Source organism: Semicossyphus pulcher, unplaced genomic scaffold (assembly GCF_022749685.1).
Source record: "Semicossyphus pulcher isolate SPU_LCO1_2020_fin unplaced genomic scaffold, fSemPul1.0.p SCAF_18, whole genome shotgun sequence".
Classification (NCBI taxonomy): Eukaryota; Metazoa; Chordata; class Actinopteri; order Labriformes; family Labridae; genus Semicossyphus; species Semicossyphus pulcher.
In genome coordinates, this window is record NW_027211691.1 from 17,591,796 (window position 1) to 17,824,886 (window position 233,091).

At 41.9% G+C, this 233,091-nt stretch overlaps 5 protein-coding genes across 5 annotated transcripts; 1 reads left to right on the plus strand and 4 right to left on the minus strand.

Moving 5' to 3' along the window:
• Window positions 1-15,505: 15,505 nt before the first annotated feature.
• Window positions 15,506-153,194, minus strand: ptprn2 (protein tyrosine phosphatase receptor type N2). The gene is made up of 22 exons (XM_069667372.1): window positions 152,886-153,194; window positions 135,883-135,933; window positions 126,984-127,097; window positions 119,028-119,272; window positions 115,738-116,191; window positions 115,362-115,655; window positions 115,137-115,177; window positions 114,177-114,598; window positions 109,462-109,548; window positions 102,702-102,781; window positions 67,124-67,188; window positions 45,195-45,410; window positions 42,846-43,049; window positions 37,067-37,214; window positions 35,221-35,294; window positions 30,978-31,055; window positions 27,678-27,797; window positions 25,238-25,404; window positions 22,920-22,973; window positions 21,925-21,989; window positions 19,578-19,651; window positions 15,506-17,702 (listed from the first exon to the last, which is right to left on the minus strand). Exons 1-22 carry the CDS (start codon window positions 152,968-152,970, stop codon window positions 17,631-17,633), a joined length of 3,210 nt encoding a protein of 1,069 aa, XP_069523473.1. The 5' UTR covers window positions 152,971-153,194; the 3' UTR covers window positions 15,506-17,630.
• Window positions 153,195-154,694: 1,500 nt separating this feature from the next.
• On the minus strand, window positions 154,695-166,356 carry ncapg2 (non-SMC condensin II complex, subunit G2). Its single transcript, XM_069667537.1, has 27 exons — window positions 166,296-166,356; window positions 165,953-166,069; window positions 164,945-165,124; window positions 164,720-164,834; window positions 164,455-164,612; window positions 164,230-164,364; window positions 164,029-164,123; window positions 163,792-163,948; window positions 163,622-163,714; window positions 163,414-163,539; window positions 163,161-163,340; window positions 162,821-162,973; window positions 161,215-161,437; window positions 161,023-161,120; window positions 160,737-160,907; window positions 160,582-160,652; window positions 160,337-160,490; window positions 160,050-160,223; window positions 159,828-159,944; window positions 158,355-158,504; window positions 156,265-156,364; window positions 155,980-156,182; window positions 155,748-155,882; window positions 155,533-155,636; window positions 155,340-155,440; window positions 155,137-155,236; window positions 154,695-155,023 (listed from the first exon to the last, which is right to left on the minus strand). The coding sequence occupies exons 2-27, from the start codon at window positions 166,028-166,030 to the stop codon at window positions 154,972-154,974; spliced, it is 3,423 nt and encodes a 1,140-aa protein (XP_069523638.1). The 5' UTR covers window positions 166,031-166,069; window positions 166,296-166,356; the 3' UTR covers window positions 154,695-154,971.
• An 814-nt stretch (window positions 166,357-167,170) lies between these two features.
• On the minus strand, window positions 167,171-209,742 carry esyt2b (extended synaptotagmin-like protein 2b). The gene is made up of 22 exons (XM_069667177.1): window positions 209,125-209,742; window positions 203,053-203,094; window positions 202,454-202,588; window positions 202,072-202,148; window positions 200,439-200,511; window positions 195,915-196,004; window positions 192,579-192,634; window positions 184,860-184,980; window positions 182,762-182,938; window positions 182,584-182,666; window positions 182,133-182,181; window positions 180,338-180,427; window positions 180,123-180,218; window positions 174,439-174,513; window positions 172,240-172,326; window positions 171,984-172,133; window positions 170,061-170,413; window positions 169,716-169,814; window positions 168,649-168,780; window positions 168,452-168,557; window positions 168,291-168,340; window positions 167,171-168,201 (listed from the first exon to the last, which is right to left on the minus strand). The coding sequence occupies exons 1-22, from the start codon at window positions 209,524-209,526 to the stop codon at window positions 168,129-168,131; spliced, it is 2,616 nt and encodes an 871-aa protein (XP_069523278.1). The 5' UTR covers window positions 209,527-209,742; the 3' UTR covers window positions 167,171-168,128.
• A 603-nt stretch (window positions 209,743-210,345) lies between these two features.
• On the plus strand, window positions 210,346-220,186 carry dync2i1 (dynein 2 intermediate chain 1). Its single transcript, XM_069667906.1, has 23 exons — window positions 210,346-210,448; window positions 210,676-210,729; window positions 210,824-211,508; window positions 211,592-211,659; window positions 211,743-211,964; window positions 212,065-212,130; window positions 212,414-212,464; window positions 212,708-212,936; window positions 213,073-213,175; window positions 213,263-213,392; window positions 213,484-213,595; window positions 213,672-213,766; window positions 213,854-213,983; window positions 214,072-214,244; window positions 214,497-214,659; window positions 215,827-215,940; window positions 216,040-216,101; window positions 217,534-217,585; window positions 217,691-217,751; window positions 218,054-218,153; window positions 218,328-218,459; window positions 219,365-219,588; window positions 219,672-220,186. The coding sequence occupies exons 1-23, from the start codon at window positions 210,434-210,436 to the stop codon at window positions 219,841-219,843; spliced, it is 3,213 nt and encodes a 1,070-aa protein (XP_069524007.1). The 5' UTR covers window positions 210,346-210,433; the 3' UTR covers window positions 219,844-220,186.
• Window positions 220,187-228,675: 8,489 nt separating this feature from the next.
• Window positions 228,676-231,826, minus strand: LOC138596011 (leucine-rich repeat-containing protein 14). The gene is made up of 3 exons (XM_069667569.1): window positions 231,549-231,826; window positions 230,613-231,461; window positions 228,676-230,448 (listed from the first exon to the last, which is right to left on the minus strand). Exons 1-3 carry the CDS (start codon window positions 231,824-231,826, stop codon window positions 229,881-229,883), a joined length of 1,695 nt encoding a protein of 564 aa, XP_069523670.1. The 3' UTR covers window positions 228,676-229,880.
• Window positions 231,827-233,091: the final 1,265 nt, after the last annotated feature.

The window sequence follows — 233,091 nt, forward strand, 5'->3', positions numbered from 1 at the left end:
AACGTTAGCTGTTGTTAGCTAATATCAAATATGTTGTATTAGCTTGAAATATTGTCTTTTCAGTTGCTGATCAATGTAAAAGTCTCTTAGTTTCCCCATGTTTATGCAATATACAAACCTGAAATAATGCAGTACAACATTATCACAGCAATTGAGCTTCTCACCCTAACCGTGACTTTAAAGTAAAATGGCTGCCATGTGAACATTGTGTATGATTTAACTTAAATCAACACAAAACCAAACATGTCCTGTGTTTTTTCCACCAGTGGCACTGAATTGGTTTGGTGTACGAATCGCTTAAAAATCTGCTGTAAATCAAAGAAGCTTTGTGAGAGAATTTATGACTCATCCACGTGTCAGAGAGCTTTTGCTGAGTTTAAGGACTTAAGAAATACAGTGAATTTGACAAAAAAGCTCGGGTCAAAGACTTTAGAATTTTTAAAACTATTTCCCAGCATAATTTGGTTTCCTAACAGCGTTGAAAAGAGGAAGAAATGGGACACACAAAGTGAAACAAAAAGCCACCTGGCTTTGTTTGGAAATAGCTGTCAGACAGAGATTTAGGTGGAGTTAAATCAGAGTGAGATTTTTCCAAGGGTGCACTCAGCAGATTAGGAGAGAGGAAACTTCCAACTTTAATAATGGCTTTTCAATGAAACTGTTTCTGTAAAAGTCAAACTGTGAAACATAATTTAACACAAATCTGTTGACATATGGGTAGTTTTTTCTCTCACTTTGGATTACATTTTGGCAAGTAGCTTGTTCTTGTCTCTTGTCCAAATAAAACATAATAATCTTCAAATTCTTCTGTGATTGATTTTTCAGGCTTTGTTTGTATATTTGCTTGTGCTGCTTATCATTGCATTAGAGGTATTAATGCTGCTTTGTCTTGGGAATGGAAAATGGATTTATGCTAGTCTGAATAAAAGCCTCGAGTTTTGTGTTTGTGTACAAGTTGGATCCTGAGAACAATAAGTACAGATCCGATGTGGTAAAGGATGTTTTATTGCTGCAGTACAACAAATGGCAGCATGTAGGAACTCTGACTCTGTGACAGTACAGTTAGTCAAGTCCTTGTCTGACTCAGGTGGCTGTTTTCCGACAGGGCTACAAATCAGTCTGGACAGTCTGAGTGTCACTTAATCCCAGGATAGAGAGGCTCAGCGTGAGCACGATGTACTGTATGTACTGAAGGTGGGTCAAATCTTAGAGGACAAGTGCTGGAAAAAGAAGAAAACTCTCAGAGAGCAGGATTCAGAGTTACACTATCTGGGTTTAACAAGTCTACAACCATGCTAGTGGCTCTATGAGGCAATGTTAACATGCTCAGTGATGGAAAGTAACATTTAGTACTAAGTACTTTTCCCAAAATGGCAGATAAAACATGAAAAAATGCCCTTTAGGGTAACTATACACTGGAGAAAACATGATTCAGAGCATTCTACGGTAGCCCTGAGGGGCACGTGAGAAAAAATAAAATGGTGATACATTTTCTAAGTCTGATCGAAAGTGTCTCCTTGCTGTGTTAATGATTTTTTTCCATGCATAATATTTTTGCAACTACATTTAGTGGATCATACTTTAACTGAAGCAGTTTTTGAATGACTTCTACTTGGGATTTTTGTTGTTTTATTTCAGCACATTTACTTAAAGAATCTATTTTTCATTGCAATGTTTATTGTGTGTAATGTTTAGCTATCTTAGCCTGTTAGCATGCTAACATTTGCTAATTAGCCTCAAACACGAAATACAGCTGGGGTGGGAATTTAATCAGATTTACCAAAGGTTCACCTCATGGTGGTGCAAGAAGAATAGTCAGGGGATACATCCACAGGGGAACAAGAATATTGGTTAAAAAAATGTCAAGGAAATTAATTCAGTAATTGCAAAGATATTTCACACTGAATCTAAAAAGTCGACCTCCTGGTGACCATAAAGGAATCATTACGCGTTCTGAGAAGTCATTAGAGTTTTGTCTTCTGGGGACCATGAATGGTCATACACATTTTTGTAGCAGTCCATCTGATAGATGTCAGACTATTTCAAGAAATAAGTGTAATCAAAAATATTAACTTAATGGTGTAGCTGGATGAAATGTCAGGGGATCACTGCAGTTATTGAGATGCATCCTCTGGGGACCACGAATGTGTGTGAAGAAATGGCAATAACTCAAATAGTTTGATCATTAAATGAAATGATCACTTTAATACTTTGTCTCCTGTTTTCTTATTTTCTGAGTCTCTTCCCCAGCTTTCCTTGGCTGTATCTACCTTTCTGTGTCTCCAGGGGCTCCATGATAGCATCTGTTTGGTGATGACATTGTTCGGCCTTCTCCTTGTATGTGAGCCCCAAGCCATTTCTACCTCCTCTTCTTCTTTAACTTCGCATTTATCAGTTCGTGTTTGATGGATTTTCACAAACGTTTCACTCAAGGCCATCACAAGCGGAGAAGTGCAGCAGCTTAAAATGAAATCTTACATCCAAAGGTATTAAAAAAATCATTCAACAAGGGAATACAGTCAAAATCTTACCTCAAATGCAGCTCAAGTTGCTTTTACTTTCACTGCCAGCAAGGAGAAGAATTTTTTCCGAGGTTGTTTTGGAAAGAAATGATCTGGGATGTGTTTCATAGAAGATAATCTACAAGTCAAACAACAGTCTGCTGATTGAGCCTTGCCCTCCCCCAAAAAACTGTAGTTTCAAACTGTGCGACATAAATATAGAGCAATAATCTACAGGCTATTTTAATGCCAAAACGGGACTCTCCTGCTGAGTGCAATCAGCACACACTTGTAAGAAAACATACACGCAGTGAGATGACGAAATGAGGGGAAAACAATGTGTAAATCAGTTTTAGATGCAGCGAGTTCATGTAGAAGCTCTTGTTCGAGTAAATGAGCAGTAATGACAAACTTTTTAAGGATGTTTTTTTTTTGGCTGTACTGTAGCTCACATATTAATGGGAATATTATCAACCTTCTAAGAGACACAATAAAAGCTTTTATCTTGAAGTTTTACCTCCAAAAACTGCTCAGTGTCTTGCTCAAGGAGACTTTGGTGGTGGATTTTATAGTCAAAGATTGTTTACCTGAAAAAAATTGTTTATCTGAAAATTTTTTTACCCAGACAATGCTAGCTAAAGCTTCATCACAGACATGCACCGTCATGATCGTGCAGCCACCACCCTCACAACAATCAACGTCAACATAGGCTGAGCTCAACTACCTCACCGGTAGCGAGCAGGATTGCAAACTCGACATGGCATACACAGATGGTAGGCTGTAATTTGTGTGTTTCAAATGAAAATAACAGACTTCCAGAATTCCAGTAGGACTTATATTACGGATTTTTACGATACATGTCCTTGCTAGTCAAACACGTGGAACCATCGTTAACATCGTGTCACAGTTTGGTTACGCTTAGACACAAAAACTAGTGGTCTAAACTTTGGTTTAGAAAAAGGTAAAATGCTGGTTGTTCCGATATGATAACAGTATCTAAAAATGCCTCCGCTACACCTCAAATGCTAAAACGAGCATCTGTGAGTATGCTAGTCTAAGCACCAATCTGATATCATACTTTATTAGCCTCCCTAAAAAAATCTGCTTGTTATAACTCCAAAAACACAGCCACAGCAAGTTGCGCTGTCCTGCCACCTTGAATTTGTTATTCATTTATTTGTTTTATGTGGAAAAAAGAACTGACTTCTACACCTGACGTTAGCAAACAACAACAGTGCAGTGCTAGCATAGAGTGTTCGGTTAGCTAGCAAAATGTCAGTGATTTGGCCAAATTTTACATAATTCCACCAGTAAAACTACAATGTGTTGAATTTGCAAGGCTTTAGCTTTTAGCATAAGCTCATAGCATCACTTCCAAAGTACCGGGAGAAAACTTTTGTAACCAAGCAACAGTAAGCGTCAGTGAAACTGAAGTTGTGGGCACTGCCAGCGTGAAAAACGCAGTTAGTGGACACAGACCCTTACCGATAAATAAAAAAGGTCTAAGTGTACATAGTTATAGTTTAGTAGCATTCTTAAAGTCCAAAGTAACATGTAAAACAGTAAACTGTATGGCAATCATGTATAGCTTTCTTCATTTTTGGGTTGTGCAGGGAGTTTGGATCCCGCCTTTGTACACTGCACAGCAGAAAGAGCAAGATAACTCAAAAATGGAGATAGAGGCATCAGTGTGATGTATCATCACTTTGAACATTATCAGACCATTTGGACCAGCACTGAGCAGATCCCTTTGAAGTGAAGATCAGGCCTATCTGACATCAGATGACGGTCACAGGGCTCTTTGAATAATGATGCATGATGAGAAAGAAGCAGGTGAACAAACATCCCACACTTTGGATCATTTACATGTGAGAGGAGTTCGTGCTGTAAATCAACACTATCATCATCATGTGGTATTTGCGCTGCGGAGGAGACATTTACAAGAAGTACACAAAGATTTTGTCTCATTTTTGTACTTTAAATGTGAAGAATACCATTCATGTGGGCTAAGTGCTGTTTAAAAGCTGCAGCAGAAGACATATATGAATGCATAGAAAGTGAAATAAACAGAAATCAAAATGAACTTTTCCCTATTGTGCCAATCTCACATTGACCTCTCTACCACACAGAAGAGAAGTTTATAAAACACCATTAGGCCATTATTAAAGCCACTGCAAACCCTAATCCACAACAGCCTTCCAATAGTGGTGTTTAGACACATAATAATTAGCATCTAAAACGTATTAAAATAAGTTTTAATCCGTAGCCGAAATATTGTCATTTAAGTTTCTGTAAACTTTTCTGATATTGCGTGTTGCGCATCGTCCACGAATTATGATTGACAAAAGTTGTAGTTGAGTGACAGCTGTGGTTTTCTATCTTTAGGCTGCCGGTGTTAATGTAAGCTATTGATGACAGTATTCTTGGCTGCAGGTGTTGAGAGTTGGTGGATGGAGATTAGTTCTGAAATAATGATACGGCGCAAGCTAACGCCACAGAGCTAACGCCACAGAGCTAGCATTTAGCATTGCGTTTCCAGCTTTGAGAACAAAAAGGGGCATCTTAGCTAACTTTTAGTGTATGCTAACTATTTAACACAGATGTAAAAGGATAGCAAAACATTTTGGAACACACCATTCAGTGTCTAATTAAAATACATAATTTTTGAATGTAGGGCTTTTCCTTCATGCATGATTTTCTGTTGCACCTGTTGCAAAGAGGGAGAGGAGAGATGTCAATCAACATGAGGGAGATGTCAATCAAAATGTGGTCGGCCACGCCCACAGACTCTTTGTGTTATTTAAGTGTTTCTTAGTCTTTCTGTTTTAAGAGAACTTTTACAATAAAATTTAAATTTAACAAAAACAAAAAAAGAAACAAAATAAAGTTAAATATATAAATAAAATAAATAAAGTTGTTTTTCAAAAAGCATTTATTTAAGCTCAGATTTTTGTAGTTGCATGTTGACTATAACATTAAAACCAATTTTTACTATTTCAATCCACATTTCCAGATGCTTTAAATCCATAACTAGATACACATAAGATATAAATAAATATGAGATTTTCACACAGACACACACAGCAGAGTTCAGAGCCCCAAACACACTCCAGTCTGGCCGACAGCACGAGGAAACGCATCATCACGCTTTCCCACATGTCTCCCCTCTCTCCATTGGCTAGTTTTTGATCAAAGTTTGTGATTGGCTGCGGCGGCGGCAGAGAGTTGTTGCTGTTGCTAGGATCCTGTTGCTAGGACGGTTGCCATCTCGGAGGCTCAGCAGGAAACATGTAATGAATCATGGATGGTTGATTTTTCTCTAAGCACCCTAATCTGTGATGCAGATGAGCCCGAAGCTCACCTCCCCCCGTCTCCACCCTCCTCCTCCTCCTCCTGAAGGCGACCCCCCTACCCCGCCTCTCTGGATGGGTTCATTAGACAAAAAAATCAAGTTTGGATTTGGAGGGCTGTCATTTGAAATAGTCCTGAGGTTAGTATAGAGGGGGTAGTGGAATACTGATATCAATTCTCATGCAAAAGCAGAGAGGTCAAAGGTCGTTATCAGTTATTTGTTGAAGGAGAGCCAGAGGGAGGCCTGGCGACGACCCCTCCTGACCCCTGAGATTACTCTAAACGCTGTGACTCGTGAAGTTTGGACGGCCTCACACACACCTCCTACTGCAGCTGATAATCACGAAACAACACACAGAACGACACTTTCAAGAAGAACTTCATCATTTTAATTGTTGGCAGAGAAGAAGAAAAATGAAGCTGTCTGTGCACGTCCACATGAGACTGTGGTTTCATCGCTTCCACTTGTTCCTTGATAGTAGGAACACTGTAGTTTACTAGCTTTGTACTTTTTTATTACCATAGATAGACAGACAGACAGACAGACAGATAGATAGATAGATAGATAGATAGATAGACAGTTAGATAGATACTGCACATAGACAGACAGACAGAAATAAAAACAGACAGTTAGATAGACAGACAGACAGATATATAGACAGACAGACAGAAATAAAGACAGACAGACAGACAGTTAGATAGACAGACAGACAGAAATAAAGACAGACAGACAGAACAATATATAGACAGACAGACAGACAGACAGACAGTTAGATACACAGACAGACAGACAGACAGACAGATATATAGACAGACAGAAATAAAGACGGATAGACAGACACGTAAATACACGTCAAATACATTTTTCTCAAACATGGTTTCTGTCATTATAGTTAGTTCTTATCATGCTGATTTATGTCAGTTTAATTTAATTGTTTAATAGTTATTTGATGCTGTGAAAAGGATGATTGACAGCTCTGTTGACAAATCCTGCTCCTACAGCCGATCGATCTGTTCCGGATTAGCAGAACAGAGGAGGCACTGCGAGAGGAGACGTAACTAAAACAATCACTACAGTCATTGAAGTTTACATATCTGTGAATGTCTGCTTCAGACCAACACAAGAAGCTGTTAAACACACCGGCGAGCGAGATCCTCGTGGTTTTTCGGTAAGTTAAGTGTGCGTTTTGGTGGCTACGGCGGCGCTACCCGCCGATCTCTACTGTGCAGACTCTGCCTCCATATGAAGTCACAATGGAAAGATGGCAGCGCCTATCACGGGGGCTATTTTGGCATCACTTTATATATATAGTCATTGATAAAGACAGACAGACAGACAGACAGATAGATATATAAACAGACAGACAGGTTATTTAGGGTTCTTGTTCATTGTTTTGCACCAGCACACTGAGATGATTTCCATGTGTGTATAAACCTACTCGTCAGTTGTTCTGATTGTGATCCTGATCTTCTCATGCTCACCACAGCGTTTAACTGCAGGACACAGCTGTTATTATTCCACATTCTACAGTATGTTTTGCTTTTGAAAGTCGTGAGAAGGCCTCATTAGGATTCACAAAAAGGTCATCCATCGTGGTGCAAATGTGCCGCCGTGACTTAACAATCGCTATGGGCATTTTTAATATCATGCTATTATACTGTGCGCGGGGTACACAGGGCCTGTGTTTAGTGGAGAGCGCGGGGAGGGCATTTCAACCCCCGATTGAACCACAGCGTGCATGACTTATTTATTCCTGTCCTGTAAAAAGACTGCAGCTGTTTCATATAAAGTGGCAAACAGTTAAACTATTGGTACGAAACACTCCTCGTATAGACGCTGAGCATTATCCACAGAGGGTAAGACGGTGTAAAAAGTGGTAATTACTGACAACAGATGACACACAATATGGGCCTGCTGCTTTAATGGTACACAGCAGAAACAGTGAAATGAGCAGCGACAGTGACTCTGCTGTATGTAAACATCTTGTGTTGTTCACCACTGTGGATTTCTTTCCACTGGAGCAATATTTTCTTTATGTAATTATATGTTTTATTGCAGGCTTGGCTACTGAATCCTGCTGCGCTGCTACTAAACTTCAGTCCTCTGAGTGCTCTTTTTCCCTTATTGCTTCACATTTGTGTCTATTTGTCTGCAGCATTGAGGCTTTTTTTCCACACCTTTTGACAGACACCCTTAATCTCAACAGGCGTCTTAGACAAACAATGACCTAAACTACAAAAACAATATCACACTTCTTTATATTTTCCATCCGTGACCCTTTAATTAACCCCTTCCCTTCATGCAAAAGTGCATCTCCTGACAGTGTTGCACTCCCGGGTAGAACCCTTTGCCCTCATCTTTCCTCCAGGCACGCCGCTAAACGTATCCTTTAGAATCTACTTGTATACGTGATGCTAATACCTTCTGACACATTTGTTCACCGTCTCTTTATCGTTAATAATTATGCAAAGGAGGTGCGTTCTTAGCCGAGCAAAAGAAAGCAATCTTAGTATGCAAATGGTTAAGGTCCCTGCGGAGTGTGGCGATTAGATGCGTGTTGATAAACTCACTTATGATGAGTGACAGTGAGCAGGATTGAAGTCGCGCTGGTCAGCAGCGACGCAGACACTGATGAAAACACCGCCGCCAAATGCCAGGGTATCCCCAGATGCATGATGGGACAGGGATGAAACGGTGTAAAATGTCATTGTGGCTGCTGAGCGCCCATTAATAACCAGAGAGGAGGAGGCAATGGAGGAGGGGTAATGAGAGGAGTTTTGCTTCCTGATTGAAGGATTTGCTTTTTCTGCTCAGCCAGATGTTGGCCCTCACTGCGACTTTTCACCTTCATCCTAAAAACATCCTAAAATTGTGTCACCTGTCACGTCTAGTCAAAAATATTTTGATCGTTAAGTTGTGCACCTGTGCCGTGTGGGAACTTTGGTCACTCTTAATATTAGTGAAGTATTTTTAAACTTCTAGCTTGTTTCAAAATAGTGATTAAGTAGAATTTAAGAAAGTCTAAGCTTATAGAAACTTCACTAATTTGTAAGTTAAGCTAAGTTGTTGCTTCAAACATCGTTATGCTGTTCAATCATAAAGCAATCATCTAGATGAACAGGGAGTCCTATAGCATCACACAGAGCAGTATAACTTCAAAAACTGCCTTCTTATAACGTGTTCTCGAACTAGTTCTTACATAGAGATTAAGTGTAACTAAATATTCAAGTTACTGCCTGGTGTAACTGCAGGCCTACTCTTAGCTAACCAAACTAGCTGAAATGACAGAGCCAACGTTAGCTTGCTAATATACCATTTAGAGGTGATATGGATTACTGAACTGACACTTGTTAAAAAATACTGTTAAAATGATGTAAACTGGGACAACTTTAAATCACATTTACCCAAAACGTTGGTTAGCTTGTGTAAGCTTACCTTAGCTAAAGACATTTAGCTAACGTAACGTACGTTTAGACATTAGCTAATGTTGTTAGCTAACAACATTTAGCTAATGTAATGTAACAAAACTAAATTTTTAGGAGGTCAAATTACTGTATGTATTAAAAATAACAGAAAAACTGAAAAAAAGAATTGCTGTATTCATAGTAAAAAACATAAGATAACACTTTATTGATTCCCAGAGGGGAAATTCGGGAGTATTATCTTATGTTCTACGAATACAGCAATTCAACGTAACATAACAAAATTAAATTTTTAGGAGGTCAAATTACTGTATGTATTAAACATAATTCAAAAACTACTAAATGTGGCTTTAATTGCTGTTTTCACAAACAAAAAAACATGAGAAACTGAGTATTAGCAGTAACAAGGAGTTTAGCATGTGAGGGATTTAGCAAACGTAAGCTTACGCAAGCTAACCAGTGTTTCAGGTAATTTAGTCTAAAGCATAATGGTAGCTTATGTGTTGTTTGAAAATGTGATCTAAAATTGTCCCAGTTTACATTACTTTAACAATATTTTCAACCAGTGTCAGTTCAGTAATCCATATCACCTCTAAATGGATACAAGCAAGCTAATGTTGGTTCTGTCATTTTAGCTAGCTCGGTTAGCTAAAAGTAGGCCTGCTTAACAGTTACACCAGGCAGTAACTTGAATATTGAATTAATATTTAGTTACAACTCATCTCTATTCAAGAACTAGTTGTTAGAGCATTTTTTGCTTAGTAAACACGTTATTGCTAGTAGTCTGAATGTGACAAACAGTAGGTGCAACCAGCCCTAGAGAATAAACGATCATACTTCAGAATCAGACCACAAATACATCGATTTATTCTTAAGATTGGTGGAGTTTTGTGTTAATCTTTTCTGGTCCTTTATAAATAGGAAAGCTTAAACATTGTTTGTCGCTTTTGCATGTATTTAACAGAAAGCTACAAACTGCTTTGTTACGTTACGATGTTGTAAAATCACGTCAATTTTTTATCTTTGCTAGATCATAGTTTTTATTATAAGTTGGTGGGAGTTTCAAACAACCAACAATTGCATAAGCCGAGTATGCGTAACTATTCAAGCAAGATCAATTTTCTCAGGATCAGCGTTTTGACGAACAGAGACAGAAGGAGAGGAGAGACACTAGCCCGGAGTGCCAAGTTTAAAAGCTTGTTTGTTTCGTAAGAAGATCAAAGGTATCAAGGCCTTGGACAGACATGAGAGGCACAGCCGCTACAATCTGCTCTCCATTCACTCCCAACAACATCAGCACAGAAAAACAAGGCTTTTCTCTTTGGGAAATCCTGGAAAGCATCCCAGACAGTTTTCCAACAAGCAAACACTATGAGATCCCCCAGCCCTCTCTGCGGGGAAATGACATGTTTGACAGCATGTTGTGTGTTATCCTTCAAAAGTTTAATCTTCCACAGGTGTTTTTTTTCTTTGACCGCTAAAAACAAATCTCTGACTTGGCACCATAAGCTGAAAGGTATTGAAAAGTTAAGTAGCTGCATTTTTAATGTACTCAGCAATTATTTTTAAGCAACCAAGTATATCTGATTAAAGCTACAGTCAAGAGTCCCCATAACTCAGCGGGACTTGGTTTATTTAGCTAAATCTATTAGCCTATACTGCTGACTCATCACAATATGTTATGGGATATTGCACCCATGAGGACATATACTAAAAACAGTATTTTACTGAAAGACAACTGAAGTATATCTAATGTAGTGCTTACCAACCTCTTTTCTGCCACAGCCCAATGAGATTGGCTCAGTTCAGGGGCTGCGTCTTTTGTAAGACGTATTTCAAAGCAGATGCTGCCTACAAATGCGTCCTCCATTTCCCGGGCTACAAAGGATCCATCGGGTGCATCCTTCACGGCCCAACGTATCTCGAGATTCATTGCGCGCCAGTTCAAACTAGAACAAGTCTTAAACAGCCGAGGAATAAACTTTGGTTTCACTCAATCGAATAGTTAGCAATACCAAAGGTTTGTTGGCTAATTAGCCAGCTAGCTACTTGTTGCTAGACGTCAGTTGGTGACGCAAATGTAAGGGTGGGAACAGCTGGTGACACAAACAAGATATCTTCTGTAGACCAGACAGTCTCATTTCGAGTCGGCCTTAGCGGTGTTCACAGGCTAACAATGACGCAGGCTATGTAGGATGCAGCCCCTGAATGGAGACACAGCTTACTCCTTTCTTGTACGAAGGGTTCAAGGGATTGTTAACAGAGACTGTAGTGGATATGCAATGGATGTAAATGGATGTACTTTGAATTTTTTTTTTTTTATATATATATATTTAAGGCCATGTTTGTTGTCACCCTACGCTCAATTGAGGGGTATTGGGTGGCTTTTCTGTTCACTTTTCATTCAATCTCACTTGCAACACTTTCTGTTACCCTTGTCAAAGTCAAAATAGACAAACTATTTAGAAACTATTTAACTAGCTAAAAAAAAGTGAATTTTTTAAAGTGCTTAACTAGTTTTTGGCTGATTGGAGCTCACAGAAAACGGGTTTAACTGAAACATCCTATTTTATCTTTGTAAAGCAAACTAGATAGCAAATGGTTAGCTTACAAATCTTGCAGATATACAGCAACAGCATTAGCTTGTATTGGGAATTGTACTGGTTTCCAAATTCTGTAGCAAATGTAAGTCAAACACGGCTCTTATTTTAGCTCTAGTTTTGGTCTCCACCACCTCTCTAGCTGCTAAATGCTCCACCTTGCTAACCAGCTTTTCCCCAGCTTTGTCTCTGTCAGGCGTTTGGTGCTAGGCAAGTTGTATACAGTTGTATTTTTTAAAGCTTTCTGTAACTGAAAACAGCTGTCTGGATATATAAAGACCGGTGCTGGGAGCAGTGAGAGTTAAACGGCACAGTTGCGGGTCGTGAAAAAGTAAAGCAACAACTGAAAAACGCTGCAGTCCGGTTATAATTCTCTGTAAGTTCATCACTAGGACTGACTTTATCATATCATCAATATCAAGCTATAAGGCCTGCTGGTTTTTCCTCTTCCACCTGTTCCACACACTTTGTTGCCAAGTCGCCAAAAAGATCATTTGTATTCTAAAAGTCACTGAGCCGATATTGTTCCACATACCAACCTATAACCGCAGCCCTGGTGTACAGATGCCCTTGGTGGAGGAATCACTGCTCCACTGGAAGCAGAGCGATCCACAGAGGAGCCACTGGCCAGTCTTGGGATGTGTTTCCTTTATAAGAAAGCATGAATTTACAAGTGTGTCAGAAGGAGCGCAAGCCAGCAGTGATTACAATAAAGCACAGAGAGATCATCAAAGAGTGGGCAGGAGCTGTAAGACTCACTGAGGTTCGTGGCTGAAAGGGCCCACTCGACGTTCTTGGCGGCGCGGAGGCCCCTCAGAGGAGCCTGCGCTGTGTGTTTTAATCTGCTTGTTTCAGGAATGAATGATTCATCGGCTTTGAGATGGCTTCACTTCAAAAACTCTCTGTTAGAAGACGTGTTTTTCTCATTTCATGCATGTGACTTTTCACTTTTGTGTCGGCGCTGATTTTCCAGTTTCTTTATTTGGCAGTTGAAATTTAGTTTCTACAAAAGCGGGCAGGGTTGTGAGTATTTTCTGTTGGCATCAGGATCACACAGACTTTTACCTACTTTACAGTCATTTATATCTGTGTGATTTGCCAGCCAGGATATGCTGATTTAGACGGAATCTCACTCTGAAGATTTATCCGAGCTTAAGCAGTAATTTAGAAATCCCTAAATTAAAAATCACTTTGAGTTAAACCAGGCATCCAAAGAGTCAATACACACTATCTAATTTTGTGACTTTTTCAGCGCGCATTAATCCTCCCAAATGGGAGCTGACAGGATATCACATGGTATTGTAGCACAGCAGATACCTCAGGAAGCAATTACCATGAATACATTTTCTAATAAACTTGTACCCATCAGATGATAAGCAATTAAACATGCGTAATTATGGTTTCCATACAGTCATTTCTAAGCTGATTAGGTTTGTGTGCTTTACAACCTGAATGGGAGAATATTAATAGGGCTTTGGTTTGGTGCTGCTGGTTAGCGGTGGCAGCTCATCACTGAATCATATGCAAATGAGGCCTCAGGAAGTGCATGAAGCCTCATTCCCGGCTATTAGACGTGTCAGGGGAGGGAGGGACGTGTCAACGGGCAGCACACACACATGAATGTGTGTTCATATGACGCACACACACATTATTGGAAGGTAGGAAATTATGTTTTCATGTGTTTGCAGCCTGGAAGCAGAATCCTGATTGTATTCTGTGTTAGATTCATCCGATTGGACAGCTCAGTCTGAATATTGTGAGTTTTACTGCTGATCAATAATATCTACGCATAAGCGGACACCAATGTAGATATCCTTCAATCCATCCATCCATTATCTTCTGCTTATCTGGGGCCGGGTTGTGGTGGCAGCCTACTCAGTCAGGTGATATTTAGTAGCATAAATTGGGAATGATTTATGCTTAATTAATGGTTAATCAAACATTAATGCATACTTTAAGATTAGTTATAAACCATTAATTAACAAAATATTCAGTTATATCGTCTTTGGTATCACACTTGTAGATTTTTGTATAATTAATATATTAATTAATATAACGTACTAACTTTTACTATTGTGGACTTTGGAGTCTTATTATAAACTTAGACTCTTTACACATGTTTCTTAGTGCATGTTTGTAATAGTTTCAAGAGGATAAACATGTGCAAGAGGTATTTTTAACTGACTATTATGTAAGCACTGATTCTCCTTTATAGAAGGGTGACACTCAGAGAGGTAACATACCGACTCCCGAGCTTTCACTTTGTGTTACGATGCGTTACCAAAGACTGTTGTGTTACTGTCTATTCGGAAAACTCAAAGACACGAGCACTCAAAATGTAGAAAACATGTTACACAAGATGTATTTCATATTTCCTCAGAGGCCTAAACTTATGTCATGTGATAATAAAGTAAACCATCTCCATGACATGTAACCAGGACGCCCAAGAAAGCAGCTAGTAATACTGACCAGATTATCCAAGTGAACTGTTACTATGCTACTATTTCATTTAGCAGACGCTTTTGTCCAAAGCGACGTGCATCTAATCTACAGTTAAATTTAATTGATTTGACAAGTAAGCAACTCCATCCACTGAGGAACCTCATGAAAGCTCCCTGGACATTTTCTTGAGAATTCCTCACCACTAATGTAGCATTAATGATCAATACACAGCGTTAACATTCCCAAACACAGTATGTGTCTACCCTCGTTATTACACTGAAAGAAGTGGGGAAATGTGCTCCTGCTAATCATTGCATAACATATTTGTAATAAATCAAAATGCACACATATGACCACATGTACACCAGAGCTTTATTTATTGATTGTTTATCTGGTATTTCATGTCACATTTGCTGGTTCCAGCTTCTTAAATGTGAGGACTTGCTGCTTTTTGGAAATTGTGATGAGCAATGTTCACATTTCATTGACTAAAGAATAAATTGTTTAAACAGAAAGATTGTTAGTTGATGCCCTATGGCACGTGTAATATTTGGGTTAGCGCTTAGTCACCTTACAGGTAGAAGGTTCCTGGTTCGAATCCTGGTTATGACATACGGGGCCTTTCTGTGTGTTCGCTCTGGGTACGAAGACATGCTCGTTAGGTTCATTGGTGACTCTAAATTGCCCGTAGTTGTGAATGTGAAAGGTCTATCAGGCCTGTGATTGATTGGCGATCAGTCCAGGGTGTAACCCCGCCTCTCGCCCGATGACAGCTGGGATAGGCTCCTCCAACCCTTAAGGATAAGCGGTGTAGATAATGGATGAATGCTAACATATTTGTGTTTAAAGATAAAAAAGAAGTTAAAGTTTCACTCTTCAGTAAATGTTGCTCAAAGTGGACTTTTAGACCCGCTGAGCCTCCTCCTCTCTGTAATATTGCTGCTGGACCTCAGCGGCTGAAATACATGACTGACTTCATTTCAAATCCGACCACTTTCTCCACTGACAGAAACCGGTGAACCAAACACTTCATCTGAACGAACCTGCGAGTCTCTCTCTCACACACAGAAACCCTCAGGGAGCTCGGTGCCTCTCTTCTCTGTGACTTCACCGAGGCTGCACCGCTCAATCAAACACCTCTCCGCTACATGTTAGCGTGTCAGAAAGGACATGAAGACGACACAGCGGTATAATCTCTTCTGATTTATTATCAACCTGGATGTTACTGTCACACAAAATATATAGTTCTCATTGAGGCTCTCAGTATACATTTCATATATCACTATATAGGGATTCATAAAGTCATTCATTGTCTCCACATAGAGGGAATCATCTGTCATGTTGCACAAAATATCACAATGTAACAGTGATGGATGACAACAAATGTAATCCCAATATAATCTGCTTAAATATCTCGATATAGGAACTATTTCAGTCGTTATATTTCTATTACATTTAATATTAACAGATGATGTCATGGTGTAAAACGTGTCAGTGAGAGTAAAAATAAAAACACCTGAAATGTTGCATGAATCATGACAAGTGAGGTTTTTTTTTTTCGGTTTTTTTTTAGGATTCAGAATTTCCGAAGGAGTGAGACATCCGGACCCCAAAATACAACAACACACACACTTCAACATGTGATGCTGAGGATATATATAGTGTTTGATTCAGATCACAGAGGGGGAGGAACATGTGAGGGGTTTATTTCCAAGAACGCTGTGCTGTATGTGTCCATACGTCGATTCATTCAGAGGATGTAATCTGTACAGTATTAGGATCTTTACAGGTCAGTGTTTTTAAAGTACTATAGATGAGGCTGTGACAGGAAGTCAATTTAATACACAAAAATGCCTCCTGCTCTCTTGTTCCAGCTTCTCCAATATGACTAATGCTGCTTTTCTTTGTCATAAATGCCATAAAATTGAATATATATTAAGATTTTAAGAGTATAAATTTGATAAATAAGCACACTGAAGACATTAATTTGACCTCTGAGAGATATTTTTTCACTAAGACAAATTAAAAGAATAACCCGGTAACGCTTTATATTAAGGTCCTTTTAATAAGCATTAGTTCAAAGATAATAAGACCCTTATAAGTGTTTATAAGATGCTTTTTAACATTAAAGTGGCAGTAAGCAACATGAACTATCCGATGTAAAAAACATTCTGCTCTGCTACACCAAACATGCACGCGCACGAGGCTGTTTATTCCAAAAAATACACGTTATTGCTGCAAAATGTTCAAGTTATCATTATAGTTATGATTCTTGGTGTGGACCACCTTTTTACCTCTAGGTGTTACCGTGAGAGCTACCGTTACCTGTCAAGAAGGAACAGGGCCATCTCAGCACGGCTCTTCAGCCCCTCACTGATCTCTCTTTTTATCTCGGGCTCTCTTTGTAGCTTTTTTTCTCCTCCATCGTCTTCACTCTTTTTGCTTCTTCAGCGGTATATGTCGGCGAAGGAGATAAAGGAAGTTTACCGGGAAGCTGCCATAGCTTCTGACTGACACAACCTCTGCGTGCGCTGCTGACACAAGTCAAGTAGAAGCTGGGTGACGCTAGTTTGTACAGAGTCGCTGCGATTGACCGGTGAGGTGGAAAGCTAACTGTGATTGGTTGTTTGATTCAGACCGGACGAATGTTTTATTATCGCTCGTAAGATGTTTATACATTAAAGTGCTTCTAACGATACATAACATATATCTAATGTTAATAAGCATCTTATAAGGACTTATAAGCTCTTTATTACCTATTAACTAACACTTATTACAAGGACCTTAATATAAAGCGTTACAATAATCCTCATATGTATCATTCATTCAAAAATCCTAACTTGTAGCTCTACTACAGTTTGTGTCAAATTTGCCTTGAAGTCATTTTCTAAGCGCCTGTATTTTTTCCTCTAACTGATTTTGGAACAAAAAGTCTTCACTTGACATCACGTAAACAGCTCGTCTGTGGCACTAGAACGGTATGTTCAGGAACAACATTACAGTTATAGAAGATCCGGCTCCATATTGACAAAAAGTCCCGCAGCGGGAGAGCTGATCCCAGATCAGCGGTCGCACTCTGAGGAAGCGTTTTGCGAATATGGATCCAGGTGAGATATCTGGCACGACATTCATAAGTATAGAGTATATATAGAGGTGAAGAGGAGGCAGAGACAGAGGAGAGAAACAGAGCGAGGAGGAGAGGAGGGCAGAGAGGGAGAGGGAGAGGGAGATGTCGGTCTTGAGTGGGCAGAGGAAACCGGTGCTCAGCGAGCCAGGAGAAGGTGTGGAAGGGGGTGGGTGGGTTGTATGTCTTTCACTGGGGGAGCGCTTTCAGGATGGCGTTCACCTCCTCTGCCACGGCTGTCAGCGCAAACTCAAACTGCTCCTGAAGGAGAAAGATGGAGGGAGGGAGAGAGAAGGGAGAGGAGAGGGAGTGTTTCAGTGTGTGTTCAGGTGTCAGGAATGTCATTACAGAGTGATTGGCAGCTGCTACTCCTACTCCCCCTCTTCTTCCTCCCCTGACCCTACCCACGATGCATTTGGCCACAGACTGCAGGTGAAGGTGAACCGCTCCCTGAGCTTTCAACTCAGGAGTGCACCCGCCATCGATCCAGCCAGGTGTGTCTTAAAATAAAGCTTTTGAGTCACTCACTTCTGTGTGTTTTTCCGCTCGTGTGTGTGTGTGTGTGTGTTTTTGTGAATCCGACTCGCGGTTTTCCCCGAGGAGCACAAAAGGGGGCTGATTGATGTTTGCCCCGTGGACCTGGTGTTTTTATATTCCTCTGCTCTCCCCAGGCTGCAGGCCACGGGGTCCTCTCTCAGAGAGAAGGTACGTAGGAGTCTTCAGATGTGTCAACACACAGCCTGCCGTAGTCTGGCCCGAGGATAGGCTCGATCGATACGGAGGAGTCGCTTTGCAGTGGAGATTACCAGGAGTGATTAGGTTCTCTATTTTTACGTCCTCTGATGTTGTGAGGGGGCAGAAAATATACAAGAACATCCACTTATATCAAAGTTAGATGTGCCTGAATCTAATCCCATGTCGGGTTTAAAGTCTGTGTTAAAAAAAGACTAGTTTGTGCTGTTCACGTTTCCACCACTAGGGGGAGATCAATCTCTGCTGCACACATCAGACACCGGTGTTAAAGAGAGGAAGAAAAGCGGTCACACATGCTGTAATTACTGCACGTTTATGTTGTCAAAAGGAGGAAAAGACTTCAATGCTCCTTTTTTTTAAGGGCTCCATCCAAAAATTAAAATAAAGATAATTGCTTGTCCAATCCGTGAAACCTTCCTCTAAATGTCATCCCTCATTACATGTGTAGAGGCAGCACGAAGCCAGAAAGTGGAATCAACATTATTGCAGCGTAATTTCACTTAGACTTGTCAGAAGAGAAGAAGAGAGGCGGCGTTAATGAAGCATCGAGGAGCAGTGGAGTCTGTTAGCATGTAGCCTCCGTAAATATGATCACCCAGTTCTGCAGGAGGTTTGCTTTTATTATCATCAGTGTTATTCCTTTAAATTACAAGAGAAAAACACAATATAATATTTGCATTCACACCCTAAACTGTTTCCTAAATGTAACGAGGTCCACTGTGATGTAAACTGTAGAGACTACAGAGTCAGAGCAGCTGCACAGATGAGATAGGAGTAATGAAATCTGCAGTCCTGTGCAGGTTAAATTAATGAACAGGAAATAAAAGTTAACAACAAAGTCAAACATATTGAAAAAAACCAGCCTTTTATAGCTTCTTAAATGTTAGAATCTGCAGCTTTATAGTGATAAATGGTGTTAAAGACTTGTTATTTAGCATTTGTCACTATTTCTATCACATTTTAAAGATTAATTAATCATGAAAAACCCCTATGTGCACATCTACGTCACTGTCACTTTAATTGAGTTAGAGATTAGCATCATGTAACATTAAAAAGAAAGTGCATTTAGCACTCCAGGATTAATAAAAGATGTTTTTAAAGTGATATAAATGTAAATAAAATCTTAAACTGCTGCAGTTTCACCAAGAAAATACTCCTGGTCAGCCTCCTTCTGTGCCTTGTGATAAATGTGGAACTGCGAGTTATTATCCTCCACAATGTTTGTCTAATCCAGACGCAGTTATCAATTACCACATCATTCCCCCTGATCCTGTGCACATGAAGTAGACAATCGTCTGTTTGAATGACTGCAACCCCTCCTCCCCTCTCCTCCTCCCTCCCCCCCCCCCCCCCACCTCTCCAACTCAAAGCCGGGGACCTTACCTTTGTCTGGACCATGCCAGCTCTCTGGTCTCTCAAGTGCTCCAGGGTAGCGGCAATATCAATCTCTTTAGCACCTGCAACAGACCGAAAATTGGACTGAGTTCAAAGCAGCGGAGTAATCCAGCTCACATCTGTCAATCTCTCTTTATGCTGCGCTCCCTTTGGAACAGCGCTGCGATTGAAAATTATTACATTCATCCCTCGAAAGACTTGGACCAGAGCCACGAGCTGTTTCTCGATAAAATATGCAGGAGGATGTTTTTTGGGGGTCTGGGAAATGTGCTATAAGCGTTCAAAAAACACAGATTCTCAGTCAGAATCTTGTTCAGAAATTGGTTGAAATTATGTCCGACTGTAAAGTCTTTGAAGCAACAATATCATCCAGTGCGTGTGAGGATAAACAAACTCTTATTAAAAGCCTGTGCAGCAGCCGCACTGATGATTAACCGACGCAACAGTTGCTCGCCTTCATCAGCGATCAGCTGCTGTTGAGTTAAATCTTGTTTGGCTGCGAAAAATGTGTGATGTTAATCCTGAAATCTTATTCTTCTTTCACATTTATGGTTTTCAAGCGAGTACGCCGAAGCTCATTTTGGAGAAAAAGGCAGAAGAAAGCCGCAGAGAGCCCCTGAACTCTCAAGATGTTTTTGAAAGTGAAGCAAAAGAGATAGAGCAAAAAGTGTGTGGACGAGGGAGAGAGAGGGAGGAAGAGGGATTTAATGCAGCTGGACTTAGCACTCAAAGTGCTCCAGTGCTCCGACAAGACTTTCATGTCTCAGAAGGGCTGGATTCCAAAGTAAAGCTGAAGAGAGGCTCTTTGGAGGGTGAGATTACGTTCATTTTATACATTCGATTCTGCAGCAGGAAACAAAAGGTTAAAAAGAGAGCGGGTGGCACCTTTCATCACCGCCGACAGCGGCGCCGTCAGCATGGGTCAGCCTTATTACTGTTTTACAGAAAGCAAACTGAAGGTCTGCAATGAGAGGCGGAGAGTCTTCCTAACCTGCTCTGATGGGGCTGGGAGCGCAGGAGGAGGGCATGCAGGGAGTCGGGGCGGAAAGGGCAGGGGTCAAAGGGCAGAGGGCAGAGGGCAGGCTAAGTTATGGAGGCTTTAAGTCGACGTAAGGAAGGCTTTAGAAGACGATAACAATAGAGATCAACATCTGAATGTGTTTGTATGCAAAACAGGGACACTTGTATGCTGCTTATTTTGTAATGCAGTTTGACCGATATACTGGTTGGCCGATATTGGGCCGATATTGGCCTGTTACAGATATCTCAGTATCGGCTGGTATGTTTTTCTGATTAGGGCTTATAAGTAAACATTATTTCATATTCTTTAATGAAGGTATTTGATGAAGAATCAGATTTGTTCACAATATTGGTCACTATATCGGTCACGATATTGGTAGCTATATCGGTAATCTGTTAATTTTTTCCCCTCTAAAATCAGTATCGGTTTTGATACTCCCACATCAGTCGGGCTCTAGTTTATTTATCCAAACTGAGCTTACTCTCTCTTAAATACAACATCTAGATTCAGCTAAAAACAAGAGTTTTCCTTGCAGCAGTAGTTTAAAACTCAGAGACAAATCTACCTTCAAACTCTTCCTGTTTCACATGTTATGATACACCCACTCAAAGATCTTTTCTTCGACTTCTGGATAATAATGTCCTCCAGCAGACATCAATAATGGCGCCAACTTACTGTTATTCATTGCTATTTCTTTGTCAACATTCAGAGACTGTAGTTTTTTTTCAAACTAGCAACAAATGACAAATACAAACTACAGAAAATAAAAGCGGCTGAATGTCTGGATTTTCAACATTCTGCAGATATCAGTTTAGTTTATATTTGTGAAAAACACGACGAATAGGAGACTTTAAAAGGATAAAGTATGGTGCAAAATATATGGATTATTAAGAATAATAAAATAATAATATGATATAAAAAATAATTTAATATTAAATATTGATTCAAACCGTTGGAGGAACATTTATAAATTCTGATTTTCCCTTTAAACATTTCATTTCCATGCATGTGCTATCTAAATTCACGTTGGAGGTGTGATGCAGGTCAGCATGGTGTGACGGCCGCCTGAATAGAAAACTAATAATGTGCAGAAACGTTTCTTTTCCATTTCTCTCGTCTCTTTGTTCCCCTCTCTCCACTCCTCCAGCTCCCCTCCACGTCCGCCTCTGTCTCTGTCGCTGCCTCTCCAGGCCTCAGAAAGTCACCCTCTAATGCGTCCCCAAGACCCTCTGTGGAAAACTAGAGGCTTTGGAGTTGCCAGGGTAACTCTTGAACGCGCACAGAAAGAGTGAAAGGGAAACCATTGATCGTTACCTTTAGCCATCCTATTGAGGACCATGTCAATCAGAATGTAAGTCCCGCTCCTGCCGGCTCCGTCGCTGCAGAGAGTCAGAGAGAGAGAGAGAGAGATGGAGATCATTAAGGTGGCAGAGTGAGGCTTTAATCTCAGAGTGTTTTTCTTATAAGGAGACAAATTGCTCATTTACATTTGCATCAGCTGAGGAGAATTTCTAAATACAAATGAGTTCATGCATACAGATACACACGGCTCCTTCTTTAAAGCTAAAATAGCAGATACAATCGTTAAAAGCAAAAACCCATAATAATCCTTCATATTCTTATAAAAACACCTGAACAGATCTGAATATTTCATGTTCCAATAAATGTTAAACCTTTGCACACGAGTACATGTGTGGTCTTGAGACTATTGGGGGAGAGGGGAAGGGTTTCTGAGGCGCACTAGGGACAAAGGCTTTTAAATGAATGCACCTCAGGAGCAGAGGAGAGGTTGAGAGGCCAGGGGCGGTTCGAGAACAGCTTTTGGAGAGCCTTGCTTTTCCATTACTCCAGAGATAGTCTTATGAAAAGCCTCCCTTTGTGCCCGCCGGCCATTCAGCGGCTCTGCATGTTAATTGCAAACAAGGCGTGCACATCTCTCTAATAAAGGCAAGGCCAATAAAACAGGAGAGCGGCCTGAGCACCGGCGCTTCATTAATCCACTGCTAGGCACTCGGTCGGTGCAGCTCCCCTCAGAGGGAGCGCGGGCTGCTTTGCCCCCACGCATGACTTAACAGGATGTGACTATTAAAAAGTGGTCAGACAGATACCTGGTGTTTCACACAAACCAATCAAGGCCAGTTAACTAACTCGACCAAATGGGAAATGGAAGTGTCTCTGTGCCACATTATTTCCATAAAGGCACAAGGAGTGGAGTAAACATCAGACAGACTAAATGGACAATAAACGGCCTCTCCCCTTCAAAATAAAAGCTCCGACAAACAATCCCACATTCAAATAGTCATACTTGCCTGCAGTGGACAATTATCGGGCATGATCGACCCCGGTAGCACTTGTTAACCTTTCTGAAATTAAAAAAAGAGAGAAAATTGGATGTTATTGCGGGCTTGGCGGCGAGTTGTCTTAAAAGCAAAGGCTGCTACGTCACAGCCTGGAAACAAAGCAAGATTATTTCTGCTGAATGATAACACAGATAATTAAACAAAATGTGACTCATGAGGGACTGAAATTAACGACAGCGATAATCAAAAGACCAAACAGCATCCAGAGAGATGCTCCCTCCTGTCAGTCAATCACTTTAATTTGAAAGGGTGGGTAAGGCGGGGGAGGGGGGGGGAGAAATCTGTGTCGCACCACCTAAATAAATTGAGCATCATTTCAAACGGCGTCACTGTGACATGTGGGCTGATGGATGTGGCGGTGTGATGTTGTGATTGCCGACCGCCGACGCATTAACCCCAGCCAATTATGAATGTTACACACCACAGGCGCGGTGAAGGCCAACAAGCCTTTTCACACCCCGCTGTTGCCATGGAAACTGACTACACCGAGAGCTTCCAGGACTCTCCATTTCCCCCCCGATTTTCACCTTTCAACGGCAAAATGAAAACTAAATGTCTGAGTGTTTCATCATGTCTGGAGTTCCTCGCAGCTTTCGAGTGATTTTTCTACCATGTTTTAAATCAGTAACACTTCCATCTTGTTCTTATTATTAAAACCTGTCATCAAACAACAAATAAAATACTGTGTTATTCACTCTAACATGCACCTACTACTACTACTGTAGTACTTCTACCACTCTACCGTGCTTTAGCTTATAAATACATTATATGTTGACTAGCTTACTAAAACATAATCTATTTATCAAACATATTTATACATATTATATACATATTTTACATTAAATAATGCTGCTTTCTGTCCGTGTACAACTTCTGATCACTAAGAGCTTCTTCTATGCATGTATTTGTGGAGTTCCTTATGTATTTGCACCTTAAGAACAGCGACTGCGACCTGCTTTAGCATGTGTACTTGTACTTCAAAGCACAGGTGCGCTCTATTTGATGTCTGTATGAGCTTTGGGATTTCTTTCTGCTATGATGTGGGGACTGAGAGCTTGGCTATATCACTGAAATGCATGCATCTAACACAGCTTAATATAAATATGAGATAAAACCACCTCTTATTTTGAAGGAGGCGTGTTTCATCGTGTATCATATGTCCTTTTGTTGCTTTTAAACCAAATTAAATGCCCTTAGAAGTATGACAATAATCAGCGTATGTCCTCAGTTAAAGCATACAGAGATGGTCAGAGTTCCCATGCAGGCCAGAGGGAGGAGCAGTGAGGAGGAGGAGAGGGGAGGCAGAGAGTCAGGAGTGAGAGAGAGACAGTTTGTGCACAGGCCTGGCTGAGGAGACACAGTTTCCAATGATCACTTTTGTGACTATGCAACTGGGCTCATATTACTAGCTGCAACATCACAAAAATGACACTGGCAACCGCAAAAATACCGAGTTGGCCGAAACCGTGAAAACCGTGACATCGAGTGGATGTGAGACCTCCTGAATCACATGATCAGAGAGCTTTAGATCCCCAATAACAGGACGTACATCAAGGCAATCTAGACGTCTGAACAGCAAAGGAAAAGGAACACAGCTCAAACCTGCACACCAATGTCAAAATAAATCTGACTACAAGCTACACCCAGTTTAATTTGAGAAAGAAATGCAGCAAAGGGGTGACAAGATAACGCTGCACATCCTCCTTTTTCCTCTCATCTGCATTACAAACCAAAGGGACAGACTTCCAACCACAAATCAGATGCATCTATTCTCATTTGGAGGGCTTTTCCGATCCCTCCTGGGTTCTCCCAGAGGAGCTTTTGCCGCTCTTCTGCCAGAACGCATTATATGGAGAACAGAGTGAGGTTATTCAGTCACTCGCTCCCCGCCTCTCCCATGTTTTAAGTGAGACAGCTCTCATTTAATTGGGTGTTTGAATTAGGTGGGGCTTTTTTTATCTTTTCTTTTTCTTCCCAAGCCAAGCCAGGCAGTGTGGGGCTGTTAATTTGCTGCATCACATGTGCTGGAGGGAGGTGAGGGAAATAGGCCCAGGATGAAAGGGGATAGTAGAGAAACACAGTCCTTATTAGAACAACCGTTCTCCAGGACACCAGAAGGCAGAAGGGGCAAAAGGGAGACGGACCAGAGAGTACAGAGTATAAAGGAAGGCGATTAAGAACAAGCTCAGGATAAAGGCCAGTTGTAAAGGTGGAAATCAATCTGAAATCTGCGAAGGCCCAGCCAGAAGGATCTGCTCTCTCTCTACCTGCGGAAGTCTAACAGGGTCCTGGCTGAGGTGGGGATCCCGCGGTCCATCCACGATAGGAAGTGGAACTGCGTAACAGTGCGTGTCTCGTTGGTCATCAGGTTCTTCAGGTAGAAGCTGCGCACCAGGAAGTCCTCACACCAGATGTGCTCTGACACCAAGTTGACCTAAGTATAGAAAAAGGATGATGTTTAGTTAATCTGTTTTACGAAGGAAAACCAACAACAAAAACCTGGAGGGATAAACTTGATGTAGCTTTAGCATCCTCACTGGACAAAAAGGCTTGTTCACCAAACTTAGTGAACAAAATACACATTTTCTGCCTTAATCCTTACCATGCAAATACGTCTGGTTTCCCTTCATAAGCATTTCTTTAGGTTTCATGGACTCTTTGAAAGTCTTTTTTGTTCAGAAAGGAACAGCGAGGAGGAGGATCTACATTTTCTCTTACAGAATTCCTCTTTTTATATTCAATGACTAAAGTTGTCATTGAAATGGTTGTCATTGAAACAATCCAATTGTTACACAACAGACTGTAATCACAGATATGAACTCATATTTTTAGGGTTTGCATGTTTTACAACTTCATGAGGTGAGATGGGATGTGATTTAGTTAAACAACTTGAGAATTAAAAACTGAATATCATCATCTTTCGTCATTGTGGGAATAATAGATTGCATTGAAAACAACATATTTGTTAACCTATTAGCTACTGTAAGACAACAGCTAGCCTACTGTTAGCATTCTACCTATTCGTAGCAAATGTTAGCTAGGAATAATGTCATGTAATCCTGTCAAAGAGGAATGTTGGTTAGGAATTGGTTGAATGCTATTGACAACAGATTTCCATTAGCACCTGTGCCTAGCTAACTTTACCGATAGCCAAGAATTAGTATCATGTAATACTATGAAAGAGTATTGTTTGCAAAGATTTGGTTGAATGCTACTAGTTGAAAATGGCTGCCTACATTTAGCATTCCACCTATTCATAGCTAACGTAACAGTTAGCTAGGAATTTGAGTCATATAATACGGTCAAGGAGGAATGTAAGTTAGGAATAGCCTGACTGCTACTAACAACAACTAGCTTTCTGTTACCATTATACCTGTTCCGAGATAACTTTACAGTTAGCTAAGAATTTACATAATGTAACAATATGAGAGAGTAATGTTAGCAAATAATTAAAATGCTACTATTTGACAACAGCTGCCTACATTTAGCATTCAAACTGTCAAAGTGTTAGTTAGGAATTGGTTGAATGCTATGACAAGAGCTAGCTTTCCAAGATTTCTACCTGTTCCTGGCTAACCTTACTGTTAGCCAAGAATTAGTAAGACTATCAAAGTGTTAGCAAGGAATTGGTTGAATGCTACTATTTTACAACAGCTGCCTACTGTTAGCATTCAACCTATTCATGTGTCATGTAATACTGTCAAAGAGGAATGCTAGTTAGGAATAGGCTAAGTGCTGCTGACAGCTAGCATTCCGTTAGCATTATACCTGTTCCGAGATAACTTTACTGTTAGCTAAGAATTTATGTTGTGTATGTCGGTTAACATTCAAGCTGTTCACAGCAAATGTTTTAGTTAGCTAGGATATTGTGTCATGACTGTCAAAGACGAATGAATGTTAGTTTGTGAATTGGTTATTTGCTACTGACATAAGTTTGCATTCTGTTAGCATTCTATCTGTTTCTAGCCAACTTTACCGCTAGCCAAGAATTTGTACCATGTAATACTATCAATGAGTAATGGTTTCTAGAATTTGCCATGGTAATGTTAGCTGTTGGTCTACATTAGCTAATGGGGTTATGAAATATGTTGTTTTAGCTTGAAAAATGGCTTTATGTCTGTCTCCATTTTTACTTTCCATTGTCTTTTTAGTTGTTTATCAGTTGGGAAAGGGTAAAATGATAAAGATTTGTCACATTTGCAACATTTACAGGATTTGTAACTTAAAACACAGCAGAATAGCATTCAAACAGCATCTTAACTTCCCACCCTGAGCATGGCATCAGAGAACAATGTGTGAGTGTGAATTTGGGGAATATTTAATTCTGAGACGAGCCGCACAAACAGTTTTGAGACAGTATAAAACAAATCTTTCAGTGAATTAATTTGGCTTTTGGAGTCCGAAGTAAGTAAGTGTCCTTGTTGCTCAACAGCTTTCAAAGGGACTATTTTATTTGGTAGAAAGTGGTTTAAATGAAATCTGCCCACGGTAAAGTCTCTAAATTACAGACTTTTTTCCTGAAAGGACAAGATGCTGTTGTTGTCATTTTGCAGCGCTGTGAGCACAACAGATAAAATTCATTCTACCTTTATTGTATTGGGGAAGAGACAGAAATCTCATAACCAAAAGCACATAAAACCAAAACTATCTGTACGGCTTGACAGGACTAAAAGGAGACGATATGTTTTTCATCTCTCACTGACGTACCTCGTAGATGTGGTAGACATCAGAGCCCTCATCAGGCCAGTAGTGATGACACTGCTTCACCCCATTTTCAGACAGCGGGGTCAACATGACGATGACGACACAGCCGCTCTCCCACACCATCTACACACAAGACGAAAAAAAAGTCAGACATCCCTCGAACCCATCAGCCCCGTGTGACATCACAATGGCACTAATATGTAGCTGAACTGTGCCACTAGGAGCAGCATATTGCACATTAGCATGACATGGCAGCCCTGTGTTAGACTGAAATTGATTTCTTAATCCTGGTCCAGGAAGTATGAATAAATGTCACCTCTCCGCGTGCGACAAATGATAAATGTTGGCTCGAGCAGCAGGAGGGCGCGTCACGTGTCGCCCACCTCTCTGTCGTCTGAGCGAGATCACAACATCTACTGCTCCATTTCATCTTATCACAATCTAATGTGTCCTTGGGAAAAAATACAGGCCCACGGCAGCCATTAGGAAAATGAGGAGGAAACGCGGCTTTTATGATTGCTATAAAAACACAATGGCCTTGACTATACACTAATCACAAGCTTCTGTGATCCGGCCCAGTGGACACATTACACGCCAACTGCGCCAAATGTGCCAAAATGTGATGAGATTAGGCAAGGTGATAATAAGGGGGAATATAAACCATTTAGTCTTGTGAGGTTCGGCAAATATTTGCAGGTGGTGAGAACAAATGTGCTCCCCATTTTCAGCTTGTAAAAACCCGACATCGGTGTGTTTATTAATGTGATAATGGCTTCAAAAACATTCACCTCTTATAAGTCGTTTATATCAAAGACAATGGGATACAAAGGAGCCTGAAAATGACATAAGATGCTGATTGGCTTCTTGTTTTTTTTTGCATTGCATTTGGATGAGGACAGCAAGGCCCAGCAGAGCTAAGGTAATAGCTGGGGATGGAAGCGGATGGAGGAGCGCAGGATGAAGGGATGGAGGAATAAGGAGTGGAGGATTAGAGCAGAGCCGCCTTTCAGAGCGCAGCCTGGGGGCTGGTGTGGATTAGATAGGACGGAGCAGAAAGATTTGCCTCCTGCACGGTCCATTTGCATGAGAGTGCCAGTGTTTCCCCTGTTTGTTTACTTTTAATGGGAGGAAAGAGTGTTTCTCTTTTTTCCCCCTCCTGCCCCAATCCAAGGTTAACCATGTTGAATAATGAATGGCTACTTCTTATTCCCAGACACACAACCGATGTTCATTGTGTCAGTCAATCTGGGTCTAATTTTCCATTATTTTCTGTTCAATTGGAAAAGATTTAGAGTTAATGGCTAAATAGCACATTTTATTAGATAATGGATGTTTATTTATGCACCTGGCACGGAAAAAGTTGGCAGACTAACAAGCAAATTGACTCAGAGATAATTATCAACTGTTTCATTTGAGGGACTTTCAAATTCACAAATTCAATACAGGAAAAATCACTCCTTTCATTCCTGTTTGAGCCAGTGTAGCCAATTACGCCGCACTTTTAACATAATAGCAACAGAATTTGTCTTTTCTTTTTAATGAATTTGAACACCACGACCAGACAGAGCTGGTTTCCTGGTTTAACAACTAAAACTGAAGTTCTTTTGGTCTGCAGAACCAGTCCAAATTTAGTGTAGCCCCCCTTCCCCTGGTAAAAACGTCTGTACCACAAAGTCAGCACTATGATAATGATTCAAAATGAGTCTCCGTTCAGTACAAGAAGCAGAGTGCAGAGTGCAGGCCAGCTGGTCTGCCACGATTTATGCTTCACACTTACACATCCTGGTCACGGCGAGTAGACTCACTTCACCATATGGAGGTGATGGGCCCACTAATTACTACAGTGCTGTCCTATTAACACATAAGAACGCCATTTGGCAAGCATGCATCATTTAAGGCATACCTCCACGCAAGACGACATGTTTTACAACAGCCTATATGCGCTGATTAATGGCAGGTTCGTGTGACATTTATGGACGGGGGGAATGAATGCAAATAGCACGATGAGCAGAGCAAATATGAGCAAACATCAGCATTATTACGGGTAATATTAGACTTCCTGGGGGTGTGCATAACTCGAGTGCGAGATACAAGGACAAGCTGCAGTTTTGTAGTACATATTCAGCTAGTGACACTGTTTTATTGATGAGTGGGAACAGTGGAGGCACCATTACTTCCAGCCTCTGTTTGTGCCTCTTATATAATATTATATAACCATTACATTTCAGTTACAGAGCGAAGCATAAAAGTTCCCTAAAATGAAAAAATCATACTTTGTCTTACCTCTACTTTGGGAATTACCTTGCCCTAAGCTTTGGAACTATAGCTCCCATAATGCTTTGGGGATACAAACAGGAAGTAGGACGTAATGGTGCCATTTATAAGTGCTTTGGGCTACAACTTGAGCCCTGTTTTTTAGCCTCTGTCTGTGTTCAATATAGTTAATTAGCACTATAAAAACTATGCCGAATTAGCTATTACTAATTCCTTTTTGCGATGTACCCATTGATGTGCCAAACCCGACAACTATTACTGGATTACTTTGATGTTGAAGAAATCTTTAAAAAATTGATGATTTTTTCCATGAAGTTCTGGAGCTATAAAGCGTTTTACTTTCCTCCATTTTCAAACGGATGTATGTAGATTTATTTTGGATTAACTTCAGAGATTATGAAGTGCTCTGAAAGTGTGAGTCAAACTGAATCTAAAAATATGTGCATCATATATTTGTGTCCATATTTTACTGAGTTATGACTCAGAGAAGAAGGGGTGCCATTATCTACATATATAGCAGCAAATGGGTTTTAAGGGTTAATATTTTGCGCATGTTTTCCAAAAAGGAACAAGAATATTCATTGTGTTGATAATCTGGATTATAAAATGCAGTCACAACTTGAGTTGTTTTTCATGCACCAGAAGGACTATTTTTTCATCTAGATGATGAGAAGAGTCTTTGACGATTCTGGAAATACTCCGCACAGCGCTGAGTGTTCTTAAAGGGCCTTCAGCGTTTGTGAAGATAGATATTTTCAGGACAATCGAATGCTTAGCTCGAGGATGAATGGTAATGGTAGTAAATGAGATGCTCAAACTGAGGTTAATTAATTGATCTCACTGTAGGAATTTCCACTGTTGCTAAAAGCACAATAGTGGTTTAGAAGCAAGGACCAAGAAGAAGACATCAGAGTAAAACAGGAAGTGGTAAATCAGATGAAACTACAGGGTCAGACGGAGTGCAGCCCGTCTTTGGAGGAAAGTAACGCTGAGAAATGGAAGACCGGAGTGAATTGAGATGAGTTTTACCTGCCAGAAGTCCGCCACGGTGGAGGGAAGTGGGCCCTGCGAGGAGATGTAAGTCGGGTTGCGGGGGTCATGGTCCATCTGGGAGAGAGGGAGCAGAGTGTGACACAGTGTTTGGGCGGGAGACAGGCGGATGAAAACATACAGTCTGAGTAAAAGACTTCCATCAAAGCCTCCAACTGGATGCAGGAAGGAGAGCAGAAAGCATTTGCTTCTGCTGTCTGCTTTTATCCATTGATTCAGGCTCTTTAAACTCGCCACTCTTAGTACTTTCATCGCTTTCCCTTCTGTGCTCAAGATCTGACTGTTTTCAGTGGGTTTTGTGTGACTAAATTGGAGTGGAGGTTAAAATCAGTCTCTTTAAAGAGGGGGTATTATGCTGCTTCACATTTTAAGACATGTATATAATGTTACAATGTTGGATGTCCAGACTAAACGTGGGTGAAGTTTCACATCTGTAGGTAAAAGTATGTGGGAGTAATCCCCAGGTTTCTCAGCGTCAGAGAGCTGGCCAATCAGAAGAAAGCTGGCTTGTAGGGGCAGGGTTTCTTAAAGGGACAGAGCTGACTGAGACTCGTTTCAGGCAGAGGCTGTATTAGAGTTTTGTTAACTGTAAATTATGCTAAGCTACTCCACAGGTATCACAGAGTGAAATATGAAGCTTGAAATTAGCATAATACCCCCCCTTTAAAGAACATGTTTGCATAACATACGAATTTATCGTAGTATTCAGAATAAACCAGGGTTCATTGTTATTCTGTCAATAGTTTCCCATTCATTTCCTCATCATTAAGGAAGGTTTTCTTTACTTTTGACGTGCCTCTGTGTGAACGATGATATCCTGTTGGGACTTTAAAGCCTGCAGGCGGCTGATGTGAAGGAGGGGGTTGAACGCTGAGGTGGGGCATAATGACACAGGGGGGGCTTGATTTGAGGGATGTGATTGAGGCTTGATTGAGTAGGTGTCGGCTGTGTCGCCCATCCACCCCCACAAAAAAAATCAATGATCACGTTTACTGAATGTAATTTTTATGCACGCCCTCGAGTGTGAGATGCATCAACAGAAAGGTGTTGACACATTTTACAGGGAAAGAAATGAGAGGGTTCATATCAGTGCATTTTTTATGTTTGTGTGGCGCCACAATGATGGATCACTCGCTTAAACAGGGCCCTATTTTTCTGTTTGCTGATTTTCAACCTCAGTCCTATCATGCTATTTTGGGAGCTAATGCCATAATGGAAGAATAAAAATACAATTTCACTCTGTGCATTTGAAGGACGCTATCTGCTTCTCCAATGGGCGCTGGAAAACCTCTGCCAGACTACGTAAAATGCTTTGTCTGGGGGAGGCCAGAGAGCTCGCTAAACTACACTTCCTTAATCTAGGACGCCCGCCTCTGATGTCATGTCTCATTCAAAATCGTCAGGTTTGAAATGTAGACTGCAGACCTGACGATTTTTAGACGATCCACTGGTATATTATCATCGTAATTTCGGATTCATTGCCTGCAGCGACGGTAGTATTTCACTCCAGCGTCTTGAGGGGCGCAATGCACGCTGGGTGTTGTAGGAATGTAGAATGAGAGACACCACAAGCTGTTTCTACAACTTTCTCCACAGCTATGGCGCCAATTTCAAATATTATTGCTTCTATCGATTAAAGAGAACACCAGCTTTGACGGAGGTTATTTTTTTCAGTACATCTCTTTAATGCAACAGAGAATCACTTAGTGAGGGAAACATCTCTGTGTATAACATCGTGAAACCCTGTGACAGTAAGCTACAGGGTCGTACTTAACGGCCTTTTCGTTCATTATGAGCTTAAACCAAAGGACACCAAACATGAGCTCAGATGTTAAACATCTACTTTTCTTCGTGTGTTTTCTCTTTGACCACTTCGTCAAGCTTCTAGACCTTAATTACAGAGCATGTCTTCATGGCTTTCATATTACCATAATGCTTTTCTCTCCTCACGTTTAAGAAGCTCGACAACAGGATTAATTCTTTAATGCTCTGGCCGATTAACTTGTACTTAAGTCCAAAATCAATTTCTGTCTTTAGTTATCTCTTTGTCATTTAGTTTCTTTTTATGTCGGATTAAAAAGACAAAATTATTTCTCTTTTAAGTCCAAACTGTGATCTAATTAAAAAGTCAGCCTCGTTTTAAGGGGACAAATCATCCTTAGTGCTGTAAAATGATTTTATTTTGAAGGTTTTTTTGCTTAGTTAAGCACTAAAACACCTAATGATGCAGATTCCCCACAGGTTAGGAGTTGCTTATATTCATGATGTTATAATTTATGGCGAGATAATCTGAAAAAAGGGCTGTCTATGAGATGTCATTGTGGGTATTGTAGTTGAAACTAAATGATCATTAAGGGGCAGAAGTGAAGCACGAGTGACTGAAAATGTGCTTTAAATACACCTACACAAGCGCCGCCTGAAATAGGAAAACATTTTCCGCCTTTTTATTGAAGAAATGTTCCAAAAGGACACATAAACGTTGTTCATTACCAACTGTTGTACTTCAATTAGGTATAACCGTGTTGTTCCATTTCCCCTTCATCCTTCCTGGTTGAAATTCCTCTCGCGGGTTTGTAAAAAAAGAGAAAGAAAAAAAAAAACCCATCTCCCCCACAGAAATGAAAGGGTGGTGCCGAACGCTGGTGCTGCCACTCCGTTTAGCCAATCTCAAGGACACAGACATGCCGAAGCTGTGCGTCGACATCCCCGCATGAATACTAAAGCGCAGACATGAAAGAGTTGTCCTGCGTTTCAGCTGTCCTCCCCTCGCCATTGTGGGGAGAAGATAGAGTACAACAAAACGGCAAGAAAGTGCTCTTTGGTTTGAAGTAAAATAGCTCGTTCTGAAATAGCTCGCGCGAATATCTGTTCCTGGAGAAGCGTCTCTACTTTTACATCTCGCTGTAGCGCCTTGATGCTGTGTTTATGTAAGATAGAGAGCTGGGAAGCTAAACGCCCAGCTTGAGTTTATCTCAGATAGTTTCAAAATAAAAGCACAGGAGGAGGACAGGTGCGAAAATGGGGAAAGCCACACAGCGTTTCACTTTGTAAAAAAGGCCAGAAAAGACAAAGGCGCCCGGCTTTGACCACACTTTTCGAAACCATTCCTCATGCTAACGATGTTGCACCTCTGGGAGCGCGTGCATTATTTGTGGTCAAGCATTACCCATTATCCCAGCCTCTCCCTGCGTGTGTGTGTGTCACCCTCTTCTTCGCAGGGAGCTGCTTCCCTTTGCCTCCATGACCCCGCATTCCCAGAAAGGAGCGACAGATTATTTACTCATAGGCCGCTGCCCCTGAAGCTAATGAGGAGGAAGAAGCCGCATTGACAGACATAATTATCACAGTTTTGCTGGGCTCAGCCAGGGGTCCCTTTTGTGGTGTAATTACTGTCCTTTCATCCACACACCACTGCATCCGCCATTACTTCACCCATCTCCAGCATCCGTTTGTGTTCCTAGATGCTGTGTTTTTTTTGCACCAAAACTTTGCTTTATGCGCCCTTTCTAACGCACCAATCTGTTTTTCTTCTGACTTCTTCCCCAGACTGATTATGTTTATTATAATATTATTCTGAAAGACGGCAAATGTGGCGCTACAGCACTGTTTAAATACGCTAAAAACCTCTATGAATATGCCATTAGAGAAAATGGAGGAATAAATAGAGCATCTAGAAGTCTCCATTGTTTGTTTCTGAAGAGTAATAGGCTTTTAGTGCAGCTGCGTGCCCCCCCTCATCTATCTCCTCAGAATTTTTGGCACTGTATTTGAAATGCATAGTTTCCTGTTCCCTTTGATGGAATCCCTTTTCAGCCGCCTCAGGGGAAATCATGACTGGCAATGTTTTGGGGAAAAACACTAAAAAAAACCCTCAGCCCTCTCCAACACTGAGGCCTTTCTGGATTTGTGATGGGGATACATTTGTTTAATCAAAAATAATTCTTTTTTAGTGCGGATGAAAAAAGGGCTGTCTCCAGGGTGCGGCCATTTTGAAAAGCAGTGAAAGCAGCGATGTGATTTAGCGAGACACACCGAGTCCACTGAAGCTCCCAGCATGGAGTGCAAAAGAACATCAATGCCGCTGGATCAATGACAAGTCCTTTGAAACTTCTTTTATCTCAAAGTAAAATCAGAGCCCAACAGGTGCTCGTGGTACAGAAAGGCTTCAGAGACGACAGATATGAACCACATCGTAGAGCCATAATGAATAAACAATACTCACGATTGGACTTGCATTGATGTAATCTGAGTTGCAGTGGTTATTCTCTGCTTTCAAGGTGATCCTGGAGTGATCGTCTGTAATGGAGATGCATAATTCATCACATACTTTTCCCAACATTATTCCTCCCAACACAATAACAACAGAGTTTTGAGCAGCAGCAGAGGAATATAAGACAGAAAAGGGTGTCTGAGCTGCAATTTCACTACACTTTCATCATACTTACTCACTATTCTGAAGGCCTGAATGGCTCCACCCTCAATGAGGAAGTGAAATAATAATAAAATATTTGATCTAAAGGAGTCTAAGAAGTCCTTTCCTTCCTGAAACAAGTGAAACTGTTGCAAGATTCATATAATCTGGTTCCACTGAACACCGAGTTTAAGCCCTTGAAAAGTTGGCCTTAAATCGTTTGCTTTTATTCATTTTTAAACAAGCGGACATTAAAGTTTTAAAAGACACTTTTAGGGATCATTTAAGATGATAAATACAAGTTTCCAGTCAAAAATCCTTCTTCAACGCGGCTCTCAAGCTGTGGTTTCATCATCAAAGTTCATCAGATTGTGATTCAAATGTTGCGAAATCCTGATTGGCTCATGGAACTACGTGACATCACTGTGTCTGAGTAAGCCCCGCCTACTTTAACTTGAGAAGAGCAGTTTATAACGTTGACAGAACATTGTATGTCCTTTAAATAAGAGGCTGATTGGGGAAAATATAATTAAGTTGCTTCTAAGAGTGATAACTTAACCAGCAGAGACATGACTAAATGACAGTTTGCTAAGCTCCGCCCCCACCCAAATTTCTGTTGCTATGGCTGTCAAGCTTTCCCTTCTTATAAGACACACAGCAAACGATGTAAATGGGCCACATTTACCAACACAAATGAGCAGTTATTAATGAAACCACTGCTTTTACATTACATACAGAAGTAAACCGTCCATTTCTAGACTATAATGGATTTTGTTGCTTGAAAAGACAACTTTCATTAGCTTGTTTTAACGGCTGTAGCTAGCTAATGTAAGCTAAAGCTAACGCTAATATTCCGTAAATGCTTGACAACACAGTCATCAGCTGACTTTTACATTTTTCTATCTCATTCATTCTTTTAAAAATCTGTAAAGGGGTCCTAAATATAAGCTTGATGGACACATGCTAAAATACTAAAGCTAAAGCTACATGAGTCGGCAAAATATCTTCATTGTTATTTGTGCATTTCAGGGTAGATCAAGGTAGCCCAGTTATTATAGTAAAGTAAAGTAAGTTACATGTAATTAAAGCGTTCTAACCAAACCTCTGGTTTAAATACTGGCTGGGTAGAAATGTAACTTTTCTAACAGGATGTAAGTGTAAGCCTCATTAAAACAGGAGAACGGTTGTTTGGGTGGTTTTGTTAAAATATAATCTTAACCAAACCAAAGAAAGGTCACAACAGAGGCGCTGTTGTTTACTCTGACGTAGCTTCTTGGCTCGAACACATTGGATGTTAGAAGCTGAACCAGGTATTTTTCTAACATAACTTGTAACCCAGTATGATTATTTTAGTTAGCATATAGCATGCCCTTTGTCTTTGGTGAATTGTATCTCCGAGAAGTCACAAAGAAAGTTGATTTGCAGTGGAAAGAAAACTTTCCCAGCAAAATTAGTTCAGGAAAATTGACACATTAATACGACTTGTTTGTTTTTACAGTGTAGCTTGGCCTTGTTTACCCAACTGCTTGAATGTAGCTCTTTCAAACATCCGCTCACAAACAATGATGGAGCTAGTGGCCTATTAAATAGTGGGAACATAGTTAACACAGATAAAAACATAGACAACAAAAGTAATGAACTATTCGAATGCACTTACACACGACGACGGCCTCCGAGCGGTTCCTCTTGGTGTTCTGCTCGCCCTGCCCCACGCTGCAGGTGCTGGGCTCTGCCTGGTAAGAGCACAGGGCCTCCCACTCACGCTCCAGACGGTTTTTGTTCTTCAAGTGGTCCTCCATGTAAGACTAGAGGACAAACAGACACCACCTTAGCCACCATTTCAAACAAGGACCGTGAACAGGCCAACAATGGCTGAATTTCTCCAAAATATCGCTGCAAAAAAGATATCCTGTGTTTGTTTGTGCAGCAGATTTGGATTTATTCAATCAGAAATTAATTTTTTGGTAGCTTCTTGCTATTTTTTTCATTGTATTTTCTTTAACCAATACATAAACTGGAGCAAAAACACTAAACCCTTGACAACAGCCTCTCTCCATTAAAGCTGTGATCAGGTGTCATGCAGCATTATTGTCTTCAGCTGCTGCATGGCGTGACAACTGGGTGAGGAGGAGGAGGAGGCTGCTGAAGATCGAGGCGGGGAAGGTGTGCTGCTAATATTTGTGCGTCTTTGTGTGTTTGTGCGTGTGTGTTTGACCGAGAGGGGAAAAAAAATCAAAAAAATCACACACACAATTAAGACTCCTGAAAGGTTTGTCTGCATTGGAAATACTTCAGGGGTGTTTCAATCACGTCGCTCACTGCTTGCACAGCCACTGATAAGATTGTCTGCATTTAAGCTGTCGCTTGGAGAAGACAAAATTGAATTCGCTAGAGAGACAAAGATGGAAAAAGAGAAGGGGGAGGGGCAGAGGCCTGTGTGTGTGCATGTGTGTGTATTCTCCCAAACCAGGGCAAGTCTTAGGGAGCTTAGAGGGTGTATCTGGCAAGACGGCCTTTTTTAGCGTAGCGCCGTGTTTCCCTTTTCTCTCCTGTATCATGGCTCCCCTCCCAATGGGGTTAAATGGTTTAGTCCGCTATTGTGTGAGGCAGAAGATTACAGACTCATAAACTGATGTCAGGGATCAGCTGGCTAATACAATGAAAGTGATACCCAGATGTGGCGGGTTTTTATCCCGTATTAAAGGCGGTATAGGTAGGCTGAGCGGAGAGGTGACACTCCATTGTTACGTCCGACTGATTCTCTCCTGTCTGTCAAAGAGGAAATCCGAGCCTTTGCAGAAAATATACAATTCAAACCTTGATGATAATCACAAATAAGCTTGTCCAGCACTTAATATGCAATTACCCTTTGAAGGTGCATGAATTCAGACGTCTCATGCATGCACGCAAAGCATAAAAGGTGACTTAAAAGAACATTTTAAATCCTACAGACAAAGGAAATCAAAGTTTATTGTTAGATACGGTACCAAAGGTGCCACTCAGGTCTTAAAAGCTGCACTGAGAACAAAAAAAGCAACTCTTCACGCGGATTAATGCGGCTGCATAATGAGAGGACACAAAGGCAGAATGTGTCCAATCTGAACCCATTAATGACACAAAGTGATATTCCTGCAGATTTCTGCTGTTATACTTTGATCCCTGTTTGAGCTTTTAATTTCATGCATGCAAAAAGACTAAATTACAGAAAAAAACAGTCCAGTTAATGTCAGTTTTAATGGAAGGCAGCGCACGTATATTTGCATGTGTGCTGTTGTGCACCGCCTACGCAAACACGCAGTTGCTGTCTTCCCAGGAAAATGACAGCATGCCATTATGGCCACTTGACAGAGCCTGTCACCGCTATGCTCTTGTCACCCCGCACAAGTACTCTCTGCTCGCCAGCCTGACAGCATCCCACCTCCCCTACCAATATTACATCTCCATGTACTTGATAAATCCACTCTGAATTGCATCCCATTCTATTCAAACGATGCCCTGAATCGATTGCATTCCAAATTCATATTTTTGCAGCTTAATGCGATGCAGCCAGCAGAGGCCCTTATCGAGCCCTCCCGCTCCTAGGGGGGAGGCAGCGGACCGTGGCGTATTCCAGAGACAGGGTAACGAAGGTTTAGTGAATGGGGGGATTATGTCTGCCAATCAGAGGGCTGGGATGGGAGGCCTGGGTGTCAGGGAAACAATGTCTAATCCTTCCTAAGCAGTATCCTCGGCAGCAGAGGGTGCCGGGTGAAATCAGGATGAAGGGACGACCAGGGGAGCCAGACACAACAGGTAACACATTACTGTCAGGCTCGGCTGTCAAATTATCACCAACAATACTGGTTACAGTTTGTACAGGGGGCTTTATGATGTGATAAGCAGCGGTGAGAGGTGAAAGAAGGTATTAATATGTATGTTTTGTCTGATTAGTAACGGCTAAATAAAAGGTACACTGTGTGGAATATAAACCGCTCATGAACTACATTTAAAAGAACACGTGAGAGCACGAGTCAGTGGCTATTTCTCTTTGCTTTAATCTGTTTTCCACTTCAGCAAATAATTAATCATAAAAAATATACAATAACAACTAAAAGTAATAAAAAAGAGCCCGAGGCTCCACAATTATTGATTTGTTTCCCTATTTTTACATGGAGAGGTGATTAAGCCGAGGTAACACTGCTGCAGAAACAACCTTATCAACATTTTAACCCTGATTCTTGTTTTTGTTGCGAGGAAAAACAAGTATAGACACTGCATGGTGCTGTCCATGGTGCTGAAAGGACTAACAGTACAGCCACATGAGCAGCATCTGCCCCAAAGTTACATCTGGATATATTTTGTTTAGGCTTTTAGTCATGAAGAGGGTTACGTTTTTATGGTTGCAGCACAAAAGTGCAGCTGATAAAGGCAAAAAAAGAGAGATAATAGAAAAATGTAAGACAGCAGAGGTGTGTCATAGCTTTGAAAAAAAAGAACTGCAGATGACTCAGCACACAGAGGCATCCAATTTCAGTTTTGAAGCTGGAAGTCGTTACGCAACACTTTCTAAGTCTTGAGGTGGGCCGAACAGTGGGGCACAACATCGTAGTCTCTCTCGCAGTAGCTTAGTGGTTTACGTGTGTGTGTGTGGAGGGTGTGTGTGTGTGAGGTGATCGGGCCTCAAAAAAAAAAAAAAAAAAAAGAACCCCCAGCGTATGCGCTTTGGAAAGCTGGGTATTCATCATCCTTCTCCACACGGTGTGAGCTCCAAAGAGCGAGAGAGGGGAGATGAGAGAAGAGGAGAGCAGAGATGGGAAAATATAGGCCCGAGATCAGTGATAACAAGGCAATCTCACACATGGTTTCATGTGAGATGGCGGCGGAATTTTAAAAAAGCACCCCTATAGGACATCTCCATGTCAATCATGGCATGAAAGAAAAGTAAAGGTCCCTCTGTGTTTTACCTTTCCTCATTGCAACGCCTGCGTCGCTGCTGTGAAGAAAGTGGCGCTAATAATAACGGCTCCTAGAAATGATTCACAGTGTCTCTTTTGTTATTGCAGGGCTAAATGCTTTTCTATTGTCAATGTTTTCAAAAGGGGCTTCACAAACAAGCCTTGACGAGTGCAACAAAACCCATCTATTACCACCAATACAAGGCATTACTCAGATTCACTCTCATTCATTATAGCCTCCCAATATAAAAGCGAGACATGCAGTGTGATGAATGCTCTCTCCATTAATGGAAACACTGCGAGGCATCTATCCATCTCTTTTATCAAGCTTGTCTCAAATGAATGAAGCGAAAGTTGCGCAAAATTAAAACAATCCATTGTGTGTTTGTAGAAGCGCTGGCAACCCAAAGCTTTTCCAACCGAAATGAAAACCTAACAAAACTTCTAAAACATCCAAATGACAATAAGATGGGTTACGATGTTTTAGTTTTGAGTAGCTTCCATCATACAAAACAATGTCTGCCTTATTTTGCTGCAGCAGAGCGAGAGACAGAGGCGGCAAGAGATGAAAATGACAGTGGGGAGAGAAGCAGGATGGAATGATAAAGAGAGAAAATGACACAGTAAAAGGAGGGAAAAGTTGGGGGAGAAAAAATGAAGACAACAGAGCCAAGATAAAGCAAAAGGGAGAAAACAGCAGGAAGAGTGATGAAAAACCCCACCAAAGATAGCAGGGTGCTGAGGGGAAGGAGGTGGGAGAGGGATGAAAAAGAGACACATCCAAACAGATAAACAGAGAAAAATCAAGCTGTTGGTTTTCAGCACGATCATATTTATAGACATGGGGAGTATACACTATAATGTACGCTCAAATTAAACATCTGAGTAACCTATTTCTGTAGATGTGTGGTTCCAAACCTCTTCTGTCTGACGTATCCTTAAAAACAATTACAGATGATCGAAAGCACCCCTTCATCAACACCACCCGCCATGCTCTAAATCTTTTTTGAATTTGTCAAAAAATTCAGATTTTCTTACAAAACTGTTTAGACTAATAATAGAATTTCGCAAAAGCAAGTTATTTGTATTCATACAAACACCTGGTGTAGAAATGTGGCCAGCTAGCTTTCTATTTGAACTGTTTGTCCATTAGGTTTAACTAACTAGCCTATTCTAACTGTGTCAAGTGTTTATCCATTAGGCTTTAGGTTGGCTATTGAACCACACATTTTTTTTAAATAACTATTTTAACCTTCTATGCACTACTTCTAGCTAATTATTTAAACTGTTTATCCATTATTTTAAGCTAACCATTTAAACTGCTAATCTGTAGTCCCTAGCTTACCATTTTAACCGTTTATTCATTACTTTAAAGCTAACTATTTCAACAGTTCATCGCCTTTACCAATAGCCATTCAAACTGTTTAATAATTGCTTTTAGCTAACTTTTAAGACCATCAATTGCTTTTAGCTAAGTATTTTCTTTCTCCCTTACTTTAAAGCTAGGAACTTTAACTGTTTATCTGCTACTTTAAGCTAACTATTCCAAAAGTTTATTTATTGCTTTTAGCTAGCAATATCTACCACTTCTCCATTGCTTTTAGCTAACTATTTTAACTGTTTAACAATTGCTTTTAGCTAACTATTTCAACTCTTTCCCCCTTACTTTAAAGCTAGTTACTTTAACTGTTTATCCACTACTTAAAGCTAACTATTCCAACAGTTTATTAATTGCTTTTAGCTAGCCATAGCCACCACTTTTCCCTTTACTTTTAGCTAACTACTTCAACCGTTTATCCATTACTTTTAGCTAACTTTTTATCGTATCAGTTAGATTCAGCTAACTATTCTAGCTATTTATCTATTACTTTTAGATATTTCAACAGTTTATTAAGGCTATTGCTTTGAGCTAGCAATATCCACCACTCTACCTTTGCTTTTAGCTAATTATTTCAACCATTTGTCCATTACTTTTAGCTCACTTTTTTATGCTATCAGTTAATTTCAGCTAACTAATCTAGCTGTTTATCTATTCATTTTAACTATTCCAACAGTTTATTAATTGCTTTTAGCTACCAATATCCACCACTGTCCCCTTTGCTTTTAGCTAACTATTTTAACCGTTTAAGTATATACCTATACGTTTTTTCATGCACATCATTTATCAAAATGATTAAGCACTCCCACAGTCCACAAAAGCTGTTGGGGTGCATGTTGCCCTGGTTGGGAATAACATATAAAGCTCTCTGACTCATGTATTCTTACTAAAAGCAGTGGAGTTTCTCAAACTACACGAAACCCACCCTGGCAGATTGAGTTCATAGTCAGTGAGGGATGACAAGCTGTGGTTGTTTAGTCGTAACTATCTGATGCTGAATACCACAAAATGTCTCTGAGGGCCTGACAACAAACCACACATCAAGCAACTTTCTCACCATCTCCACTTTTCCACCACATGAATCATTACTCGTATTGTTTCTGGAGTCAAAGTCAGCTCCTTACCAGTATCATGTGACCAGTGGAGATGTCCATGTTGGACGGCACTGGCTCTTCACACCAGGAGGAGGTGCTGCTGCGGGTGGACGGGCTCGCTGCAGGTCCATCACTGAACTGGGATGAGACGCTGTTGAGCCGCGAGTGGCGCAGGGTCTCCGGCCTCTCGACACGCTCCGACGTCCGGATAGCCATACGCTGGCGACAAAGCTCCTGGGGATTACAGGAAATAAAAGTGAAGCGCTGATCATCAAATTCAAAAATGCAGTCTTTTTTTTTTGTAAAGACTTCTTGCAAGGTTTTATGTATTTATCTCCTTTTATGCATAACAATAGTTTTATGTAGGTGATGTGCTTATCCTTTCGGTTAGGGGCTGAGTCCTGTAAATGCACATCATAAAATCCTGTATCTCGGCTGACTTGATCTGTCCTCACTTGCCTGTAGATTAATGGCTTATCCTCGTGGATTATGGAGCTTATACTAATTATGTCAAAAATACATGGTTGAGGAAGCCTTCACGACTTACAGAACAAAATCAGAGTGGCACACACCTATCTGCCACACACCGACTCGAGTCATTCTTTAAGAATGGATCCTCTAGTCATGAAAAAGTCAAATCTTGCACAAAATTAGCATTTCTTTCTTTACTTACCTGCAAAGAAAGAAAGGTACCAGCAGAATCTATCCATTAATCAACAGGAGTTAGACTTTTAATGTACATAACCAAAGAGAACCAAAGGAAATAAAAATGCATTGCCACAATTGTAAAGTATAATTTTCTATTTTGATTGATAACCCCAGGTTTCTCAGACTTGCTAAAAGACCCACTGCGAAGACGATTACACCTCTCCCAATGACTCAGCTTTTCTCCCATCTTTCCTCAGTGCAGAGACAGGGCATCAAAATTCGTAGACTAGGCATTATCTACTCCAGTATAAAATACAAAATAAAAAAGAAAGAAAGAATAAAATGAATTTGTGCCGTCTATGTGTGCGCTAACAAACAAACGCAGCAGTCACACTCTCACATAAGGTGTGGCCACACTTTGTATTTTTCGGCTACATTCACAATCTGTAAACCCCATCATGTTGCTTTTCGCGGGCAAAGCCAGTTATCTCCTCTGAATTCATTTCCATACTCGATTAATAACAGCGAGGGCATGGCAGGCCAGAGAGAATGCCTCGTGAAAGCACATGCTATCTCACGATCTATCACAGTGATATTTCCCTCTGGAGCACAGGCCCCTCTAAGCCCTGGTCTTGGATCAGCTTTCCCCGCCGTCAGACTTTAATGATTAGAGCCATGAAGCGGTGCCCTGGGCCTTGGCCTCGGGGCAATATCCAGGTCCACCTCATAATTCATCCTACTTCTCAACATCTCTGCAAAGCGCCCGTGCTGTACCTGAGGCGAGAAAGCGTCCCAGGAGCTAGCAGGGGGATGCAGTTAGCACCAGAGAGGGGCGGCGGAGAGACGCGAGGAGCCCAGACAGGAGCACTGGTCTTGGGATTACCGTTTCCCCTTTCTTTCAGACAAGTAATACGAATAAAAACAGGCCTGGAGGAGACAATGAGTATGTGCTGCCATCTAACAATATCTCCCTCCCACAGCACACAAACAACTGTATCTGTCAGACACGGAGACTACACCCACATGAAGGCCTGACAGAGCAGTTATCCCATGCCTAAAGGTACAAGGAGACATTTAAATTTAAAAAAGAATTCAAACAGAGGTTTAAAACAAATAAAAATACCATTTTAATATCTAAGATAAGAGATATCTTTTCTGTGGCCATTGTACCGTCACAGCGCTTTCGATAAATAGAGCAGCTCGGTGAAAAGCTGATTAAATATTGAAAATGTTAACGCGACATGCAGATAAATATGTTCTGAGTGCCACGCTGGGCACAGCTGAGCCCCGGCGCTGAAAATCAATACAGCTCAGGCTGCCCGTGGCCCTGGAGGAACAGAGGGAATAGGTCACAGTGGCGGCCTTTCTCACACACAGAACCCCCCCTCTCACACACACATACAAATCTAAGGCAAGAGTGAGAATAAGTCAATGGATTGAAAATCTTTTGGAGTAAAAACTGCGAAGTTAAGAGCATAAAAATGATGTAAATACACTTTAAAAAAGGTGTTTTAACATGTAAAGTTCGTATATCCCATAATAATAATAAATAAGCTGATTCAAAAAAGTAAATCACTATCGTCACAACTCTCATCAGTAAACATGCTCTCACAAACCAATCACAAAATCTAACGTATCCCAGCAGTGCGTGCTGTTCCTCCAATCATACCCCACATTCTAAGTGTCCTGCCCTCTGATTGGCTCATAGCAAAAGTAGGGGGTTGGTCTAACCTGATAGGTTGCCGTGGCATCAGTGCTGGTGTCAGTCCCCAGGCTGGCCAGCTTCTCCTTCATGCGGAGGTGTGAGCGCTGGCGCACGCAGAAGAAGGTGGTGGACACGGCCAGAGCCACCAGGATGAAGAGCATGCAGAGGACGGAGAGCAGCAGGAACTGGCCCGACTCCACCCGGGTCTCCTTCACCACGGGGATCTGGGTCAGGCTGCCCCTCTGGAGGACACAGAGAAACATAAAGAGAGAGAGAACACACTGTTAGAGCAGGAAAGGATGCCACTCTGTTGTGTTTTTTCTTGTGGATGTGGCTATTATCTTTTCTTTTTGATTCATAGTCGTCTCCTTATAACGTCTGTAAGGCATTCATTTCCAGTACCAATAACAGTATGGGTACCAATCCCAATATCGGTGCTGATATCAGTATTGGTACCAAAACCAATATCAGTGCTTCAGAATTTTCCCCCAGGGGATCAAGTAAGTGTTTCTGATTCTGATTCTAATTCTGATATCAGTATTGGTACCGATACCAGTATTGGTACCGATACCTGTATCGGCACCAATACCAATATCGCTACCGATACCAATATCAGTGCTAATATCAGTATTGGTACCAAAACCAGAATACCTGCCGATACCAGTAACAGCACCCACCTCCACTACTGCCCAAATTGCTGTATCAGGTATTGGCGAGTATGCCAGTTGATAAACTGATCCGACACAATAACCAATATCAGCTGGTTGGAGGTAAATGATCATGTAACAATAACAAACAACAACAGTGTAGTGGTAGCAGAATATCGAATGTTTGTCAAAGCTAGCAAAATGTTAGCAATCACTGTATTTCCTACAATATTTTCTATGTTATTTTCATTGCTGTGGTATTAAAATGTTAGTCCGTATCGGCCAAAAATCATGTCTAGATATCGGTATCGATAGCGGGCAAGAAAAAAATGGTATGAAACGTCTTTATTTTCCACCTGCAGGCTTGTCTTGACTTTTATTTTGAAAAGAATCGTACTCAAAAGCTCCACAAGAGCTTCCTTCCCACTTCCTGTCTCACTCTCACCAATATCTGACTCGCCCCACTCATTAGCCCGCACTAATAGTGTCCTTACAATAAGCATTCAGACTCAGTCAACCCCTATTACCAGCCCCTGTCCACTGCTGTCTCCACACTGTGGCCCACTATAGATATTTACAACCCCATTTAGTGCTGGCATGGGGTGGGCTGGCACTGTGCAGCTACAGGAGGCTGGGATACTAAAAGCTTGAGCTTAATTAGCTCCTCTGCTCCTGAGTTTGGCTGGATTAGGCCCTGGCCCAAGCCGCATGCTGCTAATGGCTACCAGGACACCAGCAGCCCACACTGGACCTTCATACGTCCAACACCAGTTGAATAGAAAAGCTTTTTTTAAAATATTCACACCCACACTGCAAGAGCTTGTCGCACTATGGCGGCTTGTTTTTAATGTGCTGTAATATCATGTAAGAGATTTTTATCAGCGCAGGTTAAAGAATCGGCCTGTGTGTTGATAATTGGTCCACTCACGGCCATTTACTGTAGCGATTAATTCCCTGTGGGCCAGAATATTTTGAGCACATTACAGCGATAATTAGGAGCAATAATTGGGAGGGATAATTAATGATACCTAAAATGTAGCTACTGTTTCAGGATTTTCTTTGCCAATTGCGTAAAATATGAAACATCCTGACATGTTTGTTTAGCATTTACCGCTGAAAAAGGGACTTTACTGCAAATAAACCCTCCTCGCTTTGCTCTCTGACTGACACACAAACATGGCCGTTCTGTAAAAGCCACTTCTCCTCCGTTGCATGAGTTGCACACATGCCAATATCTGTACATCTGCAAAAGGGCAGTATCAATACCAGTGCACAAGTACATCAGCGGGCTCCTAATTGTCTGTATTGGGAGATATTGAAAGATTGATGGGGGACGTGAATCAAATCTACAACATGAAAAAAAGCAGGGCTCTGACATTCAGCCTGAGGGGTGTGATGGGGGCGGCTGAAGGATGCCTACATCTTGTTCTACCGTCCTGAAAACACAACACTTCACCTCAGACCAGGAACAATATGGTTTGACCTTGTGGCTCGTAATTGGCAATGTTTCAGTGGCTGAGCTAATGCTCAGGTTCTTTCGATTGCTGTGTTCGGGGCCTGGCGACAGTCGCTGCTGATTGCGATTGCTGTAGTTTCAATCAGGCATTAAGAGGTGAGACAACAACTGAGAGGTTTGAAGAGGGGAGGAATGGCCTCGATTCAAGGCTCGGCGGTGATCAAACGCACGTACAGAAAGCAGGAACATTTAAGAGGACTTGCTCCTACAAAATAAAAGTCTGAAAATAAACCCCTATAGATACATGTAATGTTGGGCATATTCTGCACTGATGCACACACAGCACTTAACACCGGTGTAGTGGTTCAAGACTGCTGCCTCTGAAACCAAAGTGCCCCCTATAGACCTATTGATTCAAAAGCTGCCTGACAACTCCGAGCTTTTCCCTTTGACTAAAATCTTTTCATCCATCTCAAAAGGGAAAAACAAAAAAATCTAATCAAGTTAATCACAGACGTGGCCCTCTACAATCTGCGGCTACTCTTGAAATTATTCAGGTAAACACCTTGAAATGAATAATAAAAAAAAAAAAGGCAGCTCCACTGTGGGAGCAAACAGGCTTGAAATGCACTGTGAGCATGAAAGAGTGTTTGAAGGCGATAATCGTGTTAGAAAGAAACCAGAGGAGATACAGAGAGAGGGAGGAAGAGGAGGAGACGTGAGGCAAAGACTTGCCTTCGTGGGCCTTTACACTTCTGTCTTTTTAATATCATTTATTTAATGTCTGTATCGTATTTTTTCTTTTTTGAAAATTCGTCTTAAAAACAGATTTGTTAAAAAAATTGAGTCACTTTAACTGCAATAAAACGTTTGAATTCTTGCATGTTAATATAAATTAATTAAAGTTGCAATTATTAACTATTTAGAACCATAATCAGAACATGCACACATATAAATATTAAGATAGTTTTTGCATTTAAATCGAAGATTGAATGATGTAATGCCACAGAATATTCAGATTTTTCCCTCCAACAGAAACCACCTCTTTAACCTCCTATTTCCTTCATTCCTTTAAAATCAAAGTGACCCAGAGAAGTAAATTCTCTCTGCCTCTAACAGACTTCCCTCCTCTGTTCCTATCTTTCTCCAGATTGCCTCAGCGTGCTGAATTAGCCAATCCGAGAAGAGGCGAGGGCCAGATGGATTTCGGAGCTCTGGATTATTTAAATGATGGAGGAAAGGTCAGGCGGAGAGGTGTTGTTGGGGCGGCTGGTCATCTATTCAACCCCCATCACAAAACCTTACAGAAGTACAAGAGGAAAATCCTCCCAAACACACAAGAGCCACAACTCAACCCAGGATTTTTCCCCCTCTTAAGTTGAAGCTACAATTGAGGATTTAGGAGGGTTGAAATTTAGGAACATTTGAGGTGATTCCTCCAAAATAAAAAAAACAAACATGAAATGCAAAATTAAATTTTAAAAAGCAAAAAAAAAAGGAAATTGTTGGGTCTATATTTTAGAAGATTTTCAAAATAAAAAAAACCTTTCACAACGTGTTACTTCTTTCAGAGATAAAGAAATAAAGCAACGTGATGTTTAAGTTGATTTTACGATAGAAAGCTGCATAATTTTTTTATTTCTATAAATGAATTACAGTCTAGATTTTTGGAAATAAATCTAAGAATGAATTAATTTGAGAAAAGTTGCATGAGAATCACATTTGAGAGAGAAAAACGGCGTTTATTTTTGGACTAAACTAGCTTATAATAGAATAATTTATGCAAAAAGAGCGGATTCACTTCTCAGCTTTACTGAGTTGGAGCTGCAGCCGGGAAGGATCAACCTGCACAGAAACTTTGTGCACTGCAGCCAGATGTGCAAACAGCATCCACCGGAGTAAATATCTGCTTTATGGGAAAAATTCGACGAGTTTACGTTCAGGTTGGCTGTATTTACACGCGTGCTTTCCCAAAGCTCGTTCGTGTTTTATTCGATATGCTTTTGATTATTCGATCTCCAGCAGAGAGGATGAAAAATGAAAGCATAAAATAATCTGCAAAGCAAACAAATCATTTTCATTCACATCGGACACAAAACCAGCTTTTAGCTTGATGCTACCACTGCTGACAAGTTTTCAAAGCCGGTCCCTGAACGCGCCTTTTACGCATTTGACGCATTAAAACTTGCACAGGAAAAAAAAAAAAGATAGAAAAGGAAGACACACGTTACAAGCCAGGAGATAATTACCCAAATCCACGTCGCGGGGCAGAGCGCACATTTCGGCGCAGTGTTTGCAGGATGCTGCAGCGTCTTGTATTCCAGAGAGCATGTTTAACCACTGACGCCCGGTGCTGCTCCTAGAAGCGTCTGCCTGTGCGTCCCGGCCGCCCACTCTGCCCGCTTCTCTCCCAAAAAAAGTTCCCCTGCATGCGAGGGTCCCATCATGCGTCCCCCCAGCGCCAACAAAAGAGCGCGGCTTCAACACGGAGATGAAGAAAAAGAAGGAGAAAAAAAGAGGGAGAGTCGGAGAGAAAAAGAAAAGGGAGAAGAAGAAGAAGAATGTGGGATATGCCCGCCTGATTTTCCGAGCCGAAGAAGAATGTGCAGAAGCCCCACTAGCGAGTCCTTTCAGCGTCTGTGTGCCAATGAAAAGAGCCGGGGAGGTGGTGGTGGGGTTGCGTTTTTTTTTCTGCGATCATTTAGTTAAGGCTGAGCCCCTCCTTATATTCAGCAGCTCAGGAGTCCCCGTCCATTGCACATGTCATATCCACTGGTTGCTATGGCGATGCCTCCACATGTTGTCGACAGTGAATGTTTCAAGGAGCGATGCCTGGCTAATAGGCTTGCGGACCGAGGGGCCGATATGAATGGACACAGGGCTAGACACTCATTTGTTGAGCTACCAGGGGTCTCTGTGTTCCGTGTGTGAATTGCTGTTTTCTCAGGCTCTCCTTTTCCTCCGCTGCCTCTCCCAGGGATTCAGTTATGTGAGCAGAATAAGGGAGATGGGCCAGTCTATTCTTCAAAGCATTCAAAGCTGAAGTGAGCGCTATAATAAGAGGCTACCACACAGTACAGTAGTTGTAAACTATATGAATGCTGCATGGGACGCTGAAAAATGCTCCGCCTGAAGTAAATGTGAATAATTGGGCGAATCTTTTCTCTCCTTCGCTTGAATAAAGAACAAAAATTGCAAGTTTAACAAGTTTTAAACATAAAACTCCCCAAAAAGCTATCCTAATTAGCAATCAGTTTGAAAAAAAAAATCATCCAATGGAGAGCAACAGCTGCACTTAGCAGGGAGAGAGAGAGAAAGGGGGATTATGGAGAGCACAGGGAGAGAAAAGGAGAAAGAAAAAAGAAAAGGGGGCGGTGAAGAGAGGAGAACGGGGGTCCTGTCAAATGCAGATGACGAGTCTTGGGGAGGAGGGAGGAGGAGGGAAAGGTGGGGGGGCTCTCCAGTTTATTTTTTCCATTCAGAGAGCACCCCCTCCTCTCCTCTATTGTCCCTCTGTGTGACAGCTGGAGTTGGCAATGTGAAGGGGAGAACAAAAAGCAGCTCGCTGTCCAGCCCGGGTCCGAGGCCGCATCGGACGCCACCCCACCTTTAAGAAAAAAAATCAGAGGCAGCCAGGCGGCCCCGCGGCGGGCACGGAATCTGAAGCAGAACACACTCGAACTGACTCAACAATTTCTCCCCAAATCTCTTCAACGCTACACCTTATGTGTGACGCCCCTGCAAACTGGAATTCTCCACACATTTTGTTCTTTAGCGCTGTTTTTGTTTGCAAAAAAAAAGACAAGGAAATAAGGGTTAAAATCCCTTCCTTATACTGCACATGCACTGACACTTTCACGTCATGCTTTCTGAACACCGGCGTCCTCATTTCTCAGGAATTATTCAGATCCCAAATTCACTCTCGTCGCCTGCTGGAGGGCACGAAAATGGCCCGACCACCCGTCATCCGAGAGGCGAATCTTTGTCTTGCATAGGATGGAATCGGCTGCAGTGCTTGCTGTTGCACGAATGCAAGTTAGAGTAATGCATGATGGGATGCTTTTATCATAGCTGCCATTGTATGGTCTTATACTGGAGAGAAATAAATAGTGGCCCCTGCAAGTTAATCCCCAGAAAATCAGTCCCTGCATGAAGTCAACCATACGATCATATCTATCCTGTTGTCTGCTGGACTGGAAGAGAAGCCCGTTCAGTCCTTCTCATATGAGATACCCTGGTCACCCACCTGTCAGCCATATCTAAATCCACACTCATCCAAGCAGGAGTATTCCCCTGACACCGCGGTGGATGGAGGAAAAAAAGGGGGGAGGAAAAAAGAAAATGTCTCCCAAATCTTCACCTGCTATTTGAAGGACTTTGGCACCTGTTGTTTCACTTCATCTGAACTCGGCGTAAATGGACACATTTTCACACATTTCCGCCTCTGCAGTACGATTTCACAACCATCCTCCAGCGAGGCCGGCGCTAATGGTTATCACACCAGGGAGGTTTGACGTGCATCGATTCATTCCCACAAAAAAAAAAAAAAAACTCCAAGCAGACACATTTAGGAACATGCTGGAGTCACTCTTATGGTCACTGGCGATACTCATAGATTCTGTCACGCCTTGTGTGTTCCCGCAGTAAGTACTTCCTCGGGGGGGTAACACATGTTCGAACAGTCGCCGTGAGTCCTGCGAGGCTTATCTGTCCTCCCTCTCCGGTGTTTGCCTCCATGACACACTTCACATTTCTAATAAAAAAAAAAGATAGAGAAGCGAGGGAGAGCGTGTTTAAACATCGGGAGGAAGAGCAGGTATGCGGCACTTCACCGTGTCGCCGAGAGAGTCGGGTGAGGAATGTTAAACAAATGTCATCATCAAGTGCTCTACCTGAGACGGCAGATGTACTGACGCTTGTGTGTGTGAGCTCAGAAAATGGACGGAGAGACAATAACATGCTCGGATATTTGCCTGCACCTACAGGCTGCACAATTTTGATCATGTTTACACGTCCGTCCCTACGTGTGCATTTAAATATACATACAAACACACATATCTGAGTGTGTATACCTGCAAGGAACGGGCACAGAGAAGTCAGGGTTGTGATATATTTGAGCAAACAGCCCAGCAGCACGCTGAGCCGGCGGTCCACATACCAATCACGCTATAATGACATCAGTGAGAGGCTAATGCCGTTTACACCACAGTGCAGAGCAAGAAACCAACAGCTGCACTGTGTACCTGCAGACTTAACCAACGCGTGATGCCGTTACACCAAAAATAGTTGGGATTTCTGCTCGCCTCCTTTGAAACGGGGTGCAATAAATTATTCATAATAATACCCGAGCAAGACTGTTGCTGCAGCTCCATTTGGGAAGGTGTCGGAGGATTAGCTTCCAACTGTAATGCGGGGAGAAATGTATGCAAAACAAAACACATTTGGGTGTTCTGGGTTTTCTTTTTTTTTTTATCAGATTCACCAGCTGTTATTGTTATTGCTGGAGTGTTAGAACAAGATGTGTGCGAGAGGAAGAGATCCACAATAATCTCGGTTTAACTCTTCTTTTTAAATGCTTATTTTCGTTCATAATGAAACAAAGCTCAGATAAAGGCAGAAGTTTGGTTAAAGTCTGCCTGTTTGAATCAAGGAACAGTGATGTCATTGTGCTATATTGTAAGTTTGCACTTTGCAGTTTCATCTTGCACTTACACCGAGATAAAATATAAAAGGTGACACTTTCCGCTCCGTCTAAATTCTCTTTTACATCACTTAAGGTGCAGCAGCTTGACACGAGGTGAACATCTTAAATGCATTGTGTCTCAGTGAGGGTGCAACAGGGAGAGAGAGAAACATCATGTCTCCTAATGGATGATGTTCAAAGACACACACACACAAAAAAAGGTCCCATTTCTGGGTTTTACTTGAAACATTTGAATTGCTGCGTCTCATGCTCGTCACTTTCCCAGAGAGGAACCATTCAAAGCCTGTGTGTGTGTCAGCCATGTCATTCTGGTATTTTCCCCAGATGAGCTTGTTCAAATAGGCCTCTTTCTTATGTGAATCCCAGCCCAGGCATTGCCCATGCCAAGTAGTTCAAAGCTGGAAAACATCAAGGTAAATGCTATGCCTGTCATCTTGAGTATATTTAAAGCAGAGAGGCAAACCCACACACATGCACAACAATGTGCACTTCAAAAAGAAGCAGTGTTGTGGCGTCATTGCCTGGAGTAGAAAATCACACCGTATCTGTAAAGATGTTGTAATCTGTGAGGATGACAACAAAGTGATACATATTTAGTGCTCATTTCATTTGCTAATTGGTCAGCCAAAGCCGCTTTCTGTTCCATTTAGCATTTGCCAAGCCCCTCTTTCTACGTCTGTCAAACGGAACATCCTCAAACAGGAAATATATAGTATACTATTCACAAATATTTTAGTATGTAGGGAAAAAACCGGTCCTTGATATCAGACATGGGAAGGTTCTCTTTTGTATTTGGCGACTGTCAAGTTCTAGCTTTTAGCTAGCTAATTAAGCTAACACTGGTCCCATTTGATAGTTGAAAACCCTATTTGCCTTTTCCATGTTTTAAGCTGACTCATTTTTAACTGTGTAAAGAGTCCTAAAAATATGTACTGAATTTTTCCATGTTCATGATGTTGTGCTGAAAGACTGGAGCTAAAGCTGCATGTCCCAGGGAAAAGTTAGCATCCTCACCAGCTATCTGTTCGATTTTGCGTTTGCTAAGTCCCTCTTCCTACGCCTGTCAAACGTAACATTCTAAAACAGGAAATATATATTTACTATTCTCAAATATCTATTAATATGTAAGTATCTTGATAGATTTTTGTTTCTAGCTGGCAACCGTCAATTTCTAGCTGCTCAGTTGACAACTGTAGCAAGCAAAGTGTTTCAGCTGTAGCTAGCTAGTTAATTTAGCTCACACTGGCTCCATTAGTTAGTTAAAAACCCTGTGGCTTTCAAGTTGACATGTTTTAAGCTGACAAATATGCACTAAAATGTTCCATGTACATGGTACAGTGCTGATAGACTGGGGCTAATGCTACATGTTACAGGGAAAAGTTAGCATCCTTACCATCATGAGCCATGAAAGTAACATGAAAATAGATAGACAGTATTAGAGAATAGAGCTAGTTAGTCATAGCATAACAAGGATGAAATGTTTGCACTTTAAACTTTTGAATAACCAATGTGTTGCTATTGTTTTGCTAGCATTACACTTGAGTACATTAGCGCCCAGTTTTGGCTTTCACATAAGGAAATACAAAACTCTAGATGTGCTCTAGATTTTAGCCGAACATGTAACCCCTTTAAAAGTTATACAATGCTTGTTAATGAGAGTTTCTTGGCCTACTGCAATAAGCTAGCTAGCTGGACATGCTAATGATTACAGCTTGCATTAGAACAGACAAACAAAAACGACACTAACGAACACGATTAGCAAAAAATTAGCTTAAATAAATCCTGTAATCAAATTCTTTTTAGGCACTGTTCCCCAAAAGCACACAGAACAGTGATTATTCAAGACTCATTTTTTGATCAAGCTGCCATGTTTTTGAAAGTTGAGTAGATTTACCTTTTTTTTCATAATTTGTTTAAAGTGCAGCCTTAATTCGCAACCGGTTCAAGTTGACAGTAATGATCCTTTCTACCCACAACTGTGTTGACAATAGCAATATGTCCGACAAGGATAATATTCATGTTTGCTAAAATGCCAGCCAAAATCAATTTAACTAAGAAATAAACGGTGCACACACCTAAAAATTAAAGTAAAATCAACTCAGTATCAGAGAAGATGTTTGCAGAGTGGTACGAGACAGAGCAAATTACGCTCAGATTTACATTAGCCACGATGACAAGACTTATTTTCGAGATGTAATTAGTTTCTGATGAGGGATATTACAGTACTGTAGGTTAAAATTCATTAGAGACCAAATCAAATGGTCAGGGCCAGATCAGAGTTTGCCAAAACACAACCCAATCACGAAAGGTAATTGAAGGTAATACTTCATTCTATTGTGTGAAAAGATAAAAGAAGAGCCGCAACAGAAAATCTCTTCCGACACTTTCACAGTCAAAAGCAGCAAGGAAAACACCAAGGTTTTAATTGTTTTGTTTGAATAGAATCCACACTACTTTTAGACTATTATGTTCTCGGCAGGCTTTTTTATCTTGGGGAGAGATAAAACTGCAATTAATTTTGAAAGGGGGGAAAACAGTGAGACAATACATCAAGTCACACATGAGTGGTGGCAGGCTGGGATATGTGGGCTGCCACGGAATAACAGAGGTAGTCAAAGGTAGCATTCATAATTGAAACCCAAGTCACAAGAGACTTAGTGGGCTGGGAGAGTCTGATACTGAGACTGACAGTAAAGGGACAAAGAAGTGTTCAGAGGAGGGGACCGTATAACTCCATGGGTTCAGTAGGATGGGTACTCGCCATACCTGTGTCCACATACCATCTCGAAGACTCTGAAATGCAAAAAAGTCCCAGTGGATGCTCGAACATTAAACAGAGGTGCTGAATTTTATTGTCCAAGGAGTTTAGATTTAACCATAATAGGAGAGAAATGTAGAAGTGCTGTGGGGGATTGAACTCGGGTCTTTATCGCTTTGGATGATTTGTCTTTCAAGTGCATCCTCCAGACAGCCAAATCAGTGAGCTACCTTAGATGATTTAAGTACTACAGGATGGGACTACAGAATATCAGCCTGATAGTGGCTCAATTCAATAGAAAATTGGGTGTTGGGAATGAAAATCGAAAGAACCAATTGCTGTCTTGAAGGAGGGACTTTGACCTCTCTTGCTAACTCCATCAAAGTCTACCATGATGCTCTGGTTATCGATACTCCTGATTCTGGAAATCTGTCTTCCGCTATCAGTCCCATTCTTCCCAATCACTTTTGCATGTAAGAAGCCATTGTAGGAATTTAAGGAACCATAGTCGCCTACTCTGATTCGTGACCGCATCAGTGGAAATCAATCTTTGGCTGTATGATTCCTGAAGTGCGGTACAGGTACAAATTTGTACCCTTAACTGTCAGGAACTACTTGATACCCTTAGACCAATCTCGGAACCCAATAACTAAAGTCTGAGGACGATTAACCCTCTGGAAGTGACAGCCAAAAATTGGAGGCTCCAGAGTAGAAAACTGTTGTATATCCAGCGAAAACATCCTTTGGTCAATCCTTGAAGGCCGCCTAGCAACTCGAGACACAAGAATAGAGATGGAGTAGAAAAAGGACACCTACAACAAAAAGTTTATGGTAGCTGCTGGTTTTTAAGGATTGCATTTTGACCAATGCAATGTTCGACCTCTTTTGCTCTCCAACGGACTGTTTCCTGCATACAACGAAAGCCCAGTGATTGGTCAATACTACTTGTAAGACGAATGGACTTGAAACAGGAAGTAGAGTGCTTCCAACCCCCAAAATGTTCCATCTTGCCAATGGATTCTTCATTCATATGCAGAGATTACCCTTATATGCAAAGGTATGTATCTGTGGCCCTTAATAAATTGTCTCTGAAGATACAGTACTGCGTCCCAAGCAAATTCCAACACCCTCCATGAAAACGCAGATATGGGAGCTAGCAAGAAGTAACTCGGAGGCAACTCAAGAACAAGGACAATCAATCAAAAGGCTCCATTGGTCGGTTACAGTGGAGGGTGCATGGCTGGCTGTACATGTTTAGCAATCAACGCTGTTTAATGGTCAAATCTCCTCCACTTTGCATGTTTTAAAACACCTAATTCAATTTTGTGTGCGGTAAACCACCCTGATAAAATTTGTATTTAAATTGCCCCTCTGACGATCTCTCTCTGGACATTAGATGATATTGATTCTTCTTGTTTACACTGAATTAAAGCGATCTATTTTTGATTTCACTGGATTAACCTCATCGGACAACCAGCGCCACGTGTCTCCTCCTGTACCTAGTACGTTGCTGGACTTGCAGCGTATTGAGGCGGCCTGCCTGAGCATACGCCCTGACGATCAGCTCCGGCTTGTGTAAGTGAAGATATAGATGTAGAACCACAGGAGGCCGCGTGTGGTGGGCTAAGGGTCGTATCCCTGTAAACGCACACAGCCACAGCCTCATAAATTCTCATCAGTGTCTTCATTAAAGATTTTCCCCTGTTATCGCCATGACAACGCCGGGCCAGCGTGCGCCCGCGGGGAGAGGCGTGTGCGCCTGTGTAACCCCGGGGGTTACTTAGGGGGTAACTTGGCACAGACGCCAACAACCAATACCTCTCCTCCAGACTCACTCGTACTACAGGGACACAGGGGGGGATTGTGGAGTGGCAGGCGGCCAGGAACGCTAGATCTGTTCCACTGCGATCTCACTTGACAGGCACTGGCTGCGTCTGGACTGGAGGCGAGCGCTCTGATTTCTCTCTTTAATTACTGCAAATCGGAGGAGCCATGGCCCATGCTAATGAAGCCACACCAATCAGCTGGGGGAGAGTCAGAGGCCTCGCGCTGCAAAAACAATCCTCTGCACGAACAGAGCTGACACCGCAGCCTCCCTGTGTGTCTGTCTCTCTGTCTGTCTGTCTCACGGCTCCACAGATTCATAAGAGTAGTCTGCCCTCGAGCCAAACCAAGCAGCGCTACCGTGGAAAGCTCTGTGAATCCTTAATGAGACTCCTGCCACAGCTGTAGTACGGTATCAGCCGCCTGCTCTCCGCTCATCGCTTCACACCACAACCTCTGACAACAATACAAAGTGCGGCTGATCTGAAATTGTGAAGAAATTAATTACGACTTATGTCAAGATTTGATGGCTCTGTAACATAATAATACATCGACGGCTCATTATTGTAAATGCATATAATCAATCTGGCCTATTTTCACCCACAAACATAATTACACTGTACGCTTTTTGTGAGGCTGGGATGTCTTTTTTTTCCCCTCCTCCTTCAAAGTGAACAATGTAATGAATAGTGACTGACATGTGATTGCATGTGTTCATGGACCTGGATTGCCGAGATCCGTTTGCCTTTTGTTATTTGAATGAATGAAGTGTAACTCTTTCGATTAGTTCTTGATGCTGATGAAGCTTTGACGAAATGACAAGTTTTATGAAGTCTTTTCTCTGAAATTCATACAGATGAGTCCTAAAGTGGGAGACGTTTAGTTTGTTGACTCATCTGTCAATTCTTTAGAGGAAATGTGCATAAAAAGACAAGGTTAGGATGAAACTAGGGGATACAATTCCGAGGCTGATAAACAGCAACCGACTTACTGTTGTGTGTCTTTTTTAGCAGCTTGTATCTCTGCTTTGGTGTCCAGGTCTTTGTAGGTTTAAAGTGTGTAAGGTTCAGACAGCAGGAAATCCATCTTTTTTCTCTAAATACATCTACCCACCTGCATTGCGTCAGGTGTTAGCAGCATCTGTGCACTTGCCGCTAACACCAGACATGATGAGCATGTTTGTGAATGTAAATAGGCATGTTAGCATCCATGTTCACACGGACACGACTGTGATATGTAAAGCAGAGATCCCATCACAGCAGGACACTCCTCCAGTTCATAGCGCACTATTCATGTCTGATCCTTGCCACTGCTTTTTTTTTTTACCTTCACATGTACGCCACATTTGCAAAGATTGCATCATATATTACATCGAAAGACAACATATATTAGAGTGAAGCTATTGAAGAAATGTCTGCAGTTCAAGGCTTAAGGGCCAAATTAGTTTCAGATATTGAATGCTGTCAGATTAATGGTTATTAGACCAAATGAAATAGCTGGTAGAGGTACAGATAAAGGGGGAAAATGCTACTTTAATTCGGAAAGTTGAACAAGAGTTTTGATTTAATACACTGTTGTTCTCCAGGGAAATTTCATGTATCTCTAAACATCGTTAGTTTTATTTTTTTAAAGAGAAAATCCTTCTTCTTAGGCTAAATAAACCATCTACAAATGACTGAATTAGCTTAAAATGCAATGTCACAAAGCCTTTTTTTCTTACCTTATAAAGGCTTTACATCTTATATGTGTTATTTACATATTTATTGCCATGTAGAAATACTCCCAGGCCATCATGCCATCGCACTTCCAAGCGGCGAACACCACCAGCGGATGTTGTACAGCCACTTAAAAGAATTTCATGCTTTATCACCACTGATGGAAGATATTCACACACACTCTCAAGTCAAGGTCATCATATAAAAAGACCATAACAGCTCATCAAGCAATTTAGTTGACCTTCCCATGCAGGAAGTAACTAGCAGTTACAGCAGGATCCACAATTACGGTCAATTAAAGTCAATATGAGCTGCTATGACAGTTGATTACGTTTAATTTAGTGAGCGTAAAGTGGTTTCCATATTCACCAAGCAATAATTAATGTACTGCTTCACATCAACCATAAAGTAAAACTGTTTGCAAAAAAGAGCAATCAGTGGGGTTTTTTATTGCTTAGAAAGTGTATTTAAGTGCTTAGAAATACTGCTAAGATGCTAATAATGCTACAAAACGAACAACAAAACAATAAGATACACAAGACTGATTGGATCAAACAAATACTTCTGCCCTAATTTCATTGTGATGTTAAAAAAAAGATAACCATGGGCCACTGCTTATAGCCTGCAGCAACGTCTTTTCCTGCTGCTGTCGATGCTAAGGTGCCAGATGCGCTAGGCAAGTAGCCGCATGATAAATGGCAGAAGGTGAGAGCTCTGTGGCCGGGACCGGGAGCACCCTGCCCCTGCATCCCGCTGCCAGTCCCTTGGCATGCAGCTTGTCAGGCCAAATGGCAGCCACATCCCCTTTAACGTTGACATTTAAAACTTCTGCCATGCTATCCAGCTGTGGACACCGCAGGTCCCGCCCTCCCACCCTCTGCCTCCCCCAGGCACCCAGCCCTAAACCCCACCACCGCTGCTGTTGCCAGACAGCAGTCGACAAAATTAGCTTAAACAGCCAGAGCTTTTGTTTACATAGTGTAGCATAGTTTACAATTGAAGTGATGAAATGTGTCATAACTGTAGATCTAAGTCAAAAAGGGATAGAAATGCATCGATTTTATTTTATTTTATTAGCTTCATGGGCTCATATTCTCAGCCTTCAGCTAACCGTTAGCTAAACTTGGGCTGTAGCGGAGAACAGGCTAACGTTAGCATCTCTGTACTGCCTTTTATTTGATTTGAAGTAGTTTACATCCCAGTAAGTCTAGTTAAAGTTTTTTGCTAAAAAACATGATATGTAGCCCATTCTAAAAACATCTTAGTCCTCTTCTTAGAAGCTTGTTCTCTTTGTGCTTCATTAAAAGAGGTAATGACTGTCTCAACTGAATCAAGCTAGGTCCTAAGCAAGATTATGTTGCAACAAATTAACAGTTGTCCACATAATAATGTAATTACTAAGACTAACTACTGTTTAGCAGCAACGACAACTCTGATTCTTTACTTTTCTAGTCTTCTACAGGAATCATTTGGTGGTCATTTGCTAACATTGTGGGACCATGGGACATGGAGCTTTAGCCTCAGTCTGTTAGCATGATATGTATCCATCAAATGCATACTTATGAGCCTTTTATAACATTCTTATAATAAACATATAAGACATATATCAGACATAAAAAAACATGAAACAGTTTAAATCCACTTATGGAGCTAATGTTAGCTTAAGTAGCTTGCTAGCCAAAGCTGATAAAAATCTGCTACTTAAGCTAGCAAAAACAGCAACAATGACGGTCACCTGCAAGAAACAAGTAACTTATTCTGTTTACCTTTCTGAATTTAATGAGCCAGTGTTTCAAATTACCTAAAAATGAGAGTGGTAAATTTTCCATCCATACCTTTGTAAACAGTACGTGCTATGCAATAATCAAAGGCTCGATAGGTGTAGCAAAAGTTGCCAGAGGGGTTGGGCCTCTTGTTAAGTGCGCCGTGCAATAAGATTGATCAATATTGGGATGACGATATTCCGTGCAATATCTACACCAATATTAAAGGAATCCATAACGGTGTAACAGTGTTTTCATCACTGGATTTTGCTCTAATTTGATATAAATGTACATAACACCTCCAAGGCCGCCTTGGCCTTGAGCCTTTTCTCCTCAGGAAAATATATGTACAAGAGAAGAAAGAGGATGTTATTTAATTCCTTACAAAAAGGCGGAGGAAACGTCCTACAACATGCTGTGTAAAAATACCACTGTCAACTATAGGCATTAGCTGAACCTCTCTTTAACAAAGGCGGCAGAACATAAAAGAAGCAAAAGGAAGGAGAGTAAACACTTTACATTCTGACACTCATTAAAAACAGACAGTCCAGCCAGACCCGGGGGAAAGCACACGTAATGATATAGAGAGAGGCAAATACCAAACTGCATGGCGTGGTATCAAAGGCATTTCTGCAGTCCAAAGGTCAGGTGATGGTAAAAGGTTGCTGAGAAACGGAGCTGCTGGATGGTCTTTCATCAGCGGGAGGCAGCTGGAGTCTCCACAGAGGCAGTGTAACTCAGAGCTGCAGGCACAGTGGGGCTGCTCCAATATGACATTTCACATCCAGATCTGCCACAGTAATGGCATTTTAGCCACTTTTAAAGGAGCCAGATTGGCCTTCCTGCACTGCTGAAATTTTTATAGGCAGCAATTTTTTCATTGTTTGGGTTTATTACAGTGTCTGAAGGAGATTGGATAGGTTGTCAATGTGGGGAAGGCAATTGAGGGCCGATGTGGGATTGATTGGCTGATACAAATACACACTACACAACACAAGGATGGACAGAAAATATACCCTGCAGTGCAACCAAGCCACTCTTATTTCCTCTGAGGGGCTACATCCACACTAAAACGAGAAGAAGAAAAATTAACATAAAAATACATTTTCTCATCTTGTGATTCTTAAAAAAAAACGCATCAACATGGGGAAATATGTTTTGAAGTTAAGCATACACCCATGCCGTTACAAGATCAATTTGTACGACTCTTATCACTGTTATTTATTTATTTCAGCCGAGTGTCTGTCTCTTCTCTGCGGTGGGAAGCGGTCAGCGTGTTCTCCTTTGAAGTCCCCTCACAAATTATTTGTCGCATTCACTCAGAGGAATTGCCTCCGCTGATGGTTGCACATGGTATTTTTTGTTAAGAGGAATATGCTTCAATATTCATGCTTTGTTAGATTAAAGGAAAGCAAAACGCGCTGATATCTCCTGATAACCATGCGCATAATATAAAAAATGTGGGAATAAATATTCATGCGCAAAAAGTGTTGCAGCAAAACAAAATGCAAATTTTAAGTCATCATCTCTGAGTCAGAAGTTATTGGATCCTATTGAGTGCATTAAGGGCGACTGAACTAATGTAGTTTGTGCTGCTGAAGTTTCTGTTGCATCACAACTTTAATAAAAAAAGACACATGATTATAAGTCGAAGGTTCAGTCAAGCAAATTTCCTTACATGAGAGAAGGAAGTTTTAAACTTGACTCCACAGCTAAGCGTGTGGTTTCATAAGGCTTTACTTACTTTACTTGTTCAGCTAAATGCTTTTGTTAGCATGCTAACATGCCCAGGAAGACAGCAGCCCTTTTTACACCATTGCCATTTTACTTTGGAGCAAACAACGTCGGCGTTAAGCTGCCCCACGTGTGTTTTTACGTAGTGTTCCGGCGTTGCGAAAGCAAAACGTGCGCAAGGTGTAAACAACCAGTGCGTGCTTCAAATACACACACACGGCGCTGCTGTTCGGCCCTGCCGGCTCCGCTGTTTACACAGATTACGTTTTGCCTCTGTTTCTCACTGTTAGTACCTCGGATGCCTGCTCAGAGGCGGAACGACTTCGCCCCACCATTCTGCCTCAGTGCGGACAGAGGCGTAATATTCCTGCCTTGAACTGGCAGGGTAAAAGGGGCTAGTGCTAACAGGCCTATGTTTAGCCATTTTCAGAAGCTAAACTTAGCGTGTTAGCTATGGGTGCAACATGGGTGCAACATTGATATGGATTAAGATATCCTTTCCTTGATCGACTTTTTAATATCAGTAATACAAAGTTGAAACATGGATCTGAATATTTAAGTTGTTTTTGTGATTTGATATGACTGTAAAGCATTTCACGAAATGGTCCTGTAATGTAATCGTCTCATATCAATCACTAGCATCTGAAATTAATTAAATCAAAGATGCATTGTGGAAGAAAATATTCTATCAATATACATAGAATCATTATAAATATCAAATGAAACTTGTGATTTACACCCTTGGAGTTAGCATGCTAACAATGTTGCTAAGTAGCGGAAAATACAGCTAAAGATTTGAGGAAAATTTAAGGAATCTTAATCATTAGGATACATTATCTGTTGTTCATCATAAAAATGTACAGATATTTCTGTCAGGACCAAATTAATAGACAAACTGACCGAGCGAATGACTGCCATACCTAGCAACATGCTGCTAGCGTGGCTAACAAAAGCTAATTCATTCATCGTTATATGTAGATACCCACACGAGCTGCACTACAAAACACAAAGGGAACCATTTCTATTCAAACTATTCAACAGTCTTTAATAAAAACACATCCTGTAGTTGAAGTAAGTAGTTTATAAACAGACATAAATATTGTACATTTGGTGAAATTCAGCGTGAAGCAGGTTCAAAGTGAGAAACAATGCTCAAAACATAACGCACAATATTGTGTTTTTTCTTTGTGGTTGCCTGTCAGACCATTTTCACCAAGATGTGCCCCTGCATTAATTACAAGCACAGGATATTGGAAAGAAAGCCTTCAAATCCATCGGGAGGGGTCATCATTACATGTGACCTTTCTCCGAGATGAGTTCTGCCTCTGTGCCGCTGCACTTAGATCTTTGATTACGAATATAATGCGAGCTTTGGACGGTCATATAACTGTCATTCTCCGAGTGTTCCTCTAGATCCACACGTATCAGCCGGAACACAACAACAAAGACTGTATACGTTTACAGTACATGTTTGCATGCATGCGCACAAACCTGCACCGTGCAGAGACTCCCCGCCTGCCACATATGATTTACATTTAGTGGTTGAATAATCAGTTGACATGCAGCTCGGGGAATTGTGTGCTTAATAAGTGCCTCTTCACATAAGCAGTTTGCCGGAGTTATTTTGAACATGAGACTGCTGTCAAAATGTCAATGAATCTCAATTTAACTAACTTAATCGCATGGGGACTATCTGGTGAGATGCATCATGGGAAATATTGGGATGAAGAAAAAAAGATGAGCAGTTTTACAGTTTTAATCCAGAGTTAAATCTTCCACACACTCATATCGGTGTGAATCTTTATTAGCAGACCAAGCTTTGGTCACTGAGACCTCGGTAAGGGCAATATTAGCAGAGACAGAAAATACATTTAGAGATTAAATATCTTAAGATTTTAAGGTCATTAACGCCTTTTTTTAGCGCTGTAGAAGCTGCTAGATGTGCCGTTCTTCTATCCCGTGGCCTCGTATTGTAGAATATTCTGTGTATTTTTCCGGCTGACTATAGCAATCCAACAAAAATGCCCCTCCCTTTATAAAAATCCCTTTTACTGCTCCCAACGCTCCCCTACTGGTCCCAGTCATGCTGCGTCCATGGCTGCCAGCTAAAGCAACCCTTTTGCCTGGCTGCTGTCTCCAGCTTGGGGAGGGGGCTGACTCACCGACCCCCCCTTTTTGCAGAAGAAATAAGGAGGTGGAGGGGGCGGCGGCGGCGGCGAGGGATGCAGAGTCACAGAGCTTTGAGCCTGTTAGAAAGGATGCTAGCTGAGGACATAAAGTGTGCACGTATCTGATGGTGGAAAATATGAGGTTTCAATGCAGACAACAAGGGCTGCAAAAATCTCCGTCCTCCCTGCAGGTTTTCACACATTTACAGGACAAGATTTGCCTTTCGGGTGTCCACAAGAGTGCATCTAACACTTGGAAACAGCTGTTAATACATCGCTCATGCCCCCCACATACATCCATTATTTAAAAAAATAACAAAGTAGCAGTTTTCAGTTGTTTTCCTCCTCAGGAAGCCGACTTCCCTGCGATCCATAATGGAGTAGATATTGCTCGGGCTATTGATTGATGTCTCCTTCCCCCCTCTTTGACATTTGCTTATCCGCGTCCGCATCTACTGCTATTGACATCCGCTCTATCTGGACATCTTCCTAAGCTGTTTTGTCATTTGTCACCTCTTAAATAAAAACGTAGGAGAGAGGGGGGAGTTGTCAGTGATAAGACTTAATGATACCGGCCACATTGATGGTTTCATGGAAGCGAGCGGGAGAGAATACTGCCTGTGCTTTGCTTAATTTCCAGCTCCATGCCTCTTATGCGTCAACTGAATAATTCCACCCAGTATATTTCTATTTTAGCCATTAGGAAGCAGGCGGAAAGTGAGCAGTCTACAACCTCCATCATGAATTCACTCACAACTGCGGTCAATCTACTGCAAATTTACTGAAAGCAGGCGTTCGGTTTAACACCTTTTAATCTAATGTATTTGAAGAGCGCACTCCACAGGCTCTCCCGTCAAAAGCTACTATTTTCCACAACTTACCCTCCACTTTCCACTTCTTGGATACCAACTGGTGAGATCAACACGTCCACGTTAGCGCTGTTGCTAATAAAACGCCCTCTGAGCGAGTTTAATACTTTGCCAGATCTGTATTTGTAGTACAGTAAACGCCACGCTTCCTTAACATGCATTTCCACAAACACAGTCTGGCGCAGATTTTCTCCCCATGAGGTGGAAGACAGATTTTTCCCGTTCCCTCCCCTCCCCTCCTTCTTCCCAATCCATCCCTCCCTCCCTCACCCTGGCTCCTGCAGAGAGGCTATTATTGCAGCTAATTATCTACAAATAGGCCCAATATGACAAACACAGCCCTGTACCAGTGCCGGCTAAGCGCAGGAATCAGTATGAGCGGGAATAAAAGAATGAAAAGGAGGCGAGGAGAGGCAGACAAAGAGACGGGACAAAAGTCAGAGCGGAGGAAAAAAAAAAGGAAAAAAAAAATCAGAGATAATTGAGAAGAACACGATGGAGACACAATGCGGAGTAAGATGAGAGAAAATGTGCAGCTAAGAAAGATATAAGTGGGAGGCAGATGGGCGAAGAAAGGCAGTGACACCAAAAGAGAGGCAGCAGAGACGCGGGAAAATGATCCTGTCTGCACAGGCCACATCCATTTAGCTCCCAGCATGCCTCATGATCGGGCCAGCTCAGGGGTCTGAGGCTGTCTGTCTCATTTCCATAGAGAAACTCATTTACCGGGCGAGCATGGAGGGCTATGACGCATCAATGGCTGCTTGATTAGATCTTTACCGCCCATACATATGAATATTTATCAGTGTTGAGTGAATACACATTTACCCTCCTTTCATGTGGCTCATCCTGAGTGTCCTCCTGCCCTGCTCTTAATTTTTCCCGATGAATATGTCACAGGAGCATCAGCACTCAAGATAATCTGGTTATTGTGGCGCCGCTGTGATGATCAACACTTACTTTCACGAAATACATCGGGCTTTTTGTTCTTGTTGTGTTTTTTTCTTCGCCATGGTGACAGCGGCTCTTAGGCACCTAAAGGAAATGAATCTGGGGGACGGGGGGGACGGTAATCAAAGCAACACTTGAAAGCACGTATGTGTGTTTGGAATTCATTGCTTGCTGCAGATTAGTGTTTGGCTGCACAACTGAAGCTGCAGGTGTGATTCCAATGCCAAGACAAGTTGGAATCACAGTTATTCCCGTCCCATGAGCTCGCACACAAGAAGACGCACAATCAAAAGCACGCCTACTCTCACTTTCTGTTTCTTAACACACAGAGCGGAACAATAGATATTTATAGAGAGCATAACTTACATCACTGACTCCGGCCTCCACTATCTTCAGGCCCGTCTCCTTCTCCAGCTGCTGCTTCTGCTGGACTGCACGGGGAGACAAAAAAGCAGAGGAGGTGTCAGATATGAGCGGTGGATGACAAACTAGCAGCTTTTTCAGTTCCCGAGGCCAAAAAACAAGTGGTCAACCGAGCTGAGAATGATGCAATGGATGCAACAGCGTGAGTCAGATGTCAAACTGGTCATGGAAAATGATCAGCCCACACACATACGCAGACAATCTTCATCAAGCGGAGAAGCAAAAATATCTTCAGGCTAAGACAGTTGACAGGGAGTGTGTAGAAGCACCTGGAGGAGTTATATGCTGGGTGGCTAGTAGGCCTTAAATAGGTTTGCAGCCATGCTAGCAGCTCTGTGAAGCTGAACTCCAATGCTAAATGCTAATGTTAGCATGCTACAGTGTTACAGTTTGATTTAGCAGACGCTTTTGTCCAAAGTGACGTACATCTGAGAGTTAATACAACACGGCTATATGCTAACATGCTCATATTGACAAGGCTAACACGCTAATTTACGTTAAGGGGGTTACGAATAGGTTTGACTTATCGTTCAGCTGTAGATTTCACCACTGGTGTTATGAATTAAGTCACGATATGTTTGAGGGACTCTTCAAAACACAGTTCTTTACCCTGCGTAAGTGCTTTGTGTCCTACTTTATACAAATCCTTGTGTTGGGTTGTCGGCAAACATTTAGGTAAGCTAACAGCTAACTGTGATTTACAATGTTGTTTATTGTCCGAATCTTTTCCTTAACCCCAGGATCAATGAATATCCCTATTATCTTTTCCTAAACTTAAAGAAGCGTCAATCTATTTGTTTGCTTTTTGAAACAGTCAAAGTCTAGTTGGATCGAGGAAAAGATCATAGATTGGGCTAAAATAATATGCAAACGTTGTAGCTCTGTTTCACAAGGGATACATGTATCAGCCTGTAGTAATGGCTCAAAGATTGCCAAAGTATGCACTGCTACATCCTGTAAAACCACATCCTGTATGTATGCAGAAGTATAAATGAAGCAGTGGGAGGGTATAATGTTCAACAAGTTCAGTATCTTTAGCATGCTAATATGCTAGCACTTGGTAATGAGCAGTTAAGACAAAGCACAACTGAGGCTGACGCTTAGTCGTGCGCCCCCTTTTTGACTTTGCATCGTTCCTGTATTTGCAGCGCGTTTGATGTTAATGCATTCGTTTCGGCCTTTTGAAGCACATTCATCCTTTTCATTCTGTTTCCGTTTTGGACATTTGCATGTGTTTCTGAATTTGCAGCCTGTTTCTTCCAATGGAAACCATTCAAGCCCCTGCAGCGTGATCGCCCTTGTTGGCCACCGTAGAGAACATAAGCCCCTTTTAGACTGCCAGTTCAAGGCGGGATTATTACGTCTCTGTTATGTTTATGTTAGGTGTTATGGTGGGGTGAAGCCGTTTCATCTCTGAACCGGCATCGGAGGTTGTAACAGAGGCAAAACGGTGTCAAAAAGCGGGCGGAACATCGCTGTGTTTGTTTACACCTCGCGCACGTTTTACTTCTGCAACGCCAGATGTAAATACACCCAAAGGCTGCTTTACACTGGTGTTGCTTGGTCCAATGTTAAGTGTCAACGGCGGCATGATGGCGGAGCTTCGTTACGGTGCTGTAGCGGAACCGCAGTGTAAAAAGGGCTATTGAAACTGTCGCCTCATGATGTTGCTAGCCTGAAAGTTCAGGGTTCACCAAAGTTATTGCAATTCATCCTGAATATAAAAATCTGTAGCAAATGTCTTAGCAACCGTCCGATAGTTGTTGAGACATTTCACAAAGTGCATTGAGCAGTTTTGAAATACCAAAGTGGTGGAGCCAAAGACGCTGATGCATCTAGAGAACGGTATAAACATAAAATACAATATACAATAAAAATCAACTGTGACTGTAACATCACACGTCGAAGCGACCCGCAGAAGCTCTCCAGAAAGCAGATGAAGTGCTTGTAGATTCACGGCACACAATAACTTGAGCTCCTGCTTTTGTCTTGCAGTAATTAATACACCAGCCGAGTTTGATCCTCGGATCTATTGATCTAATCAAATATGGCATGCTATTTCCACTTCTTTGTTCCACGACAGACATTCTCATGCAAATCAAACCAAAGTGAGGCAACGTTAAATAACCGTCGTTAAAGATCACACATTTCGCCGACTTCTTCCCCCTTCCTCACTTTGATGGAGACATTTAAATTGAAAAACAAAATCAAAGGGGCCTTAATAGATTATGCCAAATTATGGAGTGAAATGAAAAAATGGAGCATAATTTTAATTGAGTTTGTTAGCATGTGAATGTGATTGGTAATGGGGAAGAGTAAAAAAAAAAGTGGGAGTTAAAGAGAGGAAGAGAAAGAGAGCAGGTCCTTTAAATCCCATTTCCCCAGATGAAGGCTATGCAAATGACCCTGAAGAGCTGAACCCCACCTCGCACTCCAAATTCGGCGAGGGCCTGTTTAATTAGTATTTTAATCTATCCCAATGATTCCACTCAGTCCACAATGTATGCAGCATTCCATCTAATTAAGCACGCTACTTTTAAGATAATCATCCATCTCTCTCCCTCTCCCTCTCTCCTCCTTTTTTCTCTCCGGTTATTACGGATGCTGCAAACATTGATCATCCTATCATCTCTTCAGTATGGCAGCAAAAGAGGACATGTTTTATTTTAGATGGCGGCTAAAAGAAGGGTCGGAAAGGTCAAATATACATTCAAAGTCTCTAAATGAGAGAAAGAAGACGACAAGAGGAGAAAAAAGACAATCTTTAAGACTTTAATTCCACGTTCCCATCCCTGTATTTAGTCCCACATATTGCCTCGCCACAGATATCTATAGTACCTGCGCTGTGCTATTTAGAACAGGGGTAATGAGCGAGGTAATTGGGCCCAGCTGGGTGAGGTCGTAGGTGGCGCGGGGAGGCGAAGCAGCTAAAAGGTCACACACCGTTTTGGTCCTAATGAGGACCCCTCTGAGGGCGCAGCACATCATGAGTCAAACTACGGAAGATTAGCCTGGAATCAACACACGTTCGCGAAGCAGCGTCTGCGGCTCGAGGCTTGACTGACACGCTGACATTATGGTGGAACCAAAGAAGCCTGAAGGTCAGTATTTACTCAAAAATCAAAGCTGAGGACCCTCAAATCAACCTGAGGGAGAGGACGGTCCCACAACAGCCACTTTAAATGTAAATACAATGTACTCGCCCAGCTCGTTAGCCGCTAACTGGATGGATGTGCGAATCCAGCCGATGGATTCTGCTTGTTCTGTCACCGACTGTACAGATACTCGCTCTGCTCGGCCCTTATATTAACCTCCCTCTGGAGCTCGCTCTCTTTCCCTTTTCACACAGATTTTTTAGGCTTCAAATTAGCCACCAAATACTCCTGACAGACTGTGGAAAAGAGACGTCAGGTCTCATTTCAGAGCGGCTCCTCCAGCCGTTTTAATAGGCGTTGTCTGACTCTATCTAGTCCCATCTCTAATATCGAGATCTGATCCCCGCTGCTCATTTGATCTTTTTGGTTTCCAAGTCATTTTGAGCCACGTTGTCTGATGTTCAGAAGGCAGAAAAATCACGCTGAGAAAGGATTTTTCATGTGTTGAAATGTGCTCCATTTTCATGTGCTTTAAAGGGACATTACAAACATGTGCAACAGTTTCAATGGAGGATATAAAGCTGAAACTATTCAATACACGTTCAGTGAATATGGGTGATTACTACCATTTAACCTGTTATTAATGGTCATCAATTTTTAAGCAAGAGCCACTCAACAGTCCCCATTACAAATTGGTGCGCCCGTGGCTCAGTGGAAGAGTCGGTTGACGGTGCGATCCCCAGCTCTCCCACAGTCTACATGTAGAAATGTCCTTGGGCAAGACGCGGAACCCCACATTGCTCCCAAATGCGTAGCCATTGACGTATGAATGATCGGAAATGGTTAAATCCTGATTGGAGATTGGCACATAGTAACCTCTGCCAACAGTGTGTGAATGTGTGAATGTGACATGTAGTGTAAAAGCAATTTGAGTGGTCTGAAGAAGACTAGAAAAGCTCATATAAGTGCAGTCCATTTACCACATGCCAAATGATATATAGCACACGGTCTAAAGTGCATAGTGCATGGACATTCAGGGGGCGTGTCCATCTCCATCTCCAAGTTTTAACTCAACGCAAATGTAAACGCAAAGGCGCGTTGGTTTAGCTCAGTTGCCGCCCCATGTACAGAGTCCTAGATGCACTGATCGCAGGTTGGACTCCGATCATTTGGTGCATGTCATCCCCCACTCTCTACTCCCCACATTTCCTGTCTCTCTTCAGCTGTCCGATAAAATAAAGGCAAAAAGCAAAAACAAAAATGTAGGCGCAAATAGGATATATTTAGTCTCTTAATTTTAGTCCCTTCATTATTCATTGTTGTGTTGAGTTATAAGAATCAAACCACTTGGTGATAACCTCCAATCTATTTAAAAGCCTGGTGCAATGCGCCAACAACGCACCAATTCACACCTCCCTTTAAGACCAACATGGACGCACAGATGGGTGCAAATACTTGTGGTTATTACAGAAGGTGGGCACAGTGACAATTGCACTGTAAAGCCTGAAATAACCTTGTAGTTCTCATTGATAGTGGTTAAAGGGGGGGTATTATGCTAATTTCATATTTCACTCTGTGATACCTGTGGAGTAGCTTAGCATAATTTACAGTCATCATTGGTCTCACACTGGTGCTCTGTGTAGGCCCTCATGCAGCCACTGCCTGGAACGACTCAGTCAGCTCTGTCCCTTTAAGAACCGCCCGCCCCTACAAGCCAGCTTTCTTCTGATTGGCCAGCTCTCCGAAGCGACGTCACAAAGTGTAGGCCTCAGCGTCAGACGTTTAGCAGGGGATTACTCCAACATACTTTTACCTACAGATTTGAAACTTCACCCACGTTTAGTCTGGACATCCAACATTGCAACATTATATATATGTCTTCATATGTGAAACAGCTTAATACCCCCTCTTTAAATTAGCTATAAATACACTGGGTTCAGACTATCTACCTAAATACTGAAGATACATGGGAAACAATGGATCCAGTGTTGGAGTGTCTGCTGGTTCACCAGTATACAGGAGTGTCTCCAAACCAACATACAATCCAATCTTCCTTCAATTAGATGTTTAAAGTAGTTCCATTAACCCGCTTTTTATCTGGTCCATTTATTACAGACACAAAATACCTTTAATTAATTATTTCTGCTGGAACTGTTCCTGCTGCCAAAGAACATCTCTCTCCTTTAAAACTACAATTATGTTATCAAATATGAGCCGCGCGTGGAGGACTGCGCTTTGATTCAAACAACAATCACGGCGCCTGTTTAAACTCATCAAGGTGAACAGGAAGTGCGGGAAGAAAACTTCTCAGAAAAGTCATCAAGGACTCGCTGAAGGAGAGGGAAAAGGCCATTTCAATCATCAATCTAAAGAACGACTCGGAACATCTTCGGCTTTAACGCTAATGAATAAAAACACACATTTAAGCTTGATTTTATGTGACCTTTAAATCGCTCTGTAGCATATGCGCTCAACACAAATGATCTGGCGGAGATATAATTTGATTAAAATGTTGCTTTCCTGCACCATATGCTGCAAACTGGAGCGATTGTGCACACACTCCTCATCATAGATTCTAACGGCAATTCACGAATGATTATCATGAAGTCATCAGAGCTTAAAGTCATGAATATATATATTCATTTTTCTCGTATACGACAGGGTTGTTATTGTTAGACGCAATATAAATTCAGCTTCAGGAGACGAATCAGCGGCTGTGGGCTGTAAGTATTCTGTATTTCACAGCCGTAATGTCGCCTCTTTGGACAAACGCGCGTTGACAAAATGCATATTTCACCACCCTCTGATTGATCTGTTAATATTGAATAACATCCACATCCATTCCATCTATCTCCCCCTCCTCCTTCCTCTCTTCCTCAGGTCGTCTATTCACCGCTTCCATCTCTCCATCCGTCACTCCAAGCAAACAAAATGAAAGTGTTTATTGCGGGGGAGGGCCGACGCTCACGCCTCTCCACAGCCGTTAGCCTTATCAGCAGGCGATCGCTCCGATATTAAAGCTGCCATTCCGCCCATCACTTTCCCCCCCTTGCACATATGATGGCTGTCTCTACCTATCAGAGGAGGAGGAGGAGGAGGAGGAGGAAGGGAGGGAACGAGAGGGAGATGCACCTGATCCCCCTGGCAGATAGCGAGCTCTTTCAGTCAAAATCCAGGGCGGGAAACAAAAACAATATTCTTTCATATGCTGGAGTACGAAGAAGAGGCGGCACACATTCATTACATGTATGATATATAACATGACTGTGACCCTTTATATGTGCATGGTGATGCTTATCAAAATGTAAATCAGGCCACATATCGCTGTCGCTCTTATGAGGCTTATTTGTTCGTCTCCACAGAAAGGAGGCACAAACACACTTAATAAACCGGCTTCGCGCGAGATCAGACTTTTATTGTAAGAATAAACACGCTGTACATAAATACTATCTGAGCACGCGGAGAATCCTACAGGCCTCGCTCTCTCTACCGTCTCCCCCTCTGTTCACGCGCGTCGATTGTTATTCCGCTCCTCGGCTCATAGGAGTCAGGACGCCGCATCAAAGCAGCTGCACCTGAGAGGAGAGCTGCAAATGAAACAGAGGGACGAGAGGGAGCAGAGCAGGAGGAGGATGAAAGAGAGCAGAGGTACAAAAACACCACTCTTTATAATGCAATCCATCTATTCTATGACATCATCGTGAGCTAATCAGGATGAACCCATCCGTCTGTGTCCAAACTACAACTAGCAACTAACGAAGTTGACAAATTATATATGTTTTTTTATTTGATGAAAACATGATAATTAATATGTTTTTATAATAGAAAACGCTTTTCAAATTAAAGCAAACACATTAAAACGATCGTTAAATTAAAACAAATCAAGCCGGACACTATTTTGTAAATTAATTTACAATACAAACACAATAATACAATATTTGTTTACTTTTTTCTCTCTTGATCAGTCGTAGACTCACTACAGAGGTAGAGGGGAAGACAGCAGCTCTGGTAGCAGCTGGTTCAAGTCCTGATACAGACCAAGCATGGAATTGGGACTAGCAGCTGGAGCGGTCTCTGTTGAGGTGCCCTTGAGCAAAGCACTGGATCAACTGCTTGCAATGCATTTCCATGTGCAGCCTCTTCACTCTGACATCTCTCCATCACTGCACGTTCATATGTTTCTGTTTGTGTGTGTGTGTACTTCGGGCCCATGTGTGCTGCATGTTTCTAATAAGTACAAAGTGAAGTTGAATTTCAAAATAAAGCTACCTCTTGTCAAATGACTTCATTTTGAATTCATATATTTATTAACTTCGGATCCCGGATGAGTTATTGCCGTGGTAATAATTATTCTTTCTGCGATCCTTTCAAAATTAAAGAAAAAAAGATATTTAACTTTGACTTTTTTCTGCAATTTTCTGACAAATGACGTCTAAAAAATAAAAAATTATAGAACTATGTTCATTTGTGTTCATTGATTGTCATATCCTTTTGAATTTATATATTTATTTACTTCGGATCCCCATGAGTTATTACTGCAGTAACAGTTCCTGCTGTCCTTTCAAAATAAAAGACAAAAAGAAAATCTTCAATATCAATATCTTCTTCTACTATGCTTTTTTTGTTGACTGTTTCGATGCAACAGAAAGATATTTCAATATTTTAACTTTAAAAAGCAATTTGTTAAAGATTTTCTGCTATTTTCTTACACACATTACTTCTAAAAGATTTTAATAAATGAAAGAATTCTGTTCATTTATTTCCTGTCGATTGTCTAATCATTTCATTTTGAATTTATATATTTATTTACTTCAGATTCCCATGAGTTATTACCGTGGTAACAATTATTCTTCCTGCTGTCCTTTCAAAATAAAAGAGCAGAAGACAATCGTCAAAATCCGCAAACAAAGCAATAAAGTAAAAAAAAAAGTGTGTCACCACAACAGTAAATGGTTACAGCAGAATGTTGCAGCACTCTGGCTCTCTCCCACTCTGTAATACTGCTTGCTCATAACGATTATAATGTAGAAAACTAAATTTGAAGCCGAACATTTGAACCGAAATCGAAAAACAAACCATTTCCTCTCCCCCGTGTACCCAACATGCTGCTCGCCGTGACATCATCAGGCTCTTCTGTCCAATCAGCAGTGCCAATCATACAGCACCGTGTCTGTCACATGGTGGGAGCATGCTGGGAGCAGCAGGGGGTCCTGGCTGCCTCACTGTTTATTCACCCTGATCGATCGCTTCCTGCGGATAAGCCAACAGTGCTCCCAAACAAAGCGACTGCTGTTATTCAGCCTAAATCAACACAACATAAACGTCGGCTAATTCTGACTGAAGACAAAATGTCTCTGTTAACACGTCGTAACCTGTTTCCTTTTTGACATGTGATGGGTTTTAAAAGACAACACTGTCATAAAAAAGGGGGGGACGATATCTGCAGTTTAGTTTCAGCTCTTGTAACGTCTGCAGCCGTCCAATCAGAATGCGTCTTGTGTCCGCATTACAGGCCGCTTCCTCTCTCAAACAAAACCCACATGACACGCTTGTAATTGCATCCCCCGTTATTAGAGCCCCCTTTCAAAGATGGCTGAATAATAACACCTGGATGAGTCTTTGCCGCACATGTGCAGAAGTGAAAACGCTCGCAGACACACACACACACACACACACACACACACACACACACACACACGCTCAGACACGCACATAATATCTGTTTCTTTGCCGCCTGGTTGATTAATAGATTGTGGCTGCTCTGACACTCTGTGTAGAATCGGCGTTTTGCCTTTGATAGGTGCTGACACCAATTCTTCACGGCCTGCAGGAGATCGGGGGGAGGGGAGGGGAGGGGGGGGAGGCAGAAGAGACACCAGCAAATGACTTGGACGGCGAGCAGCTCCAGATGTGGAAGAAAACCTACACGGGTGTCTGCGTTACTGTGCGTTCTCACCGGGACACGTTTACATCGAGTTCTCTCCGAGACGACAACGTGCAGATGTGCAGCGTGAATCACATCTGTCAATCAATCAGAGAGAACGGAGGAGTCTGGATACGTTTTTCTTATTTTGTTCTTATTGTTTGTCTTTAATTGAATTAGTTTGTTACATTATTACACCCAAAAAAACCCCCCAAAAAGTCAGCCAAGATGGCAGCTTCTCTGTCAGATAGATCACGCATTTGAGGCGCCGATTTAGCTCAGCGGTTAAATCACACGTCCAGCGTACAGCTGCTCAGTCACGCCCATGTCCTGCATGTCATCCCCACTCTCTCTTCACCTGTTTCCGACACTATCCACTCCTCTCTCTCTAAATGAAGGCAGAAAAGGCCATTAAAGGGGGGGTATTATGCTAATTTCAAGCTTCATATTTCACACTGTGATACCTGTGGAGTAGCTTAGCATAATTTACGGTTAAAAAAAACTCATCATTTTTCTCACACTGGTGCTCTGTGCAGGCCCTCATACAGCCTGAAACGACTCAGTCAGCTCCGTCCCTTTAAGAAACCGCGCCCCTACAAGCCCGCTTTCTTCTGATTGGCCAGCTCTCGTCACAAAGTGCAGCGTGTAGAAAAAACAATGTGAAACCTGGCGTTCACAGCACCCCGCAGAGTGACATACTTTTACCTACAGATTTGAAACTTCACCCATGTTTAGTTTGAACATCCAACATTGTAACAGCATAATACCCCGTCTTTAGAAACAACTTTTTCTTTGTGTTTCTTTTTGGTGTTTTTTCCTGTATTTTTTTCAGGACAGGGACAGCGATGATAGAGAGGAAATGAAATTGAATCAGCAGGAGCTAAACTCTTGCTTTAGTGGTGAAGTTTCAGTGGGCGAAAGAGACAAAATAAGTGTTCGATATAATGAAGCGGTATCTGACGAGTGCATAATGTGTGCGTTTGTTTATGTTATAGTAAAAGTGCTTTATTTAAGTGGAAAAAATATAACATTTCTAGGGTTGAGCTTGTTTGTTTGATCTGTGAGTTGTTGTCTTTTTGTTGTATATTGTCAACATTGAAGATTATAAAGAGAAAAACATTTACTGTAGTCTTCAGGAAGACTGCAACAAGTGAAAGGTCTTTAGCATCCGCATTTGGAGTTGTCTGTGTACGGCAGTTGCTAACAGAGTGTGTGATGCTGCATGATACATGAAGCTACATTAAAAAACATCCCTCAGAGGGCTTTTATTTTGGTAAAATTTAAATGTAAACACTTTCAAATTGAGGCAGAGAGGCTTCATTTCGTTCCCTGGATGTGTGTGATACAAGATGAAAACATCTGGAAGTCTGCCACCGTCTGAAGGGAGCCTACTGGGGAATTATTGGAGGAAGAGATGGTGAAGCTGACATACACACACACACACACACACACACACACTCCTCCGCTGCTTCCCCACTGAGGGAACTCTGACAGAGGCAGCCCTACCTGTCACTGTGGCAGCAATTATCCTGCAGGCTCTCTCCACGGACCGTCTCCTGCAGGTCTCCACATTACTAACCACATCACTGAGCACACACACACATACTGTACATATTCATACACACACACACACACGTACAGCTGCAAACGCACTTTTCATCCACAATTCTCTCTCCACAAGCTAATGGCTCGAACGAATCGTAATGATGTGTTGGTGCAGACTTCCTGCTCAAGCCAGGAGAAACACACAGTATTGCGTGTGTGTGTGAGCGCTCATGCAGGCGTACACACTCTTCTTCTTCTGTTATAGATAAATGCATTATCACAGATGAGCCTGCTAAGCAAAATACACACACCGGAAAAGCTAAATAAATCAATAAATATGCTAAAGCTGTCATAAGGCAGAGTTTGGAAACGTAGCGGGCGGAATAACATGAGGGCAGGATATGAGCTCCACTGAGTCAAGAGATAATAATTCTCGGATATTGGAGAAAAGAAAAAAAAAACAGACATGCTCAGAAGGACAGGAGTCCATTTTGGCTGCTGGGGGGGGTCTTGAAGAGGAAGGAATTGATCTGCTGGTTCACTGGTGCTCTCATCCAGGACCCGGTCTGAGGTTGGCAGTGTACGGGAGCTGTGAAGGGTGATCTCAGAGAAAGAAAAAACGAAACCCAATGTGGCCTCATTACCGTAAATTTGTTCCGACTGTCATTAGGAATCACAAACGCCATCACTCAAGTCAGGAGTATGAGGGAAGAGGAGGAGAGACGCGGTGAAGGAGCCGGGGTGGGGGGTGGCTGACAGTAATCAAGTGGATTTGATCTGTAAACACGGTCACCACATGAATGTAGAGATACACAGAATACATCTACACAAGCAGTTTGTTTACCCTGGTGTCATTTTGGTGCAGATTTGAGACCATGAAAAAATAAATTGTTACTCAGGTTTTATCCATTATAACAATCGCTGCTGTTCGGCCAAAGCAAGTGACCAGACACTGTTACAACAAAGCTGTTACTCTTATTTATTGGCTAAAGGAAAATACTGAGACCTATAAAATACTGTGCAGCAAAATTAAACTAGTTGTTTGAACTAAAAAAAGTTAGTGTTGGTGTTTGTTCAGTCTCTATCTATCACCGAATGAGGTAACACAATGGTGATTGAGCCTATGGCCCGCTGATGAAAGCCTTTGCATTTGCAGTATTACAGACTGGGTGTCTGGTGCGACTTTAGCGGAAAAAGTCACAAGCGGCGCCCAGTTAGTGACGCGTTTTCCATCACCCAGCAGTGGTTGGTCTGCCAGAGAGGGTAGGCGGAGCTAAGCGGCTGCTTTTCCGATCTCTGCAAGTGTTGCGAGTAAACAGTAATCTACTATGGCTGAACAAACAAAGAAAAGATGGATGACTACAGATACAACTTAAGTGAAAAATTAAATTAATTAATTAATTAATTAAAAATAAGTGAAAATCCAGAGAAAAAGAAACAAATTCGACGCTCAGATGAAGGCAAACAGTCTAAAAAGGAAAGCGACCGTCACACATGCGACACTGTCTGGATATCTGGGTAAGTGTGCTCCCGCAATTACCGTTTATCACCATAGGTGGCGCCAAAGAGAACAAAACTGAGATCTTTGAGATTACCACTTTAATTATATATATTTGGGTCAACTTTATTATAAGGTATAGTTAAATTGACAGTGAAATATAAGTTACCATGACTTGTGTTTTTACAGTGTAACAATTCCATGTGATCTGGGAAATAAAGGCAAAATAAACCCCTCTTTTCATACTCAGCCACAACCACATTTTCATAGTCAATTACTTAGCCAATTATTTTCTCGATGTGAAATAAGTGATAAATGGAATCACAAACACCAAAGGCAAAACCGAGGTGTTCAATTTGGTAAAAATATTGGTCAAAGACCCGAAAAATAATCCGTTATCTAACGCACCAGATGTAGAAAAGCTGCAAATCCTCCCACCTGAGAGGCTGTGTTTGGCTCGAAAAACGACCTTAAAGATGAATATTTCTCCAATTTGAAATAGTGCCTGATAAATTCAAATCCATCGATGGATTCAACATTTTATCTTCATTTGTATTTTTGTTTGATTTTTCTCTTTACTTAAAGATAAATTACTGCAGTCTAGTTGAAAAGACCTCCATCCATCCGTTATCTATAACGCTTATCCTGTTCAGGGCCACAAGAGGGCTGGAGCCTATCTCAGCTGTCATTGGGCGAGAGGCGGGGGTACACCCTGGACTGATCGCCTGTCAATCACAGGGCTGACACACAGAGACAGACAACCTTTCACGCTCACACCTACGGACAATTTAGAGTCACCAAAGTGTTTGGACTGTGGGAGGAAGCCACAGCGCTAACCACTACACCACCTTGCAGCCCTTGGATAGACACGACATGGCTAATCGGTAAATAATGGCAATAATTTTGCAACACAATCCAAGATTTAGCTCTATAAGACCAACAATGTGCTGCACTGCTCATGTGATAGAGTATAAAAACACACTTATACTGTTGTGTCTGTTTTAGCCTCCCAGTTCCTCTAACGCATCGTCTGAGATGAAATATCTGAGACTTTTTTTTCCTCACTGAGATGTTCAAGATGCTTTCAGCTGGAGGAGGTTAATGTCAAAGCGAAGACACTCGCTGTCAGGGACCTTTAAGTCAATCCCTCTAACCTCAGCTACAGATGTGAGTGCAGTGGACATGTTTCCTCAGAGAGTGGATAAAGTAACCTGCAGCTCGCTCGTCCTATCTGCCTCCCTCTCTCTCTCTCTCTGTTGCTCCGTCTCTGTGAAACATCCTGGCTGCTTCTCCGTGTTAATCTCACCGCGCTGCTTTCCTGTGTACAGCTGGGAGTGGTGGGTGTAAAATGAAAGTGTAACACAACAGTCTCACGCAGGTGTCAAAATGACAAATATGACATTTCCCTTCTGAGATTTTATTAGTTCTGATATCATTTTGTATTCAGCCCGCCTCATGTGTCACCGGGCTCTTTTTTTTATTACTACTTTGCTCGAGGACAAAATGTGATAATCATTATTATACGTCTAAAGCAGAGCAGCTGCGACTGCGGGGAGAAAAGCAAGAAATGTATTCAGGACGGGATGCAATTCAAAAATCAAAAAAACACACAGTTTGAGTAGTGTGTTTGCTATTGTATAAGTCCCCCCACTCTGAATCAATCATCTTACTGCGGAGTTTCTCTAACAATTCCTTTTAAAAGTGAGGCGCTGATTCAGAGTCACAGCGTGATGATTAAATCTATACACGCCAGAAGCGCCGGCACACTGTTTTTTTCCAGCCTTAATTTCCTAAATAACTGCAGAATCTCTCTATATGTACCAAACTCTGCTGAGATTGAAGTCTGGAGCAGTTAGAGAGGGGAAAGACGAGACTGCGTAAGCACACCTCCCTGTCTTTTTAAGGACACCTGTTGGGCTGCATGGCTCATCTCCTCCTCATTTAGCCGTCTGTCTGGGCTCCGTGGGGCTGATTACCAGGAAGAGCTGATTCCAGTTGCACTGCTTATCAGTCTAATTAGAGCCCCTGGCAGGTGACTTGAAGGAAGTTGAGCGTCTCGCGGATGTTCTGGCACAACGATTTGTACAGGCATGCTGGCTGAGACATGTTACAAGGAAGGAGAGGAGACAAAAATTCAGCAACACAACAAATAAAATAGAAGGAAATTAAGTTATGGCTTGGAAATTGTGACACATCCCTCTTAGGAAATGGTGTTTTTGTGCGGGGGATGTATTTTCTCGGGGCCTTTCTGGGGAACAGTAGGTGCCTTGAGGAGGTTTAATAGAGTATTTTGCATCACAGTCATTTTCAAAAGAAAATTTCAAGTGGTGACAACAAGTCAAGAGAAAGAGGCGACATCTTGACTAACATCCTCTGGTAAAAGTATCAACTGTCAGAAAATGAGGGAAAAATTGAGACAGGCTTCGGTTCTGTGGAGAGTGCTTCAATAGATACAGCAGAGAAAATGAAGGATGGAATAAAAGCTCAATTTAAGACGAGAAAAAAAAAACGGAGAGAGAAGAGAAGGGCAAAAAAAGAAAAGAAAGTGAAAGGCAGGGGCGGAAAGCTATCGAGAAGAGTTGAGGACAGAAGAGGAAGCTGCAGGAGGCGAACAAGTTTTCCAGGTAGTGTATCAGTCACCGGTAAAAGGTCAGTCGTCTGCTGTTCACACATCCAGGTGCTAATGCAACACCTCTCACACCTTCCTCGGTTGCCTGTGTCTGGCTGCCTGCAGGTTGGTGGGCAGAGAGACTGTTGTTTGTGCTAGAATAATATGCTGTAATCCCCCGTCTCAGATGTGGCCTTAACACAGGTAATTGGACTTGGAGTGTGAGGAAGCCTCTGGCTAGACACACACACACACCGCTGTGATACACAAAACAGCAGTATGATTTGAAATAAGAAGGACTGCTCATATTGTGAAGAAAGATATTTTGTTTGACTGTGAAGTATCTTCTAAGTTACTGGCATCTTGAACGGTGTGCATGGGGCTGATCCCTTTTAGATCAGCCATACACATCTAGCCTTCACAGACACATCTAGCCTAAATAACCATATGTGCAGTATGCCGATCATGTTTACTTACTGTAAAACAAAATATTAAATGTAGCTACGTTTGTAAGCATAAACTAACTTTTAACTACACATCACTAAGATACATTTGTTGTCTAGCTATACTTCATGACATTCCGTTGTTCTAATGCTATGTCCTGCCTGTCTCACCTGTTTCACTCAAAAATACACCTCGATACAAAAGCTAGAAAGAACCTCAAACTGTTGTTTGACTTTAATTATCACAAAAAACAAAAATACAACAGTAAAAAATACAAGGAATAAATTGAATTTACTGCTTGACCAACAAACATAAGAAGCGAGTGTTAGCATGTCAGTTAAACTAGCTTAGAGCCTCCAGAAGTAACCAAAAATGATGTTACTTTACATTAGCTTACATTACATTATCATTTCTTGGACAACTAGCACATTATCTGAATTGTATATTTATTATTTAGAAGCCAGTTAACATGCTTCTAAAATGACTTTAGGCTAACAGCGCTGTCCAACTCTTAAGCAATTCATATAAAGCACAAGAGGCACATTAGCATGTCAGTTAAACTAGAGCCTCCAGTAACCAAATGTTACTCTCTTACTTTACATTAGCATTTCTTTCATACATTTTTCCTAATGGACAACAAGCACATTCTCTGTAATGTCTTTTCTTATTATTTAGAGTCCATACCCTTCTAAAAGGAGTTTAAGCTAATGGCAGCGCTGTCCTAATCTTATGCAATTCAGTTAAAAGCAAGGGTTAGCATGTCAGTTAAACTAGCTTAGAGTCTCCAGAAGTAACCAAATGTTACTTTACTTTACATTAGCATTTGTTGGACTACTAGCACATTCTCTGTATTGTGTATTTTATATTTAGAAGAAAGTCCATACTCCTCTAAAATGAGTTTAGGCTAATGTTACCAGCACTGTCTTACTCTCATAAAAGCAAAAGAATCATGCGTTAGCATGTCAATTAACTAGCTTAAAGCCTCCAAAAGTAACCAGGTGTCACTTACATTAAGAGCATTCATTTCAGATTTTGTGTAGTTAGGTTATGTACAACTAATATATCTCTGTAATGTATTTTTTATTATTATTTAGAAGCCAGTCCATACACTTCTAATACCAGTTTAGGCTAATGTTAGCACTTGCTCACTCTCAAGCTCTTTAGTTATCTGAGACAGCATTATGTTCACTTAACAAATCGGTTAGTACTCATCGTACAAGCCTTTTCACTTTTCACAAAAGGTGAAGCATTGATTGCAGTCAGCTGGAAGTGGCATTGTTGACCAACACATGGCTTAATTAGCTTGGTTAGCTAGCTTGCTTCAGCCGACAAAACCTGTAAGTGACAGCTGTTTAAACTGCCAAAATCAGCTGTTGCTGGTAAGAAACTGGAAAGCCTGCTTTTGTCTACCTGTGTCTGAAAATGAGGACCCATCTTAAATGCAGCGTTATCATTGTAAACTGTATTGAGATGCTACTATGCTAGATAAAAAACTCTAAGCGTGGTGATGTTTAGTTAAAGGTAATTAAAATATGTCTTTTGAAAGCAGGTGTCCCTTAAAGAGAGGTTTGAGATAGAGACGAGTTATCACCTCCACAGAGAGCCCTGGGAGACACAGCGCTCCTTCTGTAGCCGTCCAACCTGATGCACACGGGCCACTGACCCATGACAGTCAGCCCGTATCGATTTAAGAGCAAGCAGAGGGCACAGGGAAAACGAGAGAGACAGGGGGGAGGAGGAGGAAGGGGGGAAGAAATGAAAAACAGTGAGGAGGCCAGGGAGCAATATCCCTCTTAAAACTTATCCATAATTCATTGTCTTTTCTTTCTCGCTTCCTTCTTTACTTTCTTTCTCTGTCAGATGGTGCACGGCAGGGGAATGTTCGTTTTTAAGGAGGATTAGCGACGACCTATTTTAAAATGCATCCCTGTTGTACTTGTTTCACACACAGTTACAGTCCGAAAAAAGGGATTTACACACACACACACACACACACACACACACAGAATGGATCGTACTGCCAGAGCCTTATTTTGGGAAAGAAGGAAATGTGCAATTGGGACATTGTGCTCCTGAAAATGTTCTGTTAGGCAGAGCTGGATTGAACCACTCACTGCTTCTTCTACTTTAGGCATGTTCACTCATTACCTAAGCTTACTCACTCTTGCTAACCTTGTCTCAATATGACCCTTAGGTGTTCATCATTCCCAAGGTTTTTACTGTGAGTCAAATTATCCACAAAGTTCTTCTCTTCTTCAAAACAAACAGACTGTGATTAAACAGGTAAGATCACTGAATAAAGCTGCTTCATGTTTGTTTATCTGAGGCTCTCTGACGGGCACAAGATGTCAGGGAGGCTGTGAGCTGAGCCGAGCTGCTGCTAACTACTTTTTAGGCGTTTCACTAGCTTTGAGTTTATGATACCTTTTGGTGCATCGTTCACAAGGTTTTTTACTGGGAATGTCTCGTCCGCTTAAAGTTTTGAAAACTGGTAAAAACAGAGAAAACATGGTTCCAGATTCAGGTTAAAAATCTGGCTTTCCAACAGTCCTCGAGGGGGCGTCAAAGACTATCCTTCTATACGTTCCGCCACAGTGCTGTAACGAACATCCACTGTTATGCCGCCTTTGCCATTTTACATTGGACAACGCCAGTGTAAAGCCGCCACAGTTTGTGGTTTTAGGTAGCGTTCCAGCTTTACAGAAGAAAACGTGTGCAACAAACAACGCATGCTTCACATACACACACACACCGCTAACCCGCGCTGCCGGCTCCGCTGTTTACACTGACGCCGCTTCGCCTCTGTTACTACTTCCTAAGCCGACTCAGAGGTGGAACGACTTCGCCCCACCATTCCACCTCCGTGCGTTTTACACACGGACTTTATAAAAATCGCCCCCTGCTGAAAGCCCACCTCCTCCATGTTAACAGATGGGACATGAGTCAAACTATAAAATCAAACATGGTTTCTGTCATTATAGTTACTTCTTATCATGCTGATTTACTTCCAAGTGTTCATTTTTCAAGTTTAGTTTTAATTTGATGCTGTATTAAGGATGATTGACAGCTCCTGCAGCCGATATGTTCTGGGTTAGCAGAGTAGAGGAGGAACGGAGAGAAGAGAAGTAACTAAAACAATCACTACAGTCATTGAAGTTTACATATCTGTAAACGTTAACTTCAGACCAACACAAGAAGCTGTTCTGCTGTTAAACACGCCAACGTGTGACGATGTTGTTTTTTTCGGTAAGTTAAGTATTTGTTTTGGTTAGTAGAAGCGGCTACGACGGCTCCACCTGGCGATCTCTACTGCGCAGCTCTGGCTCCAAGTGACGTCACCAGCGCAAGATGACAGCGCCTAGAACATGGAGATGCATTTTCCATATATACACAGTCATGGGTTTTACATAGAAGACAAGGCGCCTTTAGCAATGTAAAAGGGGCTCTAGCTAGCTGAGCTCATCTTGTTTCTTTGTTTCCAGACATCAGATGACCAAAATCCTTTATCAGGTTCAATAAAATAGCTAAAAACAATCTTGAGAAGAGTTCAGTTGGAAATGTTTTAATGTGTGGCCAACTGTTAATGGTAATCTGTCATATAAAAAGTAAAACATGGGACTTATGTGGGCTAATTAAAAAGTTTGGTGTTTCGCTGAAGAGACAAAAAAAAAAGTCAGAGCTTCGTTTTGAACAACTAAATCCAATTGCATTGACAAAATTCAGTGTCAGGTGCCTTATCCAAATAACAGCACGTCTCTTTGACAAAAGGTAAATAGAAATAAAATACTGAATTCAGTTTAGTCCAGGATCTCTCCAGGTCACAGCTGTGGGTTCTATTCAACCTGTCACTTTGCAATATAGATATCCACCTGCAGAGTTCAGTCACTGCAACAGCTTTGCAGTCAGTGGGGGGTCCATGTGTTTGTATGACACGACGCACAGAAGCTGCATGTAAATACAGCTGTGAGAATATCAAGCTTCTCCTGATGTCTGAAAAATCTGCGACAGAAACGGACATTGTTTACTATTATCCCACCGGTTATGGATTAATGACGCTTTACATCCACGCTGCGTTATGTTTAAAAAACTCAAAGGCAGCAACAAGCACATTTTTCTGCAGCTCTCAACACATGAATCCACCTGAAGAAGGAGCCAGCAGTTAGTCATGGCTGTGACTCGCCTTAATTACTGCTTACGCTGAACTACGGGGACACCACAATGTTCATTACAGGTAAAAAGAGGAGTCAGAAAGCACACAGACACATATAGAGAGATGCACAAAGGAAGTGGAAATTGAACAGCTGTTTTTTTTTTTTTTCCTTTCAAGCCCTGTGCCAAAGAAAGCCGGAGCCGCACCTGGACATGAATTATAGAACGGCACTTGGATGAGGAGGAGAGAAGACAGAGACAAGAGGAAGAGAGGATGGAAATGAGGGGACACAGGATGGGTTTCATGTCTCCCCCATCTGGAGACACTCACCGGGCGTCTCTATCGGGTCAACGATCAATTCCCTGCCAATATCTAGCAGCCAATGAGGAGCAAAAGTGTCCTGCATGTATAGATGGATTATATTCTGCATGAAAGCAAACACAGTTGGAATAAACATGTTTGAAAATAATCACATAAAAAACAGAGAGCTCATTGTGCGTCCCTTATTGAAAATGTCGGGAAATGGCCCTCAGATTCTGCGCTATGTTTTCAGACAGCTGTAATCCTTTAGAAAAAAAATATATAATTATTCTCAAAGAGGAACTACAAAAGCAAATAGTGCTTTGAAGATGGAAAGCCCGAAATGTCACCTACTCGCTTTGAAGCTCCCCGGCTCTCTTTGTTTCTCTACACTTGTAGCTCACAAAACCACTGGCAGAGCCGCGCCGCATTCAGGGGCCAATTTAGCGCCGATGTACCATTAAGAGAAAAAACACACACGTGCATGAGCTCAGACAGTGATATACTGTTTAAACACACACACACCTGGAAAGGTTGCGCGGGGCGGCATGTATGGCCGCCTCGCTTTGTTTTGTAGCGTAACAGCTCTTTGTAGCTTCAAGCACTTTAAGTGTCATCTGCTGCCTCTTTGATACACACAGGCGGGTTTGTTAGTCCATTAACAGCCATACTCAACAACAAACAGTATATATATCTATCGGTTTATAGCCTAACCTCAGTGTAGAAAGCTTTTGTAACTGTGGATTAGTCATTTATGGTGGTTTTACAGCAGGGTTGTCATAATCAACTCATTGTTTGAGATCTCCAGCCTTCTTAAAGCAACAGTCTCTCACATCTCACTTTTGTTCTCTTTGGCAGCGCCGGTAACGATAAGCTGACACTGCAGGTGTGCGGTTTGTGTCTCTTTGGATTGGTACATGTTTTTTTAAGTTTCACCGCCTGTAGTCGTCAATCTCCCACCACCTACTCGCTCTGGCCGGCCAGCCGCTGCTGAGTGATGGACGCCACTTTCTCCTTGGAAATGTCAACCTGACACCCAGTTTGTAAAAGCAAAAAAATAATGCAAATGTGAGGCCTTTCATCAGCGCAGCTTAAAAACATCGAGTTAAATCATTTGACAGAAGGATAGAGACTGAAGTGAGACTTTTATTTAGCTGAAATTCTTCAACATTAAAACTTTAAGAATACTTGATGAGCATCCGTTTGTTTCTTCTATGGTGCAGTGTAGGCATTCAATTTGAAATGCCAACACTACAAAACATGTAGCATCTTATCTACACCTATCAGCTATAACATTATGACCACCTGCCTAATATTGTGTAGGTCCCCCTTTTGCCACCCAAACAGCCCTGACCCGTCGAGGAATGGACGCCACTAGACCTCTGAAGGTGTGCTGAGGTATCTGGCACCAAGACGTTAGCAGCAGATCTGTTAAGTCCTGTAAGTTGCGAGGTGGGGCCCTCCATGGATCGGACTTGTTTGTCCAGCACGTCCCACAGATGCTCGATTGGATTGAGATCTGTGCAATTTGGAGGCAACACCTTGAACTCTCCGTGTTCCTCAAACCATTCCTGTACCATGTTTGCAGTGTGGCAGGGAGCGTTGTCCTCCTGAAAGAGGCCAATGCTATTAGGGAATACCGCTTCCATGATGGTCTGCAACAATGTTTGATTGGTGTTACGTGTCAAAGTAGCATCCACATGACTGGCAGGACTTAAGGCTTTGTCGCTACCAAGACATCTTTATGACCCTTTAGCTATGATTATAAGTGTTGAGGATCTTCTGCGGTTATGCTTCGAATAGTGGGACGATTAAACATTATCAAGTTAAACAGATGGGCTGAGACTGACAATAAGATGACTTTTTCTTGTTTCATAAAACAGACGCACTACTGGAATGTATTTGCAATTTTGTGCGATAAAAAGTAATGCGCTCTAGTTATATTTTACAACTTTGGATGGAGGCGTCTTTCCCAGACAAACAAGAACATAAAGCCGACAACGAGATCAGATTGGGTTTAACTTCACTGTCATTGCACTTGAGTACAAACACTAAGACGAAAAGATGCAGCTAAACTTCCCTTTAAGTGTAAAACTAATTTTCTCTTCAAATCTTTACAATACTTTATTTCATTGAGTTATGACTCATAGCAGGAAGTAAAAAGAGGCTCATTTACGTATCTGTCGGCATCTGCTGCCTCATAAAGTAGCACCCATCGAGTGTACAAACCACCGCGCATTCAACAAACATGATGCACAAGTACCCGCTGTTCTCGACATGAGGGCCATCAGCGCGCCGTCACTGTGGGTGCAGGCATGGAAGATGAAGGGAGGTGGGGGGGAATGTAGAGATGAGTGGAGGGGTCCAGGATGAAGAAAGGGGGAATAAGAGGAGGTTGGATTTTCTGCTCGACGTGGTGCTTAAACCGGAAGTATTTTCTCCATATAAGTTAGAGAAGATATAGATCCTAAATATGGCGGCTGATACACGACGCAGGGATGTTTTTTAGGGACGTAATTTAAACGTTTTTTCTTCAGCACATTCTGCTCGCAGAGAAAACTCTGATGTGTGACCGTCTCGGAGAAAGCTAATCATCATTACGACTATGTGGCAGAATGTGCCTCTTTGTCAGTGTATAAAACATGAAGCTAGTGAGCCATTGTGTTATTAAGTTCACCACCATGTGTGAGAAAATGTGTTGCTGCCAGCCGTCCTGCGCGGCTCAGCTGGAAATTAGATCATGGTAGAGTCCTTGGTCAGATCGAAATCACGACAGTTTGAACCGAACCCAGAAATGATCTATTATAAAACTTTGGAGTCACTTCATGACGAGTTCCTGCAAAGTGGAACTTTATATGCAATCAAAAACACAATTAACACGTTACTAGTTTTAGATGTACACTCAGTTTGAGTGCAAAAAAAAGGGAAAAGCATGGGTCATGTGTGACAATATTATCTTCAAAATAAAGAGTTAAAGGAATAACGCTCTAAGTGGAGAGTCCAAAGATAAAATCATCTTTAAGTGTAAATTGAAAATCAATTAACAAAACAGCTGATCAATTAATTAAAAAAAAAGGCAATGTCCGACCAAACTTGAAATTTATAACCTAAAAATCATCAAATACTTCATCAAACTTTGCCAAAGCAGCACTTTATCATCAATGCTAATGTCAGCATACTAACCTGTACATAGTGAAATTGCTAACATGCTATATTTAGCAGCTGTAATGTTTACCTTGTACAGCATCTTAGCGTGTTAGCATGCTAGGTGTTAAGTTCAATGTTGATATTGGGTTTAGCGCAAACAGAGGTATTAAAGTCCTTAGTGTGACCTATTGGTTCTCCTAGCCAATCACAGCACAGGAGGGCGGGACAAAGCAGAGCTAGCTTGAGGGAAAAAGAGCTCGTCTTGATCCCGCCCTCCTAGACTTTCTAAAATGACTAAAGAAGGCTAACAACTACGGAAGCTGCCTGAATAGTATCATGTTATAACATTAAACATTTAATGTTAACATAAAACTTCAGGTTATAACCAATGACTGTATATAAAGCTGGATGACACGTCTCCATCTGCTCTCATTGTACCAAATTGATGCCAAACCTCCCATGATAGGCGCTGCCATCTTGCTCTGGTGACGTCATTTGGAGCCAGAGACTGCGCAGTAGAGATTGCTGAGTGGAGCCGCCGTAGCCACCGCTAACCAAAACACACACTTAACTTACTGAAAAAACAGCAAAGATCCCGCACGCCGGCGTGTTTAACAGCAGAACAGCTTCTTGTGTTGGTCTGAGGCAGACGTTCACAGATATGTAAACTTCAGTGACTGTAGTGATTGTTTTAGTTACGTCTCCTCTCGCCGTTCCTCCTCTACTCTGCTAATCAGAAACAGATTGGCTGCAGGAGCCGTATTTGTCAACAGAGCTGTCAATCATCCTTTTTACAGCATTAAATTAAAACTAAACTTGTCTGAAGAATGAACACTTGGACGTAAATCAGCATGATAAGAACTAACTATAACGCCAGAAAAATGTAATTGACGTGTATTTTGATTTTATAGTTTGACTCATGTCCCATCTGTTAACATGGAGGAGGTGGGCTTTATGACCTATACTGCAGCTAGTCAGCAGGGGGCGATAGAGAGGGTTTGGCTTCACTTTTAGGGAGCTGTCATGTCGTCCATCTTTTTATACAGTCTGTGGTTATAACATGATAAATGTCATGTTATAACAAACTTTTCACAACAGGCTTTAACGTGAAACTGATCTTTTTTATCCCGGTGTGGTAGCAATACGCTTCCGTAAAAATCTAACAGCGACTTTAAATAAAACTCTGATGAACTTTGATGAATTAAAATTGGCTGTTTTTTTCCCCCCTTCAAAATTAAGATGCAAAGTGTTGCTGAAAGATTAAGACCTGGAGTTTAGACAGCAGTTTAAATGTATTCATAGCCTTGTCAGAAAGTTGGATTTATATCAAAACACATTTGGACGGCTGACAATATGTTGATTCAATTTGAAAACGCTCAGTATTGAGAAATCGAGAGAGCACCTTAATACCCCGGCATCATGCTTTGACACACTTCACATTTAAACATATTGCTGTACGGCGTTCTTTATCCCCGTCTTTCTCATTTCAGTGCCCTCCTCCTCCCGATGAAACAATGCATATTCAATTCATGTTGACGAACTCGGGGTCTCTCCGGGTGTCTGAGAAAAGGTTCCAATTTGCTTCGTGTTTCACCCCCTACTCATTAATCTCCCTCCATTCGCTGATGGCTTCGTTTCGTCCACTAGAAATCGCTTTCAATTATTCATGCCTATTTTCAACAAATACCTTGGAGATGGAATTAGCAAACAAACAATGCCAGGCGACACTAATCCTCGTCTACAGCAGAGATCCTTTAATGCACTGGAGATCTGGCCGGCTGTTGACAGGCACCTGTTACTGTCTTCAGCTGCTTCGCAACAGCAATGTTGACACAGTAAATATGTTTACAGGAGCAGTGCAGCCCTGACCCTGCGCCGAGGTGCGGGGATAATACTGGAGGAGAGGAAGCGCGGAATAAGTAAGAGCAGGAGAGCATGGAGAAGGAGCAGGGACGGGAGGGAGCGGCGGCTGAAAGGATGAACAGGATAAACAGGATAAAGGGGAGTGTAAGACACAGCCCGATTCATCGCCTGGAACATTCTCGCCTCTTCACCACAAAAGCAAACGTTTCCACATGACACCTTATTCTGCGAGACGAGCACAAAGAGTCAAGGACAAAAAGTACATGTTTCAGACTGATTTCAAGCTGCCAGAATGCCCCATTCGAGCATTTTTAATAGCTGTCTTTTAAAAATTGGAGATATTTTCTCTTCCTGGAGGCTCTAGAAAACACGGGGAAAAAAAGAAGAAGAAGCATCGTGACCTTGAATTAAAAAGATATCTGACACCCTGGTGGAGACGAAAAGTTTCCACCAAAACAAAGAGAGATGTTTAGCGGTTTACAGTGACTCATAAAACTCTGGTTATCTAGCATCCTGCAGCAAGAACACACACACGAACGCGGGCGTGAGTGTGCGCATGAAGCGCGGTTTACCTACTGCAACGGGGAGGGGAAGCTTCTGAGATCAACAATGCATAAATGTTAAGGAAGACAGAAAAGTGAGATGTGTCATATCGAATGAGCATCATCGCCGGTTTATGTGTGTGCGCAAATATACACGTGCGTGTGTGCGTGCCCTCTAGCAGACGGGTAGATGATGCAAGGGGAGCCCGACAGCGTACTACCGAGACTGAAAGAAGATAGCGAGGCTGACGGTTTAGACGACTGAGAGCAGGGCTTGTAGCAGGGATGACACACACACACACACACGCTTTCTCACACTCTTTCTCACACACACACACGGAGAGAGAGAGAGAGAGAGAGAGAGAGAGAGAGAGAGCCAGGGGCGATGGAGGAGAAGAGACCGAGGAAGACTTTGATCACCGAACTGAGCACATCCGAGCACTCAACCAGAGAGGGCAGTCAGTGATGAGGAGAAGGGAGAGAGCCGAGGGAGAGGGAGAGAGAGAGAGGGAGAGAGAGAGGGGGGAGGAAGGAGAGGTTGTTTTCTGACCTCTACGCTCATTGATACAGATGTTAAGGCATGAACACGCAGACAATCATGCATCCGACACACACACGTTTAAAAAAAAACAGGTTTTCTTGGAGGTTTTTTTGGGAGGCAAACGCACGCTGACAAAACTAATCCCATTTCTTTCGTACGATCGCCGTCTGGACATGTCTTTTAAAAACAGAGGCAACATGCTGAAAATGTAATTCTCACTTATTTCTTTACCCTGCGGCGGCGTCCAAATGCTAAACATTACAAACAGGCAAGAAACCAGGCAGCACACCTGTGCCACACAGGACTCCTCGCAGCTTATTCTGCCTTTGCAAACACTGCATGTTCGGGAAAAAAACAGGCGGCGACAGCGCTACAGATCCGTCCTCCACGCCTGAGATGCAGGTGGATAAACCATTGTGCTGTTTGTGGAGAGAGCAGGTAATTATCGTTGGCATTTTGACAAGTGTTTGCCGGAGTGAAGGTCAACTCTGTCTGCGTGGGAGATCTATGCTAATCTGCTCAGCTGGAAAAGACTACCACTCACCACTCAAACGGTAGCTAGCGCCATTATGCAGCCGCGGCTAACGCGTTTTCACTTTAGAGGTATCTGCAACAGTGTGTGTGTGTGTGAGAGGGTGTGTGTGTGTGTGTGTGTGTGTGTGTGAAAGCAGATCAGACAGAGTATCAGGGCTTTGCTAAGAGAAGAGAGACTGGTAAACAGAATCAGGGAGACAGACAGAGAAACTAGGAGGATATTCAATATGGCGGTATATTGGCACTCTGCGATACGATACGTATCACGATGCAGTGGTTTATTGTACAATATACTACGACAAATGGATACTGTATACTGTATACATATTTTTTAATTTATTGTTTTTAATTTAGAGTCCTGTGAGATTATTTGACTTCAATCAGAGCAAAACGAAATTAAAATTACACTTTGCATGTAAACCTTAAATTGGAATAGATACAGTATCACACAACATCATTCTGAGTTACTGAAGTGTGATGATATGTTGTTGTAACCCAACATTAAAGGGGACATATTTAAGCTATGCAATCTATGTTCTATTATTCTAACGTGTTTTTGAATCACGTTGGTAACGTTTGTTTCCTTTTAAAAATTGTATAAATATTTTAATTTAATTATTTTTCGGAGCCTCTCCTTCCTCCTGAAACAAACAAGCCAGTTTGCCATTCAAAGGTCAGACCTTAGCCACGATTGGCTGACAGTATTTGGACCCAGTAGCACACGCGGGGGAGCGGCCGCACAGCTCTGTCACTCCAAAGTTGAAAACATGAAAACATAGCTTCTCTAGGATCGGTTAGGGCCCAATCAGACAGGACGCGTTTTAGCAGCTGGGGGCGGCGTCATTGTTTTCAATGAGAGGCTTTTTGTGCGCTGCTTTTGCTTTGCAGAGCGCCTCGCTTTTTTCCGCTCTGTGCGCCTCGCGTTTTTGAGGAAACGCTCCGAGCGCCTCAAGTTGAAAAAACTTCAACTCAAAGCAGAAAAGCGCCCGACATCATGGGTGTTTTTTCTCATTGTCCAATTGGATGAAAGGAGTGGCGAGCCTTCTGTCAGTTTACAATGTAACAGTTAGGTTAATGACAGCTAATGATTCGGTGGTTGCCTTAACAACAGTAGGAAAAAAAAGCCGCCCCCAGCTGCTAAAGTGCGTTCTGTCTGATCGGGTGTTTACTTCCACAAAAAAGGCAGTGCGGTGTGCCTCGCGTTTTACAGCCTGCAAAGCGCCTTCTGTCTGATCGGGCCCTTATTCAGCCTTATATGTACCAGAAACACCAGGAGGTATCGGAATGGTAAGCTGAAATCTTGACTTGACAACAAGCTAGTGTAAGAAGGCAGCCTGAGGTGAATGACGGTGAATGACGATTGGTCGATGTCAGCGGCAGCTGTTCTGAACGGCCCATTTCAGAGACGACCTTTTTAAACATGTAAGTCTGGAAAAACACAGAATTATGTTTTGACTTTTTTTTTTTTTGTGAACAATAAACACGCAAATAATGTGAAACCGATGCAACCCCACGTACAGAGGCCACAGTCGTCGACGCACTGATCGCAGGCACGGTCTGCCGATCATTTGGTGCATGTCATCCCCCACTCTCTTCTCCCCACATTTCCTGTCTCTCTTAAGCCGCTAGAAATAAAAGCCAAAAAATAATAATCTTTAAAAAAAAAAAAAGATATGGCCGCTTTAACGCTTGGTCTCCTTTTAGAATAATACAACAGACAGTATAGACATATAGTGCGGGCAGAGTACATTCCACTTTTGCCCACAAGGTCTTCATTCACTGTGTTTACACCCATCAATTTTAATGCAAACTTTCAATTTGTGCATAAAAATCAGTGAGAATACATGAAAAAAATTGCACTTGGCTTAAAGGAAAAGTTTGTGTATCGGAAACAGAATGTTAAGAAAGGCTGATGTACAGAACTCGGAGCTTAAGTCTCAAACGTCCACTGGAGAGAAGTGTGGAGACGTTCTTCCAGCAGATACACAAAACAAACTTAACAGAACTAGTTCTATCATGTTTCTCACATCGTTTTTGTTGAGACATTTTGTTCTTAATAGCAACTGAATGATGGCCATAGATTTTTTATCAAAATCCTCTCTGAATATTTGTCAAACAGTTCAACAATTCACTTTTGAGTTTAAACTTGCACAAAACCTAGATGCAAACCTGACCTCTGCCTTCCCTCCAAAATAAAACTGTATTTTCTCACCAACTTTCTCCCCTGATCTCCATTCTGCTGTCACTTACATGTGACTCAGGGTGTGTGTTTGCGTCTGTGTGTGTGTGTTAGATTCAGAAACATGCGGGCAGACATTGTCTCCGTCCGCGCCTCTTCGTGTCTCCCTCGGCTGACAGCCGTGTGTCAGGGTCTCTTGCTCTCTGCTCCAGATGGCCCAGCCCGTTGCTCCCGGGGTCCCCAGGCTCCCAGCGCTCATTGACCGGGGCCGGGGTTCTCACGGCCTGGGGGCCCGCCAACTCATTGCTAAGGCCTGGCCTCTGGGGCCTTTGGGGCCTCCGAGGGGCACCGGGGTCGCCCAGCCGTGACAGCCGAGACAATAGGAGTGTCCTCACCCGAGTCCCACCCACCACCTATCAGCCCCTTTTAACACACACATGTACGCCCGCTCAGAGTGCCGTTTGGCCCGGTCATGCTTGACCACAGTTGGTAGATAGTGGCCGAGTCAGCAGGCGTCGATTAAATAAGTTTCAAGTTCAGTTCAATAGGTGGTCCGTCATTTAGAGACCTCAATCTGGCCTTCTTTTTATTTATTTAATAAGTATTAGAACCCATTTTAAAAGTAATATCTTCTAAGAGGACACGTAACTTCTCAAGCTGTTGAAGCAGCCGTACAGCGCTAAGGGCGGTTCATTTAACCCAAGTTTTAGGAGACACAACCTTAATATGCAACACATACACCTTTCCCACCAAAATCAATGCGTTGAAGGAGGGTTATCAAACCTGGGATGACTGGCTAATAAATGCCGATTGTCTCTTTTCCCATTGCCAGTGGAGTATGCTTCTTTCGGTCTCTGCTGCGTCCCTGATGTCACAAATGTGCCGGAAACAGGGTTAATAAACAACAGTACGCACAAAGAACTTAAATTATACTCTTTGGTAAGCAGCATGGAGGCCAGTGAAGATGTTACGGTGGTTAGGTCGTTATTGTATCTATTAATCGTTCAGTCTGTTTATCAAACTCGGCGGCGACAAATTTGGAACGATGTTCGAGCGCTGCCGATCGGAGCCAAGGCGATAATTACCCGGGTCTACTGCAGAGTCATTTGACGCGGGTCTGAATGCCGATTGTAGCCTTTCCCACTAAGCAAAAAAGCCGGGTGTTGGCGGGTTTTTTGACCAGTTGTCAAAAACCCCTAACCTGCTCTTCTTCTCGGACTAAAACAATGCATTATTAACTGATTTAAACTCCGATCTTTACAGGTCTGACTTAAGAAATGTAAATATTAGAACTTTTAGAACATTTTTCAACAAGGCCTGTTATATAACAACCAAAGCATTCGCTAGGATGCACAAAAATAAAGTGTGATTGTCACACAAATCTGCTGCAAATCTGGAAGATGATCCATCAAAACACGTCTATACCATCACTTAAAAAAATAATAATGGCAGGATGTAATTAGAGACACTTAACGAAGCAAAAACAGCCGCCCGACGCATAAATCCACCTACTCGCTGTGAAGTGCACAAACACGTAACAGCGGATCAAATCCATCATCACTTAAAAAATGTTGCTTTTAACTGAGAAAAGGCAGCTCTGCAGATCAAAATTTCCCACAACTGAAGGTGATTTACATCTTCAGAAATCACATGGAGCCTGAGAAGGAAGCGAGCGGGCAAAAAGAAGAGCAGCTCGAAACAACACGTTTCAACATTGGTTTTAACAGCTTGGCTGCCACTTCATCAAATATTGAATAAATCATTTTCTTGGCACAGCATGAACACAGCTGCAAAAAAAAAAAAAAAAAAGTATCACCACACAAACTTGCGCACACATCCGCACACGCGCACACAAACGCGGACACACAGAATGCCTTGTAGTTTTGATAAAGCAGCAGCTTTCTCTTTTGTTTTGCAGCCGAGCAGGGATTAGGCAGTGCGGGTCTTTGTCCTGCGGTTTTCCAGTTGAGCAGAACACAAGAGCCTCTACCTCCACTAATACAGTCAGACCTCCCAGCAGGCCTTTCACCACACAGCCGCTAAGAACCTGCTGCCCAAAAGATGCTTTTCAATGAGTTATCAAATCTCCTCTATACTGTCCATGCCTTTCAACCGAGTCTCTTTGTCTATTCTGTGTCCATTGAACACATCAAATAGGAGTGATGGGCAGAGAGATGGACAGCAGAATGTAGCAGAGCTGTATGAGCCTCCTTTAGGCGCTCAAGAGTACAGTGAAGGCAACACCAGTACATGTTCAAAATATAGCTGCGTCTGAAAGTACGTGTACAGTATGTGTGTACAAGTGTAACACATATAAACTAATTATAGCACAGTAGATGTACAATGTTTGTGTTTATGACGGACATTAATTTAGCTTAAATGCTAAACAAATTTGTGCTTCAAGCTCTTTCAATGTAAAGATTTATCATTATGAAGTAAATGTTGATTGTACAATGTAATGGCTAGGCGATAATAACACTATCTGCGTTCAGATTGGTTCCGGTTATGATCACTTGGGAAAATGAAGACCAGATTTTACGGCTGAAAAGAAAATGCTTTAACCGTTTTGCAACCAGCTAACTTACTTACCAGCTAACTTATTCTTCCTGGTGGCAACAAAACAAAGAGACAAAACAAAACGAGTTTACAGTTTAAACTGCCACCATAACCTCTTTGTTTGCGTCGATCCGGATAAATAAAGTTTTTTTTAATTGAATTGAACCAAAACAGGAAGAGGGTGGGGTTTTCGTTTTCCCGGACAACTGTCGTTAGCTAAACGCAGGAAGCTAGTAGCGCAGACTACAGTAGTCTTTCCTGTTGTGTGTCATGTATGCACTGTTGCCTTTACACAAATGAAGCTTCCTACGGATGAATAAAGTTCTTTGATTTGAATTGAATTGAACCAAAACAGGGAGAGGGTGGGGTTTTGTTTTCCCCCATAGCAATCGTTAGCTACCCGCAGGTAGCTGAAATGGTGGACTTTGAAACAACCAGAGTCTGACAGGATTCATCTACGTGAAAAGTTAAGGTTAGTTTTGGGGTTGTCGTTGAGACAGAGTAAGAAATGTCTAAATGTTACCTTTGGCTTTCACAACTTGTAACACTTATCTTCAAGTCGAGCAGATCAACGGCAGAAATATCAATAATGAAAACATGTGCCCAGATGTGCTGGAAACAAACCTGTCGCAGAGTCCAGAGCTGAACTTCTGATCTCTTTTAACAACTTGTTTAATGATGCCAGAGCTTCCTACTTTTCTAACCTCGAAATTAATACAGGTAAAATACTAGTTAAAAACTGCAAGAATTCTCTCTCCTTTGCTGTTGGTAAGATTATTACCTTGCTCTTCCAGGCCAAGAATTTTTCTTCAATTTCACTACAAGAGTTTACCTTGTATGTTATATGAAAACCTCCTCTAGTTTTCTTGACATTGAACCCACATCCTTGTTCAAAAATGGCATTGGCCCAAATATATATCTGATTCAATCCTCAAAATGTCTTTAAAGTGGCTTTAAAACTCTATAAAGAAACTGATGTCAGATTTTAATCTGTAGTTGCCCTCGTTGGTTTTGTCAGGAAGGTGATAGAAAGTCTCGGTTCTTGTTCCACTTCTGTTAAAAACAACTAATAGACATGAGCACATAAATATAGTTGTAATGTGTACGTACTTAAGGATTAAAGGTTCTGTTTGGTTGCCACTAGTCTTCAAGGGGAAACATGGGAAAAATCAGGTGATAGTTCAGAGAGTGAGGACGGAAGTAAATGAACTTTTTACGCAAAGGTTTTTGTTACATGAACAGCTAACGTTACAAAAGCCTAAATTCTACATATCCACATAGATTTCCATTGGTAATTCATTGTTAAAGGGCCAGTTCACCGATTTTCAACCTCAGTCCTATCATGCTATTATGGGGAGCTAATGCCATTATGGTAGGAAAAAAAGCAATTTCGCTCAGTGCCTTTTGAGGACGCTATCCTCTTCTCCAATGGGCTCTGGAAAACCTCCGTCAGACTACGTCAAACACGTCATCTGGCGGAGGCCAGGGAGCTTGCTAAACTACACTTCCACCGGATCCACCGGTATATTCTCGTCGTATGGAAAATGGTAGAATTTCACTCCAGCATCGCTCTTTTCCCCTTTAGTTTTTCTTGTCCCCTTTCAGAGTGAGGGGCGCAATGCACACTGGGTGTTGTAGGAATGTAGAATGGGTGAAACCAAAAATATGTTCATTGTTATTGCTTTGATTGAAGGAACTCCAGGTAGCAGAAATTATACGCTGTGCCTTGAAATCTACTCGTCATAATTCATGTTGGCATTGTGAATGGCTTGTGAAGCATTTTGTGGCATCGTCTCGTGCAAGGAGCTTTACAAATACATTTACATGCTTTCTACTAACTTAATGGTAACTAATCAGCTATTTAGAAGAACATATTTGCTGAATAAACCACAGTTTTCTAAATTCTTGGGTTTCCAGTGTAATGGCTGCTATAAAGCATGCTGTGCGGGCTCTCAGCGGCAGGTCGAGAGCAGAATACAGCAGGGGTTTTGATGAGTTCATTAAGAGGCCACGTCATTATGCACAGTCACACAAGGCAACGGTCAACCAGGATTACCCAGGTGGCCACTGCATGTGGGTGTCAGTTTGATTTTCGGATACCTTAAAGCGTGCTGTAGTTCCAAAACCTGGTGACACTTTGAGATAACTACACCAATTGTGTTGATTTCAATGTCATGCATGCGTTTCTGGAGCTGGAATGTAGCTAGAAGAGAATTTCAAAAGGTAGCTTGACTGATATAAATTTACGAGGCCGATACTGATACCGATATTTGAATGGAAAAATTCACAGCTTAGCAATATGCCGGCCGATATAGTGTTTTTTTAAGCTGGAAAGAAAGAATAGACCTTTATAATGTAGAGTGTGCATCAATACATAACTAACACAACAATTCAAGGCCGAGTTACATACATTTTCAGCCAGTTTTAGTGCATACCGCCATCTTTTTAACTATGATACATGTGCTGAAGACAGTGCTGAGAGAATTCCTAAATTATGGAGCCAAAGCTTGCTCTGTTGGAAAAACTATGTGATGACAGCTTTTATAAGTCACAATAAGAATTGTATTTTTGCACTATATATGCAAAAAAGGTTGATATCAGCACATGTTGGAACCAATGACTGTATATATAGATGGACAACTCGTCTCCATCTGCTCCCGTTGTACGTAATTGATGCCAAAATAGCCCCTGTGATAGGCGCATGTTTGAGAATAATTGATCGGGCGTGTATTTTGATTTTATAGTTTGACCCATGTCCCACCTGTTAACATGGAGGAGGCAGGCTTTATGACCTATACTGCAGCCAGTCAGCAGGGGGCGCCTGAAATGTTTTGGCTTCACTTATAGGGAGCTGTCATGTCGTCCATCTTTTTATACAGTCTATGGTTGGAACACATACATGCCGATTATATATCCCGTCTGGCCTGGGAAAGCCTCGGAATGCCCCAGGAGGAGCTGGAAAACGTCGCTGGGGAGAGCTGCCACTGCGACCAGGCCCCGAATAAGTGGAAGATAATGGATGGATGGACTGATAAATGCCGATACACATATATCATGATGGGCCAATATCGGCCTGATAATATTGGCCTGATAATATCGGTCAGATATATCGGTCGGCTTTACTAAAAGGAGAGTTTTTGTTTTCAGTCCACATTGTTTTTAACAGCAGAAGAGAGCTGGAAGTCCACTCCACTTCACACTATAGTGGGGGGCAACAAGATAGGAGGGGGGCAGAGGATGAAGCTTCAACAGGAATTGTTGTAAGTTCAATTGAGGCTCAAATGTGGCTTTAAAAACAGAGAACTTAAGCACTCAGACATTTTTATTGTGTGTGGGGACTGAACGAGGACAACAACGATGCATCCAAAACCATAAGTAGTTTGAAAGGCTCCTTCTGTCGCCTTTCACAAATCACTATTCAGGTGGGAGGTATTCATAATTCATCAACACGGGTCAGGCTGATGATCATGTTGACTTAACATTTGGTGTGACATTTCAGCCGTGCTCACGCCTGTCATTAGCTCTCACCCCACGCCACCTCATCAAAGTCAGTCACACAAGAGAGGAGGGGAAAAAAGAGGATGAAGAAGTAGAAAATAGATGGATTAGAAAGAGTAAAAAGAAAGGATGTTATGATACAGTATAATTATTACACCTCATGCATGGAGGTTAATCTACAGTGGCTGCTATATTTGCTCATTTTGTAAAGCAAACATTGGAAAACTGGGATGACTGTGTGGGATAAATACTGTTTTCCGACACTCTAAACCACTGAACCAAAGCTCAACCCGCGGCCTAACCTTTCTTGCGGTAAATCTGTATCATCAGCCGTCCTTAATAGGAAACGAGTTGGTGCCAAAAAATGTCGCCGCGCAGAAAAAAACTAGAGCAGCAACACATTTCAGCCAATAACAACACCACCATGTTGATTCCAGTGGGGTGATATTGGATGATATTGACTGTTGGGAGTATTGCTGTGCTTCTCAAAGTCATTTCCGACCAAAGCAAGGACATAGACACACAAACACACATCACACACACACACACACACACACCGACACCAACGCAGGGCAGATCGGAGTGCAGACAATGAACAGGGGAGCGGAGGCAGTGCATACTGACAACCCTCCTTTTCTGTGGGTGACAGCTCTCCATCAGTCTACATCAAACAAGTGCACACACACACACATACGCATACACACACACACACAGGAATATACACTCTAAGTGATTGGCTGGTGCAGACCTGTTTCAACCTGTCAGGATGTTTGACATAATAGAAGTCCAAATAAAGCATCCTGCACCCTGTACGAGTGTGTGTGTAGACAAGAGAAGTGTGCACACTGGACTCATCATCTCCGTAATTGATGGTCATCTGTCATCACACACTGTTGATAATCTTCTTTGGGACGGGGGTTTGTCTGAACAAGATGAACACGGTCCTATCTACTGTATCTGGAGACTCTAATCTGTGTTCTCATTTACTGAAGCGCAGACGTGACAGAGCGGTGTGGCGAGTGAAAATGAGATGAATCGCAATGACGGCAGGATTATTGGTTGATAGATGATATACAAAGAAAATGAGGGCACTCTTACCTGCAACTTGAACCAGATCTGCAGTGGATATGTTCTTAGGGTTGGGGCCGATTCTGAAGGTCATCGCTGGGCCCAAAACGCTGCAGAAAAACAGAAAAAAGACGAGCTAAATGAGCAGGAGTAGTCAGACAATTTGAGAAACATTCTTATTTGCGTTTTTTAGACGAGAAGATCGATACCAAACTCACATATGTCTATATGCTAAGCTGGAGTTGGTTAGCCTAGCTTAGCATAAAGACCAAAACAGCTAGTCTTGCTCTTCCTGAAGTCTTTTTTATCCCTGTGACTGGGTTTCAACCTATCATTGTCTACAATACACTTCTATTTTAGCTTAAGCAACCCAGCTGTCAACACAGGCAGCAACCGGTAGTCTAAAATAGGCCAAGAAATAGTCCCATACACTTCCCGTAAAACTGAAATGTGACGTATTTTCGCCCCAGTTTTTGAGCACTTTAAGCTAACGAGATGTTATCTGTTAATCTGTAAGTGTGGGAGGTGTTGATAGATGGATTTTTTTGGCCTTCAGACAAGCTGTCCTCTTACTTCCAGCCTTTGTGCTAAGCTAAGCTAACCGGTTGCTGCTTCAACAAAGAAAAGCTAAAAGGAAAGAAGCGTAGTTTCCTAAATTTTGTACTATTTGCAACTTTACATTCAACGCTAAAATTGAATTCAGAGATAAGACTGCATTGAGAAGCCTTAAAGTACCCGGTGCCGTATTTCATCATAAATTCTCCTGGCCAAAGACCAAAGTACAGTGATCAGCTGCGCACCTTGTTTCCTCCTACACTAACCTGCCTGTCCTCCCTGTGCCTATACTCTCCTCCGTCTGGTCAGGAGTCAGCAACAGACTTCTCTCCCTGTAGCAGAATAAATATTTAAGGTTGCTGAGGTTGGCCATGAAATGAAATCTAACAACCCCACCAGACTCTGCAAGAACTCCCAGCAGTGGTCAGGAAAAACTGGGTATTTTGAAGCAATCTGTAAGGGAAAGTCATACTCATGTCTGCTATATCCTCCTAAAATCACATTTTTGACGGCTTGAAGAACAATAATCCGTGACTTCATGGTCTAAGGGAGGGTTGTCTTTCAAAACAAGTTTGAACTAGCAACAATGAGTCACGAGGAATGATGAAGACCCAGTTGGGGCCAATCAGTGACAAATATGGCGCATTGTTTTCAGCTGTAATTGTCGTTCCCCGACGGGCCAATCAGTTTAATCCTGAAGGCTGGAATGAGATACTGGAGATGAGCACATGGCACGAGTGAGCAAATGATCAGTGCAGGAGTCAGATGCATCACCTCCCGGGTTCTCAAATCCAAAAAGGCCAGTGAGTGAGGATATCATGAGTGATGACATCCACACGGTGGAAATCTGTATCCTGTTAAGTACTTTTAGTGTTTTATGTGGTCTCCATTTAAATATTCTTTTATTTACTGACTTTATATGCCTTTATTCAGAGAGCGAGGACAGTGGATAGTGTTGGAAACAGGGGAAGAGAGAGTGGGGGTGACTCATGGCAAAGGGCCGAGGGTGGGAGTCGAACCTGGGCATCGATGACTGCGGCCTCTGCATATGGGATGCACGGTAGACATCAACTTTTTGATCAATTCTGTGGAATCAAGTTTGGTTTTTCTTGACTCTCATGCAGCCATATTCAATGTTAAGAAAAATACAGACACCCAATTGTGGAAAATATTTAAAGAATTTGATTTGAAAGAGGCTGACAGAATCCTACTGCACTGGCCCATTAAGTCTTTCGCGCTCATTAGAAGACAAAGTCCAGGTCTAAAAATGCTATTTTTTGTAAAGCATTGATTCTTCGTTACATTTTGTTACATGTTAATACAGATTTGTAGATTTGAAAGGACTTCACTGTAATGCCATAATAATCACTTCAGCACGTCTTTTTTTATTTCTTATAAAGTAATTCATGGAAAAACTTCCTAAACATAAATATTACATACAAAAAGATGGATCTGTTCAGCTTCCAATTAAATTATCAGCGATAAAAAAAGTAGAATATACTTCATAGTTAAACAGATTTTAAACATCATTTTTTTTGCCGGTTGGTGGCAGCAGAAATGACATTTAAACACAAAAAAGTTGTTGTAAGAAAAGAGTTGCTCACTTGCATACGCAGCGGCGATATCACTATTTGGAGTCGTGTGTTTGTACATCAAAAGTGAATCGAATAATCGCTTTCTTTTACCTCTAGTTTTGGTCTCCACCACCTCTTAAGGGAAATATCTGTAAATGTTCCTTTTTGTTCAAAAGCTTATTGCTAACTTTCTCTTTCTGCTGTTTGCAGCTGAACAGGTGGACCAGGTGCATTAGAACTCCATCGCTTTTATACTGAAAACTGCTGCTTGCTGCACCTGCGAACAGAAGTGTGAGTGAGCTTAAAGGTGCAGGTCAGAAAACCAAAACAACCACCTGCAATATGTTGAGACTGTTTTTAACTCTGAGAATAACTACAGAATCAGGTGGTGGTGCTTTCAGGTTCATCATTACATGCAATCTCTTTTATATTGTTGTAGTAATTTAGTAGAAATTTAATTGTTAAATGTCATGTATGTTTGAGATAGTGTGCTTGTATTCATGTGCTTGTGTAGGACCATCCACCTGCCAGAGACTGCAGCTGAATCAGGTGCATTTACATGATGCACCTGAGGTCTTAATATGTTAAACTTTACATAAAAAACACTATTTTTAAGTCAAGCAGTAGCTCCTAAAATATTGCATGTGTTGTACAATTACGAAACCAAAGGATGGATGAATAAGGGCCAAAACCGAACCTTTAACTCCTACATAAGCCGTGACTAAGAACCCACATGCCTAGTTGAGACGTCCACTTGTTCCTTCCCCTCAGCTCTCAATCACTAAGCCATTACAGTTGAGTCCTGGTGAGTGTACATACATCTTTATTGTCCTCCTGCAGACTGTACGACTGTAAGAGGGAGATTCATCAGACTGCGAGTGCCCTGACCCGGACCCACTCACCATCAGTCAGCCCGCTGTAGAGGCTGCTACACTCACTCGGCCTGGGGGCGATATATGAGCCGATACTCCCAGACAGACGGACCCGACCGTGCGCTGATGCATTTGTGAACATGATCGCGCACACACACACACACTCTGAGAGAAATATGTCCTTCTCTAATGCTTCACCTGGGCTCTGTTTGCTTGCGTAAATGTCAATATTTCCACAATCTTTACGCTGCCGAAGGTTTCCTACAAGAGATCTCGATGCATCTCAAATTGAAGAGACGTGATTTGGCACACACACCCGATTTAAATCTACTGCCACAGTTGGGAGATGGAGTTAAGACGGATAAGGTATCTGGAGGACTTCACACTGTCTCCTATATTATCGCATGTGTAAGCTTGGACTTCATATTAGCTCTGCTGCTGGGACACATGAGTGTGTGTGTGCAGGCTGGTTTGGCGGGATATTGGCAGGGGGTGTGTGTGTACAGACTGTGTGTGAAGATGGATTTCTGAGTGTGTATCCCACTCCCCCTAGTGTTTCTGACGGGTAAAACACTTACGTCATCTGAAAAAGGGCACATAAGCCCATCATCATCATCGCTAAACTCTTTTATTTTGAAAAGCAAATTTCTTGTGCTGATTACCGCAGCAGCAGACTCCAACATAATTGTCTTCAGCGTCTGAAAATCTCGACATCACCCAAACCGTCGCCCTCCTCGTCTCATATTCCGCGTCTGGGATCCTTCCCCGCCCGCCTGTTGTCACATTCGAGCATCTCCCCTCCAGCCTCCCTATCGGGGCTCATCAGAGCGAGCGAGAAGCGAAGGCAGGTCGGCGCGCTCTGACCCGGCTCTCGTACGCTCCAGCCGACTCATATTCAGGCGCAGGCTTTCAGACACTCACCTGCCGCGGCCACACAGCAAGAGGCACAATGGGGCCCGCGTCACGTCCTCCGTCTCGGCTGTTTCTACACAAATGCGCTTTCATTACTTTGTAAAGAGCGAAGGAGAACGAGGCAAAACAAGCCTGACAAACAGGACGTTTTCTGTGTTTGTCTTCTGTGTAGAATGCTCTTATCAATATGAGGTGTAATACCGTGGAGAAGCTTCTTTTAAGGCGTCTGTTATGGGGCTTTTACACTGGCTTAACAGCTTTAATGCACTGTGATTACAGACATATGCAGCAGTGGAGGAAGTACATTTACATAGCGCTGTACTTAAGTATCCCCATTTGTGCGACTCTACTCTTAAACCAGTGTGGGGCCCATTTCAGAGATATATCTGACAGCTTCTTTTATTTTGAAGATTCAGATGTGCAAACATATCTGCTCCTGACATACGATGGTTTGTTACAGGAAACTAAAACACACTAAAGCAAAGAGAAGGCGAAGAATGAAAGGACTAAGAGAAGCGGAAGCAACATAAAAGAATAAACTAGTGAGGGATAATAAAAAATGAAAGTGTAGTCTGACCGGCCCTGGTGCCACACCATCACCTCTTCCCCCCTTACACCCAACTAGAGACGCCCCTTAGGAGCCTTAATTTTGACTCTTCTCTCTGTCTCTCTCTTTCTCGTTATAAAGATATTGTAAGTATAATTTTTCTTCCTGTCTCTTTATTTTCTCCTATCGTTTTTCCTTAAACTCCCACACACATACAAACACCTACGTGTGTGTACAGAAATGTAGGTTCTGTCAATGACCTAAGCTGATCTGTGTATAGTAGTAGTAGTTGTTTATCTCACATGTGTTTGCCTGTTAATTACTTTTTTGTACCATCGATAACAGGGGTCATTAGGGGCCCCAGAGTCCGACTCTCCTCCCTTAGACACGACCGAGACAGCATTGAAAGTAAGCCGAATGAGCGGCTCCTCTCTGCAGTGTACACATGCAGGTTCAGACAGCTGTTACAGGGTTACTGATTCTGAAGAAAAGTTCTGGATATAAAGATTATGACTTCTTCACATATTTAAATCCAATGGCAGCAGATATATCATAAGTCAGAGAAAGAAGCGTGTGTATCCTCCTGAGAGTAAAGACATACCATGATAGGGTTGCAATCAATATCAGGATATAAATACGACTGTTTTTCCAACAACAATATGAGTCAGAAAAAAAGATCCAAGATCAAAATAAAATGACATTAAATTCAATTGCTTCCTTGTATGTGTAAACCTGCTTGGCATTAACCTGATTCTGATAACATAATACAGCATTTATTGTCATTTACTCCGTGTAGAATTTAGAGGTTCGATTCCCAGCTCCCTCAGACTACATGTCCAAGTGTCCTTGGGCAAGACACTGAACCCCAAACTGCTCCCTGTGTGTGAATGTGATTACTGATTGACAGCTGTGCACTTCACATAGCAGCCTCTGCCATCTGTGTATGTGTGTGTGTGTGAAAGGGTGAATGTGACAAAGCAGCTTTAAGTGGTCGCAAAGGCTAGAAAAAAACGCTTTGTAAGCAGTCCATACATTTAAAAATGTATAGAGTACATTTATACCGCTCTTACAGGCGCCGCTTTTGCTAAATAAGTACCGGGTCTGTACTTGGGGCGCGAGTTTAGCTCAGCGGTTGAATCGGCGGTACAGTCCTCGATGCAGCGGCCCCCTGGGCTCGACGATTTGTGTATGTGTCATCCCCCATTGTCTCTCCCCTTATTTCCAACACTATCCTCTGTCCTCTCTATAAATAAAGGCATAAAAGGCCAAAAAAGAACATATACTTGTGTATGCACGTGTTTCTACTTTGACTTGAGTAGAGTATCAGAGTATTTCTTCCACCACTGGACATATGGCTGATTGTACAGAGCAATAGTGTCACTGGTGATTCATCAGTGACACTAATCATTCTGACTGATATGAAATGACGGGTGTATTAACAAGTTTAACTCAATGACATATCCTGCTGTTCCTGCTCATCAAAACTCAACCAGAAGACTTTAAAGGCGGAGATCAGAACGTCTTCATCCTCCGAGCTTTTATTCTGAGGTCACCGTGTGTTGAACACTCGTGACAGTTTTTCCCTCTCAGTAGCTATTATCCGAGCCAGACTCTGCTGTGTCTACAGTTACAGTGCAGCCGCACACTGCAGTGCGCCGAGCTCGGTTTGTTCATATGCTGCTGGTGTAGCTGAACCACCCAGACTTCACTTCTCCTGCAGGAGCGTCTTGAAAGGCTTGTCAGATCTTAGGCGAACACGTCTCCGCTGCCTCCTACATGGTCTGACACCGAATGTACAGCAGAACTGTGGTACAAGCTGCAAACCAGCCCAGGTTCAAGGACAGTTCGCCCGCTCATTAATATATTAACCGCCTCCTGCTGGACTACTTTCTCTACTTCCAGCTCCTGATCTACTGCTGCTCCTCTGTCTCTCCCTTCCTCTAACTGAGAGGCGTTTGATGAGCTGACTGCTCTCTTTTTGACAAGGCGTACAGCGACAATAGTGGCGAGGCAGTGTTTTGAATACAATGGAGACATCAGTGTGTGTCTGGAGGTAATTAGGCCTGATTTCTCTCCCTGCGAGGAGTCAAACCTTCCGAAAGGTCAGAAAAACAACAAACGCCTACAGTCTCTGGGAGTGTGGCACAGCATTTTTCACACAAACAGTCCTCGCAGCGTCTGGACAACCTTCATTCTGTTTTTTCCAACTCAAAGGCACAAAGCAAAACTGTTTCAAATGTGGCCAATTATCCTTTGTGCAATGTATGGCTTGAAATATGTATTATTTGTGACAATGTGGGCGTGAATGGGAGGTTTGTGTTAGTACGTACGAGAGCTGGGTGAGGTCATCGGCGTGGAGGTTCAGCTTCTGCGTCAGGCGCTCCATCAGGTCCGAACCCTGCTCGCTGGTGAGTGAGCTGAAAGGGGAGACACAAAGAAGTCCGGGCGTCACATTTTGGAGGTCCATACCCGTAAATGATACACGCGGCAATTCAGCCGTTAAAATGCTATTTTTTTTAGGGAGATACCGCCACAATTCATACCCACAAATGGGTCATTGCACACAAGCAAAAGCTATCTGAATGGATGTACCGCACACGTGTACACACTCGCAGACGGACAAACAAACACACAAAGAGCCATGCCAAGGGAAAAGGGATCAGCTGCGTCTTCAGGCTTGGTAAATCACCTGCTTTTTTCCGGCAATGAGACAAACAATAAGGTGCAAATGGAACCTGCATGAGGTGTAATGGCTGTATCATATGGACGCGCCTTTCCCTCCCTTCCCTTCTCTCATCTTTCTTCTTTCAGTTTCTTCCCCTCTCGCGCGTGCGTCCGCTCAAAGTAAAACATGATAACACAAAGTACACAAACACGCGGGGGCCACGCACGCTCCCCTCGCGGTGAGATGAGAATAATAAGGTGCAAATGGAATGGAGGTGAAGTGTAATGGTGGTCTGATAAAGCCATGCCTCATCTCAGCTCAGTCCGCGGCTGCTCTCTCACTCAGAAAGTAAATCGCCAAGGAAATAGACCAAACAAAGGCAATCTGCAGGCCGACGGGCTGGATGGAGGAAATGAGAAGGGCAAACACACGCACACAAACACACACACAAAGCTACTTTATTGCTGACAGCTTAACCTGGAATCACTGAGACTGCCAAGTGACTGCAAGGTGACACCAACCAAAAAGTCATGGATCATAATGAGACATTGTTAAAAATGTGTTACCACTTAATAACCGAGAAATTTGAAATAAACTAGGAACCAATTCTGTCCAGCACCTGGTAGACATACATTATTAGTTTTTTTCAGATTTTCAGCAGCCTCTAAAGTACAATTTTTAGACATTTTTACAAGGCGGCCATTTTCCTGTGACATCATGTCATAGATGGGAAGCTGAAATGCTTCATAATATTCCACTGCTGTAAATATATAGGAATATCCAACTAATTGTAATTGTCGAGCCATGCTTTTAGTTAAAACAACATATTTAATAACCCATTAGCCAGCTAAGTCACAACAGCTAATGTACGCTTTCAACCAATTACTAGCTAACATTACCATAGCTAGCTAACATAGCGTTTGCTGGCTAAAGTGACTCTTAGCTAGCTTAGATTACCGCTGGCTAGGAATTTCGCCCCTTTGATTCATCAGCAACTAAAAAGTAAATGGATGGAAACAAAATCAATCGGGACATGTAGCCATATTTTACGTAAAAACATATGGTAACTCGTTAGCTATTGATACAATATAATGCAGACAAGCTTGACGCTAACATTCAACCACCTCCTAGCTAGGTAAATTTTAAACCACCTCCTAACATTACTGTTAGCTCGGAGGTGGTTGAATGTTACCGTCAGCTTTTGTCTGCCTTATGTTAGCTAGCTAATATAACCGTTAGCTAGAAATATACACCTTTTCTATTGTATCCTAACACTATCGAACAGTAATGTTAGCTATAAATGGTTGAATGCTAACTTTAGCTGCTTTCAAATGGCAGCTTATCAAGTGTGCTGATTTATCTTTATATTTTGCCCAGTGTCCCTTTGTATTTCCACTATTCATTGTCCTTCTTAGTTGTCAATGCGGAGGTGAAACTATAGTTATCTATCAGTTTTCCTATATTTATAAAACCTGCATTCAAAACACAGGTAGCTGCAACATTATAAGCCTATTTTAGCTTCTCTTCCTGAGCGGGATGTCAAAAGAAAAGGGGCCACCGTGGCAATATAGAGATTTTATGTAAAAAATTAAGCTGAATATATTGTTTCCTCAGCCTGCATTTGACACCAAAATACAGCTGCTTTTTTTCCTAACAGAAACAGAACTGTGTACTGTGCAGGAGCGACTGAGTCCCTCCACCAGCGTGTGGGTGGTTCTTTTTCTCCACTTTTTGAGGGGTTTTGAAAGTTAAAGATTCTCCAAAGCAATTCCAGACACGTTTGCATCCCTCTGCGGTAATTCCAGCAACTGGAGAGCTCCAGGAGTGACTTGGTTGTTGATGCTAGCACTTTTCCCCTTGGGTTTTCTCTCTGTCTCTTTCTCTTCTATCCATACCTTTCCACTCCCCCCAACCCCCACCAGCACCAGCACCACCTCCCTGCTATTCCCTAAAACCCCCACTACCTCCACCACAATGTCAGGAGCTGTCAGATAAGCAGGTTTGCGTAGCCTCTCTGCAGGGTGCGGAGGAGCCGGGGATAACAACCGTGCAATCATGAGGTCTGCAGCAAACGCAGGCGCCTCTATAGGCCAACTATAGGTGTCCGCGCGGTGAGCAGAGGATGGACGGGGAGGAGGAGGTGAAGATATTTTACTCAGAAGGTGACCTGTCTCTTTCCCCTGCCACATACTCAACTATATTGTGTTTACATCTTAATCTGCGATTCTATTTTGAGGCAATAAGGTGACAAAAATTGCACCCAGCAGACCTTTATGAGCTGTCGTGTGTTGAACAGGTGAAGGACAACCCACTGACATCGGACTTGATAACGCCATAAAGGGATTTGAGAGAGGGCCAGGGGCGAAGACACAGTCGATAGGAACTTATCTTTGCCGAGCCGGAGCTGAGTGAGAGGTGTGAGAGGAGGAGAGAGAGAGAACCTGGCTGCCCTTCCTGACAAAGTATCATCATTAAAGCGGTAATACGGCGCGGTAATACCCACACGCTGAGGGATTTATCATCCCTGCTATTGTAATCAGGTGCGGCACACACTAAGGATTTCAAACTACAGTATTCCTTTCCATAAAGACGTGAATATGTGGGTGGTTTGGATAGAAATTGCATCTCATAAAGGCAGTTTTAAGTAACCGAACAAAGCAGACATATGCTCGGTATTAAGGTAAGTAAAATGAGTCTGCCTTGAAACCGGTCCAGCGGTGCGGCTGACAACTGGTGGGTGAAGCAATAAACTATTATATGAAGCTGTGAGCTACACCACTGAGTCAGATGATAACAAGCACTTAAGACTGAGAGAGTCGCTTTTACAAGGTGATGCTTTTTGCATGCAAGTTTTCGAGGACAATGACTAAGGTGAAAGGTTATTGACATACAGTAAATCAATTTATTGATGGCGACTGCCGGGCTGTCAACATTATGAAACAGAACCACACTGAATACAAGTCTGTAATGATTGCTGCCACAGTGTGTCTCTCTATTTTATACTGTGAAATTTAATGCAGTGCTGTTTATCTGCAATTTTATTTATTTGTCACAATATTTTTATGTACATTTCGCTAACCAATGTCCTATACCATTTATATAAAAAACTAGTTTGTCACATCCATCCTATACAAAAACACACATTACAATACTATAAAAATGGCTAAGGTAACCATGGTCAGATTCCCCTTTTAAAATCTTATTGAATTAAGGTGCTAACAGTCACTTTTAACTGCCACCCATCCTGTATTTAACAGAAAAATAAGTAAGTTCCTCTTGCTGTATGTGTGTATGTGATTACTGATTCTAAATAGTATGATTTAGAAAGTATATAAGAGTCTGAATAATCATATTAAATATTGTTGGCACTCTTTTTGGCTATATATTATAGATACAAAATTCAGTAATATAATAACATCTCATAATTGTTAAACAATCTGACTCAGTCTAATATTAATATCTACATATATATTTGTTACACTACATTGTTGAATACTCAGTTCTAATTGGTCAATGATGGCATTCTGTTATTTCTGAATATACAACATGAGTGCTGATATACAGTAAAACATCACTGGGACTTTTCACTCTGTATATCACTCCGCCTCAGCCACGCGTTCTTAATACTGTTATTTAAAGGAGCAATTCGCCCCTGGAGAAAGCCACTGCCACTGTCAGTCAAAGCAATAATATTTTAAATTGGCGCCATAGCTGCGGAGAAAGTTGTACAAACAGCTTGTGGTTTCGCCCATTCTACATTTCTACAACACCAAGCGTGCATTGCGCCCCTTCCTCTGAAAGGAACGGCCCAGCGGGAGACCCCGGAGTGAAATACTACCGTTTTCGCTGTAGGGAATGGCTCAGAGCGGTACAGAATCTGAAACACGGCGAGGTTGAAAATCAGCGAACTGGCCCTTAAACATCACAGCAGACCGTGTAGGTCTACATTGATCACGCAGCAGACTCTCATTTCACTGTTTGATGATAAATTAAAACAAACATACATGTACATGAAGTAAAACAGCTGATCTGTGGTAACCTGTAGACATGGAATGTTTGGGTTGCTTGGCAACAAAAGTCCAGTTTCAGTTACCTGTTTTGGATTTTTACTATTTGCCGCTTGTATAATTATTGCTTAAATAGCAGACTGCGTCAGTGAAAAACTCACTGTTGCTATGGAAATAAAGATAATCATATTCATATGACTAATCTTTAGTGTGTAGCCTTGTAATAAGTGTGATAACGTACAGTAAGTGGGTCTTTATTCTGCAAATAAAACCCTTCAGGTTGATTCAGAAACCCTCTGTTACCCAATCAGGGTTTATCTTCACAATAATGACCTGCTCACTACATTATTCCTTACATCTTATTCATACTCACTCTGAGCCGGTGATAATGTAGCCGAAGTGTCTGTCCTTCCCTCTGCTGGAAAACTCCTTCACCCCCACGTGGACCAGCTGAGTTTTGACTTTCATGTCCTTCTTCTGCGGATCCTCCGGCTGCTTCTTCCCTGCTGGGGCCTGATGCCCCTGCATCCAGCTCTGGATCTCAGAGTCCACCTGGGCGTCAGGCCCCTTTGCACCACCGGTTAATCGCAGGGTGGAGCCTTCTTTCGCAGGCTCTGCCACGGTCTTCCCCTCCCAGCGGTGGAGTACGGGAACTTGGCCCTGAGTCGTCCGGCTTTGGACATTCTCCAGCCCGACCATTTTCTGGAGGCCAGCTGGCCGCATGTTGACCTCTGGAGCGTCACCAAAGGGCTCCATGTTGAGGTAGTCCAGCAGCTTGGAGAAAAAGACTTCATGCTGTGTATAAAAGAAGATGTCCCTTTATATACTGAAAACATTTGTAATTTATTTTACCTGTTTAATACTTTAACTTTCATTTTAGAAGTAGTTTATTAAGTTTAGAGGAAAATGTATAGCTAGAAAAGAGACTTATCTATTTTTTATTAGGGAAATTTGTGTTGCATTCACTGACATTTCTAAGGTTGAGTGCTAATCCAAGGTCTACTGGAGAGTTTTTCCTTATAAATGATTAAAAGAGGCATTCAGGAGCCTCGCTTACTGACTAAACAAAAGATTCATGGCATTGTGTAAATCCACTGTCTCTCAAAGTTCCATTAAATTAAATTATTCAATTTAGACAACACTCGATATATTTTCTAAAATCCGGCAGTTGAAAGTTTGTTTTCAAGTTCTTATAATTTATGAGTGATTTGTTTTCTGGACAACTTTCAAATCATACCTGTTTGAAGCAGCTTTCAAAAGTGAATAAAGTTAGGACATGCCTCGCACCCTGAGAAACCAATTTGTTGCTTGAGCAGAGTAATTTTGAATTCACCTTGTCAACAGGCTCTTTGTCTGCATCCTCTCTTTGTTGGCCTGGAAACAAACACAACGTATGTGAGCAGATTGTGTGAAAACTCAAGTTCTTTTCAAGCAGAGGAAAAACAGTTATGACTCAAAATGAAACACCATTAAGAAATAGATTTGGCAGGATTGTACAAAAACATTTATTAAATGATATCGAAGACGACTTCTCTTTCTCAACACAAGAGTCACCCACCTTGCTGGTTCATTCTCAGTTTCTCTTCCTGGTTTTGATCCTGCCCTTTGTCCGACTTCACGCCCTGGTCTTGACTGAGTTGCATGGCTGCCACCGGCCTCCTGTTCCCATCCTTGTCCCCCCTGGAGTCAGTGGCTCCTGGTCCTGGCTGGGCCCCAATCGCAGGCCGCTCCTCGTGCACCTCTTGCAGCGTTCCTGTCATGACCTTAGCCAGCTGGTCCAGATCGTCGCCCATCAAAGCCTCCATGTTGATTCTGTGTCTTCCCAGGTGGTTCATCATATTCTGTATGTGGTCTGAAGAGGTAAGGAAGAAAAAAGAAAGCACAGTTATAACCCAAATCCAAAAACCAGCAATATAGTGCTGCAAATATCTTACCGTCCATGACACTAAGAGGCTCTTTCTCCTTGAGTCGGTTTGATCCGGCCTTGAGCAGAAGTCGGTCTAGATTGGGCCGTTGGGTTTTGGAGGTAAAAGCCACCTGAGACTGCGGCTCTGCGTGGTCACTGGGAGCTGGCCGGGTGTAGCTGAGGTAGTGGAGCTTTCCTTCAGGCCACGTAGCCTTTCCACCTTGGCCGCCCTGCTTAGTGCTCGGTATCTCTGCGAGAAGTCGTTCCAGCTGGCTGGACAGCAGCTTGCTCTTCTCTGCGTCCTGGTTCGAGAAGGTTTTACTGAATCCTGGGTGTCTGCCCTCTCCACTCTTGGTGAAGACTTTGGTGACAGGAGGTTGGCCGTCTCCTTTATGGAGGCTGTAGAGAGTGGTCTCCTTCCAGGCCTGCTGGGGTTTTGACCGGCTGGGCTCCAAATGGTCGTCAGACTTGATGCCTTCATTCTGCAACACAGAATTCCCCACTTTTAGGGATTTGTTCATGTGTCAAATATAATTTTTAGATGAGTTAGCAGTGTGGCTCTTAGGATGGAACACTTTGGTGCAGACTGAGCTCTATCTCTACTGGATAGACTGCTATTAAGTTCAAAAACAAGGATAGATTGCTGTGAAAATATTAAGAAGTAAAAGATAATAAAAATAAACATGAAAATATGTAAAATAATAAAAATGTGTAAACAACTGTAAATTGGAATTAAATGAAATTTAGTACACACATTCATTATTTTATCAAAATGTATATTTGTAATTAATGACCAAATACCTGCTTAACTAATGACATTGTCATCAGCCTTAGCTGCATGTTGTACTAGTGATAATAACAATTATTACACGGCTGTGTTGAATACTTGATTCTGATTGGTTAATTACGGCTTTCTGAGGTCTGCTATTTCTCGATAACAGACCGTTGCTATGAAGAACAGACCGTTGCTAGGGATTCGTCTCTTATCACACAATCCGGAGGACTAACTGTTCTCGTATCAATCCGCCGAAAGAAGTCCGGTAAATTTGATAGGTTGGTCTGTTTACAGAGGGAAAAAAGAAAAGAGAGAAAACAGCGGAGAGAAAGGAATAAAGGCTAAAAGTTATGGAACACAGTACGGGATACAGCGATGTTTAAGGACGGTGAATGGAAAAGAAAATGTCAACAGACTCTGACGGTGACGAGACAGAAAACCTCAATCAGGTGCTGCGCTGATACCTGCGGTCCTGTTCACTGTGTCCTAGTTCACCATCAGTTGAAATGTTTCCATATAGTGTGAGTAAAAACAGCTAGGTTAGCTCATTTTAATGTGAGTAAGAACAGCGAGGTTAGATAATTTGAATGTGAGTAATAACAGCTAGGTTAGCTCACTTTAAGAAGGCTAGTGTTAACCATGGACATAGCTCCCACTGTGAGTGTAACGGACTATTTTAAAAGAAAACGGAAATATAATATTTTTTAAATTCATAGAATAATTTCCAAATCAATATTTTATGTCAGATAATTGATTTAAGTAAATAGCCGTGTAATAAGCAGCAATTTATAGTGAGCAAGTTGTTATCGCAACCTGTTCACTATACATTATCCCTTACATATTAGCATGCTAACACGCTAAACTGAGATGGTGAACATGGCAAATGTTCAACCAGCATTTCACCGATAAAAACAAAAAGGTTCCTGCTAAACATCACTACGTTAGCTTTGCCACTGTGAACCTGTTAGCTTGCTAAGGTTGGCATTAGACTTAGACCTCTCTCCTGTGCCCAACAGAGCCTCACAGAGCTGCTAGCATGGCTGCAGATATTTTTTTGCTAAAATGACAACTTTCACATGATTAATCTTCAACCTAGCTTCAGCTCTGCAATAGTTTTTTTTTTTTTAGCTGGGTTGTGCTGGGTCAGCGTTGTTGTGACAGGCTTTAGTATGAAAAGAGGAGAAACCTGGGCTCGCCTAGACAGGACAGGATATGAATAGGGGATTCTAGATCAAAGACAACTGCCCTTGGAAATTACATTATGGAAATCATAGATGAGATAGTGTCACTCAGAGAGTAATTTCATGCATTTCAGCAACACAACAAACTTTAAAAGCACACCCCGTCTGTCAGAGAAGTAGCTGCAACCCCCTATCTGAAAAGAAAAAAAATATGAGTCATCTGATTTCAGAGTTCGCCATATGAGTTTATATTTGACACATGAAGAAGTACGTGTTACACAGACATCCTGAGGCCTGTTAACTATTTGGCATTGTTATCGGTTTTAATACTGGCACCAAAATGTGTGATTTTGTCCTTTCTTTGTGAGGACGGGAATCATTCTTCTGGTGTGACTCATAAGAGCCCACGCTTCCATTCAGCATACAGTATATCCGATCCACTGAGCAGCATTATGATCCTTGTCCCCGCTGCACTAATACGAGCTATCTCCCCTGGTGCCATTTTCTGTCCTTCAAATGTATATAGAGAAAATGTCAGTCTTTCCAAACCCGGCATACTGAGAGGCCATAATGGCATTAGTACAGCGAGGCAGGGGTTCTCTGCCATTCATGCTAACCATGTTTGCCTTTTTCCATCACACTACACAACAAAGGACCTCATCTCATCAATAAGGAAGGTCCTGAACTCTTCAACTTTGCATTATGGCTGCACTGACACAGCAGCAGGAAGCGGCCGCGCTATGAAGGATGCGGAGAAGGTTTCACACAAAGCCGGGCTTCCACCCTAAATATGAGGGTTGAATAATGTAAAGAGGTGATGGGAGATCTTTGTGTAAAAGGGTCCCTGCTCAGCGGGGGAGGGAGGGGAGAACAGAAAGCCAGAAACAAAAGGGGTGAGGGGACAAGAGGGCGACCTCTGTGAAAGACATACTGACTCTTTCAAAAGGAATAGGAAGAGGCCCTTCCATATTTTAGCTAACTTTGTTGTTTTGTTTACTCTCTGCGCCAGTATTCTTAGCCTTCATGCGACATCTTTTTAGATCGTGGCATTAAAACACAGTAAGTTTCATAAACCAGAATATTAATAAGTCACTTCCTTAATATTCAGGCTGCCTGAGAGGTTAAAATTGTCCATAATTGAGGCGATAGAGGCTGCGATATCTAGACTTTTAGCCTCTTTAGCGCATATTCAGCTCTGAAGATGCCAGATCCTACATTTCCCATAATGCAGCTAGATAGATAGATTTCTGCCTCTTAAATGTGCTTGTCTTTCCAACCATTAACCTGCTAGATCCTGAGAAGACATGACGAGTCAGCTGAACTTAAATCTGTCACGTTCTCCAGGAACTGCTAACTCATTACCTGAACGTCTGCTCCCGCTCGTTGGATCCCCGTTTGTCCCTCGTCCTCAGCGTGCGGCAGGAAGCTGAGGCCCGTCAGGTACCGGTGGAGGTTCCTGTTCAGCTCGTCGTGCGCAGGCCTCAGTTTGCGATCTCTGGAGCTGCTGTAGGCGGTCAGGGGGCTTGGCTGACGGAGAGGGACGCTCCTCAGTTTGGAGAGCTCTCTGGAGATGACCTGCTGGGTGATGTCGTCCTGCCACGTCAAACCTGGAAACAATGAAGGTATGATTGGGACTTTTGAACGCCTCGTTAATCAATATGGAAACAAAGATTTCAACAGATATCTGGAGGTGAAAAACGCAATCAGAAAGCAAAACTAATTTGGGCAACACATTCATGGATGTATATAATATAACGGAGAATAAATGTCTGGTGGGCGAACATTACGACACTCGAAAAGTAAGCCATGACTACACATTCACACGCATGTATACACAGACTTGTATACACACACACACAGCCAGTCAACAAGCCCAGGGAGAATGTCACACTGCGGCCTGACGCCTTGCCAACATCTCTGCTAATTGCCAACACATAGCTGGGATGCAGAACTCCTGGGCAGGGGCAGAGCGCAGCGGTGCCAGGACCAGATGGAGCTACCCAAGCAAAAAAGATACCCAAAACATGGCCTCATTCCCGATGAGCCGAGGGGCGCGGCATTCCGTCGGCAAAGAGAATAGAAATACTGAGGATATTATGGTATTTTTAAGGAGACGGGATTACACTGATTGCACTTAATTCCATTGTAGAAGCATTTTCTAATGGGAGATGCTCTTCTGAGCCGCCAGATTCCTTACTTTAACACTGCTCTTAATGATGTGGACACGTTTCACAGCAGTAAACCAGCAGTGTGTGTTCAAACATATATGAGAAAATGAAAGTATGAACACAGCAGAATGTCTTCATTAGCCTGGTTTCTCACCCTTACACATTGGGTATTCTTCTCATAGATATTCATAAGCAGCAGATGAGGATCTGAGCGATGCAGAGCAGCTACAGATGCCTCCAGTCATTCTTGGCAGCGCTGAACGCAGCACAAAGCAGCGTATGTTGTCACTGTTCTGGAACGCAGCTCGGTCATCCATCCGTACAACAATGACAGTTAACTACCCGTGGCTTAACCGATGTGGTGTGTACTTGTTATATATCAACGCGGCGATGATCATTTATGCTTTCATCAAATCAGCTCCGACTTCAGCCCTAAAGGATCCATATGGTACCTGCGGTTAACTGCAGCTGGTTAAATGGGTTCAGAGTGGATGAGGCTGGCTTCATTGACTGTGACACCTCTATCCCCTCTGTCTCCTGGGAGGGGGGGGGGGTGCACTCATTTCCATACATACCATGTTTTGTCTGTCTGTGATGGGCACACTTGAGGGGAAAAAAGGTGCTCCGGCGCAAATTACAGAATCAAAATGAGCTATTTTGCTAAAGAAAGTCAGAGAGAAAAGTAGCGGGGCCTCTACGCTCGGATTCCTCTCAATCAACCTCTCAGCTGATTATCCTGGCACTGAGGAAGCTAAATGTCATGCAAATTCATCTGTTAGTCCAGGTTCCATCACCAAGAGCTGCCGGTTTTCGCCTGTTAAGGATAGCACGCCGTCTCAGGCAAATGCCTCGGTTAATTAACGCCGTGCCATTAGCGCAACAGCTTTCAAACAAGCGAGATATTTCTGTTGGCCTCCTGTCTGTTTTCTGTGTGACAGAGAGAGGTGGGGGGAGGGGGAGGGGGGCTCCTAAATATTCAAAGCCTATTAGATGGGATCCTGTCTACACGTCTTGTGGTTTCATCTGCTGTTTTTTGAAATGCAGATTTTCCCCTTTGCTTTACTTCTGTCCACCAACTGATTTTAAAGCCGTTAATGGAAGAGAGTGTGAATAATTTAGCGGCGATTTCTGCCTAATTAGTCCAAATGAAATGTGTCAATCTAAATCTGACAGAAAGATTAAACCAGCGCCAAAAAAGAAATGAATATATTTAAAGTGTAATTTCATTCAATTTCATTTGAGTATTGTTATCTTCAGACTTAAATTGCAACATACATAAAGCTAAAATCTTATTCCACCAGATTACATCAACTTCCTTTAACTAACGAGTTAAATAATTAAAGCCACAACTCTGTTTTTGAGCAGCAATATTTCTTAAAGTTACAACTGAAGTCGTGTTTTAAGACATAAAATACTTGAAATAATAAATTGTGTCTGACATGTTTTACAGCAAAATACGTTAATTAGCTTGTAAAAATCCTCCTAAGGCATCTCCTCCTTCTCCCTCATTAAACATTCCTGAATCTGCATAGTCCCCGCCCACGATGCAAATTTCCAACAGCTAGCTTGAAATGTAGTAATTAGTAATAGTTCTGTTAACGTTTGCAGTCAGTAGTGAGTTTGCAAAAGTTAGGATGACGGTAACAGCTGACTCGCGCATCGCCGAAGTGGTTGCACATAATGATATGCATAGCGTCACCCCGTCCACTGACAGGATTGGCTCCTTAGGTTTGTGACATCTCAAACCTGCCAATCTGAAAACGTGTTGTTCACTCTGTCTTTGGTACACTGCAGTTTAAAAGCAGACAGGCCCAGCCGTGGAGATGACTGCTTATGATGTCCCTGATAGGTCTTGTAGCACATGAGAAACACCACATGGAGATGTTTACAAGGTTAAACACTTGATTTTCACTGGAGGGGGGCTTTAAAAGTAGATATAGATATATAGATAAGTAATATAGTAGACATTTTTGTCTTGAATTATTCTTATTTCCTCAAAATCCAGCCAGAGAAAGTAGTATTTTATCGACTTTGGGATCTATAATATACTTTAGTGGGCTGGATCTGACTGCAAAGTATGCACTTGTAATGAATGACCCACTATCAGGTCAGTAAGGTTAATGGGTTATTGTCCTCTCTTGTAAGTGCTAGTGAAACTACTAGGCCAAAGTTAATGTGCTAAATGTACTACCCATTGATGCAACAGTGGGTGAACACCTCAGAGGATACAAACGATTATTTGCCTGTGGTGGAAATCATTTTGCTCGGTGTAAAAATCTGCGGCAGGTATCTTTGAAATGATCCTGCCCTCTGCACAGACATGGACTCACACTGAACGGTTCAATAAAAGCACTCGTTTTCACATGCCATGTTAGCGAGCAAGTGTATCTGCAATTTTTTTCTCCTAGACAGTACCATCCAGCAAGGTTGTCAAGGAACAGACAGAGCCGAATATGTGGAAGAACAACAACAGTTTTTGTCGATTGTCTGTCAAAGAAAACATGTTTGCTCGAGAGGAAAACCGGGGACCATTGTGGTTTCAGTAACACCTGAGTGACATACTGTCAGTTTACGGTCACTGGCTCTCCCTGACTGACGACTCCTGTCAATGGAGCTAATGCAAATGTCACAATGCATCATCTTACTTCACTTGTCAGTGCTATGAGAGTATCCGCCACTCTGCACAGGGTCACAGGGTCAATCGACTGCAGGTTGGAGTAGTTTAACATGGTATATCAAGCTTTACTCTCTGACATGATTCTTTCTGAAGTTCAGAGAATAAAGCTTAACAAAAGAAATACTGACCAGGAACTAAAAAATATGAGATAAAGTAGTTTAAAAACACAGAATTAACCATCATCTTTCATGCTAGCCCGTTTGCTAAGCCCACCCTCTTTCCTTAAAATGTTGCTAAGCTTTTCGCTCTTGCATTGTAGCTATGTTAGCAGTTTACAATTATATTATATATAGTGGGCTATATATTATACAACAGGCCATACATTTCACATCTAAGTTAAAGAAAGAAATCTGGATTTTGGGCCTTGGATTTTATCGAGTGAATGACAACTGTTGCTAGCAAATATCATCAACTGTTGCTAGCTAAAAGTCCCTGAGTTGGCTTTGTTGGTTTAGTTTTAAAACATGAATCTTTCTTAAAAATCACTGCTGCAAAATTTAAATTGTGCTAAAAGACTGCGGCTAACGCTTCAAGTCCCAGGGAACATTTTAAACAGTAGCTTCTAAGGATTAGCACTCTCAGGGTATTTTGAGGTAAAGCTAGTTAGCCCTAGTTAAGTGTTTTTAATAACAATGTGGGTAATTAAAATGTAACTTGTTTCAACCTTACCTTTAAGAAGCTTACTCTGAAAAAATAAACTTTAGTTAGTAGTTTAGTAAGATTTTTGCTAATTATTCTTATTCATAAAACACTTGCTAAAAGTAAGGGGTTTAAGGATGAGGAATAACAGATGAGCTTGGCAAAGGACACACTAGCTAGCAAAAGTTAGGGACCGGACGTGGTCCTTACTCCTTACTTAAAATGTTAAAAAATATTAGCATCTTGCCTCCAGCCAGGTAGATGTTTTTGCTATAAGCAACTAGGCTAACAAGTCCCCCCAAAATTGTAGCTAGCTAATGACATGCCCCTTGCTTTTGTAGATAAAGCTACTGCTAAGCTAGGATACTCCCACAGGTAGTACGCTAAAGGGAAAGCTAACATTTTAAGCTCTTAATAGAGCAGATAAATGTAAGGTTTAATCATATTTTTAGGTATTTTTGGTTTTAGTAAAAGCTAGACAGACTTGCTGTGCTTTGCTAGGCCTGCTAAGTGATGATTAGCTATGATTAGGTGCTGTGCCAGAGGGGTGTTCAGCTAATATTCAATCAAATGTTCCACTTTTTGAATATATTGCGCATATCAAATAAATACACAAGTTAGAGAATAAGCTCCTGTGTTTATCTTAACACACTCCCAGTCTGCACACATACACACACTTAGCAGAGCCATAATAACTCCAAAGAAATATGACAGCAGCCTGGCTATGAACATACTGTGGCTGTAGATATACTGCGGCTGCACACGGTGAATACTAACGCTGCTTAGCTTTGGGTGATGTAATATAAAGTCATTTGCAGTTGGGTGACAGGACCTTGCATTCAAAAGGTATTGTGGTGAAAATTTAATACCAGACAACGTGCTCTGCCACTGGGAACAGACCCAGACAACCCGAGCCCCTTTGTACAAGGGTCAACTCCTATTGATCTGAATGACATTGGTGTTGTGCAGTGAGCAGAGATTGTGTGATTTCAACCTGTGTCTCTGATGCAAGATAAAGAGGACTGTAAATCGATTCCATTGATGTCCCTCCTCGTTTTTTCTCCCCTTCATCTCTTCAATTTAGGTTACAGTACAATGGTCTCAATAACCCCGTCTGGGCTCAAACAAAAAAAAAAAAAAGCGTCCCGCACGTCTCAAAAGATGACACTTCAATAGCTGTTGAGCTGATAAGAACGCGGAGCATTAACAGTGCATTGTGGACTCATCTGGAGATAATGCCCTGTGTCTCTGGATGTGATTCCACAAGACAGAAAGGGGGGAAATGATTCAAAGTGATGATGTCATGTCTACGGCGTCGCTAAACGGGTGTCTAAAGAACACAAGGTCAGAGAATAAGACTCCCTAAAGCATTAAACACCTCATAAAACGAAGAAGGAGAAAAATTACACACCAGATCTCTTCTCATCTTCCTCACTCTCATTTGTTTATTTCTGAGCAGTAATTAGAATAAATGTGTGGTCTCGCTTTGCTTAATATTCATCACTGCATTTTTTTTTCTACCTCTTTTTTTTTTTTTATTTCCTCTGGCCGACTGCTTACTCTTAATGATTTTCAACACTGGTTCACGCCTGTTAAAAGATATTAAGCTCAGGGTGGCCTGCAAAGCCAATTATGTTTGGAGGGCTGATGTTCACGGTCACGGTCTGTATTAAAGGTGTCTACTGCCCCCTGGTGGGTTATGGCTGCAGTTACAGGCTGCTATAAGTGTGGAGGATAGAAAAAACATGATTCTCTCAAAGGGAGACTTCATATATCGGCACGGCAACAATTTATTACAGGCCCTTAATTGCCAAATAATTCCCTTAGACATCTCCTGAAAAGAACCATGTAATCTGAAATGAAAGGTAAGGAGTTTTAGTAAAGAATTCCCTCTATAAACTTGTACGTTTAATCCTAAATAACTATTCATGTATCATTCAATTATAATAGGAAACTTTATGATCCATGCATGTTCAATTGGAGACATATCTTGTATGTTCAGCTGACTTTGTGTGCACATACTCTCGAGGTTATACGAGCAATTAGCTGGAATTAATGTACTAACTGAACAAAGTATTCACCCTGTTGAACTTTTCTGTGTTTTCATGTCACAACTGCAGATGCTTTATAAATAAATACATAAAAAGCTTTGAGTGCTTTGCTGTGAAACCCCTGATTAAAAGCAGGTACAACAAGCTGCCTTCAGGTTAAGTTGTGCATCCAACAAGTGACCCTTCGCTAAGCCCCTCCCTGGAAGGGCCACTGTCCAATCCTACATTAGCAATCGTGACTAGGCGCGGGAGGCCTGTCAAGCTTTCAGAACAAGGAGAAAGTTTAGAGCGGGGTGTCTTATTTTTCATTAATCAGAAGCCAAAAACTCGAGAGATGTGTCGTACATGGTTTAAAAATTGCGGAAGTCAGTCAAGTGGTCTCCACTTGCGATCCTGTCTGGCCTTCGCTACCACCACTGATGATATCGGCACAGCCTTTGTTTTACCAGCCCTTGGATTGTGCCACTGTTGTGGCAAACTCGTACAGGATTTTGTTGGGCTTTTATTATATAAAGAAAGTTTTAGGGAATCATAACTAAACATTAGCTTAAAATAAAACAATATATTGACTTACCCTGCTGCGCAAGAACATTGTTGTTCCTGTATGATTGTCCTGTTCATTCTCAACACTCCGCTGACAAATTATATTGTGGATGTAGCTTTCAAATACGTCTTGTAGTCTTTTCTGACGACTTCTCTCTGATATTTGGGAACTATTTTACCAGAAATGTGCCATTTTTGGCTGACCGCCGGGGTCAGCCCGACACACGGGTCTGTATGTAATTTACTGAGTAACTGACTGTATAAGAGAGAGTTGCGACATCGCAATTGGGGATCATGGAGCGTATTGGACCTCCAGTGACGCGTCTCTCTGACTCTCTCTGACTCTCGGATCTGGATACTTTGTTCGGGGAGTAGGCGGGGCTGCTCCTCCGCTGCTTGTCTGCTTACTTCACCTACCTCCGCAGCGCGCACCTGCTTTCAAACACGTCGTCATCGGCCTCATAAGGACAGTCCTTGTAACACATTGCCCACAAAAGCGCACATTGACCTGATGCGGTCAGCCACATACTAGGTTTTGACCCAGTCTTGTTTTCTCATATTTTTAGGTTGTAACAGCACTGTAGCTACATTATTTTACCTTTAAAAGGTACCTATATATACCTAGTGTCTATGTCTTTGCAGGAAATAATTGTTGTTGTAGAAAACACATACTCCAGAGCCAGAGCCATGTGTAAAGCAGTCTGCCTCTAGGCCCTATACCTGTTGTTTTCCACAGTGTCACAACCTCCAGCATGAAACACCAGCACCAGCCTGTACGAAACATGAATGAGCATTCTCATCACGCTAATTTTTAAATCTTCATCTTAAAGAGCTTTAAAGTGACCCCTCCGACATCTTATGTCAGATGACCTTTAAGACCGTAAAGATATGACCTGTTACGACAAACACATCAGCTGCTTCCATTGATTGAGTAGGAGCCACTGTCTAATGTGATTAGCCCGCATACCTCACAGTTATTCATCCACAAAATTAGCTCTAAATATCCGACCAGCTACAATCCAATTAGACTGGCTGCAGGAGTTTGGCGATGGTGGCGAAACAATGGCCCCGTATGAGTCAAACGACCTGTTGTGCTAGCCAAACAGACAGCTTGGCTTATTTGGCTTGCCTCGCACAATGGCAGTCGGCAAGCATTTGCTGTAAGCCCTGTGCATGGCTGATAAAGAAATAAGAGACACTTATACGGAAGCAGACAGACAGACAGACGGGTGGTATGTACCTCTGTGAGCCAGTTTCTGTAGGAGGATCCTGAGGCGCTGCAGAGCGGAGGAAGAGATATCGTACGTGTAGAGGTCTGCATGGGCCAGCTGCTGGCATCTTCCAAACACTCCGTCTGCGGGAAGAGAGAAAACAGGCTGGTGAGGGATGCGTTTGATAGCTGAAAGAGAGCCGCACACATGAGAAAGATGTCAGAAATCATTGATTTTTGTGTGTCAAAGTAAAACGACCTGTCCAGTTGAAATGGCTGTAATGGTGTGTGGCACCTGCAGTGTCTTTAAAGCTCTATCTGCACGTTTTCTGGGGATCTAATCGCTGACATTTTCTCTCTGACAGCACCACGATAAGCAGCCGTTCATGGCAGAAAGGACTTTATCGGGGATCCTGGTAATCTCCCTATCAGCAGGCCTCCCGCCTCACTCAATACAGGTTTCCAGGCAACACACGCCGCACAGTCCGTAGCGAAACCCATAATTCAATGGCTGGTCTAGACCTCAGAAGGATGCTGAGGCTCACTGGGGTCAGGCAGCAGCGCAGAGGCGTAACGCCTGGAATATAAACGACCTGTGTTGTCACCTTCTCTCAGCTGGGGAGATAAATCCAAGCGTGTTGTTGGATAAACTCACTAAATGAAACTTCACCTCGCACATGATTTCTTGAGATGAAGCCTGCAGAGCCATCTCTTCTGTATATGTGCGTGTAATCATGCATACCACCGTGTGAGGGTATGTGTGAGGAGGATGCCACCCTGATTAGACGGGATGTAATGATGTGAATCAACAGTTTGTAACGCACCGCTGCGTCCCATTAATTAGCCCCGAGATGTTGGACAATGACAGCAAACATCCATGTGACGATTGATGCTTAATGACACGTGGGGGCTTGTAGAAAACACTGATGTCCATTACAAGTTGCAATTTCCTGTCCTCTACTCCAACGCCATTTTAATGATCAATAATGTTGAAGAAAAAAGAGTCTGGAGTCGTCAGAAGTCCAAAGTTCTGACATGAAAGCTCCCTAAAACTGAAGTCAAACCCTCTCTATCGCCCCCTGCTGACTGGCTGCAGTATAGCTCATAAAGCCCGCCTCCTCCATGTTAACAGATGGGACATGAGTCAAACTATAAAAACAAAATACACGCCAAATAAATATTTCACAAACATGGTTTCTGTCATTATAGTTAGTTCTTATCATGCTGATTTACGTCCAAGTGTTCATTTTTCTGACAAGTTTATTTTTAATTAGTTATTTGAGGCTGTCAAAATAATGATTGACAGCTCTGTTGACATATACGGCTCCTGCAGCCAATCTGTTCCAGATTAGCAGAGTGGAGGAGACGTAACTAAAAGATGAAGATGCATCGTCCAGCTTTATATACATTGGACTAAGCTAATTATCAGTTATGTTGTTGTCCCTTTAAATATGGCCGAATGTCGCTCTAGATTTTCACTAAACATTGTCTTTCAGTTGCTGATAAATCGAGTATCAGTGCAGCATTAAAACAGCATTTGAGCTTCCATCATCGAGCAGGACATCAGTTTGAATCTGGGGAAGTATCATGCAAATGTTAGTTATACAAATGTGAGGGTTTGCTTCTTTACATAGACACGCAATCTGGTTTCGGTTTTAGGTTTAGGAAAGAGAAGGTAAAAAAAAGTCATCATAATGAGACGTGCTGTCATTCAATTTGTCACAGTTAAGGAAAGTTCATGATTACAGTCATTGCTCCAAATGCACAACATTGTAGCGCCCAGTTCGGGGGGCAATTTGGCTTTCATTTTGTACAATGAGAGGAGGTGGAGTCACATTGTTCATCTTTATATACACTGGGTGTTACTCAGCTTGTTTTTTAAAGGAGCACTTTGACCCGGAAAAAGCCACTGTCAGTCAAAGCTGGTGTTCTCTGTAATCAATAGAAGCAATGACATTTGAAATTAGCGCCATAGCTGTGGAGAAAGTTGTACAAACAGCTCAGGGTTTCGCCCATTCTACATTCCTACAACACCCAGCGTGCATTGCGCCCCTCCCTCTGAAAGAAACGGCCCAGTAGGCTACAGAATATGAAATACAACGAGAATATACCGGTGAATCGTCTAAAAATCTTCAGGTCTGCAGTCTACATTTCAAAACCTGACGATTTTGAACGAGACATGACATCAGAGGCGGGCGTCCTAGATTGAGGAAGTGTAGTTTAGCGAGCTCCCTGGCCTCCGCCAGATGACGCATTTTACATAGTCTGGCGAAGGTTTTCCAGGGCCCATTGGAGAAGCAGATAGCGTCCTCCAAAGGCACAGAGCGAAATTCCTCTACCATAATGGCATTAGCTCCCCATGATAGCATGACAGGACTGAGGTTGAAAATCGGTGAACTGGTCCTTTAAAATGACCTGTCTGTGTGGCATTTTCATGATGAAGTAGCTAATTGAATAAAGGCTAAAGAGTGACATGTTTTTTCACCTTTTCATGATCAATAATATCTTTCAATCGTCTATATGAAGTAGCATTTCCACACAGAGAAGCCTCCCCTTTACATCAAGAATGAAACTGAAAATATCCCCACTCTATTTATAAATCATAAGCATTTTCACCTTCGCCGAGCAAAAAGTAATTAAAGTGCCATCTCTGGTGTAAAATTCAGTGCCTGATAATTACAAAGATAATAATATGATGTCAGACGACGAGGCTCCAAATTAAATTCTTATTCTAAAAGGAGAAGCCGTTCCTGACTCCCCCCCCCTGCCTCCGACCTGCTAAATGACAGCTCTGTACAGGAAAGAAAAAAACAGTGGGAGGTGGTGAATTAGCATAAACAGCATAGCACAACACTCAGGAGTTATTTTGGGACGGCAAACAGCGCAGAGGAAAACTTCCCACCTACAGATGCACGGATCATCACAGACACGTCAGAATCACAAGACGTCAATCTTGTTTAAAAAACTCCTCTTTTCTGATGACACTACAGCAGGTGGTGTGTTCAATGTAATTAGGTAAAAAAGGACTTCTGGTGTGATTTATTTCTCCCAGTTAGACGCTAACAACCAACGTTATGTAAGGCTGGTGACATAACAAATGAAAGGGAACTGTTCAATGTTGATGCCTCATTGTTAAACATGTCACTTCCTTCTACGTTGTCAGGGACATTCCCGATAGCAACAAGACACACACACACACACACACACACACACACAGGGATTTAGTGGCCGTAAAAATAGACATTGAAGGGTTTTTTCTTCCGACAAAGAAATCCTTGTTTGTCAAACACAACACTTGATTGATTTATGGAGGAGATTCTGAAGTATTTGTTGCTATATGCATGATGAATCGCAGAAGCACCGTCCTGTCGTTTTATAGTGTGTGTGTTCGCAATACTGACAACAAGCAACAATGGTTTATTGTTGTTGACAGTTTGCAGGGAGCACAGATTTTTCTTCCTCTATTTCTGACAGCTAGAAACAACATTTTAATCCCAGGTTCGGAGGAAACGCAGCCTGTAAAACTGACAGCAAAGCAAAAATACAATGCAATTTCATAACTATGTGGGATCAATACATTCAAGGATGTTTGGGATTGAAGCAAAGTCTATGAAGCCGAGCAGAACGCAGAGATTTTCTAATGATCTTCTGTCAGGTTTCAGGAAATATTAAGCTGACAATAAATCAATTCGTGCCACCTTGCAGGACAAGACTATAGCTGTCACTGCGATGAACAAACGGACACTGCAATGCAAATGAGCCCCGATCGATGCGATCAATGATGCATAAAACAGGCCCACCGAATCAATCAATCAAACCTTACTGTAGATGCACAATCCTACAAATCAGTGTCATTCTTAATAAAGGGGATCAACGTCTGCATGAGCACCGTGTTGACAGGAATAAAGAGGAAGATTTTAAGCCAAATAAAAAAGGTAAAGAGCCGTAAATCCAGACGGCGTCTCTCCTCCCACTGTGACAGACAGAGCGACACCCGGCTGCCGCTAAAGCTATTTAAACTGTGAAGGCTAATGCTCGGGGATAACAGGAGCAAACACGAAAGCTGACAGGCAGGAAAGCATTTACAAAAAAAGACTGTATGTTGAAAGGAGGAGAAGACGGACTCGGGAGACGAATAGAGACGTATTGGAACAGGTGTATTAGCTGTGTGAGTCGTGTCGTGGAAATGAATAGGCCCAAATCAATGCAGCGAGACGAGCCGGATGTAGTCTGCTAATAAAGGAAAGAACAAACGCGAAAGGACAAGCGATGAGGATATGATGGATGAAGTGTTTACGGATTGTTCAGGTCTTTTATGAAGGAAATTTTGCCTTTGAATGATAATTACGCACGCACTACAATCTACATGTAACTACAGAAAATTAATAAAGATAAACCAGCCTCTCAGACTAACAACAAAAGGCCTCTTTATTTTCGCCCTTGAATATAAATTAGCTCTATTATCTTTTAAATTATTATTTTTAACGTACTATTTCTCCCACTTACATTAACCATTTTGCACAGTTGTATTCTTAATACATTTATTCTTGGATTTGCACCTACCACCACTGCGCTCCTTCTCTTCCCATGCAGATTTGTTTGCCATTATAGCTCTTTAGGTGGTTATTTAAACTGTTTATGCTGCAGTTTAACTATTTGCAAGAGTTGATCAATAGAAGCATCACCTAAATCGTTTAAATCTACGATACAGCGTGGACATTTCAGACAATATTGGCCCAAGCGGAGGCAAGATAACCACGGATCGATAAAACACTGCTGGTTAAGTGTTTAATAGGAGCAAACCGGTGCCCTCGGGGAAACATGTAGCACTTATGCGCTGTACTTTAGCGTACTTTACCACAGGCTCTAGAGAGCTGCAGCAAATTAAAACGCATTTCCGGTCTTAGGGTAACCACATGTCCTTTAAGAGAAAGTGTTTCTGTAAGATGAGGATAAAGATTTGAAAATGAGGCTTGACATCAGATGATTAAATGATACATGGAGGAGGATAATTGACCCACTTTATCAATGACACAATAACATCTGCAGGAGAGGAACTTTTTCCACCACTAATTGTGCCTCACAAAAATGTAATGTCCAACAACAAGTAGATTTGATTTGACAAATTGATCCAAATTTATTACAGATATAAAACAGAACGTACCTGTTTATATAAGTGTTCATCTGGCCATTTCCCCCCATTCTTTCCTTGCAAAACTGTACATATTTTTTTTATCTGTGGTTAGCATCAAAACCATCAGAAGGGTTCTTATAACATTAATATTACATTTTCTTTGTAACAAGGCACTAATACAAGAGCTAACAAGCCGTACCCTCTACACAAACAATGTTGCTTCTACGTTAGCTGTATCGTTAGCTAGCAAGGATTGCCTGGAAACCTAGCTTAAGCCTCAGCCTTTTAGCATGTTAGATCATTTAAGGGTTGTTTATTCTTTTTTCTTTAAAGAGCTGGAAACATTAAAAGGGCGTTTTAGAAATGTAGGTTTCAACCACCATCATGGAGTTTAAGCTTTGGCGTTAGCTTACACTAGCTAGCCACAGACGATAAACTCTTGCTAGCATTTCACCTGACAAAGCTGTCTGTTGTTAGCTAGCAATGAGATGCTTCCTTTTGTTTGTTACTGCTTGTGATAAGTACCTTATTAAAATAACAAACAATTCTGGTGGTAAATCTGTTAACCTTATCTATGTAAAATTCAAATGTGCCACCTGAAAAGGGAAAGCTTGAAGGGTGAACAGTAGTGACAGAAGCTAAACGGTTTAGCTAACGGTAAATTGACTGCAATATTATTAAGGTGTGTCCTATAAACGAGAAATTAATACTTTTACAAACACATATTTCTTAATTTTATACATGTTGTTAATGAACTTCGTAGGATATGTTTTAAATTTGAGATTAAAGGGTCTTTTTTTGTGCCCCATGAAACGTACGTTGACACTCAACCACATATAAAATGGTGCTGATTGACACAACAGAGAGCGGCTCCTTCTCATAACCCTTCCCTCCCCTCAGCCACCTTGCATGGCAACAGCACGGGTGACGAAGCGCGCGTTTGGCCAAGCCCAGAATAAACCAGGTTACTCCTTCAGGGACCCGGAGAAGAGTTGAAGTGGCAGACCTAGTTACTCCCACTCATCCTCTGTCTGTGCGGTGGCTGCTGCTCATCAGGAGTCCGATGGAGAGTGACAGGGAGGTAGATTGAATATGTGCAGAAGGTTTATGAAGCAGCTAAATAATGTCTCATTACTTGCATATTATGTACAACATTAACCCAACATTACTCTTTCTTTCGTGTATATATTTGGCCTTTATGGAGCATGGAGCCTGTAATTACATTTCAGCATGAGAGGGATAATGTAAGCGCTACTCCTTGGGCCAAAGGGAGGTGAAAAAAAAAATAGATGAAAAGATGAGGGAAAGGAGAAACATTAATTCTCAAAAGAAATGACCATCCACATCGTAGCTTTGCCTGATAATCAAATGTAATATGAAACTTCCACACCCACCACGACCCTCCTCGCCTCTGGGGGTTCTGTCGAGGCGTCAGCAATTTCCTTCTATTAGGCTACACACAGCTCCCCTCTGTACCAACGCAGTCTGTGTAATTAAAGTCAGTTTTTTTATATTTGTCTTCTGTGCTGCCTTCTCCTTCCCAGTTTCCTCCTAAAGTGGGTTAATATGGAAATAAGGGAAGAAACCCACAAATTTGCTTCCCTAACATGCTGCAAATCCAAAGACTGCTCACTACCCGTCACTATTAGATCTCCACCGCAACCGCTCCACAGAAAAAATGATATATTTAACCTATCTAAAGGAATAGTTTGAGAAAAAGATAGATACCACGATCATGTCTTCATGCTAAATGTAGAGCAGCCGGTAGCCAGTTAGCCTAACTTAGAATAAAGACTGTAAAAAGGGTGAAACAGCTAGCCCGGCTAACAAAAACCTCCAATTAGCAATAGATTTTAGCTAGTTAGCCCATAGCCCTGTGTCCCAATCTAGAGTCTGCATCCTTTGAAGGGCGTATTTGAACGCGTCACAGCGGCGCGTCGAAGGCTGTCCAAATTGCATCCTTCGCAGCCTAACGTATCCCCAGAATTATTGTGCACCAATTCAAACAAGATGGCAGACTCTCACGTGGCAGAGGAATACACTTTTAAATGCAAACCTTTTGGGTTTTAACTCAATTTAATAGTGAGCGTTACACATGTTAAAAAACGAAAGGGACCTTGAAAATAATTATCTTTAAAATAATAGGTTTGGTGACTTTAGGTATATTAGCTAGTTCGCCCACTAGCTACCTGTTGCTAGGGGTCAGGAGCGGCGTTTAGTCATGCAAGGGTAAGGGCGGACACAGCTGGTGACGCAAACCGGAAATCCTCCGTAGACGAGACTGTCTCATTTCAGTTCAGCTTTAGCGGTCTACACAGGCTATGAATGGCTCATCCTCCGTAAACCTCCTCCTTCGTTGGCTGCAGCCCCTGAATTGAGACACAGCTTATAACTAGTGTGGTTAAGCATTAGAAGCTTAAGTGTAACATTTACAGAGGGGTTTTACAAGGCGGTAGGCAGCACAGTGGGCAGATGTTGGTACATCTCGATAAAACCAGGCTAGCTGTTTCCCCCTGTTGCAAGTCTTTCTAGTTAGCTATGCTAATGATGGTTGGTTGTAGCTTCATATCAAACACTTTCAGTAAGATCCATCTCTTTTACTCCAGCTTGTTAATATTCAGTACAAAGTCTGTTGTGTGTAAAATCTTTGTCAATTTACTACTTTGCTAACACTTTCATGCTTTATTTATTCATTTTCTAAAATCCATTTTAATTATTGTTTGTGGATTTTTTCCACAAATCCTTTTGGTGAATATTTATTGGTTGATTAATCAATTAGTTGATGAGAAAATGGATCAACATTAATCTGTAACTACTCGAGAAACAAATACATAATTTGTGAATGTCAACTTGAAATTACAACTGGCATATTTCACTTTTTTCAAATATCTTCGAGACAAAACTATCAAATGATTAGCAGAGAAAAAAATACAGATTAATCACAAGTAAAGCAATATTGTTTGTTTTTTGTTGCAGTTCCAATACATTGACTTGGCCTGACAACAGCATTAGAATATAAACATTCAATTTTATGTCTTTCACTACAAAGTCACTAGTTGTAAAACATATCATCACATCATGTTTGAATGTAACTCTATTGTCTGCCAACGAGCTGAGCCAGTGTTCCTTTTCCTGGCTTCACTTTGTTTGTTAAATCGACTGTATGATGAATCTGCAGAAGTGAGCAAAACCCAGGCAAAGTAAACAATCTCTCAAACATATAGTGGATTAGTTTGGATAGTGGATGCCCAGCATATATGTAAGGACAGTTTGGTATCCTGAACCGCTGCTCCTGCTTTGAAACCCTCCTCTATGTGTGAATACATTAACCTTTTATGATGGCTCTGTGCTGAAGATGCTCCTTGATATCGACACGCTATCAATCTCCTTTAAAATTAAAGCCCCCTGCTGTGTGTTTCTGCTGAATGCCACACTGTGAAAAGCCCCGGACATCTCCCCCTCGATTCATCAGGTGGCGTGTTGCTGTGGCAACCACTGACACAGACACATCCATGCTCAAAATACAAGATGGTTTGTAGATGAGGTCGTGACTATTTGAGGTTCAGGGATACCTGGACACACAAAGGGAACAGCATCCAACAGGTATAGATTTTAGTCGAATAAATGAGATGACATAACTGTTATTTCACAAGGGCTGTTCAGACATATGCTGTGAGCAAGCTCTCCAATGATTATCCGTCTATCCATGAATCCCTGAATGATTAAAAATAGCCACGACGGCATCAAATATAATGAAGTGTGGTGGGCGTACACGACTCCTTGAGTCTGACTTACCGTTGACGCAGAACTCATAGGGTGTACAGAGCTCGTCTTCAAACAGGCAACCTGGAGGAGAGGGAAGAGGAAAATTAAATTACAGCTCTTTTTTTTAACGTTTCTGGACATTTTATGGTCAAACTATTTAAAAAATGAGCAAATAAAGAACTAAAAGATTAAAGAAAGTTTTAAGTTTTAAGTTTGCTTATTTGCTTCCTTCCTTGAATGGCTTGAAAAAGTTGAAGATTGATATCACTCTGTAGCTGCTAGCTACTGTTTGGGAAAACTACTAGCCTAACTACTACTAGGCCATATCTAAACATAACAAAGCCTATTTTCCAGCACTTCTTAATCTCTTAAACTTTTTAAAGCTATATCTTGTTTATTTTACCATTACTATAACCAAACACTGAAATTTGTGCTATTGTTACCCTTAGTTAGGGGAAAGCAAGCTGTTAGCCCCTGTGCCCAGTCCGGAGGCTTAGTAAGTTAGCTAGCTAGCTAGCTGCTGCTTCAAATTTAGTGCACTGATATGAGGGTGGTATCAATCTTCTCATCTAACTCTCGTAAAGAGAAGCCATTACACATTAATCACAAAAGAATCCAGCCTTTTCTGAAATATTTTCTTAAATAAATAAAATAGCATCAGTAGCCGAATTTGACCAGATTTGTAGCTATTAGCTTAATTAGCTAGGAGAAGTGTTGCAGGTATACTTTAAACGGCAGAGAGGAAAATAACCTTAAAACTGGATATAAATAGTGGCTATAAGCATGTGTAATATAAGCAACAGATGGTTAAATGTACAGAAAATGAACTAAAATGCAGTATAAAATTAGCCCAATGTCACCATTTCTAAATATGTCAGCACTCTATCAAAGTAGAGCTTAGTAATACATTAACTCTGGCTGTGGGCCTCGCTGCTAATGGCAAAGCCATCAATCATCAATTAGTGCGACTTCTCCTATCCTGTCTCTGACACTAATACCCCGACTCCATGGGCAACGTTTCCATATATGAATGTTTTATGAATATTAATGAACTTTAACGCTTGGACTAGGGCTGGGTGTTCCAGACTAATAAATGAACAGATGGCAGGAGCATTATGGGTAGCAGTTCCCTGTGTTCATATTTCACACGTGGGAGTTGCAGTGAGCAGGGGACTGATTGTTCTGCTCGCCCATCTGCACAGGTGATCGTCCACATTTATACATTTCCAGGAAAAACACGGACAAAAAAAGGCAGTTAGTGGGGTTAAAACTCTTCTTGAACTTATATTTTCTGTTTTGCTAGCTTAATGTAGCGGCACAATCAGGATCAAAACAAGCCCAGACAGTAACTAGACCTTGAGACGAAAAAGAACATAGCATCCAAATGTGTTTAACAAGCTCATACGTTTTTCTGGCGTTTGCAGTCTTGGGAAAACAGAAACTCTCTGTACACAACTAGGTCAAGCCTCAGCCTTCACACTTCAACCGTTTTATCTCTTTTACTTCTTTCCCTCAGCTCATCAGAAGGCGTGACGTAATTGGATGCAGCCTCTTGGCCCGGTGGCCTCGATGGACAGCGATGAGCAGCTCGTGACCGTGATTGAAGTACAGGCTGAGTAGGAGGAGAGGCCTCTGTCAGACCTCTCTGATAATGAGAAGAGATAAGTACGAGAAGTCCGTAAATCAATTCACACAGAAAGGAGGGATAATCAGGACAGGTGCGGATGAGACAGGAACTTTTCAGTCATCTCGTGTTCCAAGTTTGTTCAACTCTCTTTTCTAAAGATTCATCATAAGAGTCATTATTCTGATATAATTATTACGCTCTAGTCCTGTGTGAGTACGTGATTATACTGACACAATATGCAGCCATTTTGTTGGAAGCTGAGGGCACATTTGAGGAAATTACACCTTTTGGAGGTAATGGCTTCAATATGTCAGCAAAATGGGTATTTAATGATGTAGAGGGAGGCATCATAACAGAGCTGTGAGGTCGCTCAGTTCCCCTGAAAAACGAAAAGGCAGAATGTCCTGAACTGAAGGGAAACAACTTTTTGCTCAAAAAACAAGGACACAAATTGCTTTTCCGACAACGGGTACCTGACTATTATTTTGTACCTAATACATAAATCATTTTTATGGACCGAAAAAACTTTCTGCAGGTAAACAAAACTGTAAAAATGTGCTGTTGGTTGAGAACTGATGTATTTTGTTCCAAAAGTTTCAGACAGATCCAAAATGACAATGTTATATTTAGTTGGTATGCATGTAGGCTAGGGAGGCGGTGGAAACAGAAAAAGATCACGTCGAAAAGTTATGGGAATATTGGCGGTTTGATCCCCAACGACCCAATTCTGCTCATTTTTAGATGTTAGCGACTGGCTGCTGAACACAGCGGAGCATTTTTGTGGCTCGAAACATTTCCCTTACGAGGTGGTGGAGACCCAAACAGAGGTAAAAGAAGACTGAAAGTTTTAACTTCTATTCATTAGTTTGAAAACAACCTGACTTCAACTGTATGCTAACATTGCTCGATAGCTGCTGAGTTTATTAAAATATGTCAATTAAAAAGGTGATAATGAGTCACTATTGTGGGGCACTGGTTTAGCTCAGCAGTTAAGCCGCTTACCTCATGCACAGAGGGATAGTCCTTAATGCAACGGCCCTGGGGTCGACTCCCAATCTTGGTCCCTTGCTACATGTCATCCCCACTCACATCTGACTGTATAATAAGTAGGAATTTCCTAGAAAAATGACATATAGACTTTTACAAATATAATATAATACAAATCATCACTTATGGGCCTCTATACTTGTGTTGGGGAGTGTGTGCAGACCCTTGTGAGACCCTTCCCTCTGCATCTATTCTGTTGTTTTGCTTTGCACAGGACGTTTTCAGGAGGGGCCCTGAGCCAATCACAGCATATAGGTGAGTGTGGGAGTGGTTTAAAATAGCAACCGTGCCCAATCAGACCGGCAAACATGGTGAAAGAGCGATGCAGAGTTGGCCTTCTTTCTGCTGGACAAGCTAGCGCAAAGGTAACCGGCAGTTAGCATGCTAGCGCAAAGGTAACCGTGATGCTGACGGTGTTAACTCGGCAGGGTGGGCGTGTTCTCACACGAGAGAGTGAGAGTGAGCTTCTGGTGACAAAGAGCCCAGGAGGAGGGGCCCAGTGTGAATGTGTTGTTGACAAAATGCAAGGAAAAATCCTACTTATACCTTTAAGGGATCACGATATTAAGGATGCACCGTGCAGCCGATTATGTTGCAAAAATTGAACAGAGATGTTATAAAAATGTGGAATTATTATTGGACGGTATGACCAAAAAAGCACTACTTTAGACTGAAACACTTTCCGGTGACTTATGTTGATTGGAGCTGAAATAAATGAGTCAAAGTTTGATCCACAGAAGGTTCTTGAGCAACGTTTTAGTTAGTAATCCAGCATCTATGTCTCTTCTGAAGCAAAAATGCAACATTTACCTTGTTAAAGCTTATGAGGATTTCTCAGTATACTGAATTTGGCTAACAAAAAAGGGCTAAGGAGCTAAACCCAGAGAGCCCATACAGTCTTCTGTCAGTTCTTATTTCACAAATATTAATCCATAGCTAAAAAACAAAAGTGGGGCCGAACTTAGAGAGTAGCCTCTTGATCAAGCATCACACTGGTCTACAATTACTGTCAGTCCATTCAACTTCACCTCCTCATCACTTCCCGGCTTAATTCATCGGGTTCTCTGGGAGGCCTTGTCAGCTCTCAATATTAATTACGACCTTCCATTTAATGAAGCATCCAGCCAAGCATAGTTAGTCAGACATTGGGTGTGTGTGTGTGTGTGTGTGTGTGATAGGCAGGGACATAGGATTGATAACGCCACATCCCCTCTCTCCAACACTATGCCAGAGATGATTAAAATGGCGCCTTTTAATTAAAATGCAATCACAGTGGATGCTGCTGATTACCTCAGGCAGAAAAAAAATAAATAAAAGGATGCCGCACGCGTCGTGTTTGAGGAAGAAAGCTGACAGCAAATAAAGGGTGTCAAGGCTATATCTTAATGAAGCATCCTGACAAAGAATTGCCTCGTGTAATTCTGGTGGGTGTACGAGATAATTTCGCGAGCAAAATGACCTTTCTAAAAAAAAAAGAAACAAAGACACGCTCGCTATTGAGTGATCTGCTGCGTTGCCATGTCAACCTCATCACGGATCAATCACGGGAGCTCGTCAATGAGAAACTGAGGGGTGAGTACGGCTGCAGTGGGAATTAGTCGATCAGCAGAGGTGATGTCAGTGCTTCTTGTCCTACACTCACACTTCCACCAGAACATGTTCCATTAAATCTTTATTCTTTATTAACTCAGGTCCCTGTGTGGTGATAAATATCTTAAAAATTGTACGACCGGAAAATAACCCTCTGACGAAAGTCATTTTAAATTTGTGGATGTAGTAAAAAAGTGATTTATTAGTACTGGAGCAGTAACTTTTAATTATTCCCATTATCAATTTATCTTATCCTTCATAATAATGTATTAAAATGATTGTTTTTTTAAAGTAATAATCTTGAAGATTTTCATTTAAATTAATGAGTCACTCTCTGTCACCGAATGAGGTAACACAATGGTGATTGAGCCTACGGCCCACTGATGAAAGCCTTTGCATTTGGAGTATTATGGGCTGGGTGTCGGGGGCAATTTTTTTGCGGAAAAAAATCAACACGCATCATCCAGTTAGTGACGCGTTTTCCATCACCCAGCAGTGGTTGGTCTGCCAGAGAGGGTAGGCGGAGCTAAGCGGCTGCTTTTCCGTTCTTGGCAAGTGTTGCGAGTAAACAGTAATCTACTATGGCTGAACAAACAGAGAAAAGATGGATGACTACAGATACAACTTACAACCGGAGCCGACCGTGGACGTCACACATGCGACACTGTCTGGGAAGTGTGCTCCCGCAATTACAGTTTATCGCCACAGGTGCCGCCACAGAGAACGTAGCTGAGATATTCGAGATTACCACTTTAACAACCAACAGACCAAAACCCTGACATATGATATAATTACAGAAGACTAAAATAATATTGATATTTGAGGACCTGAAAGTAGAAAAAATGTGACATTTTGTCTTTAAAAATGGACAACCAACAAAATTCTTGCCTATTATTTTCTTTTTTTTGCAGATTGGCAAATATTAGATATAGAGAAAACTAAGTGATTGTTGCAGCTCTATATAACTGATTGACTGTTTGGGTCATTTACAAAGAAAAAATGACAAAAATTCTCTCGTTAGTCTCTGAAATGTGAGGATTTTCTGCTCTGTTAATTTTGTATCATAGTAAATTAAAAACCTTTGAACTTGTTTCGTTAATCAGTCCAAAAAAAGGCCATTTTCAGTTGTCACCTTAAGCTCTAAGAGTTGTTATAGACACTGTTCACTATTGACTTAACAATCAATTAATCATTAGCAGCAGCACTGCATGTAAGCTACAGGTGCTCAGATTAAATGTGCAGCAGCTTCCCCTCCCGAAATAGCCACCATGTGACATCATTTACAAATATAGAGTGCAGGGAGAATCCAGAAGGTCAATGCATGCAGTGAGTTAGTTTTAACATGAAACACTTTTAGTTAGTGGCCTGTATTCTCAGAAGAGTGCTGCATACGAGATAGTAATGCTACTTTGCAAATTAAATGCAATATGCCATGGAGGTTTTGCATAAAAATACTTCCAGAAATGGGAACTTGAATCAATTAACTGTGGCCTAGACCTCTCCAAAGCCAGCTGTGCAGCAGAGAAACACTTTCCCATGATGCCCCCTGCCTGCCTTATTACTGCTAACTGCTCTTAAGGGCAGCAAGTGCAGCTTCTGTTTAAGTAAGCAAGGATCACACACATACACACACACACACACACACACTAAAAACAGTTCACCTTGAGCTAAAATCCCCTTAAAGGGACATAACAGCCGGGATGTTTACCCTCGAGGGCATTAATCAGATAGCAGCGTGTTTAAAGGGAAAAGCTAATAAGCTAAGTAATTAAGACTAAGTTACAAAATATTATAACATCCAAGATAATCTCCTCCTGTACATTATCGAGCCGTTTGTACACGTCTCAGAGAGCAGGTTAAGGCCTTCAGGAGCTGCTCGAGCAAGCTCGGCCGGGATTGGCTGACCTTGCCTGGAACATTAAAAAACGTCCCGATGAGTCCGAACAAGAAGTCAGAGACTCGATCGTTCACTTTCCGCTCACAGGTGGTTGGCCGGCGCCGGGATACCATCTGTGATGTCTGCGGGGCCAAGGAGGATGCTGGGAGTCTGGCAGCGAGTACAGCCACTCCTAGAGCTTGCTGCAGTTTAGGACATATTTCATTCACTCTCTGGGGCCACCAACTTATCTTTTATTATAATTATAAGCTGCAACCAAGGACACAGGACTCATTTTTCCTCACACACACACACACACACACACACACACACACACACACACACACACACACACCTGTACTATCTGCCAGAAAAGCCATTTCAGAAGAGTGCAGCTGGTGACAACGGCAATAAAAGTGCAAGTGAAATGAAAAAGGGAGAGTGGCTGGAGCAGGGACAGCAGATACGAACATCACCTGCAAGCAAATTAGCATCAGCTTGACACCATGTCCGCAGATTTAAACAGCTTGTGTCATTACGGCGCTCTCCTGCTAAAATTAAAGATGGCTCCAAGCTTTTCTCTGCTCCAAAAGGTCTGGTCTTGTCAAATGCTGCGCATCACATGCCAGCAAATTCAGCCCTGCTAAGTTTATCACTGTCCTCAGCCTTTTCACACATTCGTCATACGTTTCTCGTCTTAACACGAAGAGAATTTGTTACAGAGGTTGTTTAAATTATCCTGTGACATTCAGTGGACCTAGATTTTATGAGGAAACCTATATTTCTGGGTTAAATCAAATTGTTAACCATTCATTTTCACGCCACAAAAATACAGCATACGACATTATTTTTAAGGCTTCCATTTAAAATGTTTCACAGATAAATACATCTATTGGCTTTCTTGCTGAGAGTGAGGTGAAACAATCTACGCAACTGTCAAGCTCAATATGAAGCTAAAGCCAGGAGCAGGTTAACCTAGCTTAACACAAAGACAGGAAACGGGGAAACAGCTAGCGTGGCTCCGTCTAATGATAATTAAATCTGCCTGCTAGCACCTTTTGAAGCTCACTAATAAAACACATTAGAGAAATAATGTGGCACATAAACGTTTGTAAAGGTTTGGCTACACCTAGCAGCTCTTTAGCTCTTTAGCATAGCCTCGCACAAAGAATGGAAGCAGAGGGAAAACAGCTAGCCTGGCTCTGTCCAAAGATAGTAAACCTGTTTGCTAATTAACACAGGAAACAAGAAAAAAGCTAGCATATACATGTTTTTACACTTTATCACTGTTAACAATATATTTTCACACCAAATGAATACTATAAGCTACATTACACTTTCTCTGTGAGAGTGAGGTGAAAGGAACGACACCACTCTCATGTTTAAGCTAATAAGAAGCTAACGCCAGGTGCCAGTTAGCCTAGCTTAGGCTTACTGGCTTAGCACCACGACTGGAAGCAGGGGAAAAGAGCTAGCCAAGCTCTGTCCAAAGATAAAAGGCAATATGTTGCTTTATACATTGGGGTTTTAGATTAAAGAAACAAAATATAACATGAAATTTATTGACTGTTAGAGGTGCTTGTATGATAATTTTGTTGCCTTCGGACTGAGCCAGTTTTCAGTCCAAAATAGCCAGCTAGCTGCTGGCTGTAGCTTCATATTTAAAACAGAGATTTGTTCTCATTTGGCAAAAAGTGTTTTATCTATAATGTCAAACTTCAAGGCTAAAGCATGCATCAGAGAATAAAACTAAAGTTATTTAAAAACATGAATAATTGGCATAGGAGCTAGAAGCAGGGAGTCGGGGAGCTCTGAGGTCACTCTGATTGAAGAGGGAACCTGACATGAAACCACCTGACATCCAGTAATGTAACCAAACACATTTTTCACCGACTTTCCAGAGAATTTGTCTCAGGATTCCCAGGCAGGCGGGTCACTCTCAGTCACTCAGCTGCGAGCTGCAGACTACAGCCCAGACAGCCACCATGAATTAAAGATGGCAGCTTCACTGCGGCAGCGGAGGACCCAGAAATAGGACAGCTTGACCTTTTCCTTGACCCGCGATGAATGATTCAGACATTTGATTTTCTCCCCTCTTCTGAGGTGTGATTGGGCGCTGAAGTGCAGAACCAGAGCGAGTCAAACAAATAAGAGTTCTCCCTCTCATGTGCTGAGGAGCTCTAAGTGAAGCAACACAACCTGAACCCCGAGGGAAATCTCCAGTCCTCCAGACGATGTGAAAGTTTAACTCTTTTGAGTTGGTCCTTATTTCAAGTGCAGGTCATCACAACTCTCATCACAACAGGGTTTGGGCACTACTTTCTCTCGGATGAAAAGTGGGCGTTCAAGTGAAGGTGACTGTTTTTTTGCACTCTTCACAACAGGGAAAGGGATTTTTTATGGCTTGAGGAGAATCCTCAGATCTAACTACAATCAAACAAATCACTCAGTTTGGTATCTACAACTTCAGTACCAAAAAAAGCATTTTTATTTTTTTGGTAAGGATTTTAAAATTACAATTATTCAAACTTGCATCAATTCGTTTTTTTTCCCCCTTGAGGGCAATGGCAGATGTTAACCTCCACTGTATGGTGTTTGCTCCATAGACGATGAAGTGAATGTAGCCTCTTGATTTCAAAAGAGAAGCCAATATGGAAGCGCCTTAAATCTGCCTTTTTTCCAACGGCCAGCAGGGGGCGTGTGTTCACTGGTTTCAATATTTTATGGAAGCAGTTGAGAAAATTGCGCTACTTCTCCGTTGATTTATTTTGTTCAGTAAAGTCTCAAGTTAAAGTCTTCGTTAATACAGAATGATGTGACAATAATGGTCCTATTAAGCGTTAAACCAACAATAAAACAGGGTATGCTTTTGGGCATGGCTACCTGTGATTGACAACCTTGCTAACGCAGTAACCTGTCAACCAGGATAGAGCGTATCTAAGCACTCTGGCTCCAAAACTTCTGGCTCCAAAAAAACCAAGATGGCGACTTCTAATATGCCAAAATCAAGGCTTCAAAACAGTAGTTCAAAAACAAATGGATGACGTCATGCTAATTACGCCCAATTCTTTATTACAGTGTATGGTTTGGTCCTGTCCAGGTAGCATTAAGTGGGTTTTATTGTAGATGGATACCGCAGAGGAGAGCGATAAGACAGAACGAAAACAGTGAAGTTGTGGGCCGTGAAATCAAAACATGCAGCTGAAAGACGCTAAAATTCTCCATAGAGCTGAGGGGGAAGTGCAGAGTCACCACTACAAGCTATCCATTATTAACAAAAAACAATAATGAGTGCAGCTTTAAGGCTCCTGCAGCGTTACCAGCCAATCACACTGGTAGTTTGTGATGAATGCTACAAACTGCTTGTTTCATTAGAGCCGGGTGTTAAGTGCTGCAAACCAAATGCGTGTCAGTGGATCTGAGCCAAATTTGCAGAGAAAATGTCACTAATGCACTTAATAGACTCCAGCAGTCATATGAATTAGTGGCAAAAACAGTGAAGCACCTCCCCCGGATACATTTTCTGCATCTCCTTGTTTTTCCTCCCCCCACCAAGGTAATTTTGTTTCCCTGCTGCACTGAGAAATGGTCCGGAGTATTAATCAGCATCATCCTAAGTCTGAGCAGACACATTACTGCTTTAATCACAGCTGAGATAGTATGGATTAATTCCTGTGCTCGACTCGGGAGCCTTCAGAATCCTCATTACGGTGTTATTGTCCTCATTATAAATCTTGGCTCTGCAACACAGAGGTGACCTTCACGCTGACCCCTTTATCAACACCGTTTAATTTGAACTGAGCGAAACAGTTGTGAAAAGGCACAACAGAGCCGCCAACCTTTCCTTTGTAGGACCCGAGGAGGTTTTCACACTGTCTGTGCTGCGCGGCGGAGAGGCTCAGGTGTAAGGCGAGGTGCGAAAGTACAATAAGGAGCACATTCTTTGCACTGTTTTACCAACATAGACGTGTAAACGCATCATGTTCTTACACCTCGTCTCCAGGGAGTAAAAAGCAGCTACTGAAATTTAATTTAATTTTAGATTAGCATGTAAAAGACAAAATCTAGAACCTTCCTTTGCCTCTCCAGCGGCCCCCTTTCTCCTTGACCCAGATTCCTCCAGCTTCACCTTGAACCCAAGCAGGGGAAGAGAGGAATAACAAGACGGATTGCCTCCACACGTCTGTTTGACACATTTCTGACTTCCTTCCTCTGAAGAGCTGCTGACATTTTTTCGGGAAGAGACACAGAAGCTCAGCCAGCCGCTCTTCTCCCACTCCCCCCGTCTCAATATCTCCTCAAAGCCAACACTCACTCCTCCGAGCATCTGTTGAGTCACAAAGAAACATCGCACTTCGTCTGTTCTCACACCAGCCGTGGCAGCATCCCAAGCCAGGAATATACAGCCTGCTCTGTGTCGATCCCCTCTGAAATTTACTGCTTACAATTTAAAGGCTGCAACATTTGAATTAGGAAAAAAAAAAGCAAGAATTTAAACAGCTCATCAGACAAGAATTCATATCAAAATTAAGTCCTAAAAACAAGGCTGTAGGCATGTATGTTAGACTGATTACAGTGATAGTGAAAGCTGCAGCTGTTGAGATTACTGATTTAGAAAAACAAGCTTTGCAAATAACACCAAATGCTCATTTAACCGTCCTGCTCAGCCATGTGCAAAGATAAAAGCTGTATCGCACAATAAAACCTCATCAAATGAATATTTCGCCATTTACTGGATGACTCAGTGAATTGCAGAAAGGCTCCACATCCAAAAGTCTGAACTGAGGGCGAAAGCTAGCGCCTCAAAGCTGACCCTCCACCAGTCCAGTCAAGATGACTCAGACGTACTGAGAGATAAGAAAAATGCGAAGCAACCTTTACCGAGAAAGTGTTAGACACACAGGCAGGGTCATAATGGTTTTGGCAGCCCAATTAGCTTTCATCCTTGTATCGGTGATACAGTTTTACTTTCATTAAGTTTCAAAGGGCGAAAGAGAGTTTTAGAAAAGGAGTTTTATTTTACAAAAATGTTTCTGCTTTTAGATATTTTGAGTCTTTGTTAGGTTGTGTTGAGAGCACACTGATCTGCGGTCTGAGAGGACATATCACAAGGTCTGTTCTCGTCCAGACTGGAACATTTTAACAACTATTACATTATTTGTGGTGTAAGTGAAATCCTGCGCAGACACTCATGGTTTGCCTGGCTTTTCCTCTAGCGTCACCATGGGGTGGATATTTGTGGATTTCAGTCAGAAATCAAACATTCCTGTCTGAACTCATGTATTCTACTTTCTGTTTAGTACAAACTGTTGGCATGCTAACACCCTAAACTGAAAGGGCAAACATATCCTGCTTAAGATCAGCATTTTGGCATTTTTAATGCTAGCATGTTAAGGCCTGTGTCCACTAACAGCGTTTTTTTTTGCCCCGGCAGCGACTATTTTCTATACAAAACCGCTGCAGTTCAGCATCCTCAGCGCAAAAACACCCTCGGCGTCAGCTTTTGTTTTGTTGTTGCGCTCGCAGTTGAAAATACTTCTGGAACAACGTAGCACTCGTCAGTGTCACTTCTCCCTCACCGATCAATCAATATCAAGAAGGGGCGGGATTGTCAACAACAACGGCGGAGCAGACATCGTTTTTTCAAGGGTACAATTTCCAGGTGTAGAGCTGCTGCTAATGTCATGATTCCTTTCCGGCGTTTTTATGTTTTCTTTGTTAAATTTCTTTGAATAAAAGCAAATATTAAGCAAACAGAGAAATTTATAACAGACTTAACCGTTACTAACGGTAGTTACTACTACCGTTACTACTAAGGGAAGCGTAAGTGGCGCACAACAACTTTCGTAACCGAGTACCAGTAAGTGCTGATGAGAAGCGCTCTGAAAATGAGGTTGTAGAATCTGCCAGCGCCAAAAAAAGCCGTTAGTGGACACAGGCCCTAAGTGCTAACCTGGTTGCTAACAGATGACAAAGCAGGAGTTTATAATAAAGCTAACATTGTAGCAGTTTATTTCTTTAGTCCTTTAGCTCAAAGTTTTGCTTTGGCTGAGTAGAGACTCACAGAGCTGCTAGCTGGACTGTGGACTTAAGGTAAATAATTTAGATTTGATGTACAGTTCAAGTTACCTCCGATATTACCCTCCTTTTGCATACATTTTTTACGCTTTCACTTTCGGTTTTAGTTTACAAATACTGGTTTAAAATGCTCCGTTTAAACACGTCTTCAGTAAACTATAAGCTTGCTCCCTGGATGCATAGAAATAACAGGTCCTCTGGGACACACAGGAAGTGTCCTAGCAACTCAGGAAATAATAACACGACCCAAACAACACAACGTATAGGATGAAAACAAACCACTTCCACTGAAGCAAGATGTCTAACCTCAGCTGGATATATGCTGTACAGCGCTCATAACCCGCCTGGTTGTAAAACATCTATCCTCATATCACACTGAATTTCAATCCTCTCAGATGATTTACAACCACTATAAGATATTTGATATCCTGATATCTATGGGACGACAGAGGCCCCTGGCAGAATAGATAGAGCTCAGCAGCCTATGAATCAAATCTAACTTGTCTGGGTGTATTAGGCGATGGCTGCTGATAGCCAGCCATAATGAAAAGAGCCAGCAGAGCGGCCTTAAAGGACAGCGTCTCCGTGTACATATCGGAGATAACCGACCCTGTCACATATCTCTATACATCAATAACACTCCTTAATTTGACTGGAAAAGACTAGTTTATGCTAATGCTAAAAAAGGGTTTCGTTAGCTTTACAATCACTATGGTGTGATTAAGAACCATGAAGGCCTTTGAGACATCTTTAATTCAGTTGCGTCTTTGTGTTCCTGACCTTGCAGCCAGAGAGAGGCTGCCTGTCTGGTTAACAAACTGTATGATCTTCAGTGGTTGTTATTGGGACTCAGGATACTAACAAACCTCCGCAAACAGAGAAAGAGATGCTGAGCAGAATTTTAACAGCAAATCGATTTCTGCAAATTTTCCAAGGGCATTTTTATTCCGTGTTCAGTTCTAAAGTAAAGCCCAGCGGAAAAGATGCCAATCCTAAATCCTTTTTTTACTACTTCATCGGTAGAATCACATAACACAGTCTTCCAGGGTGTATTTGTGACTACATTCACGTGTGACAGTGTTGTTAAGTTTGTCAAACACCTCCCACTGCTGGAAATATCACCCTTTGGCTTCTTCTCAAACACGCTTTTAAATTATGGCTCGCTTCAAGGCACTGGACTCAAGGCCGGTTAGTGAGTCACATCAGCAGGAAGGCACAGGAAAAGCACAACCCGTCCATGACCTCTCCTGTTGGTTGGTAGACTTAAGCGTCACTCTGGAAGGAACTGCAACGAGATGTAACGATCGCATCAAGGTGACTAAACAGCATGTCTTTGTGGTTTTCTGCTGCTTATGTCATCCTGTGCCGGTGAGAAAGAATCTATGCTTGGAGAAGCAGATTTGAGAAGTAACTGCAGCAGTGAAATTAAACAGATGGATAAGAGATTAAAATGTTGTAATTGTTTAATTTTGTGCCTTTTTAGGCTGATTAAGTACCTGCATAACTGCCAGGAATGCGGTTACTTTAGTTCTGCCCTTGGACAATGTTCAGAGGAAGACACGTCTACAAACTAAATGTGTTCTTTCACCTTCCTTGTTAAGTTAAACTTATTCCTATTCAAAGTGAAAGGGATTTACAATAGACCTTCCTGTGTCTGTCTGATATCAATATTTACTGTATATTTAAATCAATACTACAAATTAATACATTCAAATGTGGGATCTTAAGGATTCACAAGGGATTCCACTGGAGGCAAACGCTATACTGTGCTAGGCTAGTTATGGCTAGCAAGTGTTATAGGTTTTTATCTCCATCATGATTGTATTTATGTAAGTTTAAAGTTCAGGAAACTTCATGAAACAGAAATGATTTAATGCTTTAATTGTAACTGTTTATGCTGGTATTTTACCAGAAAAAGAAATGATGCAATAAAACCTACAAAACACCTAGCATATACAGATAGCCCACTGTACTCTGCCTTTTAAATACTATTGCTAAATGTAAAGGGAAATGTGTTAGCTACCAACAAAAATAGGTCCCTCAGCTCTGTAATAAATCAGCTCTATAAACTTAAAGTTGAGGTGAAATGAAAAATGTCATTTCAATCCTTTTAGATCACATCCCCGGCAATATTGTGCATCTATTTGACAATATAGGCCAAAAAAAATACAGAAAATCCATTTCTTCTAATTCTTATATCAAAATCAGATCATTTTTTCTTCCGGTAAAACTAAATTTCACGCGTGCTTACGTAAGTTAGCACCAAACAATTTCAACCAATCAATCTGCAACATTTAGCCGCAGAGCACCAAGAACGCTCGGTCAGTTAGCTAGCTACTGCGCTGTGGGGAATGTCTGTCTACGCCCACTTCTCAACGATCAAATCAAATCCCTCTAATGATATGTCCCGCCTGCACGTCCTGTTTCACTCGGAAATACGTCACGATACGGAAGCTAGATACTCTCGAAATGCCGTTTCAGCTCGACTTACAGTCCAGAAAAAGAGATTGAAACGGTATTCAAGTTTTGCTAGATGTCTTCCTAGCATTCGACAGAGTCAAACATATGCTCTACGAAACATTTGTATATTTCAATCATTTTTTTAAAAGAACAAAGCCATACAAATATTGTTAATAGCAAATTAAATTTGTTCAAATTGATTTCAACTTAATGTAACACATCAAACCAGAGGAACTTAACTTCAATCCTTCACTCTTTCTCAGCTGACCTAGCTAACGTTAGCAAGAGTTTAGCTTGTTTTCAATCTTCATTATGACTGGATTTATCTTCTGCCACAATAGTTACATGAAATGACAAACTTGATTACTGAAAAGTTGGTACATTACAATGGAAGTTTTTCGAACATTGATAACATTAAGCGAAAAATAAGCTAGTAAACGTCTGGCTTTAGCTAAGGCTAGCGGAGGCTAACTCCTAGCTTACACATGATATATCTCCCCCATGAACTTTAGCGTTAGCTCTGCTGCATCTCTGTTTTATGACAACTACTTTTCTAAATCTTTCTCAGTGTGTTGAAATACCAAAAGAAGTGTTAAAGTTAAATTATGTAGCTATGCTGACTGCAAACAAAGAAATATATAGCAGCACGTTAACTGCTTATAATATATCCACCACCAGTTTATTTAAATATTGTCTTTATTTTTGTCTGCCTGCATATTACTACTGATTAAACTCGTACATAAGAGCGTGTGCATTAAAAAGTCAAATTCTGTGAACTCTTAGGAGGTTTTAGCCGATTGTTAAAGTGCATTAAGTACTTCAAAAATGCTACAGAGGCGACAGGAATTTTCAAGCACTGAGGAAAAGTTCTGTTTTTTAAAGTCATATGTATCGGGCCAAATTCACACTCCACTGTTCAGATTTCACACCACTTAAATTTACAACCAGAGCATGAAGCTGCAGACTGATTTCTCGCTGTCTGGCTTTCATGATGCTCTCAGACAAGCAGGACACACACACACCCACACGCAGCGCGCTCTCTCTGTCTCTCTCCCACACAAACACGCCCACGCAGAAACCCAAACAGAGTCATTATTTTATGTTGTATGTAAGGTATGCTGCTACATCACACCAGCACACCTTGATGCAAAGCTTTCCAATAACACGGGTTTAATCCACAGCGGGACTCATTAAAAACAATAAGCAGCCACACTCTGTCAATGGAGACCCCTTCCACACACACACACACACACACACAGAAATAGAGAATTCAACGATGTAGAGGCACACAGGGAATAAGCACTGACTCATTCACAAGTAGCCTTAGCATAAATTAGCAAACATGCAGAGGGAAAAACCCCATCTATCAAATGCTTTCTTTAATATGTTTGTGAAGATTTACGTGCACCTATGTTAAAAATGATGTGTGTATGAATATTACATTACACCCTGTGGTTATAAATATATTGAATATGATGCAGCTCAGTGCCTTTATGAATCACCACACAGCAGCAGTGCCAGCCTCATACCTATATTTGCCTTTTGCTTATTATAAAGTTATACTGTCATGTGTGCTGGTCCTGAATCAGTGTGTTTAGAGGCGTGATAAGCAATGACAAAACACATACTTCAAGCAAGCTGAATGGGACTAAGATCCCCTTAAGTCTGCCTGGGACACAATTTATCACTATGGCGTCTCTAATATGTCATATTTGGACATGTGCCATACTCTATTTTAAATTACAGTGTGTCTGAGGCAGTGCTGGAAGAACAAATCAAGGGTAATGTGAATGCAACCCGGCCAAATCTGAAATTGAAACAAGGCTGTATGAATAAGAAAGATGCCCTTTCTTTCTGAGGAGGCATAGGATACTATTAAATATTTAACTGGATTTAAAATTGCATGCTCCTTCAGGCTATGTGTCGAGTCTTTTTTTTTTTTAAAGCCATATGAAATTGAGTGCATTATTATGAAAGTTGCATGTGTCAATCTGCATGTAAAGCTCATTACTGGCTGCAAAAGTTGTTGTTTGTTAGGATAAATAACGCAAAGTATGACAGCAAACATTTCTTCCATTAGGCCTGATGGATTATGTAACTTTTCCTGTTGGATGTTCAGACCTCGCTCAAACAGATCAAGCACAAAGGCAAGTTTGAAAATTGAAACATGAAAGCAACATGCACCTGCAAATCGTACATTAAAATATGATATATAATAACTTTTGCACGGGGGTAAATGTTAAACGACCAACGAACCGAGGCAGTATGGTGGATTTAGCACGCAGGCAGATTCTATATAAGGCACTAAAACGATAAAAAACAAAATGAAGACTAAAATTAAACATAAATTCTTACCAAATTTTCTGTCAGCGAGGGCAGGTGAGGAGCAGAGGCTGGCCGCCAATGCAGCGAAGAGGACGGGACACCACCGTGAATCCATACCGCTCCTGCCTGTGTTCAGCTCTGGGTACTAATCCATCGCTCCTCTCCGCTAAAACAGCATGTTTTCACCCCGACTCAGGTGCGAGCTGCTCGGTAGGGACTGTGGGACTAAAGAGACATGTTTGAGGGAGAAAGCGCACGAGCAACAAAATCGCTAAATGGCAACACAATTCAGGCGTTGTTTCTGTTTCAGCACCACAAACAGCGTTCAGCCTCGCGGAGGAGCCCCTCCTAAGTTTCTGACGTCAAACACACATGGTGAGGAGGGACGATGTGTTCAGCATGCAACAGCGCCTGCACGGATGGATGGAGGGTGGATGAGAGATGGATGGATGGCAAGGGAGGCAGGTGTACTGACTGATTACTGCCCGGAAGCCATGAAGGCAGAAAAACAGGAGGAAATAAATACAGGAAGTTGATTGATACACCTATTTAACCCGAGAGGAAAAAATAAATAAAAATACGGCTTTAAGAGTAGACACATTAGAAATAGAACAAAACACAGCAGAACATTTCAAGATTAGATTTCAAATTATAAAGCTGAAGGAATACGTTTTAATAAGTGTTAATACATTTCTTTAACACTGATTTATTTATTTATTATGATTGTAGTGAAGTACTGCCAAGATAATACCTTGAGATAAAAAACACCCCTACAAAATAAAGGCCTTATGATATAAAATAACAACAAAAAAATGACTATATGTTGATTGACATCTCATTGACTGGACTACATACTGTACACAAATGTACATATACATATATACAGAACACACCCATAAATATATATACATACAGATTCATATATTAATACACATAAATGGGATACAGATACATACGCACACATACTGTATATAGACACATGCATGAACTTTGACACACACACACACACACGCATACTATATATTAATATGTATACATACATATTAATATAGATAATATATTGTATATATGCAATATGCTATATATATACACATACACAATATAGTATGTATATATATATATACACATATATACTGTATACATATACACTGCCAGTCAAAAGTTTGGACACACTTTCCCATTCACTTGTATGAGAAAATGTGTCCAAACGTTTGACAGGTCGTGTACATATATATATATATATATACACACACACACACACACACACACTTATATACATATTGTATTGTATACAAAAAGTCATATGGCTACTGTATATCATACTAATGGTTTGTTAATAGTGTTTTACTGTTATAGCAGTACAGCTTTACAGTATATACTGCTGAATACTTTGATTTGTGACCATGAAACTTATTTTAGAAACTGTTCACAAGTAAAATCTTAATCTCCAAGTAACTAATAATAACTCTGTACAGGCACCACAAAATGTTCTTTTTGGCAGTCCTGAAGTTTCCCCACAGAATATTACATAATCAGCTGACTAAATGTAGTACATGTACAAAGTTAAAAGGAGAATAGAGATCAATGGTAAAAACTGAATGTGTAGTTAAATATTGACTTTGTTTCTAAAGATAATATCAGATATTAATGTTTGAATTCTTAAACTTGGGGTCTGGTCCCCTTTAAGAATGAGGGAGGATGATTTATTGTTTGTTATGTGGAGTTATCACAGCATTCTGCTGCACAGGCAAGAAAGTGTCTGAGAGAGACAAACATCAGTTCAACGTTGATTGATGCAGTTTGCTTTATTTTCTTTTAGTAGCACGCTGCAGCCGGCATGCTGACAGACACACAGATACACAAACACAGATAGAGAAACATGAAAAAATATATGCATTTTATGTTGAATAGTTACAAAACATGAGAAAAGAGCAGAGCTGTGGTGAGGAAGCTTTAAAGATGAATGTCACTCAATCATTCATTTTCAACATTATCAATGTACAAAGCCAGAGAGACAAAAGTCAAGATCAGCCAATAACAGAATATATGTAAGGCTCACACCAAAGCTGATCTCTTTAGCGTCATGAGGCAGATATTACATGTCAAACACGTGAACCTATAAATCCAGGATTTCATTCAAGGTCTTCACAGAAGATTCATAAATGACCCTGTGGTAGAAAGGGATGAAAACACTCATCATTACAGCTCATGAACGAAAGCAAACAATATATTTACACACAGATGATCTAACAAAACAATTATGTCACTTCCTTCCACTTACCTCTGGATGTCTCCGCTGTCTGTCGCTGTGACTGCATGTTTGTAAAGCTGCTGGTGGACGGACGTGGCTGCGCTCTTCAGGCTCGCTTTCGACTGCCCCGCTGAAGAATGTACAAAACATTGACCAAATCCAAGTGTATCTTTAAGATATCCGAACATGCTGTTTTAATGACCGAAATACACTCAAATATCACGTGAACTCACTGTGTTTGATGACCGCTAAGACGTGCAGGACAGCAGCTAGTTCATTCAAACTGCTGATGGCCTCAGAGTCCAAAGATGAGCTCACTTCAGTCAAAAACGCCCTTAAAAGGAGCATTAAAGAACATGTAAGAACATTACATTTAAGTTGAGTAAATGCATTTCAGAGGAGTTGGCATGAGAAGAGGATGTTTACCTGGTGACAGCAGGTGATTTGAGGATGACTGACAGGAGGACGCCGGACAGAGGAGGCATGTCCTCCACTGACTCCGGGGTGATCACCTCTTCAGGATGGGTAATCTGTAAAAGTCACAGCACAGCAGAATTCATCACATTTGCATAAGGCTATTATCGCTCAAGTCCCGTGTCACGCCGAGGACATTTAGGATGCTTTGTCTTCATTGTTCAAACCTTCTGAAGCAAATGTCTCTTCTCCACGACGATGACGGCAAAAAGGGTAGAGAAGACCCCGCAGAGAGGCGCTCTGTCCCACGCCTGAGCCACCTGGAGGAAGTCTGTCAGGCTGGGAACAGCTGACTGACACAGCTAAGACAGGACGCAAAAATTGAGGTATTTTTAACATAAAAAAGTGTTTTACACGAGAAGGTAAAATAAGATACAGTGGGTTACAATGTCTGCCTACCTGTTTCCCCTCCTCTGGTTCCTTCCTGAGACGGCGAGCCAGGAGCTCAATAACCTTCTGGAAGAGGTTTGCCACCACGCCCAGAATGACGCTGGCCGCATCCTCCTGATTCTCCTCAGTCTGGTAGTCGTCCTCGGGTACGTAGCCGTCCGCCACCTCCTTCAAAATGGGCAGCACTGCAGGGATGCACAGGTAGCCCGCCTCTGGAAACACAAAGGACCTACTGTTAGGCCGTTCATTGTTGTTACATATTTACTCTCTTATTAAGACATTTGAAGCACTCACCTGAGAGAAGCGTGAGCGAGCACAGGTGGAGGATTTGACCTTTGAACTTGTCGTCGCCCAAGCTCACGACGAAAACGTCTCGGCACACCGACAGGAAACTCTGGTGAAATGCATCATCGTCATTATAGAGAAAAAAAGATTTTAAATCAGAGGTCTTTCGGGAACATCATTTCATTCTTCATTTCTACGGGTACATGCTGGCCTATAGGAGCTGCCTTCCACCGCATGAATACAAGGGTTATTTTCAATATCTGATCGCAGCAGGCTTGTGGTGACAGGCTGGAAAATAATGGCACAAATAAAGAGAAAAAGCCCATCTTAGTGTGGCAGTACGAGCAGGAGGAGGCACGGACAGAGTGTATGTGTGGACTGGAGCAGAACGACGTATGAGGCGTCTAAATTTACCGAGCAGAACTGAAAGTCCTCAAAGCAGGAGGCACGAAAAGAAAGGCTCCTAAAACGTAATGTTCTGGATAACAACAGAAGTGTGTATTTGTCACCTGCAGACGTCGGCGCAGGCCGAGTGCGAGGGTGAAAATGAGCAAGACAAAAAACAGAACTGGCAATTTATGAACACGGAGGTCTGATTTCCCTGCAGAGAGATTGTCTTGCTTGGACTGACTTTATAATTCACATAAATGACCTGACTGAAAAAATAGTTTTAGGAAATGCACCTAACCATCCGTCCATGAAATGTTTTCACATCCATCTCAGATCTCATCTCAGCAGGGGATGAATATTTAGCAGGGGTCAGAAATATTCAGCTTTTGGGTGTTTAGTTAAAGGGACTAGTTGTATCTGATTATCAAGTGAAAGATAGAATTATAAAAAGCATTTATAAAGACCAACTGACTTATCGTTTTCTGATATTATCAATACAATAGCTAGAACCAGGGTTTATGTTAGCCAGTATGTACCGGACTTTCGGCGGTATCACATGTAGTTGTCCGGCAGATAAAGATATCAACGGCCAAAATGTCAGGTGAGAAAATATGCTAAATAAATAAATCATTTAAAGAATAATAATGACGTATTGAATAGGCTATTGTGTAAATTAAAAGAGGTGTTGCTAAGACAACTTAAATATAAACTTAAACAGCCTTTGCCTCCATTGAGAGATGGACAGGCGGAGACGGAGGCGGACAACGGCACAGTGCGACCCATCATTTGCATCTCGGTACTCGGCGCGATTCAGTTCTGATGGCGACAGCGCTGCGTGGCCACGGCGGGTTTAAATTCCACACGGCCTGTGAATCTATCATCCAGGATTTCGGGGAAATCTATTCCAAGTGGGCAAAGCTGGCAAAGTTTGCCGGCACAATTCTTGTGTGGAGTGTAGCAGCAGAGCGCTGATTCTTGCTCCAGATAAAAACAGCCCTGAGAAGCCGGCTCACTGAGGAAAAAGGTTAATAACTTACAGGTTGTCCCAATCAATGACTGTTTATATAGATAGACGACGCATCTCCATCTGCTCCCATTGTACGAAATTGAAGCCAAAATAGCCCCCGTGATAGGCGCTGCCATCTAACGATGGTGACGTCACTTGGAGCCAGAGCTGCGCAGGAGAGATCGGCGGGTGGAGCCGCTGTAGCCGCTTCCGCTAACCAAAACACACACTTAACTTTCTGAAAAAAAAACAACAAAGATCCTGCACGTCTGCGTGTTTAACAGCAGAACAGCTTCTTGTGTTGGTCTGAAGCAGACGTTCGACTTTCCCTCTGAAATCTGCCTCAAACTTCCCACAAAGCTCGGCCTCGTCATCTTTTTCATGTGCAGCTGCTTATAGGTGATATTCTGTTATGAAACTGCCTAAATCGCACATTTGTGCTGCAGTGGAGAAGCGTTTCCCGTCTCCCTTAATGGAGGCCACACACATTTTCCCTATTCGCCCAAATTAAAAGCTGGTGCTGACTGCTTCCTCGCATATTCAGCAAGTCATTTTAGCTTCACTAATTGCATTCTGGCAAGGCTCGCTGGACGCTCAGAACACATGTTTGTTTAGGCTCAATTAGATTTTAGTGGACATTTTAAAGTCTAAAATGAACATATGACAGTAGATGTATGATAACAAATGTAATAGCAGAGCTCACCTCAGTTATCTGTGCAGCCAGTGGCTGAGACTTCTCTGACTCCTCATTATCATCAGAGTTGATCGGTTTAGCCAGGAAGGGCAACACCCTCTCAGCTACCCACGCTGCCACATGCTCCAGAGAGAGCAGATAGTCTCGACCCTCTGAGGACTGCGGAACAAGAAAAGGTTTCATTTCTTAAACATTTTTTATGTATTTATTCGTTTTTGTAGCTTAAATTGTGAAAAAAAATTATATATTTGGACACATAAAAACAATATATTACTTGAGCTTGTGACCAGAGAGTAAAATGATACTTTTTTTGTTGAATTATTTGGTCTATTAGTGGAAAGTAGCCAATCACAGTGAAAATAAGGTCTACAAATGTCTTGTCTTTTCTTCCCAAAGGTCTAAAATCAACAGGTCACAGTTTTCTGCAATGGATGACAAAGAAAAGCATCCTACTATTGAAAAAGCTGTAACCTGAGAATGTGCAGCATTTTTTTCACATTTTTCCTTGAAAAATGACTGAAGCAGTTCACAAAATAGTTGTACACAAGTTCTCTGTTGAATGACTAAACATTTCAGCTTCAAGCTAACAACAAAATCAAACCAAAGTTCATCCCTGACTAAAGCGAGTCTAATAAAATAATTAGGGTAAGCTACGGTGGCCGGCAAGGGCAATCGCGCTGACAGTTTCCATAAGGTAAACAGGCATCTAATGATCTAAGGTCTGATAATGAATACATTCACTGTCTCTGATTTGCAGGGTTTGTGTGTGTGGAGGTGGGCATGGCTAGCATGCAGCTGCAGGAGGGAGAGGTGTGGGGGTGGCTCAGGAGAGCAGCGCCAGGTGAGGTGATTAGCACAGCTGGTGCTCGGTAGCTAATCTGCTCACCCCTTTTTAGGCAGTGGCGAGCTGGACCCTGGGCGGCTTCCACACATGAGGAAGGATGTCACGTCAGCGGACAAAACTCATAATCTTTTGCTGAACTGTTACCAGAGTTAGAGATCGGGCCGGTGTGGCAAGGAGGCCGGGCAGCGGAGGCGCACGGCGAGAGAGCGATCTGTGTGTTATAGTGTGTGGAGTCGCAGGAGACAATAAGAAGGTATAAACTGTAAGTGAGCCTGCTGTGTTTGTGTGTGCACTGTGGAGAACTTACGGTGGCATAAGAGGGGCTACCGTGTGTTGTTGACTTTGCATTGTTTCTGTATTTGCTGCACGTTTGATGTTAATACTTTTGTTTCAGCGTTTTGCAGCACGCTTCCATCGTTGCATGTGTTTTTGAATTTGCAGCCTGTTTCTCCTAATGGAAACCGTTTGGACCGTTGCAGCACGACTGCCCTCGTCGGCCACCGTACTGTAAGCAGATCCCAGATAAACTGCATGAATGTCTGCGTGCTAGCAGTTTAAGGCCACCAGATAAATACAACTGAGAAGATTAAAAAGGAAGTGGGAATTGAAATGTAATGTATTCAAAGAGAGAAACTCACATTGTGTTGCAGATGTGCACCGAGGCGGCCGTGATACATGAAGACTTTCAGTGCCGTCTCCACACTGGGACTCGTAGGATCTTGTGTGGTGGAGCTGAGGTGGCTGTGCAGCACCGACTGTTGAGGCAAACGTTGAGTAAAGATATCAAAGACATGTATCTACTCTGCTGATTCGAGCAGGGAAAAAACAGATCCAGTACTGATGAAAGGTGTCAAACTTACCTTCCAGTTTCCTAGAACTGTATGCAGCTGCTTCAGTGGCCTCTCTCCAAGAGCGAGGACTTTCTCTCGCGTTGAAGTGTGGCTGAACAGATACTCCAGGTAAGCCAGTGCAAGGTCAGGTTTGGCCTCCACCGTCTCCTGGATTCGCACTTTTCTATTGCTTTTCGCCTTGTCCTGAAGTTAAAACAAAGAGACTTTTAAAAGAGGAAAAAGTGACATAAACCTTTTTCAAAAACATTTTCAGCCCTTCATGTTCGTCAAAGTCGTCCTCTGTTGTGTTTACTGACCCCGTCTTTGGGCAGAGCCTCTGTGAGCCAGTCAGTGACGAGTTCGAGGATGTCAGCAGCCTGGCCCCAGCTGCACATGCAGTCTAACAGCTGGCTGAACTGTGGAGGCGCTGCTGCTGGGTCCATCCTCCTCAGTCTGGACAAGACGCCACAGCTGCGAACGAGACAGCAGGAGGAGGGAGGCAGGTTAGACCAGGTCAGGGGGAACATATGAGGCATGGGTGTAAAAGAGCTCAGGGAGACACCTGAATGTGGGAACGGCAGCTGGAGGCATAAATGAGGCCAGTTGTACGAGAGGAACGGTGCACTGTTCATCCTGGAAAACACAATAAAAGAAACTTTCACACTTATAATAAGCAACAAAAAGTACAAACAGCAGCACACACGCAGTTTAAAGTACCTCAAAGGCCTGGAAATATTTGGACATGACATTTCCAAACTTGGCAAACGTGTACTTCTGGGCCTCTTCGTTCAGTTTCAGCGCCTTCTCCACGCTTCTCCACAGGATGACCACGACCTCCAGCAGACGAGACACGATGGCCTTGTCTTTCCCCAGCAGAGGCTCTGCCTGCTGGGATCAAACTGTCATTAGGATTTTAACAAGCTTCAACTTAATTACCCTTTAAAAAACAAAAATTAAAACTTGTTCTTTCGTCGCTATTAGCATTAGCATCTCTGTTTCTTACTGCACTGTTCTCCTTGTTGCTGTCATTAATATCCGACATGTCGTTGTCATTCTGGATGCAGGTGTTCAGAACACGCCGGATGGCCAACATCAGCTTTACTGGAAGAGGAGACAACACGATGGGTGAACTTGACGTGGCAGCACATTCATTGGTTCGTCTTCAATAAGGGTTAAATGTTCACACGGTGCTTACTTATGTTAGTGGGAGCTGTGTGTTTGTGGGCAAACTGGTAGAACTTCCTGGCAGCCATGGGGTTCATCTGGATGAGGGTGATGCAGCGACAGCACCACTCCCGCTCCGACTCGTTGACGGGGAAGAAGGACTTGAAGAGCAGGTCGACGATGCGCTTGGAAACCGAATGCGAGTCGACAGCCAGGCGGGCCAGCAGGTGGTCCATGTTGCACACGTCCCAAAACTGGAGAGGAAAAACACTTTTTACACCTGCAGTAAACTTTTTATTTAGGTGGATTGGGTCTCAGTGCAACTTAGATCTGGATTTGTACCAAGTATATAGAGATGAAATATTAACACATACTGCTCAGCTTGACTCCATTTACGACTGAAGCTACTTGCCAACTACCAGTACTTGATTTGTGAGAATGTCCTTGATGGATTGGCACATGAAAGTCGATTTCCACTTTTCAAGCTACTTGCAGTTACAAATAAAAAGATAGTTTGGCCTTTTCAGTAAACGTGCATGTAGAGCTAACCTGAATGCTTCAAAGCTTCAATCGTTGCCATGGTTATCGACAGCAAAAATCAGTATAATTTTTTTCCTTTTTAACCCCTGCAAACTTAACACGCTGTCGCATGTTTTTAAGACCCGGGAAGACCCGCTAATAAATGCAGATTGCCAGTGGAGTATACGCCTGTCGGTCTCTTTACTGCTGTGTCACCGTCTGACATCACAAACGTGCCAGAAACAAGGTGAGTAAACAAAAGTCCCCTTCCGCCTTATTTCTTCCTCCCCTCAGATCAGAAGAAGCTCTCTCCCCTTGCTGTCTTGCCCGTGTTGCTGCATCTGTATTTACGCGACAGCGGCCGGAACGTCATTGTGCAGGAAAGGGGCCGGAAATTAGCGTGTGGACCCGGTTTATGTGTTCCCATCAATGCCAATTGGAGCCGAGGCAATAACTACCCGGGTCTACTGCAGAGTCATTTGACCCCGACTCTGAATACAAATTGTAACCTTTCCGACTAAGCAAAAATGCCGGGTGTTAGCCAGTGGGAAAGCGGCTTAAGACTTAGCCCAGTAAATAATAATTAGCTTATTGAAATAATAACCCAACATTAATCATTATGAACCATATATCTTTCATGCTATAGCTTTCGTCTACCTGCAACACCTTTCACTCTCGTCTACCTGCGACACCCCCGTCCTAACTGACAAATTGCTGCAACGCTTCAACATCCAAAAAAAAAAATGCTATTCAGGACAGCCCTACTTGCATGCATTTGTATCTATGGAATTAAGGGTCCACTACAATAAGACGGGCTTGTTCTGTCATTAAAACATATTAATGGACTAATTGGAGACAATCGTGTAACATTATCATATTTTCTTTTTCTTTGCTGCTGTGTGCACTTTATATTCTGTTTTGTTTAATAGGCACAGACAAATACATAGAGAGTAAAAAAAATATAAAATTCCCAGTCTATTGTGTGATAATCCAGATTGTACTTTTTGGGAAATAATTAAAGTGAGCCAAAAGAAACACAATTCATGAACTGTGATATAAGACACACAAGACAAGGTGTCAGCACAAATACAATAAGATGTTGAATGAATGTCGTGTACCTTGGCTGCACGCACTGCCTTGACCTTTATAAGCATGTCGAGGAAAGCTGTGCGGACTTTCTCTGAGTTGTCGTGGAGGCTGTATTTGAGAGTGGGCAGGAGTTTTTCCAATACCGGATGGCTGAGCGTGTTGTCCAAGACAATAGTCAGACACTGGAGGAAAACAAAACCACAAGTCATTAAAGATCCCGTCTACCGCCAATAAAATCACTCGTGCTTACTCTGTTTACAGTGACAATAAAGGATACACTTTGGCAACAGAAAAGCTTTGGACAAGAACAGATTAGATCCTCTAAGAGTCTTTGTTTTCCAGGGACAGAAAAGAAGAGAGGTTTCCCACCTTGAAGACCGAGCACCGGACGTCAGGCGAGCTGCTGTCGGACGCCAGCTCCATCACCAGCTTCTTCAGGAAGTCTGTGATGATCGTAGGGGGGAGGAGCTCCCAGCACTTAGCCAGGATCTTACAGACCCCCAGAGTTGCATTGGAGCGCACAGTGGGATGCGGATCATCGAGGAGGCTCTGAGGATCACAGATAGGCGGTTGTAATTTCTGATTACAGCTTAGTGAGAGAAGACACCAGATCAGTCCTCACCATTGCTGTGTCCAGCTGCTTCTGAATGGTCTCGTCTATATTCTTGTTGTTCTGCTCCGGGTCGTGGACCGGGAACGCCTCGGTGAAAAGAAGAGTTGCATTTGCTCGCACCTCAAAGTTTGGAGCCTGCCAGGATCAAACAGAAACACATCAGACTAAAATAAAGCAAAACACTTATATGAAGGCAATTAGAGATCTGTATCCGTACGCTTAAAGCTTTCCAGAGAATGGGCTTGTAGAGGTTATAGAGCATCTTGTCCACCCTGTGGCAGCCCTTCCTTGTGTGGAAATAGCTCACAATCTGCAAGGAGATGCCAGAATTAATTACACTATAAGAACATGACTGTTTATAAAAGCTGGGTAGTAAGTCGATCGGACCTGTCGGACTTTGGTATATACGGGAGATGCTCTACGGAGCAAGATCGCATTCTGCATAAAGTCCTGAATGCACGAGCTCTCGATCTGCTCCAGGAAGTCTCCGCTGGCCTTCTTCCACGCTCTGAAGTAGATCTCCGTAATATGAGCAGTCATCGTCCTGAACAGAGCAAATTAAAAGTAAACGACACAAAGAGGGAAACACTGCTGCTAACAAGCATAATAAACTAAGCATCTTACTTGCTGTAGAACTCCAGCTGGTTTTTGATGGTGCCATGAATCACCCAGATGAAGCCGACGTTCCAGCTGAAAAGAAACACCAGGAATCGCTTTCCCTGGGAGAACAACGAGATCATGAGGCTGACGGCTCAAGTCACAACAGTAAGAACAGAGACGGTGACGGCGCAAACACACACCGTGGCTTCATATCACTCAACTCACATCATCGTTTCTAATGTAAATAGGACGGTGAAAGCACTGAAGCAGCAAGTCGACAATCTGCTTGTTGTCCTCTGATGTGTAGTCCAGACTCAGAAGCACGTCATGAAGAGTCCACACTCTTTGAATCTCAGCACCCTGACAACACAGAAGAATAATAACAACATAACCTTATGACGACAGCAACAAAAGGCGCATTATCGACTGATCTGAAGTTGTATCACTGACTGGTTTCTTCAAAATGAAGCTCTTCTGCAGGGAGATGAGGAAAGCACTGCGGCCGAACTTTTCTTTTTCTTTCAGGCCCTTCTTCCACCAGGCCTCGCACAGAGCGTGGATGTGGAGCTGCAAAGGCGACTCTGAGACAGGCAGCGACTCCAGAACAGCTGAGGGGAAAAGACACAAAGGAGAGACTCATCTCATGAGGGGAAAATAAACACATTTATGCCGATACATCTATTTAGCAGAGAGAAAACTTAGTTAAGACACCAACCATGAAGCTTGTGTGCAATTTCCAGAAGGGCAGTGTACGTGTCGCCGTCTTGTAGGACCTTTAAGGAAGCCGCAGCTACTACTGTCACGCCATCAACGACCGCCATGACATGTTTCTAAAGGAAGAGATGATAAAGAAGTAGACACTTCATATTAAAGACACAAATCCTTATGCGTCTGAATTTTTTATTGCAATGCCTAAAGCATGTAAAACTGGTGAACTCACAGGGTCAGCAGCTGACTCCACCTCCATGGCCTCCTCCCTGCGCTCCTCCCAGCGCTCAGGAGGTAACTCTTGTAGGACGTCCTGAAGGAGTGAAGCCAGTTTTCCCCACAGAGTCTGTCTCTGGTCTCGAGGCATCTCCTGCACCACTTCCTCCACATCGAAAGGCTCCGCTTTGTCCTTCTACGCAGCGGTAAACGGAGAAGCAGTGAGAGAAACAACATCAGTGCAGGGATTTAATTATTGAAATAGAAAGAATAAACATGCCCACTTTTTTTTTCATTTATTGAGTAAAATATTAAATGTTTTCTTATCGGGTTGCTTTAGGGTGTTGGTCAGAGGCATACATCTAACATTTAACTCTGGTAACCTTTGTAATCAAACTAAACCGTCTAAACTAAAATAAGAAAATAAAAGTATTTTTAAATTATTCTACAGAATAGAATAGAACTTTATTAATCCTGAAGGATGCTCCAAAGTGACAGCACAATAACAAGAAATACAAAATAACTCAAATATAAGTGAAATATAAAATATAAAGTGTATAGAAGTTAAATGCTGAGAGACATTGCCTAATATAATAACAATAGTACAGTAAGATATTTACAAAACAAAGCTTAGTAAAAAGTAATGGTGGCAGAAACACATTAACAGTTGTATTTGCAGTGAAAATAAGAAGTTATGAAAACCTTATATTAGATAAATATGTATGTTATAGTGCAAGGTAATTTTAACAGGATAGTTAAAGGTAAGTCATTTGCACATAGTAATAAATAAGTGGCAGTATGGCACATAATAAAGCACTCTATAAATAAGCCTCTGCTAAGGGAGATGTTGCTCATAATAATGAACATACTATAACCTAATATTGAGAAAGTGTTATTGCACATGATATTAAAGTTTCTCATGGTGAAATCTATTTAATAACTTAATAACAAATACTCGTTCTAGAGGTGTAATTTAGCTGTATGATTATTTTGAAGGCTACAGTTTGTACAGTTTGCTACTTACATGAAGCTGAATAAAGCGGAGGAAGTCCTCTACATTGTTCTTACAGGCAGCCTCTAAAAACGCTTCTCGCTTCGACATGATGACGGTTTCCAAGTGACAAGAAGATACCCAGCAAACCTGCGATGAAAAACACAGCAACTTTAACGGACTAACTACTTCAGCTAACCTAAACTAGCCGACGAAGGCTGCTGTAACGAGACCAAAACAAAAATGCATCCCGTTTGCCGTTAGCTTTAAAAGTGTTACTTGTGAATGTTAATAATTCCCTAACCGTTGCTATTGGTAGTATCGTGACTACTTATCAGAGAAGTGTAAAATATAATCCAACAGCTTCGCTTTTTACCTATTTATTTAAATTTTGTGAAATGACAACAGACGGATGACAGCCACCCATTACAACAGCAAACCCGCGCAAATTTGTAAAACGTCGACTGTCTAATACGTCATGACGTATATGGCAAGCCGAAAGTGACAATATTTGCCACCATTTTTCCGCGATTTACAAGAAAACGACGTCTTTTTCTGTCCTGGTTGTGAAAAATGCCGCTTTTCCGGAGTTCTCTTGAGAAGAACGCTAGAACGCTGCTTATTACGCCGAAAAGGAGCGCCATTAACGCAGCTTTATACAGCATTCTAGTGAAAAGAATTAGAACGCCGCATTATGCGCCGTTACAGAGCCCAAAAACGCCACTTTCAAAGCGAGTTCTTGGGAGGTACATCAGTTTCGGTGCCCCTTTATGGCATTATTATTCTGATGTTTTTCCACTAGAATGCTGTTTGACTACACAAATGGCATGAAACTTGGCATTTTAATCTAAATCGAGAGGAAATAGTGGTGAGTGCCCTATCGCCTTGCCATATATGCGTCATGACGTCATAAGTCCACGCTTGACGACGTATTGTTGTCGTTTGCCTCTTCTACCACTTGATGGCGACAAATCCTTGCATATGTCCTCTGTGTCTTGCAGTTGTGTCTTTATAGGGGCAGATAGGTAATTTGTCTCAAAAAAGGTGTAGCACTGCAGTTGCCAAAGTTTTTAATTATTTTGTGGAAAATCGATTGCAGCTTGATGTTAAAGGGAAATTATGCTGCAAGGTCGAATTAAGTGATTTGGCTAAAAGGCACTTAAGGACCACATACACCAATACAATTTATTTCAGGTGGAAATAATTCTGTCTTTGTTGCTGGACAAAAAGACTAAAGTAAGACCATTTTCACCAGAGAAACCATTTATTCCTCACACCCTTGAGGCATCATGTCATTCAAAAATAACGTTAACAAGGCAAATAATTACATAGCATTTTTTTAAGGCACAGGATAGATAACAATAAAAGTATTTAAACGCTCCAACAAATAGTTATGACTGCATGGCAAAAAAACAAAAAACAAAAACATGTATAAGCGTATGACACAGTTTTGTCATCGTACAACATTCTGGCAGCCCTGCTCATAAAATGCAATAATTGTTGTCTCTTCTCAGTTTGTTCGACTCACATATGGTTTGAATAAAAATCAAACCCTTATTCAAGTATCCTTAATAGCGGTTCATTTTATACAGCACTTGTTCATAGCACTTAAATGCCCTCATGTCCACAGTATCTGAGACAATGTTCAGAAAAATCAATATTGCACAAAGTCCTCTTAAAATATACATACTAATAATGTCATTCTCTGAATTCCATGTTTGTAATCAAGCAGAACATAAGAATAAGAGGTAAACAATCAAATAACACTGCATGAAATAAAATAACTAAGTCAGCTGCTACTTAAACCTACTTTTGTGTCTGTATCTGTTCCTTTGGTAAGAGCTCTCTCAGACATTTAAACAAACTGGACAGAAAGCAGTTACATATTGAAAGACTTCAAACTGATTTCCCCTTAAGGAAACAAAATGCCAAGACAGCCCCTGCAAATTCATTTAACTATATATATTAGCAACTTGATATTTACACAAAACAATGACAACGGAGAAAAAAAGACAAGGCAATCATTGTGTTTCGATGCATTACAATATCTTCCAATCAGGATCGTAGTATAATAATAATAAGAAAAGTCTGAAAAACGTCTTGCATGCTGAAGTAATTCCTGTAAACTATATGAAAAATGTACACGAATACAACAAAATGATGTGCCCTTTTATTAACAAGATCGCAATCGTACAGTAGAGAGGCGGGTTCACGATGTGAGGAGGGGGTCTTGAATACTTCTTATGCTTTGAGACGTCCAGCCATCTTCACTTAAATCATACCTGCAGGAGAAATCATAAAACAGATACATTTAGGCACTTTAAAAGGCTAAAGGAACCTTTAATGCTGCAGAGATAAAATACAAGTTTACCACTGCGTCCATCCTTTTGATATATCGTCCCCGCTTAAATCTACCATCACCTGAAATTATGAACAAAAAGCAGAAATGAGGATTTTGGTATCTATGCAGCACTTGGGACTGACTCAGCTGCTCATAAATAACAGCAGGAAGCAAAAACCTGCAGGAGTTACCTTTCCTAAAAGCCCTTTGTGTTTGGACAAGATGCTCCCTCCGTTCTTCACTGCTACATCCAGAGTCCTCCTGTGGAGCTCCACCATAGATACACTAAACTCAAACCTGCAAAAACACACATTTAACACAGTATGCATTAAAAAAAGGCCATTTATTGAAATTAAAAGCATGACGTAGTGATAATATTTAAACCCACGTTTGATCATAGACAGGGTTAAGGGTCCTCTTCATGGTGCCGGTCTTCCTCCTCCCCGTCCGGCTCTTGTCAGGCAGCAAATAGAGACGGATGAAGGGATCTGAGCTGTCTTTGGTGAAGGCTATCAAGTTACTGAGGACACACAGGACAAAATAGTTTCACTCACATGTTGCCGGGCACATGTTGCCGACTTTAACGGTGCCTATATTCTTAAAGGAGAAATTCGCCCCCGGAAAAAGCCACTGTCAGTCACAATAATATTTGAAACTGGCGCCATAGCTGTGGAGAAAGTTGCACAAACAGCTCGTGGTTTCGCCCATTCTACATTCCTACAACACCCAGCGTGCATTGCGCTCCTCCCTCTAAAAGGAACGGCTCAGTGAGAGACGCTGGAGTGAAATACTACCGTTTTCGCTGCAGGCAATGGGTCAGAGCGGCACAGAATCCAAAAAACGACCGGTGGATCGTCTAAAAATACTTTGGGACTTCAGTCTACATTTCAAACCTGATGATTTTGAACGAGACATGACTCAGTTATAAATGTGAAATGTCTGGGAGGGAAAACAGGAGAGCAGGCAGCGTTTCAAGGTACCTCACGGAACAAATGATTACATTTTAACACTGCAGACATCGGAGGCGAGCGTCCTGGATTGAGGAAGTGGAGTTTAGCGAGCTCCCTGGCCTCCGCCAGATGACGTGTTTTTTACGTCGTCTGGCGGAGGTTTTCCAGGGCCCATTGGAGAAGCGGATAGCATACTGCAAAGGCACAGAGCGAAATTGCATTTTTTTTCCTACCATAAAGGCATTAGCTCCCCATAAAGCATGATAGGGCTGAGGTTGAAAGTCTGCGAACTAGCCCTTTAAATGTATTTCGCTCCCAAAGGGCCAGAGGATCTGCATGCTGAAGAATCACTGCCCACAAATTACTGTAAATGACCCAGACTCCGGCCAAAAAACAAGGACAGACTGGTTGGAGGGGGAAAGTCTTTAGGAAATAAATAAAAGCCTCATATATCTTTCAAAAGGCACATTAAAATGCATTGCATGAAGGCAGTTATGGACCTCACCGGCAGGCGTGCACCACCACGATGAGTTTGTTCCTCTGGGCGCTGTGTCGAACAGTCAGCTGGATCTCGCCCAGGGGGTACTGGCTGGGGGCCGAGCCACTATAAACACAGCAAAGTAAGTTAGTGTCACTTCCTGAGGGTGCTGCTGAAGTCATACATCATAGGTAGTGAGAGGTAGTAAGATATTTCAAAATGTAGTCAGATAAAATGTTCATAAAGATACATATTTTAAAAATGATGACAGGCAGAATTTAAATTAAGTAAATCAAAAAACAATAAGATCCATAAATGAGGGGGATGGGGATCAATGTATCATAAACAGTATGTGGGGAAATGTTCAATTACTTCTGCAGCTGACGGAGCCGTTGCTGAAGCTCCAACGTAGCGAAGGGCAGAGAGATATCCGAGGCCAGGCTGGGCGTGGACTCCTTATGAGGCAGGTGTTTCTGGGAGCTGGACATGCAGGTGCTCAGGTTAGAGACACTGCGGAGAGGGCTGGCTGAGTACGGCTCGCCGTCCCGCTGCTGGAGGGTGAGGGTGGAAGCATCTATTGGTGGCGGAGGTGTGGGCGGAGGCAGCGGGGAATCAGAGGCCGATAGTCTCAGGGAGGGGGTCGCGTTAGGCTGCGGCACACTGGACTTCCTGACGCGGACGGAGGAGGGCAGGTCTGAGGAGACCTGCTTTTCCAGGGACAGGATCTACGGAAAGAGAGGAGGGACATTACTGGATAATAATGACAAATAAGTACCTGTTAGTACTTGAAGTGTAATAATGTTGTTTCCTGCCAAAGTGCTATAAAATACCTATAAAATACCGTCTTAATCTTAATTCCACAAAAATGAATGTTTTTTAAAGGGGGTTTGGTCAGCTTGGGCTGGGCTGAATCTCCTTAAGCGTCTTTCTTTCTAGGGTGCTTCCAAAGCAGTCGATTAGCCTGTAGAGCCATTTCCCTCTTTGAATACCCGTTATGAATCTTTTTACGTCGTTTGTGAGCCAATACGCGAAAGCGGTTTGAGTGCAGGGCAATATTTTTATACGACTGCAATCATTTTTATTTGATCAGCAGTGACGATTCAATCCAAGACGATGCACTTAGTTCCAGTGTCACGAAGGACAAAGCAATTTACTGCTCTGGTATTCTGTGTATTAAGGGAGCATTAGACTGTCAATATGTCTTTAGTGTCATGTGATGGAAAGGCACCTTCATGAAATGAGTTCAGTGGTTAAACTGTGATTTATGAGGAGGGGATGGAGGTTAAAGGGCTTCGAAAGGGCGTGGGTTACATAGAACATACTTGTTTATAGGGACTATTTTTCAGTATAAAAGTACAACTGTAGATATTATGTTCTGTGGATCGTCCAGAATATGTTTCTGAAGAGATGTTGCAGTTGAAATCTCCAGAAACAGATTTCCTAAATTGAAAGATACCATTATTCTTATTCTTTTCCTTATTAATTGTTAATTTCGTATTACTTATTTGGTTAAAGTGACCGTTTAAATAAATTTGAAGGGAAACAAGAAGATTCTTGTCAGTAAAAGTCAGCTGGAAACATTAAAATGTAGCCAAATTTTCAGCCAACGTATGAAGCTAACGTTAGCTTAATTAGCTAGCTAGCTACTACTGATACAATCTGCCAGGAACAGTTACTTAAAGTTGTTGTCTTGAAGATCTCAGTTTTGTTGTCTTTGGTGGCACCTATGGCGATAAACGGTAATTGCGGGAGCACACTTCCCAGATATCCAGACAGTGTTGCATGTGTGACGTCCACGGTTGGCTCCGGTTGTAACTCTTGATTTTCCTGGCTGACGGTCGCTTTCCTTTTTAGACTGTTTGCCTTCATCTGAGCGTCGAGTTTATTTCTTTTCACTTATTTTTGAAGTTCTATCTGTAGTCATCCATCTTTTCTTTGTTTGTTCAGCCATAGTGGAGAGTTGAATCTAAGACTGTCATCAGCTAATAGTTAACAGCTAGCTAAGTGTCAACAGTAACAAAGGAGGGAGTAGCTTAGCCAAGCGTCAAATTAGCCTTGAGCTGAGACTATAAAATGTAAAGGCCGTTATGAATTCAATACATAATTTTCAGTAAAGTCGATACTTGCTTTGCTGCAACTTTTGTGCCACTCGATACACCTTTATTACAGCTTCTCACAGTCTCTTTTGTTTGAATCAGCAAATCTGGAACACCTGTTCTTGCTTCCTGAAATGAACAAACCCTTAAATCACTTATGCATACAGGATCAGAGAGAAGTGACGGAGCCCATTTTTACCCTCAGGGCCATCTTGAGTTTGATGGTGGAGCTGGGCCCGGAGTTCTTGAGAGGAAAGCACTGAGTCAGCGTCATGTCCTCCTCCTCCAACAGGCTGCTCAAAGGCACCGTCAAATTACCCAGGGTGCATTTGTGCTTGTCATCCTTTACCTGTGCATCGGAAAGGAAGAAGCTTTAAGACGGGTCAGCTACTTTGACGATTTGCTGCATGATCTTATAAAAAAAACATCATTAGTGAGGATGTATGCAGCATTACCTCCACCTCCAGCTCCTGCCTCCTGGGGTTGTGAACGAGGAAGGAGAAGCAATCTTCCCACAGAGGCTCCTTGGTCTTGTACCGGATCTTTATGGGCGGACAGAAAATCGATGGTTAATTAAAAGACAATTGAGTGCAGCTAATTGAAAATGCAATTCATCTGGAGAAATGTATCAATTAGTGGTTATAAAGTGGTTTTTTGAACTGGAACGTTAAATCAATTTGTTAGTAATATCGTACAATCCGTTTTGTTCTTTAATGTTTATAGACAAGCTTAGAAATGTTGTCGTCTTATATTTTATTGTTTTTAATTTGCATTTATTGATTATTTTATTATTATTATTTCTGTATTCTTCCTTCTGTGTTTTTTTGTCTTACTTGCTTTCACCCAAACTTTTCCTGAACTTTGTGGCAGTTTAAATAAAGATATTTTATTTCTTCTTATAATGTTTAAAAACCTCTAACCAGCTCGGTTTAATTTGACCTCCGTCCAAAAGAGCATGTTTCCCATTTACTACGAGTCAGACTGAAGCCAAAAAACGCCGCAGACAAAAGCCACACTCGGGCCACTCAGCAGTTTCACTTCTTTTTCCTGTTACGAGTTATTCCAAGGACAAAGGCTAAAGATGATGTTCGGAAAACTAATAATAAATCATGCAGATTTGATAGATTTTGGCTCATTTTCTTGATGAATTTGGCAACTTTGACATCCTGTTTTGTTGCCAACTGCAACAATAAACACCTACAGCTCTGATACGTGCACCTCACTGGCTCCATTGTATTATTTTGAGCTGTCTGCACTCACAGACTGATCTCAGACTGAAAATGAGGGTGAAAGAGAGAAATGAGAGAAAGAAATGAGTGTCCCCTGTTTTATGTTTAGTGACGGTGATATTATTTAAAGGGGGGGTGGTGGTATTATGCTAATTTCAAGCTTCATATTTCACTCTGTGAAACCTGTGGAGTAGCTTAGTATAATTTACTCTGTGCAGGCCCTCATACTGCCTCTGGCTGAAATCACTCAGTCAGCTCTGTCCCTTTAAGACACCCCGCCCCAACAAGCCCGCTTTCTTCTGATTGGCCAGCTCTCCGAAGCCTGCTGTAGAAAAAACTGAGTGTAACCTGTCGTTCACAGCCGCCTGCAGACTGAGCTGAGAAGCCTGGGGATTACTCCAACATGCTTTTACCTACAGATTTGAAACTTGACCCACGTTCAGTCTGGACATCCAACATTGTAACATTATATGTATGTCTTAAAATGTGACGCAGCGTAACGCCCCCTCTTTAAAGAAAATCTGACTCAGTAAGAAAACCTTCAGAAGAAGGGGCCCCTCCCACTTTTAGACTCTACATGAACTTTGATGACATCACATAATTACCATCAGAGCACATGTAGCTTAAACCTGAGCAAAGGTCTGATTTCCAAGTGTATGCCTGTTTGTGTGTTGAAACCTATATCTTTATTGACGTCCATGTTAACCTAACACGATTACCAGAACCATATAATTTTCTGCCATTTAAAAGGTTGGACGTCTTTCTACATGAGTCATTTAACGTGCTTTCATTGTTGCATTTTATCTCCCAAGTCCTTCAGTAACAGAGCCTCTTCCACAGAAAAACATTTAACCCATCTTACAGCTCAGCTACCGAAGGGATCTAATAAAACAAACCTCCCTGAAGCCATTGGACGCTTGCAGTAAAGCTTCAGCACCAACAATAACTTGGCTCGTTTGAGCCCTTTTTTCCCCCTTAAACATTTCCCCTCTTCGACTTTATATAGAAATTTCCCGTGAGAGATAGCTAGTAAACAAGCTTAATGTCGATGTAGAAGCTCTTTAGTCGACACTAACTGGCGTGTCGGCGAATATAATACTGAATTTTATTTTCTTTTACGCCCATTTTCACTTCCTCTCTCTGTGATGGTAAGAGACAAAGGGAAGCATGCTGAAATAGCAAAGCTGCAGGGGGAGACAGCCGAAGAAGGAGATGTGCTGCCGGTTAAAATTCAATAGCTCTTTGTGTGTAAGAATGTGAGGTATATTCAGGTAAAAATACCTGCTGGATTCAATGTTTGGTCCTGCAGATGCTTTTAAATGCCGGCTTAAAGTTGGCGCATTGTGAAGGCCGGGAATCGATGCATCATTTTAGGAGCACAAAGTCTTATAATCATACTAATGGATACTCATTTATATGACTCACCTTACTCTCTTGTGTTTTGTGTCCAACAGTCATCTGCACATAAGGACTGGGCTCGCTGCTGCTCTTCTTCGCAGACTATTAGAGAGTCAAAGAAAGGAGCTTTTAAAGTGACACGCAATTCCAACACACATTAGCTTCTAGGGACACACAATGCTGACAGAGTCTGCAGTTCAGAAGGGTACAGACATTATCATACAGAACAAGCAGGGCTGCAGGCAGACAGGCTACCAAGGAGACTGCAAAGCTTCGTCTCCGCTGCGTTCTATTTTTAGCATGCTGAGTTTTGACAGCTAAGTATTATTCAGTATTCCTTACAGAATAATAATAATAACACCCTACATATCTGGGGGCCGGGGCGGAGAGTCTTAACTTACTTATTAACCCATAGTTTCTCTCGAGGATTGAGCTTAGACGTCTCAACAGCGTTATAATTAAGCTCCACAGAATTGTAAATGAAAGCTTATTAACACAATCCCAAACCTTGATAAGTAAGCTAGAACTTGATCTGAGAAGGAAACTTTAAATGCATACAGTTTCACTTTGACATAATTGTCTGTGCATACTTAACTCACTCACTCTACACGGTGACTCTACATCTGCTTCTTATGCATACTGTGTTAAAACACTATTTTGTTCTCTGTTCAGGTCATGAAATGCTCTGTAGGGGCTTTTAGGTAAGTAATGAAACCCTTCATTATCGCGTAACACATATTACGTCTTGTTGTATTGATTGTCTAAATCATTGTATTGATTTCAAATAATGGTTTACATGCAAGGCTTTGTTGAAGTGCTTAAATTTTGTCACCAAATCACAGGAAATCTTTACGAAGCTCTCTTTTTGAACAATGAAGGCCCACATGATCGGGCTGTCAGTAAATATTCTAAATTTAAACGTATAACGGAATTGTAATAAAAAACAGATATTCGGTTATTAAAATTAATATTCAATGTGAAACCAATCAGCACTACCGTGGCTGTCTCGCAAGCTCTCACACGTACTCTTTGAATGCACACGTCGATTTATACGTTAATAATTAACTTTAGTCTCGCTGAAACGAGCTGTGTGACGTGTGGTAATGATGGTGGAGAATTCAGCCCGGCCGGGGAGAGAGAGATTTTCACCCCCACAGTAACAGACAAGTGTATGTATGCTGATTTTATTACATAAGACATATTTGTGTTTAAATAAATGTACCTCGCAGCACAGCTCGCTCCGAGCGCTGAATGTCCGTTCTACTGTAACATGATTATTTCATTTGTTTATTATGCAAACAGGAAGCCTCTGTTGATCTTTTAAAAGGCATGTTTCTGCTTAAATAAATATATCAGCAAGTACGAACCTATGTGAACCTAAGTGTTTATTTTTAGAAAGAAACATTGAACATCATTTTTGACAGCACTACTAAATGAGCAGGTCGTCACAATAAAGGTATTTTAATGGTTCAAAAAGAGAGAGCGTTGGAGTGATATTTGTGAGTATCTTTATCCAAAGAGAACATCATATCAGTCCAGGGAAATGCATTTTTTGCTTCACTTCTGTGTTGTGTTTAAAGCCCTGACTGCTTAATATGAGCGTTTTAATGTATCTTTAACGCCTTCAAATCCTGCATAAACTGAGGCAGGAAGTTAGCACAGAGCGCTAGCACAAAGACAAACAGGCAGAGTCATAAACGATGCAATATGTAATCTTGTTTACGATATCGCGATATATTGAATAGGGATAGACCGATTATCGGCGCCGATATTCGGCATTTTGACGCATATTGGCATCGGCCTTTAAAAAAATTTTTTTAAATTAAATTAAATTAAATTTTTTTTAATCCGACGGCCGATAAGAGATCAATTTAAAACTGGGTTATTTTGGCTCTGATGCATATGCTTAAAGGCATTTAAACAAAGTTAAGTGTTGGAGTTTGTATTATTCAAAATTTTGACGCCAATATTTTCACTTTTACTGCAAATGAATATCGGCTTTAAATATCGGTTATCGGCCTCCTTGACTGCTAATAATCGGTATCGGCCCTGAAAAAACCATATCGGTCTATCTCTAATATTGAATCGTAAACCGTGTATCGTGATATGTATCGTATTGCCAGATTCTTGCTAATACACAACCCTCTAATACACAAATCTTGAAGTTCCTACTTAAACTATTCCTTTGTTTAATTTTTCGGCTTTTTTGTCTAAGGATAGTGTATGTTTTGCCAAAAAGATGGTCATTCTGTGCTGTATATAAAAAAACAGACCTTTACAACTGCTCCTGGGTTTGTTGGTAGGTGTGGGCAGGTGGGTGTTTTGGCATTTTGAGCTTCGACAGGTAATCTCACAATTAATAAAACTCACATTTTACGCTGGCTTTCAATCTTATCTAGCTTTTAGTTTCCTAGTCTTTTAACTGAGTCGTCAGTTTGGTGATCATAAATCACATTTTCAGACGTGTTGCTCCCTTCAGGCTGCTAAATGCAATTCAGCTGAAACTTTCAAAGTATTCAGCAAAGTATGTCACAAGGGCTGTGCAACCTGTTTGCTCGTACCAAAGCTCAACGTAGACACGTCCACATTCAGATAATTTGCAATTAAATCAAATCAACTGATTTTGGACGATCCACAAGCCGACTTTGGGAAGATAAAGTAGCACTTTAGACAGCAAAACAACTTTGTACAGACACACATCAGACAATTGAAGAAGGGAAGTCCAGACAGATAGCGGAAGCGCCGCAGTCAGAATGACAAAGAGTGAATTATGGGGAGCCGATCAGGAGTGTTTGAACTTCAGCTGCCCCGTGATGGCAAATAAAACTGACACGAAATGCTGCAGTGAGTTTCACCGTGGTTTGATGTTGCAAAGAGGGAGTGCCGCTACATGTGGGACAACAGGAGGCTGAAAACTTCCAGGAAATATTAAAAAGCAAGAAACAACTTGTGCTAACTGGAAGCATGCCACCTTTAAGTGTTGTTGTAATCTGAAGCTGTTGCTCTGATATGAACAGCTGTGTTGCAACACTGTTTATCCCTGCTGATGTTGTGGCTGTGAAACATGCTAATCTTCACGTTGCAGAACCTGACGTGAGATCTCATGGACAAAAACAAACGCTGCTTCTTCTTCTGCACGTCCGTGTTCCTCTTTACAAATGTAAAATGTACTGTACTGTACATTTTTCAGCCAAATGAGAAATGCAGAAATGCTGGCCTGACAAGAATGAGTTTCTGCTCCACACCAAAACTCATTCCTATATGAGGTAGATATATGATAAGATGTTCACTAACAAACCCAGGCTGGGTGTCCCTGCAGGTTTGCAGCTGAAAACATTCATGTAAATTGCACTGAAATGAGCACATATAGGGGCTGCTGGATGGGAACGAGAATGTATTTTAATATAGTTTCAATCAACTTTTAAGATTGAAGACAAACTTTTACTTTTCATGCAAGATCACATGATTTAAAGGAGCAATTCACCCCTGGAAAACTGTCAGTCAAGGCTGGTGTTCTCTTTAATCGATAGACGCAATAATATTTGAAATTGGCGCCATAGCTGTGGAGAAAGTTGTACAAACAGCTTGTGGTTTCGCCTATTCTACATTCCTACAACACCCAGCGTGCATTGCGCCCCTTCCTCTGAAAGGAACGGCCCAGCGAGAGACGCTGGAGTGAAAGAGCGGTACAGAATCCAAAACATGGCGAGAATATACCGGTGGATCGTCTAAAGAATCTTCAGGTCTGCAGTCTACATTTCAAACCTGATGATTTTGAACGAGACATGACATCGGCGATGGCGTCCTAAATTGAGGAAGTGTAGTTTAGCGAGCTCCCTGGCCTCCGCCAGATGACGCGTTTGACGTAGTCTGGCGGAGGTTTTCCAGGGCCCATTGGAGAAGCGGATAGCGTCCTCCAAAGGGACAGAGCGAAACTGCATTTTCTTTCTACCATAATGGCATTAGCTCCCCATAATAGCATGATAGGACTGCGGTTGAAAATCGGCGAACTGGCCCTTTAAGAAAGTTGGAAAGTCGTGAATCGTTGCTAATAAGACAAAACAAGTGCACAGCACAAAACAGACAATCTACCATCTACATGCACATAAACAATCCACTCTGCTTGTTTGACTATCATCACAGTAACATGACGCTGGATGGTGCACACACACACGGACAGCACAGATGAAACACAGGGTGTGTGATCTGAACATGCAGTCCATTTTTCCCACATTACCTTCAGGGCCTTAAAGACTGAGACTTGCTTCAACCCGTCATAGGTGAAATCTGACAGGTTGCTCTTTAAGCCACAAGGAGATTTGGGGGAGAAAATCACACCCAAAGTTAGTAGGACGGGAGTGGTTGAGAATGTAAGAGGCATGAGGAAAACCCCATGTTGAAATATGTGCTGAAACATGAATGATATGGATGATAGATATATAAACAAATAGCAGCATTGGGGCCGGGAGTGTCGACACTGCAGGAAGCTGAGGATAAAAACATGTCAGGATAATGAGGGTGTTTCCTGAGGGGAAGATGCAGAGACACTGTGCGACTTTTCTAACAAGCTACAGGGTCTCAGTATCTGTGCAGCTACACAGTAATTGGCTCACTAATACAGGCTGAGATCATTATAAGCTCTGCCAGCGAGCTCTTTGTACTGCTGAGATTTTATATCTCAGCCTTGAACTAAGCACCTAATTTAGCAGAATATGTATCTGACTAACAACCAGGCGTACTGGAGTCCTCTGTTGCCAAGTGTCCGCCTCGTGTTATTGGTTATTGTCACTCTGAGCAATTGTCATCACAATAACACCGTGCAGCGAACACATGCTTTCACAAGACTCCTGTTACTGTTCAACCTCACACAACCGCACACGGCTAACACGGCTAACACTATCAGGATGCAAAAAAAAGCACCGGGGGGGGGGGGACTCACGCATATCGTTCTATACTCTGAGGTATTGCTCTCACAAAAGACTAGACCGGACGCTCTCCTCTCACTTAAGTTCCCGCAGCCTAAGCTGCCCGTGAAGACGCTCTTGGGTCAAAGAGGAGAGAGGATAAAGAGAGAGAAAGGTGGAGTTATGAGGGCTGCGAAGGCTAAAAAGGGTCAAAAATTTTAAGTGATGGTGAAATCCATTCAGACTTTTTCAATACAACAGAAGGACGCTTCTTTTCTCCACATTCAATGCAGTGAAAGCATATTAAATACACTTTAAAAAATGTTCAAGGCTCCAGAAAAACAGATGTTTCGGAGAGCCAACGTTCTCATCTGACAACAGCTTCGAAAATCGTGATTAAAGACTGAATCATTGAGCTGTAATGGCTCCCGTTTGGACCCATAATGCATCCACTTGTGGTTTTAATGGCTTTGTTTTGTACAAGCAGAGATAATGAGGGAAACATTAAATAACCTGTCCTGGTTGCTCGGTTCACCTTGAGGTCGTGCTGCAGTGAAAATTTAACGTGGAAGCGAACTTATAAAGTCAAACAAGTGTCACAAAGCATGAATGGTAACAAGGAAGTGGAGCACTGCTGCACACTGACCAGTAATCCTTATTTAAACAGGTGTTTCCTACTAAACTGGTTCAGAGTGTTGCTAAGTTCGGTGTGCAAGTTTTGGGTGGAGAAGCCTGCAAAAGCTAATGCTATAGCATCATAAGTAAAGAGACACGGCATCAAAGTAGGTGAATAATACAGCTTCTTACTGGCAGGTTCTTTGCCGAGTCCAGATAGACCACAAACAGAGCTGACGATAGCCCGTCATTGGCCAGGCTTCTGTCTGCACGCACGCTCCGCAGAACCTGATCCGACAGGAAAGAGAGACATAAAGTGTCAGCACAAAGATGGATGACTGGTGTGTAGATTATCTCCATTAAGAGTTAATAGCGACAGACATGTTTGGACCATCATAGTGTTGTACCTGGTCCAACTTCACAGGAGTGGAGAGCAGAGACAGCCACTCCAGTTTTAAGTGGAGTTTCCCAGTGGAAGTTTCCTCCAGGTCGAACCACTGCAAGTGTTACAAAACGTCAGAGTTAAAATTATGGAGTTAAGTCACCGAAAGGAGCAAACTATTGATTTTTGTGACAGCTGGATAAAAAACGACATTAAAAACTGTTGGGGCTGAGCTATAAAGAGTACAGCAAGCGATTATTTTAAAGGAATAGTTCGACCAAATGGAACTGTCAAATTTATGGCTTTCTTGTCAAAAGTTAGATGAGGAATAAGACGCCTGAGGCAGTAGCTGGTTAGCTTAGCTTAGCAAAACGACATGAAATACTGGGAAACAGCTAGCCTGGCTCTGTGAACTAAATCTGCCTACTCACTCCTCTAAAGCCCTGGTTCTCAACTGGTGGGTCGGGACCCAGAAGTGGGTCGCAGAGCTGTTTTCAGTTGGTCTCGGATGTGTGCTTGAAAAAAAAAAAAATGTTGTGGCCAGGAGTCTATGCTGCGCTTTTATTTTGAAGAACATGGGTATCATATGATGTGCGTGCAGTAGTAGTGTAGTTTATTCACACTCCATGTATCCGCTGATCCCAGCTCATTAAAGCCGCTAAAACGTGCCAACACCCAGCTTTTTTGCTCCATGGGAAAGGTTACGGCATTCAGACCAGAGTAATTATCACGATGTTATACTCCGTTGGTAACTTCTGCGACTCCTTGTCATCTCAGCTACAAATTCCGCCCGTCTCCATCAGAGCAGCGCTCGACAGCGTCCCAAATGATCAGCGCTGAGTTTGATAAACAGACTGAATGAGTAATAGATACAATAAAGACCTAACCACCATAACATCTTCACTGTTTACTAACCCTGTTTCAGGTGCGTTTGTGACGTCACACGGTGACGCAGCAGAAAAGAGACCGAAAGGAGTATACTCCACTGGCAATGGGAAAAGAGACAATCGGCATTTATACGCGGGTCTTCCCAGGTCTGAAAAACCCAAGTCAACTGCTAATTTCGGTGGCAAAAGGGGTATCATTTACCCATTATTTCTTGATAGTTTAAAGCTCCTGTGAGGAACTTTATGTTTGTGGTGATTTTGGCGCCCCCTGTGGACAAACCGTACCTCTTATCTCTTTGCTGATTTTGTCCTGTATGTACTTAAGGGGTGTTTTTAACAGTCATATGTATCACTCACTTTAAATTTTCGCCCTGGAAAATGTAAACAAATTGGCAGTTAATTGCTTCATCTGACACCTACCCCCCCGCCAGCAGTTTCAGGCATGAAAAATAACTATATAGAAATAATCAGTCTTATCGCTGATGCTCTGGTTTGCTTTTGTAGCTCATATAGAGTCAGTTCAGTCTGTTTCGTAGTCAGCGAAAAACTCCTCACAGGAGCTTTAATCTGAACAAAAACAGAAGTGTAAACACATTGTGGATTTTATGGAGTTTATTTACTGGACTGTTTCTTGGCGGGCTGCATATCGATATAAACGAGATGTAATGCATATAGTGAGGTGTTAAAGGTGCTGGCAGGGACAAAGGCTAGCTGTTTCCACTTTTCATGCTAAGCTAAGCTAACTTTCTGCTGCTGGTGTCTTTATATTTATCATACAGACATTAAACAGTTATCAGTCTCCTTATTTAACCCTCTGCAAAAAAAAGGGAGTCAGGGTATTTTCTAAATGTCCAACTCTTCCATTAAGACGAATTATGTACAAAAGTAAACGTTAATGAGTCTTATAATTTGTTCCTAGATGTTCTGATTTACCTCGTCAACCTTCTGTTCCTTGTGCAGCTCCGTCATATCGATCATCAGGCTGTGAATAATGACAAATAATTACTTAAACTGGGACGGCAAAGAGTAAGCAGAGAAATCACAGCAATTAATCTGAACAAATGGGGTCCAGGTATCGATCGGCTGCTTTGTGTTGTCAGCGCTGGGTGTAGTGTTACAGCCTCGGGGCGAAATCAATTGGCTTTGCCCTTGAGCTTGGAATTGTGGGATTACACCCCCTTTTTTTTAAACTTTTACTGATGTCTACTAACACAGATTCTTTCATCTTTACATCCATGTAATGCCGCGCCGGATCCTTCGCTTGGTGGCTGATTACAACAAGGCTTGTTCTTATATCAGTCATGATGCTGAGGAGCAACAGACCTCGTTTCTGATGAATATGTGCGATACGATCAGAGCAGGGCAGGAAATCAGAGAAACTCACCTCCCCAGGAAATCATCTTTGTCTGGATCCTCGTCGAACAGTTCAATCTCGAGGTGTTGACCTGACTGCTCGTACACCAGCGCCTGGTGAAGACAAGGACTTATTGATTATTGTTCAAACGGGCATGTCAGGTCAATAGATAGATGTTACAGCAGGTTTGGAGAATAACAAGTAATACCTCATAAACCTCGTTCCATTTAGGGTGGAGGCTCTCTTTGACCGTCTTGCTCTGGAACAGCTGGTTGCCAATCTGCAGGATGCCGTACGGGTCGGACTTGCCCTTGATTAGCCCGCCCAGAAATTTATCCTTCCCTTCCAGATCCTGAGCCTCCAGAAAGTGAATCCTCAGGACTCCCTGAGGGGGACACGCAGAGAGCTGCGTTAAGGGGAGCAACTCTGAAATAGCCTCTGACACTTTGAGGCCACAGTGGAGCAGAGTTGATAAGACTTGACATCACCTGCTGAGCTTCATGCGGCAAAGTGAGAGAGAACTGGAGCTCATAACTCAGGTTAGATAGCAACCAACAAGGTTAATTATCCTTCACATTAATGATCCTTAACTGTGGACACGAAATAGGGAAGACAAACTGAATGACAGCACGTCTCATTATGATGACTTTTTTTTACCTTCTCTTCCCTAAACCTAAAACCGAAACCAGATTGCTTGTCTATGTAAAGAAGCAAACCCTCACATTTGTATAACTGACATTTGCATGATACTTCCCCAGATTCAAACTGATGTCCTGCTCGATGATGGAAGCTCAAATGCTGTTTTAATGCTGCACTGATACTCGATTTATCAGCGACTGAAAGACAATGTTTAGTGAAAATCTGGAGCGACATTCGGCCATTTTTAAAAGGAATACAACATATTTGACAACTTATTAGCTTAGTCCAATGACTGTATATAAAGTTGGACGACGCATCTCCATCTGCTCGCATTGTACGAATTTGAAGCCAAAATAGCCCGTGTGATAGGCACTGCCATCTTACGATGGTGATGTCATTTGGAGCCAGAGTTGGGCCGTAGAGATCGGCGGGTGGAGCCGTCGTAGCCACTTCCGCTAACCAAAACGCACACTTAACTTACTGAAAAAACAGCAAAGATCCCGCACGTCGGCGTGTTTAACAGCAGAACAGCTTCTTGTGTTGGTCTGACGTTCAGAGATATGTAAACTTCAATGAGTGTAGTGATTGTTTTAGTTACGTCTCCTCTCACCATTCCTCCTCTTCTCTGCTAATCCGGAACAGATCGGCTGCAGGAGCCGGATTTGTCAACAGAGCTGTCAATCATCATTTTTACAGCATCAAATTGTCAGAAAAATGAACACTTGGACATAAATCAGCATGATTAGAACTAACTATAATGGCAGAAACCATATCCCTTATGTCCCATCTGTTAACATGGAGGAAACAGGCTTTATGACCTATACTGCAGCCAGTCAGCAGGGGGCGATAGAGAGGGTTTGGCTTCACTTTTAGGGAGCTGTCATGTTGTTCATCTTTTTATACAGTCTACGGCTTAGTCACAACAGCTAACGTTAGCATTCAGCCAGCTTTCCTTGCTAAATTCACCGTTAGCTTGCAAACATTAACATTAGCTAGGAATAATTCGCTTCTGCATCTTACTGTGTAACAGATTTTAGCTAATTGGTTATAAAATATGCTGTTTTAACTTGTGATATGAGCTGATGTCATTCTTGATTTTTACTATTCCATTGTCTTTTCAGTTATTCATCAATTGGGAAGTGATGACATTATAACTGATTGTAAGATTTCCTACATTTGCAAACCTGACACATAGTACAACATTATCATTGCATTTGGGGTTCCCACCTTCAGTGTTTTAATCCATTAATGAACTGATCAGCTCATGTGATTCCAAACAAACTCATCAATTCAACTCAGTTTTGCAGAACTACTGGAGAATAATCAGAATGCACACATTTATTATGGCGTAAAATCTCTTAAACATCACCACATAACATCTCCTGAACCAGGAAGCTCCTTCAACTGAAGTGTTTATCTTGTTGCCATCGTTACAGGTTTCGAGCAACAAAGCCTTGAAATGCCTTTTTGTGTCTTTTTCATCGTGTTTAAATGCTGCGAGTTACCTCCAAAGCCCTGATAACTGCGCTCTTTCATTACACAGGGAATCATAAAAAACACATCACACAGACCCCTCGAGACATGACGCAGACAGCTTATGAGCTTACAGTTAGAGGAGGCAAATCAAACAACCTCATGTTTGACTGCATATTAAAGCGCGTCAGTACCTTTGGCATGGGGAAGCGTAGGTTGGCCAGTTCCACATCCCCGACCAGTGGGATTGTGATGCGATTGGGTAAAACCAGATAGCTGTAGATGATGTCTTGAATCAGACTGTCAGAAAAGCCACTGTAATGAAAAACAAGAGGGAAGGAATATAAACAGAGTGAAGCAATGAATTATTTACAAGACAGTAAGGGTGCCCTTGGGTTATAAATATTCACTTTTAATCTGAGCTTAGTACATTTCAGCTTCACATGGACAAAGATAGTAGGAAAACTGGAGTCAGTTCAAGCATGTTGGCGCTGCGAGCCAACAAACCTTTGATCCACAAATGATTCAACACATCGTGACAACAAACGATGACAGTGAGGGCCGAGAGCGGCATCACCGCCAGGAGTCTCTTTATTGGTTTAGCGGCCGCGGCACAGCTGGAAAATTGTAATCACGGCTAGAAAAAATGGAATTACATTGTGAATTCATCATGCCGTGTTATTGCTCGGCCTGTCCCCAGAAGACAAACAGTTGGGATTACGGCACAGCTGACAATACATCATGATGTGGATGTCATCATCAAGGTCTCACTTGCACTGTGCACTGACTAAAAGAGATACTGACATTGAAAACATAGCAGCTAAATCTGGAACACTTCAGTCCTGCTTTGTGAGATGCAACAACATGGTCAGGTGACAATAAGCTTAATTAATTGGACATTACCTCAACCTCAAGACCTGATGTACCTGTCCCATGTGCCTTCTAGTTGTCCACCAGTGTAGGAACTTACAGTAGCTAGGTGACAGTCTGGACGTAATTGGTGTTATAGATTAAGGAAACACTATCCCGGGTGTCTTGTTGAAGCAGGTTCAGGATGCATTCAAGGGCTCAATAAAAGTTATTGTAGTGCAGAGTCGATGCCCTATCATGCACTTACACTGATTAGAGCTACTGTACTGTAAAATGAAAACACAGCAACTACTGCATGCATTTAGTCAAAGTTGAGTTAAAACCAAACTGTTTAACCATTTATGAAGCCATAGAAACCAAACTGCAGTGTCTAAAGAAGTCGCGTTTGCTTGATTCTCCATCCTCCCAGCAGATGAGAGTATCATACCCAAAAACAAGCATCCATTAGTTATACTGCTTGTCCTGGTCAGGGTCCTGTTCAGGGCTGGAGCTAATCCCAGCTGTCATTGTGCGAGAGGCGGGGTACATCCTGGACTGATCGCCAGTCAATCACAGGGCTGACACACAGAGATGGACAACCTCTCATGCTCGCGCTCACACCTACAGGAAATTTTAGAGTCACCAATGAAGCTAACGAGCATGTCTTTGGTTTGTGGGAGGAAGCCGGAGTATCAGGAGGGAGCCCACTTACCCACGCATGCACGGGGAGAAAATGCAAAGTCCACACAGAATGGCTCCAAGGATTCGAACCAGGAGCCTACTTGCCGTGAAGTGACAGTGCTGTGATTGACTGGCGATCAGTCCAGGGTGTAACCCCGTCTCTTGCCCAATGACAGCTGGGATAGGCTCTACCCCCCCTCGCGACCCTGAACAGGATTAGCGGTATAGATGATGGATGGATGGAAGGACTCATATGTTAAAAAGAACATGAATGATCCACTGTTGGGTACTGTTTAGCCCCATTTCTGTTGAAGACTATAATGCAATAAGGCAACTCTATGGTTCTATGTAGCACCTTTGTCACATGGTGCTATATGGCACCTCTAATGGTTCTATGTAGAACCTTTGTCACATGGAGCTGTATGGCACCTCTAATGGTTCTATATAGCACCTTTGTCACATGGTGCTATATGGCACCTCTATGGTTCTATATAGCACCTTTGTCACATGGTGCTATATGGCACCTCTAATGGTTCTATGTAGCACCTTTTGTCACATGGTGCTATATGGCACCTCTATGGTTCTATATAGCACCTTTGTCACATGGTGCTATATGGTACCTCTAATGGTTCTATGTAGCACCTTTTGTCACATGGTGCTATATGGCACCTCTATGGTTCTATATAGCACCTTTGTCACATGGTGCTATATGGCACCTCTATGGTTCTATATAGCACCTTTGTCACATGGTGCTATATGGCACCCTAATGGTTCTATGTAGCACCTTTTGTCACATGGTGCTATATGGCACCTCTAATGGTTCTATGTAGCACCTTTTGTCACATGGTGCTATATGGCACCTTTAATGGTTCTATATAGCACCTTTGTCACATGGAGCTGTATGGCACCTCTAATGGTTCTATGTAGCACCTTTTGTCGCATGGAGCTGTATGGCACCTTTAATGGTTCTATATAGCACCTTTGTCACATGGAGCTGTATGGCACCTCTAATGGTTCTATGTAGCACCTTTGTCAGAGGGTGCTATATGGCACCTCTAATGGTTCTATGTAGAACCTTTGTCACATGGAGCTGTATGGCACCTCTAATGGTTCTATATAGCACCTTTGTCACATGGTGCTATATGGCACCTCTATGGTTCTATATAGCACCTTTGTCACATAGTGCTATATGGTACCTCTAATGGTTCTATGTAGCACCTTTTGTCACATGGTGCTATATGGCACCTCTATGGTTCTATATAGCACCTTTGTCACATGGTGCTATATGGCACCTCTATGGTTCTATATAGCACCTTTGTCACATGGTGCTATATGGTACCTCTAATGGTTCTATGAAGCACCTTTTGTCACATGGTGCTATATGGCACCTCTAATGGTTATATATAGCACCTTTGTCACATAGTGCTATATGGCACCTCTATGGTTCTATGTGGCACCTTTGTCACATGGTGCCATATGACACCTCTATGGTTCTATATAGCACCTTTGTCACATGGTGCTATATGGCACCTCTATGGTTCTATATAGCACCTTTGTCACATGGTGCTATATGGCACCTCTATGGTTCTATATAGCACCTTTGTCACATGGTGCTATATGGTACCTCTAATGGTTCTATGTAGCACCTTTTGTCACATGGTGCTATATGGCACCTCTAATGGTTATATATAGCACCTTTGTCACATGGTGCTATATGGCACCTCTATGGTTCTATGTGGCACCTTTGTCACATGGTGCCATATGACACCTCTGATGGTTCTATGTAGCACCTTTTGTCACATGGTGCCATATGACACCTCTAATGGTTCTATTTAGCACCTTTGTCACATGGTGCTATATGGCACCTCTAATGGTTCTATGTAGCACCTTTGTCACATGGTGCTATATCCCAGTTAGCAGGGACCGTTCCCATAACATTTAAGGATGTTTATCATTTCAAATAAAGTTCTTGTAGACAAAACATTTTCACTGCAACATTCTGAAGATATTTTCAGGATGTTATTGAGACCTGGGACGTCAGAACGGCTTTTATATAACATTTGCTCAATGTTTCCTGAAAACAAAGGTAGAACATGCTTACTGAAACATTCTGAGGATCTTTTCAGGATGTTAGTTTGGCCTGAACTACCAGAATTTATAAAAAGTTCCTGAAATGTGATTTGAACACTCTCACTGCAACTTTCTGAAAATGATTTCAGAGAACATTCTCCTACTATTAAAAGAAACATTCTGGGAACCAAATAAAAACTTTCCCGCTCAAAACATTACCAGAACATCGCACGTAACATTCTCAGACCGTTCTTAGAACAAAAAAATTCCAGCGGGGATGGCACCTCTCCTATATAGCACCTTTGTCACATGGTGCTATATGGCACCTCTAATGGTTGACATATTTTCCTGACATTATGTAAACCAAACAACTTAATCTAGTAATCTAGTAAAAAAAAGAGAAAATGTTTGACAGAATAATCATTACTGCAGTCCTATCCACAACCACTCTACAACACTCCCTAATTTCCTCCCCAGTGTCAGCTCATAGAGCCCCGAACCTGACCCCAATACCGAAGGGAACATAAGCAACAGGTCGATTGATCAGCAACACTGAAGCACCTCACTCAGCAGCTCGGTCCGTCAGGAGACACTGAGCCCAATTATGTCAAACTTGCTAAATGTCAGACCATCCAGATGTCAGCAATTTACAATTAGCCAGCAGCTATTTGACATTTCAAAGATTCAAAGAGTAGATGTGGGTTTACTGGAATTTCTTGTGGGTGTCGCTCAAGATAATAAAGTGAAGGTTGTGAATCAGCTCCAATACAAGTGATTTAAAATTGATTTATCTTTAATAAATGCCTGCAGTTAATTACAACCTGGCCGTTTATTCCTGTGGTAAACTTTAATGGCTGAGTCGTAACCTTAAACAGAGGAGAGTACTGTAAGTGAAATAGGTGACATTTTCAGAGGTGTCTTTCCTTAAATGCAGAAACATGAGCTTCACTGGAGCAGCTCTAAACACACCTTACAGACACATCCTTCTCTGACAAAAACTCAAATGAAACAAACTCGATTAACCGCCCGTGTTTATCCGTAGTCTGGAGGAACATTTATTTGATCAAACCTAAGAATATCGTCCAATAAAACGGCAGCTGCAGCTCCTCTCTGAGAGCAGATTAGAGACATTATGACGCTCTGGTGGGGGGACTGATCAGAGCCGGAGCTTTTCTTCCAGCTTAGATCAGAGGGTGTGAAAGGATTCCTGCTGCATCAGCGCTTTTTGCTGCATTTGTGTTGTTCCCACGGCACAAACACTGGAACTCCCCCACCAGCTGGTGTGTGTGTGTGTGTGTGTGTGAACGTACAGTAACATAAATTAGACTGCAACATTGCTGCAGAAATGCACACATCACACTGATACCTAATAACATTCAGTCTGTAGTGTGTGGAAGTGCCTGTTTTTCTTGCTTGTGAGCCATGTGAAAGACACATATCTATCATGCTTTGACAGCCATGCTAGCGGCGTAGCTCCAGGGTTAGCAATGTAGGTCTGTCAGTCAGACTGAAATATTTACAGAACTTCTGCATGGGTCGACATCATTATCCTACTTTTCACATTCCCAGTAAAATAGCTTCACACCATGGTGCGCTGGTTTAGCTCAGTTGCTAGAATAGGCGCCCTATGTTCAGAGGCATAGTCCTTATCGCATCGCCTGCAGGTTCTCTGACTTGGGGCCTTTTCGTGCATGTCATTCCACACCCTCTCTTCCCCATATTTCCTGTCACTCCTTCCTGTCTTGTACTTAATTAAAAAAAAAAAAATTTAAAGGAACTGAAAGGGGCCATATCTTGTGAATGGATATTCTCATATGTTGCATGGGTTTCACATTTTTGGGTGTTTATTGTTCACAGTGAAAAAGTGAAAGCTGCATAATTCTGTGTTTTTCCAGAATCACATTTTTAAAAAGGTCGCCTCTGAAATCGACCAATCGTCATTCACCTTTGGATGCCTTCTTGCACTAGCTTGTAGTCAAGTCGTTTTCAAGATTTCAAATGACCATTCTGATACCTCCTGGCGATTCTGGCTCGTACATATAAGGCCGAATAACCGATCCTAGAGCCGTCGTGTTTTCTACAACTTTGGAGTGACAGTGCAGTGCGGCCGCTCACCCACGTGGGATCGCACGCATGGGGACGGGCTATGCGGTCACTCCAAATACTGTCAGCCAATCGTGGCTAAGGTCTGACCTTTGAATGGCAAACAGCCTGTCTGTTTGAGGAGGAAGGAGAGGCTCTGAAAAATAATTAAATTAAAATATGTATACAATTTTTAAAACAAACTTTATGTGATTCAAAAACTTGTAGAATAATAGAAAACGGATTGCATCGCTAAAATATGTCCCCTTTAAAAAAGAGGAGACCCCCTTGACTGTTCCTCTTTGCCATCACAAGGTTGCCATTTATGGTTTTGAGTGGATTATCCCAATAACTATTTGAAGGGTTACCATCAAATTTTGGTAAAGACATTCAGGTTCTCTTCAGGATGAATTGCAATAATGGTGGTGCAATTTTACAAGGCGCTGAATTGTCCACAGAGATCTCCTCTTAAACAAATCAAATAAACAAATAAACAAATCCAGTGATATAAGCAGTTTAGACACTGATGAAGCAGGCTGATCTTTTCTCCAACACAGCGGTTGCCAGCTTGTTTGACAGTATTCAGCTTGTTTTTAGTGTCAGGATTTCTTAAGTGTTCATCAATCTCAAGGTTTTCAACCAGAGCTAAATTTCCAGAGGTGTCCTCCTCTCAGAAACAAACAGACCAGGTCATAAAAAACGACAAAACACACTGAATAAAGCCAAGTTAAAAGTCTGTTCCTCTCTGATACTCTGTGAAGGGCTAGCTTAGCTGTGCGCAGAGCTGTCGCTAATTTTAGCTCGCTAGCTAACTAAAATGCTTCTTTCGTTAACATGATAAAATGAAAAAAGATTAACTGCCTTGAAACACTGAGAAGAAATGTAATTATGCTCGCCAGCTGGCATTCATTGCAATAGCTTGTGTAAGTTGCCATGCTAGCTGCAGCATTTAGCTTAAAGCACTGCTGTGTAAAAAGCTACTAGCATGGCTTGTAGACTTGTTTTGATTCTCATTTATAATCCCACTGCATAAACATCACAACATGTAAACAAGGAAGAAATTTGTTGCATCATAATAATGACAGGGTTTTAGTGAGACACACTGGGCGAGCCTTCATGTAAGCAGCTGATGCTGTCTGTCTTTCTGCTGGTGCATTCAAGGAACTCTCCCACTGCAGCTACAATTTCACCACCGTGGCCTCTCCTATAGAAGCTAACCCCTCTTATTCTGCACGTGCCACCTTTCCCTCTAAAACCAACTCACAAACACAGGCACATGTGCACACACACACACACAAACCAACAGATTGCATTGCACAAGCTAGATCCATTTCCCCCCCCACGGAGGACTAAACAGAAGAGCTGACGGAGGCCGGCCACCGAGCGCTGCCTGTGTCAACATGTCTGCCCACATCAGCGGGGTGCATGACAAGCAGCTGTAATCCCAGAATATCGCATGCAGCATTCATGAATGTGTCACTTTATTTGGGGTGTAAATAATGGATGAAACACTCATGACAGCAGCGAGTAATTGTGTTGGGCTGTTAGCAACTCTAAATCGACTCATTTACTGGTTGCTCAGCCCACACAACCACCCGAGGGGGAAAGACACTTAATATAAGCGAGACAAAATGAGCAAGAATGAGGAAACAGGCTACAAACTACGAGTTCGACTGATCTGACCTGTTTTAGCCCAGTTAGATCATTTAAACTGCCTCTTAATCTGGGGACTGAATACTGCGAGTCACACAAATTTATAGAGAAACATCACACCGTATTGAGGTGGTGTGAATATAAAAGCTCAGTCGAGCTCTTAATTACAAAAACAGCAAGAACAAGGACACCCTAGGCGTACAGCATGTTATCACATAAACACAAAAGAGGCCTTAAGGAGAAAACACTTTAAGTACATCGGGTTGAATTTATCTTCTTAGATACTGAACACGACAGCAGCCAGGAAAATACAAACATAAAGTCTGGGGAAATTATCCCCAGGTGTTTCGTCTGTTTATTGTTCTTTGAAGCTAACTTTAAAATCCTGACTGCAAAGTCACTCATACTGAAAACTATGCAAAACTCATCCTAGCCTATTGCAGTTATATATATAGTAAGTGACGATAGACCATTAGGCATCTTTCCAGTAACCCTGCAGGACTCCGACTTGTTCTTAAATCCATCACCAACAAAGACATTTCTTCACAAGAAAGAAAAACATGTTTGAGTTGACTTACTTGAGCCCAGGAATGTCAAGTATATTGGTTAGACCAGTCCAGTTTATGTCCAGCAGCTACAAGGAGAAAAAAAAAGAAAGCAGCAAATACCAGCATGAATGACTTTAAATTGATCCAAAAGCTTAAGTGCAATGTTCTCGGCCCTCCGAGCTACATTCAGCAGTCCAGTTATTTTCTGGCTGAAAAAATCTGCTGATTAACAACAGAGACACAATGTCCTAAACGGGTCGCAACAAATGATATAAATCAAAAGTTTTCTACAGTTTTGGCACATTTTACAAAAAATAAAAACACTACCTATATTGTTGTAGTTTCATTATTAAAGAGAAATGTGTGGCTTGTTCTGTTATCTCACCGCAGACCAACTTTTAAGGCCTTGCAGCGTTGAGCTGTTAATATCTTTAGTGTTTACATGGATGCTGTGTGCACAATTAGCTACAGTTTATGAGTCACAGGAAGAGCGCAGAAAGTGAGGATCCTCATATTGAAATGACTACAAAAACAGCTGCTTAATAAGTTATTTATAAAAGAACCCTCTGGTGTCTCATTAGTTTTCAGTGCATAATGAGATCAGGGACAGTGTGTTTTATATTGGTTAAAGGAACCAGTTTTTTGCAGGTGTTTCAAATTGAAAAGAAGCTACACAACCCCATCAATTTCCAGTCAGTGGTAGCAGGTATGTCTCATTTGGATGACGAGAAAAGAAGAAATCAAAGAGACAGCGGGATCTGAATGCAGACAGATCCTGCCTCACCGTGGGCTTTGATCTGTTTCTGCCTCCACGCTGAAGGAGCTGTTTTCTTAATGAGTCTTTCCCACCCTACTTTCCTGCCCGTGTTGCTTACACTGCAGCAGATGCACTGAGCGCAGCAGGGGAGAGCGGAGCACTGCAGAGTTGTGAATGATGTGTTGCGGGTGTCTGAGTGTTGCGGGAGCGCGGTCTGGAGGGACACACTCCTGCCTACATATCACGATGCAGCAGTTTTAAGACACTATGTTTGGGTCACAAGGATGGACTGAGAAAACTGCTTCTCCTAACTATAAAGCAGAATCTTAGTGGTCTGAAAAATCAAGTCAGATATAATTGGTTATTTTGATGATTAAGCTATACTTAACCACACAAAATTCCCCACAAAAACATTTCTTTTTGTTTTGGACTCTTGGTGAGACAAAATGAGAAACTTTAAAGGAATAGTTTGACATTGTGTGAAATATGCTTGTTAGTTTTCTTGCAGAAAGTTAAACAAAAAAATAGGCAACACTCTCATGTCTCCAATCTCAACAGGAAGTTACAGCCAGGAGACAGTTAGCTTAGCTCAGCATAATAAAAGGAAACAGGGGGAAAGAGGAAGTTACAGCCAGGAGACAGTTAGCTTAGCTTAGCTTAGCATAATGAAAGGAAACAAGAGAAACAGGAAGTTATAGCAAGGAGATAGTTAGCTTAGCTTAGCATAATGAAAGGAAATGGGGTAACAGGAAGGTACAGCCAGGAGACAGTTAGCTTAGCATAATGAAAGGAAACAGGAAGTTATAGGCAGGAGACAGTAAGCTTAGCTTGGCATAATGAAAGGAAACAGGGGAAACAGGAAGTTACAGCTAGGAGGCAGTAAGCTTAGCATAATGAAAGGAAACAGGAAGTTATAGGCAGGAGACAGTTAGCTTAGCTTGGCATAATGAAAGGAAACAGGGGAAACAGGAAGTTACAGCCAGGAGGCAGTTAGCTTAGCTTAGCAATAGATTCTGTCCAGTTTGTTTGATCTGCCCCTCAGAAATCGAAGAGTAAAAAACAACTTCCTGGAGTCTATAAAACTACGATAATTAACTGCACTGGATTTTATAACCCTGTTTCGAGGCTTAATGCTAAGCTACGCTCACTTTTTCAGACTTGAGAAGTTTCAAACTTCGCATCTAACAAGTTATCCATAACTTTGGAAGGCTCTAATTCGTCAATGTTTGTTATACTGACTTTTTCTTTATGACATCAATTTTGGCATTTTTTGCACATTTTGCAGCTTTAAGATTTATTTAAGAATAGACTGATGAACACCTTCAAATTTTAAAGACAACATCAGTCAATAATGTAAAGAATCGTATGTTCACAATAAAGGCGGCAGTATGGAGTACAGTATACATCCTCCACTGCTGTGCTGAAATATCTTGCAAGGTCTCACAGCAGAATGTTTTGCATCTTGTTATTTACACTGCACTGAGTCACATTAATGCGATCACACAAGCCCCGCCGCGGCCAAGACCTCTTATGGTCTGGAAATGTTTCTATTTCATTTGGCACTCAGGATCGGGCCTTGTATGGCACGCTGAAAGAAAGAGTAGACAATGTCGTGATTTTGTTTGCTCACAGAAAATTGCTTTTCCAATTTATTTCTCCTCCAGTGTACCCATGTTATGTTGCTCATGTAGAAGCAGGGAGAAGATTGCGATGTATAAAGTGTGTGTACATGTGGGACCGCACTGGATTTACTGTCTTCTCCCTTCAGCCTCCTACAGTAAAATCTCCACCTTGAGCGTTAGCTGAGTGCTTTAGTAGAGAAATCTGCCAAAGTAGGGCTGGCTTGATCTGAAGCTATTTAAAGCTCTGCTATAGTTCCACTGGGTCCTCCCAGTCGGCATAAATCGGTCAAACATTTTAAGCTGTGCAGCAGTGGCTCAGCACAGCGGTTAAAAAGGGAGATTGATGGAACGTGCGGTGGAAAAATATTAGAGCGAGCAAACAGAAAATGCAAATGCGAAGTGATGAAGAGGGTTTCAGCTGCACGAGCTTTGGAAATGTCGAAAGCAATGTCAGAGAGGAGGAAAGAGCGGGGATTACTGGATGCTCAGGCTGTAAAAGAATAAAAACATTGCACTGGGATTCAGCTGGGCTTTGACTTATGAAATTAACATTTAAAGGCGACTTTACGATCATTATTTCCGCCTGAAGGAGGAAAACAAGCTAGCAAAGCGGAAAAGCAAGGAGCAATTTGTTTTATGAGGTGCAATATAATTAAATTTAGTGAGGAAGTAAAAAAGTCAGAGAACCAGAAACAGCATTTTGTGATATTTACATTTAAGGGGCTAACCTCGGCAAAGTGAATATGGAGACCAGAAACAAAGCATACAGTCCCACATTATTTTCTAATTTAAAGAGTTTAGCACCAAGTGTTTAAAAAGCTGTAGGAGATTGTTTTCCTGTTTTATCACACAAATCCCAGTTTAATAGCCTCTACGCTAATCATATCACTGTTATTCAGACTGCTGTGCCATTATAACTTCCCTGCGGCTCCATTAAACAGCTTTGACCGAGTTAACTGGTGTCATATTATCAGCGTCAGGACTTACAGGTTTCTTGAGGAAGAACACGGACAGAGCTCCAACAAGCGGCATGTCACCCAGCAACGGCTCCATCACCACTCTCAACATGCCGTGGATCTATGGAAACACAAGAGGGACACACTGAAACACACGTCCACAAAGAGAGAAAGCTGAGGGGGGGGGGGGTCGCATCCTGCTGGCCCCTTGACATTTGTCAGCGGTGGAGCCGTAGCACATGACAAGTCGGAAACTCGATCACAGCCTGACTTCACGCCTGCCCCGTGTCATCGTTCAATTTCTACACAACATATTATGACAATTAAAAGGATTACTGAATTGGAAGTGCTTTACATGTGTCATGTGGACCCAACACAGCTGCTGTAATCCGCGCCACGTAACAAAGGATGTTTAAATTCTAACACCTGAATATTTGTTTTAAGGCCATATTTGTATTTTGAGAAGGACAGTGAGTAAAACAGCAATTACACCTCATTAGAACCTCATACTAATAAAATAATGGTGAAACTTATAACTCTCTTGAAACCAATTCCAAGAAAGCTCTTTGAAGTTAATTCTATCACATTAATTTTAAAACTTTTAAAAGGTTATTTCTGTTGCCAAGGAAAGTTCAAATTAGGACACGATTTCCTGAAACTAAAAACTGGGAAACGGATCCTTCTCGCTGTCATTTGTGAGATTAAATCAGCACATTAGAAAATGACACTGAAATAAAGCTGAGACACTCTAATGAATTTTATATCCTTTGTACAAGGTCAGAACAGGAATTAAACACTCTTAAATGCTGTATCAGTGTTTACTGATACAGGGGTGGAAGAGAATACAGATACACGTAAGTACAGACAAGTTATGTGTCATTGAGTCTCACACTTCTGTATTTTATATTACCAGCTAACATGGTTCAATCTGTGTCGTGTCTAAATCCTCAACAGCTACATAGCAGTAATCTAGTTTGGGCTAATCTTCAGCTACTTGACGCCACAAAATAAACTGACACAGGGAAAGGCAGCACACATTGCTAGCATAAACACAACAGAACACAGGCCTATTTAACGGGCACACTCATGAAGTGCACAATTTATCTCCTCCAACACAGCAATATATCGCCTGTATTGTGATTAGTGGTGGGAATCACAGGGTAACTCCCAATGCGATATATGATATGATATGATCCGATCCGATACAATCCAATATGATGCGATACGATGCGATACGATGCGATACGATGCGATACGATGCGATATGATGCGATACGATGCATTACAGTACGATACGATATTATATGATATGATCCGATCCGATATGATGCGATACGATGTGATACGATACGATGTGATACGATACGATGTGATACGATGCGATACGATTCGATACGATGCGATACGATGCATTACAGTACGATACGATATGATCCGATCCGATACAATCCGATACGATGCGATGCGATGCGATGCGATACGATGCGATACGATGCGATACGATGCGATACGATACGATATGATATGATCTGATCCGATACAATCTGATACGATGCGATACGATGCGATACGATACGATGCGATACGATACGATATGATATGATCTGATGCGATACGATGCGATACGATGCAATGCGATGCGATACGATGCGATGCGATACGATGCGATACGATACGATACGATGCGATGCGATGCAATACGATACGATATGACATGGCCCACCACGCCACGGTACGATGCCATGCGGTACGATAAGCAATGCGTGGCTCATGATACCGATAATATCAACATACAGCAAATATGCGATAATTGATATATTGCAAGACAATCATATAATAACATACATCACAATAACTTATTAACTGAAGAATACAATATAAGGTAACGTACAGGATTAATGTCTTTATTCACTGCAATTTAGTGTCAATTTCACAGAATTTGACACAAACCGAGATGAAACAATGTACGTGTTTTCAGTCTGTAAATTACATTTACAGAACGACAGAACAACTGCAAAAACAAATGAGGACTTTGGATTTGAAAGTGGCTGGCACATCTCTTGACTTCTTTTCACCGCTGCCCGACATTAGCCCACTGTCTTCTTCTTCTTTTATCCTGTTGTCAACTTCTTCAGCCAATTAATTTCCTCTCACGTTACCCTAATTCACGTCATAAGCGCAACTGCGAGGAGTCATGAAGTAGTGACGCGGTGAGTTAAAATCGCAGGGGAATCTGTTTAGAGCGCCAAATATTTGTGAATTAAAATATTGATATTTGGCGCTAGCCTAGCAACAAATAAAAACGTCTCTCACAGCAGCTACTGGCTGGAAAGGTTAAATCTGTCAAAAACCACAGTGAATGCAATTAGAAAACGTAATTAGCAATTTTAACAGGCTTTTTAAGAACAGAAGCTGTGGTAAATAAGTTGACCTCCAGCTCATTAGTGAGACCACACAATGGCTGATACTAAATAAATAATAAAAGACCAATAAGAGCCAGCGTTTAACCCCACTCCCCACAAAGCCATCACTAATCTAAGCGTTATCATGCAGGCAAACACACCTGCTCTGTGTAACGCACACCAGCTCAAGGAGTGATGGGGACTAAAGTATTAGAGTTTGATAATGAGCAGGGGAGATATGTAGGTCTGCCTCGGTTACATAACCAGGCCAGCAGGCAACAAATGTCTCGCAGGGACAGACCTAACAGCCATCGGTCTCCAAGGAGGCACACTGATTGTTTTCTCTTTGTTCCACAGCAGCAACACACTAAAAGGCCAAGGGCAGACAAGGACAACACAAAAACACACATGAGCCCCTCATGAAGTTATGCAAATTAAGAGGTCAATTATTCTCATTATGTCAATATTTTTATAATGGTATTTTTACTGTGTCCGTTTGTATAATAATTCTGTCATTATTTGTTTGCTCATTATACTTCAGACCCACCCAATGGCTCTAATAATTAATGGTTACAGACAATAACAAGAACAGGGAGGAAGAAAAAATTTAGTTATACATGATAGTTAAACCTCTTGAAGCCTTAAAATAGGATTCAAATTTAACAAATGACTCCTTAGTTGAACTGTTTGCAATATTGAGACGTATGCAGCCAGTGACAAAGGTTTTAAAAGGAGGTATTGTTTTATTTTGAAGGTGTCAAATTCTGGGTTAGGTGCTATTTAAAATGGGTACATGAGTGAATCAAATTTTTTAGGCCGGATTTTCAGTACAGGAAGTGTTTCTGTTTGTACTACGCTTGTAGTCCGAGTAATACTGACCAATCACGTCTCAGCAGGCTGCAGGATATGCAGGAAAAACAGTCAGAAAACAGTCCGAAAAACAGCAAGTTCAGCTAACAATCCGTTCTAGATCAAATACTCAACTTGAGACAAATTCCCTTGATGCCGTGTCACAAAAGCTGTTCAGCGTTTAGATTTCCAGACTTCCTTGAATGCACCAGACATTATCAATCTGTTCCATTCAACAAAGAAGCATTTAAAAAGGTTGTTTTCTTCTCCTCTCGAGGACAGACCTGACAAAGCTTCATTTTTACTTTTTAATCATCTGCATCATGATGTTATTTCAGCAATCTTAAGACCCGTTAATTTCAAGTAAATCACAAGAAAAGCAATTTCTTTTTCGGGATCATACCGCTGGTGTAAACCAGAGAGCAGCCTCGGCGTAACCTACAATTTACAGTGAAACTGAGACTCACCAGAAACAGATGAACGGGCACGGTTCACCGTTGCTCCCAGAGGCTATATCGCCCTCAGACGATAGCCGATGGGTTCCGAAATTGAGCGAGGCAACAAACGCAATCACGATTCAGTATGTGTTTGTTTGTTGCGTTGTTGACATTTGCACTCAGCCAATTTGGATTAAATATGGCAGTCGAAATGAAAGAACATGGATTCGTGGTTGAAACACAGCAATAATACAGCTGAAACACGCAGCAAGAAATAAACAATGCGGTGGCTTTGTGCTTTTATTGAGGAGAGAAATAAGCTAACATTTTAATGTTTTTGCTTTCGAAATTACACCGATGGGGTGCTGCTGTATTGTACATATACATAATATTGAGCATTTTATGCAGAAAAATAAGGTTAGACAACCACAGCTGCAGAGCATTCCATAATTGATGATACAAAAGCTCTATATGGTTATTATTCTGTTGTAGTTCATTACTGCATTATAACATGACTAAGTACAGCCTCATCGGTATGATTACACAGTAGACATGATGTATTTCAGCTGTCATACTGCACTTAATCTGAAAGGTTTTCATTTCACGGACATCACTGCACTGAAAATAACAATGCTCCAGTGAAAGAGGAAACGCTCCTGTCCAAACACCTTCAGCACCCTGTTATTAAATGTTGCACAAAAATGTTCCCTCGCGTACAAGCCCACAGTACAGACCTTTACCTGATGTAACCGTGTCACTTTAAAACTTAATGCTTTTTGTTTCTTTTCAGACAACCTTCACGAAGGCCAAGACTCACGACAAAGGGAGGTAACTCAAACAGATCAGACAAAAGAGGAGTTTTCTTACCTGGATGCTCTTGATGCCGGCTTTGCAGTAGTAGCGTTTGATGTCTACATCAATCTCTGTGTTGCCAACGAAGCTGAGTGAGAAAAACACAAACTGTGTCAGATGTAAATCCTGCACCTGGGTTCCTTTACTTTTTCATCAAGTTTAGAAGAACTGAAAATCGTCTTGTTTGTACCCATCAGACATGACATTCGTTTAGACATCAGACATCATCAATTTGATTCTTATTATGGTCTGCAGCTTCAGTAATATTACTTTAATGTATTTACATTTAGTAATCACATCTTTCATTTCTTCTTCAATCAGTTTTATTGCTAGTGGCAATTCTCGTTCTGGCTTCAAATTGCCTTATTACTGCATTTATTCCATAATTACTGCTTTTAATTTCATCTCATTTATATCAACCTCCCTCTTTGCTGTCCACTCTCATAACACCATGTTAGAACTGTGCAGCTTCTGCGATGAAAAACTGAACATTTAATTTGCTGCTTCACATTAAAGGCTTTGAATATCACAGGGAGGCTTTTGAAGCGAAGCAGTCAAACGATATGCAATTTATTTGTCACAGAGCTTAGGAGGAGGAGGGAGGCGGATGGAACGGGAAGGAGCAGCCACTGTGTGGAAAAGTACTTGACCTCTGTGCAGCATGAAATTAGATCAAATTTGCAGTTATTAGTTTACTGACTTCTAAATTATAACTTTTTGTTTAGTTAGTTTCGCTGCATTGAAAAACGGATACACAAGCTGCTCTTCTGTTTTATTCCTGACATTGTAGCCTCTAATGGAGATCTTGCAATTATACTAAATCCCACTTCCGTCCATTTCTCAGAAACCACAGGGTCCGGACTGAGATCGTTAGTGTGCTTGAGTGTGAGAAGACTTGTATAAAGCTTTTTGTGGCTTCAAAGGGAGCAGTTTGATATTTGAGTAATTGCCTGATGTGGTCACATTTGCTGCTACTATCAGAACACACCCTGGTCAGTCTGACCAAAGTGACATGACTCAAGCTGCATTGTGGGAAATGTAGGCATCCGGTTTTGACAAGGAAAAAGACCATCCATCCATCCATTTTCTTCCGCTTATCCAGGGCCGGGTTGCCGTGGCAGCAGGCTAAGCAAGGTGACCCAGGCGCCCCTCTCCCCAGCAACGTTTTCCAGCTGCTCCTGGGAGGCGTTCCCAGGCCAGACGGAATATATAATCCCTCCATCGAGCTCTGGGTCTGCCCCAGAGTCTCCTCCCAGTTGGACGTGCCCGGAAAACCTCCAGAGGGATGCGCCTATGAGGCATCCTAATCAGATGCCAGAACCACCTCAACTGGTTGCTTTCGATGGGAAGGAGTATCGGCTCTACTCCGAGCTCCCTGCGGATGTCTGAGCTCCTTACCCTTAGACTTGAGTGGAATTAAAAAAGACTTTATATCTTGTTTTACTGCTTATATTTGATCCTTTTCCAACAATGCTATTTTTGATTTATGGGATTTGTAACTTCATTTTTGTCTTTCTCAAAAGACAATAAGGCCAAATCAGTGGAGGCCTCTTATAAGACGTTTCTGTGGAAACCATTTAAACAACAATCAGAGAGAAGCTGCAGGGGTAAAACAATGATGCGTTAAACAGGGATCTGGTTGGCTCACCTGATCTGTAGGTCCATGATGATCTGCCGTTTATCCACGTTTTCTGTATAAACCTTGACCCCGTTGACCCTGAGGGGCTACACCACAACAGAAGGAAACATTATGGCGGCTGCTTCACTCCACTCTATCAACACTACACCAACACCTCCACCCGTCCCACACTCCCCACGAGGTAACCACAAGGTCGACCCCACTCTTGACCCCATGTGGAAACTATTTATGAAACAAGCACATATGTCAGCGACGTGCACGTATGTTCAAACTCCCACACACCCTCACCAGCTGTCCCAGTGGCACCTGCTGCCATGAGTCTGCTCTGTCACTGCTGAAACAACACATGATCGGCCTATAAACCCCCTGCGGGAACTCTACTAGTGCTCACTTTGTCGCCTATGTCGATCTTGCTGAAGCAGAAGGTGCTGAGGTGGGCGTTTGATTCCTTCACGGCCGGCTCGATCGTCTCGTGGAACAGTTTCTCCACGAACATGCAGATGTACGGCCACATCTGTTTCACTGTCTGAGGGGAGACAGAGAGTTTAAAATAGACAAACAGTTATTCTAAAGGACACAGTCACTACATGAACTTTGATCCTCTTCAGGCTATCTTTGCAAACATGTAAAGGTGTATCTCTTATAATGTGGAGGATCAAATTAAAATATTCAACATGTACTGTGCTGCAGGGACAGAAACTAATTAAATTTTCATGTTAGCATCAAGATCATTTTATTGTGTACTCAACATAAGTGCTTTTAAATGTAAGTCCAGGTTGCAGCCATGGGGGTTCACAAGGGTTAATGCATTTCACAGCAGTGCAGAAACAGGGGAGCATGTTAAGTCAGCTGTGCTGCAGTGTAGCCTCAGTGGGAAGACAACAGAGCAGAAGAGCGACACACATCCAAATTTCCCCCAGTTTATAAAAAGCAAGAAGGTTGGCTTCACTCAAGCAAACAAATTCGAGAGACAGCCGCTCGATCCTTTACCTTGTTTAGCCACTCCACTCGCTCCACGTCTGGGAAGTGGACCTACACCGCAGAAAACAGAGCAGATAATCTCTTGTCAGTGTGGGTTTCAATACGGCCGATGATGCAATGTTGTGAAAGGCAAGTTGTGCATTCGATCTCTGCTGTGAGATTTGTTCCGCTGGCAATCTGACATTAATTTATACATTCGAAATTCTTGCGTAATCAGGAAAATTGAAAGACTGAATACATATTTTTAAACCGATCTTTCATTTGTTATTTTCAGTTTGAAAAGTTTATAGAGAAAATGACTGCAATAAATCCCAGATACTGGGGAGAAAAAGGTTTGTGAAGTGTCAAAGTGAGCTGAGCTTTAACCTCTTCCATTTTAATCAACTTCGATTAAGTATTGATTGTGGTGAATAAATGAATCCTCTTTAAACCCAAACTGCAAATTTTACGTTTGAAAAGCTCTGAAATCTGCTTCAAAAATGCTCCTCATGACAAAACCAGTTTGAAGATGTCACATATTTCATGAGCAGTCCAATATATCTAAAATAGCTGAACAAATAAGGCATACACGTTATGTGCAAGCAACACAGTTCAATGTATTCATCCATTATTGCAATGAGACTGAATACTGGCTCTGCTTTGAGCTAAATGCTAACGTCAACATGCTAAAAAGCTCACAATAACAATGCTAAGAAGCTGAAGTGTAGTAGGTGAAATGTTTATCAGGTTCCCAATTGTGATTTAGCCTGTTAGCATGCTAACATTTGCTAATTAAAGCACAAGCTACAGCTGGTAATGTCATTGATTTTTTAGGTATTGGAGTCTACAGCCACAGTAGGAGCCCTGTAAGGCTGTCATTTGGCTCTGCTTTGAGCTAAATGCTAACAGCAACATGCTAAGAAGCTTACAATAACAATGCTAAGAAGCTGATGTGTAGGAGGTAAGTCTTTATCAGCTTCACAATTAGCATTCAGCATGTTAGCATGCTAACATTTGCTATTTGAAACACAAGGTACAGCTGAGGATAATGGTAGAGGCATTGATTTTTCAGGTATGGGAGTCTACAGCCAAGGTAGGCTGAATTTTGGCTCTGCTTTGAGCTAAATGCTAATGTCAACATGCTAAGAAGCTTACAATAACAATGCTAAGAAGCTGATGTGGAGCAGGTAAGTCTTTATCAGGTTCACAATTAGCATTTAGCATGTTAGCATGCTAACATTTGTTATTTGAAACACAAGGTACAGCTGAGGCTAGAGGTAGAGGCATTGATTTTTCAGGTATTGGAGTCTACAGCCACGGTAGGCTGAATTTTGGCTCTGCTTTGAGCTAAATGCTAATGTCAACATGCTAACAATCTGACAATAACAATGCTAACAAGCTGACGTGTAGCAGGTAAAGGGTTTATCAGGTTCACAATTGTGGTTTAGAGTGTTAGCATGCTAACTTTTGCTAATTATAACACAAGGTACAGCTGAGGCTAATGATAAAGTCATTGATTTAGGGCTGACAGTTGGCTCTGCTTTGAGCTAAATGCTAACATCAACATGCTAACAAGCTCACAATAACAATGCTAAGAAACTGATGTGTAGTGGGTTAGGGGTTTATCAGGTTTACAATTGGCATTTAGCATGTTAGTATGCTAGCATTTGCTAATTACCACTAAAGTAAACTAGAGTCCTTTGTTTTTCAGGTATTTGGTTGTAAACTAAACAAACATTGATTAAATGCTTGCACTAAACCTACGTTAATTGCAAGCCTTTCAGTTAAAGCCGAACTGTTGCTCTATGAAGCGCAAAAGTTCATGTTTTCCAACTCCAATTTTTCAAAGTACAATTATTTTTACTTTTCTGCAGCGATACCACAGGAAAGACACAGAGTGTGTTTCTGCAGGATTGTGTTGCATGAGAGCTTTTGATGCACGGCTCTTTGATAGGGAGTGTGTGCTTGATATGAAAGAAAAAAGATAAATGAAAGATGATGAAAAAGACGTATGAAAACACCCTTCAAGCAAAGGTCATTGGTTTTTCCTTGAGTTTTCATTTTCGACTGAAGAATGCATTGATCATATGACCTTTCCTTCATCATCATCTGAAGTGTGATGGGTTATATGATAAGTGACAGCAGTGCAATCCTTTGACCTACTTTTTTCTTCTTCTTTTTTTAAGCAAAGCACATTCATGCTATGCTTACTGAATTTCTGAATAAATCCAATACCTATATTTTACAGCACTTATATCTTCAGCTCAACCAGTCTAATATTAATAGACCTACATGAGTGCTGTGAGACTGAGCTGCAGTTTGACTAATCTTCCTGAACGAGCAAAGTAAATCGGCCATTGATTTAACATGAGGTAGAGGAAATGCCTGGAATGAAGTCAATACTGTGCACAAAGGTGTGCAGCGGTGCAAACACTGCCTTAATAAATAAAAGATAAACAGCGCTGCCGCCCTATAGCTCTAAATTGAAGGGATTTACGCCCTTATCTCAACAGTAAGATAAAGTGACGCGTGTGGCTGGAGTGCTGGTGAGATATGACAGCTACAAGGGACAGCACCACTCCTCTAGGAGGCTGCAGCAGAAGTGCACATCGAGCATTTCTGTCAAAGTGAGGATAAAGAGGTGAGAAAAGCACGGAGAAGGGAAACAGAAAGTTCTAGTTAATATGACAGATTGGGGCCGATAGTCTTTTATGAGGTGGAATAATATAATCCAAAGAAAGACTTCAGAAAGGCTTCATTATCAGACCTGACACAGTGACCTTATTCAGAAAATGTAGGTGAAGTAACGGAAGATACGCTCAACAGGACACGTTAAAGTGCTTCCTGAGAAAAGTGAGCCGTGCAGCACAAAGTGGAAGCAAAGCATCTTAATTATTCAGCTTGTTGCTGTGTTGGTGTAAAGCTGAGAAGTCATTAGGGATTATGTCTTCCAAGTGTTATTAACCGTGTGCTTGGGTTTTAAGTCTAAGATGGTGCTTTTCCTGAAGTTCAAACTGGCTATAATGAGGACACAAGCTTGAATTACAAAAATGCTATTAATCCTCTAAAGATGAAGCACTGATTTAATTCATGCAGATGTTTTTCTTCCACTTTTAAAGTATTTTTAGAAAGTTTGAGGGTTTTGGAGGGTGGTGAGATGTTGCAAAATCATAACACTTTAGTCTTAACGATGTCCCTAAATTGTAAGGCATTGATCATTCAGATTTAAAAATATGTATCTTAAAAATGAATTGATTCTTATTGATATTCAACTGTTTTAACAGCACAATAAAAAGCTAATAAATTGGACTATTTAAAATTGTAAATCTAATCCCATATGATAAAAATTGTAAGACACTGACTTATTAGGAGATAATTAATCATCTACTAGGGATGAGAATCACAGGGTAACTCACGATACGGTACGGTGCTATATGATACGGTTAGGTTCGATACAATACAATACGATACTATATGGTATGATACTGTACTGTACGATACAGTGCGATACGGTATGAAACGATTCGATACTGTACGGTACTATACGATACAATACTGTACGATACTATACGATACTGTACGGCACTATACGATACTGTACGGTGCTATACGATACGATACTGTACGATACTATACGATACTGTACGGCACTATACGATACGGTACAATACAGTATGATACGATACTATACAGTACTGTAGGATACGATTCTATATGATACGGTACTATATGATATGATACGATAAGATATGGTACAGTACTATACGATATGATACAGAACTATATGATACAATACAGTACTATACGATACGATTTGATACACAATACATAGCCCATAATGATAAACAATGAAAACATGAACATGTTTTCAGTCTGTAAATTAAATTTCCAGAGATTCAGAACAACTGTAAAAACTAATTTGGACTTTGACTTTGAATTATTGTCATAAGCACCACTGCGCTGAGTCATGAAGTAGTGACACAGTCAGTCAAAATCGCAGGGAAATCTGTTTAGAGCTCCATATATTTGTGAATAATTTGTGTATTAAAATATCGATATTTGGCGCTAACATATCGATAATTGTATTGCACGAGTCAGGACGCAAATATATTGCTGTATCGATATTTTGTCCCACCCCTACTGTCTACTATACTGTATACTACTGCATACTGTATACTCATATTTTAGCGTGAACATCCCATTTTTTGTTTGAGGACTTTCTTTAACACTTTCACTTTTCTCTGTCTCAATCTCAAAATCACATGGATATTCTGAAATGTAAATAGGCTTTTTATAAAGTCAGATATCTAGTGTAATTTCTATCTTGGAAAACTGCCCCATTCAGAGCTTCAGCAGACAATTAACTCATCTGACATATATTTATCTCCTATTAATTTCAGATGCATCATGCTGTACTACACCTTGTCTCCCACATAACATTAGAACATTTTAAAACATCTCTGCACTAGTATCATGTGAGAAATGCTTTTAGTGTAAGTATCCGCCAGCCAGAGACACTGGATGAACATGGTGGAGTGCACTTTGGCGAATGAAGTTCAGAAATGGGGGCACTCCACTAAAAGATTCTTTGTGAAAGCAGTGACATGTCTTTAAAGTCTCACTCCTGCCCTGCAGGGAGAAACTGGCACTTGCCAAGATTTAGGAGCAATAACTGGGGACTGTCCTTCTTACCCCCGATGGCAGCACAGTATCGACGCAGTGATATGTGCTTAGCTTGTCAGTTTGCGGGATGCTAATCAATCACAGCAGGTGTACGAGCAACACCAGGTAGGGCCAGAGTTACATGTAGTGCTTGACTTGCAGTTTAGGCAGGAGCTCTTGGGGGCATTCAATAATGCCTTTTTCCTGTAAGTGGGATGCATTTGCTCCTACGCCTCTATTCAATAGCTTCAGTGCTGTCAGCAGAATAAGCTTTTGAAAACATGAGGTTGCACATCCCAAACCAGTGGAGCTGTGACTCTGGGGGGAGTCTGATGTGGAAAGTGTTGGATTTAGAGTTTGATAAGTTAAGCAGCTAAGAGTCGAGGCTCACTGTAATTCCTAGTCCGCTTGAGCATTATTTTGTGCTCGGATCTCCCTCTATTACATGCAATATAATTGGTTTTCCTGGCGATTTTCAGACTGGACCTTTGAGATCAATTTAGCTCCTACATCACATCTCAGAGCAAAGGGAAAATTAATGCATTTTACACCAGTTTCCACTTGATATACAGTGCACTAATGAACATGAGGGTCCTTCTGCAGGGAGTTTATGTCTGTCCAATGGAGTCTCAGTAGAATTATTACGGAGGAGACATTGGAATTTCAGTTACTGTCGCATAAACATTGAATAATCTTAATTAAGTGGAAGCTGGTCTATTTACTTTGACATGTTTCCTATTGAAGCTATAATCTGTCTCCCACTTGACAGCAGTAACAACATGGATTACGTGGTGTCTCACAAACCGATTTCAAAGGCACGAGTGCTGGAGGAAAGTCACATGACATGTGGCTATGTGACAAAAATGCTGAGCTCTCCTACAAAAAAACTAAAACCCCACACTGCTTGTAGTTAATCGTCAAATGTTTATCTCTGAAATATCATATATGATTATGTTATTATTGAGGTGTATTTGGGGTATTACAGTATCTCATTAATTTACATTATTTAAGGAGGTTTAAGGAGATTTTAAATAGCTCCCTAAACACTAAACTATTAACCCTGACAAGCAGAAGTCAAGTGTTATCTAACAAGTGTTGCAGTAATAGACTGAGTTCCTACAGAGAGATAGCAGACAGAGTCCCAAAATAACAGAGACCCTGTGGGCATGTTTCCTTTCCAGCGTGGTGTCTGGTTTACCATTGTACCCTGCTGTATTTAGACTGAGACTCAATCTAATGTCACTGCTGGGGGGAACAGCTGCTCCATCACAGCTTTACAGCTCAACTCTGCTCCTCCTGCTCCTGTCAGCTGATTGTTTTTTCCTGGAAACTCAAACATATTGTACACAAATACACCACATGCTCTTCAGAGAAACAGCTCAAGTAGGATAAACGACTGTTGGGATAATTTCATCAGCCGTATTTCACACAGTGTCTTACCCATGCTGGTAAATCAGAGGTGGTCAGACTCTGCTTCACACTTCTCTCCTCTTGCTCAAAGAAGGCGAGAGCTCGGTTCAGTCTGCTGTGCTTCCCTCTTGTGTTTCTCCTCCACCAGAAGAATATAACAAGTCCAATCAACAGCCAGCTGAAACTGAACTCAAAATACCCCAGCGCGTAAATGGGGAAAATGAGCACAAACGTTTTAGCAAAGTGGAGCCAAGTCTGGGTCAGCTCGCTGGTGGAGGACACGGGGGTATCCTCGGGTGTGCTCCCCGCTGAGGGATGGGTAAAGTTGGGCTGAGTGGGGCTTGGCACAGCGTGTCCATTCTCCTTAGGTGCAGCAGGGCTCGCGCTCTGAGAATGGGCTCCTCGTACATCTGTCATGCTGTCTCTAGACATGTCGCAGTCCGTCCTCAAACTGTAAAAATGCGGGTAAGGTTGAGTGACACGGTTTCCATGTGGAAGCGGACCGAAGCGGTTCCTATAAGGAGCCTCTTCTCACGTCGGCTCACCTGCACACCAGCCCATTGCCTTCAGAGGGATCGTTGGCATTGAACACTTTAGTTTCCGCAATGAAAAAAAGCTTGTAAAACCATTCCCTTAACAAGTCCAGTCCTCAGCTCTGCTCGCTCTGCCTCAGCACAGTTTAAAATGATCATTTCGGAGCACGCTGGGGGAACGTGCACAGTGCTCTCCCACTGTTTACAGTAGCCTAGCTTAAAAGGGAAAATAGCGCCATTTGGTGTTTGCTAGCGGTAAACACAGCTTGTAAGTATCACTTGTAGAACTACGTAACAGCAACGTACCAAGTAAATAGCTGCTCTTTAAATGTACAATGTAATACACGGAACTGTATTTCAAACACATTAATTATTTCACTAACTTACATGACAAACTGGCAGTCGAATGTCAAACCGTTTAGGTAGGAAGGGGAGTGTAATGACGAACACAGAGAAATCGATCAACAGACGAGCGTTATTTACAGAAAATATCCAAATGAAAACAAAAACAACCAGCAGAAGCACTATATACTATCACGTTAAACCGTTTAAAAAACAATATTTTGATACATTTTCATAAAAAGAATGAAATCGTTGACCGTTGCCACGGAAACTGGCTGTTGACTAGGGGATTGCTCTGCTGTTGATTTATAAACCTGTTGTCAAGCTGAAGTGACGCGTTCTCCCTAGTTTCGACCAACTGCGCTTGCGCACCAGTGATTTACCATCATGGCGGCGTCATTACAAAAATATGAGCTTATTTTCGGCATTTAAAGGACTTTGGAAATAAAAACGCAGATGAGAACATGCCTAGCGACAAGGTAGCTGCTTTATTTTTCTCATTACCGTATACTGACTAAAGGTGGGGACTTTATTTTCAGTAGAACATATCGTGTTCGGTGTGGTAGTTATCAAACGTTAGCTTGTCTTAGGAAATGTACGGCTTATTTTCATGGGTTTTGGTTGGTGTCGTAAAAATATGTTTCTTTAGTTCTTGAATGAATGTTTATATGGCCATTCAGTGAACATGCGAACTGTCTTTATTTAGCAACTAACCAAGGAAGACACATGGAAACCAGCTGACCTGAGAAGACACATCAGGGTAAGTTTTGAGAGTTTTGAAAAGCCCTTTAGTAGGTGTTCAATCAGTCTGCATCAACCAATAGACTAAAATGCATTAAATGTTCCTTTTATAGGAGGGAGGGCATAGTGATGTCAGGAGGCGAGATGAAAATGACAGAAAGCATCGTGGTGGGGAATCCACAGAGAGACGCAGCAGAGACCCAGAGAAGGAGTCCAGACAAGAGAGAGACAAGCACAGAGAAAGGGAGAGTACAAGAGAAAGAAGAGATGAAGTGGAAAAAGACAGAAACGCAGATAGACGGAAAGAGGGCTCAAGGGATAGAAGAAGTGATAAGGAAAGGGATAAGAGGGATGAGAGGGAAAAGGAGAAGAGAAGAGAAATAGACAAGATGGTGGATGGAAAGAGGTATGATGATAACAGAGAGGACAGAGACAGGAGGCGAGACAGAGAGGACAAGCATGAAAGGGAAAGGGAGAAGGAGAAGGAAAGACACAGAGATAAGGAGAAAGAGAGGGAAAGGGACCGAGAGAAACGCTACAGGGAGGACAGGGAGAAGAGGAGAGAAGAGAGGGACAAGGAAAGAAGGAGAGAAGAGCACAGGACTGAGAGAGAGAGAAGAAGACATGAGGACATAGGAGAAGAAGAAAGAGATCGTATAGAAAAGCATGAAAAAGAGAAAAGAGAGCGACATCGAGAAAGAGAGCGACTCAAAAATGAATATGAAGACAAGAGGAGTGACAAAGAAAGAGGGGAGAGACATGGAGACAGAAAGCATTCGGAACAGAAGGAGGAAAGAGGTAAGACCACAGCAGTGTGTCCCCACAACTCTATTATTTCCATATTCCATGTTATTTCTATATTCATGTCTTTCTGATTTCAGAGAACAGAGACGAACACAGAAGACATAAAGAGGACAGAGAAAGGAAACACAAAGAGAGAGGACATCATGTAAGAACCTTACTGCAAACTGTTGATGTAACATAGTTGTGTCAAAATCCTTTGGTCTCATCATTTTCTTTGCTTTCCTCCAGGATGAAAAGCGTAAGCACGACAGTGAATCCAGGGAGCGTCGAGACATGACGGGGGCAGGTGACGAGGTCAGGCATCACCGTGGTGACAGAGAGCGAGCAGAGCGGGATAAACACAAAGAGAGACGGCACCGAGAGGAGGAGGCGGAGAGAAATCATCACAGAGACAGGACCAACACCTCTAAGAAATCTGACAAAAGTCATAGGCATGAAACTACAAGTGAGGTTTGTAAAAAGTTTTATACTTTAACCTGTAGATAATTGTATTTTCTGTTTATTGTTTCTTAATAACTTTTATGGCTTTTTTTCCCATCATGTGATTCAGGATGTAGCAATGGTATCTGAGCACCGGAAGGCTAGTGCGAAACAAACAGGAGGCAAAGAGAAGCCTGTAAGATGTTTGGTTACTTTTCTGTGCCTTTCTGGGGACTTTTACTTTTATTTTGGCGGGGTGTTTTTGTTTTTCCTATTGTTAACTGGCCGAACAACAAAAAAGAAAATAGAATATTATTCAATTAAAATGAAGTTACAGCTATATTTCTTTTGCTTGCATGTAAGCAAGCCATTGTTCATCTCATGCAGTTAACTCTTCACTACATCATTCTAACAGGTTCCTGCACACTTATGTAAGTGTTAAGATGTTTTCTACTCATGCATGTATGTCACGTCTGCAGGTTGACAATGCTGAAGATCTGGCTGAGCAGGAATATGAAGATGACTTTGAGGTAATAAATCAGCTATTTAACCGTGAAACAGGCCACATACAGTTGTTGTTTAATCATGATTACATCTTTTTTTAACATGTATTCGCTCATTTTGTGTTACTTTTGCATGCTGTAATCGATTTGCATTCAAAGAAAGTGGTGAGTATTCAGAGATGAAGAGTGAATCCATTTCATCCATTGCTTATTGTAGTGTGATTTGTGTGTCTGCTCATGCTGTATGTAATTGTTTCTCTATGTTCTTAGGATTATGAGGAGGATTTTGAGGACATGGATGCGAGCGAAAACGAAGGAGAGGACGAAAAGGAGCCACAGCAACCAGAGGTGGGTGAAGAGAGGGAGGAACTGACACAAAGGAGAAAAGAAATCGAAGCCATCCAGAGAGCGATGGATGAGGAGAACGAGAGAGTGGGAACAGCTCAGTCCAGGAGGAGCACGAGCAGAGAGGAGGAAGATGAGCCGAAGTGGACCAGAGGTACGATCCATTCTTCTGTCTTTAACACTCAATATACTTAGTGTTATTGGAAGTTGTGTCTAAAGATAGTCATTTAATATCAGCATTTTTTTGTTGTATTAAAGGTGATGTAATGCATCTGCTGCTCTGTTAATAGGATCTGAGAAGAACCAGAGTAGAGCCTCCCAACGTGGGAAGTTTATCGACTTTGTGGCAGCAAAGCAACGTGAAGTCAGCAAGAAAGTCGCCACTAAACAGAAGTATGCTAACCTGCAGTATGATGGAAACTGTAATAGGATTTTTAAAGTACATAGCACAGTGTTCATGCTTTCTTTTCCTGATGATAGGAAACGCAGCACAGAGCTTCTTCGCTTGATCGATCTGGATTTCTCCATGACATTCTCCCTCTTGGATCTCCCGCCTGTTAATGAATACGACATGTATATTAGAAACTTTGGCACCGCAAACACTAAGCAGGTCAGTATTTGTCTCTTTTACATTACACAATTATCTGTAGCTAACTTATAAAAGAGAAAAGGAAAACATATGTGAACTTTGTCCTCTTCAGGCGTACGTTCAGTGTAACGAAGACAATGCAGACAGAGACATCCAGACGGAGGAGATCGAGGTGTGTGAGAAGTGGACGCAGCATCCTCCAGAGCACAACGGAGCCTGTGGGGGTAAGAAAAAGCCAAAAATTTCTCCATTGAACTCATCATTTATATGTAGAGTTTACAACATTTTTTGCCCTTACAGATCCAAACCTCTCCCAGGAAGCTCGAGACAAAACCATGAGTGAAATGAACTTTGATTCGCAGCGTCTGACAGCGTTCCTGCACTCAGCCTCACAGGTTTATCTCTTAACTCATATACAGTTTTACAGTTCTTCATTTTCCTCTTTAAAACTAACTCCTGTTGTCATCTATGTCTGAATGAAGGTGATGGCTGTTCTGTTGGAAGAGGATCAAGCTGAGAAGAAATCCCTGAGGAAGCTGAGGTCTCAGACAGACGCGCTGTCCTTCAGCGATGGAAGTTTACAGCTCAACACTAAGTTGCCTTTTCTTTATGGTAAACATCACAACGACAGGAATTCATTTTGTTCTTACTCTTATTGTCGTTCAATGCATTCTACATTTTAATCAAATGTCAATTGCAGGTCGGCACATCAGCCTGGTGCACTTCTCCCAGGTGCAAAGACACACCATGATGTCAGTCCACGACCCTACAACCAAGCCCAGTGCTGTGCGTCTCGACAGCTACACCATCATCTGCATCTGGAACATTCGAGAGCCGTCCAGACCTCAGAAAGTCCTCGTCTACGAATCTGAGGTAACAGGTTTTTACGTTACTTTTACACTCACAGCAAAGGCAGTTAGTAATTAAGTAAAATCACCTATACTATAAATCTGGTGTAATCATATTTCCACAAGGCCAGTGTTAAAATCCAATGCAACATGCACAAACAAAAAAAATCTGCCCTGAAATAAAGTTTGCCAGTGACTTGTAAAAGAACCTCTAACATCCACTAAAACGTCTACAAGAAACACGATCAGTAACCCCTTTTTAATGTCTCTGATGCAGGTGCAGTGTTGTTGCTTCAGCCCTGGGAAGGCCATATTGGTGTTTGCAGGCACATCAGTGGGCTCTGTGCTGCTGTGGGATCTGAGAGAGCATGCTAGTAACCATCACAGCATGAAGATAGGAGAGGAGGAGTGGACTTTCCGACAGCCCACCTTCTCCACTGGTTTGTTACAGATCATAGTTAAAAATTATTTCAACTCACGGACATGGCTGTTGTCCGATCAGACAGGACGCGTTTTGCAGGCTGTAAAACGCGAGGCGCACCGCACTGCCTTTTTGTGAAAGTAAACACCCGATCAGACAGAGCGCGTTTTAGCAGCTGGGGCTTTTTTTCCCCTACTGTTGTTAAGGCAACCACCGAATCATTAGCTGTCATTAACCTAACCGTTACATTGTAAACTGACAGAAGGCTCGCCTCTCCTTTCATCCGATTGGACAAAGAGAAAAACGCCCATGACGTCGGGCGCTTTTCTGCTTTGAGTTGAAGTTTTTTCAACTCGAGGCGCTTGGAGCGTTTCCTCAAAAACGCGAGGCGCACAGAGCGGAAAAAAGCGAAGCGCTCTGCAAAGCAAAAGCAGCGCGCAAAAAGCGTCCCTCTCATTGAAAACAATTACAAAAAAGCCGCCCCCAGCTGCTTAAACGCGTCCTGTCTGATCGGGCCCTTAGAATAACACCAGGGATTAATTCCTGTTCTACCAATGTTATACCTTTTCTAATGCCGTTTAATTATATTTCCTGTATCTTATCTGAAACTTTTTGGTCTACTTTTTCATTATACCTTGAAGAAGGTATAACAAAATATCAATGAAAACTAGAAGATACGATTAGGAATTCATTTATCATTAAACATGACCAGGATGAAGAGCAGAAGAGGATTAAAATAATTTAGTTAAGGTCCATTTATGAATTTTGTTATGTTAAGAGGTCAGAAACAATAGAGTTGGAGATTCTCCAGCTAGTTTTTGCTAAATAACTGTTGCCAGAAGGAGGCTAAAAAATGTATTTTAACCCCTTATGCAGATCCCCTGTTTACCAGAAAACATGCTATCGCATACACCAAGCATGTGTTCACAGAGCTATTTTGTCTCACTTTATTTTGAGACTATAAAGCCACCTGAACTTTCACTCATATTTGTTGTTGTGTTTTTCACTCTTGCTAGGAAATGTCAGCAGGCAGTAAAAGCCAAACATCCTTACTTACTGTAAATGTGGCTTCAGGACGGCCTCTGCCCTTTCTGTCGCTTAAAGTTCAGAGGCTGTTTTCTTACATAACAGCGGTGCTGATTCAGTGTGTGCTGCTATCCTCTCTTTTGTCAACTTGTCATCACAGATGCAGTGATGGCCGGCTCGAGCCATTTCTCATCCGTGACATCTGTAGAGGTTGTCCCCTCAGCTGCTGCAGGGGGGGTGAGGCCAGAGGTCCCCCTTTTGGCATCTGAGGAAGGTAAGGATCGGTATCGGGATGGTCAACACATTGATTTAAGTTCATGAATAGAATTGAATATGAACGTATATGTAATTGTTGTTCTGTTTCATAACCTAGAGTCGTCAGGATTGTCGTTCCAGCTGGCTTCTCTGGATGAAAGTGGGGTTTTAAATTTCTGGGTAAGTTGGGCAACTAAGATGATCTTACATATTATTTATACAGTCTGTGATATTTTCTCTCTAAACCAGAGGTTTTCAAATTGTGGGGCCCGTCTCCCAAGGGTGGGCACAGGAAGTTGAAGGGGGGGCACAAAGATAAAAGTCATGAGGCGAAAGTGACAGGTGAATGCCGGTGTTCTAAAAACAGGAAGGTTTGTTATTGTAGTTGCGCCCACTGATTTGACCAGCAAGGTCAGCAGTTGCAGCAACAATAACTGTAACATACAGGTCTTGGTGGCATTCAGAAAGTTGTTTAAAAACCTTAAAGAGCAGCTCCAGTCATGTTTTAAGCTCTGCTTGAAATAATAAATTGTGTCTGATATGTTTTTTCTGCTAAATACGTTTAATTACCCTGTAAAAAACCTCCCAAGGCATCTCCTCCTTCTCCCTCATTAAAAATTCCCTAATTTGCATAGTCCCTGCCAACTGTGCAAATTTCAAACCATCCCCTCTGTTGCAAAAACGAAACACGTCTGCCATCGTTTAGTGGCAACTTGTTGAAACTTAGCTAGCATGAAGTAATGTAGTAATTAGTAGAAGTAGCGTTAACGTTAGTAGTCAGTAGTGAGTTTGCAAAAATGATGATGATGGTTATAGCTGGCTCACGCATTGCCCAAGTGGTTGCCATAGGTTACACATTATGATATGCATAGTGTCACCCCGTCCATTAACGGGATTGGCTCCTTAGGTTTGTGACGTCTCAGACCTGCCAATCTAAAAACATGTTGTTCAGCCTGTCCTTGGTACACTGCAGTTTAAAAGCAGACAGGCCCAGCCATGGAGATGACTGCTTATGTTGTCCCTGATATGTCTTGTAGCACATGAAGAACACCACATGGAGATGTTTACACCTTGATTTTCACTGGAGGGGTTCTTTAATGCCAGATTGCTGCAGTTTGTTTCAAAAGTCCTTCTCAGACTCAAAACTCAAATCTGAAAACATTCTTTCAGATTCAACATAAGTTAGATTTCCTTTTTTGCTGTTGTGGAAAAAATGACCATGAAGCTGCTTATAAATCATAGAGGAAAAAATGTCTCCTTATAACTCCAGAACTTGCCTTAGAATTTTGACATTTTAAAGTATTCTTTGGTATAAAAGACATTCATTAACAGTTTTCTGTAAACCCATTGATACAATGCAAAGAGGAACTGCTAATAGCTAATTCGGCTTGTTCGGCCTGTTGACATCCAGCAAATTATGGGGACAGTGCTAACAAGTTTTAGCATGATTAATCCCTTCATAAATGTAAAGAATAATAATAGGATACCATTAATAACACCCTCCTCTGTACATTCATATACAGTTATTTGTGTAGGGTTGAAAAGCTTCTCTACACAAACACTAAAACTACGCCATCATGGATTAGCATGACTTCCTCTCTGTGTCCTTTAGGTGGTAGTGGAACTCCCCAAACCCAACGAGGCAGGCTCTCCTACAGATCTCGGTAAGGCAGTCACGTTTTTCGAGCGCTCCCCTCTTCTTTCCCACGAACGTACTCCTCTTTCTCACACATGTGGTACCAGCTTCACCCCCTCGCTCTCTCCCGCAGGGCTCCGGCCTGGGGGCAAAGTGAAGCTGCTTCACAGCTCCTCCCTCCTCACTGCTGAGAGGTGAGATTGATAAATAGCTTGTGATGATCATCCGTCACTGCCAGCCTCTGGGCTCAAAATACCCCACAATGTCTGTCCCCAGAGGAACACAGCTGCTCTGTGGCGGTCATACGATCTTGTTTGTTATGTTCTGAGGGCCGTTGTTTCTGTCACCTCAACGTTTGATGGGAACATATTGACGGTCGTATGTGCGCAGTGTGAATGTGATGCAGTGTCGTGTTCCTCTGCTGAACTGGGAACGTTGTGACCTTTAAACTCTGGTTTGGCATTTTTCTCCCTCTCTCGACCCTTGTGGTTCTCAGGGTATCGCCTCGAGATGCAGTGAAAACAGGACCGGTACAGACGCTTCATTTAAAGTTCCTTCAGACAGACTCCAATCATTTCTTTATCGGCACCAATATGGTGAGAATGATCTTTTTTCTTAGTCTGACATAGTATGATATTCATTATATATACATCTATACATATATATATATATATATATATATATATATATATATATTTTATTATTTCCACCATAATGCCAGTTTTTTTAAAGCGTTTTTATGAATATATATGTACAACATTTCTGTCTAGGGTCTGGTCAATCATGGAACAAGTCACGGTTTGAAAGCTCCACCAAAGTTTTACAGGTTCCAGGAGGCTGGAGTCCGACCTGTTGATGTCAGCTCCATCCACTTTTCTCCGTTCCTGCAACACTTCTTCCTGGTGAGAAAGCAGTTTTTAGCAATTGAAAGGACTTATGTTCTGTGTTTCTTTTCCTAAAATGAGAAATCTGTGGTTTTGTTACCTCCATGTAAATGTTAAAGTTAAAATCTCAAAGATTTTCTTGTAAATAAATGTCTGTTAAGGCAATATCTATCGCTTATGGCCCACTGATGAAAGCCTTCACATTTGCACTATATAGTATTATTACAGACTGGGTGTCTGTGGCGACATTCACGGAAAATATCACAAGCGGTGCCCAGTTAGCGACGCGTTTTCCATCACCCAGCAGTGGTTGGTCTGCCAGAAAGGGTAGGCGGAGCTAAGCAGTTCCTTTTCCGGTCTCTCCAAGTGTTGCGAGTAAACAGTAATCTACTATGGCTGAACAAAAAAAGAAAAGATCGATGACTACAGATACAACTTCAAAAATAAGTGAAAATCCAAAGAAAAAGAAACAAATTTAACGCTCAATTGCAGGCAAACAGTCTAAAAACGAAAGCGACCGTCAGCGAGGAAAATCAAGAGAGCCAACCATAGCAATTCCCATTTATCGCCAAAGGTGCCGCAAAGTAGAACAAAACTTAAATCTTCGAGATAACATCTTTAAAGTGCAGGAAAAGTGGCCACACAACAGTTACCTGCAAATATGTAATGCTTTTTCAAAAAAGAAATGAAACTGTTCTCAGTTTTAAGCGTGGTTTGGTCATGATTTCCCCAGATATTGTCATTATTTAAGTTAACTTATTATTGCCATTACAGCAAATGCAAAAACAACAAAATTTGCAATGGTGAGCTTGTAACGCAGGACTGACAGGATTGCATTCAACGTACAATACTAAGTAGACAACCATATAAATAAAAATGACAGTAAAATAATATATAATCAAGCTTGAGACATTTTTCTCCAGGTGGGTTGTGGGGACGGCAGCATCAGGCTGCATGTAGTCAGCCACGAGCAGCCTGTGGCCGAGTGGACGAACGGTGCAGCCGGTGAACGAGTGGTCTCACTGCAGTGGACCCAAACCAGACCAACAGTCTTTTGTGCGCTCGATGCAGCCTCAAACCTCCACATTTGGGACCTGATGAAAAATGACACTGAGCCTGTTGTCACTGAAAGGATTCATTCTGACAGGTAACATCAGACAGACTAGATTTATTGATTAGATTTGATTTATTGTTTTGATTTGTGTTGTAAATGTTCTGCTCTCTCCTCAGGGTGACAGCCATGGCTGTGTTTGGAGACTCAGGACAACAAAACACATATTCAGGAATAGCACTGGCTCACGAGTCAGGGAAAATAGAAATGCAATATTTCTCAAGAAATTTTACTGTTCCCATTATTGCTGAAGAGGAGAAGTTGGAGAATATGATGAGTGAAGCCTTCTGAAACACTGCAAACTGTACGGCTGCATTTCGACTGAATTTGTGTTCAAAAGCTTTCCTTGCATTTATAAACTCCAGAACAGCATAAAGATCAATTAAAAGTCTATATTTTTGTCACAAACCATTGTGTAGTATATGACATATTTAAACTTGTGATTTTTTTCCCCCATTGATTTCACATAGCTACAAAATGTTACATTAACAAAGCTATGAGAGCAATGTGGATTAATACCAAAGATTGCCAACATGGCCCACAATTAACTTTATATCCCCCATAAACCATTATAAAAATAATGAGTGTAAATGTTTGTTGATGTTAATATTTTTACTATTTGCTGAATGTAAAATATTTCTTACTGAATTAAGTTTAATTTTATACAATAAACTGCTTGTATCTGTTATTGTGATTTTTCATAACTTATGTTCTTGCATAACACAGGACTTTTTATTGTCAGTAATGTGTGTTTCATGTGTATCCTTTATGTTCACTGGGGCTATTGTCAACATTTTAGAAATACAGAGGGCACCATATAGAAAAAAAAAACCTAACCCAACACATAAAGCCATTAAATTGTTTTTGGTATTTTTAATTTTTAATATTTGATGGATTTGGGGAGTAGTTCAGGTCATTTCTCCACATTTGAATTACAAGGTCTCAACAAAATGACCACTTTTAATCAGTTAAAAACAACAGTTTTTCTATGTGGATTGTCCAGTTGGTTTTTAAGGAGAATAAAACAATATTGAACATTTTAGTTACTTTGCAAAAGTTGAAAAATCACTAAATCTGGAGACATGTGGTATTAATTACTATAGATGGAGAAGTAAAACGTTAATATATAAAGAAGAATATTCTAGAAGAACAAAAACAAAAAAGAGGCTTCTAACCCCTTCAAATTACCAGATAAAATACAGAGTGCATGGACTGCAGTGGTTGGTTTTCTGAGATACATTATTTCACTTCTCAAAGTCAAAGTTCTGCGACCTGCTGCTATGGAAGTTACCTAGCGACCGGTTGCCTAGCAACAAAGACTGAGCTCCTCGAGCTCGGGGACCTCAGAGAACAAACTTTTAGCACACTTCTGCTAGCTTTGTTCGTCATTTTTAGCTGAATTACTTCAACTTTGTAAAAATTAAAGGCATACCGCTGCATTAGGGCTACTTAACTACTTGTTGGTCGAAGGTTAACAGAAGGTTTAACTTAGTTTACGTAAAAAAAATTGAAAAATAACATTTGTGAGTTTTTGGCGTTTTTATATAGAAGACGTGAAAACTAACGGTTGTAAGCTAGTCTTCAGCAGAAGAAGTAGCTAAAAGGTGAGTTGTGGTTATAACTCTTGCTTCCACTTTTAATTTGATTGACATAATATATCTGATAACTGTTTAACAAAATAGCATCACATTTGTTTCCTTAACCATTATTTATCGAATTTCCTCAAAAAAATATTGTATACAACAGGTGAATAAATCGGAAAAGATGTCCTCCATGTTTTTCCAAAGTTGGGGGGTGACCCTGTTATTGTGCTTCTGATATAGATGGTGCTGATTTTCACATGACAAGAACCAGACTTCTAAAAGATGCTAAAGCTATGAAATGATGTGTTATTTTATATTTCTTAATTGGTGAATTGTGGTGGAAATTTTTCCCCCTTTACTTAAATAAAAGTAGAAATATCACACTGAAAATACTTAGCTACAAATCAGCCCAAGTCCTGCATTCAAACCCTAACTCCAGTAACAGTATGTAAGGAGAAGGAATGCTACTGCAGAATTAATGTGTAGTATTATACTGCTGAGCTAGCTTTCAGCATGTTATTATCTATATTGTTGGGTAGTTTAATCTACAGCAATGCATCACCTTCTACGTGTTCATCATATGTTTGTAGCATTGTTGTCCTGTGAGAACCACATTTCTCTTTAACATTTTTAGCCTTGTAACAGTGCATCCTGATAATCCAAAGTAGGTTTAAATACATCATCTAGCTATTTAGCTGCACCCAAGCTATTTATCATTATATTTAATCACCATTAAGCATTTGTATATGTGTGTATTTTTCTGCAGTGACCTGAAAATGTAAATGTCATAAACCCACCAGTGAAAAGTTTTGCCTCAAAGGTGCAAAAGGTCAGTGGATGCAGCAGAGTCCTGAAAGAAAGAGATGACAATGGTGACCCCAGGCAAGGAGACAGAAACAATAACAGTAGTCTTGCCATGTCTCACCCTGGGACTGCAATCTCAAGGGAATGAGGCATCAGATGGGAGGACGCTTGGAGAGCAGAATTTATTCAAACAAGACATGAAGGAAGCTAAGGGCAAGGTAGAGCATTTCGGCATGATGCTAACCTGCTTTGGGCACTTTCAGAGGTCTTTCTAACGCTATATTCTTTTTCTTTCTCTAGGTAAAAAAGTCTAAGAGCAAGCAGCATGTGTTCACTCATGGTCTGCATCACTTAAAGCACTTCTCCTGTGACAGCCCTGTGCGTTTCATGATGTACTCTGAAGCTGCTGCTGCATTCATTAGCCTCCATGCTGACAACACAGTTTGCTTTTACAAAGCCGACGGCCTTATGCAGACTTCCTCAGCACTGCTCACTTTCATGGGCCTGACTGAAACAAAGCTCTCAGGCCATCTGGTGGGTTGGGGCCCTGGGCCTGTCTTCACACTCCTGGACAGCGAGTTACGCCCCCTGGATGCTGCCCAGGATGCCCTGGACGTACGCGTGTGTCAGGCGGCAGAGCACTCCACAGAGCTGGTTACGGCGGGTGTGGGGAACGTGTGCGTGTGGTCGGTAATGCTCATGAGATGCAAGGTGAAGATAGAGGAGGGGCTGCAGCACAGAACGTTCACTCAAATGGCGTTAGCTCCACCGAGATGTGACAGGCCCCACTGGGCTTTTGTTGTGTGCGGAGGGGTCGTGACGGTGGTTGACCTTGATGGCGGGAAGGTTTTGGAGCACAAGAGGGATCTCTGCTCAGGGTTAGTGTTCTATTTTGGTCAGATTTGAATGTTTTCAGTGGATTTTGACTATAATAATTTATTTACAGAGATATCACTGCAATGGTGTTCTGCTCTCACGTGGACTGTTTGATCACAGCGTCCCAAGAGCTCATTAAAATGTGGGGTCCAGATTGGGAACTACGTGCTGCTTTTGAAGGACATAAAGGTAAAGTCTCAACGGCAACAACATTCTTTTTGTCGCTTCATGATTGAACTTGATTTCAAAATGTTCTTATCTAGGTGTGGTGAACTCACTGTTCTACTGCCCTACATTAAGCATGCTGTTATCAGCCGCTAAGGATTGTACAATCCGTTGCTGGAACGTGGAAGAGTGTGATGCAGTCGGGTCTTTGCACACGGAGCCGAAAAACTCTGCAATGTGCGTAGGAGGCACTGGAAAAGGAGACACTTTCTTCTCCTTCTCGCACCAGAGAGTCAACTTCTGGTCAATTAAAAACTTGTACACCCTCCACTGTTCACTAAAAGAAGATGAGGGAGCCCCTTTGAGACAAATCTTAGTCACCACATACCCTGCACCCTTCCCCACACGTGCCCTCTGCGTCAGCGGCGACAGTAGCATCACGCTTGTGGCCACAGAAGCAGGAGCCGTGTTGACCTCCTTCAAGGCAAAGCAGAGGGTTTTGTGCGCTGACTACTGCCTGCAGAAAGAGATTCTGTTGGCTCTGACTGACACAGGTACGGTGCTCCAAGCCAGCACGCTCACCGATCCAGTCGCTTTGATGCAAGTGTGGAAGGGGAGATGGCAGGGGCCCTGGCAGCTCAGAGACCATGTGACCGAGAATGAAGCCCAAGGTCTTCCGATTCCCGGCCCGGCTTGCTGCCTGGTACTCTATAGTTTTGTGATGGAAACACAGGGAGCTTTCGAGGAGTGGAGGAATTTGCAGGACAGAAGAGGATGCAGTCACAGGAACAAGGCGGCTATTGATGATGCCAAGAATAAGTGAGCTTTTTGTCTGCTTTTAAATATGTACATTTAAAAGTACATGTTATTATTTCTTGTGTCTTGATTGTACTTCTGTGTTTGTGGCAGGTTTTTGGTCATGCTCGGCCAAAGTGGAGGCTGTGTAAGTGTTCTCAAACTTGATAATGGGAAGGTCTTGTGCAGGACGCCAGCACACAATGGCCATAGAGTCACCACAATGCACGTGTACCCTGAGAGCAGCTGCCTCATCTCCACAGGTATTTCCCATCAACTGTATTTAAGAAGTGGACCTGGCCACGGTGACGCAACCTGTTGTTTTGAAGCCTCAAATTTGGCCTATTGATTGTCGTCATCTTGTTTTTTTTTTAAACATTACCATAGACTGTTTAAGCTGTCTATGGTACTGGAACTTTATTTCATTGGTATGTTCATCAGTGATGTAAGAACCTTCCCTCAATCTCCTAGGTGAGGACATGACATTGGTGGTGTGGAGAGTAAACCCCTCCGTCCAGGAGTGTCTCAGCCAGCAGCTGATGCTGCACTGTTGTCAGCCCCAGATCTACCTGGCGGCCCTCGGGCCCCAGCTGGCCCTGACCTTCCAAGAGCCCAGCAGCGGAAACCACAAGCTGATGCACTTTAACCTACTGAACCAGAGCCAGACTGATGTCCCGCCCACAGAGGGACATTTAGACCACTTCACAGGTCACAAAAACAGTAAAAAAAACAGCATTAAACACGTTTTTTTGTATTGGTGTGAGTGACAGGTTGTTTGCTCGGATTGCAGGATTGTGTGTGTGTCCCGATCTGGAGGTGTTTGTCTCCAGCAGTCTGGACAGGACAGTGTGTGTCTGGAATGAGAAGAATCAGCTCATCAGGTTGGAGCTCATTACCTGCCCCTGGATTTTCTGCAATATAGATGTGAAAAGCACAGTATTCATACATTTATTTATGTATCTGTGACCATTGCAGTACTTTGCAGCTGAATGCTGTGCCTGAGTGTCTGGCTTGTGGAGGTTTTGGAGGAGAGCTGTTTCTCGGAATCAGAGGGGATTTGTACAGGATGGATTGTGCAAAATTCCTCCCACACACCTACCAACAAATGGTAATTTTCCAGCAGTGTTGAGGTATAATTTAGACCTTTAAACTAAAATTATTTGATGCTTCTTTAATGCCATTTATTGTCACAGCTTCTTTACACTTATTGGGGCGAGCGTGTCCCCGACTTGCCTATCATCGAGGATAAAGAAAAGTGCAGCAAAAGAAAGTACGATTCATTCGCGTTACATCTTAAGAAATAATTCAGAACAGTTACCTAATAAGAAACGTGTATTGTTGAATACAGGAACCCAAGCACAGACGAAAACGAGGAAGAGGTCCAGGAGTTTGAGAGCTTGGTGGACTTGAACAAAGACCTGTCTGCTCTCATCGAAGGCTCAGTAAAATGCAGGAAAGGGAAACCTCCCAGCACAAAGGAAACCAGGAAAGAGGCTTTTGACCGCTACATGAAGATAATATATAGGTTGCCCCTCAACATACAGGTCATTTTCTCATCCTACCCCTGTCGTTTTACCTGCTTCTTCTCTTGAACTCTTTCATTAATCGGATAATTCAATGTTTTCAGATTGATTTGGAAGACACCTTTGATGCAGATAAGATTGCATTTGATCCTGAACCGTATGTCAGCAATCCCTTTAAACCCCCGACCTTGAAAGAGGACGTTCGCCCTGAATCTGAACAAAACATTAATGTAATTGTAGAGAAGGTAAGAAGCTATTTGTATTAGCATTTCTGAATCTTAGTTTACAGTAACTGACAGAAAATGTGTCGTTACGTATCAGCGATCTGTTTTTGTAACCGCAGGAGAAAAAGGCTCCAGCAACAAAGCCAAAGACCCTGATGAGCGTGAAGCCACGGCCTGTTCACAGAGTCACACCCAAGAAACACGTCACAGTGGAGAAGGACGAAGAGGAGAGAATTGTAATGTCTTCATTTGAAAACTAAAGCAGTTTAAAAAGCAGCAGATTTGTGTGTTCATCTTTGTGTATTATATGCACTTGTCCCTATAGCCTCAAGAGATCATTCCTCCAATACATTCACCCAAACCCAAAACTCCAACTCCACGTCCTCTCCGCCCAAAGACCCCAACACCTCTCCCAGTGCGGGAACCGTCCCCTGAGGTGCCTACGTTCCTCAAACAGTTTGCAGAAGCAGGCTGGTTCAAAGAATGCTTCCCTGATAAAAAGGTAGCCAAATGAGGCAATTATATCACACACAAAAGTAAAGTTGGTCCAAGTGAAGATCTTGATAAGTCTACCATTGTGTGCAGAGTATTCAAAGCACCCTGTCTCCAGAGGACTTCTCCCTGCAGCTGCTGGGCCGTCTGAACACCTGCAGCGCTCCATCTAAGATCAAGATCCTTGCTGCTCTGCAAGCGCTGCACAGCCAGGGACTCTTGCAGAAAACAGACAAGCTTTACCAAGGCCTCATTGATCTGGTGCCCAAACTTGTGAAACCTCACATGGTACTGTATGTCAAAGGTCTAGATTGTTCCTGTGCATTTGAGAAGCGTCTAATTCTTTGTCCTGTGTGTGTTTCAGTCCCCCGTGGAGCAGGCCGTGCTTGTTGAAGTGTTGAATCTGTTGGTGCAGTTGAAATCTGTCAGCTATGAGCTTGTGAAAACGCTTCTCACTCTTCTGGCTTTTAAAAAACTGGGTCTCAGGTGAGTGCATTAATATTAAAATAACTGTCAGTGACAAAACAAGCATCTTAAGCTTTATATTTGAAGTAGCTAAAACAGTTTTGTAAAGAAGAAAAAGAAGACGTTAAATCAATGTCAGTGTGATAGGTAACAAAATGCCGAGCAGAGAATTGTTTAGCTGCTCACTGATGGCATACATATCACATCCATACATACTGTTGATTATAATAATGACATATATGTTATGCACTTGTATTGAAGTATAATTTGGTATTGTCCAATCTCGGATCTCATCGGCTAGAGTCTGATAGACGATATATAGTCTGAAGACTTTTCCGCGTGCTGCATTTTTTACAGAAAAAGAAATCGTTTTTCTTCTGATTTACTTTAATTAACAGGTCTTACCTTTACTGAAATTTCAACATCATGGTGCAGATTAGTGAAAAGTAAAAATGAAGCTTTATCAGGTCTGTCCATAGGAGGAGAAGAAAACTACTTTAAAATGCTCGTTAGTTGAACGGAGGTTGGATCGATCTGATGCATTCGAGGAAGTCAGGAAATCTGAAAGTTGAACAGCTTTCGTGACACCACGTCAAGGGAATTCATCTCAAGTTGAATTTTAGAACAGATTGTTAGCTGTTAGCATGCAGATGTCTGTTTATAGAGTTTAATAAGAAGCTAAACCATTGTCAGGTAGCCGCTGATGGGAGCCGTGATGTCATAACGGTGCATTACGTTCCGCCTGCTTTTGCTCTCCGCACGGACTGCTTTTCCTGCATATGCCGCAGCCTGTTGATAGGTGCGTAGTATAAACAGAAACCAAAACACAGAATCCGTTATTATTAATTAGGTATTGTCCAACACTCAAGTCTAGGTATTCATATCAGTATCAACTTCTGGAAGTTTAAACAAGATGTTTGAAAGCAAGCTCGCCATATCATCCGCCATTTTCGCTCCCCCCTAGCTGCAAAAAAATTTGTTTTTTAAAGTTTTTGAAATTATTAAAAGTTTGTTATATCTCACTGTCCTGTCAATAGAGTAACAGTGCTGCGCATGCTGACTGAATTAGGTGTTAATGAGGCGGAGCAGTGGCTGTGGGCGGAGTGTGAGAGCTGGGAGGCGGAGCTGCAGGACCCGTCTAACAGCTGGAGGAAACTCCATGATAGAGCAAATTGTTGGCTTGAATTGTGGATTTCCAAATACAAGGTAACAAAGACATGTTTTATGTTAATCTTAATTGCTGTATGTTCAATTTTATATCAAATCAAAAATGAAAAATCTCTCACCTTCATTATCACCATCCATTCGAGTATTTTTGAGTGTGACAAATGGACAGAACAGCTGTTTGAAAACTGAGAGGCTCTCCGTCCGGTCATCAGCTCCCCACTGCTTCTGAGCTCCTGCACTGTGACCTTCACTCCTCTAAATAGGACAACATGAGAGCTCGTCACAGTGCTGTTGATTAGAAGGGCCGGTGGTGTTGTACTGTAAGTGATTAACTGCTGTCTGCTTCTCTCTCCATGTTGCCAGGAGCACGACAGGTTTGTGTACCTCAGGAGTACAGCTAAGTGGAAACCGCCAAGTTTCGGCGCTGTGGATGTGCTGAATTATTTCTGCTCTGTGCAGAAAGAGGAGTACAGAAAGGCCCGGTGTGTTGCGCCTGCTGGTTGCAAAAACACAGTGCTTTTGCCTCTATATGACTGGTATGTATACGTCATGTACACATGGAAGGTTCTTCTGCAAAAGGTACAATTTTTTGTCTATTTCTGTAGTTCTTCTCAACCAATCATCCGTCTTGGAGAGACTTACAGCATGGCCAGGATATGGAGGCCACCAGGTAAGATTTCACTGTATGTTCTTCTGATTGTATGGAACTTTGCTTCTGAATCTACCGCTTTATAACTTTGAATGCATTCTTGTCCTACAGGAATAACTCTGCCTCCCCTGAGAAACCGTCCCTTCCTCACGCACTTCCCCTGTTTCATCTCTTTCCCGTTACCTCGGGTCACCCTCAGCCCCTTTCGCATCTACTCAGACGAGGACTGGGTGAGGGCCTCAACTCGCCGCTACTTTATCCAACAGCAGTCGTACGTGGAGTACTACAGATGATGCCTCTTGGTCTGTAACACTCAAACATACACCTTATAAGCCACAAAAAACATTTGTTATTTCTTTGACAATGAAAATACTCAAAACTTTGCTTTACGACTGATTTATTCTGTGACTTACAGTGTAAATGATTTCATGTGGCACAATGGTGATTTGGTACACGCATTTCCTGATGATTCTTTTTGAGATCAGCCGAGTTGAATAAAAAAAAAAGGATGTCCAAACATTGTAAAACGGATATTTAGGAGATAAAGTATGACAAATAAACACCGAAAAGAACTTTACACAGTGAATAAACGAAAAAGAAAACACTAAAATTTCATTTTAAATAACCTACATTTATCGCAATTACATTCAATTTCCTGTTTAAGAATATGACAATATTTAGCAAACACATTATTAAGATAACCACAGTCAAACTTTAAGTTGTTGCAGCATGTAATGCAGTGACAGCGGATGAAGTGTATTTGGTGCCTCGCATGAAGAAAGCGCTGGTGACAGCTGTAAAGGCACGAGGACAGGCAGCCTGAAATCTTTGTCTCAACTATTCAAATTTTTGGTACAAAAATAGACAGTTGAACTTATTAAACAAGTTAAGCACCATTATATTGAAGCATGGCTAATCACTGTCGCCCACAAGGAGCAGATGTTTGCTGTGTATGAAATCCTAAACTGTAGCCCCTCTTTACACTGCCAGTTCAAGGCGGGATTATTACGCCTCTGTTACGTTCCGTCTTCTATGTAGAACAGACGGAGGCGGAATGGTGGGGCGAAGTCGTCCCGCCTCTGAGCCGGCATCGGAGGTAGTAACAGAGGCGTAACAGAGGCGAAACGGCATCTGTGTAAATAGCGGAGCCGGCAGGAGCCGCTGTGTGTGTGTATTTGAAGCATGTGCTGTTTGTTTACACCTCGTGCACGTTTTGCTTGGTCCAATGTAAAATGGCAAAGGCTGCATGACGGCAGAGCTTCATTACAGCACTAAGGTGGAACCACAGTGTAAAAAGGGCTTGTATTTCCCGCTCTGCCGCCAGGCCAACCCTTCCATTTCTTATAAGATTACATGGCCCTAGGTGAGGTCTGCCTTGTTTTGAATGTCTTGCTTCTTTGTTCCAGTTATTTGGTTTTTTTCATAGAGCCATAAATGAATAAAAATTCAATCCTTCACATAAAACAGATAAAGTAGATAACTGAACGCAATTATAAGGGTATTCATTTGATTGTCAGGTACATTTCTCTTATGTGTCGGTGAGCAAAGTAAAGAAAGCACATGTGTCCTCTCCTTCACCCCTGCTCTAGTCCACCAAGTCTTTATCATAGTTGAGCAGATCACATGTCAGAAAGAGGCCGGAGCGTCCGCTGTCCATCAGCACCTTGTTGAGCTGGCTGCTGGTCGTGTTGATTTCTGTGGCTTCATCCAGCGGCCAGTCTAAGAGCTGAGCGCTGGAGGGCAGGTTAGGAAGGCCCGGCTGGTAGTCCTCCAGGGGGTTCGGGTACAGTAAGTGACGGAGAGTGGGCATCCTCACACCCATCCTCACCAGGTCCATGAGGCCAGACATGGAGAGGGGGTTCAGGGCCAACGCTAAACTTTTGAGAGCCCTGCAGCCTCCGAGTGAGGGCAGCAAGAGTGCAAGCAGGCTGTCGGTGAGGCCACAGCCGCTTAGGGAGAGGTGCTGCAGGCAGCTGGAGGCCTGGGAGAGAAGGCGGCGGACGGAGGGCAGGGTGGTTTCATCAAGATGGTTCTCACTTAGATCCAGCTGCTGCAGCGAGGAGGCATGATGGCTGTTTGACAGATAGGCAAAGTCAGCGGGGCTCAGGCTCAAATATGGCAGCTCCAGTATCTCCAGAGGCTGAGGCAGTGAGCTGTAACAAAACAAGGAAGAACAGACATTGTGTATAAAATGTCACATTTTTTAAGTTTTTTTGATAATCTAGAAGTCAAAAAATTGACATTGTGCTCTTAGCTTAGCTCAAGATTTGTGCACAAAGTACAGGGCAACATGACGTAATGTGGCATCAGGTCTTACCTCAGCAACACTCGAAGTTGTCCAGGCAGGCGCAGTGCAGTGAGGCTGAGGCGTCGCAGCTCTTGGAGCTTTGCCAGACCCTGAGACAGGTCCCTCAGGGCCTCTTCCTGACCAGGGTGGTCTCTGCGAAAGTCCAAGTTACAGTAGTGCAGACGGAGAGACTTAAGTGCGGGGAACGTGGAGAGCAGAGGCAGAAGCTCGGCCAAACCAGCCACCCCGAGGCTGCTGTAACGAACATCGATGCCCAGGAGACCCTGGCGAGGCAGAAGGTCCAGCAGGGTCCTGATACTGGACACTGAGATCTCCTCCACGCGTAGGTACCTGCACTGAAGCTTGAGGGGTCCAAATGTACTTAGAGCTACACGAACACGCTCCCAGGAGCGAGCATTTACAAAAAGATCAGCCCTCACATGCACCAACACATCGCTATTTACATCTTTTTCTTCTGTCTCCTTCCTACTGCCTCCTACACTTGTCAATACATTATCTCTTCTTCTCTCTATCTCCATCCTCCTCCTGACTCCTTTTATCAGCTCCTCTTCATTCAGAGTCCCATTAGATCCCATCCTCTCCTTGTTATTTCCCCCCAGCTCCTTCTTATCTGCCTCATCCCCTTTTGGCTCCCTCTTCCACTGCCCCCTCTCTCTTTTCACATCCTTCTCTCTCTCCATTGCTGAGAACCTTTTCCTCTCCCGCTCTCCTTCTCTCCTGTGGGCCCTCTGAGCTCCTGCTCTGGCCTGAACCACCATGGTGCAGAGTGCTACAGTCAGAGACCAGCCTCCCATGGAGTCTCCCATCCCTCCTTCATCTCCCTGCAGTCCACAAAGGTCCAGTACTTGTAGGAAACACCTGGGAGAGAGGAATTTGTTTTAATTGTTTTTCACATAAACTGATTTTACGTGGTACAAACACTAGTTATGATAAACTATGTCTTACCTTCTGTCGGACAATCCTCTAACAACTGCAAGTAACAACGCCTGGATGCAGAGGCGATTTGGCGCAGTTTGTCCCTCTTTCCTACTTCCGCCGACACGCAGAGTACGATCAGGCCATCTCTGCACCAGTTCACCCACAGCCAGCGGTCTGCAGCTGGTGAAGGCGGCCTCCAGCAGCGGTCTGTACAGCTCCCTGGGCACCCACCTCAGCCAGCAGGGCGACGTGCTGTGGTCACTCACCACCTCTCTGGCACAAAGTCCCACCAAAGAAATCACCATTTCAGCAAACAGCAGGGTAAGCTTGTAGCATCAAAAATAAAATAGCCAAAATGCTGTCGCGTGCACTCCTTGTGCAAAAGCAGCAGCTTAAAACGTCTGAGAGTTAGTTGGCTAGCTCAAACTAGCTCGAAAGCTAAGATTAGCTTTATGACAGTAACTTAATGCGATCTTGTAAATCCACGAAATTAGACTTTATAACTAAATGTGATATCTTCTTAGATTAGAAACCTTTCGCGGGTGAAATATTAAACGCTTGCACATCATGTTAGCTAGCTTGACAAACTGTAACTGAGGAAGTTGCAGCTGTAGCAAGAGGAGTGTTTACAATTTGGACTGACGCATGCTCGTGACGTAGCACGTACGGGAGCGACGTCATGACTGTAGATATGTAAGCATAGATTGGAAGTTGTGCTGTTTTACTCTTGATTTTATGGTTTTATTTTGTTTAAAACCTACATGTTACCTACAACCTACTTTTATCTTCACCAAGGACTGTCTAGGTAATAATCTGTACTTTCAGGTTTTACAATACTGAACAACAGGTTATATAATATCTACATATCACACATCTATTTAAAGATATTATACTAGGAAATGTTTTGGACTTGATCTGAGCCTGGGTTTCAAATTTTGTTAGGCCATCAGACATCAATCTATCAATCAATCAATAAAATTGTATTTGTATGGCACCACATCATAACCAAAGTTATCTGAAGACACTTAACCCTAACCCTTTTTATATTATTTAGAGAGAGACCCACCATGAATCCACCATGAGCAAGGAAGGACATGACGATGAAGCACTATCATTGCTGTCAAATTTAGCCCTCTAACCTTAACCTTTAATAGGTGGCAGCACTGATATACTTTGACTTAAAACATATTATATTTTGTTATATTATAATAATATAATATAATAAATAGTTATTTAATAGCTAAATAGTTAGTTATTTTTTATCTTGTACACCTTTTTCATATTTTTCAAATTGTGCTTTTTGTGTATGTTTATGGAAATGTAAACAGAACATGGAAACTAACTAGTTGTAGTAGTTAAATCCACCAGGAAGACCAGTTGGTCAGTTAGTTTACTTATTGATTATAACTTGCTGAAAAACAAGTTGAGAAGAAAAACAGATGGCAGCATATACACACAAAATCTGGGCAAAATCGTTGTTTATTTTTTCCTGTTACTTTACTCTTTCTCACAGGCGGCGAGAGACTTTCCCAGTTTGTCCCAGCATGCATTTGGAACCATGAAGTGTGAC

Bases quoted from the DNA above. Each gene is read 5' to 3' on its own strand.
- ptprn2 (XM_069667372.1), bottom strand. From the start codon at position 152,970: ATGGATTCACGGTGGTGTCCCGTCCTCTTCGCTGCATTGGCGGCCAGC. The intron at 67,189-102,701 runs GTAAGAGTGCCC...CTCCCCGTGCAG, and splicing joins AGATCTGGTTCAAGTTGCAG to TCCAGCAGAAGCAGCAGCTG. The intron at 22,974-25,237 runs GTAGAGAGAGAG...TTTTAATTTCAG, and splicing joins ACCCTGTTAGACTTCCGCAG to AAAGGTTAACAAGTGCTACC.
- LOC138596011 (XM_069667569.1), bottom strand. From the start codon at position 231,826: ATGGTGATTTCTTTGGTGGGACTTTGTGCCAGAGAGGTGGTGAGTGAC. The intron at 231,462-231,548 runs GTAAGACATAGT...CCTCTCTCCCAG, and splicing joins AGAGGATTGTCCGACAGAAG to GTGTTTCCTACAAGTACTGG. The intron at 230,449-230,612 runs GTAAGACCTGAT...GTTTTGTTACAG, and splicing joins CAACTTCGAGTGTTGCTGAG to CTCACTGCCTCAGCCTCTGG.
- dync2i1 (XM_069667906.1), top strand. The intron at 210,730-210,823 runs GTAAGTTTTGAG...TTCCTTTTATAG, and splicing joins ACCTGAGAAGACACATCAGG to GAGGGAGGGCATAGTGATGT. The intron at 217,586-217,690 runs GTAAGGCAGTCA...TCTCTCCCGCAG, and splicing joins AGGCTCTCCTACAGATCTCG to GGCTCCGGCCTGGGGGCAAA.
- esyt2b (XM_069667177.1), bottom strand. From the start codon at position 209,526: ATGTCTAGAGACAGCATGACAGATGTACGAGGAGCCCATTCTCAGAGC. The intron at 203,095-209,124 runs GTAAGACACTGT...TCTGCGGTGTAG, and splicing joins CCTCTGATTTACCAGCATGG to GTCCACTTCCCAGACGTGGA. The intron at 180,428-182,132 runs GTAAATCAGAAC...TAACACTTGCAG, and splicing joins AGGAACAGAAGGTTGACGAG to TGGTTCGACCTGGAGGAAAC.
- ncapg2 (XM_069667537.1), bottom strand. From the start codon at position 166,030: ATGTCGAAGCGAGAAGCGTTTTTAGAGGCTGCCTGTAAGAACAATGTA. The intron at 160,653-160,736 runs GTACTTTAAACT...TGTGTTTTCCAG, and splicing joins AATATTTCCAGGCCTTTGAG to GATGAACAGTGCACCGTTCC. The intron at 160,224-160,336 runs GTCAGTAAACAC...TTTTAACTTCAG, and splicing joins AGGCTCTGCCCAAAGACGGG to GACAAGGCGAAAAGCAATAG.